General features: G+C 53.6%; 21 protein-coding genes across 40 annotated transcripts; 14 read left to right on the top strand and 7 right to left on the bottom strand.

Moving 5' to 3' along the window:
* Positions 1 to 859: 859 nt before the first annotated feature.
* LOC116998801 (C-X-C chemokine receptor type 2-like) lies at positions 860 to 5,413 on the bottom strand. Of its 2 annotated transcripts, XM_033064916.1 has the most exons (3): positions 4,223 to 5,413; positions 4,037 to 4,099; positions 860 to 2,215 (listed from the first exon to the last, which is right to left on the bottom strand). In XM_033064916.1, exon 3 carries the CDS (start codon positions 2,208 to 2,210, stop codon positions 1,137 to 1,139), a length of 1,074 nt encoding a protein of 357 aa, XP_032920807.1. In that variant the 5' UTR covers positions 2,211 to 2,215; positions 4,037 to 4,099; positions 4,223 to 5,413; the 3' UTR covers positions 860 to 1,136. The 2 variants fall into 2 exon arrangements, with proteins under 2 accessions (XP_032920807.1, XP_032920806.1); XM_033064915.1 differs by having other exon boundaries at positions 4,037 to 5,413.
* A 210-nt stretch (positions 5,414 to 5,623) lies between these two features.
* ARPC2 (actin related protein 2/3 complex subunit 2) lies at positions 5,624 to 25,264 on the top strand. Its single transcript, XM_033065430.1, has 10 exons — positions 5,624 to 5,793; positions 15,409 to 15,443; positions 16,388 to 16,500; positions 18,407 to 18,452; positions 19,036 to 19,222; positions 19,649 to 19,742; positions 21,991 to 22,117; positions 23,480 to 23,580; positions 23,935 to 24,035; positions 24,822 to 25,264. Exons 1-10 carry the CDS (start codon positions 5,720 to 5,722, stop codon positions 24,844 to 24,846), a joined length of 903 nt encoding a protein of 300 aa, XP_032921321.1. The 5' UTR covers positions 5,624 to 5,719; the 3' UTR covers positions 24,847 to 25,264.
* Positions 25,265 to 25,647: 383 nt separating this feature from the next.
* On the bottom strand, positions 25,648 to 30,176 carry LOC116999091 (angio associated migratory cell protein). The gene is made up of 11 exons (XM_033065424.2): positions 30,042 to 30,176; positions 29,609 to 29,761; positions 29,093 to 29,212; positions 28,821 to 28,960; positions 28,592 to 28,736; positions 28,363 to 28,446; positions 27,981 to 28,096; positions 27,127 to 27,230; positions 26,569 to 26,659; positions 26,146 to 26,300; positions 25,648 to 25,912 (listed from the first exon to the last, which is right to left on the bottom strand). The coding sequence occupies exons 1-11, from the start codon at positions 30,127 to 30,129 to the stop codon at positions 25,837 to 25,839; spliced, it is 1,272 nt and encodes a 423-aa protein (XP_032921315.1). The 5' UTR covers positions 30,130 to 30,176; the 3' UTR covers positions 25,648 to 25,836.
* Positions 30,177 to 30,317: 141 nt separating this feature from the next.
* LOC122149414 lies at positions 30,318 to 31,541 on the top strand. The gene is made up of 3 exons (XM_042779470.1): positions 30,318 to 30,427; positions 30,817 to 31,030; positions 31,217 to 31,541. The coding sequence occupies exons 1-3, from the start codon at positions 30,400 to 30,402 to the stop codon at positions 31,374 to 31,376; spliced, it is 402 nt and encodes a 133-aa protein (XP_042635404.1). The 5' UTR covers positions 30,318 to 30,399; the 3' UTR covers positions 31,377 to 31,541.
* Positions 31,542 to 31,791: 250 nt separating this feature from the next.
* Positions 31,792 to 37,730, bottom strand: TMBIM1 (transmembrane BAX inhibitor motif containing 1). Its single transcript, XM_033065428.1, has 12 exons — positions 37,626 to 37,730; positions 34,409 to 34,653; positions 34,223 to 34,305; positions 34,090 to 34,154; positions 33,909 to 33,962; positions 33,750 to 33,800; positions 33,552 to 33,591; positions 33,379 to 33,416; positions 33,082 to 33,169; positions 32,870 to 32,965; positions 32,547 to 32,600; positions 31,792 to 32,449 (listed from the first exon to the last, which is right to left on the bottom strand). The coding sequence occupies exons 2-12, from the start codon at positions 34,623 to 34,625 to the stop codon at positions 32,306 to 32,308; spliced, it is 930 nt and encodes a 309-aa protein (XP_032921319.1). The 5' UTR covers positions 34,626 to 34,653; positions 37,626 to 37,730; the 3' UTR covers positions 31,792 to 32,305.
* Positions 37,731 to 38,148: 418 nt separating this feature from the next.
* Positions 38,149 to 42,110, top strand: LOC116999092 (probable hydrolase PNKD). 2 transcript variants are annotated; one of them, XM_033065426.2, is made up of 9 exons: positions 38,149 to 38,224; positions 39,203 to 39,318; positions 39,522 to 39,634; positions 40,002 to 40,060; positions 40,201 to 40,293; positions 40,520 to 40,683; positions 40,799 to 40,885; positions 40,994 to 41,109; positions 41,301 to 42,110. In XM_033065426.2, the coding sequence occupies exons 1-9, from the start codon at positions 38,190 to 38,192 to the stop codon at positions 41,472 to 41,474; spliced, it is 957 nt and encodes a 318-aa protein (XP_032921317.1). In that variant the 5' UTR covers positions 38,149 to 38,189; the 3' UTR covers positions 41,475 to 42,110. The 2 variants fall into 2 exon arrangements, with proteins under 2 accessions (XP_032921317.1, XP_032921316.1); XM_033065425.2 differs by lacking the exon at positions 38,149 to 38,224 and adding an exon at positions 38,245 to 38,526.
* Positions 42,111 to 42,307: 197 nt separating this feature from the next.
* Positions 42,308 to 44,902, top strand: LOC116999065 (ciliogenesis associated TTC17 interacting protein). The gene is made up of 9 exons (XM_033065392.1): positions 42,308 to 42,433; positions 42,688 to 42,900; positions 43,019 to 43,074; positions 43,388 to 43,474; positions 43,600 to 43,770; positions 43,949 to 44,073; positions 44,174 to 44,250; positions 44,345 to 44,433; positions 44,656 to 44,902. The coding sequence occupies exons 1-9, from the start codon at positions 42,397 to 42,399 to the stop codon at positions 44,884 to 44,886; spliced, it is 1,086 nt and encodes a 361-aa protein (XP_032921283.1). The 5' UTR covers positions 42,308 to 42,396; the 3' UTR covers positions 44,887 to 44,902.
* A 9-nt stretch (positions 44,903 to 44,911) lies between these two features.
* Positions 44,912 to 51,995, top strand: SLC11A1 (solute carrier family 11 member 1). The gene is made up of 15 exons (XM_033065391.2): positions 44,912 to 45,671; positions 46,422 to 46,555; positions 47,248 to 47,370; positions 47,637 to 47,756; positions 48,430 to 48,536; positions 48,625 to 48,695; positions 48,803 to 48,870; positions 49,004 to 49,159; positions 49,297 to 49,455; positions 49,636 to 49,725; positions 49,903 to 50,022; positions 50,457 to 50,606; positions 50,693 to 50,766; positions 51,222 to 51,375; positions 51,455 to 51,995. Exons 2-15 carry the CDS (start codon positions 46,481 to 46,483, stop codon positions 51,554 to 51,556), a joined length of 1,569 nt encoding a protein of 522 aa, XP_032921282.1. The 5' UTR covers positions 44,912 to 45,671; positions 46,422 to 46,480; the 3' UTR covers positions 51,557 to 51,995.
* A 3,181-nt stretch (positions 51,996 to 55,176) lies between these two features.
* CTDSP1 (CTD small phosphatase 1) lies at positions 55,177 to 60,129 on the top strand. The gene is made up of 7 exons (XM_033065383.1): positions 55,177 to 55,280; positions 56,517 to 56,659; positions 56,805 to 56,906; positions 57,131 to 57,187; positions 57,669 to 57,761; positions 58,050 to 58,235; positions 58,342 to 60,129. The coding sequence occupies exons 1-7, from the start codon at positions 55,214 to 55,216 to the stop codon at positions 58,468 to 58,470; spliced, it is 777 nt and encodes a 258-aa protein (XP_032921274.1). The 5' UTR covers positions 55,177 to 55,213; the 3' UTR covers positions 58,471 to 60,129.
* A 730-nt stretch (positions 60,130 to 60,859) lies between these two features.
* VIL1 (villin 1) lies at positions 60,860 to 68,682 on the top strand. Its single transcript, XM_033064917.1, has 20 exons — positions 60,860 to 60,934; positions 63,211 to 63,312; positions 63,521 to 63,595; positions 63,731 to 63,927; positions 64,167 to 64,275; positions 64,521 to 64,631; positions 64,720 to 64,922; positions 65,390 to 65,468; positions 65,588 to 65,686; positions 65,783 to 65,936; positions 66,047 to 66,147; positions 66,282 to 66,419; positions 66,573 to 66,731; positions 66,811 to 66,990; positions 67,105 to 67,250; positions 67,346 to 67,490; positions 67,770 to 67,958; positions 68,113 to 68,181; positions 68,330 to 68,467; positions 68,552 to 68,682. Exons 2-20 carry the CDS (start codon positions 63,238 to 63,240, stop codon positions 68,663 to 68,665), a joined length of 2,481 nt encoding a protein of 826 aa, XP_032920808.1. The 5' UTR covers positions 60,860 to 60,934; positions 63,211 to 63,237; the 3' UTR covers positions 68,666 to 68,682.
* A 624-nt stretch (positions 68,683 to 69,306) lies between these two features.
* USP37 (ubiquitin specific peptidase 37) lies at positions 69,307 to 103,807 on the bottom strand. The gene is made up of 24 exons (XM_033065007.2): positions 103,723 to 103,807; positions 102,740 to 102,947; positions 99,791 to 99,962; positions 98,603 to 98,703; positions 97,183 to 97,364; positions 96,764 to 96,838; positions 96,167 to 96,264; positions 94,581 to 94,665; positions 93,499 to 93,660; positions 93,024 to 93,155; positions 91,167 to 91,290; positions 90,716 to 90,921; positions 89,526 to 89,643; positions 88,247 to 88,326; positions 87,571 to 87,735; positions 86,057 to 86,122; positions 84,997 to 85,147; positions 81,025 to 81,277; positions 78,933 to 79,099; positions 77,069 to 77,129; positions 74,857 to 74,972; positions 73,931 to 74,000; positions 73,307 to 73,445; positions 69,307 to 72,739 (listed from the first exon to the last, which is right to left on the bottom strand). The coding sequence occupies exons 2-24, from the start codon at positions 102,893 to 102,895 to the stop codon at positions 72,652 to 72,654; spliced, it is 2,967 nt and encodes a 988-aa protein (XP_032920898.1). The 5' UTR covers positions 102,896 to 102,947; positions 103,723 to 103,807; the 3' UTR covers positions 69,307 to 72,651.
* A 163-nt stretch (positions 103,808 to 103,970) lies between these two features.
* CNOT9 (CCR4-NOT transcription complex subunit 9) lies at positions 103,971 to 117,251 on the top strand. 2 transcript variants are annotated; one of them, XM_033065147.1, is made up of 8 exons: positions 103,971 to 104,080; positions 108,884 to 109,063; positions 109,430 to 109,545; positions 110,982 to 111,091; positions 111,844 to 111,953; positions 112,397 to 112,495; positions 114,857 to 114,948; positions 115,632 to 117,251. In XM_033065147.1, the coding sequence occupies exons 1-8, from the start codon at positions 104,057 to 104,059 to the stop codon at positions 115,798 to 115,800; spliced, it is 900 nt and encodes a 299-aa protein (XP_032921038.1). In that variant the 5' UTR covers positions 103,971 to 104,056; the 3' UTR covers positions 115,801 to 117,251. The 2 variants fall into 2 exon arrangements, with proteins under 2 accessions (XP_032921038.1, XP_032921037.1); XM_033065146.1 differs by having other exon boundaries at positions 115,626 to 117,251.
* A 667-nt stretch (positions 117,252 to 117,918) lies between these two features.
* Positions 117,919 to 127,862, top strand: PLCD4 (phospholipase C delta 4). Of its 2 annotated transcripts, none has more exons than XM_033064056.1 (16): positions 117,919 to 117,996; positions 120,628 to 120,677; positions 121,053 to 121,211; positions 121,675 to 121,903; positions 122,126 to 122,255; positions 122,800 to 123,031; positions 123,451 to 123,652; positions 123,920 to 124,064; positions 124,526 to 124,678; positions 125,030 to 125,170; positions 125,508 to 125,664; positions 126,071 to 126,187; positions 126,408 to 126,586; positions 126,722 to 126,857; positions 126,949 to 127,098; positions 127,229 to 127,862. In XM_033064056.1, the coding sequence occupies exons 2-16, from the start codon at positions 120,653 to 120,655 to the stop codon at positions 127,333 to 127,335; spliced, it is 2,262 nt and encodes a 753-aa protein (XP_032919947.1). In that variant the 5' UTR covers positions 117,919 to 117,996; positions 120,628 to 120,652; the 3' UTR covers positions 127,336 to 127,862. The 2 variants fall into 2 exon arrangements, with proteins under 2 accessions (XP_032919947.1, XP_032919948.1); XM_033064057.1 differs by having other exon boundaries at positions 117,948 to 117,996; positions 120,625 to 120,677.
* A 125-nt stretch (positions 127,863 to 127,987) lies between these two features.
* ZNF142 (zinc finger protein 142) lies at positions 127,988 to 138,855 on the bottom strand. Of its 3 annotated transcripts, none has more exons than XM_033064040.2 (9): positions 138,323 to 138,855; positions 137,130 to 137,439; positions 135,963 to 136,601; positions 135,477 to 135,731; positions 134,224 to 135,036; positions 133,817 to 133,994; positions 129,964 to 133,189; positions 128,967 to 129,072; positions 127,988 to 128,610 (listed from the first exon to the last, which is right to left on the bottom strand). In XM_033064040.2, the coding sequence occupies exons 2-9, from the start codon at positions 137,410 to 137,412 to the stop codon at positions 128,111 to 128,113; spliced, it is 6,000 nt and encodes a 1,999-aa protein (XP_032919931.1). In that variant the 5' UTR covers positions 137,413 to 137,439; positions 138,323 to 138,855; the 3' UTR covers positions 127,988 to 128,110. The 3 variants fall into 3 exon arrangements, with proteins under 3 accessions (XP_032919931.1, XP_032919932.1, XP_032919929.1); XM_033064041.1 differs by lacking the exon at positions 138,323 to 138,855 and adding an exon at positions 137,915 to 137,991; XM_033064038.2 differs by lacking the exon at positions 138,323 to 138,855 and adding an exon at positions 137,889 to 137,980.
* On the top strand, positions 138,015 to 142,658 carry LOC116998448 (mitochondrial chaperone BCS1). 3 transcript variants are annotated; one of them, XM_033064060.1, is made up of 8 exons: positions 138,015 to 138,085; positions 138,867 to 139,242; positions 139,496 to 139,635; positions 139,749 to 139,943; positions 140,155 to 140,218; positions 140,549 to 140,718; positions 141,168 to 141,285; positions 141,978 to 142,658. In XM_033064060.1, the coding sequence occupies exons 2-8, from the start codon at positions 138,923 to 138,925 to the stop codon at positions 142,228 to 142,230; spliced, it is 1,260 nt and encodes a 419-aa protein (XP_032919951.1). In that variant the 5' UTR covers positions 138,015 to 138,085; positions 138,867 to 138,922; the 3' UTR covers positions 142,231 to 142,658. The 3 variants fall into 3 exon arrangements, with proteins under 3 accessions (XP_032919951.1, XP_032919952.1, XP_032919953.1); XM_033064061.1 differs by lacking the exon at positions 138,015 to 138,085 and adding an exon at positions 138,093 to 138,181; XM_033064062.1 differs by lacking the exon at positions 138,015 to 138,085 and adding an exon at positions 138,200 to 138,274.
* Positions 142,659 to 143,441: 783 nt separating this feature from the next.
* On the bottom strand, positions 143,442 to 150,455 carry RNF25 (ring finger protein 25). The gene is made up of 10 exons (XM_033064059.1): positions 150,399 to 150,455; positions 150,191 to 150,265; positions 150,016 to 150,118; positions 149,854 to 149,921; positions 149,072 to 149,141; positions 148,876 to 148,947; positions 148,043 to 148,183; positions 147,249 to 147,338; positions 146,624 to 146,758; positions 143,442 to 146,510 (listed from the first exon to the last, which is right to left on the bottom strand). The coding sequence occupies exons 1-10, from the start codon at positions 150,434 to 150,436 to the stop codon at positions 145,803 to 145,805; spliced, it is 1,500 nt and encodes a 499-aa protein (XP_032919950.1). The 5' UTR covers positions 150,437 to 150,455; the 3' UTR covers positions 143,442 to 145,802.
* A 50-nt stretch (positions 150,456 to 150,505) lies between these two features.
* Positions 150,506 to 164,990, top strand: STK36 (serine/threonine kinase 36). 9 transcript variants are annotated; one of them, XM_033064048.2, is made up of 27 exons: positions 150,506 to 150,823; positions 151,690 to 151,830; positions 152,522 to 152,599; positions 153,027 to 153,157; positions 153,409 to 153,658; positions 154,068 to 154,161; positions 154,427 to 154,596; positions 154,813 to 155,012; positions 155,091 to 155,217; positions 155,328 to 155,471; positions 155,765 to 155,944; positions 156,160 to 156,257; positions 156,594 to 156,690; positions 157,437 to 157,578; positions 157,855 to 157,982; positions 158,564 to 158,668; positions 158,884 to 158,982; positions 159,171 to 159,265; positions 159,584 to 159,647; positions 159,810 to 159,920; positions 160,059 to 160,133; positions 160,523 to 160,697; positions 161,105 to 161,252; positions 161,450 to 161,609; positions 161,874 to 162,614; positions 162,705 to 163,220; positions 164,762 to 164,990. In XM_033064048.2, exons 1-26 carry the CDS (start codon positions 150,740 to 150,742, stop codon positions 162,867 to 162,869), a joined length of 4,002 nt encoding a protein of 1,333 aa, XP_032919939.1. In that variant the 5' UTR covers positions 150,506 to 150,739; the 3' UTR covers positions 162,870 to 163,220; positions 164,762 to 164,990. The 9 variants fall into 9 exon arrangements, with proteins under 9 accessions (XP_032919939.1, XP_032919936.1, XP_032919938.1 ...); XM_033064045.2 differs by having other exon boundaries at positions 151,690 to 151,767; positions 159,810 to 160,133; XM_033064047.2 differs by having other exon boundaries at positions 159,810 to 160,133; positions 161,955 to 162,614.
* Positions 164,991 to 165,086: 96 nt separating this feature from the next.
* Positions 165,087 to 189,041, top strand: TTLL4 (tubulin tyrosine ligase like 4). Of its 3 annotated transcripts, XM_033064055.2 has the most exons (18): positions 165,087 to 171,217; positions 171,892 to 172,001; positions 172,420 to 172,483; positions 174,399 to 174,523; positions 174,898 to 175,008; positions 175,857 to 175,933; positions 176,522 to 176,716; positions 176,800 to 176,882; positions 177,965 to 178,093; positions 178,719 to 178,841; positions 180,330 to 180,428; positions 180,966 to 181,100; positions 181,815 to 181,952; positions 183,578 to 183,680; positions 184,213 to 184,423; positions 186,653 to 186,723; positions 187,305 to 187,387; positions 188,177 to 189,041. In XM_033064055.2, exons 1-18 carry the CDS (start codon positions 169,974 to 169,976, stop codon positions 188,304 to 188,306), a joined length of 3,231 nt encoding a protein of 1,076 aa, XP_032919946.1. In that variant the 5' UTR covers positions 165,087 to 169,973; the 3' UTR covers positions 188,307 to 189,041. The 3 variants fall into 3 exon arrangements, with proteins under 3 accessions (XP_032919946.1, XP_042635366.1, XP_042635365.1); XM_042779432.1 differs by lacking the exon at positions 188,177 to 189,041 and having other exon boundaries at positions 165,087 to 168,898; positions 169,952 to 171,217; positions 186,653 to 187,386; XM_042779431.1 differs by lacking the exon at positions 188,177 to 189,041 and having other exon boundaries at positions 165,087 to 169,815; positions 169,952 to 171,217; positions 186,653 to 187,386.
* Positions 189,042 to 190,168: 1,127 nt separating this feature from the next.
* PRKAG3 (protein kinase AMP-activated non-catalytic subunit gamma 3) lies at positions 190,169 to 194,582 on the top strand. The gene is made up of 12 exons (XM_033064727.1): positions 190,169 to 190,369; positions 191,355 to 191,394; positions 191,660 to 191,880; positions 191,965 to 192,046; positions 192,131 to 192,189; positions 192,464 to 192,509; positions 192,631 to 192,685; positions 192,786 to 192,912; positions 193,022 to 193,187; positions 193,350 to 193,387; positions 193,617 to 193,763; positions 193,843 to 194,582. Exons 1-12 carry the CDS (start codon positions 190,169 to 190,171, stop codon positions 193,957 to 193,959), a joined length of 1,299 nt encoding a protein of 432 aa, XP_032920618.1. The 3' UTR covers positions 193,960 to 194,582.
* Positions 194,583 to 196,483: 1,901 nt separating this feature from the next.
* Positions 196,484 to 201,729, bottom strand: LOC116998445 (sterol 26-hydroxylase, mitochondrial). The gene is made up of 9 exons (XM_033064058.1): positions 201,496 to 201,729; positions 199,287 to 199,477; positions 198,819 to 199,018; positions 198,538 to 198,735; positions 198,242 to 198,402; positions 197,726 to 197,892; positions 197,421 to 197,502; positions 197,136 to 197,336; positions 196,484 to 197,035 (listed from the first exon to the last, which is right to left on the bottom strand). The coding sequence occupies exons 1-9, from the start codon at positions 201,727 to 201,729 to the stop codon at positions 196,910 to 196,912; spliced, it is 1,560 nt and encodes a 519-aa protein (XP_032919949.1). The 3' UTR covers positions 196,484 to 196,909.
* A 9,062-nt stretch (positions 201,730 to 210,791) lies between these two features.
* WNT6 (Wnt family member 6) lies at positions 210,792 to 223,891 on the top strand. 2 transcript variants are annotated; one of them, XM_033064925.1, is made up of 4 exons: positions 210,792 to 210,911; positions 218,966 to 219,186; positions 222,056 to 222,357; positions 222,632 to 223,891. In XM_033064925.1, exons 1-4 carry the CDS (start codon positions 210,835 to 210,837, stop codon positions 223,091 to 223,093), a joined length of 1,062 nt encoding a protein of 353 aa, XP_032920816.1. In that variant the 5' UTR covers positions 210,792 to 210,834; the 3' UTR covers positions 223,094 to 223,891. The 2 variants fall into 2 exon arrangements, with proteins under 2 accessions (XP_032920816.1, XP_032920815.1); XM_033064924.1 differs by lacking the exon at positions 210,792 to 210,911 and having other exon boundaries at positions 218,734 to 219,186.
* The last annotated feature ends 8,767 nt before the right edge of the window (positions 223,892 to 232,658 follow it).

Raw genomic sequence — 232,658 nt, 5'->3', positions numbered from 1 at the left:
TTTCTCAGATGCAAAGGTGATGGGCTGTTCTTGCTCAGCACCCCCACTGATTCTGCTCAGCCCCAAGTCCCCAGGGCTCCCACCTGGTCGCTGGGGACCCCGGTACCCACCCATGAGCCAGGATATGGGTGATATCCACTGACGTCCCCATGGTTGTGGACCCCTAGGAACCTGGATCAAGGTCGATGGAGGAGCAGTGTGGGACTCCAGTGGAGAGATGCATAGATGTGCCAGGGCAGGCATCCTGAGGCCTGGCACACAGAGTGGTGGGAGAATCTCCAGCAGAGTCACAGTCCCTTCTTCAGCTCCTCAACCCAAGTCAAGTGTCAGCCCCAGTTGCCCAAGCCAGGGCGGAAACATCCTGGTTGTGTAAGGGACAGGTTCCCAGCCCTTTGCACAACAATGTCCTGAAACCATGGCTCGGGGGGAGCAGGGGTGCCTGGGGTGCTGGCACCCTTCAGGCAGGGGTCACAAGGCTGGCTCAGTGTGAGGAGCTGCTCAGAGATCTTTCAGTGATTTTTTCTGCTGGGGTTGAGATTGGAGTTGGGAAGGGAATGACTTTGTCCCCAGGTGGGATAGACTGCACATAGAGACCTCTGTACCATTGAAATGCCAGGATCTGTCTGCCGAGGTGTAGGAAGCAAAACCTGGGCTTGGGTCACCCCAGGGAAGCACAGGATGCCGAACCCTGTCCTGGAAGAAGGGTTACCCACACTCTGACAGGCTCAGCAGACACCACTGTTTTGGCATTGTCCCCATAGAGGTGCCCTGGCCCTATCCTGCCATCTCCCTTCCCGTGTCAAAGAGGAGACAGACATGGGTGACCAACCCAACAACTCCTTTATTGCTGGATGGTCATCAGGTTAAAACACCATCCCCACAGCAGGCTCACAGAATCCCCAGGGTCACAGGTACCAAAAAGAGGGGAGGGTGGACACTTGACATCACTCCCCTGGCAATGGGGTTCTACCACCTTGTCACCCAAGCCTCCTTCCAGTTGGGGTTCAGCATCCAGTGGTGGCCCTGCCCATCCCCATGGCATCACCAGCCATGTTCCAGGGGACTGGATGAGGATGCTGAGGTGTGTGGGGTGCTGAGATCTGCTGGTACCCACAGGGGTTGGGTCCCAGAGGGGCTCAGAGGGTGGTGGATGTATTGCCAGAGGTGGAGGCATAGGAGGTGCGGCCATAGCGGGCAACAGCATCCTTGCTGATCAGCCCACGGTGCGCCAGGATCTTGAGGAAGCTGTTGCGAAACTTTTGACCGATGAAGGCATAGATGATAGGGTTGATGCAGCTGTGGGCAAAGCCCAGGACCTGCGTGACAGAGAGGGCTGTGTCGATACGGTTCCTTCTCTCACAGGTCTCAGCAATAGCCCGTGTCCTCATGAGAGTGTCGCTCACCAGTGTGATGTTGTAGGGCAGCCAGCAGATGAGGAAGACCAGCACCACAGCAAAGATGACCTTCATGGCCCGCTGCTTCTGAGCATTCTTGGTCTGCAGGAGGGTGTGGATGGTGACGCCATAGCAGAAGAACATCACCAGGAGGGGCAAGATAAAGCCGAATGTCTGCGGCAGGATCCGAAGCACCACCCGCCACTTGGCCGTGTCCTCGCCATTGATTTGCTCATAGCACACAGTGCCATTGTTGGGTGAGCGGAAAGCCTCACGGAAGAGCAGCACAGGCAGGGAGAGCAGCACGGAGAAGACCCAGATGCCCAAGCAGACAAACTTCACCCAGTGCCTCTTCTCAGTGGCAGCCCGTGTGGCGTAGACGATGGCCAGGTAGCGGTCCACACTAATGCAAGCCAGCAGAAGGATGCCGCTGTAGAAGTTGGCTTCCTGCAGCACGGAGATGGCTTTGCACATCACAGTGCCAAAGACCCACTCGTGTGCTCGGTAGGCTGCCCAAAGTGGCAGGCTCAAAGCGAAGAGCAGGTCTGCCACAGCCAGGTTGAGCAGGTAGACATCGGTGACGGAGCGGCTCGTGTGGCTGGAGGTCACCACCAGCACCACCAGCCCATTCCCTACCACACTGAGGATGAAGACAAGGCAGTAGATCACCACCACCAGGTATTTGTTGAGGGCAGAGTTTTCAGGCCGGCACGGAGAGGATAAGATAGCAGTGTCAGGCATGGCTGTGCTGTAGTCATATGTGTAGTTGTCATAGAAGATTTTGGAGAGATCCCCAGTGAAGGACAAGGACTCCATTTTGCCTGTGGAGCACAAAATGGCAAGAGTGTTGTGGACCAGGGGTGACAGATCTCTGGGTCCTCTGGCATTTGCATTGTCCCCCTGGTCTCCTCCCAGCCAGTGGGCAGCTGTCCTTCATCGCTCCACTGTGCCAGGCAGTGGTCAGTGCTGCAGGTAGACACTGTTCCTCATGTGCCCCCTTGTAAAATACCCCCTGCATGCCTCAGTCTCCTCCTTTTCATCCCAATCCTGTCCCTTTCCTGATTCCTGTGGAAGAAGGGGTTCTCCCATACACTGATCACCTCTTCTCCGTTTGGGGGACTTCCCCATCAATGTAGCATCACATCCCTCCACTTGTCTCTTCCAGAAACCCTGGGCTCACCTGCTTACTGTGGGTCATCCAAAAGCCTCACAGCTCTATGAGCATCTCAGAGCCCCTCAGACACCTCCAAAGTTCTTCAAGTACCCATGTATCCCTCCAGCCTCTCCACCCCCTCAAACATTGCTGCTGTGATGCCTGGAACGGAGCTGCCTCTCCTGCCACCCCAGCCAACAGCAAGGCTGTAGTCACAGTGCCTGGGGCAGGCAGCACCCAAGAAGATCTGAAGGTGTTTTTGTGCTCTTCTTTCACCTCCTGGTCTTGCTCCTGCGGGAGTGATTTCAAGCCCCGGACGGAAAGACATGTCACACTTTGCAGGCAGCTTTGGAAATGTTACGCCTCTGGTTTTCCTGTTGCTCAGCTGGGCACTGCTGTGTCCCCACGTGCTTGGCCTCAACGGGGAAATCACAGGTGACAGTCACTTTTCCTGTCTCCTCACACAGAGGAGATGGTGAGCTTTCTCTGTTCCTGCCTCCCCAAAGACCACTGGCTTTCAACCTTCTCCCAGAATGGATCTGGGCTCTTGTTTTGCTCCAATTCTACCCTTCTGTCCCACTTCTGAGCCCCCAATCCCTCCAGGACTTGGAGATGCTGGGGTGCTGAATCTCCCCAGTGCTGAGGGCCCCCAGCTCTGAGCTGGCTCAGTTTGAACCCAAACCATCCCAGAACCAACTTTCCCTTTTTGCCTGATGTGAATTCCCTGCTGCAGCTGGGCTGGTGCCGCTGCCCAGAAAAATCTCTCCCTGGTTCTGTTGTATCCTCTCTTGCAGTGATCCAGGGATAGAAATCCTGGGATGGTGATCCCAGGGTGGTGATGCTGGGACGCTGAGGCATCAGCATCCCGGAGACAGCAACCAGGGCTGCTGCCAGTGCTGATGGGGAAATGTCCTCCCAAGTGGGGCTGCCACAGGCACGAGGCAGAGCCTGATGCCAGTGCTTCCCCTCCATCTATTTCTGGCTGCTGCTTTCTGCCTCCTCACTCCAAAATCCTGGTGGTTCCTCCGGAACCGGGTATTCCCCGGGTATACCACGAACAGATACCCCACAGCTGGCCCAGATAGGGGGAACAAGCAGCACTCCATTTCCCCTCCTGACCCTGGAAGAGCTGGGGGACAACGGGGTGGCCCAGGGGCTCCCAGTGGGGATGAAAGAGGGACATGCCATGGGGAAGGATCCTCCCAGCTCATCGCTGTGCAAGGAAATGGGAGCAGGCACTTTTTCACCCAAGACTGATGTCCCTGGGGGCTATGGAGGGTCTGCACCCCAGATGAGCCCTCAGCACAACCTTGGGTGCTCCCACCCACCACCTCCCTCTACCCTTGCACCAAGCAGCCTCTTGGGCAGCTGGAGCAACCCACCTCAGCCCCCAGCCTGCTCCACATGTGAAGGGGCTCAGATGGATGCTATGGGGCTGTCAACGCCCAAGGAAGGTCACAATCTGCAGTGGCACACCCCATGGACTCACTGCTTGCTGCTGTCGCCGTCCCCTCAAATGTGGGGTCTTCTCCTGATCCCAAGGTGTTTCTCACTGGGAAGCACACAGGTGCAGGTTTAAATCCAGATGTCACCCCCAAAGGGCTCCAGTACAAAGTGTGGTGGGATGCAGGGCAGCACCAGACCCAGGAGTCTCACCAGCAGGAGGATCTCTCACCTGCGGCTGCTGCCGTGCCGCCTCCCAGTGCCCCTTTCCTCCAGCACACACTTTATACTGCCTGGGGAGGAAATGTTGCAAAATCTTCTCCCAGCATGAAGCGGAAGTGGCAGCCAAAGGGACCCTGGTCCCTCCAGATGCCTTTCCCAGGCCGACGGGAGGCCACAGCCCCCTGTCACCCTCATGTCCCAGGTTGTCCCAGGCCACCGGGGGTGCACCTAGGGGTTCATTGTCATCCCTGCAATTATGCACGCCAGGGGTCTCCAGCTGGTGTCTCCAGTTTGTCCCCAGGCTCTCAGTGGATGAGGGGATCTCCTTCAAGATACCCCTGTATGCTGCGGTCTGCCCAGGAGAGCAGCAGCTCTCCACAGCCATGGACAGTGGGTGATGGCAATGTAGGGCTCTGTGCCTCGGTTTCCCCATTGACAGAGCAAGGGTGGTGTCAGCATCTGGGGGATGCACAGGGGGACTGCAAGGCTGGCTTGCCCTCTGTTGGGGGTTGCTATGGGGGCTGTCCCAGAGCAGAGTCCCATATCCTTCCTGCACTGGCTGTGCCGTGCCAAGCTAAGCGAAGTCAAGCCATGCCATGAGACAGAGCCGTGCCCCTGTGCCAGCCCCGCAGACTTAGCGAATGCTGGGGCTCTGAGTACCCCTATTGCCTTTAGGGGAAATATGCACGCAAGGGCATTCCCCATGCACCCCCATTACTCTGGGGCACTCACAAACCATTTGAGCACCCCCATCCTCACAGTTTTCCATGCTTGTCAGTCATAGGGGTGCCCCACGTTTTTGGGGCAGCTCTCTTCCCTGGGGGCACCTGGTAAGGGCCACCATCATATCCCTTGGGTATCACCAGACTCAAGGATACTGCTGTTCTCTGGGAACACTTGTCCAGTTTGGGGCAACCCCCCAGCTCCAGGGCACCATTGTGTCATCTCACATTTTTGGGGCCCTGTAGCTCTGAAATTATCCATTTTGCAAGGTACCATTTTCCCCTGTAAGCATCCCCATTTACCTGGAGCATCAATTCTTATACAGATCCCCATATACTGAGGCAAACCTGCTACTATAATCCTAACCGTCCCTATAATCCTAAGGGCACCCCACAGTTTCGGAGACCTCCAACACTTTGAGTATTCAATTAAAGGGGGGCGGGGGGCACCTCACACTTTTGGGGACTTCCACACCCCATATCCCTGCCTCACCCCAGCTGGCGGTGATGCCCACAGCAAGAGCAACCCTCAGCCCACCCCTCCGCCTGTGTCCCACCGCCCTCAGGGGACACACCGTGCCCCACTGCCCTCAGGGGACAGCCCGTCCGCGCTGCCCACCCGCCGCGGGGCGGGGCTGCCTGTGACAGCGTCACGGGCGGGCCTGCGGCGGCGCCGGGCCGGAAGTGACGCGCGGGCGCGAGAGCGGAAGCGGCGGCGCAGGCTCGGGCGGGTCCCCGGTGCGCGCAGCGGGCTCGGCTCCCTCAGAGCCGCTCCCGGCACCGACATGATCCTGCTCGAGGTCAACAACCGCATCATCGAGGAGACCCTCACGCTCAAGTTTGAGGGCGCGGCCGCCGGGTAGGAGCAGGGGAGCCGGGGCGGGGCGGAGACGGGTCCGCGGACCGAGGGAGGGGCGAGGGGGCGGTGGCTGGCGGGGCCCGGGCCGTGCCAGGCGCCCGGGCACAGAGCAGAGCCTGGCGGGTAGTGCCGGGGAGGATGGGGCTGAGAGGGGCGGAAGGTGGGGGCCGGGGAATGGTGACAAGGCAGGATGTGGGGCTGGAGGGTGGCAGGGAGCGGCACGGAGCCGGCGGGTGCTGTGTTACCGGGTGGCGGCCCGGGAGCGAGGAGCGCAGAGCGGGCACGGGGTGGGGGCCTGCAGGGTGCGGGGGCTGGGAGGAGGGTGGTCAGGGTGCGGGAACTGAGCTGCGGGCGGCGGGGATGGGCAGAGCTTGGCAGGGGGAAGGCCTGGGGAATAAGGGAGCAGACTGGGACAAGGCAGTGTTCGAGGGCAGAGTGGGGCTGGATGGGGTCGTTAGTGCCAGAGCACTGGAGAGCCCCGGGGGAGCAGGACGGATCGGGGAAGGGTATCGGAGACTGTCGTGCTGAGATGGACTGGAGGACAGGGCCTGGAAAAGGAGGAAGTTGGGAAGGGAGGAAGGTGGATTTGCAGGATGTTTGCTTTGGGTAAAGCAGGCTTCATCAGCGTGGTGCCAGCGCTGGTACAGAATGTGTAGGGGGAGCCGAGGAGCAAGAAGCCTGTATATGGAGTCACGACCTCAGCCTTTTGCTTTGGGGGTGAAGAGCAAATTCCAGTTTGCAACCTCTTTGCTTTCTCGAGCAGAAGGGATGCAGGCGCACGGGCCAGCCATGACCGCTGGTGCCAGCCTGGTGGGTGTCCTGGCCTCGGGGGGCAGACTGGGGGGTCTGTTCACACCCACATCTCTGGCTGGGACAGTTCAGTCCCTGGGGAGCCAGTGGGTTTTTTTATTGCGAGTATTGCACCAGGGCTGTAAAGATGCTTGTGAGGACACAGCTTAGCTTGGAAGGAAGTCCCTTCAGTATGAGTGTCCTTATCTGCAACCGAGTGGCCTGTGGGCTCGATGCACTGCCTGCTGACGGAGACACCTTTGTACAGAGACAAAGCCTTGAGAGGCAGAGCACAGTGGTGTTATCTCTGGGGTGGAGCCTGCCCTGGCGCCTCACAAGGCAGGGCTCAGGCTGTTCCAGGAAAGGACCCCCCCAGGCAGGTGCCTTTTTCTGTGTTACCTTTTTTCTCCAATGATTTTTGAAGCTGTCAGCCTTTTGCATGCAGAACCTTGTCAGAGGCCACTTACTCTGCTTTCCCCCCACTCTCAGTTGACTTGTTGCTCAGATTGATTTTTTCATTTTGTTTCAGTGGGTTTTTTTTTCCATAAAATAATCTCACAGGCTGCTCTGCCTTGGAGGACAGCTGAGCTGCTCCCAGATTTTGATTCATCTTGAGCCCTGATCACTTAATGCAACAAGTTTCCCCAGAGTACAAGCACCACACTGGGCACAGAGAGCTCCCAGGTGACCACAGTGGTATTGCAGCCTCATCCATTAGAAAATATGGCATGTACAGAGGTTCACAGTGAGTGTCAGAACAGCTTGTCAGTCACTAGTCTGTGCCAAGGCACTCTTCCTAATGGAGAGAACGTGCATGTGTCTCTGTGTTGATGTGACGTGGAGGGACAGTTTGCAGGTTTAGATGCACCCCAAAACTCTGACTCTGGGCAGAGCTGTTGTTGCTTGCCCTGCACCAGCCTGCAGACCCCTGAGATTTCCCTTTTGCTGGATGGCAAAGCCGCCTCACTTGAGTGTTGGCACGCGTGCGTGACATACTGATTGCTCCTGGATCAATTTGTAGGGTGGCTGATGGTGCTCTGCTTCTGCCTCTTAGTCATCTATGGTGTTTTCTGTTCTTTAGATGGCATTTCCAGATAGGTTTTGTGCCTTTAGTGTGTTCCTGAATGTGAGGAAGACATTTACTTGTGAATTTTCTTCTGTGCTTGTTGTGGGGTCCCCCATCCAGGCAAGTGCAGGGAGGTTTCTTCACGTTTCAAATCTTCTAAGGAAAGGATGTTACAAAATATTAATTCAAGTGATATTTCTTTGCCTTATGGCCACAGCTCCCAGGTGCTTAGCCTGGAGCAGGAAGGGACTTCTGTATTTTGCTGTTTTGGTGATGGTTTTCCAAGGTGTATCTTGGGGGTGAATACAGGACAGTCAGGGCAAGGTCAAGCCGTGAAAAATTTGGTGACTGGGAGGAGTGAGCCTGGACACGGGGGCAGAGCTGGGTTTACATTATTTGCTCTAACCCAGAAGTGCAGCAGATGCAATGCAGGGATTTATCAATAGTGGATGTCTCAGAGCTAGGTATGCCTGCTGGCTTCAGCACCAGCCTGGAAGTGGGGCAGGGCAGGGTTCATTTCCAAATCCTTCACCAGAGACTTGTCCTATGACATGGGCTGTGTTGCTCCCGTCTGCTGCAGTGCAGCCATAGTGTGGCAGGTTCCTGCAGAGCTTTCCTGATCTATCAGGTGGGAGACACTCCACATTTCACCTTGTCATATAGAGCTAGGTCACATTTAGAAGTTGGAATTCATTAACTGCCATGATATTACTGTCACATGTGTCAAACTCTGCTCTGCGTGGAGGTCCAACTCTGTCCCTGGAGTTCCCAGTGTGAAAGGTACCTTGGCAAGACTGCAGACAGAGAGCAGCACTTGAGGCAGGGCCTAACCCACCTCTAAGAGTCCTGCCTGCACAAGATCCTTGGGGCTTGGCAGCATCCACCTGTAAATAGGGTAATTTCAAATTTAATTTGGTTTTGTGAGCAAACCCCATGGAAATCTCACCTTCTTGGACAGCCACTATCAAAACGTGATATTTAGATCAAGGTGGTAACAGATGATGGACTTCAATGCATCTAATTTTTTTTCCTTATTTAGTTCTAGTAATTTCTTTGTTTAAATCTATTCTCTTAAACCAACCACATTTTAAAATAAAAGCGTAAAGCTACCAGAATCTGTTGAAATAACTTGAGTTAGGAATTTACTGCTGCAATGTGGCAATACCTGGTCAGTACCTGGAAATAAGTTTGTTGAAATGAGGTTGGCTCATGAGCTTTTATACATGTCAAGAGAAAGCTTCCATAAGCTTTTGACCAATTCATTTGTACATGAGATGTTGCCTTGTAGCTGGTGTCACAGGTAGATTTTCCCATTTCTGATGGAAATGTCATGTGAGGAGATGAGCTCTATCAGTTGGAAGATCTTGTTTCTCATCATTGCTTTCCTTTGCTAACTGCACAGACATAAAAAAACACCCCACAAGCACTTCAAGTGTAAAACATTTTGATAATTGTCTTCTATGTCTGATGAATACTCATTCTGTTTGACACTAACAGATCTGCCATCCAGTTTTGTCCTGCTCTAATTTAACTGACCCCAGTGAAAGTGTGGCACAGGGCCTTGGTCTTAGGGTTAGGTTCTCCAGTCATACATAGCTTACCCAAAAATCTTTATTAAATTAATCATCTCTCTCAAACTGTTACTTATTATTTACCCACTGTGCAAAAGAACACAAATTTGCATAGCTGAGTTACAGCATGCCTGTTCTAGTTTGGGGGTGGAGGGAAAAGAATCTCAAATTAAACTGTTGGTTTCTTTACAGCCATCAGTAGGTACAGCTCTGCAGGGCTTCCTGACAATTAGCTGCGTAGGAAATCATCTGAAGCTTGAACTTCCCTGCTGCAGAGTGGTTCCTGTGAGCCAGTAGGAGCTGGGCTGAAGCTGCACCCACCTGCTTTATGGTATTTCCCACCTGCGGTCACTTGATGTTCGTGGTCTGCAGAGCTCTGCCTTCCAGACACAGAGACTGAGCCCTGGTTGAAACCAGGCAGTTAGAACTTTGTGTTCATAGTGTGACTTGAAGTGAGTTCATCACGGGGAGACTGAGGAGTATCAGGAGGCTGTTGGTGTGCTGGGAGGGTAGAGGAGCTTTGAATCCTGCTAGGCACTACTGAGGAACTCTCTTCAGGAGTGGCTATGGTTATATGTGGCTCCAGTGCTTCAGGGATGCTCAGACACCCCACCAAAACCAGAGATTGTTCCTCTGCCACCCCCTCCTTCTTGCTGATACAGGCATTTTTGTGGCTTCAAGGGAAACAGGATTGGGGAAGTGACCTAGGTTAAAATGGAACAGGCAAAACTGGGTATTTTTAGCTGAGATGAATTTCCTCATCCTGTTCATTGTGTCATGGCTACTCACCATGGTGCAGCTATGGAGCAGGGATCAGATCTACCTCCTTCAGCAGTAGTGGCAGGTGCTGGCTCAGTGTCCTCACAAGCCCAGCCTGGAGCTGCACATCTCTGCAGGCACACAAGCTCACCTGACTGCAGAGTGCTCGGGAAGTGCTGCTGGCAGAATGAGGTACCCTTGGGTTTTGCTGGCACAGGCAGTGCTCGTGGTACACCCTGGCTGTCCACATTGACTGAGTGTGCTGTGGGTGTTGGAGCATAGCTCCTGGGTTGTCACAGCACATCCTGCTTCGGACAGCAGGGAAGGTGACTTTGCATTTACCGGTGGATTGTGAATCACCTCTGTCTGGAAGTAGGCAGTGCTCCTGTTTTGTGCAGCAGCACAACAAGGAGGGAATAAAAGTGAGGTCTGAGAAGTGTTAGGCTTTCAGAGGTGGTTCTGAAACTCAGTTTTCATCTTGAGTTCCTAAGAGCAGCCTGCTCTCTTTTATCTTGAGACAGTAGTTCTCACTGCAGCCACCAGTGCTTGACACCAGAGGAGAGCAGGTATCCATCACTATACTAAAGAAACACAGTAAATGTGTGTGCAAAATGAGGCTCTTCCCCAGAGACTTGGCACAACTCTGGGTCACTCTGGTGGGGAACTACAGGCTATCTGCCTACAGCTGAGGATGCACAGGACAAAGATCTGGCTGGAAGGGGACCTGCCAGTGCCAGCATGCTGCAGGACCGTCTGTGCTTTGTCCACTGTGAATCCTGCTGCTCTCCTACCAGCCTGCTCCTCCAGGCTATTGGGAACACAGCAAGGGAAAAGCTTGGAGGGGTCACCTAACCAGGAGGGGAGAATTGGCATGTGTAGGGGCTGCTGTACATTGCTCAGCACCACCCACCTGACAGCACTCCTGCTCGAGTTCATGGTGGGTGTGCTGCCAGAGCTATGGGAGCTCTTTGATAACATATGCTCCTGCAGCTTACGCAGAGAGGCTTTTGTTAGCTGAGTGGGGTCCAGAAGTGGAGGAACTGTTCAGATAATTTTAGATGCTGCTCATAATTTATTTTTTTTATTGAGGTGACCTTTCTGTAGCAAGAGTCTGCAGTCTGTCACTGAATTTGACTCACTTTATCCAAATCGTGTGTTGACTCTGGTGATCTGAAAGCTCTGCTCAGAGCTTTAGGCTTTGAAATGCACCTTTTTTCCCCCCTCTCCTATGGGTTAAGAGATTAGAGTATCTGCATGCCTGCAGCTTTTGAAATAATTGCCATTCTCCATTATTTAGTAGAGGTCTTAATTGTGGTGTGGGAGATGCTTCAGTGTGATTGTCAACCAAGTTCTTAAATTTGTTGTAACGTAGGGCTAAGAGCCTTTGTGGCCTGAGAATGAAACAGGGAAGTTGTCTGCGTCAAGTGAGGAAGTGCTGTCAGAAAAAAAGATTTGCTATTGCTCTTAAGTGCTCACTGGTTTCTCTCCATGGGCACTGTGGCTCTTCACGGATGTTCTGCCGGGGTGAAAAATCTGATTTGGAGCTGGCTCTGTATTAGATAGACAGGGCGTAGGAGCCATTTGGAGATGAATAGGAGCAACACAGGCAAGAAGATGTAAAACCTGTCAGGGTCTTTTATTGTTACAAGCAGAGGGCAGATGGGATTTGGTGTGGGTTTGACTTCAGACCTGATAACTGTTATCACAAAATAAACTGCTGCTGGGAACAGCTGCCATTTTAGCATCGGAGTTCAGGCAGGGGTTTGCAGAAAGGTCTGGTCTGGATTCAGTGTTCAGTGCAGAGAGAAACCATCTCAGTTATTCCTGGTATGAGCTGGTTTTATTGTCCATTCAAGGCAGAGCGTAGCAAACAGGGAAGGTCACTGAGGGATGCTGTGTTTCAGGTAGCATTGGAGGTAAGGAGCTTGCAGGGGTCACAGCAGCTCTCTGCCCCCCGAGTGGATGGGGTGTCCTGTCTGAAATCCTCTGAGTATAGCTAGATTTAGTCTGTTTCTCAGCATTTTGGATCAGGAGTAGAAGTGAACAAAAGACCTCCTGGCTTCCCAGTTGGGATTTACAGTCCAGCTGGGATTTAGAGTCACTCAACACCAAGCCGCTAAACTACCAATTCTTGCTGTGGTGTGGAGGGTCTCCTCATGGAGGCAAGGGACACCAGAGCACGCTAGACCAGGCAGAGCTCTTTGGGGTCGTGCTAGTAACTTGACAGTACCTGGTGCAGGCCCATCCAGGCCTGCTGTGAATCCTCTGCACTGAGCCTTCACCTGCACAAGAGCAGGAAGGACAGAACACAGAGAGGACACATTGTGCTTCCAAAGGGCTGTTTCTAGTGGTAGAAGATGGGGTTGCTGGAAGGTCAAGGGGAAGTGAACATGTGTGTGACCTGCAGCATTGTTGCTCATCCAGAAACTATGGAACGCTGGAGGCGAGAGCTCCTCTCTCTTTTGCTTGGGGACTGCAACAACAATCCGGGTAGTAAAAGGAGTGGGTTTTCTGTTGGAGAAATATTTTGAGTAGCCAGAGTAGTTTTGATGAGGTGAGCCAGAGAAATAAATAGAAGCACTTTAAACACTTTTAAATTTAAAAATTGTAGAGCTCCTGAAGTGTGAAAGGCTAAGAAGGCTCTCTTTGCTCCCAGCCTCACTTCCAGTGTTTTTCCCTGTCCTCCCCTGGTTCAGGCCAGGCCTGGGTTACTTAATTGTGTGCCCAGTGAGGCAGAAAACCCACTGTGCTGTAGGTGACAGGGCCAGCGTGGCTGCGAGGAGCTCTGTATGCGGCTCACGTGAGCTCTTGCTTCACTGAGGCTGTGCCGGGAAGTGGTTGAATATTCTGCACCCAAAGTTCCGCCCAGTTACCTTCTTTTCCCTTAAATACTCCCCCTCCTCACCATCCCCAAGCACCGGAACTAAGCCCCTTGAGAAATCAGCGTTAAAATAACTTCTCTAAGAAATGACGTTTTCACAATAACAGGCTCAAACCCAGCTGTGTTAGCAGTGAGCTTTTGTGTGCAGAACAAAGGCTCTCCTGCAGAGCCATCAACTGGCTCCTGTGCATGGTCTTGTTCAGCTTCTTCAATGATGTGATGAGTGATCTTCCTGCCATCCCCTGGGTACAGGGCAACCAAATGGGGAATCGTCCTTCCTCAGCAAAACCACTCCAGTGCACTGGCTGTCAGCCACTTCCTTGCATTTCTCAGAGGGAGGTGCTGTGTTTGGAAGGCTCTGCTGGGAGCGGGGGCTCTGGGAAGTGTCAGCTCTATATGTGTGGAGAATGGGATTTGGAAGGTGTAACTCTGAGAAGATGGAACAGAGGTTTAAGGATGCGTCCTGTTCAATATTCCTAGCTCTCATGTGCCTGGCTGTGCTATCTTTAAAGCTTCCTACATAGTTTCTTTTTTTATAAAAATTTATACTGCCATCCAAGCTGATTCCCACGTCTGAGTGTGGTGCTCTAAAAGAAGAACACGTATGTCTGCATCAACTGACCGAGTGGGATCTCTGGGATTTTCTTTCATCTCTGCTCTGAGCCATCATCAGTGAGCAGAAGTGGCTTGGACATGGCTTGGGGAATTGCTCCCATTTCCAAGAGCCCAGGCTAAATGTTCAGCCAGGGATGCCTGCTGAGCGTGTCTCAGGCCCAGCTGGGAAGGGGAGATGAAAGCAAGAGCAGTCACAGGTAGCCTGCACAGCTTTTAAACTAAAGGACCTGCTTTGGGTGCACTTGCACCTCTTCTTTCAAGTGTGTGGTTTTTCATCTTCGCAAGGTGGCACAAAAGACAGAGGTTCCTGAGCCCTCAGACAAAAAAAAAGGCTGATGCCTTTCACACCTTATCACTTTCAAGAACCAGGAACACCTCTTCATTTTCACTTAGGATCTCTATCTGGGTGTTAATTCCTCCCTTTCCGCTGGAGTAAAATGTTGTTGACCTGCTCTCTGGGATCAGTGTAGTGCAGTGTCTTGGTCTCCCTGAATTGCTCAGCTTGAGTTTTATCACATTGTGGTCATTTCTGCCTTCCAGGAATGAGGCTAGCTGCAGAAAAGCTGATGGAAAAATAGCTTGCTGCTGAGATAAAATCATTTAAATTGTTACAGAATATGGGAAAGTAGCTATTGAACCATCACTTCCCCCACCTTTCTCAGTGTATGTACCACGGTGTGGCCAGTACCCAGCAGCACATAAGTGTGTGGAAGAGCAAGTTTCAGCAAAACAGCTGGTCTCTGGGCAGTAGCAGCAGCAGCATAGTTGAGACCACTGACTTAACTCTGGGGAGTTACTTCAGTATGTTGGTTCAGACAGGTGGGAATGAACTGTTAGAGACTAGATTTCTGTTAGCAGCAGCATTATTAGCCTGTACTCTAATATCATCTACTTTTGAAAAATAAATGGAGATGCAGTGTGAAACAGCAGTAGCAGACTGGCATTTTTATCCTGTTCTCATTTTCCACTCCTGCTCTCAGCAGTGGAGATACCTTTGCATCAATTCCCTGTTGGAGAATGACCTATTAATACCAGTCCCCTTGGAGCTGTAAAAGCAGCTATGTAGTGCCAATCCCAATGAAATGACCTTCCAGAAGCAGTTACATCTTTTGTGGAGTCCTACTCTTTCACAGATCATGGACAAATGTCAAAATACAATTTGTTAAGAAGCAGTTCTTCATAGTCACAGTGTAAGATGTGGTGTGTCTCTGGCTTACAGAGGGTTTTATTGCTGATCAGGGGTCCCAGAGACCACTCAGGACAGTGTTAGAGCACATCCACAGCTACAGTTTTTCTGCAGAAGCTGTTGGCTAAATGTTTTGGGATGTTTTGCAAGGGGAGCAGGATGAAATGAACGTGTGAAGTTCCTTCTTTGGTTCATAACACTACTCACACTTCCCTGACTTGGAAAAAAGGGTCTCCTCTGCAAGCAAGTTATCTCAACGCATTTGCAGAGCTGGTGCTGATGGCGAAGGGGGCACTGTGTCAGGAAGGATTACTCAGCTCCTTCCATGGAACTGGTATTGCAGGATCTTACAAAAGATCCTCTGTCCCAAAACCAGTGTCGTGGCTATTCTGTACAGAGTGTGTGCTTGTCAAAACAGACTTCTTAGAAAGGAGTACCTTTCTTAGGCATTTTTAACTGGAAATCTGTGATGTCAAAATCAGTTCATAAACTAGAAATAATAAAAATATGTGCCAGCTTCAAGGTCTATTTTACATCATCTGGGGTCAAACTGGTGCTTATAGGAAGGGGAAGAAGTCTAAGATCTCTTGTCAAAGGTTACTGCTAGTTGGACAGCAGGAGATAAAAGTGTTTTGAGGAAGAGCTTCCTGTGAGAAATAAGGCGTTGGAAGTTAATCCTCTTTCCTTCACAGCTTGGAGGCTGCTGCTAGACTTTTCATTTACCTTCTTTGTTTTCTTTGCTTTTTAGAAATAAACCAGAGGCAGTAGAAGTAACATTTGCAGGTAAGCTCCACAGCTCTCTCGACTTCTCTGAACTAAGGGCTGGCTTGAACAGTCTGCTCACACCACTGGGCAGAGGCAATGTGGAGACCCTGCAGTATCCCCAGAGCTGGGGCTTTGTTGGCTGCCCCACTATTTCTCTGTTTGCCTTCCCTGGGACTTCCCTAGACCATTGAGTTCACTGGCTTTGGTGTGTGCCTGCTACATAGCTCTTCTCTTTTACCTCATCTGTTCTCCAGTTCTGCCCTTGGTGGTACTTGTTATGAGGTCTTTAGCCCCATCTGGTTTGGGTTGTTAAGAGGCTGACGTAGGGTTACAGGCAAAATGGATTAATCACCTCAAGTTTGCTCTTCAGGAAGAGAAATGCCAAGGAAGTTCAAGTATTCATTCAGCAACTGATTTTTGCTTCTGTTATCAGGAATCTCTGTAAGCTGCAAAGCTCCGTGGGGAAGTGGAGCTTTCTAGGTAGCTGGAGGGTTGCCTTTCCCTTCCTCCTGCCCTCTCTGCCCATTCTGTAGTGAAGTGGAAACTCACAGCAGGCAGCAGCTGAGCTGCCTTTGCTGGCAGAGAGGTTTTCTCCTCCAGCTCTAGCCTGGTGGGCATGTCAGTCACTTTCTATGCTGGCCATCCAGAAGGCTCCCGTCTCTGTGTGTTTATATCCTTGTGCATTGAGCACAAGTGGATTTGCCAGGCATGCTGAATGACACTAGATTAAAACTTTCTGTGATGGACAAGTGTCAAAATTGTTTCAGCCCTGTGCATGATAGCAGGTCTCCCTACATGACATTACCATTTTCCTTAACTGCAAGTTTGTCTCTTGCTGTGTGTGAGGGTGGAGCAAGAGGAGCAGTGTCACTTCATGCAGTTATTAGAACTTGTAGGGAAAAGCTTCCTCAGAAATAGAAGCTGGTTCCTGTTCGCTCACATTTCTCTTGCTTGCTTCTTAGACTTTGATGGAGTCCTTTACCATATTTCAAACCCCAATGGAGACAAAACGAAAGTGATGGTCAGTATTTCTCTGAAATTCTACAAGGAACTCCAGGAACACGGTGCTGATGAGGTGAGTAAGCGTCTCCAGGCCTTCTGCCTACAAATACTGTGTTGGCAGCAATGCCCCTGTGATGTTGATGGATCTGTCTGACCCTTAGAGAAGCATCTATGCTCCCATCTCACAGTGGTCAAAGGAACAGCCCTGTGCCAACCAGGACTCCCACTTCACTAAAAGACAAATGCAAGTGTGTTCATGCTCTCTCATGAAAAAGCAGTCATCTTGTATGACCTGCAGCCTGAAAGGCAGAAGGCACCATTAATTCTGCAAGTTCAAAGCAAAGCCTGACCATGGAGAAATAGTTTCCCTGACTGATGTGTTGAGCCCACAAGTGAAGGAAGGCACCAAGACAGATCTGTGGTGCTTCTCTTCTGACTCTTAACCACGCTTGAGAGCGAGTGCTGGTCTCCTGCTGCGTGTGCAGACCTTGGTTTGCAGACTGGTTCCCTTTTCACTGCTGCTCTGTGAAGTCGCAGGCTCAGTTCCTGTTGACTGGGCCCTGTGGCTTTGGAGGGCCATTTATGGTAGAAAAAAGGAGCCTCTCTGAGCTGTGGTTGGATGGCAAGGCAGGAAGTGTGACTCAGTTCCTGAGTCAGTTTTCAAATCTCCGCATGTTAGCGAAAGGAGTTCACCCAGGGCTTTTCAGTGAGCTTTTGCCTCTGGATGTCTGTCCTTGCAAGAAAACAAGGAAACTACTCCATCAGTTTATTGTGAGTCTGGTGAGAAACAGGTGATTTGAACACAAAGTGAATTGCCATAAGATTCGCCTAAGGCAGAAAAGACATGATTGAGTGTCCTGCTTTCCTGGTTCCCAGCATATTTAGTGAGGATCAGTGCAGTGTGTGATCCCCAGAGAACCCCTATGGTGGGTGAGTGGCTGACAGCACTGTGCACGAGCAGCCATTGTCGTGGTGGTGGTGGAAGGCACCTTCCTATATACTTCTAGAGGAAAACGGGATCTATGCAGGACTGGCTTGGAAGTACTGACTAAATACAAATTCCATTTTTCAGTCTCCAGTTGTCATACTGTTGCTTTCTGTACTTGCTTGCAGACAACGTTGCTTGTTTCTGCTCTGTCTTTGGTGAAGCCCCACTGTGAGGAATGCAGAGTGGGCTTCCTGCTAAGACAGGGCATCTTCCTGCACCACTGCAGGCAGGCTGTCTGCAGAGAGGAGGTTTTGGCATGCAGAGAGTCTGTGTATCCTTTCCACGTGGTAGTGGGTGTCATAACAGGAGGGCCAGTTCTGCCACAGCACTGTTGTGTTCTTCTCTGTGAAATACTGCCTGTTCCCAGCCCCCTCATTGACACTGAGCTATGGCTCAGTTGGAAATTGCCATTGATGTAAAATTCAGCAGTAATTACGTTTGAAGAACGGTTTTTGCTGTGCTGTAGGCGGTTCTGCTTCTGGGAGGCATTCAAGCCTGCCTGGCAGTCTCCTCTTGATCCCCATCTGTTCGTGCAATAGGCTGAGACTGAGTGTGGTCACCAGGCCATGGTGTGCCCTGAACTTGCCGTCCTGCGAGGAGAGAGACCAGGCACACTTTGCATCTGCCTTTGAATGGAAGGAAAAGTGGTAGCCCTCAGATCTGTTGTGTCAGGCTCTGCTCGTTGTTTTCCTTTGAAGGTATGAGCTATAAGGCTTCTTCCCCACACAAGTCCAACTAGCAAAAACTTGAAAAAATTCCAGTGTTGAGTCTTCTGCAGTATGTCCCCTGTCAGTGTAGTTCAGGGAGCCCTCCCTAGAGCAGGAACAGCCAATAGTACTAGCAGCTGATGACTTAATATTTGTCTGAGTTCTTTTGACTACGGGAGGCAGGTGCTGTAATTTGATATTTCTAAGACCAAATATGGCCTAGGCTGTGCAGGAGGAAACAAGTCTTGATAGCTTGTGCTCTCAATGTTTAATTTCTTTTCTAGGTATTGAAGAAAGTGTATGGAAGCTACTTGGTAAATCCTGAATCAGGTAACCCTGCAATAACATTCACTGGTGTGTGTGTGTGTGAATGCAATTCCAAAATTAAGTCACCTGAGAAATGCTCATATGAAGGCTGCACTTGAAGAGCTTGATATCTGAGGCTCTCTATACAGTGAATGGCAGTTTGAAGTTGCCAATTTAAAAGGTGGCTCAGACACGTCAGGAATGAAGTAGCTTGGAGCACAAGCTGTAATTCTTTATGCAGTCCTCCTCCAGGAAGCCTCTGTTCCTCACGGCTGGGGTCTTTGTTCTTCTCATAGATGCTTTGTAAGACACAGGAAAACCATGGTTACCTGTGACAACATCTCTTCCTACTCACTGCAAAACTTGGGAGCAGTTCAGCCAGCACGTGTGTCTGGGAGCTTGGGAAGGAGCCCCGGGAACGTTGCCATGGCCACGCGCCGCATTTAGGCACGGCTTTTGGCAAGTGCTTGAAGTGGGAAGAACTCACCTCTGGGGCTTTTGGGAGGATTTAAGGCAAAAGTGGACTGTAGGTGTCTCTCTAAAAAAATGTCTCTGCTTTCATTAAGGCCCTGTGTAATTATTAAGGCTAGTGGCTGTCCCTTCCCAGGTTACAATGTCTCTTTGCTCTACGACCTGGAGAACCTCCCCGCAGACAAGGATGCCATTGTGCACCAAGCCGGCATGTTGAAGCGCAACTGCTTTGCTTCAGTCTTTGAGAAGTATTTCAAATTCCAGGAAGAGGGCAAAGAAGGAGAAAAAAGAGCAGTCATCCACTACAGGGATGATGAGACAATGTAAGTGTTCAAACCAAACAGCACGGGTGTCGGACTACGGTTAGTAGTCTGCTCTGTACACAACTGTAGGTTTTGGTGGAAAGTCAGGAAATCCTCCTGCTCCGTGCTTTGGCCAGGGTAATAAGGGCCTGTCCTAGGCTGCCACAAGTATCCCATGAGGGTAATGCTTATGCCTCGGGCTGCTTGGATGTTACACAAGAGTCTCTGTTAGTGGCAGCACTTGTGGCTGCATGCAGGAGAGGAACTGGCCACTCCCAACAGAAATGTTGTGCTCCCTGTAAATACTGTCTCAAGGGAGGGGAAATTTATAGCAGCCAGGCCTGTGAATGGTTGTTGTATCTACTTGACCTTGTCACAGTTGCTTCCTCATCCAGTTGCATGTCTTGGCTGTGGTTCACAGGTGAGTTCTCTGTCTCCCACCTGCAGGTATGTTGAGGCAAAGAAGGACCGTGTCACAGTTGTGTTCAGCACGGTATTTAAGGATGACGATGACGTGGTGATCGGAAAGGTGTTTATGCAGGTATGGAAACTGAATTACAGAGAAAGGGTCTGGTCCTCAAATCAGATGCCTGCTTGCTTGAAGCAGCATTGCCAAATAAGCTGCTGAAGTGAGCACAAAGGCGGTTTAACACATGTAAATGCTTTGCTCCATGCTGCATTGGGATGGAAGAACATGCTAATAGGCATAGACAGTGTATTTTCCTGGCTCTTGCATTGGCATCTGTATCATCAATAGTCTTGCTCATTTGGACAAACAAGCGTATTATGTGTTACAGATGAGAAACACCACAGTGAATACTTCAGTCCCCACACTGAGGCCCTGTAATGTGAATAGCTATGGTGTAGGGATCTCCAGCCAGCTGAGGAGGCTGTAAAGAGAGAGGAAGGGTGAGACAAAGTCATGCCATGCTGAGGAGGAGCTGAGAGTGGCCTTCACCTTGAGGTTTCTTCCTGCTAATGCCCAAATGCTGCAGAAACACTCAGCAGTTCAGTGTGACAGCTCTCAAATTTGAGCTTTTTAGAGCCATGAATACACTGAATTTGTGGGCTCAAACCAGTCATAATGCCAAGTAATGGACTGGACTCGGCTGAGTCTGCATTCAGCTACTTTTTCCAATTGCTGTTTAGCTGGGAAGCATTGAGACACTTGTTGTAAGCACTTTGCATGTCTGTGAACGACTGTGAGCCTGAGGAGATTGAGACATCTGTGTGCAGCTGGGGAGTCTCAGTGCATGCTTGTACCTGTGTTCATCTGTGCCACTGGCCCACCTCACTCATCTGCTGAAGCTCCTGGAGAGCCAGCCTCCTGTGGGCATGGCCAGGGAGCAAGGCCTGCAGAGTGTTCCAGGGATCTTTACCCACCTGTTCAAGGGTGCCAGACCATGCTGCTGGTAGGCTCATGGACAGCAAGTTACTGGCCCAGTTTGCTGGAGGCCAATGTACCTGTGTTGGGTGTCATCAGGAGGGAGTCTGTTGCAATAGAAGTCTTCACAGCTCTGTTTGCTGTGTGTTCATTAGCTACAGACAGGGCATCTGCTCTGGCTTTGCGGTTTTCCTCCACCAAGCATATCCCTCAGCCTGGAATTCAGCTTTTAAAATGAGAAGGGAGACATGATGTGAACAAAATGGGGTTAGTGAAGCTCCTGGGGAGATGGCAGTGCTTCAAGGCAGCAGCTGTCCTGGAGTCTCCATGTCCCGAATTCCTGGTTTTTACAACAGCAAACCCTGCCTCTGCCCAGCCACAGGAATTTCCACTCTGAGTCACACTGACTTTTTCCCTCCAGCTATTGCTCTTGCATAATGCAGCTGGGCATGGTGTCTGCTCATCTGGGCTCTCATGGAGAAAATGTGACCATTAACTAACCAGTGAAGCCATTCACCCTCTGGCCTAAGCAGGCAGAAGTGCAAGCTAAGCATTTCATTAAGGAAACCCCAGTGATCTACTCTAAAAGAGCCATGGATGCTCCTGCCTTTCCCAAGGGAAACTGTGCTCAGAAGAGAGGCCAAGGGTACCTGATAATGTGTAGGTTGGGATGGAGATCAGCGGGGCAGAGGGAAGAGTGCCCTGCTTTGGGGCAGGAGAATGGTCTCTGGACATTCCCAGCCCCACACAGAGATGGTCCTTACAGTTCCTGAAATGCAGAGCCAGTACATTTCCTGTGAGGTGGGCATTGTGCTGCTGTCAGAGGTGGGAGAAGGGTACCTGCCTGAAGGTATTGTTTCACAGTGTAGGGAAGCGTTAAGAGGAGCAGGCTTCACATACAAGCTTTAAACCCCTAGATGCATCTTGATGCCTGGGCAGACTTCTGGTGGGAGATGGTTCCTCAAATGGCAGAACCTTTACACTAGGTGTGATGGAGACCATGCAGCCCTTCCTGAGAAATTCTGTTCCTTGGGGATGATGGGCACTGCCAACTTTCACTAGAAGCATTGAAGTTCCAGCAGGAGCTGCACTGTCTCGTGTGCTTGCTCAGACTGAGGTGTCCCTTCCACAAAAATCCCATGGCAGGTCTGTGACACACTGAAAGCCACCTCAGCTGAGGGGCTGCACTATGCTCATGTATAAACCCAGGACAGCCATTCATTTTGGGGTGGTTTTTCTGGGAAAAAGGTTTTTTTTCAGGCTGTTTGGCCTGATGAACTCAATGCATTCAGGAAAAGCTGGGCCACCTTCTGCTCATTGCCCTTTGGGAGTGAGGAAACCCCTGCTTTCCCATCATGTTGCTGAAGGGTTGCAGTGGGAATCACCTTCACTTTGTCTTGTTCAGGAGTTCAAGGAGGGTCGCCGGGCCAGTCACACAGCCCCACAGGTACTGTTCAGCCACAGGGAGCCACCCTTGGAGCTGAAAGACACGGACGCAGCCGTTGGCGATAATATTGGCTACATCACTTTTGGTAAGCAGGCTTGGGGATGCTTGGGGAGGAGAGAGGTTCCTGTTGCTGTGTGAAAAACAGAAAGGAATTCACCTTCCCTGAGAGTTGAAGTGGGCTGTTGAGGGCTGCCGGGACTCTGGGGTTGCATTCTGTCTTGTGTGCCCCTTTGGAATGTCCCTTTTCTGTATCAGGTCACCTGAGCTCTGCTGTGGGCAACAAGATGTGGAAGTGGACAGTGAGCTGTTTAGTGCCCGCCTACAAAATAAGTTCAGTATTTGGAAGCAAAGGGAAGAGTGGCTTTGCTGTGGTATTTTGGAAACTGGAGGTTTCTTATGAAAGTTTTCATGAACTGTACTTGTAGGTTGTACAGCTGCAGAGAGCTGTGAAGTGCTTGATCAGCAGAGGCAGTCAGAAAGCAGCAGCAGAGCAATGCATTCTGTTTCTCCAGCTCTGCCTCTGTTCTGGGCCAAACACTGATGAGCCACTTTCCCTTACCTGCAGAGGTGGTGGCCAGTAGAGCCATGACTTCCCCCTGGGTAGCAGTGTCGAGAGGAGTCTAAACCCTGGCCTGTTCAAAGGGATAGGTCTCTTCCAGATGGTTGGGTTTGTTATTAGGGTGTCTCAGGCCAGCATTCCTGTAGTTTGGAGCTCAGAGATGGAGCACAAACACTGCAGGAAAAGGTGAAGAAGCTAGGATTGCCTTCCTCCTGTGCTGGAAATGGTGCCTTGAGGCCTGCTTTCAGCTATGGAAAGAAGAAGTCCAGGATGGCACATACTTTGTTCTTGTTGAGACTAAATTTCCCAGTTATCTGATCTGACAGTCTCAGGTGAGATCATCATCCAAACACAATGTTCTTTCAGCTCTTGGATTTGGGACACCCAACAGAGCACCACCTTACGGAAAAAGCAAGCTATCTGCTTTGTATCAAAGTCTGTCTATGTTACAGGGCTGGTAAGCTGCCAGGCAAAGATCCACATGCAATTTCAAGACATCAGGGCAGACTGGATCTTTAAATTGGTTGAGCAGCTTGGGTGCCCTGCTATGCCTCCCAACTTGCTCCTCTAAATTTTATCTCCCAAGCACTGATACAGCATCATGCAGTTTCCTACAGTGCTATTGTTTCTGGACACCTGGCCTTGTCTGCATCCTGCTGCTGTGGGAAATGTGGAAAAGTGCTCTTAAGCCTTATTTAAAATCTTTAAGCCTGTATTTAAAATCACAAGTGCTGCTTAATCTTGGTATATGTGTCAAGAGTAAAGGGCTCTTTATAGAGAGCGAGGCAGGGATTCAATGCAGCACACCCTGAAGCCTCCAGCACTGATCCTGAAGGCCTTGTGCAGCACCAGGAGGTACTAATGGTCTGTGTCCACCTCTTCTTTCAGTGCTGTTCCCCCGTCACACCAATGCTGCAGCCAGAGACAACACCATAAACCTGATCCACACATTCCGGGACTACCTGCACTATCACATCAAGTGCTCAAAGGTACAAGGGCCGGGGCACACAGGGTGGCTTCAGCCCATCTAACCTGGGTGCTGAAGGGGAGAAGCAGGGGACAACAGGGTGCACCTTGAGAACTCATTAGGGTCTGCCACTACCCTCCCCAGTCATGCAGGGGTAGCAAGTGATGGTTGCCTTCTCCCTGCTCTTGGACAGAATACTGTTTTCATTCTAGCAGTGAAGTAGGGTTTTTCCCTTTTGGATCTGCTTTGTTTCCTTTCTGAGAACAGAAATAAGGATAATTGTTCACAGTGACCTGGCTTTGATGTGTCCTGAAATCTCAGCTGACAATGAAGAGAGGATCCTGACATGTCCCCATTTTGTCCTAATGAAACACAGGCCTATATTCATACACGTATGAGGGCGAAAACGTCAGATTTCCTCAAGGTGCTCAACCGTGCCCGTCCAGACGCAGAGAAGAAAGAAATGAAAACAATCACGTGAGTAGCAAAGCAGGGTCTGGTCTCTGGCTTCTCTGCCGGCCACAAGCTCAGTCTTGCTCAGTTGGGCATACTGTAGTCCAGGATAGGCTGGGGTTCCATGGGGATGACCCATGGCTTACTGCCTCAGATGCTGTGTGAGGAGTTGGGTCTGAGGCAAAACACTGGCAAAACACTTTGCAAAAGGCTCATACATGGCCTTGCAAGTCCTGGTGTCTGCATTTTCCCTCCACCAAGCCCTTGGTGGCATTCCTTGTGCTTTTTCCTTGTTATATTAGAGCTGCTTTGTACAGCTCTGGGGGCAGCTCCAGCTCACGGCAGGGAGAGGAGCCAAGTCCTTCCTTGGTGTTTGTGGGCACTGGACCAGGTCTTGCTGCCCAGTGTGTTTGCAGCTCCTCAGAGTAACTGGCTGCCCTTGGCCAGGTGATGGTTGGGGCCAGGCCACCATGATGGCTGGCTCCCTTTTGTGAACGAGCAGCCCACAGCAAAGTGGATGGAAGAGAGCAATTGTGCTAACAGGTTTCACTCAGGTCCCTTACCTTCTCATCCCAGAGCCCCTTGGTGTCCTTTTTTCTGTTTGTCATGTCCCCTTTGCATACTGCTTTAGGGCAGGCGGGTTGTCCCCTCTGCAAGAGTTAGCCCCTCCCCACAGCCCCGTGACTTGGTTGTGTAGCCAGACCCTGTGAGCTTCAACCCAGCCTGGCTGCAAGAGCTCCACTGCACGTGCCCCACCACAAGCCCCACAGGCCCCTGGGGCTGTGCTGACCCCTCTCTGCATCCTTCCAGGGGGAAGACGTTCACAACCCGTTAATGCTGAGTCACCGAGGCTGCCGTGGAGGACGAAGGTTGGGGCACTTGCTACCTGATAATCGTAGCTTTTAATGTTGCACCTCTGTGGGCTCATAAGGAATTCAAGCAATCGGGGTCTGTTTGTACGACAGTTGGGGGAGTAATCTGCAGAAACGAGCTGTGCTTGCGAGGACTCGATCGTTCCAAGAAACAAAACTTTAATTCCAGTTTGATTGACTTAATTTCTTTTCTTTTTTAATTTTTTTTTTTCTTTTCAAGCTGTTTCGCTTTGCAATATGTTACCGGAAGTAAGTTGCAGTATTTCTTATGAGAATAATGCAATATTAACTTGTTTTCTTCTGAGTATTTGAGTTCAAAACTCCTGTATCTGAAGAAATACTGTTGGGGTTCATTAATAAAGAAGATCTTTCTATCTTAAAGGGCTGTGAGGCTTTGGCTTATCAATGTACGTGAACTTGCCCTGGAAGGGGGTATTTAGTCACAGCCCCAAGGGAGATAATACCTGTATTGTGGAACATACGCCTTCTGGTGAACTTAAGAGGTGCAGAACCCAGACCTGGGAATAGCCTGTTCTGTTAGGAAACTTGTGGACTGTACAGAGCAGGATTCTCCTACCTTCAGCTAGCAACCTGCACCCTTCCCTCCTATCCTGACCCACTCATTGCCTCTAACAGGGAGAGCTAGAATGGGAGTCTCTGCCACTGATCCTCAGGCCATGGTTGGATGCCAGGGAGATCCCTGAGGAGGGAGCACAGCTCCCCAGATCCTCTTCCCCCCAACAAGCAGAGTAGATGGCATCCAGTTAAGTGAAATAATTTATATAATTAAAGACATCTTCATACAAAACCCCTGGCTTGGCCCCTAGATGGTGAGGGCAAAGCAGGACAGGCTGGAAAAATTACAAAGCACGCAGTGGAGAAGGGCGGTGAAACCATGTCCCTCATCCCTCAAGGCGCAGGGCAGCGCCAGGACACCATCCCTTGACACAGTTCTAGCGATCCGGGCGCTGGACGCAGAACACTTTGGCTTGGTGGTCGCCAGAGGTGGTCACCACAATGGAGGCATCCCTGCAGGGAGACAGGGCTCAGAGGTGGGGCTGGGGGCTTCCAGTATCCCTGACCATCACCCCCAGCCCAGCTCTGAAGTGCTGCACTACCTCTTGAGGCCCCCAAGTCTCAGTATGGACCTATGGCCCAAGGTTTGTCCCCCACCTTGGGACCAAACCACAAGGGCAGTCAAAGAGGAGCCATCGCTGCTCCCTCCACCCAGCAGGGAAGGGGAGTAGGGGTTGCCTGCTCACTTGTTGACAGCGAAGTCGAGGATTTCAGCAGAGTGCCCTCTGTACTCGCTGATCATCTTCCCCGAGCGGGCGTCCCAGAGGCGCACGGCCCCGTCCAGGCTGCAGGTGTACACCACGGCCGAGCTCTCCTCCCACAGCAGCTGCACAATTCCCGACTGGGACAGGGGAGACCACAGTGGGGACCTCCAGCAATCTTAGCGCCCTTTCATGTACACCCACCCCCTCATGGTGTCTGCCATCCCCACAGGAGAACCAGACCCAAGGGCCAAGCACATCTGCTGTGCAGAGACTGTGGCTGCCCTTTGGGGAAGCCCAAGGCTAAGGGAGAAGTACAAATTGGGAACTGGCCCCTGGGCTCTGAGGGAGATCTCCAAAAGGCCCAAAGCCCACCTCCCAGGCCTAGGGAAGGGGGGAGGGCAGTACCTCATGTTGACACTTATGCCTTAGGCTCTGTGTGGAGAGGTCGTAAATAGCCAGTGTGCCGTCAAGGTAGCCCACAGCAGCCAGTGGCATCCTACAGACAGGGGAATAGGCATTACATGGGAAATGGGGAAGCAGGGATGGAAGCACATAAAGGCTCCTGGTAAAAGGCAAACCCTATGCTGAAGGATGCAATGTATGTAGAACAACCTGATGGCTGGAGCCATTAAACACCCTGCTTGGGAAACCCAACATTACAGCAAGTCAGCAATCAACCCATGGTTTGTGAAGATGACCATGTCCTGGCAGGAAAACAGCTGTCTGGAGAGTATCCCAGTCAAGCAGTGGTCCATCAGGCTAGCCCAGAATCCCAACAGTTGTAGGCCAGGCTGAGCAGCTGGTTCCCTTGGCCTCACACCAAAGTGATCTGGGATCTCCACACCCAGCCGGGGAGGATGGAGGCAAGAGAAATGCAGCAGATTGAGCGCAAAGGATGCAAATGGATTTGTATGACAAGCCCTGTAAGATCTAGCACTGAAGAGGGGCTGTCCCATCACTCACACATTACAGAAGCCCAGCGACTCCACTGAGTTGGACTCTGCCTCCTCGCCCTCACTGATGGGTGCCTTGGGGGTCACGCTCTCCATCTTGAACACGCACACCACCTGGGTAGAGGGAGGGTGACTATACCCTGAGGGAAGGAGACCCAGATGCACAGGGCTCCCGTCCGTACTCGACACCGAGCCTGCACCCTCATTAAAACAAGGCGCGGCCCCAAATCCTCAGCTCCTGGGAGCAAACGAGAGAACTTCCTTCCAGGAGCCGGGCGGGACCACCCAGCCCGCGCTCCACCCGCAGCGCGACCGCGCCGCCTGCCGGCTGCCGATGGCCGCACACTGGCCCTGGATTTGGGGAGTCCCCAGTGCTCCTGGCTCTGCCCTCGGCCCAGGAGAGGGGATCTGGGGGTTCCCAGTGCTCCTGGCTTTGCCCTCGGCCCAGGAGAGGGGTCTGGGGGTTCCCAGTGCTCCTGGCTCTGCCCCTGGCCCAGGACAGGGGATCTGGGGGGGCCCCAGTGCTCCTGGTTCTGCCCCTGGCCCAGGACAGGAGGTCTGGGGGGGCCCCAGTGCTCCTGGCTCTGCCCCTGGCCCAGGACAGGGGATCTGGGGGAGGCCCCAGTGCTCCTGGCTCTGTCTCCAGCCCAGGACAGGGGGTCTGGTGGGTCCCCAGTGCTCCTGGCTCTGCCCCTGGCCCAGGACAGGAGGTCTGGGGGGGCCCCAGTGCTCCTGGCTCTGCTCCTGGCCCAGGACAGGGGGTCTGGGGGAGGCCCCAGTGCTTCTGGCTCTGTCTCCAGCCCAGGACAGGGGGTCTGGGGGGTCCTCAGCACTTGTGGCTCTGCCCTGCCCATGCAGACGCACCTTGCCCGTGGCGGAGTTGACCAGCTTGGCGTGACAGTCCACAGAGCCCGTCATGATCAAACTGCCATCCTGGTTGCTGGCCACACACGTCAAGGGGTCTTGATGGCCATCCTGGCCTGGGGAGTGAGCAGCAGAGATGAGCTTTATGTGTCCTCCCCACAGGGACCCAGTGAGCCTTAAAAGACACCATCGTGCAGCCTCAACCCTGCCCGGCTCTGCTAGCACCCCCGCAAGCAACAGCCACCAGTGGGGACAGAAAAACCCAGTGCCAGGCTCCCTCCTGTCCTCAGAGGATGCCTCCTCTCCACTCAGGCAATGGTCAGAGCCCACCAGAAGGGGCTGTTTGCCAACTGGGAGCAGCCCAGGTGAACCTCTTCCTTACCTTTCAGGACATGCAGCGAGGTTCCCTGCTTTAGGTCCCAGATGCGCAAGGTCCCATCCTCATACCCCACCACTGCTCGCTTCCCTGGGTGAGACAGAGATAGCAGATAGAAACAGGGCCCCCCTCATCCCCCCACTTCTCATTCAGCCCAGACTGGGAGAAGCAGGAGGGCAAATGGCCCATACAGAGCTGGTGACATTTCCCACTCCAGAGAGGCCCCATGCCTCACCATCAGGCAGGATCCTGCCACATGTGGCTGGGCATGCTGGACCCTGAAAGGTTTTGCAATCCCCACTGGGGATCTTCCACATCCAGGTGTTGCCATCAGCTGTACCAGCCAGAAGTACATGGGCTTGAGGGTGCCACTCCATCCACTGGGCAGAGAGAGGGACAGGCACCGTCACAGAAGTGCTGCCACTCCACTTGCTGGCTGGGGAGCTCCCCACAGCACCACTCACCTCCAAGTCCCCCACCTCGAAGGACCACACTTCTTCCTTGGCATCCACCCGCCACACTTTGATAAGCCCTGACATGTCACCTGTGGCCACGAACACAGAGTCGTGACTGAAGCCAGCACAGGTGACCGAGTCCTTGTGTCCTGAAAACGTGAGGGGACAGAGACTGCTCAGGCCAAGCTATGGAAGATGATCAGGAGCACAGCATCAGCTGGAGAAAAATGTGTCCAGATAGACACTGATGAGAGGGGACACAGCCATTCGCTGCACCTCACCTGAGCACTCAAACAGGAGCTCCCCATCACTCACACGCCACACGAAGGCTTTGTCATCCTCGCCGCCTGTCACTGCCAGTGTGTTGGTCTTGGGGTCAAGGCTCACACAGAAGACAGAGGCTTCACAAAACAGTAAAGAGAGGCTAAATGGCTATGGTGCTGATCCCGCCTCACCTGGCTTTCCCAGGAGATCCAAACCCCGTGCTGACATGGGATGTCAGCAAGCTGAACTCCCAACCCCGTCCAGTGGGAATCAGTTCCTCACGTGGGAGAGGAGCAGCACAGGCTGTCTGCTGAGCTTAGGGCCATCTGCCATGATGGGAGGCCCAAAGGGCTCTTCTGCCAGAGTATAAGGCAGAAACAAACCCAGGGCAGCTGAGTCCTGAAGGCTGTCCCAAGAAGGCTGAGGGACAGCAGCCTAGCAAGGCCCTGTGCACCCCTGGACTCTGGGGAAAGCCAAGATGACACCAGGTCCCGAGGGGGGTCCCAGCTGCTTCTGCCCGTGCCAGCACTCACCCGAATGGAGCGAGAACGTGACCTCACTGTCGTCCTGTGCCTCCATGCCGTCCTCCACCCCCTCGTCATCCTCCGACTCCCAAGCCTCGGCATCGGGCTCTTCTGCCCCCTCGTCCTCAAAGTCCACGTCCTCCATCTCCTCGGCCAGGTCATCTGCAGAGGGCGAAGGTCAGGGCGCGGCTCCGGCCTGCCCGGCTCAGCGGGACTGGGGGGTCCCGCGGGCCGGGGCAGCGGGGGGATGCGCGATGCCACCGCGGCCACGAGACCCAGAGCAGGGAAACCGCAGAGGAACGGGGCGCAGCGCGGGGAGAGGGGGGGATGCACCGGCCGGGCCTGGCGCTGGGGTGGGGCCGCGGCGCTCCCGGTGCCCCGGCGGGAGGCCGGAGCCCCCGCAGACCCTGCCCGGTGCGTGGCGCAGAGCACCCCGTCTCACCCGGCCCCGGCGGGCCCAGCTCCACCACCTCGATGATCTCCTCGTCGCCGTGCAGGTCCAGCGCCCCCGGGCCCTCCCCGGGCTCCATGCCGACCCACCCCGCCGCCGCCGCCGCCGCCGCCGCTTCCGCCGCGCGCCCCGCCCCGGTCAATCCCCTTCCGCCCCAGCCAACCACGGCCCGAGCCCGCGCGCGGATCCCGCCCTATCCGCCAGCAGGACGGGCCGGCCCCGCCCTGCGCGGTGCACTCTGGGAGATGTAGTTTTCTGCGCACACACCCTGCGGCGCCGCCCACCGCAAGTCCCCGTGTGGCGAGACTGCAGCTCCCAGCATGCAGCGGAGCCTCCGCACACCGGCACCATGGCGGCGGCGCGAGGCGGATTGCGGGGTAACGACGGGCGGCGGGCGGGTGGGCACGAGCAGGGGGCAACCCCGGGGCGGAGGAACCGGGACCGTTTCGCCACCACCCTCATGGCACGGCGTCGCGGAATTCGGTACACGGGCCCGAGACACACCCCTGCCCCGCCCCGCTGAGGAGAGGGCATAGGGCCACGCCCCCGCTGCGCTTGGTCACGCTTCGAGCGCCCCCTGGCGGAAGGGCAGGGGCCATGGCAGGGGAATGGGGATGGACAGGGAAAAGGGCAGGGATAAGGGCAGGGACAAAGGCAGGGGAAAGGGCAGGGAAAAGGGCAGGGACAGGAGCATCAGGCAGCCCGGGCTGGGCCCCCCACGCTCCACCCCATGGCTGCCCCCTCCCTAAAGATTCTCTCCCCGCAGGACTGCTGGTGGCAGCAAGACCTTCCGTGTGTCCTGCCAAGGCCTGGGGGCAGCCGGGCCCCCGGGGCACTCGGCTCTTTGGGCAGAGCTGCCACCGGCCAGCAGGACAACGGGCCAGTCAGGAGCCTGCCAACCGGGGGCTCCCCGAGGGCGTGGAGTACATCCCCACGCGCAAGAAGGGCAAGAACCCGATGAAGCCGGTGGGGGTGGCCTGGTGAGTGGCTCAGGGCGGGGGAGACAGTCGGCTCTGGGAGGCTGCGCTGCACTGTGTGCCCGGGGTGGAACAGGGGTCTGTGGTGCTGAGTGGGCACTGTCCATGCAGCCCCAACGTGGCACAGCACCCTTGTTTTCCTGCCCACTCTCTCCATCCTCCATCTCCTTGATGCTGGCTGTCCTGCAGGGCCATTGGATTGCCATCTGGCATCATCCTCTTCCTCCTGACCAAACGGCAAGTGGACAAAAACCGCCTTGAGCAGCTCAAAATCCGTCGAACAATGATGGAAGCCAACCAGGGCGAGTATGAGACGGAGCGGTACAGCAGGGTGGTCAGGGGGGCATAGCCAAGTTGCCCCCCACCCCAGGCTGTCACTGCGGCACTGCGGCGACTGGCCAAGGGGACACCAGCCCCATGGAACACATGACAGTGACATCTGCCCTGCCTGTCCAGACCATTAAGTGGTTGTGGAGCTGAACAGGGACAAATAAAGTGAAACAGCTCAGTGCCACTGTGGTTGCTCCCTCAATGCTCAGCCCTGGGCTCTGCCTGCCTCAGCAGTGGGGGCCCCAGCTGTTCTGCAGCCAGACTTCTACCCACAACAGCAGGGGCTACAGGCAGGGGAGGGAGGTCAGGCCTGGAGCAGTTTGACCTTGGTTCTGCCATCTCAAAGCAGTGTTTGTGCTGCACCAGGCTGCAGCTCCCACTGAGGCTACCCACAGGTTTTTTGAGGGAGTTGCCATACCAGTAGGACTAGGACAATCTGGAAAACTGAAGTGTTTTATTTAGCAAGTGCAACTTTGCCCACATCCGTGGCTGCAGGGCCTCTGCAATGTGAGCTCTGCCATGAAGGTCCAGCTGCCCCCTGCCCACAGCAGGCACAGCCACAGCTCGGGGAGGGGGCATGGCCAGCCCCATTTAAGGCACAGAGTGAATGACACCAACTGTTCTCTGCCAAAAATCACGACATGATCCCAGCAGCCACTGCCAGCTCCCTGAGCCCAGGCAGGGCTGTGACATTCCGCTGCCAGCCCAATGCCATTGGCACAGCCTTGGTAAGCGATGCCTAAGCCAGGCTAACCTGCCTAAAGGATGGCAGCCAGTCCCCCCCACTGCCCTCAAAGGCTTATTGGGGGATGATCGAGGGAAGCCCTATCCTTAGCAGCCTACAGGTAGGAATGCCAAAGCATTAAGAGTCACAGTAAGCGGACTATCCTGTACAAAGACCAGAGAGGGGTGAGGAGCAGCTGGAGAGGGACATGAGGGGTCCCAGGGCTAATCCCGGCCCACTATCTGCAGGATGAAGGTGAAGATGTAGATGATGTCAGTGTAGATGGTGAGGGCACCATAGACATACTCCTCAGGGCTCAGCGTGTTCTTCCTGTTCCCCAGCACGAGTTGGGTGTCATAGGCAAGGAACTGCAGGGACAGAGAGTGTCAGGCAAGGACCAAGGGGGAATTCCTCCCTCCCCAGTCACTGCCCAACACCCTCCGCCGGCTCCAGCTGTCAACTCACCAGTGTGAATGCGATGGCCCCGATGGCTGCGTACAGCATGTGGAGCCAGGGGACCTGTGCGGGAAGGGAACACGAGCAGGATGAGCCAGGGTGCTGGCAGGCAGCAGGCAAGGCAGGACAGGTCCTGCCCGCACCCAGCTCTTGAGCAGCTGCTGCCAATGCTGATGCACTCTCTCCCTGCAGGCCAGCTGCCTTCCAGGGCTGGTACCACACCCTGCTTCCCAGCAAAGGGGCCACCCAAACCCCCTGCCTGCATCAGCCCTGGGGATATCCAACCAGAAATACCCACGGCACTCCACAGCCCCTCTGTCCTCCCCACTCACATATTTGAAGGAGAGGACGATGGCAGTGATGATCCCGGTCACCATGACCACGATGCCCAGCACGCAGAATAGCCCTGGACACGATGTAAAATCAACCTGATGGGGATAGACACACACACATATATGTCACAGAAGAGCCCAGGCTGTCCCCACTGACCAGCTCCGCACACCTGGCCCACAGAGCGCAGAGCAGGGTGCATCCCTCTCCTTGCCTTGGTCTGGAAGCAGAAGATGGTCACAACAATGGCCACAATGGCAGTGATGAGCATGGCAATCAGGACAGCTTTCGTTTGGTACATGCTGCAGACAAAGAAAGTCACCTTACACTTCAGTATCCTCCTGCCAGTATCCTCCCCACAGCCCCAGTCCAGGACAGGAGCTCCATGGTCCCTGAGCCCAAGGGACTGGAGCATCCCCTGGCTCCTGGCAGCATCTCAGTTGAGCTGGCTGCATTGCAGAGGACAGGAGGGACCCCCAGATCCTATAACCGCAGGGTCCCCAGGGCGTACCTGGCAATCGTGCCTGTCATCAGCCCCATGGCCAGCGTCTGTGGGAGACAAGGGTGAGCTCAGTGGGCTGCCCACCTGCCCACATGTCCTCCCATCCCCCTCAGCCCACTCGGGGAGCTGGCGTGCCATGGGGGGAGCACCAGGACCCCTTGCACCAGGACCAGCCTACTCACAAAGATGCTCAGCAGGATAATATTCCAGGGGAAGCGTCTCCTGAGGACAAAACAGGAGAGAGGTAAGCTAGTGACAGTAACCATGTCATGTCCCCCTAGTCCCCATCAACCAGGGGGCAGCCCCAGGCAGGGACCTATCTTAATGTTCTCGAGACACCCATACCCACACACCCCACCCTGGAGGTCCTACAGACTCACCGGGGACCCTGGCAGCAGGCCAGCACCAGGTAGGTCACCAGGAACACAGCACTGCAAGGAGAGACAGCAGGTGTCAGCCCCACAACCCCTCACCAGGATCAGCCCCTGGGCTGGGAGGCTGTGGATGTGGGGGCATGAGCCAGCAGAGCCCCTACTCACTATGAGGCGTAGTAGATGGCAGCATTCCTGCGGACGAAGGAGTGGACAGGTTCACTGTGGGACAGGAGGGACAAGTGTGAGGGAGAGGAGACAGCACCTACTGTCCCCTCCGAACATCCCCCCAAGGAACTCAAGCTCCCCTCTTTCTCAAGACAAAGGTAAGGAGGAACCCTCTACTCACACAAAAGTGAATACAGAGATGATTCCCACTGTCACCAGGAGCTGCACGGAGATGATGGCATAGACCTGCAAGAGACGGGGGTCAGCACTTGGTGCCCCATCCTGACAGGTGCCCCTGGCCCCTCGGGACTCACCTTGCGGATGAAGGCGTGCCGGACTTTCCTATCGTCCCAGTCAACTGTTTGGAAGGGAGAGCCATCCCCAAGGCCGCTGTCACCTGTGATGGTGGACACCCCTCAGCACCAGGGTCAGCCATGCAGCCCCTCAGAGCACCCCTGTTTCTAGTGCCCTCCCCAAATAAACCAAGGTGCCCCACTTACCAAACCGCATAGGCATGGTGGGCATGGCCATGCCCGGATGAGGGTACCCCCCTGCTGCGGGGTACCCCCCTGGCTGTGAGTACCCCGGCCCCGCAGGGTATCCCCCAGGCTGCGGGTACCCCCCGGCATAGTGGGGGGGCTGGGGGTACCCCCCAGGGGGCGGCGGGTAGAGGGGGTTCTTGTCATCGTAGAGCGGGGGTGCGGTGGGCTGTGACATGCTGGCTCCCTGCGTCACCCAGGGGCACCTGGAGGGGAAGAAGACATGGGGCTTCAGCACAGGCTCCCCTCCCCAGGCAGGACCCGTTCTTGGTGAGTGGAGCACAGGTGTGGGGACAGAGGGGATCGTGCAGCCACAAAACCTCCCCCTCCCACTTTTATAGTGGCTCCTAATTAGTAAGGGCAAGTTGGCCTCAATGCCACCAGGTCAACAACAGACGAGGGATGTCCCCACAGTCCCTTGGCTGGGGCCACCCGCATTCCTGTGCCCTGAGTCCCCAGCACCTGCGTCAGTGGTCAGCCGCGGGCAGGGCACAGCCACGCGCTGACTCAGGCTGCATCGAGGACATGACCTTTTCAGAAGGGATCTGACCTGTCTGGGCTCTGAAGCCTACCCGGACATTGCCAAGGAGGAAGGAGCAGCACCCCTGGCTGGTCTGTGGCTCCTGGTAGCACTACACTGAGGACAAATGGCATCACCCTGCCAACTGCCCGGGGTGGTAACACAGGGTCTGATCCTCATCACAGTGACGCAGATCCCACTGCTCCCTCCATTTCGGGTGTGTGCTCCACCCAGGAGCCACACGCGTCACACAGGGCCTCCAGAAATCCTGAGTCCCCTCAGGTAGTTATAAGGGGAAGTGACACCCACATCACCTCTACAGGAGATGGACTCTTCCTGAGCGAGTGGAGCTGGGACGCCCCTGGGGCTGAGCTCCTCTCCTTGGCCACACCAGGCCCCCTCACAGAGCCCCCGGCAGCCGTGAGCAGGCAGCCCGGGCTCAGGGCCAGCTGGGCTTAGTCCCAGCAGGAGGAGGAGAAGGAAAGCAGGATCTCCCAAGGCCAGAAAAACAACAGCGCTGCCAGTATACAATGCCAGGCCTTTATCCACCTCCTACCCCCTCAGCACTGGCACCCCAGACCCCAGGAAGGTGCCAGGACCCCCCACAACCCTCCTGCCCACAGTGGTGACGTGATCTTGGGACCATCCCAGGGAAGGAAGCAGGATCTGATCCTAACCAGGACTAGGCTGGGAGGGGATTAGGCACTTCTTCCTGTGTGACATCAGTGCTTCCCAAGCCAGGCTGGACAGGCAACGATGCCGATGGCACACCCATGCCAGTCATGCCGGGCTGGAGGGAGCAATTCCGTGTCTGTCCCTCCATCCCTCCTGCCATCCAACTGTGCCAGCCACGGCACAACTGCCACAGTCATACTGCCCTTCATCATCACGATGACGACAGCACTAAAAATAAATAACCAGCATGGCAGTGACCACAGAGATAGGAAGTTCACTTTCTCTGAGTGGAAGTTCACTGTGCTTTCCCAGAAAGCACACAGCACCCCCTGGTACCAACTCATCTGAGGGGCCAGGGAAGGGTCCAAAATAGGACCCTGACCCTAGGAAAGCCTCTGTGATTGACACTCAAGTTACAGGGGGACCAGAGTTCCCAGGAGGGAACCCAGGTCTGGGGAAAGTGGGGTGTATCTGGCCAGAACAAGATCATCAGCAGGGACCTACCCTATGCCCATGACCAGCATCTTACAACTGCTGGAGCCCCTCCTGTTCCCTCCCCATTGGGGTAGCCTTGGGCATAGGGAAGAAACCAGCCTGACGGGTCCCAGCAGCTGCCACACCCAGGGAAGCAGGCAGCTGAACCCTCCTAGATCCATGGCACTGCACGGTTCCGAAACTGAGGTCACCAGTTAGATGGTAGATGGCAACCCACGGCCAGCTCAGTGGCCCTAGAACAACGTGGTCCCTGGGGACAGGGTGCTACTCTGCACTGGCACCGTGACTCAGCACAGATAAGGCATATCTGACAGGCACATGGGACACAGGCAACCATCACCCCTTTCACAATCCCATGGGTAGCACAGGGTTGTGACCCCACCATCCACCCTGGCATTCCTGCCAGGCTCAGATCCCTGCCACCAGCTCCACAGGTTCCCAGGGGCAACACAACCACCTTAGGGGGGCTCATGGTTTGGGATGGGGGACAGAGCTCCCTGAAAGATCCCACCAGTACAGCACGGGTCAGTATAACACACCCTAATATGGCACAGCACAGAGTGGCACAGCGTGTCACAGCCTGGCATGGCATAGCACAGCCTGGTACAGTACAACAGGACACAGCTGCCTCCTGCAGCACAGCACAGCACAGCACAGCAAAGCAAAGCACGACCCAACACAGCACAGTACAACTTGTCCCGGCCCGGCCCAGCCCAGCCCAGGCCAGCCCTGCTCAGCTCACACGAGCAGGTCAGCACGACCCACCCAGGCCGGGTGTCCCTGCTGCCCCACACCGCTCACACGACACAAGTTTGCTGGGGTTCAGCATCACCACTCCCACATCCCTGCCCCTCTGCAAGCTCTCTCCCGGGAGCGCAGACCTGGGACAGAGGTGTCCTCCAGTGCCCCAGCACCCCTACACTACCCAGTGCTGGTCGTCCCGCACTCCCATGGTGTCACCCCCACACCTTGCCAGGCACAAAACCGTGCCCACCCCTCCCGAGACACCCCACGGGGTCCGTGAGGACACCCTTCACAGCACAAGCGTCGCCGCCCTCCCACGAACCACCCCGCACCACGCCCCGATTCCCCGCCACCCTGTCTCGTGGGGTCCGGAAAACAACACCAGCGTCATGGAAGGACCCCGCGCGTAGCAGTCCTGTGCCCCCGCGTCCCTGCTCGCGGGACCGCGCTCCGTCCCCCTCCTCCGGACCCAAACCCGACGGTGACAGGGGACCGGGGCGTCGTAGCGCGTCCCCGCTGTTTAGCGACCGGCTGCCCACCCTCGCCCAGTCCCCGTCGGCCTCTGGGAGGCTCGGCAGAGAGCCGGGACAGCCCCTCGCCGGCTGCGGCACCGGAGGGCACTGGGTCAGGGGGGTGGGGGGACGAAGCGGGCGGAGGGGAGCCGAGAGACCGAGGGGGACCGCCGGGAGACCGCTGGGGGACTCGGGAACGGCGGGGGGCGCGGAGCGGGGCGGGCCACCCTACCTGCTGCGTGCTGCTCCGCCGGGCTGCGGCCGCGACCAGACGGGACGAGCCGGGACGGGTCGGACGGGGCGGGCAGACGGGGCGGGGGCAGCCACCGCCCACTGCGCCTCCCCGCGGCGGCTGCGCGCCCTGCACCGGGACGGCCGCTGACCGGGAGGGGGGTGCGCTCTCCCGCCTGTTGCTCCCCGGGACGGACCCCGCTGGCCCTCGCCCGTGCCCCCGGGACTTGTTTGCCGCCGGTTCTGACGTCACTGAGGGGACCCCCCCTTCCTCGCGCAGTGACGTCACGGGGGGACACCCCTCTCAGCGGCGGGGGGGAATCCCCTCCTCTCGCCGGGTGACGCGAGCGCTGAGCCGAGCGTGTGTCCCCCCCCGCTCCCGGTGCCGCGGCGACGGGGCCGGCAGGGGGCGCGGCGCGGCGGGCGCGTGACGCCGGTTGGCGGCATGGCCGCGGGGCCCGGCGGGGCGGCGGCGGCGGTGGCGGCGGCAGCGGCCGGGGCGCGCGGGCTCGGGGCCGCCTGCCTGCGCCTCCTCCGCCGCGCCCGCCGCGCCGCCGCCGCGCTCATGGCCTTCGCAGCCCCGCTGCTGTTCCGCCTGGGGTGAGTGAGCGAGCGAGAGAAAGAGCGAGCGGTCGGTGCTGCGGGACCCCCCGCAGGGAGGCGGCCGCGCCGCCCGCCTTTGTGCTGCCGCCGGGAGGGAGGGCCCACCATCCTTCCCTGCTTCTGCGGAGCCGCCCCGGGAGGAACCTGCGGCCGTGCCGGTTCGGAGAGACCGGGCTGGGGCTCAGCCCGCTCCGGCCGGGGCAGTGGGGGCGGGCGGTGTCAGCCCGGGGCCGGGGATGGGTGCCAGGGATGGATCCGCTACCGGCTCCCTGCGGACGGCGGTGCCGGTCACCGTTCCGGTGAGTCGGTGAAGAGGCGCCTTCTCTCGGGTGTCATCGCTGACCTGCCCCGGTGCCCCGGCCGTGGTCAGGCTACCCGCTGCTGGCAGGAGCCCCTGCTCCCCGGTTTCGGGCTCCCAGCGGCAGAGATGCAGGAGATCCCCCCCCACCACTGCAGGGATCGCTCCCGGTGTGCTCTGGGGTGTCCTCGGCCGGGAATGGACTTTGCAGCCTGGGACTTCACGTGTCCGTCATTGCGCCATTCTCCATCCCGTCCCAAGTCGCTGCTGTGCGAACTGGGAGGTCCCTTCGAGCCCCGCAGCATGTTGTCTTTTGCACCCCCGCATGCACGGAGGCATTTCTTGCCTCCCTTTTCCTCGGCCCATTCTCTTCCCTGATTCCCCAGACCATGGCAAGCTTGGGCATGGCCCCCCGGAGCATGGGGAAGAACAGCCCGCTCCTGGTGTGCACCTTGCAACAATGCACTCCAAGCAGCCGGAGGGTCCCTGCTCGGGAAACCAGTCCTGCCCTCGCTATGCATCTGGGGTGTGGTGCACACACCCCTAGCCCCACCGAATGAGAAAGTGGCCCCATATGTGTTCTCTGTGGGAGTGACAGGCTCAGCAGCAGCCCTCTTCGCAAGCGGGCTCCTTAGGGGAACTGGGGTTGCATGCCTAGGGGTGTCTGCATTCCCTAGGTACAACCTGTACGCCCGCACACGCCTGGGCTACCTCTTCTACCAGCGGCAGGTGAAGAAGGCTCGGGAGCGGTACCCGCACGGCCACTCCGTGCCCCAGCCCTACTGCTTCCCCGGTGAGTCCTGGCGAGCCCCTCCCACACCACGGCCCTGCAGTGTCCCCCAGCCCTGCCACTGGGGCGTGAGGAGGGGCTCCCATCACTGAATTGCCCGAAGCATGTTTAACTAAGAATTTGATGTAAGGTATGGGGAGTTTGGCCTGGACTCCCTCCTTTTCCAGCTGGGGGTTCATGCCCTGATTCTGTCTGTTCCCCCCTAGGGGTTAAAATCCTGCCCATTCCTGTGCTCTCCAACAACTACAGCTACCTGGTCATCGACACTGGCTCCAGCCAAGCGGCCGTCATCGACCCCTCTGATCCACTGGCTGTACAGGTGAGACCCCCACAAGCACTCTGACCTGGTGTTTGGCTGTCTCCAGGTGAGGGGGTGGCATGTCTCTGTATTTTGGGGTTAGAGGGGAGCAAATCTGCTCCTAATCTGCAGCCCTTAGTGCTCAAGGCAAGATTGGATGAGAGGGGAGCTGGGGGAGACAGGGGCTGACAGAGAGACAGCAGGAGAGGATACACTCTAACCTGCTTTTAGCCAGGCTGTCTAAATCTGAGGAGCCTAGGGAGGCTGCATGCAGGAAAACAAAACAGTAAGGCTGGACTTAATGCAGAGACCCGAGCTGGCTCGGTTTCTGGTACTTGGGTTCTGTGTCCCCCTAATCTCTCTGTCCATATTTCCTTCCTATTCCCAGGCTGCCGTTGAAGAAGAGGGGGTGATGCTGGAGGCCATATTCTGCACACACAAACACTGGTAAGGGACTAGAGGTGGCCCTGGAAGGGTTGGTAGCTGCTGTGAAGGTTGCCCCACCTGAGGCGACCCCCAGCCCTGCCCCATTTAGTGGCGGGAGTATGGGGGGCAACATTTAGGGTCTCTGAACTTTCTGTCTGCAGGGACCACAGCGGAGGGAATGCAACACTCTGCCAGAAGTACAACTCCTGCAAGGTGTATGGCAGTGCTCTCGATGCCATCCCACAGCTCACCAAGTAAGTCCTGCCCCCCCAGCACACCTGCAAATCTGGGGTGGGCTTCATTCCCAACCACCACTGTCTGTGGCACTCACCCACCAGTCCATCCCCCCAGTACCGTGTTGGGCAGAGACCTGGCATGCTCCTGACACCAGCGTGTGGGAAAGGTTGCCAGGGAAGGTGCACATTTTGAGGTGCTGGGGTTGGGGGAGCACCCTGACGGTGCCCCCTGTTCCCTGCACAGCCCACTTGCAGACAGGGAGAAGGTGAGCGTGGGCTGCCTGACCTTCGAGGCACTCGCCACACCAGGCCACACTGTGGGCCACATGGTGTATGTGCTGGATGGGGACCCCTTTGGCAGCCCCCCCTGCCTCTTCTCTGGGGACCTCCTCTTCCTTGCTGGCTGTGGTGAGTGCACCCAGCCCCAGACAGGGGTTGGGGTGTGGGGGGTTGTCCCATCCTGAGATGGGCTTAGGGGTACCCCCCAGGCTCCCCCATGACAGTTGGTTGTGTGGGGGTCCAGGTAGGCCATTTGAGGGCTCCCCTGAGACCATGCTCGCCTCCCTGGACCTGGCCATGAGCTTGGGTGAGGACACGCTACTGTGGCCAGGTGAGTGTCCCCAACAGCAGGGCAGAGCTGCTGGTGTCCCCCTTGTCCCCTCTGCCAAGGTGGAAAGCTGGGGGGGGGTGCTGCTAAGGGCTGCTGGGGGTTCCACAGGCCATGAATATGCACTGGAGTGCCTGAACTTCGCCAGCCTCATGGAGCCGGACAATTCCGCGCTGGAGCAGAAGCTGCAGTGGGCAGAGCAGCAACGCCAGGAGAAGAGGAGCACGGTGAGGCACGGGGGTCCCTGGGTGCAGCACCCACCACCACAACCCCTCGAGGGGTTCCCTTGGCAGGGATGCTGCACCCCAACACCCTCTTGCATAGTGGGTGCCACAGGGGCAGGGGGTACTGGGGGCATTCCCAGCTCCCTGCCAGGGGTGCTGCCTCCAGCAGGGGAGCTGAGCAGCTGCCCCCACAGTGCCCCTCCACACTGGGGGAAGAGCAGACCTACAACCCCTTCCTGCGGACCCACCGGCCGGAACTGCAGGAGGCACTGGGACTGTGGCAGGACAGGGGGGAGGACCTCGACACCTTTCGTGCCCGTGTCCTCAAGGAGGTGCGGAGGCGCAAGGACCTCTACCAGGCCACCTAGATCCTCTCCTACTCCTTGGATCTCCCCTTTCCACAGGGCGGGATGATGGTTGGGCACAGGGGGGCCAAGACTGTGTGGTTTGTTTTGCTGTGAATCTTCTTCCTGGGGTGCTGGGTTGAGGGTGGGGGAGGAGTGGACACCCCGTTAAGTGAGCACCCCATAAGTGAGCCCTGCCTTTGCTCCCTCGAACTTGGGGGTCACCAGCTGTCACGAAGAAGCACCTCAATCCCCTCTCAGGGGATCTGTAGCCCCCCACCTCACTGCTGGGGCTATAGGAATGGCACCAAGGGCTTTTCCTACAATCCTCCCCCACCCTCTTGTTTTCTTGTGAGTTTTCAATTTCCCCTCCACCCCCATCACTCAGCCCCCTCCCCTTAAGCCCCCAGTGTTGTGCATCTCCTTTGTGGGGGCTGGGATGGAGCCAGCAAGGGGAGGCGGGCTGGCAGTACTACCTCCAGGAAAGGGGCTCCTGTCCCGCACCCCATCCTTGAGCCAGAGCCCCCCCCCCCGTGCATACACGCACACACACTGGACGGGACCATAGGGTCACACTGCTGGGGTATGGGGGTGCTGCTTCCCTGGGGAGCGGAGCCACAATCGCCCCCACGCCCCAAATAAAAGACTGGATCGATTTTACACCTGTTTGTCCCTTTCTCTCCTCGGCGGGCGCGGCTCCTTTAAGGGGTGTGGCCAGGGCGTTGCCGGGGGGACGGGGACGCGTCGGGGGCACCGGGGCCGGTCCGGCAGGACGGGGACCCGGCGGTGGCGGGGCGCGACAGCGGCTGGGGGCTGCCCCGGAGGCGGGGGGGTGTCAGTGCCCCCCGCGTGGGGACGGTCCCGCGGTTCGGGGGAGCCACGGCACCCCCTCACCCGAGGGTCCGGCAGCAGCAGCCCCGCCGGGAGCCCGCAGGAGCCCCCGGCCATGGCGGGCACTGCTGCCGAGTTCCTGAGCCTCATCGGTGCGTGCACCGTGCCCGGTGCTCGGTGGGGGGACACGGGCAGCGGCAGCGGGGGGACGGACAGTGAGGGATTGAGAGGGACAAATGGTGAGGGGCTCGGGCCAGCCTGCAGGGAGGAAGTGGAGACAGGGCAGGGGCAGTGGGCAGGGGTGACACTCACTCCAGGAGGGAGGGACCAGAGTGACCATGTCCCCGCGGTCACTGTCCCTCAGTGCACTGTCCCTCTGTGTTGGGGTCACCGTCCCTCTGTGCAGGGCTGGAGGAGCTGGAGCGCTGCCTGTTCGCTGAGAGGCTGGCGGTGGTGGCCGCGGGGCCCCCACCAAGGGACGAGGCAAAGGGCCAGTGGTGGATGGCAGCCCAGTGGGCACCCTACCAGCGGGAAGATGAGCCAGTGCAGAGCTGCATCCTGGTGCAAACCAGGTTCCGAGGCGAGAAGGATGGTGTGCCTGTCTCCAGCACCCTCAAAGGTGAGCTTTGGGGGGTTTCTTCTTCCCCATGGCTGGAACATTCCTGTCCACCGGCCCCCAGGGCTGGGAATGGGGACAGTGCCAACGGGATTCGTTGAGTGTGGCTTTGCTCTGCCAGCCTATGTGACCTGGCAGCTGGAGACCCTGGAGCAGGAGGAGCAGGAGTGCCTGAAGGTGACTGATTCGGTGGTGGCATGTCCCCTTCCCTGTGTCCTACCCACTGCCCTGGGTGTGCCTTGCAGTGGTGCCCTCCTGGGGGCCGTGCCCCCTGCAAGGCTACTGTGAGTAGTCTGGTGTCCCTTGTCATGCTTAGACTTCCAGCTCTGCCCCACCAGTCTGGTCCCCATTCCCTCCTCTGGGTGGCAGCTGGGGTGGGGAGTTTCCCACAATGCATCTGGTGTGATACCCCGACTGACAATGGTGCCACCTCAGAGGAGGGGCTGCCCTGGCTCGACCCTCCACCCCGCGCCTCCCACCCCTTCTGCAGCTTAAACCACACCCCACACAGAAGGAGACCCACATTGTGAGCCACGAGCATGGGATGACTGTTTGGAAGACCCTGCTGGAGGGAGAGGTGAGGTTGAGGGCAGGGTCACATCCCGGAGGGGGCAGCACAGCTGTGCCCAGGCTCTGGGGGTGGCTGTCCCTGGGGATGCTGGAGCTGTGGCTGTCCCATGAGGTGGGCAGGTCTCTCTGCAGGCAGAGCAACAGTGCTACAGCTTCTCATACAGCCGGGCCAAGCTGCAGGGGGTGCTGCTGGAGGGTGCCAGCCTCCTGCTGCTGCGGGTGCTGGCACGCCGGCAGAAAACGCTCCCCGACCTTGTCTTCCCAACCATCAACACCGAGGGTGACCTCTGCACCTCCCGCTATGTGAGCCACCAGCCAGGGGGGTCCCTGGGATGGGGAGGGGTCTGGGTCAGGCTGGGGATGGCACCAGGGGGGATGTGGGAGTGGGCAGAGTGTGATTGACAGCATGGGGGGACACATGGGGATGGCACCTGGGGGCAGGGGTGACTCTGAGACGTGGCTGACCCCTGGCTGTTCCCAGTCTGCCCTGGGCATCCAGCGGCAGGCAGTGGGCTCGGCAGAGACAGAGGTGTTTGTGATCCAGCGAGAAGTGCACACCAGCACAGGCTCCTCCACTATCTGGCACAGCAGCTTTCTCCCTGATGGGTAAGGGCAGGGGTCTGGTCAGACACACCCCAGAGACACCCCAGCCCTCCCAGCCTGGTGGGACCCAGGATAGGCAGGTCAAGGGCTCTTCCCATCTCAGGCATTTGGCGCAGCTGATGGAGATTGGCTCCCCTGTGCTGATGATTCTACAGGATGAGTCCATCCTCAGCAAGTCAGGTACTGAGCAGGGGAGTCTTGTGCTCCCCAGGCAGCCTCTGCCTGCTGTCTGGAATTCAAGGGAGAACACACTGCCCTGCCTTTCTACTGCCAGGTAAGTTCGAACCCCAGCTTCCCTTCCCCAAAGAACACCTGGACTGGGAGGAGGACATCCAGCTCTTCTCCAGTTTTCTGGACAGGAAGGTAAGATAGGTGGACATGGGTACAAGGGGACATGGGGCTGTGCCAGTCTTCAGCAAGGTGTCCCCTGAAGGCTTTGAGGGGGCAGGCTGGCCAACATCCTTCCTCACACCTTCTGAAGTGTGGGAAAGAACCCAGGCTCCTGTCCCCCTCACCCTGGCACAGTACCCAGGGGGGAAATATGTGTTCATGCCCACCTCACTCACCCTCTCCACCCCACTGCAGGATGAGCTGCAACTATCCCATGCTGCCTACCTCCAGCAGCACCCCGAGGTCCGGGCGCTGCTATCTGACTTCCTCCGGGCATTGCTCTTCCAGCAGCCACATGACCCCATCTCCTTTGCTGCAGAATTCTTTGCCCACCAGCGGCCCTTTGGAACCCCCTTTGCCTCCCCTAGGGCTGCCAGCCCCCTTCCCAGCTCCTCACCTGGCCACCCTCCAGCTAATGGCAAATAAAGCAGCCAGCACTGCCTGTCCAGTCTTGTTGCTTTGGAGAAACTGGGGCTCAGGGAGGGCAGGTGGAGCTGAGCTGCGTGCTAAAGCCCCAGCATGCCTTCTGGGTGGGATCCTGTCCCCCTCCCAGCTGTTCTAGCCCTTGATTAGGGGGTGGGGGATGCCTGGGGTCTACTGTGGAGCAGGGCCAGGCTCACATCCCTGCACCTGCCACCACCCCACGTATTCCTGGGGGACACCCCTTGCCCACCTCCCTGTGGGACACAGCCTGGCTGGCAGAAGAGTCCCCCAGAAGGGCAGCCATGGGAGCACCCATGAGCTGCTCCCCCTTTCACCTCCACAGCCACGAGGGTCCTGGGGATGGGGTACCCCCCTTTTGTTGGTACAGCACAGCACTGCAACACTGGCACCCCATCTTTGGCATGGAGGTCCCTGTACCCGAGTGTGTTGTAAGCACCCTGTGTCCCAGATCCTGGCTGGCTGAGTGCTTCCCCCGGCAGCTGAGGGTGCATTTTGATCTCCTTACGCAACATGCGCCTGCTTCCTCTTCACTCCCACTTCAATGGCATTTCCCCTACTCCCGTGAGGCCAGCCCTCCCTTCTCACTCTGTGGGACATTGTCCCCTGTCCCCTCAGCCACTCAGGCAGAAGCGTTGGCATGTGATGGAAAGCGACAAGCAGACATGCTCCCACGCCTGGGTGAGAGTGCCTCGTGTTCACACGTGTGTAAGGCAAAGGAGAGGGAAGGGGCCTCCCAAACCGGGGGAACCAAGACTGCGTTCATAGGGGTAGGCAAGGAGCACTTCCTTCTCCTATCCTCCTCCTCTCCTCCCGGGGGGGCGGGGGGTGTGGGATGACACAACTGCAGGGGGTCCTTTAAAAGCTGGGCGGCAGGCACTGCACTCACTGCTGAAATCAGGGAGCCTCAGCACTGTGGCTGGATCAGGTCCACCCATGGCATCACTGGAACCAGGTGAGCCTCACAACACTTCTTGAGTCCCCTTGTGCCTCCTTTCATCCCCTAGACACCCTTCCCTCCACCCTAGGACCCTTGGCTGTGCTCCATCTTTCAGTGGGCACCATCCCCCCAGCCTGTCCTGGATTCCCCAGCCGCCCCATCCTCTGTTCCCTCAAGCCTGGGAATGTGATTCAACCAGTTCCCAGAATGTAGGTGGGCTGCAGAGGGGGATTTAGGACCAGTACCAGCTTCTTGTCCTCACTCTATGCCCATGCAGAAGCAGGAGCTGGAGCAGAGTCCCTTCCCGTGCCTGTTGCCCAGAAATGCGCTTGGCTTTTGGAGCAGGGGTTTTAGGGACACCTGAGCTGGAGGTGGCATCTGATCCCTTTGGATAGCCTTTGATAGATCCCTTGTAGCCATCCTCATGCCCCCTCTGGAAAACTGGTGGTTGTCCCTCATGGGGTCCATCAGGCAGGGTCAGGTGGGACTGGAGGAAGCTGGTACCGGGGCTGCCAGCCCACCAGTGTCCTTGTCCCCCTGGCAGGCTGCCACCTCCCCTCCGCTTCCTTGTCCCCCTCAGGCCTCAGCAGGTCCCTGAACAGAGGCCAAGAGCAGAGTTACAGCACTGGCAGGAGCCCCATGCCCCCGCAGCGCCCTGGCACTCAGGACCAGACCTACCTGGATGAGCTCATCAGCATCCCCAAGGGCAGCGGGGTAGGCACTGCAAGGCTGTCCCAGGGAGGGCGGGGGAGCGGGACAGTGCTGCAGGGAGCTGGAGGTGGGGACACGAGGGGCCACTGCAGTGCGGAATATGTGTCTTGGTCATGCTCTGGGACATGCCCCCAGCACCCCAGACCCAGCTCAGACAAGGCACAGCCATAGGTTGAGTGTTTCCAAGCTTAAAGCTTTCCAGAAGGAGAAACTGAGACAATGATGCAAGGTGGTTCCCAGCTGCAAGGATCACCCCATTGCTCACACACCTCCTGGGCCAGCCATGGAGGAACCCAGTGGGGCTCCCAAAGGCTGCTTGCACCCCACCACCCCCGCATCCACATCTGGTCTCAGGGCAGTGGAACAGAGAGGGGAAGGAATGGGATTTCCTACTCAGGAGGAGCAGCAAAAGCAGAGGACAGCAGTGGAATTCCATGGAGTGCAATTAATAGTGCCTGACAGCACTAGGATACCCCTGCAAATCACTGTCCAGTGGGTGAGATGGGGGGCCACTGCCCCTCCAGCACTGCTGCTAACGGGGAGAGGCTGGGGGCAGCAGTTCCCTCTCCAAAACTGTCAGGAAAATGATCTCCGTGTGCTAAACACATCCATGCGGGCAGCACTGGGCTAAAGGAGACTGGGTGTGCGATTAGGAGACACAGAGCTCCCGGCTCTGATCTGCTGCCTTGTCCCAGCCTGGCTTCAGCTTTAGGAAACTCTGGGCTTTCACCGGCCCCGGCTTCCTCATGAGCATCGCCTACTTGGACCCAGGCAACGTGGAGTCAGACCTGCAAGGCGGGGCGCTGGCGGGATTCAAGGTGAGCCCGGCTCCGGCTCAGGAAGCCAGCGGGGGTTTCGTAACCTCTCCAGCGCCAACGGCTGCCCATGGCAGCTGGCTTCCCCTTCCCGGGAGCAGGAAGGGCGTGGGGGGCCCTTGGCACAGGGAGAGGGCACCCCTCTGACTGGGCTGGGAGAGCACCTGCACTCCCTCTCTTCCCTGCAGCCTGGTTGAACTGGGGACCCCCGGGCAGCCAGATCCTGCCCAAACCCAGTCCCTACTGCTTCTCTCCCTCCTGCCCCCCAGCTGCTGTGGGTGCTGCTGTGGGCCACCGTCCTGGGGCTGCTGTGCCAGCGCCTGGCCATCCGTCTGGGCGTGGTGACCGGGAAGGACCTGGGCGAGATTTGCTACCTCTATTACCCTAAGGTGAGACACCACGGGGAGGCCCCTGGGGGTCACAGTCTGGGGTGGACCCTCTGCTGGGCTGGTGGACAATCCTAGCAGGGCTGGAGAGAAGCAGGAAGATGCTGTGAGAGACCTGCCTCTCCCAGGGGCTCCCCAGAGCCCACACCCCTGCAGTACAGGGGCCCAGGGTGAGAAGTGGTAAGCAGCTACTTCAGTGTCCTGCTCTGACCTGGGGACACATGAGAGCGTCCCCCGGGGGAGTGAGCACAGGCGTCGGGGCAGCAACGCGAAGCCGAGACGCAGGAAAGCCCTGGGCACGTTGGGGCAGAAAATTGTGGGGCTTGAGGGGAGGGATCGCATGACAGAGGAGGGGGGAGTTAGGGGTCCCATCTAAGGGTCAAGATCCTGATGGAGGGTACAGGCAAGGAAATGCTGGCTGAATGGCAGGTCCTCAAAAGGAGGGTTGGACACATCCCTCTGCCCCACCTCCCTCAAACCCCCCATATCGAGACAGATGGGTCCTGTCCTCAATTCTCACTGGGGCAGGGATGAGGAGGGGGGAACAGGCTCAGATTTGGCATCCATCTTTCATCCAGAGATTGTGTTGTGAAAGAAGGTGAGAGTTGCTGTGCCAGCTTGTCCAGAGCTATGCGACACTGGGCTCAGGCAGCTCGTGGTGCCCTGTCCCCTCCAGGTGCCCCGTGTGCTGCTCTGGCTCATGATTGAGATCGCCATCATCGGCTCCGACATGCAGGAGGTGATAGGGACAGCCATTGCTTTCAGCCTGCTCTCAGCTGGCCGGTGAGCCTCCCCAGAGGGACCCTCAGCCCCCCCACAGCCCTACTCCACAGAGGGCCATGTATCTAATCCCACCCCGGCCATCCTGCAGCATCCCCCTCTGGGGTGGGGTCCTCATCACCATCGTGGACACCTTCTTCTTCCTCTTCCTTGATAAGTACGGTGAGTGCCAGGATGAGGGCTGGGGGTACTGTCACTCAAGCAGCCCTGGTGCCCAAGTGGCACCAGTGTCCCCTGCTCTGTTCTACCCCATCTCTTCACATCTCTAGGGCTCCGCAAACTGGAAGCTTTCTTCGGCCTCCTCATCACCATCATGGCCCTGACCTTTGGCTATGAGGTGAAGGGGGAAGCTGGGGGACAACCCTTTTCCTGCAAGGCTGGCAAGGGACCCCAATACACGGTGTCCCCACCGCTACCAGCCTGTGGTAGGGGGGTGGCAGCTCACAGTGCCCCTTCTCACTGCTTCCCAGTACGTGGTGGTGAGGCCAAGGCAGGTGGAGGTGCTGAAGGGCATTTTCCTGCCCAGCTGCCCAGGCTGTGGGCGAAAGGAGCTGCTGCAGGCCATGGGCATCGTTGGTGCCATCATTATGCCCCATAACATCTTCCTCCACTCCTCCTTGGTCAAGGTGAGATCAAGGCACTGCCATGGGCACCGTTCTGCCAGGGTGCCTCAGGGCACAGTTGGTGGGGATCAGCTGTTCCTGGCTGTGGGACAGAGGTGCTCACATGACCCTGTGACACCCATGTCACTGGCCATGCCCAGACACGGATGATTGACCGGTCCAAGAAGGAGGCAGTGCAGGAGGCCAATATGTATTTCCTGATCGAGTCCTGCCTGGCCCTCTTTGTCTCCTTCCTCATCAACCTCTTTGTCATGACTGTCTTTGGCGAGGCTTTCTACCACCAGCGAAATGAGGACGTGGTGAGTGTCACCGCATATCCACAGAGAGATGACAGCTGCGCCCAGCTGTGGGCACGGGCAGGACGAGCATCCCCTGGGGACTGCATGTTCTCATTCCCTGAGATGTGACGTGTGGGGATCCCCCTGTGTCTGTGGGAGCTGCTGGGTGGCTGTCACACTCATGCCTGCCGTGCCTTACAGTACAACAAGTGCGTCAACAGCAGCATCAGTCACTACGCCAGCATCTTCCCCACCAACAACGAGACAGTCTCTGTGGATATCTACCAGGGGGTGAGTGGCACCAGGCTGTGCCCAGTGAGCATCCATTCCCATCTGGGGGACATATCACTCTCCCCATCGACCCCTGGGGCTGGGGGGCAGTTATAACCCCACTAGAGAGCTGGGAGCTGATGGGAATGCCTGGGGCAGGGGACACTTCAGGATGCCCACTGGAGTGTCCCTACACAGGGCGTCATCCTGGGCTGCTATTTTGGGGCAGTGGCATTGTACATCTGGGGCATCGGGATCCTGGCAGCAGGACAGAGCTCCACGATGACTGGGACTTACGCAGGGCAGTTCGTCATGGAGGTGAGATACAAGGATGCTGGCCCTTGCCCCCACAGGGAGGGGCTGAGAGCAGGGAAATCACAGGTGGGCCCTGGGTGGAGGGGTTCTGTGGGCAGCACATACCCACCCAGGAGTATTTGGAAGAGTTAATTGCCCACCATTCCTGCAGGGAGCTGGTGGGTGGCAGCTTGCGAGCACCAGTGTCCCTGTCCCCCAGGAGGAGGGATGGAGACAGTGCCCACCCACTGCACCGTGTGGGTGCCCCGCGCAATGTTTCCCTAATTAATGGGATCCTCTGTTAACGAGTTGGAGCTGACACCTAGTGGGGCCCGGCAGCCCTGCAAGAGCCCGCTCGGTGTCCTGGCACAAAGGAGGGGGAGATGCCCCGCATATTCCTCCCAGCCAGGGTTTGGTGCCCCAGGCACGGCGAGGGTGCAGGTTCTGCCGTGTTCCAGGGCTTCCTGCAGCTCCGCTGGTCCCGCTTCACCCGGGTGCTCTTCACCCGCTCCTTTGCCATCCTGCCCACTGTCTTCGTGGCTGCTTTCAAGGATGTCACCCACCTCACAGGCATGAATGACCTGCTCAACGTCCTGCAGAGCATCCTGGTAAGGGGGTGGGGTGCGAGGGCATCATTTGCGCCCAAAGACCCTGGCCAAGCAGTCATGACATCCTCATCTTCCTCTCATTCCAGCTGCCTTTTGCTGTCCTGCCTGTCCTCACCTTCACCAGCCTGCACCCACTCATGCAGGATTTCAGCAACAGCCTGTGAGTGCCAGGGCACGGGGAGGCACAGAGGAGGCAGAGAGGGGAGCTCTGGCTCCAGGCACCTTCCCTTTGGCCCATCCTGCCCTCCCAAACCAATGCCATGGGGCAATTAGCGTATGGACATTGGAGGGGTATGTTCATTCCCACCTGCCCAGGGCAGCCAGAGCAGAACAGACCCCATGACTACCCTCTTCATCCTCCTCCCAATGACACATCTGGTTCCTTGGGTACCCTGAACCCTCAGCATCCTCCTGGCAGTGCCAGCCCTGGATTTGGGAAGGCGGCCGAAGTCCACACCTAGAACCTCACCATAGGGTGAAATATAGCTGTGGGGTGCAGAGATGTCCCAATTGGGGTCTGGTTCACCTAAAAACTCAGTTCCCCCAGCCCTCTGTGCCCAGTGGCTCAGGGTGGGGGCCCTGCCCTGGCACTGATGCCCACTGCCTGGCTTGCAGCCCAGGGAAGGTGCTGATGATACTCATCACGGGGCTGGTCTGCGCCATCAACATTTACTTCGTGGTGGACTTTTTGCCAACGCTGCATGGCCTGGAGTACCACATTCCCCTGGGCCTGCTGCTGGCTGCCTACGTGGCTTTCGTCGCCTACCTGGTAGGGCTGGCACCGCGGGATAGGGGCGGGACAGTGTCCCTGGTGGGTGCTCATCAACCTGTCCTCTTTGCCCCTGCAGATCTGGACATGCAGCATCGCGCATGGAGCCCGGTTCCTGGCCCGGGGCCACCACAGCCGGTTCAATTTTGGTCTCGCCCTCGACCCAACAGGCACATGGTGACAGATCCCATCCCTGCTTATTATCCCCACGTCCCTGTCCAGCGCGGCCTCCTCACACCGGACACGGATTTGCTGCCACTCCGTGTCCGGGAATGTTTTAGCCAGAGATGCACGGCAGACCTCCCCCCAAGATCTTAGCGCTCAGCGCTTCTCCCCACCCGCAACGCCGCCAGTTCCGGGGTGCTGGTCCAGGCTCGATGCGAGAGGAGTGGGATAGCAGCGGGAGGTTCTCCCGGCCCTTGGCACAGACAGCTTCAGTGAAGGAGCCGCGGCGGAGACTTCCCCGGCTCGTTATTGCCGGGAACCGCCGGCCCCCGGGACCGCTAATCTGCGCTGGGGACCTCTAATTACCGCGGGGACCGCTAATTACCGCGGGGACCGCTAACCACCCCCTACCGCCCGGGACCGGCCCCATCCCCACGGGGACTCCGAAACTCGGGGGGGGGGAGGACGCTGATAAACGGCGTGTTTGTAACCCGGCCTCGGCCTCGCTGCTGCGGCGTGGCCCCGCTGTGGGGCGGGGACCCCCGAGCCCACCCGTACCCCGGGGACGGCCCCTTTGCCCCGGGCGGGGGAGGGGGCGGGGTTGCCAACGCATGGCCGCGGCGGCGCGGGGGGCTCAGCGCCAGCTTTTTGCATTCCCCGGGGGGAGCCGGGCGGTGGGGAGCGCCATCGTGCCCTGCCGGCCCCGGATGCCCCGTTTCCCGCCCGCCGGATGCGGATGCGAAGGCGCTCGGGCTCTCCCCGGGGGCGGCCGTCGCCCCCTCCTCGGTGGCGCCCCGCGGGTGGGGGGGGGGGGTCCCACCGCGCTTCGGCCCCCGCCGCGGTCCGCACTTGCGAGACGCTCCCTGGCTGTTTCAAGGCTCCCCCCTCTCCCCAGGGCCCTCCATCCCCAAATCCCGCTTCCCGACCCACGGCGGCCGGGTGGCGAAGGGGGAATTTGGGGGGCCGGACGCCCCCCCGGGCCGTGCCCCCCACTCCGGGAAGGGAACCCCCCCCCGCTCCCGGGGGCCGCGCTTGTTTATGTGAAGAATGTCCCCTTCCTTAAAAGGGCGATGGCGGACGGGGTGGGGCGGTGCCTCCCCCCCGCCTCCGCGTTGGCCCGGCCTCTGGCTGCTTGAAGGAGGGGCCAGAGCTGTGGGCCCCACTGAACGGCGGGGGCTCCCCCCCTCCTCCGGGGTGCAGCCGACCCGAGCCACAGCAGGAGCAGCAGGAGACGCCCCTCGCTCGGGGTGCACCTGCCCGGGGGTACAAGCCTTGGGGGTCACCAAGGTGTAGGGGCATCGGGGTTGTTCTCAGCAGGTGGTAGGCTGGGGGGCGGGCTGGGGGCTGCGGGCTTATGCCCGTGGGATTTGCTGTTGTCCAGCTGTGACCTGCAACCCAGAGAACCATTAGATCTGCCTCCACCCAACCCTTAGGAGGGTGCCCCATTCCAAGACCTGTCTCTGTGGTCCCTTGGCCATGGGGCAGCTCTTGGTGGGGCAGAGCTGCCAGGGCTAGGTTGTAGAACAGGGGAGAGCATTCGGGACCCTGTCTAGGAGCAGTTGGGGTGGGACAGAGGAGTCCCTGAGTGCCCGATTGAGGACAGCCTGATGCTTTTCTGCCTTGTGCCCGTGCCCCGCAGCCCAAACAATCCATCTTGTCCCACAGCCCCAGCACAGAGACACAGCATCTCTCTGTACTCCCCGGCTGCCCAGTCTGCCCCCAGGCAGGCAGTGGAACTGGAAGCGGTGCTCCAACTACTGCCGCAGGCATTGGCCCGGAGACTTTTCTAATTGCATTAATTGGAGGGATTAGCAGGGCCCGGCTGGACTCATCAGGGAGGGAGGAGGATGTAGCCAAGGGACAGGGGTCCTGGAGAGGACAAGTGTGTGGCCTCTACAGCTGTCCCCACAGAGAGCAGCCCAGTCCAGACACTGGGGATGAGGCAGACATCCTGTCCAGCTCCTGGGCTAAAGGAGCACAGAGGTCAGCCCAAAACAGAGGGCAGAGGAAGCACAGACTCTGTCTTTTCCTCCTGCTGGGCCAGGAGACAGTGGTAGCTGCCTGATGGGGGAGCCGTACTGCGGAGGGGCAGCGAAACTGAGGCACGACCATGCCCGCCCTCAGAGCCGGCGGCGGGGGTGGCAGGATGCAGTGTCCCGGTTCCCAGCAGCAGCTGGTCCCTGCCACGGCTCCCCGGGGGCACCCGGTGCCGGGATGTTCCGCGTGGAGCCGACAGTGCGGGAGCTGCAGGTGTAAATCGGCTTTTGTACTGCCAGCGTTCCCTGTGGGGGCACCTCCCAATCCCGGACCCCATTTCCCAGCGCGGTCACCTGTGGGCATGTGTCATGTCTCCTTGTGCCCCACGCTGGGAGGTGGGATGGGTCCCTTCCAGCGCTGTTTCCCAGGGGCTGCTCCCACCGTGCCGTGCCGGCTCAGCCCCGGGGCACACAGCGGTAACGGGGTCCGCACCGCCCGCAGCCGTGCCTCGCCACTGCCCCTGGTCCCTGCCGGGCCAGAAAAGCCGATCTTCGCTCCTGAAGTTCCCAAACCGCAGGTGGGAGAGGTGGAAAGATTTCAAATAGCTCAGATGGGAAATTTCCAACCTGCTGCGCCCTCGAGGCAGCGCTGACAGAGCGCACAGCATCTCCTGCCGCTGGCGAGGGGGTGACCGGACAGGTCCCCTCTGGGCGGGTCGGGGGCACGGCGGTGAGAGGCTGTCCCGGCAGAGCCCCGCAGGGATAGCCATGGGAGGGGGCTGGAGGATGCTGCACCTGAGGGGCTTGGGGGACGGGTTTCCGCTGAGGGACCTGTGCCATCCACGAGCTCCCGTCAAGAGTCGCTTTTCAGAAAGCGCCTGGAAACAGCCCCCCTTCCCCGCCGAAGGCAGGCAGGAAGGAATTGTAAGGGAAAGTATATGTAATGATAACATAGACTTATTAATTGCCCAGATAATTGAGGGATTGCAGGAGAAAGACAGAGCGAAGGGGAAAAAGCGGCGGTTATTGGTGCAGCCCCCCAGCACATGTTGTCCCGCACCGCCGGCCTGCACAGGCAATGCGGGATGTGCCCTCGGGGGGCAATGGGGACCCCCAGCTTTGAGCCGCGAGTCCAGGGTCTCTGCTCCAGAGGACGCCCGCATGGGGGGACGTGTCCACATGTCGGGAGTAGCTGCAGAGGGATCCCCGGGCTGCCAGCTGGATGGGGGGGTGACAGCAGGACTGACCCCACTCTCCATGCTCTCTCAGTCGGGGCGGGGGAACGTGGGAGAGCCCGCCGGGGTGTCGGGGACCCCTGCACGGTCACCATGGACGAACGGGGGGTGTCCTTCCCGGCCACACCACAGAACAGTCCCCGTCTCGGTCCCAGTCGCGGCTTGGCGGGGACCCCCACTCCTCCCGGGAAGCGCGGGTGCCGGGAGGAGGGAGGCGGAGGGAGAAGGAGGAGGGCCCCCCCGCCGTCGTTGCCCTTTTAAGGGGTTCCTTGAAACCGCGCCCGGGATCCATGTTTGCAGCCCCAGCCCGGGCGGAGGAAACTCCATGTTGTAACAAAGTTTCCTCCGCGGCGCCGCTCCCGCGCCCGCCGCCTCGCGCCGCCGCCGGCCCCCGCCCCGCCTCCCCCCCCGGGGGCCGCGCCGGGGGGGGCCGCCCCCTCCCACCCCCCCTCCCCGGCGCCCATGGAGCACCAGTCCATCATCGCCCAGGTTAGCAGGGAGGAGGGGAGCGCCCCGCTTCAGGAGAAAGGTAACGCGGAGGGGGGATCTTACCCCCCCTCACCCCCTTCCTGTGCGGGAGAGGGGAGAGGGGGAGGTCCCCGGGGGCTGGGGGGCCTGCGGGGGCTGCTCCCGGAGGGTGTGATGAGCTGCGCGCCGCCTCAGCCCGCCCCCGTGCATCCCGCTGCCCGGGCCGGGGAGATGCGCTGGGGCTGCAGCTCGGAGCGAGCGGGGCTGTCTGCACCCGCCCGGGCGCGGGGCCCGTGCTCCAGCCCCCTCGGAGCCCGGTGGTGCCCTGCAAGGCTCGGGGCGTTGCTCGGATTATCTGCGCGTTTCCTTCGGAGGCGGGCGAGGAGTGCGCGCAGCGCCGGCGGGGAAACTGAGGCAGGAAGGGCGCCGAGCGCCCTGCTGCATGCCGGCGTCCCGCTGCCCGCGTCCCCGTCACCCCGCGAAGGGGGTTTGTGGGGGGCCGCTGCTCGTACCCCTGCCCTGGGAAGCTGCCAGGGTGGGGAGGCGCAAACGTGGGAACGGACCCCGTCCCCCGTGGGGAGCCCGTGGGGCAGGAGCTCCCCACGACAGGGCTCGGGGCCCTGGCCCGCCCTAAGGGGGGCACGGGCAGGGCGGGGTGCAGCCCCGGCGCGGGCTGCAGCAGCACCCGGCCCGGGAGCGGTGGGGCCGGGGCTGGAGCCGTCGCGCTGCCCCTGGGGCACGGGGGGGCAAGGGCAGCCCCTGTGCCTCAGTTTCCCCTGGCTCCGCCAATGGGCACGGCGGGAACGGCGCCAGGGGCGGGCGCTTCGCCCTGATTGGCCTCTTGCCGCCGGAGCTCCGGAGTCGGCCAATGAGACCAGGGAGTTGTCTGGAGGCGGGGAAAGGAGCGGGAGTAAGCCCCGCCTCTCTCTGAGGCCCCGCCCCCACGGCCACACCCCCGAGTGGGGCTGTGCCCCCCTGGGCGGGACAGCGGGCCCCGGCCCCGGACCCTCGGCTGCCCCGGGCTCAGCCCCGCGCCCTTGGTGTAGGGTGTCCGACCACGCGGGGGGCCCACGGGGGTCACTCGGGAGTGGGATGTGCTGGGTGAGGGGCTGTGAGTCGTCACCAAGCACTCGTGTCAGCGACACTGCCCTGGCACCGTTGTTTGGCCGGATGGGTGTCGGGGCCTGATTGGGGCACGGGGGCTCTGGACAGCACCCAAACCTGGCTCACCTGGCCTCCAGTGCTGTGCTGGGAGTACCCCTGGGGTACCCCTCACCCCCATTGTGCTCTCCCGCAGGTACCCAAACCCCTACCAAGAAGCCTCGAAGCCGCAGCATTCTCCAGTCCCTCTTCTGCTGCCTGTGCCGCGATGAAGGGGAGCCCTGCACTGGCACCACTGGTGCACCGCTGCTGGTGGAGGAGAACGGGGCACTGCCCAAGGTAACCCCACACCCCAGCCTGGCACTGGCAGGGATGGGCTATCATGCCCTGCACCTCCCCTGTGTGGCTGGGATTGGGGGGTGAGCAGTCACTTCTCCCAGTGCCCCCTCTGGCCGCCCTGCTGAGCTGTGTCCCCCTGCTGCAGGCTGCTGTCAAGCACCTCCTGCCTGAGATCAAACCACAGGACGCCAGCAAGCTCTGCGTGGTCATCGACCTGGATGAGACCCTGGTGCACAGCTCCTTCAAGGTGGGGGACACCCTGGCCCACCCCACACCTCTTGCCACACGCTCCCCCACCTGCTCTGCCGCCCTTTTCCCACAAAGTGGTGCCCAGCACCCAGCACAGCCTGGCTGGGCCAGTTGGGGTGTCCTGTGAGGGGGCTGCGGGGCTGGCAGGGGTGCATAGTGAGCAGAGGGCAGGCACAGGGTGCCTGGCGTGCCCAGTGCTCATCCTGGTGTGCCCTTCCCCAGCCAGTGAACAACGCTGACTTCATCATTCCCGTGGAAATCGATGGCATCATGCACCAGGTAACGACGGGGTGGGTGCCTGGTGGGAGCGGGGCATCATTCCACCTCCTCGAGGACCGGGAGCCATCCCAGTGCTCTGCACCAAGGGGTTAAGGGAGATGTCAGGGTGCCAGCTTTGGCACGTTGTGGGGCAGACGTGGGTGCCCCTCTTTTCACAGGGCAGGGAGGTGAGGGTTATTTTGTCACAGGGCCCTCCTGCAGTGGCCAGCCCCGGTTTCAAGTAATCCAGGATAGGCTGTGGTCTGGGCAGTCAGCCTGTTCTCGGTTACTTGGCTCTGGAGCCGGCCAGACACTTCACCCTGGACATTCCTGTGGGCCCTTGGCATCCCCCAGCCTGCACTGGCAGCTCCCACGAGGTGCAGCCAGGGATCTGCTCGCTGGCTGGGTGTGGGGACACAGGTGTCCCCTGGGGAGGACATGGGGGTGCTGCGTGAGCCGTGGCCGGTACCAGCAGCACGCTGCCCGCTGTCTGTGCCCACAGGTGTACGTGCTCAAGCGGCCACATGTGGACGAGTTCCTACAGCGCATGGGCGAGCTCTTCGAGTGTGTGCTCTTCACTGCCAGCCTGGCCAAGGTGGGGGCCCCTGACCTGCCCTGGCATCACCCACCCCTTCCCAGACACCCCCCGAGTAGCACAGCTCCCTTGCCTGCCCACCTGCAGACATCACTGGCCTCTTGTCCTCTCTGTACCCAGAGGCTGCACCAGCACTGGGCAGCCTCCCCACCTGCCCCTCCAAGGCACTGGCCAGGGAAACTGAGGAACAGTGAGGCCTGGCACCAGCGGAGAGCTGGGTGCCATTGTCGCTGTGGGGTGGGCATGGTGGTGTGGTGTGTCATAGTGCCCTCCCTCCTGTGCCTGTAGTATGCAGACCCTGTGGCTGACCTGCTGGATAAATGGGGGGCTTTCCGGGCACGACTTTTCCGGGAATCCTGCGTTTTCCATCGCGGCAACTACGTGAAGGACCTGAGCCGCCTGGGCCGTGACCTGCGCCGAATCATCATCGTGGACAACTCGCCCGCATCCTACATCTTCCACCCTGATAACGCCGTACGTACCCGCAGGGCAGGGCTGGGCAGGCTACGGCGGTGATGTGGTGGGGGACCCTTCATCAGCGCTGTCCCCTGTGCCACACTGTCCCCTGTGCCACCTGCAGGTGCCGGTAGCCTCTTGGTTCGATAACATGGCGGACACGGAACTGCTGGACCTGCTGCCCTTCTTCGAGAGGCTCAGCAAGGTGGAGGACGTGTACGCAGTGCTCAAGAAGCAGCGGACTAACAGCTAATGGCCCCCCCACCCTCCGGGTGCTGCCAAGGTGCACCACCGGGGGAGCCAGGTGCCTTATTCTGGGGGAGGGACAGTCCCGGTGTGCCCTTCATCATCCTCCCCAGCCCCGGTGGGTGCGGGTACCCCCCGTGCCTGCTGGTGGTGGGAGATGTGGGTGCCCCCGCCAGGAACTGGGTGCCCCCCCATCTCAGAGAAGGGGGGCCGTGGGTGACCCACTGCCTTGCTGTGCTGTGGACCTACTGGGGGGGGTCCCATCCTCCCCCAGTGTCCAGTCTCTGCCCCCTTCCTCCCCAACCTGTGTCCCCCCTCCACAAAACGGTTCTCAGGTCCTTATCCCCCCTGTCCCCTGACTGGGGAGGGGGGTGGGGTCAGCAGCTGCTGCTTTCCACTGCCTTTGGGAGGACTGGATCCCTCCATCCAGACTCTGCCTGCTGGGAGGCTGGGAGCCCTTGGCCCCTATCGGCCGAGGCTACAGGACAGGTTAACACTTTGTCACCCTCCAAAAAAGCAGGGAGTCTTAACTGGCCTTGGTGCATAGGACTGCTACCATACCCTTAACTCTGTCCTGGGTGCAGCTGATCACCTGGAGCGGGGCATGTCCTTCGTGCCTGCTGCCCCCACCTAGGGGTTGTATTTTGCAGAGGCAGCCCAGGCTCAGGGCTGAGCCCCTGGGTACAAATGCCTCCCATGTGCCTTGGGACAGGTGTCTCTGTTCCCCCTCAGCCCTGGAAGGGGTGTGCCTGGGGGGGGACCTCCACTTGCCCCTTCCAAACTCGGTTATTTCTCATTTTGGGGGGGAATGGCCTCCCCCCCTCTCCAACTACACTGTGTCACTGGGAGCCACTCTAAGCACCAACAGAAGGGTCCCCTCCCATGATGGGGGGGGCACATCCCCCACCCCATATCTATCTGCAGCTTCACCAAAGGCTGCCACTCCTGGGAGAGAGGAACCCCCATACCAGCCCCTCCCAGCCTTGCCCCAGTCCTCCAGCTAGGAGGGGCTGGGGGACACTGCAGCCCCCCATAGCCTGGGGTTACCCTGACCCCTGTGGGGTTGGACTTGTGCCAGGGTGTCCCCCAGCTTTGAGGGTCTGGGGGCTCTCAGGGAGGGTTTTTCTGGGGGGGGGCTGGGCTCAGCCAGGCCTTTTTAAATGTCACAATATGGACAATGCCTCATATATTTTTAGAGGGAAAAGCAATGGTTTCCCAAAAAATCATGGGTGCCTTTTTACCACTGTGCCAGCGACGGGAGCGGGGCAGTGTTTGGGGGGTGGGTGTGAAGGGTTTTAGCTTTCCGGTGCTGTTCAGCTGGCTCCTGCTGGCACTGCCCTGCTCCCCGTACTGGGGGCAAACAGGGGTCCCCCCAGCCTGCCCACACCCCCTGCCCTGTGGTGGGGGGTGAGATGGGGGGTGGTGCAGCACAGCCCCCTGGATCCTTGCCAGCCCCGGGCCTCGTCCTGCCCTGCCAGGAGGGTTGAACTCAGCACTTTATATTAGACAAGTCAAAGGGGCACCAGCACAGCCGCTGCCCAGCGAGTGCCTGTGGGTGCTGTGGTACCCGAGGAGTACAGCCCCTGCCCTGGGCACCCTTGGGTGGTCGGGGGGATGCAGAGGCAGCGCGGGGGGCTGGGGAGGGCTGGGGTACCAGATCCAAGTGCCTTCATGTGATTAAAGCTGTCAAACCATCTTGGAAAGAGTCGTCCTGAGTGTGTGCATGTGTGGGCACGGGTACGTATCACGTGTGTGTCGCTAGTGGCTGTGCACAGTGTGAGGGACACGGAGCCCCTGGGATCCCCTGAGTCCCCTGGGAATGGGGAATGCTGCAGGCTGGTGCTGGGGAAGCACCCTTGGGTTGCAGAGGTGTCATCCCTTGCCTGGTGCCCAAGGGACATACTCACACTGGAGGACAGCCCCCCCAGGCTGCCCTGGCACCTCCATCCAAACTCCTTCCCCCTCCTCCTGGGAAAAGGTCCCTGGTGCTACACGGATGGACGTCCTGCCCCTTAACAAGGAGGGGGTAAATTTACCCATAGGCTGTGACCCCTCCCCAGCTTTGAGACTTCAAATGAGTTTGCTCCAAATAACGTGTCAGGCCTTCCCCATATGGATTGGGGGGCACATGGGGGACAACTTGTGCTCCCCACCCCCGCCATCCCAGGCAGTTCCGGGGTTTCTGGGGGGAATGTCTCTCAGCTGCCCCCCTCCCCCGTGCCCTCATTGGCCCTGTGCCTCCTCTCATTAACGAAGTATCTTCCCTCCCTGATGGCTGCACTCATTACGGAGTTCATTAGTGGCCCGGCTGGGGGGCCCGGGGAGGGGGCGAGCCCGCTGGGGCCGTCCCCTAGCCCTGTGCCACACTGACGGACTCAGCCCTGGGACACGGCCACCGAGCAGAGGGCAGCAGCGGCCACCCGGGTGTCCCACCCCAGCCAGCCTCAGCCCCACTGGGGTTCTGCACCCAGGTAAGGGGTCCAAGGGACACTCACGGGGTGCAGGACGTAGGAGCTGGGTGGCAGGGTGAGCAGGGTTTGGGGGCGAAGGGAGTGGACGGCAGAGCAGAGCCCACCCCTGTGGCGTCAGGACACCCCCTTGTTTGTGGCTGACGTGCCCCTTGTTCTGGTTCAGCCCTTCGGAGGTCCTTGTGGGGAGGGGGGACCGGCAGCAGGATTTGGGGCTCGCTGTAGCCTAGCCGGGGTTGCAGGATGGCCGCAGCGCTTGTGGCATGCTGGCTCAGCAGGGCAGCCAAGATAAAGCTGCAGCAATCCCGAAGGGCTGGGAAGAGATAAGAGCGGGACAGGACGCCCAGAGACCTGCCTACTGCTGACATCTGCCTTTCCCACCTTTATGGACGCTGTGGTCATTCCCCAAAACAACCTTCGGGCCTGGGAGCCACTTCAGTCCCTTCTTCTTTCTGCCAACATCATCAGATCCCAACCCTTGGGACTGGGGTCTGGGGCATAGGACAGGGCACTGGGCTTAGCTGTGCCACCACTTTATGTCATGTCATGTCCTGTCCTGTCCTGTCATCCTGCAAGCCCCAGCCCCTTGTCCCATCTCTGAACCCCCTTTCTATCCCCAAGAGAACCTTGGGGCTGTGGATACCCCCAAGGCAGGGAAGCAAAGCCAGGAGTAACCAGGGATCTGGCTTCCAGCTGGGGTGTGGAACAACCTGGGGGCAGTCCCATGGTCAGGGTGGTGATGTGCCAGTTAGGGGCTGGGAAAGGGATTCCCCAGGAAAATGGGGCATTGCTGTCACTTTATGAAACCTTTTTGGGGGACGAGTCACCCAAAAAAGCCCATTTCTGTGGTCTTAGTGCTCCGTGTCTGGGAAGGTTTGGGGATTTTAGGGTGTGGGGAGTGGCAAAGCCCATCCCCATGGCATCAAGGCACCTCTGTTCATGGCTGATGCCCATGTGTCCTGCTCCAGCCCATTGCTATCACTTTATGGAACTTCTTGGCAGAATGCAAAAGAAAAAAATTCAGCATGGACTCAATACCAAAGGCCAAGAGGGGAAGAGGCCTGTGGAGGGCAGAGGACACCCTGGGCACAGCCAGCCTGTGGGCAGGGTGCAATAACGCCGGGGGAGACGGAACACCCCATGAGTAACGGGGCTCCTAGGTGCCACAAAGTCTTGGAGGGCTGCGGGGACCTTGACTCTGGGCTGTCTCTGCCCTTATATGGTGAGCAAAGGCTGGGACATGAGGGAACAAAGGTCTCCTGGGTGCTGGCACCCGAGCACTCCGCCTAGGTACGCTCACCTGTGCACCCAGCTCTGCAGGGAAGGTGAGGGGTTGGGGTAGGGTGAGGGGACAGAGGGTGGGCATGGCACATCCCATGGCCACCATCACTCCTGGCATGGGATTAGCCTGGGGATGGGTTTGGAGACCCACCTAAGCCCCACCTTGGGTCTGTGCTGTGGGGGATGTTACCCCCTGCGTCCGAGGGATTGGATGTGGGTGCTTGTGGGGGCAGCACGGTGGGGCCAGGTGGGGTTTTGCAGGGCTGGGAAGCGGAGAGCTCCCATCTGGGCAATGGCAGCACTCCCTGGCAGCCTCCAGCTGGGACACGCAGGGCTGCTTTGCCTGGCACTGGCTGCTCGGCCGCTCTGTCTGCTTGTGGGGAGCAGTGTCAGCCTGGCAGGGACAGCTGTGGACAGCCTCGGCAGCGCTGGCACTCTGCAGCCCTGTGGGGGTCTGAAGCAGGCAGTGTGTGTGTATCTGCGTGTGTGTGTGTTTGTTGTATGTTGTGTGTGTTGTATGTTGTGTGTGTAAGCAGTGGCTGTGTCATGCTGTTCCACTTCCTGCCAAGCCGTGCCTGGACAAGGCTGAGCAGGGCCAGCTCCCGCTGGTCCTGGGGAGGAACAGGCCACCGCGCAGCAGTGTCACCCAGCTGTGGCAGCTGTGCTCTGGGTGCTCTGCACAGCTCTGTCCCATTCTTGGAGACATGGCAGGGCGCTGGGGCACTCACAGGATCCTGCACCTTCCCAGCCTGGACCCTGGTACGGGCCCAGTCTCTGCAATGTCAGCCAAGCTGAGGAGATGGCAGCCCCACCTGTGTGCCCACAGACCTGACACCACGCTGCTGGGGTCCCCTTGCCCCATGCAGCTCTGTACAGGGGGGTTTACAGCTGGGCTTTCTGCAGAGCAAGCAGGGAAGCAGATGGCTCGGCAGGTTGGCTGTGTCCCAGCTCTTAATGACACTGCCTGCCGTTAACGAGGGTGTTGCCGATGCTGGCAGGTTCCCTTGCTGGTGGTACCTGTCACCATGGTGGAGCTCAGCGCCAAAGTCTCCAGGACACTGAACAAGACCACGCCGGGCATCCAGATATGGCGAATTGAGGTGGGAATGGGGGCACATCATTGGGCTGCTTGGGGATGGGGGTCTTTGTGAGGGAAGATCCTGTCTTTGTGTCCTTAGTACCTGGGTTTGGGGGTCTCAATGAGGCATCCAGGATTAAATCCAGCAGGTCCCACTGCTGGGGCAGTGGGGTGCATGGGGCTGGGGTGGGGGCTCCCCATCAGGGCTGACGTGTCCCTTCCTTCTGCAGAACATGGAGATGGTGCCAGTGCCCACCAAAAGCTACGGCAACTTCTACGAGGGGGATTGCTACGTCCTGCTGTCGGTAGGGCAGTCAGGGGTTGTATGGGGAACTGGGAACGGGCTCTGCCCTGAGGGGGATGGGGGCAGGGAGGGGTGTCTGTGGCCAGTGTGGCCTGGGGACACAGGGGCTCTTCTAGTGGGGACTGGTGTCCTGCAGACACGCAAGTCTGGGAGCAACTTCAGCTACGACATCCACTACTGGCTGGGCAAGGAGTCAAGCCAAGATGAGCAGGGGGCGGCTGCAATCTACACCACCCAGATGGATGATCACCTGGGCTCAGTGGCCGTGCAGCACCGCGAGGTCCAGGGACATGAGAGCGAGACCTTCCGTGCCTACTTCAAGCAGGGAATCATGTATGTTGGTCACCCCTGGGGATCTGCTCCCATGGTGGGTGACAGTGGGGAGGGGTCCTGTGGGGACATCCCCAGTGGGGATGGGGACAGCTGTGGATCTGGAACTGGGCTCCATCTATCCATTACCACGTGTGTGGGTGGTACACCTGAACACCCCCCTTTGCACAGAGGTGGGAGGGAGATTGCAGTGGTGCAAGGAGGGGGATCCAGGGCTGACACCATGTCTGTTACCCCCCCAGATATAAGAAGGGTGGGGTGGCCTCAGGCATGAAGCATGTGGAGACAAACACCTACAATGTCCAGCGACTGCTGCATGTGAAGGGCAAGAAGAATGTGGTGGCAGGAGAGGTGAGTCATGGGGTGTGTGGAGAGCTCCCCCCAGACACAGCTGCCTTCAAGCAGGGCACACAGTGGGTGTGGGATGATGCTGAATTGCTTTAGGAGCAACTGCTCCCCAGAAAGTCCCTCTCAGGGTAGGGAGAAGGAATGTAGGCTGGAGGTCTATATTCCTGAGTGAGAGGGGCTGCAGAGCCATGGGGATTCAGGGATTCTGCTGCATGACACTCACCCTTTCCAATCCCATCCTGCTGCAGGTGGAGATGAGCTGGAAAAGCTTCAACAGAGGCGACGTATTCCTGCTGGACCTGGGCCAGCTCATCATCCAGTGGAATGGCCCTGAGAGCAACCGAAACGAGAGGCTGAGGGTAAGGCTGGGGGTCCCAAGGTCATCTCCTGGAAGAAGGGGGGGTCACCCTCCCTCACCTGGGCTTATCCCTTCTCCCCTGGCTGCAGGCGATGACCCTGGCCAAGGATATCCGGGACCGGGAGCGTGGGGGCCGTGCCAAGGTGGGCGTAGTGGACGGTGAGGCTGAGGATGCCTCACCAGAACTCATGAAGGTCCTTAAGCATGTGCTGGGTGAGAAGAGGGACATCCAGCCAGCCATCCCTGATGACAAAGTGGACCAGATAGTCAAGTCCTCCCTCAAGCTCTACCAGTGAGTTGTTGGGGGTGGGTTACACAGGGGCATTTTCCATGGTGCCAGAGGGAGCCAGCAGCCACCTCTGCTATGTCCCACAACTCCCAGTCCCGTGGACAGACAGCAAGAAGGATCAAAGCCACAGCAGGGGTAGGGATAAGTCCTTTGTGTGGCGTTGGAGCAAGAGGAATCCCAATTGCTAAGAGGAGATGCTCGTGCAAGCATCACCTTTGGATGCTGTGGCAATGTCCCTCAGTGGCCCCATAACATCTGACGCCCCTCTGTCCCTCCTTGTGGCCATGATGAGCTGCCTGGCAGGGCAAGCTATAAACCAAGTTCCCACCGTGACACAGCAGGAGACCCCCTGTGTCATGATCTGAGGAAGGGGATGGGGAGGGGACATCCCCACTAAACCCTACCACCCTGTAACGGGGAGGGGGTTTTTCAGTTTCTAAGCCTTTTTCCCTTTCTTTTTCTCCCGTCAGCGTCTCCGATGCCAGTGGGAACCTGATCATACAGGAGGTGGCAGTTCGGCCCCTAACTCAAGACATGCTGCAGCATGAGGTCTGTCACCCATGCAGTGCTTGGGGGAGCCCAATTTCCTTGTCAGCTTTAATCCTTCAAGAGCCAAATTTGGTGGACTTGCCTGAAGTACTTATTTTTTTTGTTTCCCCTTCTTCAAGGACTGCTACATCCTTGATCAAGGAGGTATCAGGATCTTCGTCTGGAAGGGCAAGAATGCCAACAAGGAGGAGAAGCAGCAAGCGATGAGCAGGGCGCTGGTGGGTGCTGGGCTAGGGCCTTGTTATGGGGTAGCCTGACTGCTCCCTGGGGTGCCAGGCACTCCACGCACACGCTCTGTGTTTGGATCCCACCAGGGCTTCATCAAAGCCAAGAACTATCCAGACAGCACCAGCGTGGAAACAGAGAATGATGGGTCCGAGTCATCCGTCTTCAGGCAGCTCTTCCAAAAATGGACTGTCCCCAACCAGACCAGTGGGTTGGGCAAGACCCACACCGTGGGCAAAGTGGGTGAGTGTCTCCTTCCAGTGTGGAAGGACTTCTTGGATTGGGATGGGCAGGCTGTGGGGGCAGCCCCGTGGCCTGAGGGATTTGGCTCACCCCTCTGCCCTTCCCCACAGCCAAGGTGGAGCAGGTGAAGTTTGATGCTACCACGCTGCACGCTAAGCCCCAGATGGCTGCCCAGCAGAAGATGGTGGATGATGGATCTGGAGAAGTGGAGGTAAGGTGGCCGTGGAAGAATGTGGGACCCTCTCAAGCACCCCCTTTACTATACCAGTGGATACTGTGGGGGCCAGGGTCTGCAGGTCAGGAGGATGCACCAGCTCTGGCAGCATTATATCCCTGTCCCACCAGGTCTGGCGTGTGGAGAACAATGAGCTGGTGCCTGTGGAGAAGAAGTGGCTGGGCCATTTCTATGGTGGGGATTGCTACTTGGTGCTCTACACCTATTATGTGGGGCCCAAGGTGAACCGCATCATCTACCTCTGGCAGGTGAGACCCCCAGAGCGGCGACAGGGGTGGGGGACAGGGGTGTACATCCCTGGGCTGGGGTAGCTCTGCCCCTTGGGAACAGCGTGAGACTTGCCTCTTCCCAAGAGGCAAGGGGGGCTGTGACGGGTGCTGAGCTCCCTCTGCCCTGCCCAGGGCCGCCAAGCCAGCCCAGATGAGCTGGCCGCCTCTGCCTACCAAGCCGTCGCCCTGGACCAGAAGTACAACAATGAGCCCGTGCAGATCCGTGTCACCATGGGCAAGGAGCCGGCCCATCTGATGGCCATCTTCAAGGGCAAGATGGTGGTGTACGCGGTGAGCACAGGGATGTTGGGGCAGGGGCGGGTGAGTGAGCTTGTGGCACCAGTGGTGACCTCCTGTCCCCGTCCCCCAGGGTGGCACGTCACGGGCGGGCAACACTGAGCCCACACCCTCCACACGCCTCTTCCAAGTGCACGGCACCAACGAGTACAACACCAAGGCCTTCGAAGTGCCTGTCCGTGCCTCCTCCCTCAACTCCAATGACGTCTTTGTGCTCAAAACCCCCAGCTGCTGTTACCTCTGGTATGGGAAGGTGGGTACTGCTGGGCACTGGCATGGGTGCCACTGCCTCCAAGAGAACTGTCCCCACCTCCTCTTCCTCTCTTTGCCCTGGGCCAGTGATGGAGCAGCTGTGCTTGCTTGGCAGGGCTGCAGCGGGGATGAACGGGAGATGGCCAAGACTGTGGCTGACATAATCTCCAAGATGGAGAAGCCAGTGATTGCAGAAGGACAGGAGCCACCTGAGTTCTGGCTGGCCCTGGGGGGCAAGTCCCAATATGCCAACAGCAAGAGGTACCAGTCTTGTCCCTGCCCATGCCCAGGGGTAAGATGGGCCACCAGTCCCCAAGTAGGGAGAGCCCCATTCCCATCACGTTGACCCCTTTCAGGCTGCAGGAGGAGAACCCCTCTGTGCCCCCCCGACTCTTTGAGTGCTCTAACAAGACGGGCACCTTCTTGGCCACAGAGATCATAGACTTCACCCAGGATGACCTGGAGGAGAGTGATGTTTACCTGCTAGACGCCTGGGACCAGGTGAGCTGGGGGAGCATGGAGCAGGGGACAGACCTTTGATCTCACAATCTGATGTTCCTGGGGTTAGAGGACCTGCATCAGCCACAGCTGGTGCAATGGGAAGCTGGAAACCTGCTTAGATGTGACCCCATGATGCTTTTTTCCAGCCTTCTTGCTCTGGGAATGCTGAGGATGTGGATTGCCAGTGTCCTTCCCCATGGACAGAGCCCATGTGCCTCCAACCATGGCCCCAGAGGGCTCCATCTCACCCCAGAGGTGGACATAGTGACTTTATTGCAGGTTTTCCTCTGGATTGGGAAAGATGCCAATGAGTCAGAGAAGGAGGCAGCAGCAGTGATGGCACAGGAGTACCTGCGGAGCCACCCCAGTGGGCGGGACCTCGACACCCCCATCATTGTGGTGAAGCAGGGTTATGAGCCCCCCACCTTCACCGGCTGGTTCCTGGCCTGGGACCCTCTCAACTGGGCTGTAAGTTATGGAGGGGGTTTGAAAGACCAGGGGCTCCCTTTGCAGGAGGGACCAGATGTGGGCCTGGCCCCAGGAGCATCTCCAGGGTGTGGGCAGCAGCTTGCCTGACCCCTGTGTGGGCTGAGGGGCGTGAGCACTTTTGTCTCCTTCCCAGGACAAGAAATCCTATGAGGCACTGAGAGCTGAGCTGGGCGATGAGAGCAGCCTCGGGCAGCTCACCTCAGTAAGTGGCACGAGAAGGGAAGGTGGCTGGGGCACAGAAAGCCCTCCCACCCCTTGGCAGGTGACAGGAGGAGCTGCAAGGACAGATCCTCCAGTCAGCAGGCACCTGGAACCTGGGCCAGGCCCTGACTCTGCACCCCCCCATACAGGCACTCACATCCAAGCAAGAGGTCTTCACTGCCTCCACCACTCTCGTCCCCTCCAAACTGGAGATCTTTCCCTTGGATGTGCTGGTGAACACTGCGGCCGAGGACCTGCCCCGGGGTGTGGATCCCAGCAGAAAGGAGGTAGGATGAGGCCAAGGGGCTGCTGGAGGGAGAGACAGGGAAAGCCCCCACTTCTTCAGCTCAGCCTCCTTTCTCTGGCCCCAGGACCACCTCTCCAATGAGGACTTCCAGGCTGCTTTTGGCATGAACCGCTCTGCCTTCAACAGCCTGCCATTGTGGAAACAGCAGAAGCTCAAGAAGGACAAAGGACTCTTCTAGGGCAGGAGCCTGGGCACAAGGACAATCCCAGCTCTTTAGTAAATAAAATAATTTGGAAAATAGGGCTGTGGTCTCTCCCCTCCAACCCCAAGGCCCAGCCCCAGCTGTGGGGGTTATTTGGTTAAGAGCTGGCACACAAGGATATGGGTCTTGACACCAGTAACCACCAGCTGAGGACCTCAACTCCTCCCCTCACCCTCAACTCTTTTGCCTGAGGCCTTCCTTTGTCCTGGCTGTGCTCAGAGGTAGTGCAGAGGCTGGGCACGCTCAGGGAGCCAGGACTCTCCCATCCCGGCACCTGCCGCTCCGGGCTAAAGGTCCAGAATACAGCTGGAGCCACTCCTTCCCTTATCGCTCCAACTGCAGTAAATACGTGTGCTACCAAAGGTAAACGAGGGGACACTGTGCCTCTGGGGACTGACACCAGGGAGCACTTGTCCTTGGACCCAGGAGGGGTGGAGGGCATCTCCCTCCTACTTGGCTCTACAGGGATGCTGAGAGGCACTGAGCTGTCCCCCACTGGGACATTCTCTCTCAGGGGGGCCAGGATGGCCATGTGCTGAGGGGCACTGAACAGACACAGGGGATGCGGAGGTGCAATGCCCAGCAAGAGCCAGCAGAAATAAGATTCCAAATCAATAGAGGGTTAATAAAGAGGTTTTAATTTCACAAAAATCTATCTACACATCATTTAAAAACGGGCAGAGGGAACCCAAGAGCAAAAACTGTAAAGAATAGAGAGGAACAGGTCTGCTAAAACACAGAGAAAAGCACTGCTCCACATCAACAGTGTAAAGAACCATAAAGTCAGGGTGCAGGCAGAAGCCAGAGGCAGGCAAGGCTGGAGTCTGGCAGCAAACCACATGGACAGCAGCTGCCAGGGGTCCTGCACCCCTTTTTCTCTCTTTGGCGGGCAAGTACAGGGATAATTAGCTCCATTAAAAACAAAGCAGATGAGTTATTCCCAGCCCCCCTCCCGGATCACGACATTCCCCACGTGCCTCGTGCCAGGGTGAGCCCGAGCAGGAAGCGCTGAGCTGGCAATCAGCCCTTCCTCAAGCGCAGGACTGCAGGACAGGAAGGAAGATGCACGGCCGATCTTATCTGTGCTGCCCTGAGCAGGGGGGAAGGCGAGGCCGAGGCCACAGGTGTGAGCTCTGCTCTCCTCCCGTCAGTCCCACTCCGCTGCTCCAGTCGGGAAAACAGTCCTTGCTTTGCAAAGGCTCTTTGTGCAGCCCTGCTGGCCAGGGCTCCCCAGGGACCCGCACACAAGCTCCAGTTCATTGACACCAAAGCTCTGCCCCTCTCAGATTAGGGATGTAAATCAAGAGCAAATTATCGGTCAGACAACGAACGAAGCGACGAAAGGAACGGAGGGATGGGAGTTTTTTGAGTTTCTGTGCTGAATCACACTTTGTACTAAATTAGGTTGATTCAGAAGTGGGTAAATGTTTAACTGAGGAAGAGCTAGTACATGTTCAGGGCCCACAACTAAGCTTCACCTACTGTACCCAAGGACAGGTATCCCACATGGAAGGGCCAACCTTACTGAACCTGCCGCCGCAACAGCGTGATCAGTGGGAATGACACAACTGGTGGGCAGCACATCTCTTGAGGATTACACACCTGTCATCCTCCACCCTGCTCTTGGGCAGGGAAAAAGTGGCTTCTGCAAGGAAGGGGCTCTGTGGACACTCCTGCCCAGCTGAAGGTGCAACTGAGCTGTCATATGCCAAACAAAAGGAGCTTAAATTATAGTATATGTCTGCAAATTCTTAATTGCTAGAATAACAAGCAAGACCTTTTCATAAAACAAGGAACACTGGTTTCAAGCATCAGCTTTTGCACCTTGATCCAAACAAAACTGGTTTTAAACAAAAGTTACTGCACTGAAAAATCAGGCAATGTTTGCTTTTATTATAAATTAACTGGAGTGCAGCGCCTTGTAAAAACAACCTTGCCACCCAAAAAAGCAGAGCTGACTTCTGATACTACAGGAATACCAGTTATTTACAGCACAAGCATAGGATGTGCTTGGGGAAAACAGGTTTGCCCTCTGGACGGAGCAGTCCATCACATTCGCAGGGTGATCAGTTCAAAGGACAACTCCCGTGTCACCACCTCTTCCCATCGCCCAGAATTCAACCAAAACGAGTACTGACAATAGAAAAGTATAATGCTTTGTAATAAATTAACACACACCCACCTCAGGCTGCATCTCACCCGATAAACACTCTGGCATGTTTACAGCCAAGCCTTTGCTGCTGGCTCAGACCAGAGGATGCTGCTGTGACCAGGGCCCCTGTGCTCATCCCACCTGGGACGGGGAGGGAGGTCAGACTTCACCACTCCAGGGTCCCCTGTGCTCGAGGTGGGGAGAATACCTGTCTCTCGAGAAGAGGCCCCTGAGGGCAGCGACACTCCCTGCCAGGACAAACTCTCGTGTGGAAGTGCCCGTGAAAGGTGCCTGCTGTCTCCAAAATCGATGGATTTGTCTGCTTTGCTGCAGCCGATTTATTCCTGAGAAACTCCTAATGATAGTTTAAAAAACTCAGAAACTATCTCAACGGCAAAAATGGTGATTTTCTTCTTTTTTTTTTTTTTTTCCCTTGAATTCTTTCACCTCTAAACTCAGGCTGCAAAAACTAGAGGCCAAAACAAGAGCAACTACTCTGCTTACAGCAACAACTTCTCTGAAATGAGTAAATGTCAGTGAAAGGAAACATCTGCCCCTGCTTAATTAGTGCAAAGGTGCTGAAAAAAATGAACTTAATAGGCTTCTCCCCCCACTGCTGAAACAAGCTATAAAAGGAGCATCATGCTTCTAAACTCAGCAGAAAGCATCACTTCTTCCTAACCATGTTCTGTTAATGCTGAACATGGAAGGGCCTTCCGAAAGCTTTCCACCTGGCTTAGTTTCACAGTTTGAGCACTCTTGCACTCCTCAAAGAGGAGAATGGAGACGTGGCTGCAGTACAAAGCCTCTTATCCTGGGGTAACACAAGACCATGGTTCAATCACAGAGCCGTTCAAGTGCCAGGTGCTGCATGGGAAGGGTAATGCCAGAATGGCTTTTTCCCCTCCCAGAATATGCAGACTGTCACTCACCTCCTGCCACTGCTCTGTTGCTCCAGGTACTCAGCTACCCCAGAGTCACATTGGAGCAGCCCTAAGCAACACAACTGCAGTGTGAAACACAGCACACCCAACAAGAGACCTCACCTCTCCAAACGGCACTGATGCAACAACCTCATGGAGAAAATGCAATCAAATAATAGAACTTATAAAACAAAAGAAATCACATATATAATCTCATGTCTAAATGGGGATGACAGTGAATGGTGTAAAAAAAACAACAGAGCTGCCACCAGGTATCAATACATTCCACAGCACCGACAGTTTGTTTCCTGGAACCGCACGTAAATAGCGGAGCGCTTACAAACCCATGAATGTCGCAACGCATCAGCTTGAGTGATTCCAAAATGCCTGTTAGCCAGGTAACTGGCAAGAACCTGCTCAGTGATCTGGCTTTCCAGTGAATATTACTAACACAACACACGCCAGGTTACAGTCTATTGCTTAAATTGCTCTTGGAGAAAAGAAAAAAAGCGCCAAGTGATATGTAAATCTTCGCCACTCACGTCGCACAGGTGAATGGGCTTTTAAAGTCGAGTCTTTTTGCACTATTTTTTAAACCAGTTTATGAGCAGCTGTAGTCTTGTGGCTTGTTACAACTCTTTAAGGCTCCATGCTGACAAAATCATTTGAGAAACATAAAAAATTTCACCACAGGAGGGTCGCTCTGGATGTCAAGGTTTAAACACGAAGTTCAGGCCCAGGACTTGCACAGATGTTCAACCGAGCCTCCCATATTTCTACCTTTTGTCTCATGTTTTGGCCCTGAGCTGTTTGTTTGTTACTCCTGCGTGTCTGGCACAAGTTCAGAATCTTCCCTGCTCCTCAGGAGGAACAAGGTGTTTCACTCTTCACAGAGGCTGACGAACCGATCTTCCTACTTCCAGGCTAAGTGGCTGTGCATTTTTTTCTGTTTCTAGTAACTCATCGAAGATATCTCTAGAACAGAAGGAAAGACCAACAGTGAAACTTTTGTATAACAACAAACCACTACGTAAGAAAGCCCTGAGGGAATCAGCAACTGGATTTACTCCACAAACTCAAGCATTACAAATCCTGGCAAAGAGAGACATCTCTAAGCACCAGCAAAGACAGAAGAGGAGGACACAAACCTTCTTCAGCTCTGTGTGCCTGAAAACATATAATTTCTACCTACAAACCTCTTTTTGGCTGTGTCCTGAGATAACCATGGCTGCAACAACACAACTGTTAGGAGCAGGGGTGAGAATTTACAAATATCACAGCACTTAAAGAAAAAACCCAAGCTCCATGATGATTCCTGGTGTAATACATGCACTTAGACACTGAAACCCATTCTTAAAATACAATTTAATGCATTTGTTAAAACACTATGTATTACTGACATGCAATCCCACACCTCTGAACTGTGAGCACTTCAATTTTGTCCTTCTGGAGACATTCTTCATCCCAGCAGAGGACCAGAGGAAGAAGAGAAGCCCACTTCCTAACAAACAGCAGGTAATTTCTACGACCCAAGACACCTACTTGTGCATGTAGAAGAAGATGTATCCACTTCGGTCTCTGTCACACTGAACGGTGGTCTCCAGAGTTCTAGAGACTTCCAAGTCATTGTAGGTGAACCAGGACTGCTTCTTGATATCATAGACATCACTGATATAATGACCTTAACAACAGAATCACAGAATGGTTTGGGTTGGAAGGGACCTCAAAGCTCATCCTGTTCCAAGCTGCCTGCCATGGGCAGGGACACCTTCCACTACACCAGGCTGCCCAGAACTTTACCCAATCTTACTTTGAACAATTCTGGCAATGGGGCAGCCACAACTTCTCATGCTGCACTTGAGCTGGTTAGCTAGGTACCCTGGTACAGCCACCCATGTCAGATTTAAATGCCAAAAAACCCTTAAGATCCTGGTCCCTCAATCAGCTGGTAACAAGCACAAGAAATTCTATGGAGCCCATAAGCTGTAAGTGCTGTAGTCAGACACCACGATATATCCCCAACCTGCTCCCCCCATCAGCAAGTCATGACAGAAGATCTGCTTTGCTGCCTGAATTCTTCCCTATAAATAATTCTGCTATGGCAATTCTGCATACAGATTTTTCAAGCTAAGTAAGAGATGAAGAATAAAATGTGGCATCTTTTACCAGAAGATGATGTGCTTCCAATATGGCTGACGATGCTGATGAGACGATAGGAGTGAGGAAGCTCTCCTGTCTGGAGAAAATAAAGTACAATTTAAGCTTTCAGGCATTCTTTTTTCCTCCCACACAGCTTATGGGCAAGATGAATTATACCTGAGATATCGACTTTGGCTACTGTATTCAAAGCTGCAACCCAATGAAGGATTACAGAACCAGATACCCTGGTTCACACCTAACAAGGAGTCCTTCTAGAAGCAGGAAATGTGTATTTAATCTATCAGCAAGCCAATGAACATGCAAAGGAGCCTCTCTGACCTCAGAACAGATGCTGCCATGAGCTCTACACTGCAAAGTTTTCTAAACAACCATTTCCTGAGCAACTTCCACTGATGTCAGAATTAATCCAGCAAATAAACAGAAAAGCCAAAAAGGAAGACCATGCTTACTTCTGAAGTATCAAAGACATACCACTGATAATGGTACAGAGATTTAACAGCTCATACTGGATATGTAGCTCAAGTTCTCTTGTCCTGCACCTGTAATGTCAGTGGACAATTCCCTCTTTACATGCAGGAAACATGCTCTTTCTATTCAATGGTTTTTGACAATTTATTTTTTAATACTCTCTTGACCAGGAAATGTTACTTACAGAGTTCACTGACAATACTGTTACAGTTTCTTAGAGGAACTCAGAAGGTCTCTGCAGATGATTTTTTGGGATTTTTGTTTGGTGGTTTTTTGTTTGTTATTTTAATTTTTTTTTTGTAATTAAAATACCACTGTAAGACTTACAGATAGAAATTTTCTATGTTTTCACTTCAGAATATAGAAGATCTTTCTAGCCTCTACACCTGTTTTGTTAAAACTACCTCCAACACTATAAAGAATAGATATATTTCTCAGGTGGCTTTTGAAATCACGGATCACACCTCAGCATTTCTTTTCAGCTCTTCTGCTTCAGCTTCTGAATACTCCATGTCCAGAACATCCTCATTCCCAGAGTCTTCATCAGAGCCAATGCTGTCCAGGAGAGAGCTGTTAAACTCTAGAGAGCAAGGAAACAATAATAACTGCATGAGAAGCTGTGGACCACACAGATATTCACAACAGGCTGAGGTGTATCTACGCTCATAAACAGGTGTAACAAAATTTCAAGTTTCACTTTCAAGGAAAACAGGGGATACTGGAATTTCCAAACAAAAGCTCTTGCCGTTTTCCAACTTGTCAGAGCAACAGTTAAGGGTTTTGGAATTAATTTTAGCACCATCTCCCTCATACTTTTCCAAAAGGCAATGACAGCTGGGTGATAAATGAGCAGTTAACACTCAGTTGGCTCTGGAGCACCAGTGGGCTTCAGACAGGACAGGCAGCAAAAAAAGGACAACCAGTTTGGTCAGGGAACTGCAAGTTCCTGCAACGAGAAGCTATGAATTACAGTTTTAACTATAAGTTGCATTAACAAAGTGCATTTTTTAATTAAAACTGGCATCAAAATGCTACTGCTGGCAGCAGGCATCTTTTCATTGTTTTCAATGGTAAGAAGGCTGCTCACCACAGGAACTTCCAGTTTGCTTGGCTGAGCAAAATGCATGCTGCTTTCTGTAAAGAGCCGGAAGGCACCACTGCTCCCTGTACATGCTGTTCCAAACTTCCTGGGGTTCTGCAGCTACCCAACTAATTTAAGATTTTGTACAGTTCTCATTAGGAGAAGTAGCTATGCTTTCACCAGTTAAATTAAAGCTATGGAGTCTTGGGTGAATGAGAAGTTGAGATTAACAGGACACTGCTCAGGAATTTGTTTTCATGTCTGTTTTCAAGAGACTATCACACCAGCTGTGATGGAGCTGTTTTGCCAAAGAGATTCTCACACTGTTTGTCCTGTTAAATCATCAGTCACTGGATTAGTATAATCTTCTTGGGAAGTTTACAGATGACTCCTTTACTTAACTGGGAATCCTTTACTGCAGCTTTCCACACTTCCTTGGGCTGTAGGGTGCATTACAGCCTAGAAACACAGCCACTTTGGTGGCTCTGTGCATGAAGCACCTGCCACAGGAATTGCTAAAGGCCACTTCACCAGCGGTGCCAGGATGACTCCTGCTTCTCTGCTTATGGTATCATGGGATGCCTCACAATGCAACCAGCTCTGCATTCAAGATTATGTACATCTCCTTGAGCAACTGCTTCCTGATGCCTTACAAACAAGACAGTAGCAAGGAAATGCTCATGTTTAAGCCAAGCAACTGTAAATCAAGGGGATGAAAGATCTCTAGCCTTGAATTCTTCCTGGATATGAATCAAGGAAAACCAGAGAACTGGTCAGTTAGTTTGCCAGAGCTCAGGGTGAGGGATGCCTAAGCAGCATTCAACTTCTCTTCAGGAGCTGACACAGGTTCATCCAGTAACGACCGAGGGCCTTTAAAGGGCCCTGAGCAACTACAAGTGTCTTAACACAACACTTTATTATCCCTCCCTCTCCCTCTTTGGAGCAGGAATTTTCTCTCAGTTACACTTTGCTCTGCCAGATTGTATGAAATCACTTGCATGCCAGCCTCACACAAATGTTAAACAGTGCCTGAGGAGGCCTACAGCACTGTCTGGATTTGGAGGACACAGATAGCATGTTTTGGGTTTCCTTCCTCACCCCCAACAGCTACACCTTGCAGTGAGGTCTGTCCCCCTCCCTTCCCATATCTGATGGAAACAGCACTGACTCATTTTTCCAGGCAAGGCTAGGGCATTCATTAATCAGCCATAAAATACCAATGCAAGTAACAAATAATCCTTATGGTTCTGACTAGGGCCATTAGCATGCTGGCTTTGCTGGGAATGCAAAGTTTTAAGATCCACTGTGCTTTCTCTATGTGTTGCTTGTAATATATTACACATATCTCTTTATATATCTCTATATCTACCTAAAAACTCAACAGACTTAAGTAAGTAATTTTTCAGCTTAAGTTTTTTCTGGCATTTGCTTTCACAACCAAGAACAAAAAAAACTGACCTTGAGTGCCAAATGCAACAAAACACACACCAAAAGAACATGAATCCCAGCTGTCTTACTGACAGGAGCAGCACTCATACACACACAGCAATTTTCTCTCAAAAGTAACATACTGGAACAACTTAAATAAGTTTCACCTTGTAGACTTAATTCCGTGGCTCGTTTGAGGTCATCATCCTCTTTCTGTTCTCGTGCCTCCTAATGGGGAGAGAACAAAATTTAGCTCATTGAGACATTCCACTGTTTAAAATTCTTGTGGTGCTCTTTTTCCATTGAAACAGTGCTGCTCTGGTTTCTACAACAAACTTGACATTGTAAATTAAAGTTCTGTGTGAAGGAATGTTTGCAACCACCGAGAGTCCAATGATCCCGTGCAACAGAACCTGGGACAAACCTTCATTAAGGCCTGTCAAAGCTCCTGAAGTTTGGTATGCAGCAGAGCGAGTCCCCAGTTACACCGAATGCTTTCCCTGGATCATTAATTTGAAAAGCATCTGAATGAATTTGCAACCCTGTGCTCAGGAAAGCTGTCACTTACACACAAAGCTCCTCACACTCTGGCAAAATTTAGTCTACTTCTGACCAAAGCCAGCTGAGGACATGGTCATTAAATCCTGACAGATTCTGTTATTTTTAAGCCATTTGAAAGTGGAGCCAATGGTTCTATGGAACAGGTGTAATCCACAAAGGCAGCATGCAAAAAGATACCACTAACCAACCAGGTATTAAAAATATTACCAAGAGCAAAGAAACCTCAAGTCAACAAACACTTCTAATGTTTGGATAATATCATGCCCCTATTCCTCCCACCACTCTTGAAAGCCCAGAGCTACCAGCAAGCCAGTCATTAATATTTAATGAGCTGGCTTCTTAATTTAGGGTTTGAGTGCTTTCAGCACACCTGAATGCAGCACCCCAACTATGTACTTCAAATCAAGATAACTACAGCTACTGCATTTCCATGCCCCAATCATTAGAATAGTAGATTTTTGCTTCAGAACTGTAGCAGTAACACTCAAAGGGCTGTTTTACACTATTAGCATGAGTCCTTTAATCTAACTATTTCTAAAGGATTTGGGAATCTTTGTTAAACTGCTCGGCACTGATGAATCAAAGCTACATCTGGCACGGAACATACCAACCAGCACCTTATAATGAGTAATGGGAGAGAAAAAAATCCAAGAGCCATGGAAACATCAGATCTCATAAGGAAAACCATGACAGCTTTGGTATTAATAGAGAGCAGACAAGGGCACCTATTTAAAGGAAGACCTGGCTCAGTGCTTGCTATTTCTCTGCTGCTTGGTTAAACTTGTAGAAATCAGTTACAGGTCTTGCAATTCAAGTGGAATACAGATAGTTAGCACACAACACAAGAGCCCCATTCTTTCCAAGCCTAATTTAAAGGACTTGTTTTCACCTACATTTGGGATCCTTTTTCTGCTTTACTAACAGTGAAGGACCTCATAAATGCTCAGTTTCTACATTCTTCACTAAGCATCCCCTATTCACTAGCAGTGGAAACACACCTAGGACAGACACATTTTAGCCTGACCTGACATGGCCATTCTTAGCCTTGGTTTCAATTTGAAACCTGCCTCTTTCACTGAGTCCTGACAGGAAACACTGCAAGAAACAACGGCCAGAGAAGCTAAAGGTGGGCTGGGATCTTGATGTCAGAGAGAAGAGTTTAGAGATTATCATAGTTTTTAATATAATGTGACAAACCAGTGCACTAAAGTGCATGGGGAACTCTGAGAAATCTGTAGTCTGTGATGTGATACAGTTTTCAAAGCAAACACAAAATGTGGCCAGATGTATCCAGTGTCATCACTTTACTGACACTGGAGTTAGAAAAAACCCAAACCTTTTTCCATCTGGTTATCTCAAAAGAAAGCAGAATAATTCCCTTGCACTTATTGCCTGGATGCAAGCCTTTCCTTTAGCTTTCAGGTTTCCAGTGTTGGGAAAGACAGCTTAAGATAGCAAACTATTTCTTACTTGCTCTTGAAGGCTTTGAGCCAGTGCCTGCTGAAGTTCTTGCTCTTCCCTCTCTCTCTCCATGTCGTACTGCTGCAGCCAGTCAACCTCCCCTTGGGAGCCTTCTGGAGTTTTGTTTTCCTTATTCTCATCAAAATCTTTAGTTATCTCAGTGAAATTGGCAGGACCTGAGGAATCACAAAGTACAGTTTATACACTTCTGGGTCTTCTGTTTGTTACCAGCTAAGTCCTCTTTAAACCACCACAATCCTTGCAGCACAGTGACATCTATTGACAGGGAGCTCACCTGCCATGAAACACCCACACACGAGTCAAACGGAAAAAGCTCCAAAGTGCAATCTTATACTCATTTTAACTGGTGCACAATGAACCATTTGATTAATCCCTGAACCTGTTCTCTTCTTGGCCTTTTATGTTCACTCAGAAACAGCAAGCCACACACCACTAGGTTTCTGCAGCCACGAACCTGAATTTCTCCATAAGAAACCATGGATTACAAATATTTGCATTGCATATTATACCTTGGAATACTACAGATGAAGCCACAATAAAAACCAAACCAAATGCAAGATGAAAAAAAGCACAAATCTCAAGCAATGTTTGAATGTGCTACTTTTAGCTTCAGCTAAGAGCCTCAGTCTTGTGAACACTATGTTTTAAAGGTGCATGAAGATTGTAACTTTTTAGTTCACCTTTGAATTAAACACTTCGGCAGAAGTGCTTTAGGAAACATCTGAAATGAACATTCATTCAGCTGCTGCATACATTCCTGCAGCTGCAGGACACTTTGATTCTTGCTTGCAACTGAGAAAGGGTCAGAACCTGCTTCAACAGCTATCAGGCACCAGCATGTGAAACTTCATGGTTTTGTCTTGTGCAGATTTCAACGTCTGCTGATTAGTTATTAACAAGAATAATACAAGGTACTCACAGTATCTGTGAGCCCTTAAACACAAGGCCAACAGCACCAGAACCATAATCCATCAGTCTAATCCTTTTAGGATAAAAGAACTCTAGAATTTATTACATGAACTTTGAAAACTTCCAATATAAGAAGAAATACAGAACTTATATTAAACATGTACTTTTTGCTTAAGAGTCACAAAAGGGTCTTCAAATAATTACATTGTACTTTACAAAGAAATTCTGGACAGAAATATTTTATAGTTTATGTGGCCACATTCTATCACAACACCCTAAGGAACATTACTGTATAAAAAGGAGGGCACAAAGCAGGCTGATCACATACATAGTATATAGTATTGCTCTTACACCAGCAAGCCTGGCAAGAGCTGTCCATTGAATCAAGTGCCATTTTTGGTAACAGTGGGGTATTCTGTTGTTAATTAACCTCCTGGTTCTTAAGAGGACACAAGCATATTGTTTTTGGTCTCTTTTTCCATGCAATTAAAACCCCGACCAAAAGCATGTAGCACACAATAAATGATAAACCACTCATATTTCCTTCAGCTGGCTAAAGGAAGACTCAACTTCCCCACACTGAGATCACACAGGCTCCTCCTTGTACTTAACCATGTCTCTCTGTCAGAGGCCATAAATCACAGGTGTATCTAAAGCTTACAAGTCTTTGGAAAAATATACAGAGATATAGTTAAATTCATTAGTAACTAGTGACAAAACAGTTGTGTTTTAGGAAAGCATTCTAGTCTTATGCTATGTGAACACTACAACACTACTGTGCAACTGTGCTGCCCAGGCTACCACAGCTACAGTAATGAAAATACTTTCTGCTTATGGAAGAGTCAGTTCCAGACATGGCCAAATATTAGGAAATTTAATTGTCTGGCACAGGAACCTGTGGAAGCATGTGTTAATCAAGAGAGGAACAAAACGGAAATTAACTTTGAATTGTGGAGGTGACAGACTGACAGGAAAAATACATTTTCAGTTTGATGAATTAAATACTTTGCACACAGGGAAATTATAAAGTTTAAGTTCCTAAAACTCTGAGCAAGTCAGGCAGTTTCAGGAGTGCACTTGCATCCAGTTCCTACCATCAGCCACTACCAACCTGACATTATCAGTAACCTGCTTAGCCCACTAGAGTCCAGTTAAGGTTACTTTGCCTTACCTGAGTCTAATACTGTTTTGGGTTTCTCCATCTCCATAGATTCCAGGTTTTCTGGCAATTCTTGAATTTCATCATCTCCAAAACCAGTGTCTGGGCTGCTTGTGGGTTTATCTTCATCATGGCTCAGAGACAGAGAAGCTTCCCTTTTGCTAATCTCTAAGACAGCTGCTAGCAGCTCATCTTCACTCATCCCATCAAAACCTGCATTAGCCAGCTCGGGTTTATCACCCTCCATTTTACTTCTTTTTGAACCCTAGAGATGAATGGAGTTATGATTAAGTGTTTGAATAAACAGGTATATAACACCAGTTTTACATTTCAGTGGAGATTTATTTTTATTAACCCCAGGGAGGGGGAACTTGGCACTGTCAACATTCAACATTGTTACATGAGACTCTGGAGAGACAGCCTTTGTAGCTACACTTACTCCACGGAATAACATTTAAATACACACTACAACCAGTTTTTACAGGCCTTGTGGAGTAACATACACAAGATAACTCTTCCCTTCTTCCTTTCCTTCAAAACACTTCCCCTTTAAGTTCTGATGAATTCTCAAGCCCCTGGCAAGTCAGTGCTGAGATACAAGCAGGGAAATTGCAAGTTTGTTAACAAAGGATGAAGCGGGAACACAAGAGTAACTGAACTCAAATATAGGGATGGAAGAATAGAAAATGAAATTGAGCTGGTATGAAGAGTAATTAAAATTATGTTTTGTGCTGCAGATTTGCCATATGAAATCTTTATGTGAATAGAAGGAAGAGGGCAGGACTTGCAAACCAAGTAAGAAAACAGTTAAACAAGGAAAGGGGGAATTATTCTTTCCCAAGGAGAAGAGAAAGATTTTCAACTGGAAGAAAGAAAAACTGCCTTAGTCTTAATCTCAATTTTCCTTTTTACAGTTCATTTTCCTAAAGTTGATGCTCATCAACTCCTACACCACCGTGATTTGCAAATAATATAGTAATTTCAATCATTTTGATATTACCTGTTAATCAGGAGGTTAACCTCCATGTATGCATGTTTACACAATTACACTGTTTACCATATGCTTAGAATTTCTTTTCCTATATTATGTTAAAAATGGGGTAAGATGGTTTCTATTAAAATGTACTTATCCAGGTCTTATTCAAAACTGCATAGGATGGATCCCAGAAATTTGTTAAAATGAACAAAATTATGTTTTTACTGCTTTTTACCCAAATACAGCAAGCATTTTGTATTAAAACTGCCTTATCAAGCAAGATTAGCAAACGAATTAGCCAGCTAAACTGCTTGCTCTAGACATGTTGCCCTCCAAGAATTAGAAGTGACAAATTTAAACCTCTCTCCTGACAGCAATTTATGCACTGAGTAAGTAAAGCAGAGTACCTGCTTTTTAAGCTTTCTGATTTCTCTCTTTGCACCTGTAGGCTACCAACATCAAAACTGGTTTAGCTCTTCAGCAAACCCAAGTTCCAGGCTCTCTGCCAACAACTACCACTAACTCAGTGGACGGACTTTAAAGATTTGGCAGAATCTGAGCATCATTTGAATACAACTTTTCTACTAGACATTATTTGCATAGATTTTAAATAGCTTAGGCTCTAAGGCTGCTTTAAGTAATTTTAACAAGTCCTTCAAATACTCCTTCAGCTGCAGAAGCAGAGATCACAGGAGTTGCAGCTCTGCCCTGTTCAGCTGGATAACTGCTATTTCCCCCTGCCACCCAGTGGCATACACAGATGCTATTCCAGCTGTTCTCCCACATGGCAGGGACATTTTGAAAGGAGTGCCTAGCAAGGGATGTACTGGCCCGACAAAGTGACCACCAAGCCCTCAATGCAACACCATCCACAGCTGTTTTGAGAATCATACCAAGAGAAATGGTGCAGCAACAGTACTGCCACTTCCAAAAACCAGCACCAAGTCTCCCAGGACAACACTGAGAAGGTCAGAGAACCTGGTTGGTCAGGCCTGAGGTTGCAAAGTGCCCAATATGCATGGTCACAGAATAAAATCATTTATGTGCAATCATCTCTTTCCCACAACAGGCTGTAAAGTCTGTAATTAATTTGTTATTCGAATTAGTATGCTATATTCCCACAAATTTTGCACTTACAGGACTTGTGCAGCAGAAACTACCCACTCTTCCTCACAAACAAAACTCCAGGAAGAATCAGGACAGTTTGAAATACCTTTTCTGTACATAAGAGGGACTTCAAAGACAAGCTTGTTTCCTTCCCCCAGCTGCAGCCAGGCATAGATGTGCCACGCAGGACAGAAGCTGCAAGACCTTCAGCAAAGGGTTTTCTGTGTTTTCCCACAGTAATCCATTCCATCCCTACATACCCTGACCATCAGGAAGTGTTCCCTAATACTTAATCTAAAAATTACTGACTGCAATTTAGTCTATTACTTCTTTTTCTATCCACCACAGGCACAGAAAACAGCTCAAGTGTTTCTATTAACTTCTTCCCCTTCCTTGCAGACAGAAGCCTTGCTTGTTTTCCTTTAAACTAAAGACTAAACTGAAGACCACTTGCCTGCTCTTTCTCTCAAAGTCTTCCTTTCTAGACCTCTGACCATTCATGCTCCTCTCCTCTGGCCCCTCTCCAGTTAATCTATAATTTTTTTTCAGTCCAGAGCCCAAAGATGGATAGAGACCTCCAGCTAAAGCTCAATTCTGAGGAAAAAAGGAGGGTTACTTCACACAATGTGTATGAAGGCTATGGTTCTGTCTAGATACTTCTATTTTCAGCCTGCCTGACCTTGTGATTCACTGTCCCCTTTCATGCCCTTTCTGAAGGCCCACTGTTGTCCCAGCTGTCCCCATCCCACAATTATACTTGACTAATCCTGATAAGAATAGCACCTCTACTGAACAACCTCTCCTATTTTTATGCAATTTCTCAGATTTGTCAAGATCATTTTTATCTGTAGTTCTGAGCTTCATCAAACTGGCAGCCCTTCCCAGCTCTGGATATTCTAAAAATTTAACACTCAGTACCTGTCATTTATTAAATACTGGGTCAGGATCCTCCCTTGGTTTGATTTTCCCATCAGATCAGAAACTGCAGATATCTCCCTCTTGTTACCTACTGCTTTCATCCAGATTTATATCTGTCCCTTAATACCATAATCAAGGCCACAAGCCTCTGTTTGATTAAAATAGCCCTATGAGCATTGTCAAAAACTTTAGTGAAGCAAAAGCTTTATAGCAGCAGAGATGCAGGAAACTTGTCCGAAGCACTAGGCCTGCAGCACTCTTAACAGAAAAAAGTGGCACAGCAAGATAATCCTCTAAGCTGCTTCTATTCCCTTCTGGGTCATCATTTCTTCCCACAGAGCTCATCTACCTGCTAATACACTGGCCTGACCGAGGCAAAAAAAAAGTATTTTGGCAGCATTAACACTAGTCACAAGGAAAAGCTCAAAGGCAATTTGAAATTAACTGTGCCATTACACCAATGAACTTGGTCTCTTCACACTTCTTTGTGTCTGCCTCCAAAGACTGTTAGCTTCAGCTTCTAAAAGCATTTTAAAAGCCACACTTGAAAGAGGACACAGATTGGATGTGCATGAAATTCTTTCAGTTGAATATTTTGCTTAGCCCAACTTGTACTGGATCTAATTTAATCAAGGGCTTTACTGCACACTTTTGTTATTGACAGCACATAATACTTCAGCCCAGGAACATTATTAGGGGAAGTTACCCAAAGGACTGACCAAACTGCTAAGCAGCTGGTATACATAACCTGAAAACTCAAGTTCAATTGCAATGCAATTACTTCTGTTCCCAGTGGGAAGCCAAGACAACTGCAGAGAGAGGTCAATTAGCAAAGCACTCCCTTCTGGCATTGCAGTGCTAATTAGGAGGAAAAAAACTTCATCTGACATCAATTTCACTCAGTTTATGCTAAAAAAAAGCACACAGCAGACATGAGCACACACAGGATCCAGTACATGAAAGTTGGTGGGTTTTCCCCTTACCTTTTCTGGCTCTTCTTGCAGTTGTTGCTGATCTCTACTCTGTATGTTACACAACCTTTGGCTATGGGCAACAGAGCGTTTCAACGGCTCATCATCACTGTCAGAATCTACATAGAGGGCTGCAGAGCTCTTTGACTTGAAAGTATACTTTCTGTAAATCAAAAACATGGCTATTAAACTTCACAGCATTGCAGCATCATACTAATGTCTCAAAGCAACTGTTGAAGCAATGCTTTCACACTGTTCAACTGGGGAACAAACTGCAACAAAAACAATTTATTAATATGGCAGTCAAGGTTTTCAGAAAAGCTTTATTTTACTGGGTTAACTGACTTATCCACCTGAAGCCTGCAATAATAGCTTTCAACATTAAAAGTCAGAGTGTGGCTCTTGCTTTTAAGGCCAAGGATTCTGCACTTCATTACCTTGCAATCCCAGACTGAACTCATTTGAGACAAGGCCACATTAATACATAGAATTTGGCATAAGTCATTTGACTTGTGTTTTTAAAGTTGGACAGAGGACTTCTCACAACATTACCCAGATATAAGAAGTACAAAAATGCACCAATTTTCCATTTTTCCTGTTTGCTCTTCCATTAAGACAAATTCTTGCTTTTTTAAAGCAGAAGACAAAGGAGTCTGGGGAAGTCTCAATTTCTGTTCTATTAGTAAATCTGGTTTTTAAGCATACCTCAATGCAAAACCATGTGTGATACCACATTTTTCACAGTATCAAAAACTGGCTGTCTCATCTTTGCAAATAAACTTAAGGAGTCAACCACCTGTTCCCAAAATACCCATTTTGGCTCCATAGAGGCAGAACAAAGAGAGAGATTGCAGAAGTAGAAATAATTTTGCTTCTTAAACTAGGCAAATTGCACCACTGATGTTACTTTCAGCTACCACATAACACCAATAAAACTCAGATATGAAAAAAGTAGCTGAAATAATTTACAATATGAAAAACAGAGAAGAACAAGAAAATCTAAAAATGCCTTCGAACCCACGCCACAAAACCCCAGGCCATTGGACATGGGCATTTCCAAGCTACAACTCACCTACAAGGTGTGGAAGTGCTTACAGTACAGGAATTCACCATTTGGGAAGCTTTCAATGGGCGGGAACTATTAAAAGAGAAAAATATTTATTGCAGTAGTTACAGTCTTTAAAAAGTAAGCGTTTACTCGTCTGCTATGCATGCAAATCCATGACCAAAAGAACAAGCTGAATACCATTATGTACTTGCTAATTGCTTAGATTTACAGCAATAACTTCATCACACTATGAATAAACAACAGTTGTTCAAAACCATGTATAATCCTTTAAACTTGATTCACTTCTTGGTGATGCACCCTTAGGGACCAGCTCACAAATTAAAGGCTCTCAGCTCCCATGTCAAGACAACTCATTCCTTTATATTTTATTCCCACCAACACTTGAGTTCCTGCTCCCAAACCACAGTCTCCCGCTGTTGTCTGGATCAGCCAGTTTTCTGGCATATCCCACATCTTAATTTCTCCTGCCTTACCTAGATTCCTCTGAACCAACTTCCTGCTCCATTTAATCCTTTCATGAGCTCCTCAAAGTCCATCACTATCACTACACATCTATCAAACAGATGGTAGCCACTACAGAAATATTTTCTAATCTTCCCTCTAAACCAGGGTTGCTTCTCTCCCCTTCCACTCCCTGGTCAATCACAATGGTTTCCATGACTGAAAAAACTCCAAAGCTATTTCCAACCTATTTTCAAGCACTGCTACTCTGGTTAGCATAAACTGTTTGTTGTGTTTGACATTTCTACTGTTAAAACAGTATGGAAAACATCCACTTACACCTCAAAACACCACTGGAAAACATTTGGCACAACATCTGCCACACTGCTGAACACATGCACCAGATGTGTCCTAGCTCACTATGGGTACCCTGGCTATGTCACTCAGCAGAGGCTACAAGAGACCTAAGGATTTCTTGTTCCTTATTCTGCCACATGCTTCCTATGTGACAACTGGCACATTTAATCTCTGTGTCTCAGGTCAGGCAGCTGCACAGTAGTAACAGTCACAGGAAAAAGGAGAGTGTTTTCAGCATGCAGAGTGCTCAGATACTACAGCAGCAGTGAAAGGAAAGGAAAGAATGAAAAATGAATGACAGCACAGGAGGTGCAAGTGGAAATTTGCAGAAAAATGTAGGATGTTTTGTCTTCTAAGTGGAGTTAGAGTGCTCTGAAGGGAAAGGTAATCTAGATTGCTTTGGACTGAGAGGCCTACATTTTAAAAATTACTAACAGAAGTGTTCTTAAAAAGAATATAAAGTTATTTTCAAGGACAGTGAAGAACATTATCTTCCCAAATATTCCCTAGATAGTGCCCAACCATCTCTTCCTACTGCTTCTATCATGCTTCCTTTACAGACATGTTCTTATGACAGCAGCGTTACAAACTAGCAGCACACATCTGAAGCTGCCTAATTGTAATGTTTCCTGCCCAGACATCCTCCGGAGGAGATGTGACAAGTGCCTGCCTTGTGGCATACATGATTAACACAGCAGGGACCAAAGTTGCACACTTACATGGCAGAATGGACACTCCATCCCAGCGTCAGTGGCAGCCTGGTGCTTTCTGTACAGTGGGAAAGCAGGGTTAAGTATCTTGGAATAACCACTTGCTGCCCGACTTTATGATTCAGAGACAATGCTACATTGAAGCTGTATCGTTTCAGATGAAGAATCAGGACCCTGAGAGATGAAAGAAGGACAAATGTTAATCTCAAGACAGAAGTCAGAAAATCTATTCAAAATCCAGGTAAGCTTTTTTCCAAAGGCATTCACCTGACCAAACCAGGTAATTACTTTGGGGTGGCAGGCAAATACTGACCATCTCTTATCTGCAAGACACAGGTAATTATGTCCCTGTTCATCAGCCAACTTGTGCAATATTAAAATTCCAGAATATATTTACTGTATCTGCTTTGTTCACATCCCAGAAACCTCAAGAAAAGGGGAAGGGGAAAACTCAGTCCTCCTTGTGTAGCAACAGCGAGGAAGAAACAAGCCCTGCTGAGGGCTTCCACGGCTTCTCTAGAGTGAAACTGAAGAACAGCATGCAGGCTGACTGCAGGTGCATCTCTCTCCCACACAGACATGCTGTCCTGCTCATTTTCCTACCTTTACTCTTCCAAGGGATTTTTGCTTGCACTTTTGTAACATATGCTTCAAGGAAGGAGAAGGAACAGGTGTCAACATTTACCTGGGAAGCCTGTTGAACTTGTGTGTGACAACAGCAGACTTTCCATTGCACTTCTCACAGGAATACTCAATCTCCTCTGCCTGTTTAAGGGGGCAGAGAAATGACTTGAGGAACAAAAGAGAAATCAAACCTATCTCAAACAAAAATACATCACACCTGTCACACAAACTCTTCAAACAGCAGTAACCACTTAAAATTATAATCACCTTCATCTTGACCTAGTAAGAGGGCAGGCAGCAGACCTTAAAATTTGACATCATTTCCACTAACACAGGTGGAATTAGTCTTGCAAGTCTACTGGAGACCACTGAATTAGCCACCATTGTGACACAAATTAGCTTCCAAAGGGAGGGGACAATCTTGTGAGGTTAACAGTTTTCTCTTCCCTACACAAGATTTTCTGGGGTTCTTTTTTCCTAATAACTTATGGTGGAGGATGGTGCCATGAAATTTTCTCCCTCTTGTTCTAAACCTCTGCTTTGTTCCTCAAAAGCTATCCTCACCTAAACTTACCAAGGGTATGCTACATGAGGAGAGTTCTGAACAGACATCAAAAGGGGAAGCATCCCTTTCCTGAAATTACATAACTTGCCCCTCAAACATTCCTACAGCCCTCTTAAGTGAAGCCAAATTACAACATTACAATTTAAGGAATTTTTTAAGACCATAAGACCTCCACCAGCTTTTTCTTCTAAAAGCATGTCAATTATTCTCTCTTGAAAGTACTATCTATACAGAGAGGAAAAAAAAAGGTTTCTCTCAAGATATGACAAAATACAACACTGATTCACAGACATATGGCTCATTTTTATCTTTCAGAAGGTTCACCTTGAAGCTCTACTTACAAAGTAAGCATCCACATACTACAGCTACTTGTTTTTTTAAATTATTGTACCTGCATACCTTTTTCCTCCATGCTAATTAAGGCTTGTACACAAGCTGTTGAAGCATCCTGACCCAGGAGAGGTAGCAATTCCCAAGTGATTATCCCAATCTGACAGTCTCCCTTCTCTTCTCTGTATTTGTTTACATGCCAACTCTTTCATCAAAAAAATGGGAAGTTTACCTATTTTATATCAGTTCATTTCTGCACAGCATTTTACAATAAAAAACTTCCATACACTGTTAATGGACAAACCTCAAAATGTGCAGTGTTATCTCATGAGCCTGCAAACCACTGTCATAGAAACTTAGAATCAGCTGTACAATCAGAATTTCCACATGGTACATAACCTACACACACTCCACAATGCATAAAAAGGCCCCTCAAAGTACACACCCGAAAAAAGAGGTCCAGAGAATCCTGGATTGATCGGGAAGGAAGGAATTTCTTCCTTCGAGGAAGGTCAATGGAGAGGTCATTAAACTGCTCTCGTTTAGTGACTGTTTCACCACACCTAAAAAAGAAACATGCTTGTGTAAGTCTGATGAAAAATAAACTTGAAATTCATGAATATTTGCATGTTTTAGGGTCAAGTGACTTCCCAGTAAATATATACTTCTTGATCATCCTATTTTTACTCATCAAAATGGAACTGTCTGATGCTCAGGACAAAGCTGGATCTTGCAATTTCTTTCGGAAGTTGAAACATTTGTGTAAAGGTAAGAAGAAAAACACACAGATTGCTTTGGAGAGGCAAATGATCAGGTATACAGGAAATCAAAGTGACTGCTATAGCTGAACACATCTTCATTCAGTATCCTTAGGAGAAAAGAAGTAAGCCCAGCCCAGTCTAGCAGAAGGGAAGTGCTAGAAATACTTAACCATTCTTAGAAACAAAAGAGTAGAGTCCATCTTAAAAACCAAAACCAACAAAAATCCTTAATTTTTCTTACATTTCATTTTTCTTAGGGAAAAAAAAAGACCCTACAACAGTAATTTCTCTTCTATAATTATTAGCTGGATGCACTTTACTTTTAATTGTTCTGTGGAACTAATTAAGTATACATAAACTATATTTCCAAGTATCTGTGGAATGAAACATTCCCATATGGAAATCTGCTGCACAGGTCATACACAATGAATGCCCAAACATACTGGTTTACATTTTTTTGCAAGAATGCAGAAATACTGAAGAAAATGCCTTTCCCTGGAAGCCTTTAGAAAGATCAAATTAAAAACATAGCTTCCCATTTTTCCATTTTCTTAAGAGGAAACATTACTTGGCTGAAGCTCCCTTTTCTTTCTATTCCCAAACAATTGGTACACAAAGAGTGGAGCACAAAGGCTTTCCATTGGACAGACAATGAAGAACTAGGTGGTAAGAAATTGTTTAAGGCCTGCAGCAGCAGACAGCATGGTGTGAGGTTTACAGCATTTCTAGACAAGACAGTATTTTTCTAAATATCTAGCTTTGGATAAAACACAGTTCTTAATTCTGGCTGCAACCTGCAGATGAAGTCACATGAGATGGGAACAATTCCTAGTCTTTTAAGATAAGTGCAAAATAAGTTGTCAAGCACACTTACATTTTGCAAATGATAGAATGCTGAACTTCAAACTCTAAGTTACTGATAACAGGACATGTATAAACTTTGGTGGCTGAGAGGTCATCAGAAGCACATCCTGGTGAGTTATCCTCATTAGGGACTGGTTCACTCTTCCAAGTTTTGTTTAACTTTTCCATGTCTTCCTTCAGCTGATCCAGACACTGGCTCAAGAACTCATGTGCATCCTACAAACAGGGCAAATGCAATGAAATGGCTTTTTACAACTTCATTCAGTATTTTTCTCAAACACAAAGAGACTGGGAAATTATGTTTAGCTCACTGCATTCAGTAATACTGAGGCAGTTCTGATCCAACAGTCACTGCCATTCAACCAAAAGTCACTGCCAAACAGCTGAAGCTTGACAGGTGTTCAACACAGTCCAAACACTGAACAAACTGCACATCACTGTTTCCAGACAATGATACTCACATTCTGCATGTACCCAGAAAATCTCTCTGCAGTAGCTGAAATGGCACTTTTCACCTTCTTGAGCAGCTCTTTCTTAACCTCAGGGCTGCAGACATCCTTTTTAGCAAGCAGATGGGCAAAACGTCTGCAGAAGTCAAGGCAATGAAACACTGGTTGGTTTTCCAGGACTTTAGAGAAACATAATAGAACTCATGATACCTTATTTAAGAGTTCCTAAAAGCTTTTCTCCTGTGATAAGTGGTTCAGGGGTTCTGTATGAAAATATCCCACATATAATTAACCTTTTCCATTTTCAAGAATTTCGAGATCTCATTTGAGGCCATCATCAAACAGCACTCAAATGAACAATAAACACCAATCCACAATCTTTTAAGGTAAAGAGAAAAGCCTTATAAAGCTCTAAAAACTTATTTCTGCTCTTTTACAGTAAGAAAATAAACTCATAATACTTTTTGAAAACATTTGTACTGATAGGAGATATGATATCATACAGTACCAAAATTAGCAACCCAAAAATCACTAAATTCAACTTGAATGGTTAGAATGGTTTCAATTTATGTTTTATTTTTAAACTTCCACTCATTTTCAAGCCTTACTGCTTTCAGCAATAAAAACATCATAACAGAGAAAAAAGCTGTACAAAAAGAGCCATGAGGAGTTCCTTGCTTCAAGCTAGTGCTTCTGTTAGCTTTGCTATAAAACTTCTGAAATTAACTTTACCTGTGCCTCTCAGCTACTCAGTGATTTAGTTAGCTTTTATAACTGCTTTACAATTTCACAGGCCATACAAACCAAATATATTTCAAGCATAAGTTTGGGTCATGCTACATACACAGGAAGATGTCACATTCCATGACACAAAAAACCCCCAACCCAAAGACAGGGAAAACCTGTATAATCCCAAACCCAACAACTGATACTCAGTTACCCCCCAAGATTCTGAACAGTTTACTGCAGCTTGACAAATTTCTGCTATTCTGCAGAATTCCAAGAACAGCTTGTGCTGTCCTAGCCCTCTAGAGCTGTTCTATGAAGCATGTTAGGAAACCACAGCAGTTGATAAGCAATCACTGATCAACCAGAAAAACAGTCACCAGGTTAGATGGTATAGCCAAACCAAGAGAAGACAAAGTAGATGCTTTGAGTATCAACTCTGACTTGTACAGGATCACACACTGCTCATTAGGTATATGGAGCACAACCTTCAGAGGTCTTTCTACAAAAATTAGAGAAAGGACATTTCAAGAGGCACATGGAACAACCTCTGATCCCAAGAAGTGTAGAAAGAGTTCAAGATGACACACTAAAAACAGAAAATTGCCTCAAAAAATATAAAAAATGATGAAATAGAAACCCAAAGTGTTCCTATAATCCTGCATCTTATTTAGCGACAGAAAATAAATGAGGTGCACAAGAGAATATATATTGAAAATCCCAAATGGCTGAATTGAGCTGAGAAAGATTAAGTAAACAAAACTTGAACACTTTCCACAGCTACTAAACAACAGGCATAAAGCCCCACATATCAGGTGAAGTTGGTGATCAGGTTAAACTCTATCTGGCAAAGTTTTTAAAAGAAATTTTTCTGCATCTAACTTATTTTGCAATTTCTTACATTTTCTTCTGAAGCATTTCACTCTGCCACTAGAAATACAATAAAAGAATGCCTGTAACTCAGTATTACAATCTTTAAGAACCAATTTCCTATTTCAAAAGTAAAGCTCCAAAATAGAGAGCTCTAGGATTTCTTTCATTACCTATACAGGCAAATGACACTTAACAAAGAAGCTTCAGAATTACCAAACCAGATTCAGAGTAATGAAGGAGAAAACAGTTTTCATAGAAAATTAATTTTACCTGATAAGTGCATTGAGTGGAATTTTTTTCCATGGGATACCCTGTTTGAGCAAATCATTAGCAAAAGACTGAATTGAAAATAAAGATTGCAGAATGGCATTCATATAGCAGGTGTTTCCCAAGTTTGAAAACCTGAAAAAAACCAAAACAACAGCTTCGTGTTTAATGGTCAATGTGCACATCTGCCAGAGTTAAACACAGCACTATTAATATACAGAATATTCACCCCAGCCACTACCCACAGAGTTTCTTACTGGAGCTGTTCACCATTAAAGGAACATGAATTTTCTGAAATTACTACATCTCTGAAACTCCCAGGAAGTGGATTCAAGAATACATATCCCTCCAAACTAAGAAAAGTGTTCCCTGCCTCAGTGTTCATTAATTTCAGGATTTTTAAATTAAATAATTATAACAAGAATATTCATGTTCTGATGATCAAATATGCATTTTAGATAAAGAAAATTAAATTTACCCTTGTAACTGTTGTTGAGGATGGGTGGAAAGGGGCACTCGGGGTTTGTTCCATCCTGTGTAATCTTGATTAGATCTCATTTTTTTAACAGAAAGAGGGGCAGGCTGAGAAAGGAATCCCAGGCTTCTTTTGGCTGAAGAGGTCTGGCTGGATACACTAGACCTAAAAACATAAAAGCATAAGAACGGTAAGGTTTGTAATACTCTACCTGAGAGCTATAGTCCCTGACTCTGGAATTGCAGCACTGTGGAAGACAAGGACTAATAAAGCCGTACAAGATAACTGGAATGTATCACTGTGAAAAAGAGGTGTGACAGAGAACACTTCTTTCCACAAGTGTTAAATTCTTAGCTTGGTTAAATTTCCTTATATTCACTAGTGTGCATGCAGTATAACCAAGTCTTTGGTCTTAATAAACATTTAATAATTCTCCACATGTATGATGAATGAAAGAATGATTACATAGCATGAGATCACCAATCCCAAGATATGCTTAAAATTCACATCTGGGCCAGACCTTCATTTTCAGCCTCTTGTTCTTGTAACCTAATCACTATGGATCTCAATTCCTAACATTTAAGCATGGACAAAGCTTCTTTTCTCCCTTCATCTTGTATCTCATCTATCTAGAGCAGAAACCATGAGTCTGACTGCATAGCACCTGACAAAGAAGAACCCCAAGCTCAGCAGCATTTAGTATTTGCTAAAATACTGTTATTTTAATAAAGAATTGCATGCCATTTATCTACTTGGGGAAAATGAAGCAAGGGTTCAGACTTAAGTTCCAGAGTTTATATAGAATTTGAACCATCTAGAGTCATTCACAACAACTATAACAGATTTGAGTGATTTTACAAAGTCTTTCCATTGCAAGCAGTAACTAGAGTTTGTAGGTGTAAGCAGGGCAGTTGAAGACACACTGAAGAACTGGACTGTGCTCCCGAAGGAAAAGAAAACCCAAACCAACAAAACCCACCTTGTTATGCATCTAAACACCTTGTGATCAACACACAGGAAACTGAAGAGCTTAATTCCTGTGAAGCAACTGCTATTTACAGCTCATTCTAGTGAATCAACCCTACCTGTCCAGGGTGGAACTGCCAGTGGAGTACTCTTTCGAAGAGGACCGACTACCATAAAAAGATGATGACTGCAGTGGTAAAACACCTTTAAAAGAGAAAGAAAAGCAGGACATTTTGTTCCAGTTTGCACAGCTATTTTTACAATAAACAACTTGTTTGAAAGTATTTAGTCAAAAGATTTAAAAATCCTCAAATACTGGTTTCTAGAATTGGTTGGGAGACTACTAATAAATATGCTTAGAAGTACTAATGCGAATATTAATGAAATGTAAGAAAAGGCATGATGGAGTTTAAGGTATTCAATTCAGTCTCCATCAAACTCGAAATGCAATATGAAATACTGAAAAATCATTATCTTAACTCATGCAAGTTTATAAATACCCTCCTCTTGTACAGAGAGACAAGACACATGTACAGAAAACTCCTGATTTTCAATGCAGCACACTCAAAACTCAAGGTAAATATGTAGAAGTGAAAATAGCTTCTCTTCCCACTCCCAATTTCACAGTAAATTACTATACACTTGGGGCAAAACAGCATTGTTTCATTGCTATGACATCATTGTGACATCCTGAGACTAATGTCTCAGATGGTGCCATATGAAAAAAATGTTCTCAAGAGTGAAAAACCCACCTATTAGTGAATCACAGTGCAATTTAGTTTGAATAATGAATAACCATTTGCTGCTTTTCCAGACTGAAGTTGTTTGAGCCATGCAACTTTCAGAAATGCAGATACATGAAAGAAGTTTGCAATACTGTTACCAGAACTTGCAGGGATACAGACTCTAATCTTGACTCTGAAGACAAAACCAGATTTCCATTCAGAGGTAAGCATTCACCTTACTAGCTGTTCCAGCAACACATTTGTGCCATCAGAGATGCACTAAAAAAGGATGCATCCACCAACGTTCCCCATAAAAACAAGATCTTGAATTCATTCCTCTTTATGAGGAAAGAAGCTAAGTATTTATTAATGAAACTGAAGAACAGTGCTGCTTGCTAGCTTATCTACATATTGTCTGTATTTCTGTACTGTCTGTAAAACCTTGTCCCACAGCAATATTCAACTTGGTAGAAACAGGATAAAAGTCCTGGCCCCAAAGAGCTCCCCCTATAAGTTCTGGGGAAGAGATAAGGAAGTAAAAACAAACAGCACACATTTTAAAGACAAAAACAGCCTACAATTGACATGGGTATTAAGAGCAAAGAAAAGTTTTAAAAATAAATAAATAAGCAAGCAAGCAAAAAGGAGTTTACAGAAATCCCCTCCCAAGGAAGAGGGTAGCTTGGAACAGTTTGAAGCTGCTTGTTGGAATTTTCAAGCAAGTTGGCTCATGGGCTGGCATCAACACTGAAGAATAAAGGTCAAGGCCACACTAGAGCAGGACAGGCTTTGAAAATGAAGGCAGGTTATTTGCATCTCATGTACAGCTCTGGAGGAAGTAACAAAGTTAATGGCATAGCAGATTAGGAAAAAACTCCTCTGCAACAACTTGCGGAACTACTGTCAAAGGGGTAAAATCCTACTGGTAAAGGCTAGGTATAATTTGACTTTACTTTTTTTTTTTTTTTTTTTTTTTTTACCTGACGTCCTATTCTCCTCAGCCTGCTTCAGGTTCAACTGTTTCTCTCTGCTACTATTCAAGTACTTCCAGGCTGGATCACTCAAGGCTTTATTATTCCTACAGAGAGGAGAGTGGAAAGCAGTGCAGTTAAGGGAGATATGGGATATTCCTGTTCAATATTTACAACTTATTTTAAAGCATTTCTCTCCTATCACCTTTAATTCTTGACCATGATGAACAGTAGAACTTCACTCATGTAAGTTTAACCAACTAATTTAAACAAACCCTCTTACAATTAAATCTGAATTGAAACACGTGGAACTTCTTCTTCAAATGGCAATTTCCCTTTATCAGTTTTGTTTTGAAAAGGGTGAAAGCACATGCAGTCCTGACTGACAAAAGATCAATGACACAAAATTTGCATGTGCCAGTTCATGCAAATCAACTGCTGGAGAAGTTTGTATTTCCCTTATCAGCCCTGAACACATACCTTATTTCAAGTACCCAACGTGTTCACAAGCTGACTGACCTGGTCCACATGGCTGAGAGCATTCTTTTCAGAAAAATATACTTACAATGAACAAGTAATTTTAAATCAAAAACACCTGTTACTTACGTTGAAGAATCATTCTCTTTGGGATAATCTTCACTCATTTCTGAACCAGGGGGTTGTGTTCTTTTCCTCTTTTCACTGATGACAGAAAAATTTGTGGTCATTCATTCTGATAGGACCCTCTTGCAACTGAACAGAATTTCTCAAAGATTTCCATGCATTTTGGACCTAGCTTCTGCAATCTCCACTTTCATAGCACACAGAGAAGCCTTTGGTCTGCCCAACTCCTAAGCTGTACTTAAAGCTCTAGTGCCAGTACTAGTTAGAGGCTGTAAAAGCGTGTATTAACATTCTGTCTAAAGTAACAGCAAAACTAGAGGAAGACTTATATTCCCTTCTTATGTCTCAGTGTACTGAGTTCCATCTGTAGCTCCATAAAGAGCTGGATTTTAACAGTATTATAGTAAGAAAAATCCTCTTACCGATTCTCCAATAAGCCTGTCCTGTGAGGGACTGATGATGCAGGAGATGCTGAAATGTTCACCCTGCTGCTTGGTGTTCCAGCTCCAGCAGAATTCTTAATAGAGCCTCTGGCTGGGGTGCCCAGCACCTTGCGAAATGTATTCTCCTCCTTACTCTCCACGGTCACTCTTTTGGGAGGAGTCTGCAAAGCCCAAGTGGAGGGGGCCAGGGAGAAAACACAAGAGTGAAAAAACAGGAGAACCTTTAGTCTAATCTAGGATCTTCATCACTTTTTATTTGAGACAGTGTAGCATCCAGAAGTGGAAAGATGCTATTTGCAACAGATTCAGAGAGTTTAAATTAGACATAGGTAAAATTTTGACTGAGTCATAGAAGTCCTAAACATGAAACTCTACCGTAGTAACCACTTTCCCTTCTCATTTTCCAATGCTAAGTCAGTTGAATGTAAGTTTTAAAAATTTCCTTTACAAGCTTTGACATTAAAAAAGCCAAGGTGTAATCCCTAACTATCCCCAGATCAATCCTGGGTGGCATTACAATTAAAATGATTAAAAAGATGCACTAAAATCCACTTAATTAAAACAGTGCCCTGACCACCTTGGGCCAAACAAGCCCTACATGTGATGCAATGGAAAGAGGTAATAATTGGTTGACTAAGGAATTTTGGTCAATTTTAGACTTAAAAACTGAACATGTCTAATCTCACCACTGTATGCATAGCTTCAAGCTTTTACAGTGAGATTGCCTTTCAGTAATAGGTGGAATTTGTCTTGGGGCAATGTCAGAAATAGTCTCCTTCAGGGCAGTAATATAAGTATATTCAGAGAGATAAAGTAAATTAAAGCCAGTAAATATACCATGAAATCTGGGGAGAAAAAGAAGAACAAAAATATTTCAAAGGAAAACAACTTCTGGGGGAAAGTCTGTGAAATTTACACAAAAATGTGAGCAGAATGCCACAAATTCAGTAACTTTATTCTGATATAAAACTGGATCAGCTGCTTTTTAATGTACACATTTGGCTGAAGTCTGCTAAACTCATTAAGACCCATGCTGACTAGCACATGGTCACACATGTAAGGTGTTTGGCATAAAACAAAGGGAAATTCAGAACTATGTGAGTCTCAGTCTTGGACTTTCCTTCTATTTCTACTTCTTCTCTGCCTAAAAGCTCATACGTGAAGAACACAGACTAACTTCCATAGCCAGATACTGATCTTTCTTACTCATATAGAAGGTATCTCCTCACAACAAAGATACAGCATTGCCAACCACCCCATGCACTTCTATTCCAAGCTCTCTAGGTTAAAAACGCTTTGGATGTAAAGTATTTATAGTGCTATTACAATGTACGGTAAGAGAACGAGAGGAAGAGAGGAACAGAATAAAATCAGTAAAAACTTGAACAATTTAACAAACCTGGTTCTCTATGTAAGAGAATTGCCTGTTAGCTTCCTTCTGTGGGGCCCTGCTGCCCAGCACACCTCCAAAGCTGCCAGATCCTTGTGAGGGTTTCCCAGCTGACAGAAAAAGTACACAATATTTGATTTGATTGTCATTTAACCAACTGGGATTTTTATTTGCACAAGGTTTAGCTGGAGTTGATTTTGGAAAGGGTATGCTAGATTTCCTGCCAATAGACTACAATATTCTGAATGCACAGACATAAGCACGTGTTTATGGATATCCCTCATATTGGTCATTTAGCCACTTGGTAGCAAACTTCTTATCCTTAAAAAGAACTAAATGAAGGAAGTAAAATGAAAAATGAAGATACTGAAGATAATGGGCGATTAACAGAACCTTTCAAATACCAACACACAACATAAACAAATCCTGTATGTTAATCTCTGATTATTGTTCAGCATAAGGTATAAATTAAAAAATCAAATTCAAGGTCAGAAAGAAGCATTTACAGAAGTGCAAAGAAAGCCAGGAACACAAGGAGGACAAAATGTGCTGAAGATGTGTGCTGCTTTTGGCTGAAACAGAGTTAATTTTCTTCACAGAAGTGACGATAGGGCTGTTTTGGATTTATGCTGTAAATATTGCTGATAACAGAGATGTTATAGTTATTGCTGAGCTCTGCTCACAAAGAGTCAAGGCCTTTTCTGCTGCTCACATCACCCCTGAGGAAGCAGGGGGTGCACAAAAAGCTAGGAAGGGACACAGATGGGACAGCTGACCCCGACTGACCAGAGGGATATCCCACACCATGTGGCATCATGCTCAGTGTATAAAGCTGGGGAAGACTTGAAGGAGGCACAGTGATGGTATTTTGTCTTCTCAAGTCACCATTACACATGGTAGAGTCCTGCTTTCTTGGAAATGACTGAACACCTGCCTGCCCACAGGGAGTGGTGAACGAATTCCTCATTTTCTTTGCTTGTGTGCACAGCTCTTGCTTTACTTACTAAACTGTCTCTACCCACAAGTTTCCTCATTTTCACTTTTCTCATTGTCTTCTCAACCCTATGGGGAAGAATGAGTGAGCAGATGCTTGGGGTTTAGCTGCTGTTTGACATGGTTAAATCATGATAAGATGGAAAAAGAAAACACAACACCTCTCCACAATGCTATAGCATGATTTACAACAATTGCACTTACCAGTGTGAACCCTGTCTTGATGGACTGCATCCAAATACATCCGCATTTCATTTGCATCTTTAAACGGTACCTTATCAATTGTCAGAAAGCTGGTGTCCTTTAGTGTTAGCATCAGGCAGCACAGTTTTCTGCCATTTGGTCGTAAGGTCACAGTTTTAATGTTATGGCTTAACTGAAAACAAGAAAGTGACTATAAGTATAAATGCAACTTCAAAAGCCCAAAATACTTACAAATTCAAACAAAATATTTCAAATAGACAGGATAAGAGAGACTCCCACCAAAATACTTCTCCTTGCTCCACTTCAAGGAAACACTAAACCTCATAGAATCAATATGATTTGTGACCTTGGCATCTGACAGAACTGTAAGGACAGTATCACTACTGCTCAACACTAGAGTCTGGACAAGCTTTCTGAAACTGACTTTCCTACTGAGTGTGACACTTGTAAATGTGAAGGAAAAACAACTTTATGAAGTCCCTTTAGTGAAAACTTCCACATAAAGTGCAAAATACAATTTAAGATGGGGAAAGTTTCAAGTATTAAACACAAATTTCTCACTTCACAATTTGCTCCCAGAGAAAACAGATTTGAAATGGCTTAAAAAATTTGCTGAGGGAGTTAAGTCAGTAAGAAACAGGCTTGGTCTGTATGTAACATCGTAACAATTAAATGAAAGTCAAAACTTTCAGGGTTATGGTTGAGCACAGGAAGGATTTCAATAAGAATTTGTGCCCCCTAATGATGCCACTGCTACTTTATAACCTTATTTATTATTTCATTCTAAGTCACCTATAAAAACCGGCTGTTGGGTAGAGGTTCTACTACTCATACAGGTTGAGGGCAGCTCAGAAAGACTGAGACAGTAAAAGGCACTCCATGTCCAATGAGATTTTTTTTCTATTAAGGCCTCTAGCCTCTTGAAAAACCAATCTAGACACAACAGCAGCTTCCAAGAGGAGCAGGAAAACCACTTCGATCAGAAATTAAGGATTTGTTTTAATGGGAACATTACACTTTTGAAATACTTTGTGTTTCATCCTTGTATTTTGAGTTTGGGTTTGGTTTTTTTTTTGTGGGCTGTTGGGATTTTTTAAAATAGAAGCTAAAAATATCTTCAAAGACCTAAGAATTGAATAACAGGCTCCAAGTTTTTCATGCTCCCTTAAAACACTGATCCTGCAAAAGGATTACAATTACTTCACCATCTCAGTGCAAAACAACCCATTTCAACTCAAAATGCTCTCAGAAGATTCCATCCATACCCTTCTCGCACATGTTAGGACCCAGTCAGTGTCACAAAGTTTTGGCAGGTGCGAAGAAACAAAGTATTTATCTTAATACTAGCTAGGACAACTTAGCTAAAGCTCTGAAACACGTCTAAAACATCATCTAACAGCAGAAATTCGATGACACACCAGTTACTGCAGAAAGAAATATAATGCTGGATCCATCCAAACGTTCAATTACAGAAAAGTAAAAACAGGGAGGGAAATCACCCACAGTCCTCTCAGACCAGCTTGTCTATAAAACAGAGAATGCTACTTCTAAAGCAAGATCATCAGGAATTTGTCACACCTGAAGTGGCATGCCAGCAGCCTGGGGCTGTCTCACACAAACTACCCTCCAGCACAAGCCTCCTCCTCTTCCTTAGCTGCAGTCCCAGCTGCACAGTGGTTTATCACCCTGTCCACGAGATCCTGCACTCAGTCTTTTCCCAAAATTTCTGTGAAAACCCTCTACAGAGCTCACAAAGAGATCTGACAAGAGCCAGAGACAGCAGAGTGAAAGGCTGGGAACAAAACCTGCCCCTTTAGGCCATGGTTAGCTGTTCTGTAGGCTCATCCTCCCTGTGGAACCTCCCTTGGAGTTGCTGTCACATCACATCACTCATCCATGCAGAAGGGAGTGTGAGAGAGCAAGCACCCAGGGAATGCACAAGACTGCTCTCCTCAGGTGCAACATGGTCCAACAGTGGATTAAACCACAGCAGCACACATGAGAAGGCAGAGATTCTTTTCAAGTCTACAGCAACACAGGTGGAAACAATCCACAGCTAACAAATTCCTCCGGCCTTGATTTCAAGGTAACACCAGCTGCCAGATTCTGTGCTGAGACTTTTCAGCACACTAAGGCAGCAAAAGCCTAACCTTTCAAAAAGAAATGAACTTTTTTTTCATAGCATCTGCACAGAGAAATAGCTCAGAGAACAGACTGGTGAATATTACTGATGAAAAACAGCATGAAAAAGCAGAAGCCAACATATAGATCAGTTTAAGCTGTTGCAAAGTTGCTAAATAGGATGGGATAATTTTTCTCTTCCAACTGCTCTTATGTCATTTACGTATTTTTAAAACAGGTAAGTATTTCTTACAGAAGAAGCACTCTCTTTTTGATTTGGGGCATTCTGCACAAAAATCTAGAAAGACTGACCTGAAAACAACTACAGGAAAATTTTGGCTGAATATTTCAAGAGAATCTCTAACAGCGATCTGTATCTGCATTTAATACCTAAAACTGTAACAACTAATGTTCAGCAAAGCCTTGCAAAAGGCTACAGGTGTGTTAACACCATTAAACTTCAGCTGGGGAAACAGTATAAAATGGCAAGGATCTTCTCTAGAGAATGCAAATGTGCCACTAACAGGCTACAGGTTCCAAAAATCCAACACGTGAGCCACAATGCTCTATACTTCTGTAACTTTTCTCTGCTTTTGTGGTTCTTCCCATTCAGTGGGATCTCACTGCAAAACCTGGTAGATCTTTTAACAATACTTGTCAATAATTTACTGGAGAGATATCAAAGGGATTAGTGTTCAGGAAACAAGGAACAAGAAACAGCGACAAAGGGAAGTCTGCAGGACACTTAATAGCCTTGAAGAGGACAGCTGTTCACAAGAGAGAACAATCCATGCACTGTTAAAACAAAAGCCTTAATGTCAGGCATACCTGAAACGTGGTTGGAATTCCTCCAACATTGTAGTGAACTACTAGATTCACTTTGTTGTCCTTCTCCACAATTTCAAAGCTCCCTTCTTTCCATTTCGTAATCCCAGTCTGCATGCTGCGCATCCGGACAGGTCCGTGCACCTTTAACAGCGCCATGCTTTCTCACAGAAAAGGGCTAACAAGAATAAGTATGCTCCACCTCAAAAACCTGTTAAAAAGGAGAAATGCATAACTTGGCAGGCCAAATAATGGCTAAAGGACGACGGAAGCACGGTTTGAACTTTCCGTAGAAGTTTGGTAAAACCGTTTCACTGTTGTTAAACACAGTGAGGAAGAGTTGGACAGTAGTGAAAGAAACTTAGAATTAACAAAATCTCTCTCAGCTTGAACAGTAGTGTACCGATTCCTTACTGCTCAAAGGTGAGCGGACACAATTCCAGACATAGAACCCCTCAAAACCCCTTAACCTCAATGAACCTAAGGGAAAGGAAGGAAAAAAAAAAAAGTGCCCGACGAAAGCCAGTATGAGATGGGAACCAAAGTTCTGGAGGAAGCCTAAGGAAGAAAACGAGCTCGTTTCTGGCGGCGCAGGACCTGGTCTCCGGCTTCCCCCGAGGCTCTCCGCCCGGGGAGAGACATAGCCCCTAGGGTTCCGGAAAGCATGGCGAAGCGCATTCCCGATAAAAACCAGAAGGAATGAATGGAGCGGCCCCTGCGCGCAGCCCGGGAGGCGCTGCCGGGGAGGTTCCCCCAAGCATCCCGCGCTCAGGCGCCGCCGCTCCCGGCCCGGCCTGGCAGTGGTCCCGCTCTTCGCGGGCCCGGCCCAGCTCCCCTTCCGCCGCTCAGCCATACAGGGACACAGAGAGCACGGGAGCGCCGCCCGCCCCGGGCCGGGCCGCTCTGAGGGCAGGCGGTCCCGCGCGGCGGGAGGGGCACGCGGCCGGAGGGAGCGGGTAGGAGTCGGTGAAGGCGAGCCCCGGTACCTGCGTTCCGGCGCGTCCCGGCACGTCCCGCGGGGCCCGGGGCGAGGCCCGGGGGGCGTGGGAAGGGGGCGGCGGCGGATGGCGGGAACGGCCAGAGCAGCGCGGGACGGCGCGCGACGCGCGCCCGCTCACGTCAGCGCGGCAGCGCCTTCCCGGCGCGCCTCGCGCGCGCCCGCTCCGCGCGCAGGCGCCGGTGCAGCAGCGGCCCCTCCCGGCCCCGTCCCGGCGTGCCCCGCGCGGCGGGTGAGAGGTCGCGGCGGCAGCGGGTCCATGGCGGCGGCGGCGGCTTGAGGCGGCAGCGGCTCCGCTCCGCTCCCACTCCCACTCTCCGACCATGCACAGCCTGGCCACGGCCGCGGTGAGCGCGCGGCTCCGCGCCCCGCCCCGCCGGGTGGCGGCGGGACGGCGCTGGGGATGGGGCCCCGTTGCGCGGGCCGTGCGGGGAGCGAGAGCGCGGCCGCCTGTGGCTGCGGGGGGAGCTTGAGGCCGCGGGGTGCTGGAGCCGCGTCCCCTCGGCATCTGCGGCCGGGTGCGTTTGGCAGCTGCCTAACTCCGGCTGCTCCCGTGGGCTGCTCCGTGCGGGCTCTGCGGTGCGCTCCCGTCCAGGGCCTGGAGGGTTTCCCTGCTGGGTGACGCGGCTCTGCCTGCTGTGCATCACGTAGGGCTTTCCCTCCTTCCCCTGGCCCGCCGTGCTCCCTCCCTGCGCCTGGGTGCCTCCTGTAGCGAATCAGTGTTTTAAGGTCCCTTAAAGAATCAAGCGGGTTTTTTGGAAAGGCAGAAGCGTGACAAATTTCGTTGCTGAGGTTTGCTGTACTACTTAAAAAGCACAGAGAGGAAAAGCAAACAAAAGTCTAAAGTAAATTAATCTACAACCAAGATGAATCCAGAAGATTATCCACAGAGGGTGTATAGGGGGAAGAGCAGGAAGGAAAAGGGAAAGGGTAGGATAAGAAGGGATAAGGAAGACTCTCCTGCTGAGGCCCTAGGTTCAGAGTAGATCTTCTTTAAGTGACCTTAAAACAGTTGTCCGTGACACCTCTTGCATGCCCAGCCACCTCTGGGGCTGCCCTCTCGGGAGCTGGTTTACTGCTGGCCTTGACCGCAGAGGAAGAGAGTAGATAGTGAAAAGCCCTTCAGTGCAGCAAACGCTGCCTGTTCCTACTTCTCTTTTGCCCCGTTGCAGTGCAGTACCTTCCACAGCTGGTGCTTGCCCTCACCCCCTCAGGAAGCTGCTAAGGTTGGATATGGTGCCTGATGTTCAGGCTGGCAGGAGTGGAGCGGTACCTGGGCCTGGATGGGTTCAAAAATGGGAGCTGAATTTGAAGGATGTGGTTATTGCTTTGTATCTGCCATGTGATTTGGTTTATGTTTTGGTTTTCACTTCCCCAAATTCACATTCATGGCGTATGTAAGACTTCCTAGAGCTGAATGAGGCTTGTGTGTATACTGAGTGTGGGAGGTGTATTGCAAAACCAGCAGTTAGAGCTGTTTCAAATGAACTTAAATCAAGGATCTGGTTGGACTAATGAGCTAATGAGTGAGTAAAGTGTTGATGAACAGGAGTTAGAGAACTTTTTCAGTTTTACCTCTTTGTTTAAATGCTTGTGACTTTAATGGGTTCTTGGAGTGCTGCTGAATACTTCTGGTTTGAATTACTGTTCTCCAGAGCATGGAAGGGTGTGCCAGATCAGGTAGACTCTCTTAATCAGCATTTTTATCGCACTGTAATTCCTAAATGTCTGTTGAAATGCATGAAGGACTCTCTTTATGTGTATCTCCCATTCATCCTCTGCCTGTGTTCTGGTTATCTCTCTTTTTTAAGGACAATTTTAACCAAAAAATTTATTTCAGGATAGAGATAAACTTTATTTTAGGACTCACCTGAACATATATTTAATTTATACATAGTTTATGCTAACTGGTAGTTCTGTATTGAGATGTTTCATACCACAGTTAGTGTGCTTAGACTGGAGGGGTAGGGCAGGGTGTTTGGCTCTGGAGGTGTGCTCGGGACCTGTGGTAAATGAAGTCACGTGTTAGTAAGGTCACGAATTGGCTCAGGAATCCCGTTGGTATTGTGAACCCTGCTGTGATAAAGCTGTGGTGAGCTGGAGCACTGGTCCTCATACAGCGATGCTGATGGCAGAGCTGACACTGGTTCCCGCCTGAAGACATCACAGAGTGCTCGAGAGCAGACTGAAACCAATAAATGTGCCTGTAATTGGCTGTAGGGCATTGAAAGCCCTGCTGGAATCAGCTAATTCACTGCTATGAAAGTTCAAAGTTCATTTTTTGTCTTTCTGAATGCATGGGCTATCAAAATAGTTTAAAAAGTACATCTTATCCAGTTAGTGTCCGGCTTTGGCTGATCAGGACTTTTGCCAGTGTGCCTAGCTCAATTAGGAAGAGAAAGCCATTTGCCTGAATCAATTTCTTATGTGATTATTAGAGATGTTTTTCTCCAAGAAGGAGAAAGGGTGTTACAAGATCTTTCCTGATGTAATACTGTTGATAAGTTTTACTTTCCCTGTGTGCAAAAGAAAGTCTGCCTGGTGGGGTTCTGTCCTGGAGCTTGCAGGATTTGTGTGGCCCTCAGGGTTCCCCAGAATTTTGGGTCTTTGAGGGAGAAGAAACAGTAATAGGGGAATTAGGAAACAAATACATCTTTCCATTTAAACTAAAACAAAAGCAGCAACTGTAGAGCCTATGAAAAGCAGTCTGTTCTGGCTAAGGCAGATATTGGACATCATAAACTTAATTGTGTGTAAAATCTACTTAGTGTTCTCCAGGGATCACAAGCACATGATTGTGCTTTTAAGGGGTCGATGTATTTAAGCTTACAGGAACTGAAACTTCTAGAAAAATAGATGGAAGTTTTAGATAACAGAATTATAACAGCATTATTGCTACACTGCTTGTCATTCCACCATCCCACATAAAAACGAATGAGCTCTATTCATTCTCCCTCTCTTTTTGAGCTTCATTGTAGAAGTTAGCATTGCGATTGCACTCAGAGTTGTAGAGGCACAAGAAACTTGGCAGGATCACTAATTTAATTTGAGGTTTTGGGAAAAAAAATTACAAATTGAGTAGGTGAGTGTCCTGGTTCTGGCCAGAACAGAGTTAACTTTTGCAGTAGACAGGAGGGAGCATAGCTAGGCCCCAGAGATTATTCTGTATCACCTCACACCATTTTTCAGGGAGGGAGGAAAGACTTTATTTGGGTTTGGGCTAGTGTGGCCCAAGAAGCAGTTGGGTATTGTGGAGGGGGTTCTGTGGGGTGATCAATAACTTTTCTTTTCTTATACACTCTGTCATTAATATTAGTTATTAGTTAGTTTTCTTATCTCATTGATGTTTCCAGTGAATTGTTCCTATCTCAACCTGTGATCTTTATCTTTTGTGCCTCCAATTCCCCTTTCCATCTTGGACCAGGGCGACTGGGAGGGGAAGGAGGGAGGGAGTGACAGGTGGTTTCAGTGAGAGCATTAAATTGGAGAATATCATCCTTAAATATGACATTGAGAAAAAAGGATAGCAGGAAATATGAACAGCTAAGTATTTGAGCCCTAGATTACAGGGACTGATAACACTACATTGTATGAGCATTTAAGTTAAATAATAAAGAATCTCCTTGGATGTGACTATGGATATAAAATGGGGTAAACAGAGGAAGGAACCCTTTGCAAAAAAGAAAGAAAGTTGTTGATGTCTTCCAAAAGTTTAGAAGTCTCTCTGCATCCCTTCTGGGACTGCCTCTGCCATGTGGCTTCAGGTCTTGTTGCAGCCACTTTCAGTTGCTGAGCTCCCCCGTGTTCTGCATGTCTCAGTGGTGAGCTGCTTGGTGACAGCGTTGCTGTCAGTGCGGTACGGGCTCTGCTTGCATCTCTTGTGGGGAGCACATGAAGAGTTGGGGTTAAAACAAAGGAAGAAATGCAGTCCTGTTTCCAGCTGGGATAACCATGCACAGCAGGATGCAGACCTGGTTGCATGCTGGGTGGGTAGCTCAGCAGCAGCAAGTACCAACAGGGCTGTGCTTGGCTTCAGTAACAACCCCTGCAGCAGTGCTTGAAAAGGTTCTGACAGGGCTTTTGCAAGTGTTCACACAGGATGTTTTAGTGATGGTTCTTGTCTTCCTCAAAATTCTGTATCTGAGTCACCAAACTATCTCCTTAGGAAGCCTGCAGATTGTTTGCACCAAGGTTGTGCCAGCAGAGGCAGGAGACAAAGTTTCAGTGAAAGACTTATGCCTTGCCGTCTCCACAGAAATTATGATACAGTCCCTCTTTTCCCTCTTCTTCCTTTTTTTTTTTTTTTTTTTTTTTTTTTTTTTTTTTTTTGTTGTTGTTGTTGAGAACTTCTTGATCTTGATACTGTCTTTTCCCTGATGTTTCAAGAGAGGCAGAAGCAAAATGCGGATTTCTCCTGAGAAGTAGAAAATGTCTGGGCTAGGAATGCAGGTCTGCCTTTCTCTGGGCTTATTTTGAACAGGAATCAAATCATCCTGAGATCTTGCACAAAGTCATTCTTGAAAAATTCCCTTTTAGCTCCATGCGTGTGAACATGTACCTGGTATCAATACAAGCCATTGGGAACAGCAGCTGTTACTGACTAGGGCTAGTGTCATGCTGATGGTGAAGTAGTGAAAGTTTTTCTAGTATTTGTATGAATATTTTTCTTGTATGCATTGAGTGAATCTCATTGGCAGTTTTTAATGTCGTGGGTATTTGTGGAGAGAAAGAGGTAGCCTCTGCCTTACTCTGAATCTGTGGAATCTTGCACTTGAAGCATGAAATAAATGAATGCTAAATGCAAGTGGAGCAAATGATAGCTGACTGAAGTGTGTGTTGCTCCCCAGGAGCTCTGCTGGCACAGATGGGCAGCAGCTTGGCTGAATGAACTTACAAAGGTACCGCTTGGCAAGGAGATTAAGGGAGACTGTGTTTACAAGTCAGGCCAGGAAATAAAGCCTTAGAATTTCAAATAGATTAAATACTAAGACTAATCTAAGGAAGGGATGGATCCATATCCAGGACATCTTAATAAAGCTTTAGGTTCTGCCCTCTCAGTCAGGAGTTTCTTTTTCTGTCAGATTGTGGGAATGGTTTGGGTGAGAATTAGATAAAATGTTTGGACTGAAACTTTTCTGTCTCCCTGCCAGCCTGTGCCAACAGCACTGGCTCAGGTTGACCGTGAAAAGATCTACCAGTGGATCAATGAGCTGTCCAGCCCTGAGACACGGGAGAATGCACTGCTGGAGCTGAGCAAGAAGCGTGAATCTGTGCCTGACCTCGCCCCGATGCTGTGGCACTCGTTTGGCACGATTGCAGCACTCCTTCAGGTAGGTCAGGCTGTCAGTGTCTTTATTCTGTGGTGCAGCATCTACACATTGCAGAGCTTGTGCCTCCATGAGATGGACCTGGGTAGGAACTGGTGGGATCCCTTTGCTTGGGGGTATGATCTTTGTTGGATCATGTGGTGAGGGGAACAGATTGTTTGAATGCACTCCTGTGACTCCATGTCAAATTGACTCTGAACCAGCTCTGCCCTTGCCTGGGCAGCATGGTGGCTGCCATGTAACTTGAAAGTGATACTTGGTGAAAGCAGGCTGTTATCAGCTGTCACTGCAGTTCCTTGCCAGGCAAGTGCTTTGGTGTAGCTTTCTGATATTTTCTGCTTTAACTTTCCACACTCTGTTAATTTTTAGGAAATTGTAAATATTTATCCATCAATCAACCCTCCGACTTTGACAGCCCATCAGTCCAACAGAGTCTGCAATGCTTTAGCTCTACTACAATGTGTTGCATCACACCCTGAAACTAGGTAAGTGTTTCCAAGTTGTGTGAGTTTTCTGAGGTGTTGATGTTGACACCTCAATACGTGTGTTTGACTTTAGAAGCACTTTAGCTCCTTTCTCTTTTACTTGAGAGAAGTGAAACGTACAACAGAGCTGGTAGATAGGCAGCTGCCTGCTGCTTTTACTTGTTTGCATGGATTACCAGGATGACAGCTTTATGGTCTTAAAGCATTGCATTCCCTGGATCATCCTGACATCTTGCAAATTCTCAGAACACTGAGTTGTGGCAGCTTCTGGGAGGTTAGCCAGAGCTAAAGGTACCTTTTTGTTGAATGCTGTGTGCAAGGATCCTTGAGCTTACAGTTATTTAGACAAGGAGCTTGGTTAGAGCACAGTGTTAATAATGCCAAGTTTGTGGGTTCTATCCCCATGTGAGCCATTCACTTAAGAGCTGGACTCCATGATCCTTGTGGGTCTCTTCCAAATCAGAATATTCTGTGAAATCAAAAAAGAACTCCTTAAATTTCACCTTAGAGTTTTTTAGACCGGCTGTTGAAAGGGTGGAATGAACAGGATTGTCCTTCCCAGGCAAGTGTGAGGCAAGGGAGCAATAGCATAGCCATTTTTGGAGTCCTCAGCCAGTGTCTGACTTCATGTTTTCTCCATCTGTGCCCAGCCCTTGTCAGTAGGGAAAAATATGATGTTGGTTCAGCCAAAATCAGTAGCTGAAACTCAGAAGGAAACTACCCAGAGATCCACAATTTCAGGCTTCTGTTACTGCTGAGCAGCAGCACAGCTGAAGTTGTTTTTGAGCTGCAGCAAAGCAGTGTTAAACAGCAACCCTCCATGAGATGATGTCCAAAGAAATAGGGTAGTTTTACATTACTTACCTTTAAATATAAAGTTTGAAAACTGAAAATGGAAAAAGTATTTTGCATGATTGTGCAGGAAGAGAGCTTCCCTCTGTTAGCAGAGCAATCTCCAGCATTCTACCTGCAGTCTTTATTTTTCACTACTGCCAGAAGGCAGTGTGAGGACTCTGGGGGAAAGGTGTTGGTGCACGTTTAAACTCTGATAATGCCTAAAGCTCAGCCAGTCTGTATTTGTGAGAGGTACTTTTCACTGCCATTGGGAACCTGCAGGGTGAAATGCAGCAGTGAATGTGCAAAACAGAGGGTCTAGGCAGCAGGGAGGAGGTCATAAAAACAACAGGGTGTGCTCAGTTCCTGATCAGCTGAGGCAGGAATGCAGGTAATTGACAGATCAGGTGTTAGGTTTCGTGCTGTGCCCAGTGCAGGATTTGTTTCCTGCCTTTCCATCAGAGAATTAACTGTTGCCCACCTTTGAGGAGCAGTAGCAATGGGGTCCACCAGGAACAGTCTGAGGCTCTGTGTGGTAGTGCTAGATTGTGTGCTCATTTTGTTTTCCTTGTTGTTCACATTGTGTGTTCTCTCTCCTACAGGTCAGCTTTTCTGGCAGCTCATATTCCTCTCTTCCTGTACCCCTTCCTGCACACAGTCAGCAAGACCCGTCCATTTGAGTACCTGCGGCTCACAAGCCTTGGGGTCATTGGTAAGCAGCCAGACTAATGCTGGACTGAGCTTGTACTGAGTTAGAGCAGTTTATACTGTGGGCACAGAGACCTGCATGACCAAAATCAGAAATCTTTGGGATTTTACAATTTAAAGAGAAGGACCTGCTCCTTGTGGACGCAGTCTCTTCTTCCTTTTCACTAATAAAAATCACACTGAAGTCTAAATGCATTGCCCAAAATATGTTTCTTTGAGCATAAATATTTGCAGACTTGTACTGTCACCTTCAGCCCTCCCAGCTAGGCACTGGGATGGGTGGGTATAGGCTGGGTTTTCTTTGGGTTCCTGTTGATTGACTCGGGTGTATTTTCCCTGTATTCCCCTTATCCTGTTTTTTTTTCTTTCTTCTTTCTGCCCAAATAATTTTTCTCTCAATGCATAAAGAGTCTTAAAATATCTTAAAATGCATTTCTTCATCCCAGAGGTTGCTGTGGGTGCCATGATCCTCTTGTGTTTATGTTACTGCTGAGGGAGAGCCAAGAGTGCATCCCCTTTCTGAAAAATAAACAACCCCCAACAACCCCCATTACTTTTACACTGATTACTTTTACCGTGCCAAAATGATTTCTTCTCCAGCCATGTGCTGCAACATGTCTAGGATGACAGTTGCTCTGCCTGGCATTCAGACTGAATGGTTTCTGGGGAGGGCAGAGCACAGGCCCTCTTTGAAAGGTGAGATTTTTTGGAAACAGTTTATCATTTGCTGATTTTGGGTTTTGTTTTTACTTCAAGGGGCTTTGGTGAAAACTGACGAGCAAGAAGTGATAAATTTCTTATTGACAACAGAAATTATCCCCCTGTGCTTACGTATTATGGAGTCGGGCAGTGAGCTCTCCAAAACGGTACCTTTTTTTTTTGTTTTAATAGAGACACTTTGTTGTTCATCTCTGACTGACCAGACAGCCAGTGCCCTGCAGAGCTGGCTTCTCTGCTGTTGCAAATGCTGGGACAAGCCTGGGTGGAGATTTTACCTCCTCAAAAACCAAACAGACCAAGACCTGAGGCTACCTGATTGGCCTGGCATTAGTTGGCTTGTTATGCATCTTCAATCCAGTCATCTTGTACACTCTGCTTTGTGTCTATCTCTTTTCTCTAGCCAGAGGCATTGTGTACTGTCCTGCATTTTCTCTTGTCTCCTAACTTTTACTGAGTAAAGCATTTGCTACCTGCTGGAAGGCTTTTCAACTCTGAGGCTGACTTGAAAAGAGCACCACACAAAGGCTGTCCCTTCTCAGGATAGATAAGTTGTTTATATGATTTGTTTTCTGCTTTCTCCTCATTCTAGGTTGCTACGTTTATTCTTCAGAAAATCCTCCTGGATGACACAGGGCTGGCATACATCTGTCAGACTTATGAGCGGTTTTCCCATGTTGCCATGATACTGGTGAGATTATTTGTTTTTCAAGTATTTATATCTAGAAAAGAAAAATATATGCTCTAGCAGCCATCTTCTTCAGCAACTACTTTACTGCTGTCTGACTGGAGCACAGGATGAGGGAGGCAAATCATTCTTGGGCTAATTGCTTGTGGCACTGTAGCTCTGCTTCCATGTTGCCTTTGTATACTTCTGGTTTGCATGTCAAAAGAACACATATTAGTTGTGATATACTAAGTCCCCGAGACTTAGTAAACCTCTTCAGAGAAGAAAAATATTTTCCAGAGTTGTGAGTGTCTCCAGTTGTTAGTGGGACATGAATTGATTTAATTTTATGTAAGAATGATCATAGATCTGTGTCCCATCCCTGTCTCTCACAACACGTTGAAAGAGCCGGGTGAGTATATATCATACTTGTCCTCATGGCAGTCCTGCAGTTGCCAGCTACTTTCAGCTTTGGAACCCCATTTGTGGGGTTTCTATGTACCAACCCCCAGTGTTTGTCCCATCCACCCCTTGAACCCATGGAACTTTTTGTACCCAGTGTCTTTGACCAAGGAGTTTCATGGGTTTCCTGTTTACTGCCTGGAATGCCACTCATTTTTTTCCTTGAATCTGGTTTCTACTAGCTGCTGCATATGCTCTAAATTTTGTGTTGGAATACAACACAATCTGTCCATTTTGTGATCCCTGTAAAGGACAAGTTTGAGTACTCAAAATTTGGTTATCCTAGGAGTAATAGCCCCAACTTGAGCTTTATCTTTGAGCTTGCCGAGGGGAATACAAATCTGCCCTGGAATAGTTAACTGCCATGCTTTTGTGTATGTTTGTTTGCTTTTTAAAGGGTGGTCTCAGGAGAAGAAAATGCAGCAGTAAGCTAGGCACTTAGCAATGCTGGTTCTCTGACTAAATGTTAATATTTTCATTAAGGATATTTACTTACCTGTTCTTGCAAATGTAAAGAAAAAAATCCCTCCTATTCACCCTCAAATAGCAAAATATGAATGATTTTGAGCTGATGTCCCTAATATTCAATGTGATGTGATTTTTGCATTCAACAAGATAAACTTTGATGAAAGTACATCTGACGCGGGGGAAAAGCGAAGGATGCAATTAGACACTCTGAGATAGGTGAGGGAAGGAGACCATGCCATTCCCAGAAATGAATTCTTGAACACAGAAGGATGTGGGTGTGTAATGCTGTGTTAGCATGGGTAGTCCTGCCATTGGGTGAAGCACTGACAAGATCAGTAGTGCAAGAGAGAAAGGTGAAAATGTTAACAGATTTTTCATTGTCCATTTCAAAAATCAAGGTAGTGTACTCCTGCCTAATGAGGGTGATGATTTACTTCCATGTCTGCTGATGTAAGATGTTACTGAAGTATTGTATGCTTTAAAAGAGCAAGTTAGTATTTTCCATCCGCTCTGAGCTCTCTGAGAAGCTTGTGGTTATTTATTTTGAAGAAACAATTGGTATCCTGGGGAATTGCTAAGAAAAGGAAGCTTGCAAAAGGGCAGATGAGGAGGACCTGCTAATTGCTAACGGCCAGGATATCCAAATACAGGTGAATTTGGCTAATGGGGAAAATGGTTAGTGCTAGCCAGTGTAGTTTACAGGAAGAAAACAACTTGTTGGGCGGATGTGATTGACTCCTAAATACAAGCCAGCAGTCTGTTAAATTCTTCAGAGCAGGTATGTGAAGTCATCCAAACAGCTCAACTGGGCATGTTCAAAGGTGCAGACATGTGCAAAATCCTACTTGGTGTGAGAAACAGAGACTGGTCCAGGAAGATCTGTCCATGCCTTGCTTCCCTGGAAAAGCTTCATGAGGGATGTAGCAGAAAGAAAAAATATCATGGTTGGATGCATGCTAAGAATGGATCAGGATCTTGCTACATGTGGTGTGGGTGAGCCCAGTTCTATGGCCTGGCTTTCCGGGGTATTGTTTTTGTCTCAAAAGGATGTTGAAGTGAAGGGAATGTATATGAGAACAGGGGGTGTTGCAGAGCTTGGGAACACACGTCATGGTGTCACTCAGCCTGAGCTTATCAAAGTGTCTGGAATGTGTCTGTCTTCCATGAGGGAGAAACCCCAGGTTCTCTTTACTCTCACAAAGAGTTGCTAAGTAGTCCTAGGAGGGTAAACATTAAGCAGAATTGAGATGAGCTTTCCCCGAGCTGCTGGGAGAACCCTTTCCAAGTCATGCAAGCATCACCAGGTTCCATGCAGGGGTGTCTAGATAGAAGGTAATGGGCTGTGCTGCGCAGGAAGCCAGAGTGAGTGATTTCACGATCTTTCCCAGTCTGTTGGTTGTGAAGCTGTTCTTTTAAAGACTTTAACTGGTGGCACTGGTGGCCTCTGTCAAACAGGGTAAAATGGTCCTGCAGCTCTCCAAGGAACCATCAGCACGGCTGCTGAAACATGTCGTCCGCTGCTACCTTCGCCTTTCCGATAATCCCAGGTAAACATTTTAGGAGTTTGGGCAGGGGCCTCTCCTGCACTCTTGGAAGCACAGTTCTTCAGTCTCCACAGCCCCCACCTGGGGGGAATGAAAGTTCCGGTCTGTCAACCTTAGCTCAGTGTGGAAGATGGGTGGGGTTTTTGCTTTGATTTTTTTCTTGCTAGTCACAGGAGCTTTTATGGTACATGGGAGAAGCAGTGACTGTTGGGGGATTGTGCAAATTCCAGCTGTGCAAGTTACTACTGCTTGAGCTCAAATGTAGCTTGAGCAAGATACAAAGGAGGGCCTGGGGCGGAAGGTACACTATACCCTCCTTTTCCATCAGACAAACTGTTAGCAGTAGATAAAACTCAGTTGAGAGAATACAACTGATCTCCTGCTGACCAGTAGCTCTGCCCAGAGCTGCTGGGTTTGTATTTGTTGCCTCTGTCTCTCCTGGCATCGCATCACTTTGCTGCTGGATGTTGGGATGCTTGGTGGGGTTTAGTGTGAGGGGTGGGAACTGGGCTGGCTGGCTGGCTGAGTGCCACCTGCTGCAGTGCTGCTGCTGCTCAGTGCTTTCCTTGGCTGGCTCTGGCAGGGAGACCTCCAGCCAAAGGAATACTGTGTCCCCAGTGGGGTTTGCTCCCCTCTTGCCCCTGTGAGTTTATTTGTTGGGCCCCGTTTCTTGTCTCTTGATGTAGGGCACGTGAAGCTCTCAGGCAGTGCCTTCCTGACCAGCTGAAGGACACCACCTTCGCCCAGGTCCTGAAGGATGACACCACCACAAAACGCTGGCTGGCTCAGCTTGTCAAGAACCTGCAAGAGGGTCAAGTCACTGACCCACGGGGCATCCCTCTTCCTCCGCAATGACTGCTGGGGGAGGTGGGGCACTGGGGAAGAAACAGCTCAGGTTTACAAAGAACCAGGAACAGGTGACCTCTTCTGCAACAAACTGGGCACGCCAGCTGGTGCCGGCCTGTCGGACCATCCCACCCAGCCAAAGGGCTGCTCTGTAGCAGTGCAGCAAGCCTCCGGGGATCCCAACACCAGCAAATGCTGATACCACAGCTTCAAAAAAAATCAATAAAAACAATCTGTATAGATCCCAGTCTCTCCAGGAGGCTTGGGTGGCATCTCTTCCCCCACCTCCAGGCAGGGGGTATTGCAGATGTCCACTCTTCCAGCAAACTCAGTCTCCTCCCAAGTGGTGCATGACAGTGGGTATGCGCACCACATCTCTCCAGTTCCTTGTCACTTCTTGTTTACATGTCTGTTTAGATGAGTGAACTGAATAAAAGCTGATCCAGTTGTTCTATCCCCTCCTAATACTGCTACTCAGCTGCAGGTAGCCCAGGGACAGCTTTTTTCCCTGCCAGCACATCCTTGCTCCTGGCTCTGCATCCATCTGGCACAGTGAGCTTCTCTCTTCTTTTCCTTTGGTGTGGCTGCAGCGAGGCCGCTGCAGTGCTTGCCCCAAGGGGAGGGGTGGATTACTTGCAATGAGCCCATACGTCATAAGGTTGCTTCCCAGAGCTCTAGGGAAGAAGATAGCCGGATTGTGCCTCCTGTGCTGTAAATAGTGCACTTCCACAGCTGACCAGTGGCCAGCGCCTGATGTGTGCTGGCCTCTCATCTAGACCTGGGAAGGCTGCTGGCTGGCTTATCACATGGAGCTCAGTGTGAGGGCACCTGCCTTGAGGTGGTGGGCAGGCCACCGGCTGATCCTCTGCTGCCTGCAGGCTCCAGGTATGCTGCGTTCTGTATCTGCTGCTGCCTGCCAGGCGCCTCTCAGTCCTGTGCCCTCCCTTCCCCCCTCCCGCCCCTCTCTGCCAGCTAGGTGCATCCATTTCTGCTTTGAAACCTGCCTTGGCATCTGCCATGGCCCCACTGCAATTAAACTGGACCAGCAGCCACTTACCTGCCGCCCCTGTGCCAAGGGGCTAATGCGGCCGCAGCAGGCTCTCGGAAGCGGTGGAGGAGCTCCCAGGCTCTGCGGCAGCAAAGCCTGCTCTTGGCTGCAGGCAAGCCCAGGCAGCTACTTAATTTCTCCCCCCTCTTCGAGTAGCCCATTTTGCTGATCATCTGCAGTGTCGTGCCAACAGTGTCTTAAATCCCACCATTTCTCTTCCCTCCTCCTTTCACAGCCTTGCATAACAAGGGCAGAGCACAGCTTCTTCCTTGCCCTCGGGTTCCTGTTTTATAACCATTGCCTTTTCCCTCCTTTTCACCCTGACCTTGCCAGGGTGTGAAAATGCTTCTGTTTGGTTTATTTTATTTTTTTTTTTAATTCGGATTAATAAATAACAAAACGCCAGCCACCACAGATTGGTCCTGGTGTGGTCTCTCGGGGGCAGTGGGGGCAAGCGGCGCGGTGGGGGGTTTATTGCAGATGGGAGGAAGGGCGGGATGTGCTGTCTTGGGGAAATGAGCTGGAACGAGTGACCTTTCCCAGTGGGAGCTGGCCACGTCCCTGTGGTGCCATATCTCTTGTGGGGCAGGTAGTGTGGAGGGGATGCTGCTCTGTTCTGCTTTGCGGGAAGGCAGCGAGTCTGCCAGGAAGAGAGCACTCGCTGCCTCCCTAAAGCGCCTTTGCGAGCCCTGCCGCACTCTCCCGGTGTCCGGGTCTGTTAGAGCATCGCCCACCCCAAAGTTTGGTCCTTGCCCCGCACCCTCTGCCCCCAGCTCGGTCTGGCCTAAGGCTGCCCCAGCTTGGATCCCCATGGGTGCAAGCGGGTCTGGGGACAGACAGGTGCAACCGGAGGATAAGAATGGGGGCTCGACCCCAAACGAGGGGCGCCACAGGGTGCTCCCAACCCTGCCGGTCCCCTCACCGCCTTCTTTACCCGCCCCCCCCGCTCCGCCTCGGGAGTGGCGTGACCTTAATCCGAAGCGACCTTGAGAGAGCGGCTGCGGGGCGTGCGGGGGCCGGGGGCGTCCCGCGGGGGCGGGGGGCCGGGGGAGGGCTCGCCGCCCAGGCGCTGCCGAGGGGCGGGCAGCCCCGGCTCCGTGCGCCGCTGGCGGTGGAGCACCGGCGGAGCGGAGCGGCGGGGAGCGGCAACGGAGCAGGTACGGAGCGGGCGTCCTGCGGAGCGGAGGGGGCGACGGCAGGGACGGGGCTGCGACCTCCAGGCTCTGGGAGCCCCAGGCTCTGGGACCCCCTCTCTCGGGCTGCCGTGTCCCGTAGCCGGCTGCATGGGTGAGGTGGCGCGGGGCAGAAGTGCCGGCAATTTTGTCTCCTTTGCCATAAGGTGTGATTTGTTCCCTGAGCCTCAAATCCCTTGGTGTTTGCCCCCCTATCCCGGATCCCCTTGTCTGTTCCCCATTTCGCCTCCAAGCCCTTATGTCCCTGTCAGCTACCGGCTGAAAAAAGCTGTAGAGCAAGGCAGTTTGTAAGCCCACCGGGGCAGCAAGGTGTGAGGGGTGGCTGAAGGGGGGTGAGGGGATCATCCTTCCCTGTTCTGGGACAGTCACCTGTATGGTAGCATTTTATTCTGCCGGGCGACTGCACTGGAACGGCTGAGGACCGCTCACACTCACTGGCCCTCAGCTCTGCTGGGGCCTGTCACCACCGGGAGAGACGCTGCCATGGCTCAGAGTGTGCTGGGGCAGCTGGGGCTGTTCTGGCAGCAGGCAGCTGCCCTGCGGGAAGCTCTCGGGTTGGGTTTCTCCACACCCTGGCTCTCATCCTGCTTGGCTCAACAATGTAATTCAGACTGGGGCAAGGGGACGTGCATGGGGGCAGGCTGCGAGGGGCTCATGGCATCCCTCACACAACAGGGCAGAGCAGAGCAGGTGTGTACTTGCATCCACATGCTCTTCTTTGTGCTTCTTTGTGCTTCCTTGTGCTTCCTTGGGTTGGAAGGGATCATCCCTTCTTTGCTGCATTTGTGGGGAAGGCACTGCTCTATGGTTGGGATTGGGCATGCTTGGGCTGTGCTGGGAGCCTGGAAGGGCTGGCACTGGGGGATAAATTTAGCTTCAAACTCTCAGTGTGGTTATGGGCCCAAGGGCTACAAGCTGCTCCCTTGCATGCTGCCACCTTGTACACATGCATGGCAGAGTGCCAAGAGGCCAGAACTGTTGGTGGCACTGAGCCCATCTTTGTCCCAGTCCAGCATGTCTCCCTGCTTCTCCAGTTCCGGTGCCTCTTCTTCCACCCCAGCTTCCCTAAGACATTCCCATCTCCCTCATCTGCTGTGGCACAGGGGCTACAGAGCTGGTGAGCACCTGGAGCTACGGCCCTGTGAAGTGGCTGTGCCAGACTGGGTGTAGCTGGAAAGCAGGAGAGTGCAGGCAGATGGGTGACTGGGATTGTACCCCCTGGTTCCCTGAGGGCCCTGGGGTAGAGGGGCTGAGAGCACACTGGGTGGGGGGTGGATGTGGGGCATTCCTGGAGCTGTGCACCGACTCTGAAGGGCACAAGAGCACAGGGCTACTCCCCATTTTTGGGTGCGGGTACTCCAACTCCTGGACCAGTGGGTCAGTGCCCTGTGGGTTGGATGTGAGGGGATACAGGCAAGTCTTTTCAGTCTGAGCCCTGCAAGAAGGACCACTTGTTGGGAAAGCACAGCCCCAGCACTGGGAACTACTGGAAGGCGTTGGGATAGCACCCCAGCTACACCATGTCTCCAGCAACATATGAGGTCCGCAAGAGTGGAAAGATGATCCCTCTGTGCCCTGGGGACAGCCAAACAGCCACAGTTTGCCCCACAACTAGGGTGTCTCACAAGAGCAGGGCCACAGCCCTGGCCAGTGCAGTTCTGCCCTGCTGAGGCACACGGAGCAGGGGATGGCTGCTGTCTGGCCTGAGAGCCCACAAGGGTCTGGCAGATGGGCTTGGCAGCTGCCTGCACGCTGACAGCACCAGCTATTCCCAGCTCTGCATGACCAGTGCCTGTGCTGAGTCAGGGACCTGGGGCACAGCTGCCACCCCTGCACACTGGCACAAAGCCTTTTGCTCCCAGGGACCCTGGATCCCCTCCTGCGCCCAAATCCGAGTCCACCAGCTGTGGCATCCACTCCTCCAGGGCCCAGCTCCAGCACCTGGGTGACAGGCACATCAAGTGATTTGTCAGTGTAATTAAAGTCTCAACAGCCTAATCAAAGCCTCATTGTCCAGTAGTATTTATAGTCCCACTCACTGCCATGTGCTCCCTGTACAGCTGTGCGTGCAGTCACTGCCTGGGGTGCTGGTATGCCTTGGGGAGAAAAGCTGTAGGACCCAAGGGTCATTGCTCTGTGTTCCCTTCCTTGCCATCACAGCTGTACCGGTCCCTTACTTTCAAATTTGCTGGTTGGGGTAGTTTCCTAGGTGGTGGAGGTGTTCTTGGGCTCTGCCAGAGCAGTTTTTTCTGGTTTCAGGGGCTGTTTATTACCTGGGAGCAGCAGGGCTCTGGTACCCATTGGGCTGTGGGGCATCAGTGCTGGCAAGTTTTTCTGTTTTCCACCAACACCTTTTGAGCTCCGGCTTCCCGGTAACACAGATTAATATTTCATGAGTATGGCGGTGTGAACTCGACACTTAAGGAATGCAATGACCCAGCAGGAGACAGACGCAGGTGCGCTCCGATGCAGGCAGGGGCACACACACCTCACACACACGTGGGTATGGCTGGACCCCACTCAGCGAGACCTGGGCACAGCATGAGGGTCTGACCTTGCTTCCTCCAGCCATCTTCTCTCTTCCCTCCCCAGCAGCTGGCAGCGTGGAGAAGGCAGAGCTATGGCATCGCTGCTGTGCAACGCCCGTGAGTGCCCCAGCAGAGGATGGGTGCAGGGCAGGGCATTGGGTCATCTGGATTTATGCCGAGGCAAATCTGGCTTCTGGGTTGAGCTCACCTTGCTGCACTCAGCAGCACACCTACCCCACCATGGCCATTGGGATTTGGGATTTGGATTTGGGATTTGGGATTTGGGGTTGGAAGCACCAAGGGTGGATGGGAAGGATTGGTGGGGAATTACGCTGTGCCCCTCTTGTGGTGAAGGGAGTTTGTTTCTGGTTTGTTCTCCTCCCTCACGGATTGAGGGACCACATGTGATCCCAGAGGTGAGAGCAAGCAAAGTACCAGGCCGCAATGCCTGGATGCCCCCACCCTCAGTGATGCAGCCCATGTTGTCCCCAGGCATCCAGCTCACAGACACGCTGGAGCAGATGCAGCAGGGGACTCTGATGCGCAAAGTCAAGTCCAAGAGCTGGAAGAAACAACGTTACTTCAAGCTGCAGGAAGACTGCATGACCATCTGGTACCAGTCCAAGAGGACAGGCAAAACTGAGTCTGCCTGTGAGTACCAACTGCTGTGTGCTGGCCATGAGGCCATCAGTAGGTTTCAGAGTGAACAGGGATGTGAAGGTATAGAGATTCTTGGGCCATGCTTGCTAAGGGTGCTGGGGGTTTGAAGAAAGGCTCTGCATGCATGATCTTTTCTTACCCACACCTCTTCATGAAACATCCTGCCCCCAGCAGGACCCATGGGTCAAAAGGGCTGAGTAGAAATTGCAGCTGATACAAATGGAACTTCTGGAATGCCAGCGCAGGAGTAAGCAGACAGAGGGGCAGATGGATGGCTTGCTGACTTGATAGCTCAGTGGTTAATGGATAGATAACTAGCTCAGTGGATGGATGGATGGATGGATGGATGGATGGATGGATGGATGGAGTGGAAGAAGGAATGACTGGAAGGATAGATGTCTGTGGGTGGTGCCCCTTATCTCCTACAGACAGGCCTCTCCTCCCTTTGCCTCAGTCTCCATCAGCGATGTGGAGACGGTGCGGGAAGGGCACCAGTCGGAGGTGCTGCAGAGTGTGGCTGAGGAGTTCCCCCCTGAGCGCTGCTTCACCATTGTTTTCTACGGCCGTCGCGGCAACCTGGACCTCATTGCTGGCTCGGCAGAGGAGGCACAGTGCTGGATACAGGGCCTGCGTCAGCTCATTGAGGTGGCCACCACCATGGACCAAAGGGAGAAGATAGACCAATATCCTTCCTGAGAGCATCGCTCTGTCTCCCGCACCCATTGCTGATCATCCCCCAGGCCCTGCATCTTCAGCCTTACCCCAGCATGAGTGTAGCTGTTCTGGGTCTCACCATCTGCATCAGTACAGGGCACAGGAAAAGAAGAGATGCCCTCTGATACTACCAAGCCCCATTTCTCATAGCCAAAGTCATTTCCCTTAACATTTGCCCTGGTTTCCTGCACGTGGATTCGTGACTGGTTCCAGAAGGCTGACAAGAATAAGGATGGACGCATGAACTTCAAGGAGGTGCAGCGTCTCCTGAAGATGATGAACGTGGACATGAATGAGGATCATGCCCTGCGGCTCTTCCAGGTAAGCTCTGCGCCTGAGATCCTGCAGGGGTTGGAGAGGGACAGGAGGGGCTGGAACAAGCTGTACAACATCTCCTTGCAAAAGGATCCAGTCACTTTTATCCATCCATCCATCCATCCATCCATCCATCCATCCATCCATCCATCCATCCATCATCCATCCATCCATCCATCCGTTCAGCCAACTACCTGTTTACCCAAACAAACACCCATTTGTTCATTTATTTCTTAAACTAACACACTCTTCCTTCCTCCCATTCATTTGTCCATCCAGCTGCTTATCTGTCTACCCAGCTAACCAGCCATGTGCTTTTTTATCCTATCCATCCATCCATCCATCCATCCATCCATCCATCCATCCATCCATCCATCCATCCAAGCAGCCCTCCATCTGTCCATTCATCCATTCCCCCACTGATCACTGCCACTGGCATGGGGTCTCTGTGCTGTCTTTTTGGGGTGGGAGAATCCCCCCACAGCACCTTCAGTGCCAAGACACCCCATTTTGCCACATCTGGATGCTGAGGGATCTCCCTTGCAAACAGGATGCTGACAAGTCAGAGTCAGGGACGCTGGAAGGGGAGGAATTTGTACTCTTCTACAAGGCTCTCACACAGCGTGAAGAGGTGCTGAGCCTCTTTCAGGAATTCTCTGAGGATGGAAAGAAGCTGACACTGCTGGAGCTGGTGGATTTCCTGCGGGAGGAGCAACTGGAGGATGAGGGCACAGAGGAACTGGCCATGGAGCTCATTGACAAGTATGAACCATCAGAGACAGGTGAGAGCTTGCTCAGACATCAGCTGTGCTTTGCATGGGGCAAGGAGAGGTCACAGACTCACAGTCCCATGGCAGGAGCATTCCCAGCCCCATCCCAGTGTGAACGGGCACAAGAGGAAGACTCACCAAGGTGTGATCTGGGTGCAGTTCCCCTTTATTTGGTCTGTTCCTGGACCATTTTGGTGTGGAAGGTTGACCACCCATGGTGTGCAAGCACCAGCTTTGGGATCCACTACCCACCTTTCCAAAGTACTGCCCTGCAGCATTTTTCTGTTCCCCAGACTCTGGGAGCAGCCATGCCCATCCGTTTGGGGATTCTGGGAGCCACCAGTAGCCCCAGTTTGCCCCATTCTGTCTCTTCCCTTCTGTCCCTTCCATTCTGTCCCTGGCTGTTGCTGAACCTACCCCTGTGCCCGCAGCCCGGGCTCGCCATGTGCTGAGTGCTGATGGGTTCCTCATGTACCTCTGCTCCGTGGAGGGCTCCATCTTCAATCCCCAGCACCGGGCGCTGTGGCAGGACATGAACCAGCCACTCTGCCACTACTTCATCTCCTCCTCCCACAACACCTACCTGATAGAGGACCAGATCCGGGGCCACAGCAGCATCGAGGGCTACATCAGGTAAAGGGACTGTTCCCTTCCAGCTGCCCTCCAATACCCTCCCATCCCTGTGTCATGTCCTGAGCAGCTCAGAGCTCAGAACTGCACAAGCTCCTTAGCTCCTCTGCGGTCCAGCACTCTTCTGGCCATGCCCTGCATGCAGAAGCATCCCCACCCTTGGTGGGTGTCCCCTGGTCCCTTAGGGGTGACACTCATGGACAGAGGGGAGGGCAGGGAGCTGGTGCCCTGGCTGAGTGCAGGGTTCCAGGGGTGACAACCCACCCCCAGGGCTCTGAAACGGGGCTGCCGGTGCCTGGAGGTGGATTGCTGGGACGGGCCAAATGGGGAGCCCATGGTGTACCACGGCCACACCTTCACCTCCAAGATCCCATTCCGGGAGGTGGTGAGCACCCTGGGGAAGTACGCCTTCAAGGTAAGGCACCCTTCCCCAGGTGCTGGTGGTCCTGGGTGGTCCTTGGTGGGTGAGGATACATGGTAGTGGTGGGTCCCTGGAAGGGGAGTGGTACTGAGGCTCACATACCTGGTAATGCAGCAGGACTGGTCACACTGTGGGGATGAGGGTTGCTGTGTCACTTTCTGGGGTCACTGGGTCATGGTCACTGTGTCATTGTGTCACTGTGTCACTGGGGGCTCTGACCTACAGCCTGCACTGTGCTGTGCCAGGGGTTGGGGGGCTCATGCAGACATGGACTGTTGGGGGTGCAGGGGTGAGATGGGATGTGGGGATACTGAGGGATTGGAGGGGTATGAAGGTCTCAGAGGAGAAAGACACAAGGGGCTCCATCATGGCACTGATCAGGCCTGGATGAAGCCCTTATGAGAGCTCACCAGTCCCACCAAGGCTTATTTCCAGGTGTGCATGTTGCTCCTCAGACCTCAGACTACCCAGTGATCCTGTCCCTGGAGAACCACTGCAGCATGGAGCAGCAGGAGGTTCTGGCCCAGCAGCTCAAGGACATCCTGGGAGAACAGCTCCTCACAACTACCATCGATGGGCACGTTCCCACACAGCTCCCATCCCCAGAGGTAGGGACAGAGGACAGCTGTGCAGGGCATCTCTGTCCTGCCTGAGAGTGTGGTAAGGAGGTGGATCTGCTGTTCAGAGAACAGGCCAACCTATTCCAGCATTGTCTTGCTCCACTGGAGAATTTGAGTATGCTGGAGGTGGGTACTGTGTCCTCATGTTCACAGAAGTGCCAAGGCTGTCCCCAGGGTTGTCTCCTCATGTCCTGCAGAATCAAACAGCGGGGCACAACCCTCCTTCTGAGTGCTGAAGGGAGCTGGTCGTGCTGACCTCCAACAGTGCAAGATCCCAGAGGACAAGGCCCATGGAGATGCTGGCTAACTCAAGGTGTTTCTCTATCCCCAACCCCACAGGAGCTGAAGCACAAGATCTTGCTGAAGGCCAAGAAGATTGGGCGGCTGGAGGACACCCTGGATGGGGCAGCAGATGAGGTGCCTGATGTGTCTGATGAGGACAATGGGGCAGAGGCAGAGGAGGAGAGGCGGAGGGCAAAGGTAAGGGGACCAGCTGGGAGAGCTGAGACCCTGGACCCAGCTATGAGCTGTGGTGACCTCTTACTGCATAGAGGAGAGACAGAGACTGCAGAGATATCACCAGGCAGGGAGAACAGCCTTTTCTGCCCCTGGCCTCTCTTTGTTGTGGTGGTAACATATTGGAGGTCCCCCTGCTTGCTCTGTTTCTGGCAGGAAGATTCCTCATAGTAGGGATGCTGCCACCCGTCAGTACACCCCTGGCTGTTCTTACCCGCCCTGGCTCTACAGCCCCTGCCCTGGGTGAGTGCTGGCCGGTGGTGCTCCCATCAGGAGGACCCAACATGGCTCTGCCTTGCAGAAGGACAAGGAGACCCTGGCACAAGCACTGTCCGACTGTGTCATCTACTGCAAGAATGTGCCCTTCCAGGGCTTCCAGGAGGCCCGCAGCCATTCCCGGCCCTCTGAGATCTCCTCCCTCTCTGAAGCCAAGGCCAGGAAGCTCATCAGGGATGAAGGTGAGATGAGGGGGACAGTGGCACCAGATGACTGGGACAGAGTAGAGGGGCCCAATGGCTTCCTCATGGGTAGTGCCAAAGCCTGCAGACACTGGGGTTCCCTCCCTGTCTGGGAGAAACAGGGTCCAGAGGGGCTCTACTGTGGAGTTTGGCTCTGGTAGGTGATGAGGTTATTGGCTTAGAAAACAAGGCAGGACGCCTGGATTCCTGAGCAAGGAGAGGGGTGGAAATTGGTGGGTGGGTGCACAGGTGCATAGATAGATATATGAGAGGATGGATGGATGGATGGATGGATGGATGGATGGATGGATGGATGGATGGATGGATGGATGGATGAGCAGTACATGTGAGTGACTGTGCAGGCCAGAGAATGACCCCACAAGTGGGCCCTATGCTCTATTCTTAGGAAATGAGTTTGTTCGCCACAATACCTGGCAGCTGACACGCATCTACCCCAGCGGGATGAGGACTGACTCCTCCAACTACAGTCCCCAGGAGATGTGGAATGTGGGGTGCCAGATCGGTATGGCTGGGGTGCAGCAGGGCTGTGGGCTGGGGAGATGCCCTGAGTCCTGTGCTAAATGCCACCATCAACACCTATGTTAGAGTCAGCTACAACCCCATCTTATTCCCCTACGCAACTCCACATCTCTCTAGCTATAGGGACAGGCTTGTTTTCAGCTCAAAGCAGAGTGTGGTATCTCAAGCTGTTCTGAATCCTTTTCCCTGCTACCTCCCTCCAGTGGCCTTGAACTTCCAGACAGCTGGCATGGAGATGGACCTGTGTGATGGACTCTTCAGCCAGAATGGCTGCTGTGGCTATGTGCTCAAACCACCCTTCATGAGGGACAAGGAGACTCTCTTCAACCCAAATGATCCCAGCAGCCGGGAAGGCCCCGGCCCTATCACCTTGACAATCCAGGTACAGGGTTGTGGAGAGACTCTGGGGAAGCTGTGACAGTGTCCTGGGGCTCTGTAGGTCCCGGACAGATGGGGACACCGTTGGGCAGTGTGCTGCAGCCAGGTAGCCTCACAAAAGATGGATTTGGCCCTGCAGGTAATCAGCGGGCAGCAGTTGCCCAAAGTAGCCAACAGCAAGGAGGGAGCCATCATTGACCCACTGGTGCGTGTGGAGGTCTATGGGGTCCCCGCGGACCAGGCGCACCAGGAGACCAAATACATAGAGAACAATGGTGAGACCCACAGCGGTACCACAGACCCTGCTGTGCCCAGGCACAGGCCCTGCTGTTCTTCACACTCTTAGCACCTGCTCTCTCTGCCCAGGGTTTAACCCTCGCTGGGATGAGACACTGCAGTTTCAGCTCCACGTGCCGGAGCTGGCCCTCATCCGCTTTGTGGTGGAGGATTATGACAAGACTTCCAGGAATGATTTTGTGGGTCAGTTCACCCTAGCATTTGCCAACATCAAACCCGGTGAGTGGCTGCTGTGAGTGGTTTTGGGTGCCCAGAACAGCAAGCACTGCAAGCATGTATGGGGCTCAGTTGAGTACTAGAGAGAAGGGTGGGACTCCAGTTAGCCAGAACCTTGCTGTCCTTCCTGCAGGGTATCGCCACATCCATCTCCTCTCAAAGGACGGCACCAGCATCCCACCCTCTTCGCTCTTTGTCCACATCCGCATCACTGAGCCACCTGGCCCTGAGCAGGACTGAGCTCACGGGGTGAGCAGCACCCAGATGGAAGCCATAGAGCCAGCTCTGAGCAGCTGGGGCCACGGAGCCAACCACCTTGTCCTCTTGTTGAGCTGTTTCTGTCATCCCTGTGTCATTGTTGCTGCTGTGACTCCCTTTGCAGTAGCCTCCGAGGACCGGGAAAAAGCACTGACTCCCCTTTCCAGGTTCAGGATGCTGCTGCCCATTCATGAGTGTAGGGTCTATGCCAGTGTGGCTTCCTGCACCCTCCACAGGCACCCTGCCCTGGCCCATTGTCAGAGTTTGACTGTGGGGGGAGGAGAGATGGTGTGTGGCCCAGCTCTGCTGCAGGGGCTGGTCCCCTCCAGCCAGGGAAGCAAGGCTGGAGCCAAGCAAACCCCAGGGCTGGGCACAGGGAGGAATGGAGTGTCCTCACTGCCCTCTAACCCTGCAGAACCCCACCACATCCCTTGGCCCCTACAGCCCCAAATTACCCCTATCCCATCCTTTCTCTGTAAGCAACTAAATAAATTGTTCAGTGACAGACAGGTTCGGGTCTGGGTGCAATGGTGCTGGGAAGAGATGGGGAGCTGAGCTTGGGTTTGTGCTCTTTCTCTGGGGGCACCTGGCCCACGGTTCACCCAGGGGTTCCAAGCAGCACAAAGAAACAGCATTAAAAGGAAATGAGCAATGAGTTGTGTATTTTACATCCCATATACATATATGCCTGTACACACACATACATCTCTGCAGCAGGCCTGTGCCACCAGCACCTTAAAGCAGTTGGGATTCAGCCTCAGGGCAGTGTGCCATCCTTCTCTGCAGGGCACCCTCCTTCTTCCTCCATCCTGGGGGACCCCTTGGCCTGGCTCTCCCTCTGCACGGTGTGAAGGTGGACGGTGTGGGTGCTGGGGTCCTTTCCCACCCCCTGGCTAGGGTCAACAGCCCTGTGCTCAGGGTGATGCCGTTGGATGTGTTTGATGACCTGGAACTTCTGCTTGGCCTTGTAGGGGCAGTAGCGGCAGAAGAAGGGGTGCTCGTTGGTGTGGGTCAGGTAGTGGTGGCGCAGGCCAGCTGCCCAGCGGAAAGCCCGCCCGCAGGCGTTGCACACATAGGGCTTCTCCTCGCTGTGCTTCTTCAGGTGAGTCTTGAGGAGAAAGCGGGTCTTGAAGGCCTTGCCACACTGCTCACAGATGAAGGAACGGGCCTCCTGGTGCCGCGTCTCCTTGTGCACCCGCAGGGCGTCTGCGCGGTTGGTGCAGTACTCGCACTCATCGCAGCGGTATGGCTTCAGGCCTGTGGCAACAGGAAAGGGGATGGCACCGGGATGGGGGCACAGTGCTCTCCAGTCCACGGGTCTCACCATCCCTGTAACACAGCATCAGTCCCCAGGGCCTTCCCCCTACATCCCGTTTTGTTAGCAGGCACACCAAGATCTCGATTTCCAAGGCACCAAATAGTGGTTGGGGTCTGTGCCACCCAAACTTCCCTCCCACCTGAGAGCATTGCCCCCACCCCATTAGCACAGGATAATGTGCTGTCCCCCAAATGTCCTCCTCCATCTCCAGCCGGGCCACTGGCAGAAGAAGCATGGAGCAGCCCCAATACCCTCCCCCAGTGCCCACAGCTTGTCCTCAGTGGGCAGCACTCACCCGTGTGCTTTGTCATGTGGTACTTGAGCTGGTTCACCCACTTGCATTTGTAGCCACAGTCAGGGCACAGATATTTCCTCTCCTCCTTGTGGATCCGCATGTGATACTGGGCAAGAGGATAGGGCCAGGATGAGACCCTGTCCTCTGCTCTGGGGACGTGCAGGGCTTTGGGGTGGCAGTGAGAGGCTCAAAGACAGCTCTGACATCTCCAGCTGCGTGGGGCAATGAGGGCTGTGTGCTTGCTTGATAGGCTATGGACAAGGGGGATCCACACCAGGGTCAGGATGAGATGCCTGTACTGCTGAGCTGCTCTGTTCCAGCCTGTGAATGGCACAGGCTTTGCTCCCCAGTTTGGTATGTAAGGCAGAGTCAAGTTAAAAACCCAGCCCAACAGAGCTGAGCACATTGCACAGCCTGTCCCGGGTGGCCCCAGGAGGCTCCAGCTCAGCCTGGCCATTAAAAAAGTCAATACTTCTTTTAGCAAAACCAGACTATTTTTCTCCTCCATTACCCTATGCCTCCATCACCCACGCATTTCCTGTTCTAGGAAAAGTCCTTTAGCATGCATCAGGATGCTAATCACCTACAGCAACAAGGGCAGGGTCATACTCTGCTTGCAAGAAAGCTGGAGGTTTCCCTGCACCCTGTCTAACTGGCACCAGAGAGCATGCTGAAGCCAGCAAGCATTGCCTTTGAATGGTGCAAGGCTGTACCCAGAGAAAACCAGTAAATGTCAGCAGGAAGAGAAGTGAACTTAGATTGCTACTACCTTCTTGCTTTGTTAAAAGTCTCCCTTGCCCTTAAACTGCAACAGCAGAGAAGAAATGTATTGGACTAACATGACTTTTATCTGCTTGACTCCTATTTCTGTTCAGTATGAGCCACTCAACACTGAGGATGCAACCTCCCCTGGGGAACTTCTTCCCCAAATCCCTATGGTGGATGCCCCTTGAGCAATGTAGATGCAGTAGGATACATTCCCAAGCAGAGCTCTTACCTTGAGACGTGAGGGGTCAGCACAAGCGTATTTACAGAGGTGGCACTTGTAGGGCTTCTCACCAGTGTGGATGCGGATGTGCCATGTGATCTTTTGCCTGTTCTTGGTGGTGTACTCACAGTCCGAGCACTTGTACACGCGGGTGCCCCCATGGCCCTTCATGTGCTGGTCAAACACAAGCTGGTGCTGGCAGGCAAAGTCACAGAAAGGGCAGTGCAGGGGTTTGTCCTGGGAAGCAGTCGGCTCATGACTCTCCACATAATGCCGCACCAGCTGCTGCCGCTCCTTGGCTGCAAAGCTGCACAGCTCACAGCGGTGGCTAAAATGCTGCGTCTTGTGCTCCTCCAGTGCCTCCCGGGTGGCGAAGGTCTCCTTGCAGGTGCTGCATTCCAGGTGTGGGTGCTGCTTCTGCACATGGCACTTGAGCGTGGCCTCACTGTGACATACGAAGTCGCAGCGTGGGCAGCCGTAGGAAACCTTCTGCTCGTGCCGCCGCAGGACGTGCTGCTTGAGGGCCGTCTCAGAACTGAAGCGAGCCTCACAGCGGGAGCAGCCAAAGTTGAGCTCGCCATGGTGGCAGCTGTTGACGTGGCGGGTGATGTCATTCTGCAGGTAGCTGCTGTAGTCGCAGAGCGGGCAGAAGTGAGTGGGTGTCTTCTCGTGCACCCGCAGGCGGTGGATGCGCAGCTTGGAGTTGGTGCCGAAGGTCTGGCTGCAGATGCTGCAGGCAATGCGCCCCACGCCGGTGTGCAGGGACTGGTGGGCCTCCAGGCGGTAGCGTCGCGTGGTGCTGAACTCGCAGTAGCGGCATTTGTGTGGCTTCACCCCCTCGTGCTTGATGCGGATGTGCTGCCGTAGGCACCGGGCCTGCTTGCAGGTGAACTCGCACTGGCGGCACTGCAGCTGGGGCCGCTTGCTGTAATGCTTGCGGTGCAGCCTGCGGTGCAGACGCAGGGCTTTCGCCACCTTGGAGGTGAAGGGGCAGGACGTACAGCGAAACTCACCCAGCGTCACGCAGCCCCTCTTCTTGTGAGTCTTCATGGCCCGTTCCTGGTGGCAGGTGAAGGGGCAGGTGGGGCAGGAGAAACGCCTCCTCTTGGGCAGGGTGGCTTTTGGTGGGGCTGCATCCAGTGGGAGCTCGCTGGGCTCGCCTTTCTCAACACTGAGTGGATCCCCCTCAGGGAGTTCGGTCCTTTGGGGTCCATCCTCCTTGGGATGCACAATGTGCTTTTCAGCACAGTGGCTCTTGAGGGCCCGCCGGGAACGGAAGGCCTCAGGGCACAGAGAGCACCAGAACTGCTCCAGGTTTCGGCAGCCATCCTCCACGTGAGAGGTGATGGTGGAGACACGGGAACACACAAAGGAGCAGGCATTGCAGTGCAGCTTCCCTCCCTCCAGTCGGTATTTCTCTGAGGGCTTCCCAGGCTGGGAGGCACCAGCAACACCATCTGGCTCAGTCCCACCCCCTTGCTGGGGAGGCTCTTCTGCCACCTCTGTGCTGTCACCCTGCAGGGACTTTTCAGAGGCATGACAGCCTGATGTCTGTGCCCCAGCCAAAGGAATGCCTGTTGCTTGTGTTTTATCAGGCAGCAGTTCAGCTTCCCAAGGGCTCTCAGCATGCCCAGACTCCTCTGAGTCTCCCTTCTCACTCTCTGCTGTTTCTGTACCATTACCACCAGGCTGGGTAGCAGGCTGGCACAGTCCAGGTGCCTCCTGATTAGTTGGTTTGAGGATCTTGTTGTTCTTCAGGAGAACTGGGCACTTCTTTAGGAGGTGGGTATTGAGTCCCCTCTGCTGCTTAAAGCTGGCACCACACTCACGGCACACGAGCGGGGCCCGGCGGCTCTGGCAGCTGGCTTTGGAGTGCAGGGACATGGATTTCTCCTTCCGCGTGATGTACGAGCACTTCTCGCACCTGAAGACCTGGCTCTCCGACTGCACCACCAACATCTGCACCCTGCCCTCCAGCACCAGTGTCTCCGCCTGTTCTTTGTCCTGCTTCCGCAGAGCCTTCAGCACTGACTCTGAGCTGCCCCTGGCATTGTCACCAGAGGTGGTCACATCCTCTGGGACAGGCAGGTGGCCCTGTTCAGGTGTCTTCAGCATGCTGAGCCAGGCCTCTGGCAGCTTGGCTTGGCTGGTCTCTCTCACCTCAGTGTCTGCCACCACCTTGTGGTGGTCTGAGCATGACCCCTCAAGGTGACCCATGTCCTCCTCTAGGGTTTCTTTTCCCTGGTTGTCTCCTGCCACTACACTGCCCTTCACCACCTTGTCTTCCTCTACATCTACCTCTTCCTCAAAGTCTGGGATGTCTTCAGCTGTAGTGCCACTGTCCTCCAAGCCAAGGCCATCCTGGGAGCCCAGCATCTCATAGGCTGCAGGAGGCTCCTTGCAGGACAGCATTTCCACTCTCTCTGGCTGGGTCACACAGGCTTCTCCAGTCAAGTTCTCCAGGAGAGGGTCAGATGAGACATTCAGTGCCTCCAAGTGCAAGGTACAGCTCTCTGCCACATCTTCAGAAACAGTGAGCTCAGTAGAGCCTGTGGCAGCATTTCCGTGGATGCAGTCATCTTCCAGGGCATTGCTAGCAATAGCACAGCTCTGCTCCCCCTCACTCACACCTTTCTCTGCCTTGCTGCAGCTTTCTGGTGGAGCGGCATCCTGCTCAAGCAGAGGCACCATGAACACTTGCTCATATCCCTCTTCTCCCTGGGACTCCACCTGGGATGGCTTCTCCTTCATCCACTGCTCCTTGCCACTGAGGGGGGAACTGGCATCCACATGCAGGGTTGCACCAAGCTCACAGCCAAAGAGTGCCTCAGATGAGCTGATCTCCATCTCCTTGCTGGCATAATTTTCCAGCCAGTCCTTGTCACCAGGAACATAGCCATGAATCTTGCGCTTATGGAAGAAGAGGCTGGTGTTACTGAAGGTGCAGTACGAACAGAGGGCACAGCGAAACTCCTTCTGCTTGGTGTGCTTGCAGTTTTCATGGTTCAGCAGCGCCTGCTTGTACTTGGTCTGGTAGGTGCAGTACTGGCACTGGAAGATAGGCACCTGGTAGTTCTGTGAGTGCTTTGCCTGCATGTGCTTCTGCAGCTCATACTTGCGCTTGCAGGCAAAGCCACACACCTCACAGATCAGACTTTTACCCTGATGCCGCAGCTTGTGGCTGCTCAGCTGGTCAGCACGGTGACACCGGTACGAGCACTGGTTACATTGGTACCTGTGGGGACAAGCAGAATTGGTCAGGCAGCATGAGGAATTGGGGCAGGCTGAGCTTCATCAGGTATGCTGAGCTCTCCTTCCCCATCCCAGACAAACAGGGAAGGGGCATTGTTCGGTTTGCCAGATGTGACCTTTGTCATCCAGACAGCTCTTACCACAGGCAATTCCTCCCTGCTGCAGCCCTCAGCACTGCCAGTGCTTTACAGCCCCAGTCTGGGAACTGGAGACAGATTCTCTGAGTATTCCATACAATGACCATGTCAGACACACACACTCTCACATGTGCACAACAACAGCACTTCCAGCATCCCTGGAGGCAGGCTAAACCCCCAAAGAAGGTGATAATTTGGCAGTTCTGAACAGGTGACAAACATCAGCAAAGCAATGAACCCAAGCTCAGAGCTGTACCTCTGTAATACATCTCCTTGGTGGCATAGGGACACCAAAAATAGCCTTGCCTCCACAGCATCATGCTGTAAGTGCAAAAACCAAATTTCTTATGTACTAGAAAGGGCAGGGAAGGCATGAGAAAGTCTGACATACAGTGCAGCCAGAAGCAGACCCCTGGAGCAGGATTTGGGGAGCCCTGACTATGCTGCCTGGCCAGTGGAGCAGGGGGTCTTACCGGAGATCTCCGGTGTGCTTGCGCATGTGAACGTTCAGGTAATGCTTCCACTTGGTGATGTACCCGCACTCGGTGCACATGAAGTTCTTGTCGTTGGAGTGGGTCAGCATGTGCTTGGACAGGTAGCTCACATCCCGGCACGTGAAGTCGCAGAGCTCACACTTGTGAGGTTTCTCTCCTACATGCAACATACAAATGCCTTCAGCATGACAGCCAGATAAAGCAACATGGCAGGGAAACTAGCTCAGCAGGGAGCATGCAACAACTTCAGCCAAGTCATCCTGGGTTGGCAAAGCTGGTGGTGGGACCCAGGAACCCTTATCCAGCCCTCCCTGACACCCACAGGCAGGACAAGACACCTTTCCCATCCCAGCTCAGCTTTTGGGATGCCTGCAAGGGACACCCACCAGTGTGCAACAGCATGTGCCGGATGAGCACCCGCTTGTGCGCTGTAGCAAAGGCACACTCAGTGCACTTGTGGATCTTCTCGTTGGCGTGCATCTTGCCCACATGGTCATGAAACTCCACAGGGTTGAACGTGGCATAGGGGCAGAAACTGCACTGGAGCTGCTCGCTGCCTGGGTGCCCCTGCTTCTTGTGCTTGCGGAAAACGTGCTTGTTGGAGCAGATGAAGTCACACTGCTGGCAGTGGAAGGCATAGTGGGTTTTCCGATGAGCCTCCATGGCCTCAGCCGTGCCGAAGAGCAGCGAGCAGGCATGGTACTTGCACTCCACTGCCTTGATGCCATGAGCATCCTTGAGGTGACGGACAAACTCCTTCCGGTCCTCTGCACAATAGTTGCAGTCCCCGTGGAAGCAGCTCAGCCTCTTGGGTTCGGCTTTGTGAGTCTTCAAGTGCTCCTTGAGGGCCTGGCTGAGCCGAAACTTCTCCTCACAGACTGGGCAGGAGTAAACATCAGAGTAGAAGTTGGAGATGTCCTCATGCATGCTGGCCATGTGGCGGTTGAGGGCATTCTTCTCCACTGAGCTGTAGTGGCAGAGAGGGCAGCGATGAGCCTTCTCGCCTGTCTCCCGCATCATGTGGATTTTCAGCTTGCTTTTGCTGGTGAAGTACTTGTGGCAGTTGGGGCACTGCAGGCTGGGGTCAGGGAAGTGCAGGTGGAGGTGCTCTACCAGGTGGGTCCGCTTTTTGAAACACCGCTTGCATTCGGGGCACATGTGGGTTTTGTAGAGGTACTCGGAGCCTTCTGCAACATCCCCTGGGAGAACAAAGGAGGGGGAGCAGTTAATAAAGAAAAGATGGAGAGCACAGGCAGATGTTCTATCCCTGATCCAGTTGTGCCAGGATGAGGGTTTATACACATGTGCAGTCACACAGTTGCCACCTACTCAGAAGGGACTGTCTCCACCCCAAGCCACCAGCACACTTCAGGTGAGCTCTTTCCAACTCAACACTGGCAAACCTGCCCATGTGCTGGTACCCAAAGCGAGGCAAACTTTTGCCTAAACTTGGCAGCGTGTGTGAAGAGGAAAAGAAGATACAAATTTGCTTGGGCAGAGGTTGGGGGAACAGGTGAACTGGGACATGCAGGAGATGTGAGGTCACCCACCAACCTGGGCCATGTTTCCCTGCCAGCCCTGAGGATGTGGTGCTTGCTCACAAAGCCTGAGCATTTCCTGATAAGACCCTGCATCCTACCTTTGAAGTGCTGTGCCTGTGGCACTCCAACTTTTTTGGGAGCTGCCTTTCCATCCGCTTTGGCTTCACAGAGGCTCTTGCCATCCTCCTCTGGAGAGTCATCCCCACTGCTGTCCGAATCCTCTTCTTCAGCTGATGCTTTCTGTCCCTTCAAGGAGCTGTCCTCAGTACCTGCAGGCTTTGCTGGCCTGGCTTCTGCTGTGCTGGCTTTCCAGCCAGGTTGGCAATTACCTGGTTCCTCCTGCCCTTCTGATGCTGTTTCAGTGGGGACAGACAAGACATTGTCATGTTCCACACAAGTGGAAGCCACTCTCACACACCCACACACACGCAGAAAAACCACCTGGCTAAGATGGAGGGCACAAACTGTGCTGCAGGGTTCCCAGCCCTCCAGCTTCCCCCTCCACTCCTCCAGTTGTAACTGGGATGCACAGACACAGCCAGCCTCTGCAGCACCCACAGACCCAACCCCCCACCCAGCCATACCTGATGGCAGGATGCAGCACTGGTCAAAGCCGTGAGGGTCTGAACTGGGGGGGCTGTCTGTTGTGGACATCTCAGAAGGGGACTCAGTGGTGTGACCCTTCCTGTGCTGCCAGAAGAGCTTGGCATTGGCTGTGATGAAGTCGCAGAGGCTGCAGTGGAAGGGGAAGTGTGTCCGGTGGTGCAGTTCCATGGCCTGGCGGCTGGGGAAGAGCAGCGGGCAGGCCCGGCAGGCGCAGGACACGGGGGAGGCCCCGTGCAGGTGGCGCAAGTGACTGCGCAGCTGCTTGCGGTCCTCTGTGGTGAAGTGGCAGCCCCTCTCGGGACAGGGCAGGGCTCCCGATGGGGCACGGTGGGTCTTGAAGTGCTCCTTGAGTTGGCCAGGCTGCAAAAATGCCTCTCGGCAGACAGGGCACAGCAAGCACTCGGGAGCAGAGCCCTCCTGTGTGCTGGCTCCGGGCAGCTCTGAACCCCTGGGGTCACTCTGGCCCTCGCTGGCAGAAGCCAACAGTGCCCCTGAGAGTTCCAAGTGCTCTGGGGCAGGCAGCAGCAGGCACTGGTGCTGGGACAACAGAGAGGCCTCTGAGAAGCTCTGGCCACACCTCTCACAGAAGTACAGTTCCACCACTTTGACCAGAACCTCTGCAGAGAGCAAGGGATGAGATTAGAAGAGCTTTTTCCAGGCCCAGAGCTTGAGACTGGTGGTTCAGTTCCAGCTCTGGACAAGGAGAATAAATCCCTCTTGCTGTAAATTACATTTTGGGAATCACATCCCCCATAAGAGCAGGAATACCACTACCCAGGTGGCCACAATAACCAGCTCTGTCCATTTGTACCTTTGAAGCATGCAGAGATGAGAGGCTGGCCTGTTAGATGTGCCCACACTGGACCCACATGGGAAGCATGCTGGGGGGTAGGTAGCAGTTCAGGTGGAGATCTCTGCCTGGTCCCTACTGACAGCTGGAGCCACCCCCTCATGCAGCATGCAACTCCCACAGCCACTCTCCCCATCCACACACCCAGCTGGTGCCAGGTCTGTGCTCAGTGGTGGCACCAGACTCATGATGCAGGGTCAGAGATCTGCGGGCACCTGGGACAGGGACTCTGGCCAGACCTCTCTAGCTCTGTTGACTGCAGTGTGGCCCATTCTGCACTCCCTGCACCCCGTACCTGTGGCACTGGTCGTGTTGCTCAGGGTCACATTGCCACCCACTGCCTCGATGAATATTTCCACATTGCTTCCTTCAGCGTGAGCCCCTTCCCCAGGCATCGATGCCTCTGCCAGCAGCAAGTCCTGGCTGGCAGCCAGCGGGGGTGTCCCAGCCAGACCAGTGCTGGCCACACCAGGGCTTCCCACGGCTCCCACCTCTCCTGGGGTGGGCAGGAGCAGCTCCGAGCACAGGGTCTCCATCTCCCTGCTAGCACCCTCTGATACAGTCACTGCTGCACTCATTGCAACTGGGCTGGATGACCTCTCAATCTGAAATAGAAGAAAGCACTTTAAATGAAGGACATCCTAGAGCCCAAGAGGATTTTGAGGAGCAGCCTGTGATGCCAGTCTCGAGGCAGGGTTTTTCAATGCTGACTCCTTTCTGCTGTGCCCCAAGCAGGCCGCTGGCAAGCCCTCTGTCAGGGGAAAGAGAAGAGCGCAAGGACACCTGTACCTTCTTCCTGAGCCCAACACCCAGGGCTTGCTCCCTGGCTCCAGCTGGGCCGACCCCCGCGCCCATCCTCAGAGCTATGCGCATTCTCCAGCCAGCAGGTACCCCCACGAGTCCCGCCGGGCCAGGCTCCCCCCAGCCCCTCGCCTTTCCCCCCGGACTGTTACCGGCACCTCCAGCCCCTCACCCCAGGCTGTTCTCGGCCCTCCCAACCCCTCACTCCTCACCCCGAGCTGTCCGCGGGTGCCCCCAGCCTCTCGCCCCTTACCCAGGGCTTCACCAAAGTCCCCTCACCCCGGGCTGTCCCCGCCGCCCCGGGTCCCCCTGCCCCGGCACATCTCGGTGGTGGTGTCGGGCGGCGCGAGCGCCGCCCTTTGTGCCCGTCGCGCAGCCGCTCTGCCCGCAGGCCGGCCCCGCTCTATGGTGCGGCCGGAAGCGGCGCGGGCGGCAGCGGAAGCGGCGCAGGTGAGCGGCGGCAGCGGCACCGGCTGCAGCGGGCGAGGGTGGCGGGGACTCCTCCGCGGAGTGCCCGGGGCTGTGTCTCTGCTGCGGGGAAGGCCGGTGTGGATCCGGGTCTTTTGCAGGCGAGGGTGGAGCTCCTGCGGGGCGGGTGGGGGGAGCTGCGGGACCCTGCCCACGGGACCCTGTGCCCTGGTAAGGAGGAAGGTCACGCCTTGTTCTAGTGGAGGTGGGATTCTGTACCTGAGGGAGCAGAGCGTGTTTGTGTGTCTGACGGGGAAGGCTCCTCCTCGTTCTCGGTACGTGATAGACCTCTTGAGGGAGGTGGAGGAGCTCCAGGCCCCCGGAGCATGCGGCTGTAATCTAGACATGCGCCTTCTACCACCGTCGTGTGCCCGTTCTCAGCAGCAAAGACACGGTTTTTGGCTCAGCCTGGGGTTGTGCTTCAGCTTTTTCAAAGGATAAATCTTAAATAATTGCAGTGCTCATGATTTCTGGCTGTTCGAAGAATAAAACTCTGTAAAACTTTGTCCTTGTTGTCTTGACTGAAGAAGCTACAGATGCTCGCTTCTTTAAGAGTCTCCTGGTCCCCTTCTGCTTGGCTCACCCAGGGCCTGCAGAGAGGGAGAAGGTTCCTGCAGCCAACAGGAACGCTTGGCAATAAGCACAGATGTGGGAAATCCAAATGTACCAGGCAGCCTTCACCTTGAGGCCTGGCCACGCTAAAGGGCAGGGAACTGTGGGTGGTTTATTGTGTTCCTTGCTACCATTCAGTCTTTCCTCACAGGTTTGTTGCCGAGTGCAGAAACAATGCTGTGGAAAGGAGCTGCGTAACCTCCCACAATGCCTCTTTCTGACTTTGTCTTAGCACTGAAGGATAACCCATATTTCGGGGCTGGGTTTGGCCTTGTTGGAGTGGGCACAGTCCTGGCAGCAGCCCGTAAGGGAGCCCAGTTTGGGCTGGTGGCTTTCAGGCGCCATTATATGATCACCTTGGAGGTGCCCAGCAAGGATAAGAGCTACCAATGGCTGCTGAACTGGGTCTCCCACCACGCCAAGCATACGCAGCACCTCAGTGTTGAGACGTCGTACCTGCAGCATGAAAGTGGGCGTGTCAGCACCAAGTTCGACTTTGTCCCCAGCCTCGGGAATCATTTCATCTGGTAAGGGAGAGTAGGGGAAAGCAGTTTGGGGATTGAGCCTCACTTTGGCAAACTGGGGGGGCCTGTAGAGGCTGTGGAGAGGATCATGCCTCCTCTCTGGGTCTGGGCAGGAGATGAAGAGTAGCAAGAGCAGCCTGTACTCAGCAGTGTGAAATGATTTCCTTACATGAGATGAGCATTTTTGATGCATGAACCAGGTGAGGTGCAGCTGAGTGGTGCTGGATCACTACACCCACTTGCCTTCCTGCTCCAGGTACCGCAGGAAGTGGATTCGCATCGAGCGCAGCCGGGAGACGCAGATGCTTGACCTGAACACAGGGACCCCCTGGGAGTCTGTCACCTTCACTGCACTGGGCACTGACCGGGAGATCTTCTTCAATATCCTTCAGGAAGGTCCGTAGGGAAAATGTGTGGGGTCCTGCTGGGAACAGCCTACTCCCTGGAGATGCCCAGGGCTTCACGGGAGATCCTGTTCCCTGGCAGCTGTCCCCTCTGCCTCTCTGCAGCCCGGGAGCTGGCGCTGCAGCAGCAGGAGGGGAGGACGATCATGTACACGGCCGTGGGAGCAGAGTGGCGACAGTTCGGCTTTCCGCGCCGCCGCCGGCCCCTCAGCTCTGTGGTGCTGGACGAAGGCGTGTCAGAGAGGCTGGTTCAGGACGTGAAGGAGTTCATCAACAACCCCAAGTGGTACAATGAAAGAGGCAAGGCTCTGATGTGGCGTACTCTGTGTGGTGTGGGGTGGGGCAGGATGTTCATGGTCCTCTCTGGAATTGGCTGTGCAGAGATTTTTCCTTGCCACTTAAACCTTCCTCAGGTGTATCCTCCTTTGCATGCTCAGCACAGCACCACAGCTTGAAGGGAGGGAGCACAGAGCAATCCGATGGTTATCCTAAATTAACACTGTCTTCTTAGGGGTCCCCTACCGAAGAGGCTACCTGCTTTATGGTCCTCCTGGATGTGGGAAAAGCAGCTTCATGTGAGTATTGTCAATTCCCTGCTCTGGGCCATATCTTGGATGAGAGGGTGTGGATGAGTTAGGGTTTGGAGTACAGGAGTGGGCTGTGTGGTTTGCATTGCTGTGGCACCGTGACAAGTTAGGGTGACAAGCCCTTTGTGCCCTTGTTTTGCACGGTGCTGCATGGTATGGGTGGGCTGAACAGGGGCTTCCACCCACCCCTCAGATCTGATCCTTGCTGGGAAAGGACCCCTCTACCCTGTCCCTTACTGGTAATGGGAGAAACCAGATTTTTCCTTGACTGTGGGCTTTCCCACAGTGATTCAACCTTGTGGTTTTTGTCCTTTCCAGCACAGCCCTGGCTGGGGAACTGGAGTACAGTATCTGCCTGCTGAGCCTCAGTGACCACAGCCTCTCTGATGACCGGCTCAATCACCTCCTGAGTGTAGCACCGCAGCAGAGCATCATCCTGCTGGAGGATGTGGATGCTGCCTTCGTCAGCCGGGACCTTGCTGCTGAAAGTGAGCATTGCCCCTGTTCCCGGGCCAGCAGCAGGAGGGAGGTTTCCTGGCTGTACCAGGAAAATTTTTGGACTCTGGGCTGCTCAACTGCACCAGCAGAGATCAGGAGTGGGGGAGTCTCTCAGGCCTCATGGTGCAAACTGGTACTTACCCAGTTTTGGCAAGGCTGTGAAAGGGAATTTGGATCCTTTATCCTCAGGCAAAAATCCTTGTCCTGTCCAGCTACTTTCAGGATGAGGGAAAAGGTGGATTTCTTTCTCATTCTGTGTGTTCCCATGGGTGTTGGTGGGCAGGGGAGGTGAATGTGCTGCCAGCCAGGCCAGAGGGTCATCCTCCAAGCAAGGGTTGAGTGGGAGCTTGGCATAAGCCTCAGGTGATAGGCAGGTGGCCTGCAAGCCTGTATAGGGTTAGTGGCCAGTGGCTACAATCTCAGACACCTCTGTTCACAGACCCAGCTGTGTACCAAGGCATGGGGCGCCTGACCTTCAGTGGTCTCCTCAATGCGCTGGACGGTGTGGCCTCCACAGAAGCCAGGATTGTCTTCATGACCACCAACTATGTGGACAGGTCAGAGCTGCCCCTGGGAGGGAGTGGGGTGGATAGCACAGGAAAACCTTGCTCCCTTTTGCTGGGCTTTATTTATTGAATCCTCCAGCATGAAGATTGGGGGTACAGATTTCCCACATTCTCCCTTGGGATGCAAACATTTTGATTGCTGATCAGGATCCTTTTTGCTGGAGCATCAGATGCCTACTTGCTGTTCAGAACATGGTTGTGTCCTTCACGAGTGGGTTCACCTTCCTGCTCGTGGGGAGCTGCAAGTATTGGTGTTGTGTCCATGCTGTGAGTGAAGTGCTGGCCCCATGTGCAGCCCACTGGGTTGGTGAGATGTAGCCTGAGCTCATGGTGCCTGGACAGCTGCTGTGCTGTGGCAGGCTTAGTTCATTCCAGACCAAGCTGGCTTAGGGGTTCCTCAAAGGTTGCTCATGGGACAGAGATGGGCAGAGCTGTTTCCCAGGACATTCGTGTCCTCCTTTGGAGTGAGTCCTTCCCCAGCTCTCTCCTTTCTTTTTGGGTTGGTTTCCCCCTCAGTCTCCCCAGAGATGAACCTGTTTCCCTCCCCTTTACCATCTCTCAGTGCATGGCACTTTGCAGAAAGGACAGGGGCTCTGCTAGTGTGGATAGGGGCTTCCTCCAGGACCCACCCTGAAGACATGCTTTGATCAGGTTTTCCAGCGTCACCCTTTGTCTCTTGACAGGCTGGACCCAGCCCTGGTGCGTCCTGGCCGTGTGGATCTGAAGCAGTATGTGGGCCATTGCTCCCATTGGCAGCTCGCCCGCATGTTCCAGCGCTTCTATCCCGAGCAGCCCCCAGCTGCAGCCCAGCGGTTTGCGGAGCAGGCGCTGGCGGTCTCCAAACAGATCAGCGCTGCCCAGGTGCAAGGCCACTTCATGCTGTACAAGACAGACCCTGAAGGAGCCACTTCAAACATAAGCTCCAGCCTGCTGTGACCAGGGGCCAGCTTTCCCTTGTGACACTGAGAGGACTGGGACAAAAATTTGACCATCCTGGGGATGCCATGAAGCTGCCCACCTGCACAGGCCAAGTCTCTTTTCACATCTACCTCTCCTATGCCTTGGTTTGGGAGAGTCAGAGCTGCAGGCCTCACAGCAAGGGAAGAAATCTGGCTCTTGATGCTCCCCAGACTTGGGTGCTACTGCACCAGCCCTGCTCACCAGTGTGTGCCTCATGCTGGGATTGCCGTAAGCTATGAAGGCTCCTGGTGTGAATCCCGCTCCTTGTAAATCAGCCTGGAGGTGCCCCAGAACGGCATTTCCTTTGGGCAGGACATTGGAGTTCTACACTGCTAAAAGTGTCTGCTTTTTTAAACAGTGGTCTCACTGGTTTGTGGATATCCTCTGTGAAGTGCACAACACAACTCTTGTCTCTCTGGTCCATTTTCCTGTTGGTTGCCCCTCTATCCAGTTGCTAGTCCAGAGCCCTCCTGACCAGGGCTTGGCAAGGCCAGTACTGCAAATCCAGACTGCAGTTTCTGAAAAAATGCAGCTCCTAAGAGATAACTCATTGGGCTCCAGGCTGGCACCACTGGTCCTGCTGAGTTATGATGCCAAGCCACAGATCTGCTTGGATATTGTTCCTAGGTGGGCATGACTGTCCTTCCCACCAGAGGAGATGTGGAGCCCTGGTGCTGTATGAGGGCCGATGAGAGGCCTTGGCCAGTCACAGCAGATCTTCCCAAGAGCTCTCCCCTTCCAGTCCCTCCTGCAGAATCCTGAAAATCAGTTTCCCCAGAGCCAGTCCTATGTTAATGTGGTCAGTTTTGTGGGTTGCATCACCTTGCTTGGGCTGGGGGAGTGGGTTCCAAGCCAAACCCAAATTGTAGGTCACTGCTTAGCCCTCCTCTTGGCTCTGCCCTGTGAAGCCAAGGGCATAGCCAAGAGTACATGGCAACACACAGAGGCACAGTCAATGGCCCCAGATGGATTTTGGTGCAAACAGGCACTGCTTTAATGCAACCCCAAACCTGGACAAATGTTTCTGCAAATGAAGGAGCAGGATGCTGCTCATTGGCATCTCACAGAGGCTGGCTGCTCAGATTCAGCCTCTAGTGAGTGACTGGCAAATGTCCCACAGCCGTCTGGGAAGATGGGCAGTGTTTGGGGAGGAGCCAGAGGGATCTGATGCCACCACACACAACATCTCTCATTGCTTGCTTTTTAATAGTGTTAATGCTACAGATGCTGTCAGTGCCCTTCTGCCCAGCCCGAGTTAAGCCTCACAACAGCCTTGTGAGGTAGGTGATACAGGTGGACACCAAGCAAGAGGACTTAGGCCAGCATGCAGGCTCTTTTCATCCCCTCTGACCTGGAGGTTTGGTTTATTTATCCCAAATTCATTTCCACATACTGTTGCAAAATGCTCTCTGCTCCAGGCTGACAGCAGTGAGTCAGAGAGGACCTCTCCTAAAGCACTATTCCCAGGGAAAAATCCCTTCCCACCAACACGTGTGGTATTTGATTAAAGTTATCCAAGTCCTCACTCTGATTTCCATGGCTGAATTCCCATGCTCCAAACATGGCACAGCAACTTTCCTGCTGAGAATAATCCTGGCTCACCAGAGGAAGCTGAGGAGCTTCAGCTGCTCTGAGGGGCAGAGATCTTCCATGTTTCTTTCAGGACACAATCAAATGCCTTTCTTGGAGCACAGCAGTTTCACCAGTGAAGGCAGGAGGCAGCAGAACAAGCACCAATGTCAGGTAAAGTTTATGCCTTTTCACCCAAGTGTGAGCAGGCTATTCTCCTAGAAACCAGCTGAACAAGCACAAAGAGAGCACTGAAGAAAAAATAGGGCTGTCTTCAGGGCACAAATGCTCAGCTGTCATCCTCAGATCACCCAGCCCAGGACAGGTAGTGTAGGCTCAGGCCAAGGAGAGAGAAAAAAAGAATGATTTTATGGTGTTAGGGTTAAAAATAGACCAGTGCTGGAAATTTAAGCACAGAAGGTTCTTGGGCAGCAGGTTAAAACAACCTCTTCAGGTCCATGCATGGAGTAAGCAGGGCAGCAGATAAGTTGTTCTCAGTCAAGAAAGGGGGTAGTGCAACTTTCATGTGCTAAAGTTCAGCCAGACAGATGTGTGCACTTGCAAATGCCCTCCTACTACACACAGCCATTGCTTTCCTAGGGATCTCACAATTTTGTGAAGTCCATTGTAGCACTGCAATTTTTGCATTTAGCAGAAGTAACAATCTACATGTGGGCACAAGAGGTGGGGAAAAGGCACAAACAAGTGTGAAGGAATCAGTATTGGCCAGGTGAGGCAGAGAACTTACACTAAGCCAGGCAAAGCAGGGAGCCCTCCTGCCATCCAGGAGTGCCAGGGGAAGGTCTTTGCCTCAGCCCTGGTTGTAGGGAACAGGGAAGTAATTGAGAAATACCAGGGATCAACACCTTTGCTCCAGAAAGCAACAAACAGGAGCGAGAGGGTAGAGAAAACAAAGGGAGCAGGCTCTGGAGAAGACCCAATGAACTAATTTAATAGCATTGCCCCACTTGGGGCAATGGGATCACTCTTCATGGCTTTGGATTGGGACACATCTGTAGAGCAGCAGCAGGTGTAACTGTACCAAGTTAGTTTAAACAGCAAATCCTCATTTAAGCAATATCAGCTTGAAGATTTCAGGATGGTAGCAGTATCCAAAATACTGGGCATGTTTTCACTTCTGGGTTGTCAGAAGTGCCAAGAGACAGCCTGGTCTTGGAGGGGGATTCTGACACATACAGGTTACAAAGCAGAGTACTCTCTTCTGAGTTTCCCCATCCCATCAGCTTCAGCCTGCACAAAAGCAGCTGAAAGACAGGCAGGAGCTCCAGCTAAATATGGGCTTCCTGGAGAAGCAGGAGCCAAGGTGAAGCCTAAGCCCCCAGACAGCCATGACCTGCCAATCTGTTGACTGAAGCTTAACTTGGATCTCTTGGTTGGGACTGGGCAATATCCTGTGTAATAAGGACTTGCCTGGCCAATCCCAGCAGTTGAGAAGGTGCTCTTGAGAAGGAATGAGGGACAGAGCAAGTAGAGCTGAGCCCCAAGATACTGCCCTGGCACAGTCCCATCACTTGGCACCATCACAGCTCCCTTGGCTTCTGGGGAAGGTCTAGCCACACTTTGGCTCTGCCATGGCACCATGTGGGGCTCAGTCTCTTTGCTCTGTAGGTGTGCACATTTCTTGGCATTTCACCTACAGGGAGATGGCTGCAGATCTCCAAAGCTACCTCTTCTGGGTCCTCTGAGACCAAGGCTGATATGATCTGTCAAGATTCCACTTCTTCAGTGCTGGTAACAGCCAGCTGCTCATGCCAGGATGCTTTACACTGCATTAACAGTGTGCTTAAATCTGCAACGTTTACACTGGTGACACTGCCTGTCCCAAGCTGTCCCATGATCCATCTGCCTCCTCCCTTCCAGGGGGTACAGTATCTGCTTGCTACTACTTCATCAGAGCCTTCATTGTTCTCCCTATTAACAGCCCTTTTTTCCCTCACCCCAGCCCCTCATCATTCCTGCTAGGAGCCACTCTCCTTCTCAAGATGGGCTTCTCGATGTCCACTGGGCCTGAACGCCCCTCGCCCTCTTGGTGCTCTGGGGTAGGAACCACGCTCCTGAACTCTGGACCTCTCCCATCTTCCACAATCCCAGGGCCTATGGTGGCCCTGCCAATTGGGGGCAGCTTTGTGGTCACTGTGGTTGAACATCAGATTCTCCTTTTTCCTGCCCCGGGCCTCAGTCCCCTCCTCTGTGCTCCATTTCTCATGGTGTTCCTCTTTCAAGTCCACAGTTTCTGTTGCTGGTGAGGAGTCTTCATGGCACAACTCCTTTCTTTCAGCCAAGGGAGCAGCCCTGTTTCTACTGTGAGGTTTTGAAAACTCCTGGCTGTGCCGTCCAGCAGGTCTACGCTCTGGTCTCTGGCTGAAGACCCTGGGCCCCCTGGAGCCATGGAGTGGATGACAGGCTTCCTCTCCTGATTCCTGTGAGCCACTGCACAGCTGCCTGCCCCGGCCTCTGGAGCCTGGCCTCTCCCCTCTGTGCCTCTCCCTCTTGCTCAGTTGCTCTCTGGGCACAGCAGACCTCTCAGGCTGCCCAGGTTCCACCCTGGCCTCTGATGCCCCAGTTGGCTCAGGAGCCGAGGCCTGGCTGGGGGGCAGGGGCACGTCTGCAGCGCGGGCACTCACCGACAGCTCAGAGGCAGTGGCTGGATCCACAGCAGCTGGAGGCTGAAAGAAAGAAGCCACTATTTAAGAAAAGGACAGGGGTGTCCCACAGCAGATGACAGTGCTTGGTCCTGCAGCCCAGAGCCCTCAGTAGGTCTCTGCCCCCAGTGCCGTACCGCCTGGAGACTGATGAAATACCGGTTCCTCTCTGCCTCGGGGTCGATGATTCCCCCTTTCTCTTGCTGTCTCTTGAAAATCAGGCGCAGTTCTTCCTGGTGCTGCAGCACTTTGGTATCTGGCCTGTATGGCTCCTGAGCAGAAGAAAGCAAGGCAGGGTAAGGACTCTCTCAACACCTAGCGTGCATAGGCAGTGGCAGGGCTGGGAGCTACTCCCAAAACCCTTTTCTGCACAGTGCCAGGAAATCTGCTTCCTTCTGCCACATTGACCAGGCCTACAGATGCATGGGAAATCCCTGGGCAGAAGCCAAGCATCCCAGTGCAGACCCACTGCTTCTGCAGTGACTGCCTTGGGCCATCCTGCTGTGAGAAAGGATGCAGAGAAGCTGACTTGATTGTATCCCAGTGAGTGCAGGGATGTTCCCCATGGGACAATCACTCTCCCTCATCACATCTGCTCAAGGCAGGGCTATACAACTGAACCTGCTCTCTGTGAGCTACCCTTTGGATGGGACATCTAGGAGGACCTGAGAGAAAGCATGCATACATTTCTCCCTTACAATGTCCCAGGTGAAGCTACCCAGTGGGAAGGCACAGCTGGGCAGGTGAGCCCCCTTCTCTTACCAGAGGGTGCTGCGGGGGCGGCGCTGCCTTCAGAGCACAGAGGTCGTAGACCAGGGTCTCCCGGCAGACAGGGCACTGCACACCAGCTTCCTGTGGGGAGGCAAGAGATGATTGCAAACCCTGTCTGTGATCCAGCTCATATACTGCTTCATACCACCACCCTGGAACTGGAACAGGGTGGTTTTCTTCACTCTTCTGTCTAGGTAAGGAAGCCCAGAGGGGTTCCAGCAGCATGAAAGCAGCCTGGCTCTCAACAACTGCTACGGAAGGTGTCTCCACATGAGGCATGCTGGGATTTGTGCTCCAGCAGCTGTCAACGCATATGGCATCAAGACATATAGCTCTCAGCCTAGGATCTATTTTTTTCTGCTTTGAAGTGGAGTGTGTCATCTAGGCAGCACCTCTTCGAAAGGGCTGGCAGGAAAGAGCCTTTGATTTGTTTCATGGTCAGTTGTGCTGTTTGCTCTGCAGCTGACAACTATTCCAACATGTGCTAGGTAGGTTTTTTCACCCCAAAGCACAGGTGATTGTGTTTACCTGCTGCAACTGCACACAGTTCAAGGACTAGAACTAGGGAAGGAGCTCTCTTTTCTAACTTCTGTGCTTCCAGAACTCTAAAAATGCAACTTCCTTACCCCCTCACACTGCAGGCACTGACCCAGAGATCCAACAAACCAACCTGTTTGGTCGGAAAAGGCCCTTGGAGATAACTTAGTCTAATCTCTGCTGATTCTCACAGGCTCCATGTCCCAAAGAGCGTGATACAGATGTTACAGATGCAGGAGGCCAAGTACCTGTTTGGGGGATGGTGCAAGATGCTGCTCTCTCTCCTCCTGCTGCATGAGGATCTCCTCCTCCATGTGCTGGGCATAGCGGGCCAGACAGTGGGAGTGGAAGTAGTGGTAGCAATGGGTCTTTGTGAAGGCTTCTTTCTCCTGTCAAGAGAAAAGAGTATCTTTGAAGGATTTATAAGGAAAGAGTGTAACCACCCAACTGAGCTGGGTTTTTACTTCCATGTCAGTGGTATCCATAGGGAACTAGTGCTAGTGCTGGCAGAGCCACCCAACATCTTCTCTTGGGCTGCATCTCCACTCCCTCAGCAATTACTGGGATACTGCTTCAGTTTCAAATGTTAGAAACACTGCTGATGTCAAGATGCAAAGATTTTATGACTTATTTCTCTGCATGTGTTTTTGTGTAACCAGCAATCTTCCCACCTGATGTGTTCTCCTTCCTAGGCAGGTGCTGTCTTTCCTTGCAACCCCGGTAAGGCCTGATCCCCTGTTCCAGCAGACCTCAGTAACTGCATGGATATGTTATAGTCACTCCTGACCACCTGTCTGCTGAACTTCTGGTGAGGTGTAGCCAACACAGGGAAGCTGAAATGCATCATCAACTAGCCTACACTTCTTTGGAGATGCTCCAGCATTTCTCACTTCTGTAGAAGATTATCTAGAGGTTGATGGGAAGAGCAGCATGTATTGCACTAAGAAGGGCTCTGTGCAGAATGGGAGGCAGGGGGCTGCTGGGGTGCATCTTGGTCCCAGGCTCATATCCCAGCATCAGACTTCCTGTTCTCTTGCCTCACTTCCCAGTCAGTTTGTGGAGTTGAGAGACACAAGCCTACCTGGAATCCATAGAGGCAGATTACACACTGTCCTTGAGGAATATTGTTGTCAGTGAGGATCTCCTTTCCCTTCTGTGAAAGCATTAAAGCAAACTTTTTACTCACTGGCCTGCCCATGGGCCCAGGGATGTCCCACCCTTTGGGCAGTCAGGGCTCAGCATCTGTGGCTTGTCATACCCAATCTCCTCACTCTCACCTCGATCAGTTCATAGAGCACCTCTGTCCCCAGCCTGGCTTCAGCAACACTTCTGAGGGTCTGGGAAATCCTACAGCAAAGCAGCAGAAATCCTTAAAGCAAATTTAGCTGTACCTTTTCACTGTCCCACATACCTGCCATCCTGCCATGATAAGAGGAAGAAAGAGAGCACTGGCCTTCAGGCTTTGCTTGGAGCACAGGATGCACACAAGCACACACATATTCACATGCTGTCCAGGCTCCCCACAAGCCAGTGCACAGGAAGCCTTTGTCATGACAGGACTTGCAGGAGCAGGTTTACTGATGGCCTCAGCTTGAGCTCACCCAGCACCCTTTGGTTTTGGTGAATCCCAGGCTTTGTTTATCTGATGGCAGCCCCTGAGCAGGTCTGCTGGGAGCCACATCCTCTTATACTGCTGGCAGGCACCAAGGTCTCTACACACATTCCACTGCACCAAGGACCAAAGCACAAAGGCAACAATAGGCTGCCGAAGGACTTGGATCAGTCCCAGCTCTGTCAGGGCAGAACCAGCAACTTTCAAGGCCCCGGGGATTCAAATAACATTTCAGGAGAACCACAGGAGACCAACCACAAGGTGGACCCCTCTGTGTCAAATTCGGCACCAGTGGCTCCTGAGAGATTTAGGACAAAGTGATTTAGAGACCTGTATCCGTCTGTTAACTAGACACAGCCATGTGAATTAGAGAAGGCTTGTCCATCAGTTCTGCCTCCCGGATCTCTGGAGGAAAGGATCACCACTCCCCACCCTCCTAGCACTCACTTTTGAATTTGCTCATCTGACAGCCCCCGTGGATTCCTGATGGAGATCTCTGGAGCTTTATCAGGATACTAGAATAAAAGAGAAACACCCAAAGCACAACAAGGAAGGTGGAGAGGCCCGAGGCCAGGAAGTGCAGGGGCACGGGGAGCGCGGGCAGCCTACCTGAGGGGGCACGGAGAGCACCAGGGTGAAGCGGACGTACTGCGAGTCCTGGTCCTGGGCCGTGGCAGGGTGCAGGGTGATGCTGATCTCCCAGGGCTCCCACCTGGAGAAGGGGCATGTCGGGGTGAGGAGGGCGGCGCGGGGCCGGGCCGGGGATGGGGAAGGCGGGACGTACCTGCCCAGGCCCCGCGCCACCTGCAGCTCCTCCAGGTAGATGGACTCCAGCACCTCCACCTCCGGCGGCAGCGCCCTGCGGGAACCGGCCAGGCGGGGGTCAGACGGCCCCGGCGGGCTGGGGGAGCGGGACAGCAGCGTGCGGGGACCGGGAAGGGTGTGGGCACGTGGGAGGGCGCAGAGAGCGGGGAAGGTACGGGGGTTGTTACCAGTCCGTCGTCTCGGCTTCCTCACCGGCGGCCGCCATCTCGCCGCCCGCCCCGGAAGCGGAAGCGGGCAGCCCGTTGCCAGGAGACGCCTCGGCGGCGGGGCCGGGGCAGGAGCCGAGCGAGCTTCATCCCGCAGCGGGGCTGCTGCGCCAGGGCTCGGGGCTCGTCCTGCCTTGGAGCCACTGGGCAGGAACAAAGCCTGGGCGGGGGTGGGGGGGACACTCGCCCAGGGGAACGGGCGCCGGGTGCAGCCCCGCGGCAGGGGAGGTGCCCGCGGCAGGGGAAACGCTGCTCCTCACTGGCCTCTTCGCCTCGGCAGCTCAGCGGCCCCGTCCTGAACGATGGAGAACTACCACGTCCTGGAAATGATCGGCGAAGGGTCCTTTGGGCGCGTGTACAAGGGGCGCCGGAAGCACAGCGCCCAGGTGAGGGGAGAGGGTTGGGGCTCTGCTCTCTGTGGCCGGAGCTGATTTCTGGTGCCTCTTGGGTTCTGAGGCTCTGCCAGGATTTTGGGAACTCGGCGTTCATTCGGCTTTCTGCTGGCGTTCCTGACCAGCTCCGGCTGGCACTAAGTCATCTGGATTCAAGGGGCATCAGGAGCGACCTCAAGACCTCAAAGCAGAGCCAGCACTAAATTTAGATCCTCTGAAACTCCCAAGACAAACACCCCACAGCTGGTGCCTGGATATTGCTAGGATGAGTGTGTTTTCCGTTTATCAAGTTGAACCTCTCTCTGTTTCAATTTGTAATATGTGTCGTCCTCCCACATGCTTCAGTCCCCTCACTATCATATGTCTCTCTGCTATACCCATTCCAGCCTATTGATGTTCTTTTGGGCCAAAAACCTAGCCACAATACTCCCAACATGGTGCACAAGATTAGAAATAAAGGTGAATAATCACTTTGCTGCAATTCCTGCCTGTGGATACAGCCCAGGGTGCTGCTAGTACTCCTCATTTCCAGGGCACACTGCTGGCTCATGTTAGGCCTGCTGTTCACCAGCATCTCAAGGGCCTGTCCCATGTTTCTGAAGTCCTGGTTTTATCTGTATTCACTGATTACATTTCTTTGCTTTAAATGCCAGTGTGAAAAGCAGTGTGAACACCAGTATTGATGTGCAAGGGCCTGGGGAGAGCCCTAGGTCCAAGGGGCCCTGTGAACAAATGTCTCATTGTTGTGTTATCTGTGTTCACCTGGAAAGTACTGAGTTCTGTTTGGGTTAAAAGCAGCCTTTGCCAGCAAAAGTCTGACCAGTAGCCTGGTCTGATCCCAGATTTTTCTGCTTTGAAAGGTGGTGGCCTTGAAGTTCATCCCCAAGGTGGGGCGGTCTGAGAAGGAGCTGAAGAACCTGCAGCGGGAAATTGAGATTGTGAGAGACCTCCATCACCCCAACATCATCCAGCTGCTTGACAGCTTTGAGACTGATAAGGAGGTGAAGGGGACTGCTCCAGGAAAAGGCTTTTGCTTGACTGGGGCAGGGGAACAAGGGCTGTCCCCTGCTGTTGCAGGGACATCTTTCTCAGGAGATGCTGGTAACTTCATCTCAGGGTCTGGTTAGTGTTTTTCAGAGCCCTTTAGTATGTGCCATGTAGGGAGCCCTGTGTGGGCTGCACTAGGTCATATACAGAGGTGAAGGAGCTCACCAGGGACTGTGTGATGTAAGAGGAATGGTTTGAGATCAAGGATGAGGGTGACTCTTCACTCATCAGTCTCTTCAGAGACTGGCTTTTCACTGATTTAAACTTATGGATAGAATATGATGAGAGGATTGAAGACTGTTCCATGGCACATGAGAACATGAAATAAAGTAGTTGGACAGCAGATTCAGAACAAGCTCAAGGAAGTAATTCTACCCACTGGGCTTGGAAGTACCGTTCTGGGCTTGTCCTGTCCTTCCCTTTTCCCTTGTTTCTGCTGGCTGTCTGAGATACGGACAGCTATAATACCTCTGCCATGTGCCAGGTCCTTGCTGCAGTGCAGCCATGGGAGCTGTCTTCCATTCCAAGTCCCAGCCTAAGCTGATGGACTTTACATGATGACACCCCAACACCTCTCTCAGATTTCTTACTGTGCTCCGTCCTGGTCCCCAGGGCCTGATCTCACCATGCTGCTCTTCCCTCCAGGTGGTGGTCGTGACTGACTACGCAGAGGGAGAGCTCTTCCAGATCCTGGAGGATGATGGGAGTTTGCCTGAGGACCAGGTGTCTATGATGGCAGTGGCCATGCAGTGTCTGCTGCAGGCTGGAGAAAAGAGGACTTGTGTGCCTGCAGTCAGAGGGTCTCTCTCTGCTGTGAGCCAGGAGATGACAGAAGGATGAGGGTGCCTCTGGGGCTTTACCTGGCAGAGATTCTGAAAAGGATGGAGAGGGAGCTGGGATGGCGCTGTGGAGCAGTGGGGTCCTGCAGAGACCTCAGTTTCTCTGTTTCCTTTACAAGGGCCACAGCTCCAGACTGCTGCCTTGGCTATCAGCCCACTCCAAGTGTATGCTGGCCCACAGCTGGGGTTGGTCCCTGCCCCAAACAGGACAAAAATAGTAGTGTGGGAGCCAGGCTGTAAGGGACCTGACCTCCGTGGTTGTGCCAGTGGGTGGCACTATGTGACACAGGTGTCACCTGTGTCTCCTGCAGGTCCAGACCATAGCTGCCCAACTCATCTCTGCTCTCTACTACCTGCACTCCCACCGCATCCTGCACCGTGACATGAAACCCCAGAACATCCTGCTGGGCAAAGATGGTGTTGTCAAGCTCTGTGACTTTGGGTGAGTGCTGGGGGCCAGTTTGAGGGGGGACACCTGGCCTTGGAGCAGCCAAGGGGTTACCTGGATGCTGTAGAGGAGGAGTGGGGGAGTGCGGAAGGGGGCCTGGATTCTGTGCATATTTAGAGGTTAAGCAGAGAGGGGAGATTTTGTCCTCCAGAGGGAAGAAGTATTTGTAAACTCATAGGGAACTCCCTGGGAGCTGCAACAGATATTTCAGCCTGAACTTGTGATCTGTGTTTTGCTCTGAGCAGGTTTGCCCGTGCCATGAGCATCCACACCCTGGTGCTGACGTCCATCAAGGGCACCCCGCTGTACATGTCCCCTGAGCTGGTGGAAGAACGGCCGTATGACCACACAGCAGACCTGTGGTCTGTGGGCTGCATCTTGTACGAGCTGTTTGTGGGCACTCCTCCCTTCTACACCAACAGCATCTTCCAACTTGTCAGCCTTATCCTCAAGGACCCTGTCAAATGGCCTGAGAACATGAGCCCAGTGTTCAAGGTAAGGGCTGAGATCCTGTCTGCAGGGTGAGATCTTTTAATGCAGTTTTGGCTTTACCTTCTGCCCTGGTGGGTCACTCTTAGCATATATGTCCCCTAACAGGGGCTTCAGAAAACAGGAGAACAATAAGAGCTGGACCTCCTGGAAGGGGAATCCTTATAATTGTTAACAAATGTCTGCTGTCCATAAGCTGGGACACTGGGTCCAACAGCAGAGGAATGATTTATTGGGTTGTGAAGGGAAATGTCTTCCCATCTGCCCTAAGCACTAGAGCTACTCCTTTTCCCAGAGCTAGGCAGGAAAGGCAGGTCTCCTAGGTGCTCTCAGTAGGGGAGACTGGTGGGTACACTATGCTCACTGGTGGGTGCTGAACATGTGTCAGTGATCCTGCTGCACTGCTGCTCTGCAGAGCTTCCTTCAGGGATTACTAATGAAGGACCCCCACCAGCGCCTATCATGGCCAGAGCTACTTTCTCACCCCTTCATTGCTGGACGGGTTACTGGTGAGTCATTCCTCCTTTTCCAAAACTGTCCATATCTGATTCCTTCTACTACTGTCTGAAGACTGGGAGGACCTCCCTGCCCTGCTATTTTTACTATCCTGGTCTATGCCTCTCTCCTCTCTGCTTGCCTTTGCCAAGTACAGACTCCTAGTTCCTTTTCCTGGTCTTCCTCTGAGTCTCTTAGGATTCCCCTGGGATCTCAAGAGAGATCACTCTCTCTGTGTCCCAAAGGAGAGCTGCTGCTGAAGTTCTCTTGCCTCCCCAGTGATTGATGACACAGAAGAGCATGGGATTTCAAACCCGTTCACCACCAAGCTGTCGCCAGAGCTGCAGGCCCTGAAGGAGCAGCAAGTCCATTCCATGGCCCCCAGGAGCAGCCAGTCCAAGATCCTGAGAAAGGCCCAGCAGAAGATGGTTGAAGAGACACAGAAAAAGGTGGAGAAAAGTGTGGAGTTCCCCTGGCTATGTCTCACAGTCAATGCAAAGGAGGGGCACTGAAGTGGGTCCTGGGGGGAAACACAAGAGCACATGGGTCAGGCTGGGGTCTCAGCAACACACAAGGCAGGATGTGGGATGCTCACAGTGGTGGAGTCTAGGGGACTCATCTGGCTGAGTAGCCCTGCCCTCACCAGACTTCTCTGCCACCACCAGGGCCAGCTGAAGGCAGGTGATGCATCTATGAAGGATTCTGACAATGGACATCCCACACACAGACCCAGAGCAGCATCACAGAAGGCAACCCCTGAGAAGAGGGAGCCCTTGGCTTCCTCCAGTGAGAAGAATCCATGTCTCTTGCAAGGAAAGACCAGCACACCCAAGTGGGAGTCTGAGGAGTCTCCTCCCAACCCAGGGTGAGGGCGGCAGAGGCTGGGGCAGGAGGAAGAGGGAAAGGAAAGATCTTTCACTGACTGTACTGTTTCCTTGGCCAGGCAACACAGCCTCTCTCGAGACTATGAGTGGGAGTCTCCTGTAGCAGGTTCCCCTCCACAGGCTGGTGCTGGCAGGGCAGAGCCCTGGAGCAGGCACAGCATTGAGGTCGTGGACCTGGACAGTGAGGTAAGGTGGTGTCTTGAGTGAGGACAGCAGGGCCCAGTCACCAGGGGCTGGTACAGAGACCGTGGGACTGGCAGGGTCTGTGGCACCAGTCCTCTCTCCTCCTTGGCTAGGAGCTGGAGAGCGATGAGGAGTGGCAGTACCTGATTGAGGACACTGAGCCCTCAGCAAAGCAGCTGAGTGTGACTATGAGCCTCCTGAGGGACCCGGTCTTCCAGCACCGTGTCCAGGACCGCCTGGCAGACTCTGCTCAGCGGGTAAGTGATGGCTGGCCAAGGCAAGTAAGACTGGAGACTTGGATGCTGCTTTCTTCGTTAGGATTAGGTTGGAAACATATGGAGAGTCCTCAGTCCAGCCAACAAAAAGATCCTCTGCTTCTCCAAAAGATCCTTGGCTTCTCAGCCAAGTGCACAAGGTGTCTTGTGCACTTGGCTTTCTAGCTGCTGCTCTGCTGTCCCCTGCCTGAATGGGTTAAAGGGCTGCTCCATGGCTGGTGGAGACACCAAAATTACTGCTCATTATAGGCTTCTTCTGGCTTCTCTGTGTCCAGGCGCTGGAGGGGATGCTGGTGGGAGCCTCCCATCTTCGTACTGTGCTTCATGTTATGCTCAACCTCCTGTCCAGCCGGTGTGATGCTGAGCTGCTGGACCACTTCTGCCAAGAGCTGAATGTGCCTCTGTCCCTGCTGCGTCTAGCCAAGCAGATCCTGGAAAGTGGTGTCACCAAGAAGGTGGGTGTAAAACCACTGAGCAATATGGGCACCTTCCAGCCCTGAAGAATGCTGGTGCTGAGGAGGCCCTGGTGTCCTGCTGGATCTGGCTCACAGGATCCTCTTCTAGGCACCCTTGAAAAAGGGGAGGTTCTGGTAGGGAAGGATCTTTTTGTAGTGGTGTGGGGATGGCCAGCAGACAATCCCCATTTGTGGTTTCTTTCTGCATTCTGCAGCAGCCGTGGTGTATCGCTGTGCTGACAGACATCATCATGGTGACGAAAGTTTATTTCAGCAGTGAATGCAGCCTGGAGGAGAGTGGCCCAAAGGACAGGTAGGGACAACCTGTTCCCTGAGGTCTCTCCACCTACTTCGGGGACCGAGCAGTAGGTAGAAGGGTGGTGTTCATGCACTGCAGCTGGAGTTGTGTCTGTGGGGAAGCATCATAGTCTAAGCACTTCATGCCATACTGCTGTGCTCACAGAGGAGCACTTTCCTTGAATGGGACTCATTAAAGGAAAGGCACAGTTGACAAGTCCAGTTGTGCTGCCTGCTGACAGCAGCTCACAGTGTGTGTGTTGTCTGCTCCATTAGCCAGGGCCATGTGGGCCTGTCCTCACAGCAAGGGGCCATGTTTCTTTGAACTCATCTCCCCCTGCTGCCTCCCCAGCCTGCAGGAGAGTGCTGACTGCTTCCTGGCCCTGCTGCCAGAGCTGCTGGCTGCCCCAGCCGACAGTGAGATGAAACTCTGCCAGCAAAGCCTCCTGGTAAGGATACCCCCATCTCCCTCCTCCACACCCTCTGCCCCCAGGGACAGAAGCTATGGGGTTGTTTGTGTGTGTTGGGGGAACACAGCCTGAGGACTATGGGGTCTGATGCATTCTTCTCAGGGCAGGCTGTCTCACCCATTGGGGTTTTTGTGGGGAATTGCATACAAAAAGAAAGTCTCTGAGGGGGGCACCTTTGCTGGCCTTACCATTCTGGTGTGACTTGACTAGCTGAGCTGATGGCAGGTGCAGCCCCTTGTACACACCCTGGCACAAAAGTGTCACTTCACCAGACGTGCCCCTAGCTCTTCTGCCAAAAGTTTTGCTGCTGGGATTGTGCTGGGTGGGCACAGAGGGTTCTCAGCATTGGTGTATGATTCACATGTGGCTCAGGCAGGAGATGCGTACAGGCTTGCATTTGGTATCTTTTAGCCTTTGTTTTCAAGGTGCATGTTTTAGCACCAGAGTCAGCAAGAGTGCAAATAGCTGGTGGGCATGCTCTGTCGGGCTGTGCTAGAGGTGAGGAGGGACATGTGCCTCCATGTACCCCCCACTTCAGCAGCATGCAGCCAGATGTGGGTCTCATACAGTAACCTGGCTGGAGTGGACATTCAGGTGGTCCCTGAAGTTCCAGCATGACTCCTTCTCCCGTCTCTGCTGTCTTCCCACAACTTCCTCCTGTGCTGTCCTTCTCTTCCCTCTCAAACTCAGTCTGCAAGTGATGGCAACCCCTGTGTCTTCCCCAGTGCTTCACCCAGCTTTGTGAGAACCTGAAAATGGCAGATCCCTCTATCTCTGCACACTTCTACACCAGGCTGCAAGAGGAGCATCAGCCCCTGCTGAACAGACTTCTTCAGGGATCCATCTCAGAGCAGCCTGCTCTTCAAGGTAGCAGTGGTGGCAGCTCACCACCTCTTCCTGGGTTTTTTATTCCTTCCTGCCCTTGGGCTCTGTCAGAGCACTGACAGCCATTGTAGTGCTGTTGTCCAGAAGAGGTGGCTGAAACTTAATTGTCCAGACCCCTGCTAACTTGGGCTCTCCTCCCTCAATCCCAGATCTCACCCTTCTCATGTCACAAGCCTTTTTCTCTCTTGCCATCCGACCCCATTTTGCTGCCCCTCAGCACCTCTAGCACAATGACTCCCAAGCTCTGTCCCTGTGCAGGTGCAGCAGTGGAGGGCAAGTCAGCCCATGACCAAAGCCCATGTGTGGCAGATCTCTTCCTGGCTGCTTTGGCTGCTGCATGCAGCATCCCCCTGGAGAGAAACAGCTTTCGAGAAGCCAAGCAGCAGGTCAGACCAGCTCTCTGTACAGGGTGAAGAGGTGTGGTCTCCAGAGGGGCAGCAGCCCTTTCCAGGAAGATCTTTTTCTCAACGGTAGAGTAGGGGGCTGGGATCCTCTGGCTTTATTGTCTGCAGGGCTCATATTTGTGGGCTGCACCTCCCCAGCCAACAACTGACCTTAGGAATGTAAGGATTCTTGAATCAATTAAGAGACTCAAACTTAGGATCTGAACCATGAGATGGGTTAAGTCAAGAACTAGGCAATGCATGGAAAACATGAAGAATTATTTTATTACAGTGATATGAACTGTTGTAAAATCTGAAATTGAAGGCACAGTAAGAAGGGAAACAGTTACAGGTTTACATTTGATTCTTTAACTTTGAGTCAACAAGGAGGGAAGCAGAGGAGGAATCTTATCTGGGACTGTGCATCAAAGCCATGCTAGGTCATGGAGATAGGCATCCCTTAGTAGACACAGGCAAGATAGGAAGCAGATGCTTTCTTTCATTAAATTGTTGCTAGCATTAAACTTCTCTAGTCTGTAGGGTGCTTCAGGTGCCCAGTGCTGATTTCTGGCTGATTTCTGCAGGTTGCTTACACAGTAGCTGAAAAACTCATGGAAGGAGAGTGCCAGCAGCTTGCAAGACTGGTGGGGAGGCTGGAGCACCCAGGCTGCTCCCTGAATGTCCTGACGGTAATGACCCTGTCCTTTTATTTGTTTCTGCCCAGAGGTGCCTGAGCTTTTGCTCTAGAATTGGGAGCATGGGGAAGAGGGAGCTGTGGGCTTAGCCCTCAATGACTCCTATCTGCCTGGTGACAGTTGTTGAATAACTGAGCCCATGGTAGCCATGGGATGGAACCTGTCTACAGGAGCTGGTAGGCAGGTGGTACCTCCCCTCTGCCTTGCAGATCCTCTACGCTGGCTGTCATGCCTGCCCGAACCTGTGCCAGCACCTGGGAAGGAGCCAACCACTGTGGGGTTCCCTCATGCAACTCTTAAAGACTGAGGTAGGACTGACCACAGCCCTGGTGAGGGGTAGGAGTGTGGACAAGCAGGATGCATTCCTCTGAGCACTGGTCAGATGAATTTGTGTGTGGGGAGGAGATTAGAGGAATTTAATCTGAAGAGTGCAGTTTTTTTCTGGGGCCCAGAAACACTTCCTTCTCTCCTGCTATGACTCCTGTTCCTTTGGTAGGTCCCTGTGGTGGAGGTGACCCAGAAGGCAGCCTGTGAAGCCTCTCTGTACCTGCTGGCCCTGCTCACCCTGCAGTTTCAGGCATCCCCTCCCAGGTAAGCACATACTTTCACTCATGGATGGAAGAGGAGCATGCTCTGCCCTGAACAGCCCTTCATCCTGCACACTGCCCAGAGCTGGGAACCTGGTCCCACTGATCCCTCTGATCCAGACATACCAGCAGAATGCTGAGCAGTGTGCGTGGGTGCTAGGGATGTGATAAAGATGACCCAGTGCAGACAAGGAGGTGCTGTGTACCAGGGCTCCTTCTGAAATGCAGCTGTTTCCAGCCTTGTGGGTATTTGGATGCTGCTGTTCTGCATGATATGAAGTAGTGGGAACATAGTGCTTCTCTCCTGCTCCCTGCATTTCAGGCGTGAGGAGATGGTTACCCTGGCTGTGGATCTCATCATCCAGTCTCCTGTTGTGTCCCTTGTGGTAAGCCACCCCCCCTGCCAGACCCACTACTGAGAGCCTTGCAGACCCCTGTATTTGGGCCTTACTGTTCCTCACTCAGGGTGGGATGAGGCTGATGAGAGGTTAATATTGACCAAGCAGATGGGAAAGTCCCAAAGGTGCTGAACTCTCTTTGTCCCACAGGGTGCTGCAGCATTTCTCCTGGCACAGCTCAGTCAGCATGGGGTGGCTTTGGAGCTCAAGAGAGAAAAGATCCTACCAGTGGTAACAAATGCGCTGACAGCACCTGCTGAGGTATGGGATGGGGACAGAGAAACTGGGGACCCATGCCTACCCCAATGTGAAGGTGTGCAAAGGTGGGCTCAGAAGGGTGCAAGTGTGATGCCATCAAGCCCAGCAACCAGCTCCAGACTGTCTCCCGCTCTCTTACAGCTGCAGCTCCCCCTGCCAATGGGTGCTGGTCTCTATGATGGGCTCTTCTTCCTCCTGCTGAAACTCCTTGAACAGGTACCAGTCTGGTCATCTCTTTTGCCTGGTCCCTTCCAAAAGGTGTGGTGGCAAGAAGGCCTGAATGCAGATTGGTAATGAGGCCAGGAGAAACCAGGGAACCATGCAGTTTTGGCTGAGCTGTACAACCCCACGAACGTCACGTTATGTCGCTGCAGGGCTGATGGGAGAGTGGTGGGCAGGGAGGGGTGATCCGTGGGCACACTGGAGTGAAGGAGGGCAGAGATGCCCTGTGACTAACACTATTGAAAGGTGCAGCAAGACCCCTGGCCTATGTCTGTCTAGCCCTGACCTTCACAGGACCATGGGACTGACAGAGCCATGTATCAGAACCCTGGGGAGCCATGGAGGACCATGAAGGCCTCTGACATCTGCCTCTCTGCCTCTAGGAGGATGTGGTCTTGGAGCAGGGCTTTGCTTCCTCAGAGCTATGGAGCCTGATCTGGCATTGTGTTGCTGTGGTGCTTCATGTGCGCACCAACAAGGCAGTGCTGGAGGGAGACCCACCCCCAAGTGCTGGTCACCTCATGGCAGAGCCAGATTGGAACCTCCTCTCCCCTAAAGGTAGGAGCTGTGGGACACCAGGGCATCTGCCCTGGACCCTGCTGCACATCCTGCCCTCAGACTTGCCCATGTCTGTCCCTGTCCACATCTGTTCCCTGAGACCAGAGGACTCAGGTAGTTTTTCTTGAGGATTGCAGTGTCTTCTGGGGAGAGAGGGCTGGGCTGGCCCATGGTGTGCCCAGTTGGCAGCAGCTCACCTAAGCTGGCTGTGGAGGAACAAAAAAGGGTGTCTATGCTGCAGGGAATATCCTCTCTGGCAGGTGTGACCACCTGGGTGGAGATTTTCCGGTTTTGGGCAGGGAATCACAAAATCCACCCCTGGAACAGCTTGAGGTAGCACAGTCAGAAGTGAAGGGACTTCACAGCCTTCTCTAGCTTTGCCCTTCTGACAGCTGTTTTCCCTGCAGGAACCCTGCTCTTCCTCAGGCTGGCCTTCAGTGTCTTCACTCGTGAGTCCCACCAGTGTCTGTCTCAGCTCACTCAGTCCCACGGTGTGCTCACGGTGACACTGAAGAGACTGCTGTCCCCTGGCTTCTTGGCATGCCTGGCACAGATGTGAGTTGTGGCAAGGGCTGAAGTGGGCAGAGCTCAGCTGCTGGATGGGGCATGGACATGAATACACCAAGGGCTGAGGAGTTCCTGACCTGGCACTTGCAGAGCTTCTCCTCAGTGCCTGGCAATGCCCTTTGCCCCTTGCCCTGAGGTTTTACTGATCACCTCTGTATTAAGCCCCCTCTCTTTCACAAATTCAGGCAAGCAGGAAAGGATGGGAACCCTGAGGTTGTGCCAAATGTGGTCATCCAGGTCTGCCAGCTTCTTTCTTTCCCTTTTGCCCTGGATGTGGATAAAGATACCTTAGCACTGATCATGGAGGCTGTGAGAGACACGCAGATCCCTGCACAGCTGCTGCAGGTACTCTCTTGGCCCTGTGTTCCTCCTTCCCCCCATACTGTGGTGGGACCTTGCAGTCCCCAATGCATGACACCACTTCACGTCATGTTGGCAGTTCCAGCCCACAAATGACAAGGATGTCATTTGGGTGCTATGCAGCCCTTGGTAGAAGCTTCACTGGCTGCTAAGCTTGTGTTGACCTGCTGGCTGCCTTCAGCTGCTTGCTTGGCTTGGCTCACATGCAAGTGCAGTGCACTCAGCAGTGCTGTCTGTCTTTTGCCTTAGGTCTGCGCTCACCATCTGCCCTTCTCATTCACCGAGCTCCCCATGGGCCTCTTGTGCCAATTTGTGGTGTCTGATACACAGGTCATAGACCAAGTGGTGAAGGAAGCTGCTGCTTCAGAGCACATTGTTGCCTTCTTGAAGTCTGTCTTGTTCTCAGACAATGTCATACTCACAACTGACCTCCTGTCTCTCTTGAGCCACGTGGCGCGGGCCTGTTCAGAGCACCTGCCTTTTCTCCAGACAATCCTAAGGGACTCAGATGTGGCTGACCAGCCACTGACCTACCTGCTCAGCCACAAGCAACACCTGATACGGGCCAGAACCTGCAACTTGCTGGGCAACCTGCTCCGCCACAGCTTTTCCCCAGTGCTTGAGGGCCAGCCCGGTTGGCTGGAAAGGCTGCTAGAGTGCCTGTCAGACCCGGAGAGCTGCGTGCGCAGGGCAGCCACCTTTGCAGTGGGCAACGCCGCCCGCCACGCGTCTTGTCCGGCGGGGACCCTGGGCAGGGCCGTGCCCACGCTGACCCGGCTGCTGGGCGACACGCAGGCCAAGACGTGCTGCAACGCGGCCCTGGCCCTCAGCAACCTGGGCCAGCGCGGGGCAGAGCTGCGGGATCTGCTGATCCAGAACAGGGCCCCCGACCTCCTGCTGCAGGTGAGCTGCCAGGACCCGCGGAAGACCGTGCAGGAGAGAGCCCTCGAGGCACTGCAAGCCCTCAGCCAGTACCCTGGGATCCAGCAGGTACTGCACGGCTCCTTTGGGGCACCTGATGGAGTTGTGGGGATAAGGTCAAGCTGGTGTGTGACTCCTGTCCTTCTTTTGGCTGTGCAGGTCCTGCTCTCCCTCAAAGCCACCGAGAAGCTGGCCGCGCTGGCCGGTGTCAGTCCCCGGTCGCCTTCTGCCCGGTACTGCGAGCTGCTCCTCCGCCGCCTCGCAGATCTGCCCGGCCGCGCGGGGCCCAGTCAGCCGTCGCCGCGTCCCGGCGCCGAGCGGTGACGCCCGGACATCCCGGGACTTTACCGACCTTTCCTTCGCCCTCCTCAGGCTCCAGCCCGACCTTCCTTGGAACCCGCGCTGCGCGCCTGAGGGGGACTGTACCCAGCCCTCTTTACCCGGGGTACTCCCCGTGGGAAGCCGTCCCTTTAAAAAATGCCCGTTCCTTCTGTAACCGCGCGTTTCCCGGCGGCTCCGGGAGCCGTGCCCGCACCGCGGGGCTGCGCTCCGCCGCCAGGCACCGCCGCGCCGCCAGGGGGCAGTACACCCCCGCGGCGCGGTGGCTGCCGGGAGCTGTAGTCACGTGGGCCCGCCGGCTCCCCATGGTAACGGCGGCGGCGGGTCCGGCGGGCGGTGAGTATGGCGGTGTTGCTGCCTTCTGGAGCGGGCTTTGTTCCCCGTGTGTCTCCTCAGGTTGCACCCTCAGAGTTACCCTAGTGGGGCGTAGGGCCCTTGGCCCCCCCGCTGCCTCCCTGGCCCCTCCGCCCCATAGCCGTGCCCGGGCCCCGAGGAGGCACCTCGCTCCACCCCGGGCCTCCTCGCGCGGCTCGCATGGCTTTGCGCTGGGACCCCGTGGGGCTGGGGGGGCGCTTCGGGAGCGCTCTGTGGCGAGACATGTTGGGGTCGGCCTGGGCGGCGCTCCGGCGCTAGGATACAGCATCCTGGTAGCGCCTTTGGCTTCCAAGGCTTTCACTTGGAGAAATGACACACGGAGCACGTTCCCCGGGCGAGCGGCAGGGAGGAAGGGCTGGCTCCCCAACCACCCACGGCCCCAGGGAGCCTCCCCAACCGTACTTGGAGTATTAGGATGGACCTGGGATTGACCAGACCCAGGTGGGGTGCTGGGACATCTTGGCTGTCCTCCTTTCATTGGGGTCTTGGCTTGGCTGCTCTTGTAAAAAGGAGCCGTTGAGTCTGAAAGATGGAAGGCAGAGCTGAGTTGAGACAAGCCTGGAGTATTTCCTCAGTGCCTCCAGGGTTTGGGCAGGGAGTGAGAAGCGAAGGCACGGGGATGCCCTGTGGCACTGTGCCAGCCTCCTGTCTCCCAGTGCAGCTGGGCTGTGGATGTCTCGTGGGAGGCAGAGTTCAGCCCCACAACTCCACATCAAAACCCTGCCTGCATGACTCACTGAGGCTTGTCTTTCTTACTGTGGTGTTCTCCTCACGGAATGGGCAGATGACATCTGGTAATTCCCGGATAGTTTGGGGGAATTGTTGGTGTTATTACAGTTTTATAGAATAATATTTCCACAATTCTTACTGTTTATGCCCAGCAGGTAGTAGCATTTGTCTGTCCTTTCGTTGCTCTCTTGCTGCAGTTGTTTTGTGTTAGGTAATGTTCATTGGTAACAATTGCCTGTCGAAGGGTCCTTCTCAGCACAGCAGAGATCGCATTTCATGGAGGAGCTGAAGGGAGGAATGTCACTATCCCCACACAGCAGTGCCTGTGTGGAGATGTTAGATCACTGACACAGGTTGGGGGTTTTGGCTGCTGTACCAGCCTGGCTGCGTGCCACTCCTTGACATTTCCCAGGTTCCTGCCATGCATCAAGTCTGGGAGTATTTGGCAGCTTCTCACCTTGAGTCTCTGTTTCTTCTCCACTCCTGAGCCCTGAGAGATTGCTGTATGGAGTGGGGTTTTGCAGTGCCTTCAGAAGAATTTTTCTCAGCCCTGTCAGGACATGGAAGAGTCCAGAGCACATAGTGAAGGACAGATCTGGGAACCTTTCCTTCCAATTGCAGATATGTTTCAGTAAAAAGTACCAAGAACAGAACATGGACTAAGAAATTACATGTTTTGAACTAACGGGTAGTTCTTGTCTCCTTGCTATGTATTGATATATTATACTTGTTTCACTCACTCCAAATCCTCCACTTTTATTTTTCTACTAAAGGCCAGTCTGCCTAAGACCAACTGGAGCTCTGCTGACTGCCCTCAGATCCTGTACTGGTGGCCAAACTCTTCCCAGGTCCTGCCATGTAATTCTCCTGTACCTTTTCTTCCACCATGAAGCTCAACTGAAAATGCTGTCCCTTCAGTTTGGATCTTCATGAATGGGCTGTAAACTTCTCTGGTGAAAGGCTATTAAACACCTCATGGTTTAGCTTGTTGCTTTTAACCCATGCTTGTTTCTCTACTGTTGTTTATGCTGCAGTACAACAGCTTCTGTTGCCCACATGATGAGAAAGTACAAATTTGGTGGGAGCAAGGGCAGGCACTTGCCAGCTTCACTGCTGGCAAAACAGAGCTGCAAAATCTGCTGTCACTGTGCACTACTTCTGCTTCAGGGCTGGGGAATCTGCCAGGGAGAAAAGTTGATATCCTTTGATAGGGATAGGGAGTCCATGCTCTGCCCTTTGCTGTGGCCCCTGCACTGTCTGGTCACAGCCAGGCCAGCCATCCTGGGGTGAGCACTGAGCAAGCCCTTTATTTCAGGTGTCCCTAATACACTCAAGCCACAGCCCTGGATTTTCTGCCTACTGTGCCAGAATTTCTCTCCTCACGTGGCAACCATGTTTCAATGCTCTTAGAGTGGTGGGAAAGTCCCTTGTGAAGTCAAACACATGAGCCTTCAGTCCCCAGCCCACCCTGTGTGTGCGTGGAGGGAGGCATTTGCTGCAGCGCAGATAGTGGCTGGATTCCAGCTCTGCCATGGCTTGGTCCATCATCCTGCTGTCCCTGAGGTCTGCCTCCACCTTGGGAACAGGAGCACACACCTGAGCTACTCTTATTTCTCTTGCAGGGCAGTGCTCTGCTTAGGTAAAGGGTCGTTTGGGGCAGCCATACACTCCTCATACTTCCTCTGTTCAGTGTCGAGTTCAGCACCACAGCTGATGAATGCAAATGACCAGCCCTGGCACAAATGTAATCCTGGGATGCAGGTGGAATTTGCTGATGCATCCTCACAGAGGTTGATTTCTTACTGGGTTTTTTTTGGGTTTTTTTTGGTTTTTTGACCTGAGTGGCCAATCAAAAACTCGATGTCCCATTTAGGACAGAAATTGGTTGTCATCCTCTGGATTTGCACACAAAATGTGGTTCTGTAAGGATGATATTTAACCTGAGAGGGAACAGTGAAGCTTAACTGTGTGGCAAAGGAGCACACCAGGCTGTTGTGGTGGCCAAACTGCCTCAGCTGTGTTGTCCTCATGGACAAATTGTGGCCAGCAACACCCTCTGCTCTTCAGCTTGAACTTGCTGGTGTCCTCAGGTGCTTTGGCTTGGTGTGTGACTGCCCTTGAGGCCACTTGTTTCTTGGAGCTGATGTAAGAGAGGGAGGGCTGTTTCTATGCTGCTGAAACACAGGTTTGTACCTTGCTACCAGCTGTTGGAGCAGTTTTAGGCACTCAGTTGGTTTCAGATCAATGCTGTTGATCTTGTTCAAAGTTTTAAATTTTTGAAGGGAAACAAACCCTTATCTTGAAATGTATATTAGTTTTAAAACTAGTTTGTTTTGCCTTGTTGTTAACTTGTTTGTTCAAGCTTTAATCAAAAGTCCCAGAGCTTCAAGTGAGGAACTTGATGCAAACTCAGGTGTCATTTAGAAAAAGATGTTGTCCTTTTTAATAATAAAGAACAGAACAGACTATGCACCCTGCAACGGCATAGAAAACAATAGCAATTGCAGTTGTCTAATCTCTCCTCCTTGTGACTTCAGGCTGTGTGTGGCTGACAACACATTATCAGGTCAGCTTGCGGTGCATACATTTACAAGCTCTTGTTATTTTAAGTGTGTCACCAAGCTGCACTTAAAATAACCTCCACAGCCAAACTCCTCTAACTGGGATGATGTGCACACCCGGGCTCTTAAGGTCTTGACCTTTCCTGTTTGGAACAGGACTGTGAGGAGCTGCCATGCTGCCATTAGAAGAGCACATGCTGCAGTGGGGCTCAGACTGGAAGAAAGGATTGTGGCTGATGCATACTGGGGTGCACAGAGGCTGGGGCACGTATTCACCCTGTGCTCTTGTGATGTGACATTTCTACAGGCTGTGACAGTCTTCCAGCTGACCTCCCAACATTTGTGAGCAAGCTTTGTGGCAATAAAAGATGCTGGCAGAATAATTATGAGCAAGTTCAGCTGTACAGTCACTCCAACAGTAACAGCTTTGGCCTCTGTATTGTGTGTCAATAAGTCCAAGCCGAAATCCATTAATTACTTGGTTGGGTTTGAATTCCAGCCTGGCCACTTCACCAGCTAGTTTCCCTAGCTCATGTTTCTACAATAAAATTTCAAGGGTGTAGTTGTTGCCATTGTGAGATGCAGAAGAGACTCCAGCTCCTTTGTCATAGAGTTGGGTTGGCAGAACTAGGGATTGCGTCAAGCTGTGACTTTTGTCCATCCCAAAGCTCCAACTGAATTAAACATAAAGGGAAAACTTCCCTGCTGGTAACCAGCAAGGGTTTACCCTGGGGCAGGTTCCTGCCCAGAGCTACAGAGATGTGGCAGCTGCTTGTGACCACAGCCTGGCATGTGAAGGTGCCTCCCTCCATCTCCTTCAGGTCTCTTGGATGTGTCAAGCTGTCCTTGCAGTAAGGATGGGAGACAATTTTCAGGTGGACATTAGCGCTGGCTGTGCTGGCATGCAGGAGGTGTGAATGGGGGGAAGGACAGGTGGCATGGGCTGGTGCTGTCAGTCTGGATACATCCTGACTTGCCCCCTGTGGGGTGTCTTCCTTTCATCCTTCCTGCCCCTATCTCTGAGCTCCTGTGTCTCCACAGGGAAACAGTGATGGTGACTAGCTGTTGGCCAACCTAGGCTTTACCTGAAAGCTGATCTAAAGGCCCTGCAGCTTTCTTATGCAGCCGCTGCTTCCTGCACACCCCTCCCTTGTGCTGGCCCAGATGCTTCTGCAACTTCATGACAAAACTGCTCTGGAGAGGGGCAAGCTCAGCACATTTTTGTCTGCTACTATGGAGCTGGGTTCCAGGCAGTGTTAGTTAAGGCTGTGCCATGGCCAGACTTCCACCCTGGCAGTCACAGCCATCAGCAGTACTCCCATGTCTGTGTCAGTCACATCTGTGCACTCCAGATCAGGGTCACACAGGGCTTCTGCTGGCATTTTCACACCTGTGTATAAGCTGACTGTAAGATTCACAGTCCTCGTTACAGCTTCATTAGGCCACATCACTTTTATTTTTGCAGTAGGATGATCCACTGATAGCTGTAAAGCCGGGTGGAGATGAGGCACAGATGGCTTTTACTTCAGGCTGGTTTTACAAGGTCATTTCGCAGCTGTAGGCGGTGGTCAAACTGGCAGCGTGGTGATGCCACAGTGACAGACCCTCTAGGCAGGAGCACTTTTATTCTCCTTGGATTTTAATTTGCTCTTTAGCACCTATGTTCACTGGTGTCCTAGGGTCAATTTGTGGTCTGAGTGCGCTTGTGAGCTGGGTGCATCTGGAGGGGGCAGCACGTGGAAGCCAAGCACTGCTCCCTTGTTTACTGGTGGAAATTTGAGCTGGGCAGGTGGCGGCATCTGAGCCACAGCTTCTTCGCTCTGTGCTAATCGCTGTGAATGTCACAACACAGCCAGGTTTGCTGCTGGGGGCAGATTGGGTAGCAGTGGAATAGTGTTGTACATCTCAGTTGTGGAATTCTCTTCCTTGGGGCTTGGAGCCCCTCTGGGCTGCAACTCCCACTGGGATGCAGGCGCCCTGTCCTCATCAGGAGTTCTCAGCTTGACTGTACAAGCACTAACAAGCAATGCAGCCCTATGGGTGTGGAATGGACTCGGCACCTTCTGTATTTCCTTGCAGAGCTTGGCAGGGTAGCAGCTCTCCTTGAGAATGTATAGTTCCTATGGGATCCTGCATTGGATGTTCCATCTCCTACATCCTCTGGCTGAGATGCTGCTGACCTGGTATGTGCTGGAGACTGGAGCTGATTCACAACTTGAGAAAGCCTGGCAGGTGTAGGTCTGTCTGACCCAGCCGTGTGATGGTGCGAGCTGCTGTGATGGTGGTACAGAGCAACCTCAGGGTCTCCAAGCTACTCTTTAACTGCTGCATCTGAGGCTTGTCTTTCAGGTGAGAAAGGAGTGTGTATGTGTATGGCAAGAAAAGGAAGAGTGTGATGGTTGATGCTTATCCTTCTTTTTATACCTTTGTTTTTTTTTAAACATTCAAGCGTGTGAGAGCTGGAAGGTGGAAGAACCAGCCAGCCTGCTTAGAATACAAATTCCTATCACAGCTGTATCCAGGGGCCCTCCAGGCATGTGTTAAAGCAATAACTGGCTAGTGGTTTGTTTTCTCTTTTCCCTTCTCCTCAGGCCAAGAGGATGTTGCAGGTATGGTGCAATAGTTCATTCTAGGAAGATTCAGGATACTTGCATCTGAAGCTGTGTGGTCTGCCAGTTTGCTCCTTGCAGGAGACTTTTCTGTAGGACTGCAGTGGGGAGAAATGTGTTGTGCATAGCACTGCCAGTCTCTGCTGGAAGCAGATGTGTTGATGTTAGAACAGCCCTGCATTTACTTCTTGCTGCCTTCTCAGTCCTGAGCTCTATAGGAAGCCTTTAGCCCTCACAGATCTTTTTGAGAAAACATTTTTGAGAAAACATCTTTTTAAAAGGAGCATGAGAAACAAGCAAGGGCTGAGGTTCTCACCTAGTTGTGCAACATTGCGAACTGAAGCTTTAAGGAGCAGGAAGAAAACAAAAGCAGACATTTTGGGGCTTGTGGCAGAGTCAGGAGGCTGATACTGGAGACACTGACCTGTAGGAGTGGGCTCTAGCTGCCATGTGGGTCCCAGGCAGGCACCCTCTTGTTGCAGACAGGATGACTGTGCTGAGGCTGCTACCCCACGGCCCTGGCTGGTAGTCAGGCACCCCTGTGTGTTTGCAGCGTACAAGCTTTCCTGCAGATGGCTCTCTTTACATTGTTTTTTGCATCCTCTGGTTTCATGGGAGATGCCAGCCGTTCTTTGACTTGGTCTCAGGAGACTCTTGGTGAGCTCAGTAAATGGGAGATGTGGTTTCTACCCTGCAGGAAAAGCAACTCACCCTGCTTTTCTCACGTGGCATTGGGCTGGGTGCTGTGCCCTGACAGGGCAACAGTGTCTTTCATGTTGTCCTTTTGTTTCAGACCAGCAAAGATGCTGCTGTAGATGACTAACGTGCTTGTGCTTCACATACTATGGCACTACATGGCGTCTGCAGGACCAGGCCATGCTAATCTGGGCCCCAAACAGCAGAAGAGCATTGGGCTGGAGTCAGGCACCCTTTCGGCAGAAAGATCTGAGCCGTGCTGGGCCTGGTGCCTTGCTCAGCAGCAGGCGAAACCCATCTGGAATTTAGAGGAGAGATATGAGAGTGCTTTCCAGCATCGCATCCTGCTCCCCTCAGGGATTCCTCTGCAGCAATCCTGCCTCTTGTGCCCACCGTCACTCTGCCATGCACAGCCCACTGAAGACAGCCTCCAAAGCCCTCCAGACACTGGTTCTGTCACGGGAAGGGTGATGTCTTCCATACTGATGGAACCCTGCCGGCTGGCAGAGGAGTGCTCTGGTACTGGGGTCAAAGGCTCTGCCCTCAGCTCAGGTCAGCAGGCTGCCAGCTCCTCTAGACCAGTGCTCAATAACAACTCCTTCCTATGGCCAAGCAGTGCTAAAGTGCCTTTTCTGCAGTCGCTGAAGATGAAAAAGGTGGAAAACACCCAGAATTTTCCTGCTGTTTCATGGTCCTACTCCGGAGACAATAGAGACAGCTTCCCTAGCAGCCTGATCAACAGAGCAGTGACAAACAGCAGTGTTGTGTCAGAGCAAAACACAATCCCCTCCCTTGCCCCTGTGCCAAGCAGCGCGATCCTCAGGAAGGAGCAGTGCTCATTGGATGACGCTAAGGGGAGACTTCTCAGCTCAAAAGAGAAGGAACCAAAGAGCCTCTTTAAGGCTGTGCAGCAGCTACCTAGTCAGGCTGTCACACACAGAGGCTTTGGGTGCCAAGTTGAAAGTTCTGGCCTTATGAATGTGGGTAGCCTATCCAACCAGAACAGCAGGAGGAGGCAGCATGCTGGAGTGCAGATCATCCGGAAAGAAACCATTGCTCCCCTGAACATGGAGCTGGGGAGCCATCGCCTTACCAGTAACTCGAGCCTTACTGGCACCTGTGATGCCGCTGCCCGCACTAAGCGGATCAGTGACCGTCCCTTGGCCTCGTGTGCCGGCGTTCCCGACTGCAGCACCGGCTGCTGTCCCGCAGGCATGCTGAGCCCTATGTGTGTGGGGGGCTGCCGGGCAAGAACAGAGTCTCTGCATTTCACTGCCATCTCTGAAGTGGCAGCGCAGGTGTCCACCATCCAACTGGAGAAAGAGGACAAACAGGCCCAGGCTGTGGTCCCAGGAAAGCTTGAGTAAGTAGAGGCAGGAGGAGGAGGGAGGCTGTGGCAGGATGTGCCAGGCTGGCCATTGCATCTCTGCATGTTGGAAGAGAATGCGCTGTGGGCAGTACGAGGTGGCCATAAAGATCATCATGGGCTGTGTCCACGAGCAAAACCCAACTGCAGCATCCTAGTGGGTGGAGCACTTTCCTGCAACCTCCAGCTCGACACAGGCCCTCAGGATAGCTCCAAGCTGTTCTGCCTTTTCCTTCAACCACAGCTTGGTATTACTGTGTGGCATTTCTAGTTTGTTCTCCTCAGTCAAGGGCCCTGCCTCTAGTGGTAAGCTGTGCACATGTGTTGAATGAAACCTGCTGTTGAGCCAGACCTTCCTAGTCAGAGACATGGGTTCATAAAAGAACTAATACAGGATAGAGAAGGTGTGAGGACATGGAGCTCCTGCTCTCTTGCTGGGAGAGGGTGTCATTGTTCCTCTTCTTTCTAGCTGCTCTGGAATATGTTCCAGGGCATGGTCTGGGGCCTCCCCATCTTGCTAGCTCGGGGTGAGTGCTTGTACATCAGTAATGGAGAGGCAGCTCCCCTATTCCCTTGCACATTGCATTATCTCATGCTGCCTCATGGGCTTCTGGTTTTTCGGCCCTGGAAAGCATGTGCCATTCCTTTTGATGTGATGTCCTTTGTCCCAGTGCTACTGCTGAGAAGTCACTGCTGGAGCTGAGCCATCCGCAGGATGAAGCAGAGGAAGAACTTCCTGATGGCCTGGACGAGAGCTGCAGTCAAGAGGAGTATGAAGACAGTGAGTGCTGGTTCCCCAGGGAGGGCTGTGCTCCATGCCTCAATGTGGGGAGTGCAGGAGCTGTCTGGGAGCTGGGGGTGAGCACAGCTACCCTCCTGTCTTACATTAATTTTAGGATTTACTAAATCCAAAAGTGATGTAACAGCAAGGAGGAACTGCATGGGTTCCTTCCGGGAGCAGCTAGGGCTCACCACTGTCCTTCTCCAGAACTTACCCTTTTCCTCTCTGTGCAGGGCTGTCAGTTCTACTCCCTTCCCTATTTTTACAACCCTAATTGGTGGGCAGAAGCCAGGATTCAAGGATTTGGGGCAGCTGGAAGGTTCTGTCCCCCGGAGCATTTGTTTCCTCTCTTCTCTCACTAACTCTGTATGCACTCACTCTTCAAGGAGACAAAACTTGAGTTTATTCCCTCCTGCAGGTGACTCGGATGCTTCCTCTGATGCTGATGTGTTGTCCAGTGGCTCTGTGATTCCTGGATCCAGGTTAGTAGCTGTAAACAGTGCACTGAACTTAGCATATTTTTCCAGACTTGTCCCAGTATCCAAGGGAATGGCCTGAAGTTGTGTCAGGAGAGTTTTACACCCAGAGGGTGTCTGGGCACTGGAACAGGCTCCCCAGGGAAGTGGCTGCAGCAGCAAGCCTGACAGAGTTCAGGAAGCGTTTGGACAATGCTCAGGGCACATAGTGTGACTCTTGGGAATGGTGCTGTTCAGGTCAGGGAGTTGGACTCAATGATCCTTGTGGGTCCCTTCCAAATCAGCATATTGTGTGATTCCATCATCTTTCCCTCCGTGGTGACAGAGGAGATGGTAGCATGTGGGGTAAAGGAGGGAAGATAGGAATAGATGTCCCAGTCAAAGCAAGTTTCCTTGCTACCCTGCAGACTAGAACTACCTCTCTTGCTACAGCAACCTGTAAAGTGCTAAGGGTGTATCCACTCCAGGGGTCTTAATTTCACTGGCACTGACAGTTGCTGAGTTAGGTTTACTGGAATAAATTATGCTCTTGCAGTGTCATTGCCTGGCAGATGAAACAGAGTGGAGGTGTCCTGGGCCAGAGATTGCAAAAGCTCCTTGGAGTTTTGTGTCTCAGCACAGCATCCTAGAAACAAGTCCTGGAGCCTGGGTTTTTCTTTAGCTTTTGGAGAATCTTTGTGTGGGGAGGATTGGTCAGTCTGTCGTCATCTGAGCCCTGCCTTCATGACTCCTGGCTGACCTTTGTTGGACCTGTTTTTGCCCATCCAGCAGTGGGAGCTGGTCTTGCATGGGGGCTGCCTCAGGCTTTGCTGTCTGCCTGACAGCTTGCTGCTTCCCGTAATGTCATCATAATCTGGGAGACAAGCAGGGCTTTCTCTGAGCAAGTGTTGAGCCTTAGGGTACTGCAGGGCTCTGGGTGTGCACATGTTGTTGTGAAAGTCCTGCAGAGATGTTGCAAACTGGCCCAGCAGCTGTTTCTGGCAGGATGTGTCTGATTGGTCTCTGGGGCAGATGGGGAATCAGTGCTTGGGCTAAATGCTTCTTGTAGCAAGGAAGGAGGGATGTTGATCACTTCTTTGTGCAGGCTGTGTGCTGGCCTGGCCTTGAAACCTTTGCAGCTGTCTCTTGCCTTCAGTTTGTTGTGGGTAAAACGAGTTTTGTGCTAGAAAATGTTAACTAATATAATATTTTGCCAATTTACAAAGTTTTAATTACTGATTTTAGTACTGAAAAAAGAAAGAAAAACAGCAAGGACTTTGAGCAAACTGCTTCTTTTCCCCATTCTTGTCTCCAATTCTTTTGCAACAAGCTACACACTCAATCCCTTCAGTGAGGCAAGGGGTGGCCTGAGATATTGGCAATAGTGTGTTGTAGTTCCTTTTTTTTTGCTGCTCTTTCTTCCTTACTGGATTGCTCTGGTGTGGCTTCTTCCACTGGCTGCAGTGGCATATATTTGAATATATGTTCATGGCAAACTCTACTTTTCACTTCATCACAACCTTAATAGAAACATTACAAATTCTATCCCTCCTTCCAGGTATTGGGGCTTGCTGTGGTAAAGCGTACATACAGTGGGTAAAATTCTATCTCTCTTCCCTGCAACACAGCAGAACCACAAAGTTTGCAACAGTTAAATCATATGTATTACTTGGACAAGGTTATAGGGTTTGTCATGTAAAAAAACTCCACTCCTTGCCCCAAAAAATCACAAACCTCACAGTGGTTACTTGGCATGTGCATTCATTGCAGACTCACCCCCTCATTGCTGCAGACTGAGTTACTGACCTTAGTGCCCGTTGCTTGCACCGCATTGCAATGATGGTGCAAATTCCTGATACTCAGATTAGGGCTCCTTCCGGCTTCCCTCTTCCTTTGTTACTTTTCACTTTTAGCCAGCTGCCTATTGCTTCGTCTTTCTTAGGAGTTGCATCGAGTGCCTGGCCCAACCTACTGAAGCTCAAGACAAAGTGCTCAAACCAGCTCTTGTCTGCAGTTTATTCCCTAATGTGCCTCCAACTATCTACTTCAGTACTCGGGATGAGACAGGTGAGCCAGGGTCTGTTGTTGCACAGGGTGGCCAGCACATTTTTAGGGAGCAAGTGGTTCTAGCACACAGCCTGGAGCTGCCTGGCCGGGCTGGCTTTAATCCTTCCCATGATGAGACCCAGCACTGGTGTGAAATCCAAATGACTGCACTAAACTGTGTTGCTTCCATTGTCTGGAGCATGGCTCAGGCTGCCACTAAGTGTTCCAGTGTCCTGGATCTCCCCCAGCTGTGGAGTCTTCTGCTCCATGATGGTTCTGCAACGAGGGCTATGCAGCCCTGGTGCCTGTGCAGCAAACCATAAGAATTTTGCAGCTGTAGTAAATCCAAGTATTGTGCTTGTTTTCCTTCAGTCTTTAACTTTTTGCCTTCCTAGTGGAAAAACTGCCTTGGGAGCAGAGGAAGCTGCTGCGATGGAAAATGTGCAGAGTCACACCTAACATAGTGAAGCAAACCATTGGCAGGTCCCACTTCAGGGTTAGCAAAAGTAAGTTGGGGGAGGCAACATTGTGTCCTTCCTTGCCTTCTGGTGGGTTCACATTTTTGCCTGTCTGACCACTGCAGTATCCAACGTCTATGGGTCCCAGCGAGGTCTGATCTGCCTCTTGGCTTGTTGTTGGCATAGAGGACTTGCTCCTGGGCTGTCAGGAGCTGAGGCAGGTGTGAGGCAGGTTTGCTCTGGCTTGCCACACTAAGGGGGCTGGCCCTCATGTAGTGTCAGGCCCGGCAATGCTGCTCCTTTTCCCCATGTACTAAGGAGGAAGGCATCTTCTCTGACCATAGGCAGAGTTCTCAGGGTTGGGAGTCTTGTCACGGAAGAGATGCGTAGAGAAGCGCTGAGCATTTGCAGCTGTGACCCACACTCTGGATTGTGATCTTCTGGAAGTATTTATGGGACTCCTGCATGTATCAGGGGACCTCTGCACAGACTATTTTGGGGCTATAATGAGACATGGAGGGCAGAGGAAATCCTAAGAAGTTTTGGCATCCTACATGTTCCTCAACAATGCAGCATTCATTAGCCTACTGCTTCATTTGCCAGCTGTAATGCAGAGAAAGTCAGGATACTGGGGAATTCAAGGCATTCCTTGACCCTGTGCCTCTTCTTGCAACCAGTAATATTTGCAAGGATATGACCCACTTGGTTAACTGGATGCTACTCACAGCCCTTGCTTTGGTAGCTTTGTAGTAGCAAGTAAGAGTACTTTGTGCAGTTATAGCTCTGCAGCATCCCTGGTATACTTCTGCTAGCCCAAGGAGATGGGGTGCTGTGGGTTGAGAGGCTGTTGTGGGTGGCAGCATACTTGGTCATGGACTTTTCTGTTTGTCCTGCAGAAAGCAATGACTGGCTGGGTTGCTGGGGCCACCACATGAAATCTCCTGGCTTCAAAGCCATCAGAGAGCACCAAAAGGTAGGGGCTGTTTTTGACTGACCTCCTTCACGTGCATGGAGAGTGTGTTGGAAGAAATTTGGGTGCCCCTCTTCTCAGGACCAGGTGTTTGCTATGTAAGCTGTCCCAGCAGTGTCCCTTTCAGAACTGGGAGAGGAGTCCAAGAGACAGGCATTGCTGGAGGAACATCTCTGCTGTGAGGGTGGCTCTTGTCCAGACTGAAGCTGTAGCCAAATTTTGTTTATTTGTGAGCTTCTCTAAATTCATCCTTCTTGTGGCAGAAGTGCTCTCACTGCCAGTGCAGTGAAGGGCATGTACCTTACTCTGATCACAGAACAGTCAGGTGTGGCTCATGGCTTGAGAACCTTTGAGGGACCAAAGGTTTGGTATCTATCACAGGTACCTGCCTGTTCTGAAGAGCTGTGATGCTCTAAACTATGCAGTTTGTCCCTGTAAAGCTTCAGGAGTAGGTGGAATCTTGAGAGGGGTGCAAAGACTGTCACCCTGCACTTTGTTCAGAAAGGATGTATCCTCTGCCAAGGGAGCAGGAAGGGGTGGGCAAGGAGTTGGGGAAGCCAAGAGATCTCATAACATCTGTGTTCTTTCCAGCTAAACCACTTCCCTGGTTCATTTCAAATTGGAAGGAAGGACCGTCTGTGGCGTAACCTGGTGAAGATGCAGGCTCGCTGCGGGAAAAAGGAGTTTAATTTCTTCCCTCAATCCTTCATCCTGCCCCAGGACATCAAATTACTCAGGAAAGCATGGGAGGAAGGAGCCAGCCGGCAGAAATGGATTGTGAAACCAGTAGGTGTAAAGCAGAACTCAATCCTCTGTCCTTTTGTAGGTGCAGGGAGAAGATCTGATCCTTTCTTGTTTGTATTTTGCAGCCAGCATCAGCAAGAGGCATTGGTATCCAGGTTATCCACAAATGGAGCCAGCTCCCCAAAAGGAGACCACTTCTAGTACAGAGGTGAGTGAATATATGAAACCAAGGTTGACACACAGCCTTAGACCTCTTAGTGTCTTGTATCTCTGGCCAGTTCTGGACCCCTGCCACTGTGTGGCAAAGCAGAAGTACCTGATTTGCATCTGGAGACTTCTCTGGAGACTGCCTGGTTGTCCTGCTGCTAGAAGTTCGGCTCTGTCAGCTGCATCTAGGCTTGCTGGAGTGCTGCTGTCTCTGTGTAGATATTTGAGGTCTCAGACATGACTTGGTTTCATGAGCTTTCTGGAGCTTGTGTCTGGCAGGTGGACAGCTTCAGCTCTGCTGTGATCCAGCTCCCATTGTTCTGTACTCTGGGATTTGACATGTTTGGAGACAAACAAACCTTATCCAGTTCACATAAGCACAGTGGAAAGAGAAATCCCAGGGAAGAGCTGGCAATTGTCAAAGATTTGTTCTTATCCAAGTTAGAATGGTTCAGTAAGAGTCTCAGTGCATGTAGATGTTAGTCAAAGGATTTTCTTGAAATAACAGCGTTCTCAATCTCTGTCTCCTGCAGAAAGGTGGAATAGTTCAACTTGATTTGAGGTTGCTTTCTGGGAAGATTCTTGTGAGGGCAGGAAAACTGCAGTGTTTGGCAGACAAGGACCTGTTGTGTTTGCTTGTTAGTTCTCTCTGTCCGCTTTCCATGCAAAGAGATAAACTTTCCTGTGGAAATTCATAAGCTTCTGGGGTGAATAATCAAATCATTTGGATTAAAATACCCAACTGTTTCTGCTTGCTGTACAAAACCATCTGTGGTGTACTGCATGTCTTAGATGTTCCTGAATATTGCGATCAGCGTTGTGGGTGTGAAAAAGCTACTGTGCCTTAAAACTGAGGAAAATCTCTTCAAAATGGAACTGAACAGAAAGAAACACTGCTTATGTGCCGCACGAAATGGGAGAGCTGCTCTTTCTCCTGTTTTGTCTGTGATGTGATTAACTTGGAAATGCTGTGCAAAAAAGGCTTCTGCATTGACCCCTTGTTTTCCAGGGCTTCTGAATTGGGGGTTAGAGATGTCCTGCATGTGAAAATTATAACCCTTATGTGCTTACTTCCCTCTGCAGATATCTGCACAAACCCTACCTCATTGGCGGGAAGAAGTTTGACCTGAGGATCTACGTTTATGTCACTTGCTATGATCCCCTCAGGGTCTACCTGTTCAAGGATGGATTGGTTCGCTTTGCTAGCTGCAAGTAGGTTGTGCAGGAGAGCGATGCTGGGGGCTGCCTTGGTGCCCAGGTATCTGTGGCTGTGGTACCTGCCTTGTCTGGGGCAGGAGGGAGTCATCCCCTAGGGTGATGTTTGAAGTTGTATTTTGCTTGCTTAAGAAGCAGTGTGGAAACACACGGGGTCGCTGCAGGTGACTGTTGAAAGGGAATGTGAGAGGATGCTGCCTACATCCAACCTTCCCAATGAAAGATCAGCTCAGTGTAATGCAGTTCTTGAAATACATTGTCTGTGCTACATTCTGCATAAAAGCTGGCACACCAGAAACTGAGATGTTTCTTCCAGTTTTCATTGTGTTGCCTCAGGCTGCTGCAGTTGCATCAGTGCTTCTGCTCGCTGATGCTCTGGCTTTTATTTCTTGAGGACATGCTATGAGGGTGGGATTGCATTCCACTGTCCCAAGGCAGCCTGTTCTGTCTCATGTTTTATTTCATTAGCTCCGGGCTAATGTGGGGACAGACAGTTGCAGGCAGCAAAGCTGGTGCATGGCTGAGAGTGGTCTGAGATGAGAACAAAGTCTGTGCCTGCCTGGTGGACCTGGGTACAACCACTTCAGTCTCAGAGAGCTTGTGTTCCTCTTGCCTCCTCCAGGTACTCCTCCTCAATGGAGAGCCTCAGCAACAAGTTCATGCACTTGACCAACTACAGTGTGAACAAGAAGAACACAGAATACAAATCCAACTCGGATGAGACTGCTTGTCAGGGACACAAATGGTAGGTACTGCTTTTAGGGTACAAGGTAGCTCTTTCTATTTCTCATTAAGTCAGACTTCTTTCAGTATTCTTACCAAAACTTGAACTTGCTTTCTGTATCATCTGCTCCCACTTAGGAAACTGAAAGAACAGAATGATTTTAACATGAGTTAGTGTCAGTGGAATCTGGATGGTCTCCCTGGCTTGTGAATCATCTTGTCCACTGCTACTTGAGCTGTAGATGCTGTTCATCCTGCCTGTGTCTGTCCATTCCCTGCTTCCAATGCTGCACTCATCTCTGCTCATTCATCCCCTTCCCCTATTTTGGGGATGATGGGTTGTGGTTAAAACAGAATCTGATTGGATTTTGTTAGATATTGAATGGGTCATGCTTAAATTGGCTAGATGGGAGTTCTGCCCATCTCACTCTTGACTTTGCTGTGGAGGCAGAGAAGGGGCAGCCCTGGTTTAGAATTATGTGCTACTCAGTGGGAGTAGGAGCAGTGGGGCCGTTTCTAGGCCTTTGGGAGAAGAACTGTAATTTTGCAGAAGTTCCCATTCCTTGCTCTCCCATGGGTGAATGGATGCAAGCCCCAGGAACTTGTTTCTGACTCCATGGTGGTGTTTGAACCCTTTTAAAAATAGTGCAGGATAGAGTTCTCAATTCTCAGCCTGGGCAGGGCTACTGCATTTCAAAGGGAATTGCAGAAGGTGTTTTGCTGTGGCCAGATTGCTTGGACCTGGACTTGCTGCACAGTGGTCTCTTCCTTCACTGGGACTTTTAGCAGGGTCTGCTGCCTCTCAGCAGTTGCAGTTGTGTGGTGGTGAAATTGTGTGGGTTTTCCATACTAGCATGCAAGTCAAAGCTGGCTGCTCCTATATTAAAGATAAGCGTGGCTGTAATCCACTCCATCTTGTATGCAGGAAGCGTGACCTTTGGATTCCTGGCCATTAGCCGCATGGTCTCACTTGAGAAATATCTGAGCATCCTTGGCTCGGTGTCAGAGTAGCTTGCAGCACTCAGTGTGGTGTGGGAAACTCCTGTAAAAGCATAGATGCTCCCCCATACCATCTTGTTACCCACATTTTTCAGAATTTTTTTTCATTACTCAAGCCTCAGTGAAGTGGCTTTAGCTAGAACATTTTTGGGGTCTTGTTGGATTCCTGCTGAACTGCCTTGCAGTGCTGCGGGGGAAGGCCTCCAGGAAGGGGAGGTTTGCTGAGGACATGGAGGGGGAGGGAAGAAAAGATATCTGGGCCTGACTTACCTTGCTCATGTGCTAATTTAGGACTGTGCTTAGAGAAGTCTATGACAGATTCATGTTCCTAGTAGCTTGGGCCTTCAAGACCAGGGGCCAGGCTGGGGAGAGCAGCAACTAGGAACTGAGAAGTTTGAGAATGTCAGGAGGATTGCCATGCCAGGGAACAGTGCTGTCAGCGTTTCCTCTGTTGCTTTCACTACCAGCAGCAAGGGGCTAAGAGCTACTTCCTTTGCTTTCTCTCTGACAGGGCACTCAAAGCTCTCTGGAGTTACCTGACCCAGAAGGGAGTTAATAGTGACGCCATCTGGGAGAAGATTAAGGACATTGTTATCAAAACCATCATCGCGTGAGTCTTGGCACCCCTTGCTCTGTGTGTCTGTGAGGTGCACCCTGGCCCCTTTGACTGTCCAGTCCCCTTCTCAGCCTGGTCCTTTTGCTCTTAATTGAAATGGTATCACTGCTGTTGGCTTAGGATTTTTCTGCAGATCCTCCTTTCATCCTGTTACTTATGCTCCTGCTACAGTAGCTGCAGTGGGTAAATAGATCTTATATTTCCCTGACCTGCCTGAAGGCCAGGAAGGTGCAGTGTATCCAAAATTGCCCAGCTTGCCACCCACTCCTCTGCTTTGTCTGGAAGCCTGAGAGAATGGTCCCTGGTGCAGGATAAATCTTGTATTCAGAAGTGGTTGCTGCTGCTCAGGATGCAGTGCTGGATCCATGTGTGGTGAAGCAGCAGCAACTCACAGGCTGGTCTCTCAGCCCACCTGCTCCTTCAGCACGTGGCTGGATTACACTTCCAAAACTGTCAGCACGTGCTGTGAACAGCCAGAGCTCTGCTGTCTGTCTCACTGTTGGAAACAAGCATTTTTTTCTTGACTTGCAGTTCTGAGCCCTACGTGAACAGCCTGGTGAAGTTGTATGTGCGCCGACCGTATTGTTGCCATGAGCTGTTTGGGTTTGATATTATGCTGGATGAAAACCTCAAGCCCTGGGTCTTAGAAGTCAACATTTCCCCAAGGTAAAGCATATTCTGAGCCACAGCAGAGTGGATAATGGCCTTTCTTTTACTACAAAGTGAGTTTAGCTTGCGATGCTCCCTGTAGCCTGTGCTGAAAGACTCTGGGCTTTGAAGCCTCCCTCTCCAGATTGCAGGAATCAAAGCCCTCCCTGTCTGTGAAAGCAACATTCATCTGCAGCTCAGAAAGCTTTGTTGGGCATGCTCCAGCTAGAGCCAGGGAAGAGTATGTTAAAAAAGGAAGGCCAAGGAGGGATGTATCTTGTACAGAACGGGTGATGGCAGAGATTTCTTTGCGTGGGCAGAAGCAATCAGCAGTTCACTGCCTTGTGCACCATTCTTTGCTTCCTGATGGCATCCGGCTGCGTGGTGTCAGCTGTGCAGGCAGGGCCAGGAGCTGCAGGGTAACTGAGCATGGCCCCTTCTGTCTGCGAGAGTGGGTGGGCATGAGCTGTACACAAAGCCATGTACACACAGCTCTGGGGATGAATTTGCCTATTTCTAGCAAACTTAGGAAGAGATGGAAAAATTAACTATTTCTGATAGGAAGTCCTCCCCTTCAAAAGAGCTATTGTCAGGATTTTTCTCTCAGTGTTTTACGGCTGGTTTCATGAAGCAGGGGACAGGCTAGCAGTAATAACCCAGGGATTGATCTCGGGGCCATGGGGCCCAGCACCTCCATTCTAGCACTCAGGCTGTGATGCTTCCTTTCTGTAGCCTCCACTCCAACTCCCCACTGGATGTGAGCATCAAGGGCCAGATGATTCGGGACCTCCTCAACCTCGCTGGCTTTGTTCTGCCCAGCATGGACAGTATGGCCTCAAGGACACCGACAAGAAGTGACTTTACATGCAGGTTAGCCCCCCTCTTTATCAGAGAAGCGGGCTTTTTTCTTGAGGGATTCTGTCTGGGGGGTTGCTTGGAGCTCAGCAAACTCCGGCTTCTAGCTGTTGAGAGCCTGTGCTTGCTGGTGCTTCAGCTATGGGTCCAAAGAACTTGCCTCATTGCCTGAGTATCTGGTTCCTGTGGTCTCTTCAAGGCAGAAGGATTTATGCCCTCTCTGCAGGTTCATATTTGGAAGTAAGGCCAATGTAATTTGGGCTTGCTCTGCAGTTAGTCAAGTCGTGCTCTCTTGACCTTCCCCCTGCCAGAACTAATATGATGCTAAGTTTCACTGCCTGTCTGTTTGCTTGGAGGACTGGCTGGTTCTGTTGGGGCTGGATCCACTTTGCCTCTGACTTACCAGAACTGACATGCTGCTGCCTGGAGCAAGAGGAGCACCTGTTATTTTGCAAATGCTGGAGTGATCAGTTCTTTAGGCAGGACTGCAGGTGTCACATGTTGCCAACTTATGGGTGGAGGTGTGTACAGTCTTAGTTTGCAGCTAACATGGCTATTTTTCACAGAATGCTAATTTCTGGGTGTGTTTCCAACCAGGCCCCTAATTCTTCTGTGTTTCACCACAGCTAGGGCTTATCCTGGTTTCAAACCTGATGGCTGGAAGGAACCCAGTCTGCTCCCTGCAGCAGAGTGGCTGCTGGCCGTATGTCACTGAAGGGTCAGCTTGCCAAGTTAAGCACCAGCATGCAGTGATGTGTGGGCATGCCAAACGATGGGACTCTTGCCCTCTGAGTGCCCTGTGCCTTCAATGGAGAAGCTTGGAACATGGGCCTGTTCCAGATGGGGAGCTCTCACCAGCTCATCTGCGGTGCTTTGATCGCATGCTGGTTTGCCACTTCCAGTGGAAGTGCTGAAGGGCAGGTGTCCTCAGAAAGACCTGCAGGGGATTAAGTGGATCCTTAATATGGTTCAGATGATGCATTACCAGATTTCTTGCATCCAGAGGCAAGCTTGTTTAACTGTATTTCCTGCCCTGGGAAGCATGTGAAGGGTTTTTTTTTATTTCATATGGGCAGAATTCCAGTAGATCTGAATGTTCCCCATGCACCATGCAGCACAGACTCAAGGTTCTGCTCTCCCTGTTTGGATCTGCACACAACTAATAAGTTTTACAGCAGCAAGAACAAAACCAAACTATATTGATAGATGGGTTAAAAGGTTTTCAACAAGTATCTCCCAGATTCTGGCATGCCCAAATGGTTCAGTTGGCACTTAGAACAGATGGTTGCGGGTCAGATAGTACAAAAGGCCAGAACTTCCCGTGGTGTGTGTGACCCTCTTGCATCCCATGTGGGTGTGAGGTGATGGCTCATCTTTTGGGTGAAGGAATGCTGAAATGCCTTAGTGAGGCAGAGTCCTCCTAATTTCCCTGCCCACATCCTTCCCAGCTTCTGTGCTGATGCACAAGGCCACGGACCTATCATTGATCTCAGAAGTAGTGAAGTCCTTGGAGAAAGTGTTCTCCATGTCATTTTCATGAGGATGTCATTACTCTTTCAGAAGTTGCTGGGAGCAGGTCTTCCATGACAGGACATTGTTTTCTCCCCTTAAATGCTCTATTGTTTCTCTTGTGTCCTCAGTCTGGGCAGTGCTTTGAAGGAGAAGCCCAAGCCAGTATCTGAGCATTTGAGAGCAGAGAAAATGAAGAAGGCCTATTACTTGATGCAGAAGATACCTGACCAGGTACAAAACAACCTCCTCTGTTATTTGCAACATGCCAAGCCCATGTCCCATCCAGTCTCACATGTCTATCCCTCTTCCCTCTTCAGATTGTGCTCTTCTCTGGGGTCAGCCAGATTATGGGGTGCACTTGGGCTCCAATGGGTTACAAGACAGTTGGTCAGAAATAAATTGGGTTTGCTTAATCCATTGATTCATTTGTACATTAAAATAGTCATGTGCTGAGGGGCACATTACCCACCAGTCCCCAAACAGAATCTGAGTACTGCCTGTTCTTCCTTATCTCTCTGTGCAGCTCTTACAGCCTTTGCCAGCTGACCCCAGTGCAGGTTAGTAGGGCCACTGGCCTTGTGTGCCTCCTGGCAGTGTATTTAAGGTAGGCTGGGCTGCAGAATTGGTGTTCTCTTCAGTTCTGTGCAGTGTTGGTGCCACCATTGATTCTAGACTCCTTCCACAGTTCCCAAAGATCTTAGACACATGGAGACCTCTGCTTGAGACATGCTTCTCCCTGACCTTGGGTTGCTCTTGTCTGCAGGATTTTTATTCTTCTGTCTTGGACATCCTGACTCCGGATGACGTTCGCATCCTGGTGGAGACAGAGGATGAGTATTCCCGGCGTGGGCAGTTTGAGCGGGTGTTCCCTAGCCACATCTCCATGCGGTACCTGCGCTTCTTTGAGCAGCCTCGTTACTTTAACATCCTGGTGACCCAGTGGGAGCTCAAATACTACTTGAATAGACACAAAGGTAACTGCCCTCCAAAGCCTGGCACGGCCACCTGACTCAGGCAGGCTGCCTGCCAGCAGTTGTGGGAGACTTCTGAGCTATGCATGTTGAGGGGGAGCTGCCTGCCTGCATACTAACCCCTAGGAAATGTGTTACCTTCCCAGACTGCTTCAAATATCACAAAAAGCTTATTCTGACTTGATGAGAGGTGATGACTGTTCTGGTACTCACAGCACTATCACTTCTAGGTGCTCTGGCATGAAGCAGACTGGGATTTTGCCTTCAACCTGTAGCTTTGGCCTCTTACTGTATTTCTCTTCTCTCTTTTGAGGAGAAACAGCTGGATTTGCTGGGCTTTGCTCCTGACTAGTGATCTGTGAAGGAAAAATTTGGCCTATTCCCTGGTCTACTGCAGTTTTCTAGTTGGGGAAAACAGTCAGCATACAAATGGAAATTTTTCCTAAACGCTAGAAATCTAGCTAACATTTTCATCCTTTCAGGACACAATTCTGTATTTTAATTAAAAACATCCTTTAATGAGGCATGGCTGGGCTGGACCAATTCCTTCTCACCCAGGGTTGTCTCTATCAAGGCAGCAGTATAAGCTATTTGGAAAAGAGCAACAGTGACGTCTAGCATGAAGGGTTGGAGAAAGTAAAAGAGATTGTGGTTAAAGGCTTTTCATCCAATATCTGATCTATATGGAGAGGCTTCTGGAGGAGCTGGCTTTCAACTGCAGAGACTGTATGTGTGCTCCTTAGCTGGCTGTCAAGGAGAGAAAGAAGAAAAACGCTTTTGTCACTTTTCGCTGGTGTTAAAGCAAGTGTCAAAGGGGTCAGTAACAGTCTTTCACAGAGAGATGGTAACATCATAGCCTTCTCTGGCTCTGTTGTCAGCACGTGTCATCCTTTGCCTTGCTAATATCTTTGCTGGATAATTTTCCATCAGCTGGAAGAAAGATTCTGTCATGGTGTTCACTGAAGTGCTGCCCTGAACTTTGCTGCTCAGGCAAGGGTCCTGTTTCAGTGCTACAGCTTTCCCAAAGAAGCCAAGCGAGCAGATTTGCTCTATCCCATCATTGATCTTTACCTCTGAACAGAACTCACCCTCCCCCTATCGCCTTCCTGTTCCCCTATGTTCCATGCAGCACTCCTCTTTCCCTAGTCAGCCAGATGCAAAGCCCAGGCTGGTGCACAGACCCAGGACAAGGCATCTGAGCCTTCTCTTGGTCCCCAGCCTGTGGGGGGTTTTTACAAGGTTCTGGGACTTGCTGAAAGGTAGCCAAGGAACAGGCTTTGGACGGCAAGGATTTCTCCTGGTATCTTACAGAAAATGATAGTAATCTTAGCTGGACAGCATCAGTGGACTAGCTATTGCTCTGCTTTTCTTAATTTTCAAGTCACCCTAGCCTTCTGCTATGACCCTAAGGCTCTTAAATAACAAAACAGGATGGGAGTAGTCCTGGATTTCTCAATATTTCTGGGTTGGCCAAGAGCAATGTGTTTGGCTGTAGTGGGGACAGCTAGAAGAAAGCCCTGGAGGAAGTGGAGCCTGTTCAGTGCAGTTGAACACAGGCTTGTGCTTCAAAATGACCTTGCTGTGCTCTGGACCACCACATCTTGTGTATATTGTGAGAAGATTGGTCCCTCCAAGTCATACCAGCAATGATCTTACCTTGTGCCAGTCTTGCCCTCTGTTATGGAGGAAGTCTCAGCCCATGTTGAGCTCTGGATGGATCCCTGTAGAGAGGAGATGATGCACTGAGATGCTGCAGCTGATCAGTGCTGTGCAAGGAGGAGGTTGCCTGAGCTGCCCTCCTCTGGGAAAGGGGTCGATGACAGCAAAGCTGCTCTACATTTGCACGTTGGGAACTTTCACCGGTGCAGCCCAAATCAGGTACTGCTGTTGGCAGGCACTGGGCTCAGGGGGACAGCCAATCTGGTCTAATTCGGCAAATCCTGTGTTGCCCCAGTTTCCCTGTTCCGCTGAGCCTGCTGCAAGGAATGTCTTGGCTCCCTGGGAGGAAGGCAAGCACTGCAGCAGCCCACGCACTGATGTTTGTTCGTACAAAGGGTGAACGCCCTTGGTTTACCCCGTGTTTGCTGGCACTCAAGCACGTGTTCAAGTAGTTATTGCATAGCATGTGCTATGTGGTCAGTACAGCATATTTGCATGCCCTAAGCTGGGAAAGCTTAACTCTTTGTAAACCTGGCTGTTTGTTCTCATTTACTGTCTTCTGTCACTTCCCAGGTCTGGAGCTACTGAAGAACTGGTGTGTCAAAGGTTACCACACTGGGGCAGGGATGGATTTGGCCCAGATGGTGCGTATAACTGTGGGTAAGGTAGGCAGAGATGGTTGTTTACCTGCACAGAGTTGGGTAGAGATCCTGCTTGTTCTGCTTCCTCTGGCTCCTGTCTTACCTGTTTGCCTTCTTCCCTCTTTGCCAAGGCCTCCAGGAGTCTGGAAAAACCCATGCTGCCCTATTTCCCACAAACATGAAGCCATGAGCAGTATATCAGATCTGCAAGTATTTTGCATCTGAATATCCTTGGGTGCACTAGGCACAGCCCTACATATTTGGCACCCATCCTGCCCATTGTTCCTCTCTGTGAGGGAGTCGTGTCTCCTGTGCCTTACAGTAGAATGCTACTCTGAAAGAAACCCACTCTTTTGAACCTCAAGGTGCTCTACTCCCACTTTCAGCAGAGGAATTCATTAGGCAGAGAGCAAAGATTGCTCTGTTTGCTATTCTGGGAACAGTCTGGTGGCAATGACAATGCGCAGCAGTGAGGCAGCTCTAGCTGAAGCTCTCTAGGGCAGCCTGTGGCAAAGCACAGCAGGCTGGAGGGATTTTTGCCACAACTTAAATAGCCATTCTGTTGTCTTCCTCTCCTCCCACAGTGGTCATTGCCAAAGTCGTTCTTCCTCCAGAAGAGTAGCATTCAATCAAACGGATTCAGCAAACTGGAACTGGGCAGACTGGGGTGAGTTTGCACTGGCCGTGACATTCATGGTGTTCATAGTGTGACTTTTGGACAGGTGTCCTGGTAGAAAACTAGCAGCCCAAAAAGCAGTTTTATTTAAGGGGAGAGGAGCAGGTTGATTTTCAGGCTCTGAAGCCTCTGCTTTGTGGAGAGCCAACAGATGGGGCTGGCATGATATCTGTGCAACTGGGCATGTCTTCTTGGCACTGTACACCCAGCTTACAGTGAAGTTCAGAACAGCCAGATTAGGTGATGCTTGGAGCTGTCATGGTGAGAACATGCTGACAAGATATTCCCTGCATTAGAACTTGTATCATTTCTGTGGACGCTGTGATTAACAGTGAGCAGAGCTCTCAGCTGCAGCATTGGCCGGGGGAACAGTGAGGCCTTCGGGTCTTGTTGCACCGTCAAGCTTCCCCGAGCAATGCTGGGCTGCTGACAGCTTCCTGCAGAGGTGGAGGACTGGAGTTTGGGTAAGCCAAAGTGAAGGGAAGGCACACCCCTGGTCTCTGGTACTTCAGAAAAGGTCATCACTGTTCCTGTGCTGAGGCCAGAGTGGAGTTGGGTTTACATACAGACAGGGAGACTAAGCTGTGACCCTGAAGTCCCACTGATACTGGAATACCTGTAGGGGTCAGTGGTGCTGCCTGGGATGGGAGATGGAGTAGGTGAGCCTGGCAGTCCTATCTCTGAGTCCGTGTCATGATACAGCAGATGATTATTGCACCACAATCCTTGTGGTCCTTTCTCTCTGTCCCTAAGAAGCTCAGGATCTCCTTTTCGTTGCAGCACATGCCTCCCTTCAGCTGGTGAGGATCTCATGAGATGCCTGGAGCCCAGCCCTACTCAGAGCTTACATCTCAACAAGTGCACTGGTGGAGGCAACCAGAGACCTGCTGACACTGCCCTGGTGATGTGACCAAGCAGCCACTGTCCCTCCCTAGGGACACATCAACCTACCTCAAAGGAAGAGACAGGAGATGGCTCTGTAGATAAAGGACTGTGGGAGCCCCTTGCACTGCACACTTGTTTTGGGGCTGTTTTTAGAGAGGGGTGTTTTCCTGGGCAAAGAGGAGTCCTGTGTGACTTCAGTTTCTGAAACAAGCAGCAAAGCCTGAGGAAGTGGGGGTTATCTGGCCTTTGTCCTAGACTGTTCTTAAAGCCTGACATGGTGGTTTCTTTGCTGCGTAGGAGCTGGCTGAGCTTGCATTTCTTGTCCCTAGTCATCACAGGCTGAGCCCTTGCTCACCTGTGTCTGTGTCCTGAGTTGCTGGCAGCTGAGTCTGTTCTTGCCCTGCTGCAGCCTGGCCCCTGGAGACAAGTCCCCAGTCCTCATGCCTGGGAGGGAAAACTGCCCAGTTTTATTCTTTCTGAATGTCTGTGCCAGCATCCTGCCCCCACCAGGAACAGGCCCTGCAGGAGACCTCAGGCTTGCACATCACAGCTCCAGAGAGACCACGGGTACCAGTGTGGCTCCAGTTTGATGTGTTGTTAGTAGGGCTGCTGGGGAGGGAGCATCCTTCTCAAGGCCATTGGCTCTCTGGTGTGCCCTGCAGCATGTGTGCACAGACTGCAGGCTAGTGCTCTTCTCTTGGGTCTGCTTTCTATTTTCCCTTTGTTTCTCAAGGATTTCTATTAAAGATTTAACAGTCAACTGCTCTCCTTTTTCTCATCTGGTACAGGGAGGGTTTGTGCTACCACCCCACTTTTCCCTGTCCTTCCCAGAGCTGGAGGTAATTCCTGCTGCTCTATGGTAGGTAAACATACCCCCCTGAATGGAAGAGCAGCTCCCAGCATAACTGCCTTGGTCTGAGGTCTTTCTTATGTCTTAAGGACTATCCTCTGTGTCAATAACCAAGAGGAACAGTGCATTTCAGCCTTACAAGAGGGATAGGAAGGGTTGGGTGCCCAGAGCTGGTTCTTGCTGGTTCAAGGTTCTGTCTCCTTAGTATGGTATGTAAACACTGGGTGCTTGGGCAGGTTCTTGAGGCCCAGAGGAGGTGCTGGTGTGTGGGCCCTGGGTCTTTTAGAAAGCCCTCCCCTCTCCTTGCAGCCCACCATTTCCCAGCGCTGGGCCCTGTTTCTCTGGTCTCCTTGGTGACAATCTCATCTCTCCTCGGCTTCTCTCCAGCACCTGAAAATAGCCTCCGAAAGTGGAGATGCCTGCTCCCTTCCCTGCTGCCAGCACCCGCAATGGCCAAGCTGGAGCTAGGCTGTTCTGCACAGCACAGCTGTAAGGGCCTGGCCCCATGGACCCCTGCACCACTGCGGGATTTGGGCCACCCTGTGAGCCAGCACTGAGGCCCCGGCCTCGTCCCTCCTCCTGCCTGGCAGCACCAGGAAACTACTTGTACCCTGCCATGGGCCAGTATCCAGCTGTCCCCTGCAGCCACAGAGCCCTGGCCCTTTAGCCCTGTAGCCACCAACCCTGTAGCTCACACGTAGCTGCCCCGGGCCAGCCCGACAGCCTCCCAGAAATAGAAAGTTGAGCCTGGAGCAGGCAGAGGGCGAGCAGGAGAGGGTGGCCCCGTGGCAAGGAAGGAGTTACCCCACAGCTCAGGCTGCCCCCGCCGTGGGACCTGGGTCGCTGCAGACAGTGAGCTGCAGCAGGACCCCCGGCAGGGACAGGCAGGGCTGGGCAGCGCCGAGGACAAAGGGTCCGCATCCGCCCAGCCCATGGCCGGACCCCGCCGTTCTCCAGCATCCCCGTGGAGAGGGGAACGCTGTGCCCCCCACCCGCGGCGGGGCGGGGCAGCACCGGGCGGGCTGCACCACGTCCCCATGGCGCGGAGCACTGTTCTGGAGGACGGGAGTCACAGAGCAGGGTCTCCCTCCGCCTTCTTCCCCCAGCCATACCCCCCTCGGGTCCCCAAGGTCAGCGCTGTCCCCGGGGCCGCGACCACCTATTTCAGCCGGGGGCTGCGGGGTGGCTGCGGGCGCTGCTCGGTGGTGTCGGCCGTGTCCCCCCCCGCGGCGGTGGCGGTGGGGGCATGGCTGGCATTGCTCGCTGACACTCTATCTGCCAGGGCCACGCCAGCCGCGGGCCCAGAATAGCAGCGCTGCCCTGCAGATAGCATGGAGCGGCTCCGTGGCCCCGCCGCGTCCCAGGTACCGTCAGGCTGGGTGGGAGTGCGGCCCGATAGACCCCCGATTGGGGACAGGCCACTCCGGGGGTGGGAGAATGTGGGCGGCTGACGAGCCTTGTCCCACGGACATGAAGCCGTGGGGACAAGGACGTCCTTGTCCAGCTGTGCCAGGTCCCTTGGGAATGGTTGGGGCAGGTGGTGCAGGGTCTCCTTCTCGGTGTTGACCCTAGGCTCCTTAAGGAGTAGACCCTGTCCCTGTGCCTTTTAGGGTGGCCTGTAAACTTTGGCTCTGTCAGGCAGGTTTGTGGCTGGGATAGCTCTTCCCTCTGCACGTTCTGCTATGTTATAGTAGGATCCTTTGGGGACTGGAGGAATGGGGTCAAATCGTCCAACCCTTCTTCCCTTGTGGACTCACTTCTTCCTTGGGCTGCCACTTTGTTAATGTAGGTCTCCTGGGATGGACCTGGTCCCCGGGAGGGCCAATGGGGTTGGCGAGGCTCTCGGCATGGGAAGAATCAAGAATGGAATTTACATCTTGGGATTGGGAGAGGATGGGCGCAGAGCAGCTGTGGGACATGCTGTGGTCCAACAGCAGAGAGCAGAGGCAGGAGGTCCTGCCATCCGTGCCTGTCCTGCTCTGGAGACCCCTGCTGTCTCCCCAGAGCAGGAGGACAAGCTGGGTGTCCTGGACTAGAGCCACCATGGAGACTGCAGGCTCTGGGGGTCCTGGGCTGGTGGGGGTGCCCACATTTCCACCCTGAAAGGACAGTTCTCTCTGCCTGGCTTGAGTGGGCCTGAGCAGCTGGGTGGATGCAGGCACAATGCATGGAAAAGACTGGGTTGACTCCTGCTGACCCCTCCTCACTGTGTTGCCCTCTCAGGTGGCGCTGCTGGATGCTGTTGCATGCCCTGAGGAGGAAGGTGGGTAGCAGGAAGAGTCTAGGCGTGTAGGAGGGGGGACTGCCTTACTCATGTGACAGCTGCATTGGTCCTCTGCCCACCCTGCCCATATCCCTCTCCTCAAATGGAGACTGCCCCAGGCTGGAGAACTGCATGCCATGTGCTGCCCCTGTGGAATGGGGAACAGGGGGGTTCTGTCGGGAGCATCCCCTGCTCCCCCCAGGCAGGAGGGTGCTGAGGCAGCAGCTCAGCTCACTAGCTAGGTGTAGGGTGATTTTGCCTGCAGGGTTTCCAAAGGCTGTATGCCCCAGGGAGGAGGAAGAGGAGGAGGAAGAATACAGGAGACCTGTCACCTTCACCCTGGGAAATGAGATACTGGGGCTGGGCCCAGAGACGGAGTTTCAGAACCCTGATGCTGAGGTCTATATGCACTTCTTGAGGAGCCACTGCTGTTACGATGCCATCCCTACCAGCTGCAAGCTCGTTGTCTTTGACATTTCCCTGGAGGTGATAACCTGGGGGATGAATGGGGATGGGGAGTGAAGAAGCAGGCTTGGGGATCCTCTGAACCCCTCTGCACTCTGCCAGCAGATCAAGAAAGCCTTTTTGGCACTGGTGGCCAATGGGGTGCGTGCTGCCCCTCTCTGGGACAGCAAGACGCAGAGCTTTGTGGGTGAGTGCCAGAAGCAATGCTGGCCCCCTCCCCTGCCTGGTAGAGAGGTACAGGCAGCACTGCCAGCTCCGTATATCTCCACAGGGATGCTCACCATCACCGACTTCATTAACATCCTCCACCGCTACTACCGTTCGCCTTTGGTGAGTGCTGTGAGGAGGGTTTGGGGGATCAGGACATGCATGGGGCAGGGAGTGGCTGTCCCCACCACTCCTGGTCCTTCTTAATCACTAGACAATGACCAGGGGACGATTCTGGGCCAGACCAGCATCCACTTGTTGCTCCCCTGCTTGACTCCCAAAATGTAATCTCTGTGCTTGGGTGATGGGGTGCAATGCCCAGAGAAGGGGGCAGTGTCTCAGAGTGCCCTCAGTCCCCCATGCAACCACTGTGACCAGGGCATTTCCCTGCCTTCAGGTTCAGATCTACGAGGTGGAGGAGCACAAGATTGAGACCTGGAGAGGTAAAAATCCTGTGGGTGGCTGGGCTGATGTTGTCACACAGGTCATGGAGGTGGGCTCTGGGGTCGTAGGGCTGCAAGAGAGGGCTGGAGGACCTCCTCTCTTAGCTCTCTTCCTTGGCAGAGGTGTACCTGCAGGGCTCCCTCAAGCCACTGGTCCACATCTCTCCGAGCAATAGGTGAGAGCCTGTCCACTGGGGGAGAGCGTGCCCCTTGGAGTGGGGGTGTGTGTGCCTGGAACACAGCCCTATCCCACCACGATATCTGCATCACCCACAGCCTCTTCGATGCTGTCTACTCCCTGATCAAGCACAAAATCCACCGCCTGCCTGTCATTGAGCCTGTCTCGGGCAACGTCCTGCACATCCTGACGCACAAGCGCATCCTCAAGTTTCTCCACATCTTTGTGAGTGCTGGGGCTGCTTGTGCACACTCAAGACTGGTGTGTAGGGGTACAGAGAAGGGTGTCAAGGTACATGCAGCTTCCAGCCCAGCCCTGCCCTGTCCCATTGAAGGGTTCTACCATCCCCAAGCCACGCTTCCTGAAGAAAACAGTGCAGGAACTGTGCATTGGCACCTTCCGTGATCTGGCTGTCGTGCCTGAGAGTGCCCCAATCCACACTGCCTTGGACATTTTTGTGGATCGCCGTGTCTCTGCCTTGCCTGTCATCAATGATTCCGGTACTTGGGGAGGGAAAAAAATTATGTCCTCATCTCCCTCTGCTCCAGCACCATCCCGAAATCCCTGTCCTGGACTTTGGGCTGCCTCTTAGGGTGTGGGAGGAACATGGTAGGTGGTCCCCAGGGCTCCTTCCGCAGCCCCTGCACTGTTTCTCTTTGCAGGGCAAGTGGTTGGCCTGTACTCGCGGTTTGATGTCATTGTGAGTACCCTGCATGTGTGCATGCCCAGGCTCAAGTTTGGCCCCTCGCATGCACTGGTGGGGCACTCATATCTGTCCGTGCCCATGCAAACCCACCCCACATGCAGTGTCATACATGTGCCAGTGCACATCTGCTATGTGCATCTCCTGGGCTCAGTGTCCCTTCTGTGTTGGCACAATGGGGTGCAAGGATGCCTTGGGGTGCTGAAGGGGGTCACATCTATCACAGCACCTGGCAGCCCAGAAGACCTACAACAACCTGGACATCAGTGTGAGGGAAGCACTGCAGCAACGCAGTATCTGTCTGGAGGGGGTCCTCACCTGCTACCCCCATGAACCTATGGAGGACATAATCGACCGCATTGCCAAGGAGCAGGTGAGTGGCCTGGGTGCCTTGTGCCAGCCACGGCTGCCAGCCGCCCAGCCTGCCTGTGACGCTCTGCCTGCACCCACAGGTCCATCGCCTGGTTCTGGTGGATGAGAACCGGTACCCGCGGGGCATCGTCTCCCTCTCTGACATCCTGCAGGCCCTTGTGCTCACTCCTGCAGGTATCGATGCTCTTAACTCTTAGCCCACGATGCTCCACCTTTCTCCACTTGCACCCTCAATTTCTCTCCACTTCAGGTAGGCGCCACCCCCCCTCCATGGCTGTGTGCCTGTCCTCTCCCTGACGCTGGGTCACCTGCCTCTGCCCCATCCAAAGTGGTCCTGGGGGATGGAGGAGGCTGGGGCTAGGGTCTGGCTGCACTGGGTGCACAGGTGGGGACAGCAGGACCCAGATGCTGCTTGTCCCAGGGGTACACAAGGATCACAGGGGATCCCTGGTGACTGTGAGGAAGGATGGGGGCAAATTCCATGAAGCCACTCCGCCAGAGCCCCATTCAGGCGTGTGGAATGCAGGTTTGGCAAGTCCCTGGGCTTTGGTCTGAATGAGGGTTTTGGGGTGTGATGCACCCCAAGACAAAAGCCTATTTTTAATCCTGCCTCAATTCTCCCCGCTGAGATCTGAGTACCTCCAGTGCCATTCCCAAGGGACACAGAGCAGACAGACCCCCACTTGCACACCCCAGTCATGCTGCCTACCACTAGCCAAAAGCAAAATGTGGCCAACCCATGGGCCCCAGCTGGCAGAGCATCCCCCTGCCCCTTCACTTGCAGCAGCCCCAAAACTGTCTGTTCCAGAGTCAAGGCTCACTCCCGGGTGCCACTGGAACCAGACTGCCTGGCCACCTGCAGCTGGCTCTGCTCACCCACTGCCGGGTGAATCCTCACTGGCTATGGGTGGGCATGGTCCTGGCACCCACTGCAGCATCTCTTTAGGGGTGAAATGATGAGGGGGGAGCTGGCTCCAGTTCCCAACCGCTTCCCAAAGGTAATTATGCTTTTTGGGGTAGTGGTGGGCAATGGGTTGGGACAGGCCTGTGCCTACCACTTCTCCCAGCAGTGCCCAGCAGCTCTGCATAGAATGGGGCTGGGAATGGTGTGCATTAGCCACACATGGGATATCCCCCTTGCCCTCCTCCCCTCATTCCCCCATTGTGGTGCCTTTGCTCACCCTTGGCTGTGTCCGGAGCTACAGGGGACCACTGAGATGTCCATCTCCAGCCAAGCTGCCCTCCCTCCTACCCCAGGGCTTGCATACACACAAGGAATGGAGGAAAGACCTGTGTCCACTGGGATGGTTGGAGGGGCCATATCACAGGGTGCCCAGTCCAGCACTGATTTGGGGTTATGGTCTCACAATGCTCTCTTGCCCCACAGGCATCGATCGATCCTCACTCTGAAGACACCAGGGAAATGCCACTGACTTGTCTGACTGGGGGATCTCTTGTGTGACCTGTGAGAAGCAGGCTTGGGCCTGAAGGTTCTCTGTGGGGAGGACATGCCTGTTCACCCCAGTCCTCGGGCTCGTCTTGAGTCCAGGGCTAGATCCTGCCAGTCTTGGAGAGGCAGAAACACTGAAAATGGGACCCAGGGGTGCCTCCTGCCAGTGAGCATGCAGTGATGCTCTGTGCTGGAAAGGCTTCCTGCAGCTGGGCCCAGAGGACCTGGCCACCCCTCTGCCATCCAGCTGATGGATTTGAGCATTTCTAATGTGGCTCCCTCCTAGTGAACACAGTCCCACTGTCTGTGCCCGGTGCCTGGTAGCATAGGCTCAGCTGCACACACAGGCTTTTTTATTTTAGGGTCACGCGGGGCTGGAGCTCTCTGGCAGAGGCACAGCCTGTGCCAGAGCTGGCAGCAGGATGGGCACTTGCATGGAGACCCTGTGCACGTTTTGGGGTGGGCAGGGTGGGTAAATATTTATTTATTTATTTGTTAGCCTGTTCAGCCTTGCTGTAACAAAACAGCCCGATCCAAGAACTGCCTCTTGCCTTTCTGGGGTAAAGCTGGGCATGGCTCCTCTGGAGAGAACCAGGCTGGGGAAGGGGTACTGGCTGCTTGCCAGCAAGTTTGGCACTGGCAGAGTAGCACCTCTGCCCATGTGGGTAGAACCGAGGGGATGGGGACACAGGGCATGCAGTCTTAATCGTCTTGGTGGTGTGCAGGTCCCTTTGGGGACACACTGAGGGACAGAAGCTTTGGTACCAGCAAGGTTTCTGCCTGCTGCTTCCCTCAGTCCGAGGAGGAAAGTATGAGGGGTTCACCATTAAAAATGTCCCATACACCATCCCTCAAGGGCCCTGGGCAAATGGCAGTATATCCCCTGCCCATGGCTGCTGCCAGCCGTGAGCCTTGCAATGGTCCTGGCTTGGGGGTAGGGAATGCTGAGCTGATCTTTCTCCTCCTGCTTTGCCGGCAGTGAGCCCTGCCATTCCCATGACCCCCTATCAGCATCTCAGTGCAGTAATGGCTGACAGTGGAAAGTCCCAGGAAGTAAACACCCTTCCTGTGCTGGCTGGCTCTGCCAGGGAACACAGTACCAGTGCTGGGTGGTGACAGGCCTCCTCCCATCGTGGGGAATGTGCTGTTTTTGTGCTGTGCTCTCCCAGGACCAGGGCTGGCTCTGTCCCTTGGGAAAGGTGCAAACCCCAAACACAGCCAGCACTCAACCCTCCCCTGAGGGCAAGGGGAAAAGTGAGGCACAGAGAAACTTCTGAGGCCAAGGTCAGCTGTTCAGACAGGACCCAGGTGTCCTGGCTCCAGGCACAGATCCACGCGCAGCTACACAAGGACGGGATGAAGGAGACACCGAATGGCTGCAAGACCCCTCCCTGCTTTCCCCCAGCTCCCGGGTTCCTGATGCAGCCCAGCTGGGCATAGGATGGGGGAGACAGAACCCCCCTGCAGAGTGTCAAAGGCACAGCAGTTCCCCAAGCCTCCTGCTGATTTTGGGCAGGGGGATACTAGTGCCCCAGGGTGATTTGGGGGCAATCTCTCATCCCCCCCACCTTTCCCACTGTGGGGCTGTGAGCCCCCTGGCCCAAGCTGGGCAGGGAAGGGGTTTGCCTTCCTGTCCTCCTTGTGGGGCAGTAAGGGGGAAGCTCCATTTGGCACCCAGGGTAGGGGTGGACGTGCAGTCAGGGAGCTCCTGGGCGAGCGATGAATTCCAGGTTGATGGGCTTATCAGCCACCAGGACAATGCGGGACACAGATTTCACTTCCACACCACGAGGGTCTGGCCGCACCTCAAATGCCTGGATCATCTGTGGGGACAAGGGGGGCGTTGGCAGTGCCTTGGGGACTCCCTGGAAGCCCCATCCCAGCTCATGGCAAGATACCCCAAGTGAGGGGATCCTTACTTACCCTGGCAAGGGCCAGGTGCATTTCCAGCTCAGCGATGCGGCGTCCAACACACGCGCGAACTCCGTAGCCAAAGGGGATGGAGCTGAAGGGGTGGTGAGGGGAGCCGTGTCCCCGGAGCCAGCGCTGGGGTAGGAACCGCTCAGGCTCGGGGAAGTAGGTCTCATCATGGGACATCGCATAGTGTGCCAGGACAAAGAGGGTCTGCAGGGCAAGAATTGGGGTTTAACGACCCCTCCCGGTCCCACTGAGTGCAGTGGGGGTCCCCACGGCACGGCTCCCACTCACATTCTTGGGGAAGAGGTAGTCTCCGATGACAATGTCCTTCTCATAGAAGACCCTGGCGTTGGTGGGCACCACAGGGTAGACTCTGTGATATGAAGAGAGTTAGTGGGGGAGCAGGACTCATCTCGAGATCCCAGAGAGACTGAGACACAGGCAGGACAAGGCTCAGCAGCTCCCCAGAAGGAAGGTGGGTATTTGCAGTCCAGAGGGACTGAAATCCAGCCTTCCATCCTGCCTGCTTGGTGCATCCCCCCTGGAGAAGGGGCTGGTGACCAGGATCTCAGGGCAGGGACAAGGCTGGGATGTACCTCAGAGTCTCCTTGATAACGGCCCGAAGCATCGGCAACTTGGGGATATCCTCAGCAGCAGGAAAACGGTCAGCAGGCACAACAGCTTTCAGCTCCTGGTACAGGGTCTCCTGGATCTCTGGGTCCCGGGACAGGTGGTACAAAGCCCAGGACAGCGTGTTGGAGGTCTGGGGGAGTGGAGTACCAGGGGGAGTGAAGGAATTGGGGCCAGCACCTGAGCAGCCTTGTGCCAAGCACAGCATCAGTATGGTACCAGAGAGCTCCTGCTCTGGTGCATAGAAAAGTCAGGGGTGAGGGGCAGCAAGCACAGGGGAGAGAGAGGCAAAGAGCAGGGCATGAAACAGAGCAGAGGACAGGGTCTGTACTGACCAATCCCTGAGGGTTTGCCCCTGTGGGGCATCAGCCCTGCAGCAACCAGGCTGGACCTCGCAAGGGCTGGGTGGAGCATGGCCCCATGGGTTCCCCTGGGCATGGAGCTCAGCAGGGATTCCCTGGCAGCAGCTGCCTGGCTCTCACCGTGTCCACACCGGCAAGCAGCAACTCGGCCACGCTGCCATAAACCTCATCCAGGCTGAGTCTGCCACTGGCCAGAAGGTAGCTCAGGTAGCCGGACACCTCCTTGCCACGCTCCACCTGCCCCTCCAGCTCCTTCATCTTTCGGTCAATCAGTGTCTTGCCTGCAGGGACAGAGAGTGGGAACCAGACAGAGTGAGGGCTACCAAATAGACATGTGGCCAGGGATTGTCCTGCTTTTGAGGGTTCTTAGGGAGTCCAGAGCCACCACACTGGACCCCAACCCTGTCACCACTCACCGAAGGCGAAGATGGTGTCCCAGCTGTTCAAATAACGGTCCCAGTAGGGCAGCACCTTACGGCTCCATCGGGGCAAGACAGTGGCAAAGATGGAGTTCTTGAACATGAGGTTGATGGAGTCAATGAAGCGCTGGGTCTCAGCAGGGACCTGCTGCTTGAGGCACCCGATGCGGGTCTCGAAGAGGATGTAAGAGATGCCTGTGGGGGACAAACAGCATCCAGACCTCTCGGGGAATGGGAAGAGTGGAACAGGGCAGGGGTGAGGGGGAGGACACCCCTACCTTCCAGAGCAAAGCGGTAGAGCAGGTTGGCCACGTCCCCCACCAGCACCCCCGAGGGGCTGCGGCTCCGCTCCTCGCGCAGCCGCACCATCAGGTCTGACACCACCTCCCCGATGGCATCCGCGTACAGCAGCGCCTCCGAGGGTTTCAGCAGCCGCTTGTTGAGGACCTGGCGCAGGCGGTACCAGCGCTCCCCTTCCCTGGATGGGGACAAAGCTCAGCGCTGGGGCCTGGACGGGCAGGGGGCAGTGCCTGGCAGCAGTTCCCCAGTCCCTGTGCACATACTCCCCATCGCAGGCTGGAACCACCCCAGGAGTTATTCCACCCGCCATGGCCATGTCCCTCTACATGATGGGGACATGCAGCTTGCAGGAGTGGGAGTAATGCAAACTGCCACCTGGGCCTACACCTAAGGAAGGGGCAGGAGATGTGTGCTGCCCCCGAGAGCACAGCCAGGGCAGGACTCACTCGGTGAAGGGTCCGTAGGGCAAGTGCCGGGTGTCCCGGTGCTCCTTCCACAGGGCCATGTCGCTGCGCATGGGGTACTTGCCCTCCTGCCGTAGCAGCTGCTCCAGCACCACAGGGCTCCCAATATTGATGTTCCTATAATGTCCGAAGGTTGATTTCCAGATGGGTCCATAAAGGCGTCGGGACATCACCTGTGATGCACAAAACATGGCAGGCTCAATGGGACGAGCTGGGTCAGATCCTCCCTGCCCCAACGCTGCCCTGAATATGCCTATCTGCACCCATCCAATGGACCCCTCAGCATCATCTGAGCTCAAGAACCTGCCTCTGACCCCCCCAAGCTGGCAGCATCCTTGAAGTGCTCTGCAGATGGCCTAGGCTGATGTCTAGGCATTTCCTCTCTCAGCAGTAAGTACACCAGGCACTGACCCCTCAGCACAGATTGGCACATCCTTCACCCACTCCAGAGATGCAGAGAGAGCCTTGTGGGTCTTTTGGGGAAGGAAGACCAAGAAAGGACAGCAGGGACAGAGACAACTGCCAAGCACAGGACTTTGCCGAGATGCAGGACCATTGCAGCAACCTAAGTCCTGCTGCTTCCAGCATGACCCCAGCTCTGCTTAATCTGGGGACAACAATCGCTGAGTGGGGCCTTGAACTCACCACCCTGTGAGGGTGGTTAATGATCAGCAGCGGGAGGCAGCACCAGATTAGGGCATGACCTGCTCCCAAAACAGGCTGTCACCTCCAGGGCATGGCCCTGGGGCTACAGGCTCACAAGCCAGCTAGGAGACATTTCGCCAACATCAGCCCTGCTCTGGGCCCTGTTGGCTGCAGCTCCCCTCTCCTTGTCTGCAGCCACAAGTGCCATGCCTGCTTCCCTGGCAGGGAGCACTGTGACCTCCAAGTGCATCCCTTGGGGGCAGCTGGGCACCCCTTTGCAAGTGGATCTGCACAGGGCCATGTCCAAAGGTCATTTTCCATCCCAACCCAGGCACTGACAGAGCCCCTGCAAAGCATGGCCAAGCATGGGGGGAATGCAGGGGACTTAGCAGGGAAGCCCTGGTCCCCATTCCCCGTGGCTGCGGGGATGCACGTGGTACAATCTCCCTTGGTGACTGTCTGCATCGCAGCCTGCGCCTGGATTCAGCTGGATTCGTCACCACGGGGAGACATTCCTCGAGCATGGTGGCAGGAGGAGGGGGAGGGACGGCCACCCCGGTACTGCAGGCAGCTCGTGGGCATGGGGCAGCTGTGCCCCGGCTTGAAGCCTGACCACCAGCAACTGCTGGCAGCCAGGACCTGACACAGTGCAGGCCTTGGAGAGATGGGCTGTGAGAAGCTAGAGCTGCCTGAATCTGAGAAAAGGCACCTCCAGAGCATGTGGGCATCTTTCTGCAAAGCCAGGCTGTGCTCTGAGTCCCAAGGGAAGGAGGGAGCAGGAAGGAGCTCCAGTGCCTACACCCCAAAATCCCACCGTCCTGTTACAGCCCCTTCTCCAACCAGCAGTGCCTGGTGCTCTGAGATGCCACGGAGGCCTGATCCCGCATGCTTCTCAGGCTGGTCAGAGCTCCAGGGTGCTGGAAGATGCCGCCTGGCTTGCAGCCAGCCAAGCCCGTTGCTTGCTTCATCCGACGTATGAGGAAGTGTTGACAGAAGAAAACAAATACCTCTGCCTACCCCTCCCGTGCCTTGGTATCATCTGCCCAAAAACCCGCCCGGTCACCTGCACCCTAAACCGCTGCTCCCTCCAGCTGTTACAGCTGGGAGCCCGGGGATGCCAGGACCCCGTGAGATGCCCCCGAACACTCAGCTGCCTGGCCGGCTCGGGGATGCTGGAGCAGTCCTGGGCTGGCTGGACCCTCTCGAGGCCATTTGGTTCTGCTGGCCCCATCATCACCCTACGGTGCTGGGTGTCCCTCACCGCCCAGCCCCTCTGCTCCCCTGCTCTGCCGCCCCCGCTCAACTCCCTGCCGTCACTCGTCGGCCGCTAGTCCCCTCCCTGGAGCCCATCTCCCCTTGCCCCGCACCCCGCACCCACTCCCTCCCTTGCAAAGCCACCCCTACCTGCAGACCCCTCGGAACCCCCTCCATCCCACGCACCCCTCCCAGCCCTCCCCGGCACCTACGCCCCTGTGCAGGGTCGCCAGGCCCCCCCGCAGCCCGAGCCCCGCACCCCGCAGCCCCGGGCCGGGCCGCCCCGGCGCACCTGCAGCCGGTGAGTGTGCAGCAGGTAGCCCCGCAGGAACAGCCAGACGAAAGTACGGAGCAGTCCCGGTCCCGGTAGCTCCTCAGGTCCCTTCAGCCGCGCCGGCCCCGCCGCCGCTGCCGCCGAGCCCCCGGTCCTGCGCGGCGGTCCAGGGTTGCTGCGCGTCGGCGGCGGGCGGGGGCGCAGGAGCAGCGGCAGCAGCGACCACCGGGCCCCGCCGCTCGGGCCCGCCATGCTCCGTCGGCAGCGCACGGGACGGGGCGGGGCAGGGAGGCACCGAGGGTGGTGGGGGGCGGCACCGGGGGCGGTGCGGGGGGCGGCGCGGGGGCGGCAACCGGGAACCGGCACCGGGCTCCGCGCACCGAGCATCGCGCACTGGGTACGGCGCACCGGGAATAGAGAATCGCGCACCCGGTGCGTTGCGCAACGGGTAGTGGTCCCGCTGCTGCGCTCTGGATGGGGGATATCGGCTGCTGCTCGGCGGGGACCGGGCACCGGGCAGTCTGTACCGTGCGCCTTGTGCCGGCTGCAGCACACCTTCTACCGGGCCGTGGAGACAGGCTGCAGTGTGCTATGTACCCGGTACAGCACACCGGGTACCATGAGCCAAATACTGGACATGGGTGACTGCTCAGCAGCATCATCGGCACCGGGTGCTAGGTACTGAAAGTGGCATCAGCGGTACCCAGTGTTCTGTACCAGTTACTGAGTCCCATGTGTTGTGCATGATGGAGCTATGCACAGGGCAGCTGGCAGCCAGCACTGGCGTGGCACGGCAGGTACAGCACCCTGGCACAATGGAGACTGTGGCACCAGGTGCTGTATCCTGGGCATTGCACACAGGCAGTGGGTGCTAGGCATTGCACACCAGGCACAGGCATGAGGACTGGCACAGCACCAGACAGGACACAACATGTGACAGCACTGGCATTGCACTCCGGCACTGGGTACCACATCCCAGACCCTGCATATCTTGGTCAGCTCCAGGTTCACCACTGGGCCTGCTCTTCAGGTCTGCTTGCCCTTCTGGACTGAGCCCTCCTGCCCTGCTTCTGTCCCCTGCCTGTCACTCCCGTGTGTCTGCCTTGTTGCCCAGCAGTGCAGGATGGTGCCATGGGTAGCTGGGTCCAAACTGTCCCAGGCTCTCTCTCAACACTTCCTCCAGGCACTGGCAGCCAGGACCACAGATGGGGTAACCTTGGTAAGCCCACTGTGGCTGCTGGCAACAAACTGGAGGGAGGTTTGGTATGTTTTCATGCCAGGGAGAGAATGACACCAGCTCCTGCCTCAAGCTGGTGCAGGCCAAGCTGTCCAGCCCATGAACAGGACCCTGCTGGGTGTCTGGGACCATGCATGCAGGACATGTAGGCTCTGGCCAGCGTGGGACAGTAGGGCAGGGCAGTACTCTGTCCAGGTGTCACTCCAGGGGTGTCCGGCACCAAGTCTCTGGGACACCAGTGCTGATCATTAACCGCCCTTATCGGGCACTGAGTACAAGGTCCCCACAGGGAGGTTGTGTAAGGCTCGGCAGGTGTCTGACAGCCCCATGAATGGTTGTTCTCGTCCTCGGTCCTCTCACCAGGGGACTGGGAGTGTCCCGCGCTGGGCTCCAGGCTGATGCTTTGTGTGCTCCCTGCCAGCAGGGCCGGGATTGGGCTGTAGGATACGGGCACCCCCGTGCCTGTAGACATCCCTGAGGCACTCCAGGCTGGGACCGCCAAGAACGAGCGCCTGCTGCCATCTCATGGCTGCTCACAGCCAGCTCTGCCGCTTGCCCTGCCCCGGCTGGGTTCAGAGCCGGAGCAGCAGGAGAGCCCCGGCCACAGGACTTCTGTGAGCTTCCCTGCCTGGAAAACTGAGACCCGTAGCTCTCACTCCCCCTGGCAGAGGATGCCTTGGCCTCTCCCAGCCTGGTGTAACTGTGCTTCCACTTGTGGGGCAGTGGAACCCTGCGACCTCCATCATGAAAACAAATGCCTCTTGCAGAAAGTGAGAACTGCAGTTCCTGGTAAAAAGTCTCTCTCCATCTTTCTTATGAGCCCGTTTATATACAAAAGGTTGCAATGAGATGTTTCAGAGTCTTCTGCAGGTTGAACGATAAAAAATCTCTCATCCTGTCTTCACTGGAGAGGCACTCCAGCCCACCGATATTTTGTAGCCTTGTCTGGCTCATCTGAACTTGCTCCAACAGGTTCACCCCCTCTCTTGGGGTCTTGAGGACCCCAGAGCTGCTCTACTCCAGGTGGGTTCTCACAGGTAAAGAGCGGAGCAGGAGCAACCACCTTCCCTGCCCTACTGGGCATGCTTCTTATTTTCCAGTCTCAGACATAATCTGCTTTGTGGGCTGCAAGCGCACATTGTCGGACTCATTTACTGTTTTTGAACCACCAGTGCCCCGACTCCTTCTCTGCAGGGCATCCATCCATCCATCCATCCATCCATCCATCCATCCATCCATCCATCCATCCATCCATTCGACAAAACTGCTGCTGGAGTCACCCCCACCTTGTTCAGGACCTCGCACTCGGCCTTGTGGAAGGGCAGGCTGTGCCACCGCAGCGAGTCCCCAGGCCAGTCCCCGGTGCCCCGCACCCTGCTCGGGACACGGAGAGAGGCGCCGTTATCCCGGCTGTTTCCCGCTGCTGCCGCTAGGCTGTGCTCCCCGCCCTCGGACGGCGGCAGCGGCGGCGGGGACCGGCCGGGGGCTCCGCCGGGGCCGCTGCCCGGGCTGTGGGGGAGGCCGTGCTGGAAGGGCGCCGGGAGGGATGGGTGAATCAGCCCCTTTCAGAGTCGCCTGGCGGGGACTTCCGAAGGGAACAGGGCCGTGACACATCCCCGGCCGGAGCCGGGGACACGGCCAGCTCCCGGGAGGTCCCACAGTGCGGGGCCAGCCCAGCTTGGCGACAAATGCAGCAGAGGCGGGAGAGCAAATGCTGTCTTTGGCCATGGGGATGTGGAGCTGGGGGTGGCAGATCACATCCTGTGTGTCGCTTTGCCCCAGGGATGCTGTGACTCTACTCATCCCACAGACCCATGTCAGGTCCGACCTCCCCTCACTGGAGGGAGCTGTGGGTGCAGATACAGGCACTGTGGGACCCCCTGCCTCTCTGTCCCTCAACCATCCACCACACACTGCTTATGGAGGGTCCTGGCTGCTGGTCTTCCTCAGAGGGAGGGACAGCTTCTTTATGTGACTTGTGCAGTGTCACCCAAAAGCTGGAAATCTTTCCCAGAGCTACACTCACTGACCCTGAATTGCTCTCCCACAGATGGGGGGGAGGAAGTGGGGTGTCCCAGGGGAGGGCATCCCTTGACTCATCCCCAGGAAAGCCCAGGCTGTGAGAAGGCTGATCCTGGGTCCTGAGGACTACAAACAGCTCAAAGCTGAACTGGAGATAGCCTGTTATGTCAACTGTGTGTTACCACACTGTCACTGCCTGAGTCATAAGCCATGCTGGGGCCAGTGGGGCTGCAAAGGGGGACATGGATCAAGAATGATGTGGACAGATCCCAGGTCTGGAGACAGCTGCTCTTCTCTGCCACAGAGAGTTCAAGTGGGACCCTCTTGGCCCTCTCCCAAGGTCCCCTTCCCCTCATTTCCCTCTGTCTGACCCCTCAGACCTGGGCAAGGGCTTGGGGACAGCACAGAGCTTTTGAAACAAGAGGAAAATCAACCAGCATGATGGTGTGTCCCCCACGACCGCCATGGAGTGCTCAGCCCCTGGCAGAAGGCTCTGATCCAGGCTCCCCCTGCTTTGTGCCCCATGGGACCCTGGTGGGCCAGGACCTTTCCCCGAGGACGTGAGAGTGGGATGCCGGAGAGAGCCCGGGGCTTGGCATGCTGTTATCACAGGAGACGGGAGGCAGCCCCAGGCTGCTCTCAAGTGGTCCTGGCTGATTAGTGACTTCAAGTGCCTATGGAGTTATTCTAAGTCAAGTAGGAGCAAAGGGAGCTGACCTGAGACCCACAAGACCAGTGCTGGGCTTTCCTGGAGTTTCCCACATCACCTCTGCTCCCTGCCAAATTCTCCAAAGCAGGGAGGTGTCTCCTCTTTCCATCTGCTCTCCCTGTCCCTTACTCCTCCTGCAAAAGGCTGTTTGCTCCAGCCTAAAGCAAACCTGATTTTATCTTCTGACTGCAGTTCCCTTGGCTGTGGGCCATGGTCGATGCCTCCCACGCAGAACTTGTGAAGCCCATTCGGGGACCCGTGCACAGAGCAGGCTGTGTATGCTGCCACATGACATCATGTTTACAGCCCGCGGGGGCCCAAGGACAGCAGCACTGCTTGCAGCCTAGATATGCGTGTCCTTCCCATGGATGGACAGATGGACGTGTGGGGAGCTGGAATGAGTGGGACTAGCCACAGAGCCATGCCTCCCTGAAGAGGGGTGGTTTCAGCTTTGTTGCTCTGGAAGCCAGTCTCCTTGGCCTCAGTTTCCCCCTTGGGCAGTGGAGAGTGGATTCTGTGCTAGCAGTGAGGATGCACTGCTGCAGCAACACAAGGTCAGGCCCTCAAATTGTTGTGCAGAAAGAAAGGCTAATTTTCTTCCCTTGGGACATGGATGTTCCCTTCTCTCCCAAGACAGATGCTATGCTGAAACTTAGGTTGTTTGGAAAGAGCAACAATGTCCAGAGCTACACGGGCTCAGTAAAGAGTGCTCCTAGGGCCATCCTTTCTCCTGTCCATCCATCCATCCATCCATCCATCCATCCATCCATCCATCCATCCATCCACACTTGCAAGCAGCTTTCTCACAGCCATCTCTCTATCCATCTGCTGAGCTGTCTGTATGCTCATCCATCCATCCATCCATCGACAAATGCATACATTACTCTTCCCACCCAGCCCCACACCTACTTGTCCATCCAGAGAGCTACCCACCCATCTGTCTGTCCATCCTCCCATTCACCCCTCCATCCATCTCCCGCCTGTCAGTGTCCAAGGAGGACCAGCCCTCCCTGAGGGTATGGTGTCTGCTGACATGTGTGTGCACATGTGCATGTGGGTCGTGCTGGCCACACAAAGTGCTGTGGGCCGTGATGTCCCAGGCTGTGTCCAGCCATGGGGCAGGGCCAAGAGTGCTGTCCAGGGGGAGGGGGACTTGTCTAATTTAAGAATGGGCCCCACAGTCGCTGTCAGCACCGGGTAGCTCTGATCTGGGGACAGGTCCTCATCGGCTCCGCTTGCTGCCCGCCAGCCTGACATGAAAGGGCTCTGCACCCCGATAAGGCTCCAGACGCTTGGTCCCAGAGGTGGGCAGCACTGTGGCCAGGCCTGGGGGACCCTGAGGAGTAAGTTCTAGCGTGGCTGTCCCCAAATTCACTGTCACTTCAGCACCATGGGGCTTGTGTGTTTGCATCAGAGCTCAGCCCTGGGGGCCACCCTCCACTTTGAGCACTGGATCATGCCCTGTGTCATCACCATCTCCCACTGGTGACATAACCCCAGGGGGGGCACCAACCTCATCATCCCCCTGATTGCCACAGGCTTGTCTGCTGGCTGTTACCCTTCACTGGAGTGCCCCGGCTGTGAGCAGCCATGGATGGGGACCATGTTGTTTTAATAAGATCATTCTCCTCCTGCCGTGAGGTCGCAACCTGGGCTTATGACATCACAGTGCGCTGCCATGGAAATGCCGGGATGTCACAAACACAGCTCGATGACCTCACTGCAGGAGCAGGAGATGAGGCCAACGTGGGTTTGATTGCCAATGTCCTCAGGAATAAAGGAGGGGAGGGACGCTGGGAAAGTATGCGGCCGCTGAGCGCCGGGGTGTTTGGGTTGGAAATCGCCACGCTTTCCCCACAGCGGGAAAGGCCCATTACTTCCTCCCCTGTCCGCTCCCTCCCAGCAGCCAGAGCCCCCTCCAACCTTGTGGCTGTGGGGTAGGAGGGCTGTTGGAGCAGGGCACACCATCCATGCCCTTGGGGCTGCATGGCTGGGAGGGAGAGACAGAGCTCAGCACAGTACCAGGGCACCAGCCTAGAGGCAGAGGGAGTTCAGTGAGGGGTGCAGGATGGGCCACTCAGGGGATGCTTTGTCTCACACACAGGCTGGGGATCACTGGGGATGCAGGGGCAGAGTGAGCTGGAGTCTTGGGGAAGTCTTCTCTTCCTCAAGAGGACTTCAAAGTCATGCTGCTATATGGGGATGATTCTCCAACACAGAACCCTCAAAAGTGGACCTCAAAGCACCTCTTGGCCCTGCCCAGCCACCCAATAACTGTCCCCTCCCCAGCCCAGAACCAACAGCTTCTCCTGGGGTCCTGCCCCTCTGTCCCATCACCCCTACCACAGCTGAGTTCTCTGTCCTCTGCAGACCTTGCCACTGGGAAAAACATGGCTGGTTGGGGGGCACCCGTCCCCCCACCTTTCAGTTGCAGGGGTGCAGGGGTGTCTGCTCTCCCCCTGCATCCTCCATCATTAATTTCCATCAGTGGCCAAGCGGGGCCGGGGCTGCCTGGGGGTGGCCGAGGAACACGGCGCTTTCCCCTGATAGCAAAAATAAATACATTAAAATTCTTGCAGGAGGCAGAAGAATGCGGGACGGCAGGAAAAAATTGTTTTATAATTTGTAATAACACAAAAGCCGGGGGGGGCGGGGGGAGTGAGCTGCGAGAGGCGAGGAAAGGCAGAGACAAAGGAGCAGCTGCGATGGTGGAGGCTGCTTCAGAGCAGCAGTGGCATCCCTGTCACCCTGGATTAGTATGACCACTGTCACCTTGTCCCCTGAAGTAGGTGTGCCTTTGGGTCTTGTTGAAGAAGGGGAGGCAGCAAGAAAACTACTGGGGCTGAGTGAGTAGGCAACCACTCCCCATCTGCTTCAGCAGGTCTCAGCATCTCTGTGCCTCAGTTTCCCCTTGCTAAAAAAGCCTTTTTATGCAACTGTTGGAAAAGCTGCAAAATAGGGGCAAACTCCTGGCATACACCCCATCCCAGCTCCTCTGATCCAGACACAAGGCAAGGAGTCCACCTTTGTCCACTCTGCCTCACCAGCCTCTCTAAGGGGCTTTGCCATAGGACCCAGGCAATGGGGCCAGTTCCCATGTGTGCTGAGGACATCACAGCCCCCCCGGCCCCCTCCAGCCTCACGCAGAGCTGACATGATAAGGCGAGTTTCTGAGCACCAGCCGCACCTGCTCGCCGAGACGGCACCCCCCCCTCTCGCTCCCCTCTTCGGGGCAAAATCAAAGGGATTTTTCTGCCCTTAGGAAATCAGATAAAGGCTTCTCACCTGCCCCGCGCTGCCTTTGCGAGGAGGCCAGGCGCTAGGGGCGGAGGGACAACAGGCACTTTCAACACGCCGGCAGATGAGTCGTGAGTTGCAGTGAGCTCTGCCTTCAGGGGCTGGGCCCCTGGGTACAGTGTCAGCCTCGCCCAGCCTCAGCAGGGATGTCCCCCCGCCACGAGCTACTCGTTGTGGACTATCCCCCTAGACTAGAGGTGGTGGGGTCCTGTAGGACAGCTAGGATGGAGGCTGTGGGTGAAGGCAAAAGGGAACAGGGACAGGGCATAGTGCAGCAGCCCAGATGCAGTGCCCAGCTCAGGGAAGGTCCCCGTGTCCCTGTATCCTCATGCTGTGGCCAGGGCAGCTCAGTCCTAGTCACCATGCCAAGGGTGCAGACCAGGAGCCCATTTCCCGTGTGGGAGGGCAGAGAAGGAGCAGGTGTGAAACCTCCAGATGTGGTGGGAGTCTCTTACCTCCTGTGCCCAGGAGGGAGAGAGTTGTGCCAAGCTGCAGATAAAGCCTGAGTCATTCACCACCAAATGCTGTTAGCAGGGAGCAGACATGCCCATGTGAAGGGGTGAAACTGCTGGTGATCAAGGCAAGGGGAACAGTGATGGGCAAGTCAGGGGCTTGAGATGGGCAGGGTATGGGAGGCCATGAAGGGGGATGGAGCACAAATGTCTGCTGGAGGGAGGGGTGATCTCACCAGCAGCAAGGGTGCTCTGCTTTGCCCATCACGGGTGGAAGGTGCCTCCTTTTCCCTTGGGGTAACACAGTGGGCTGGCTGGTTTCTCAGTGGAGGTGGGTGCTGAGATCAGATGAGACTTCCCCCAGTCCCAGGAACTGTGGCCCAGATGCTGCAGGGCTGGGAGCTGCATACCCAGCCTCTGCTGGGAGCCATGACTGGTACAAGAGGAATCAGAGATGCAGAGCACTGGACTGATCACTGGAAAACCATTCCTGAGGCTCCTCTGAAGAGAATTGGTGTGGCAAGCTATGGGCTCCTCCTGTCACCAGCTGCCCAGCCCTTGTGTGGCCCCCTGCTACCTTCTGGGCATGTCAGCTTCCTCCTGCCCCAAGCTACTCCTGCTGCTCCTCCTGTTATGATCTGGTGCTGGGGACTGTCTCCTTTCTGGGTCCTGGCTGCACCTGGAATGAAATCACCATAAACAAGATGTCCATCACTGTACTCTTCTCCTTGTCTCCTTGCTCCCGGAGCTGGCTTGATCATACTCCTGCATGTCCCTCTATCCCGGTGCATCTCTCCAGAGTGTTGGAGCTAAGTGTTGGGAGATGCTTGTGAGGAGGTCACTCCTCCAGCTTTCCCAGGTGGGACAGACTGAAGACAGGCAGGGTCATGGAGTCAGGGTTGTGCCAGGCGAGCCCAGTCCAGGGACAGCGGCCAGGCACGGCTGTTCTGGGGGCAATACGGGGACCCCAGGTTTGGGCAAGGCCATACCAGGCATGTCAGGATTTGGCAAGAGTGTGACAGGAAGGTGCCGGGGACACCTCGAGGCCAGGTCGGGTTTGACAGGGTTGCGGCAGGACCCCGAGTGGAGCCGGGCAGGACTGTGCCAGGCAGGTCCGTGCCAAGCAGGTCCGCAGCAGGTCCCGGGGCTTCGGAGGCAGGGCTGTGCCAGCCAGATCCGCAAAAAGGGCTGCACATTCAAACGCGGCGGCGGGACGCGGGGCCGGACAGGCTGCGGCCACCGTCTCCTACCGGAGGGTGCCCGTGCCCACACCGTGTCCGTGGCTCTGCGCTGGGAACGGAGCCTGGCACCCGGGAGTCCCCCCGCCCGGCCCGCCCTGTCCGTCCCCCCGGGCTCCGGTTTCCCTGTCGGAGCAGATGCTTTCGCAGCCCCGTCCCTCCTCCTCCTCCTTCTCCGGAGCAGCCTCCGCGCCGCGCTCCAGCCGCCCGGAGGTGCCTGCCCAGCCCAGCCCAGCCCAGCCCGGCCCGGACGGCTCCGCCGGCCGCGCTGCCTGCCCGGCCCGGCCCGGCGGAGGGACACAGCGGGCACCCACCCGCTGGGGCCCCGGCCGGACCTCGGGGGTGCCCGGCTCCCGGAGAGTGCCGTGGAGCGAGTTCGACGCTTTCCTCAGTCCTGGCAGGATGCTGCCTTCCTCCCGGACCCAGCTGGGGCTCTTCTTCATCCTCCTCTGCCCCGCTAACATCATCGGGCTCTGGTGGTGAGTAGGGCATCCCGGGGGGTGGAGGGCGCACAGGGTATCTCGATCTCCGAGGGTAGTCCCCCCCAGCTGGGGGACAACAGAGTCCCCTACACCCAGGCACCACTTGGGTGGGAATTGCTGCTCACTGGCTGTTCTGATCCAGACTGGGGCACCCACATACTGTCAGAATTTGGGCACACAAGTGTGTTGGAGTAAGCAGGCTGGGGGATCCCAGGAGTACAGGGCACACAGGTCCTGTGGTGAGAGTTGCACTTTGCCTCCCCACACCCCCCAGCCCACAGCCTGGGAGGCTTGTATGACTGAGGGATTGGCAAGGGGGCTTAGTGGCTTCCAGACCCCTCCAATAAGTCAAATTTAATTAAAAGCCTTAGGGTCCCTACAGTGTCCCCCCTGAATGGTGGCCCGGACACAGCAGGGACAAAACCCCTATTTGTAATGGTGCCCTCATCAAAGGCAGAGACGGTGCCTTGCAGGATACCAGAGGGGGTGGGGGATTCATTACAGACACAGAACTGGGACCCAGCCTTGGAAAGCCCAGGTATCTGTCGAAACATGAACTATTTAAATCTATTAAGAATTTCACCCAGCCTGTCTTTATCCGGTTTTAAGTGCCTAGATTCCAGCTCCCCGGCGTGCTGTCCGGGCTATCATTCATTATCTGAGGCTATTCGTCTCCACATTGTCACACTCTTTTGACCCCTAAAATAAAGCTTTCCGTAAGCCTTTCCCCTCACAGTCTCCTGCCTGCCCACCAGTGATTTATTCCACATCTCCATTCCCTTTGCAAACCCTGGCTCCAGGGCTGCAGTGGGGGCCTTTGTGAGTATAAATGGTGCTGTTACAGCCACTTGTACATCAGCTGAGAGTTTGTCCCTGGAGCCCAAGCGCTGTGCTTATTGCCAGGCAAGGGTTTAACATGGGTCTGAGAGACTTGCCTTGGATTTTTGCTAGAAGAGGGGAGAGCAAGGTAGGGCAAGCCCTGGCCGAGGCAGGGTGCTAGTGGAGGGTCTCCATGCTGCCTGCCACCTACCTCAGGATAGCTGTGCCATTGCAGGGCATATGCCCTCCTGCTGCCTGAGACTTGCTGTTTTTCCCTGGCTAACTCTCAGACACGCACAGAGCTGTCCCTTCAGCAGTCCATGCTTTCTCTGCCCCATCCTCCTAAATGTCTCCAGGTTCATGCCCTGTGCTCCAGCTTTGAGGACATCTGACCATGACTGGAGCAGGTAGAGGTGAAGCAGAAGCTCATTTTGCCTTCATTTCAGGGACAGACAGACAACATCAACAAGGGAAGGGTGCTGGGGTACTGGTGCCCCTTGCCCAGGTGCTCAGAACTGCATCTCACCATGGAGTCTGGGTCCTGCTGGTGCCATGTGTGCACAGGCAGCAGTGACTTCGGGAGATTAGCAGGATTTGGCAGAGGAGGGCAAGGGGTCAAACTTGTTTTTTCTTCTTTTGAAAAAGAAGAAGAAAGGGAACCTTTATTTTAAGAATAATAACTCAGTTGCCTGATGCAGGGCGAATGCACTGAGCAGTGGAGTGGCTTCAGGAGGATCACCAGCTCACACTCTACTTCACTCTGGAGCCAGTGAGCTGGGAAGAGGTGGTGGGTGTACGAGGCCACCAGCACCACCAAATAGATGTGCCAGGCTTCCTGGGACAGGGCATAGGAGCAGCTGGGTAATTAATGAACTGCTTCTCTCGGAGTTTGGTGTTTTGGCCCCTGGCTGAGATCATCTCAGGGAGCCCTGCCTGTGCAGGGCAGAGGAATCTGTGCATTTATGACAGGCATCCTCCCACATGCCTGCTCCTGGTACTGGTCCCCTCTCCCAGGTCTCGGTAGCACTGGTGTCTGTGGGTTTTGCTATTGGTGGGGAGGGGTTCTTGGGAGTAACTGTGTGTTGTGCCAGAGTTCCTAGAAGCTCCAGGTGACATTAATAGAGCTGTTCCTTACTGTCACTAATGCATAGGGACTTTGGGGCACACCAAAGTGTGTGCATACTGGGCACTTGTGAGTGCTTAGCCAAGGGGCCATTTTCCCCTGGCCAAGAAAGAAATGTCTTTACAGCTTCCCCATCCCACCCTGAGCACATTATCCGTGTGGTGGTGGGGGATATAGAGATTATCTGTTTAAGCCAACTTTTGACCCCATTGAGGACCTAATTTGTGAGAGTGGTGCAGTGGGCTGCAGCTGGGCGAGATCTCAAGAGGCACAGTCCTTGCCCAGGCAAGCAGCCAGGCCTGGCCACTCACAGGTGGTAACTGTGCCCATTGGGATCCTGGCAGATGGTTGCATCTATGGAAGAGAATTCAGGTATGATGTACAAGCACTGACATCCTGCTAGTGACATCATAGCCTGAGAAAGAGCATCCTCACTGTGTTAGGATGTCCCCAGAGAGCTCACTGAAGACACAGACCTTTCCATGGCAAAAGGGAGCAGGCTGTGGTTAGTGCCAATGGAAGACACTCACGTGCTGCTGGCACCTTGATTAGTGCCAAGCTGCAGGGAGTAGGCTCTCCTTGCTCCCACCAACACTGTACATTCTCTTTCTTCCTCCTCCCCTATTCTTTGCACATTTCTTGCTCAGCTCCTTGTGCAACAGCGATTTCTCCCTGACCAGGACAGGTAGGAACTGCCTGGGGCTCCTGGGCTGGCCCAGAGGCTGCAGAGATACAGAGCAGGCAAACTTAGTGCCTGAGGAGCCCCAGGCAGGTTCAGGGCAGCATTTCAGCCAAGCCGGTTTGCAGCTGGGCTGTGTTTGCAGGAACAGAAGCACTCTGGGGATGGGGCAAGCAAAGCCAGCTTCCCTGGTGCCTGTTGGCTCTCCATGGGCAGCTGGAAGATAGAAGAGAAAGCAAGGGAGAAAATTATCCCAGCTGAAATGTGCTCTGCTCCAGCTGTGGGTCTGAGGGGGCCCAGAGGGATGGACACCTGCCCTTCATCCCCTTTCCATCCATGCACAAGGGCAATGCACCTCCAGATTTTCATGGGACTTCATCACAGGTGCTCAGGGAGGACCTCTCCCACCAGCTCCTGTGACTGTACCCTTGCTACCCAGTCCTATGTCCCTCCAGACACACACCCTGGGTGGTTTCATGCAACAGTGGTCTCTTCTTCTCTTTCACTGCTCTGACCAACACCCACACTGCAAGGCTAGAGCCTGTAAGGGCAGGCTGCTGGGCTGGAGGGCAGGCACCCCTGCCTTCATGCCTTGGGGTGAGCCTTGTGAGTCACCCTCTGGGCTTGCTGACCCGCGGTTTCTACCCCACGGCGCCCTATAGACTGGGCTGCCCAGCCCTCCCCAGCACCAGGTGCCCCTGGAGCAACACCATATGGGCAGAAATTAATCTCCCAGTGGGAGAACCCCTGCCTGGTGCCATCTCCCTGTGCCCTTGCTGGGGCAGCTCCTGACTTGCTGGGTTTTACAGAGAGACAACGTTTCTCTTGCACCCTTTGAGATAACTACTGACTCCAGCATTGGGCTACATGTTTTCTCCCACAAAGGCAGCTGAACCTTCCCCAATGCCATCCCTTGTTCCCGCTCCTGGTCACAACCACTCTTCCATGGTGACACCCAGGTTCCCTGGCCATGCCCTACACATGCCCTCAGCTGGAGGGTTTGTCTGGGCTTTGCATCAAAACCATGACTGCTTCGAACACCCCTTGTGCAGGAGGGTACTAGGCACACCCTGACATCTGCTCAGGCTTTGCAGGGTCCTCCCACAACACGTGGTGCCCACATTTGGGCAAGAAATAGCCAAGCCCCCATCCACCTCAGCTACAGCCTCTGTCAGCACCCAGGAGAAGGGCACAGCGACTACGAGTGGGTGGACTTCTTTCTTCTTATCCCAGTCCTTCCAGGGTTTGGACATGGCTTTAGGATGACCACCTCTGCAGGTGCATGCTCCCTCCATCCCCCCAGTACCTGCAGCACAAGTTTGGGCAGCTCTTGCTCACGACAGCCTGGCCTCAGCATGACCCTGCACCTAGCAGGTCCGCGGGTTGATGCAATGTCATGCCAAAGCCTCTTTCCTTTAGGCAGCTTCCCAGCTGTTTGCATGCCATCCTTGCCAAGGAGGTGTAAGGAGGAGGGCAAGGAATGGGGTCCCCCTTCTCTTCCCAACCCATGGCATTTCCTGCTCCCTCAGTGCCCCGGGTGCTGCTCGGCAGCCAAGCCCTGGCTGTGCCCCCCAGGGCAGTGACTTGCTGCTTACTCACCACACCCTCATGGGCCTCCTGCTCTGTTCCCACACCCAGCTGCCCCGGTTAGTGGCAGCACCCACGCATGGCCCCGGGTGAGGGGCTGAGTGCCCGCCACATGCCTGCATGGGCCGTAGGAAAGCTGGATGGATGAAAATTCATCTGTGTGTCCCCCTTGCCCTGTTTGCACGGCTTGGAAAGAAACAGGCTCCCTTTGGGTTTGACTTGTAGGCTGTCACTCACTGTGACATCGTAGCGTAGGGCGTGAGGTGACCTATGTCTCCAGGGGTGGAGGTCAGTTCTCCAGGGCAGTCATCCCACAGTCCTTACCTCTCCAGGTGGGTGCAGAATTATCTGTGGGCTCAGAGTCATGACCCAGGTAACCTAGTACCCTATGTTGCCCTGCTGAAGGCTTCCAGAGGCTGGGATAGAGATTTGCATGCGAGGCAAGGCACAGCTTTACTACCCTAGAGCAAAATCTCCTTGCCACTCGGGAGTTCCCAGGCAGCAGTACTCAATGGGTGCAGGCCTGTCAGATCCTACATGGAGTTGGCATGGCCCGACCACTGCTTTCCTGAAGGTGTGACTTCTGAAAGATGACTATCCTCTTTCTCACTTCGTAATTCTATCAGCCTCACTCCCTTGGCTTCTTGCAAACCAGGACCCCACTGGCTCCCCTCCGTAATGGTCTGCTGGCAGGGCACAGAAGTCCTGCTCCACATCATCTCCATGGAGAAGATGGTGACTTGGCCCAGGCGCCTTGGTCCATGATTTTGGCTAGGAATGACTGGGACATACTGGAAGCTCCATGACTAAGAGATGAGCTGGAAAAAAATGGTGATTATGGCTCCTAGGAACCCCCGGCTCTGTTGCAGCAGGCACAGCATCCAGAGCACAGGGGTTGCATCAGAAACCCCAGTGACTCCTGTTTGATGTGCGTCACCGGGACTGGGCTCAGGCTGTGGCTGTGGCAGCCTAAGGGGCGACAGCAGCAGGTGAGCAATGGTCTGCAGCCCCTTTTCTGTGCCCCAGTCTCCCCTTCCAGCAATGGGGGTTGTTTCCCTTATGCAGGGGTGCTGGGAGGTTGGAAAGTGGGGCTCATCATCCCGCTGGCTTTTGGGGCGAGACAGAGGCCCCCAGCAGCAGTTCTGGCAGCCAGCAAAGGGCACCAGGGGCAGGTGGGAGGGATGCTGCTGTGATGCTGAGCCTGGCTGGGAGCTCCCAGGCAGGAGGCAGCAGGGGGCCAGGGTGCCCCAGGCAAGTTGCGGGGAGCCGGGCTGGCGACCCTGTTCCTTCACCAGGGCAGGGGGAGGAGTGCCCGGCAGCAGAGGTGGGGCACCTTAATTGTAGATGCGGGAGGCCTTGGAGCGGGACAAGCTCAGGCAGATCTGGGCCCTGCGCCGGAGCCCTTGCCAAAGTGGTAGCAGTTTGGCAGCATTTTTCTTGCCCTTGTCTCCCCCCATTCTTCCCCCCCCTCTCTGAACCCTCCAAAGCAAAACAGCTCTTGGGCTCCCGGCAGCCTCCCTGTGCCAGAAAGTAGAGTCCAGCGGAAATTAATATTGCGTTGGACTTAGGCAGCCCACCCCACGCCTCGTCGGCATGGACAGAAAGCTCCTGCGCTCTCCTGCCAGTCTTGCTGCTGCCTGGGCCATGGGTGGGGACCCCCGTGGAGCCGGTGAGCCGCCCATCACCCCCCAGACCCGCGGGGCTGAGCTCTTCTTCCCGGCCTGATCCAGCGGGCTGGGGTGAGCCACAGTTCAGTATTTGATCTGACGGCCCCGGGGGGCTGGCGTATCGTTTTTATATGAGTACAAAGAGTCATCTCTTAATGAAAGTCCCATCCCGGCTCCCCCTCTTCCCCACTCCAGCGGCGGAGGCAGCCAAACCTCCGCCATCCTGCTGTAGATGTCGGGAGCCCGTGGTCACAAAGGACAGCAAGTTTGGAGACCAATGTGGTGGCTTGGATCCCTGTGTGGTCATCATGGGATGGGACTGGACAGATTTTCTGGTCACTTTCCATGTGGGCCTCAGTTTCCCCATCTATGGAGGACCTGTGCCAGGCAAGCTCCACGATGCTTGCCTAGCTGCCCCATCCCTTTGCAGAGGTCCATGTGAATCATGCAGCAAATGGAAAGCTGCCAGGAGCAAAGGGAGATGGGTTCTCCCTGGCAGGAATGTGGGCTTGCCTCAGTTTCCCTGCTGGAAGTTCCCTTTCCAGGCTATATGCCTTTCTGTTGAGCTGTTTAACCTTTAAACCTCCAGCCAAAGCATACAGGCTCCCTTTCCAGGCTGTGGGAGAGGGCACATCCTATCCAAGCCCAGCTGGGGTCTGGTGGGCAGGAGATTCAGGCAGCTGGGGAGCCTGACATGAGGCAAGGGGACCCTGGCAGGGCCTTGAGCTTCAAACAAGGGGCTTGTGAGGGGGTTTGCACTGGCAACAGGATTGTAAGCAGAGTACTGAAGCCTGGTGTCCCAAACACAGCCCCACAGCTGCACAAGAGAGAAAAGGAAACCCAGAACACAGTTAAACACTGAGATTCAGCTTGTGATTTTTGAGCCCCTGGGGCTTGGCCAGACTATAAAGCTCTGGGTTTGGAAGCTGTGCAGCTGATGCTCTCCACTGAGTGGGGCTGAAGGCAGCACAGGCCGCCCAAGCACTGCTCCCCAGGGAATCCCAGGGAATGTAGTCTCCCAATCATCCGGCATGTCCTGATCCTGGGATATGCTGGGTTCAGCCCTGAGGTTCTGTGGGCATCCATGGCCACGAAAATCATGTTGTTGAGCAGGATGAGCTCTGAGCCCACAGGAGCAGCGCTGGAGGCAAGGGTGGGCTGAGTTTAGGGTGTGCTAAGTTCGTGTGGCCCATGGCTCCGGAGTTGCCCATGGCAGAGCTGCAGCATCGCCCACGCCAGCACGAGGCAGGGCGCTGGCAGGTGTGCAGCTGTGCAAGCTGTGCCGTGGAGGGCACTCCGGGCGAAATGTGTGGGGAAAGTACAGCAGTTTCTGTAGCCGACGGCACACCGGGGAGCACAGCGTTGTGCTCAGACTTTGCCTCCAGGGCCAGGGAGTCAGGCACTCGCTCCAGCTGTGCTGGCAAGGAGGAGCTGCCTCTGACGTGGGCCCAGCCAAGACTTGCCCTCCCTCACTGGCGTTGGCAAAGCTGGCGATGCCACCTGCATCCCTCCCTTGCACTCCCGCACCCGCCTGCAGCTCCATTCCCTGGAGTCAGTGCCTGGAGTTGGGGAGGTGAGTACAGGATCCTGGCCAGCAGCCGAGGGGCTTTATCAGAGGCAAGGTCACTCATCTAGTCTCCCACGGGGTAAAGCATCAAGCCCCCATGGAGAGGGGGAGACACACCAAGAATGCTGGCTGGGCTCCTTGTCGTGTCCACAGCTCTGGGAGAGGCAGCTGCATCAGGCATCAGTCACATGGCAATACCAGGGCTGGGTTAGGTCAGTGCCAGCCCCAAAGAGCAGATACTGAGTGGCACAATATTTCTTTCATCTCCTGTCGGGGACACCACCATCACCCCCATGGATGTCCCCATGGATGTCCCCAAGGATGTAGAGTGGTATGTGCCAGCATCATCCTATAGCCTGTCCCATGGCTGGAGATCCCCCCATTCCCCAAATGGATGGACAGGGCAAGGTATTGCATGGGTGACCCACCTATTGTGGTCACCCCCACTGCATATGTCTCTCTGTCCCCTTGTCACCTGGGCTCAGCATGGAGCTGGCACTCAGCAGCCTGCTCCATCCCTGGGGGTAGATCTGGCCATGTCCCATCCACACCCTGGTCTCTCCTGGGCTTGGGTGCTGGTTTTGCTCTGCTCGCTGTCCCCTCCTGCAGGGCAGTGGGGAGCCCCCTGGTCATGGATCCCAACAGCATCTGCCGCAAGACGAAGCGGCTGGCGGGGAAGCAGGCAGAGCTGTGCCAGCTGGAGCCAGAGATTGTGCAGGAGGTGGCCAAGGGCACCAAGCTGGGCGTCCGGGAGTGCCAGTACCAATTCCGCTTCCGCCGCTGGAACTGCACCAGCCACAGCAAGTACTTCGGCAAGATCCTGCAGCAGGGTAAGGCCAGTGCTTCCTCAGCTTCCCATTTCCCAAAAAGACCCCAGCCTGGTCACGCACCTCCCTGGGACTCCTGGAGAAGAGTCTTGGCGTGCAAAGCTGTTTGTGTGTGTGTGTGTGTGCATGTAGGGGGTTGCTCAGTGCTCCCCGGTGCAGTCACGCTGAGGTTTTACTGCCGGGACATGTCTCCCAGTGTTGTAATGAAGCAATTACCAATGCTCCCAGACAGTGCGGGGCTTCATGAAGCCCAAGAATGCACCCTCGTCTGGCAGTGATTTACTGCTTCCCCGGGACCCCAGGGTGTGCTGCGGGAAGGGGCCCGGGTGGGAGGCAGTGCGCAGCCGTTGGGAGCTGCCCCTCACCCCGTGGGTGCCCTTCACATCCCTCCTCCTGACCTTGCAGGGAGCAGAGGAAAGGAGTGTTTGTCTCCTGTCTCTGTCCCTGGATGAGCACCCTCATGTCACCCTGAGGAACAGTGCTGGGTGGCAGAAAGGTATGTGCAGGTCTCAGACAGTGCATACAGTAGTCCAAGGCGGGCTCAGCTGCATCAAAATCAGAAAAGAGACGGAACAAGAGGGCACCCGTGAGTGTGGAAAGGATGGGAAGGCCCTGCCACACTCCTCAGGGCGAGAGGCTAGGAGTGGATGGTGCTCCAAGCAAGGGGGGATGCTTGAAACATCTTGGGCTGGTAGGATCACTTAATGGGAGGTGAGTTTAGACCTGCCCCTCTTCCCATGTTGGTCCCTGTGCTATGGCAAATGAAGATGCTGGAGCAAACCCCAGTCTCCTCAGCCATCTCATCTGTTGGTGCATGGCCAGCCAAAGGCAAAGTGGGCATGTCTATGGGCCATGCAGCGGGGTCAAGATGACATCCCTGGGGGAATTGGAAAGGGTGGTGGGCCCCAGCACCCAACTGACTGCAGGTACTAGTGGGGGTCAGAGCTGAAGCCTCAAGGGAGACACTGGCCCATGGGAGGGGGATAGGCTCATTGAAAAAGCTAATTTGCAGATGTGGGTTTCCCCCAACACATAGAGGTGTATTCAGTCAAGAGGCAGGGCACATGGGGACACTCCTGCCTCTGGAGTCACCTGTTCTCACCACAACCTGGCAGGGAGGCAGGTGGGATCTGTGCCAGGCAGGGATCTAGGCTGGAAGTGGGGTGCTGTCAGAATGCAGGGCCAGACCAGGTGGTGAGTGAAAGGTACTGGCAGATGAGCTGCTGGGTACCCAGGAACAGCTTGTGTTGGAGGAGGCATAGGCACATCAAGCATGGGGATGCTGAAGGAGCCACCACACTGGTCCAGCCTCACTGCTGGGGTGGTAGAGATAAGCAGTGTTGTAGGGATAGAGGTGTGTTTGTGAGCCCCTGGCACTCTGAGGACATGGAGCAACCCAGCTGGAGGTGTGGAGCTCCCCAGAGCAACAAGATGGGTGTCAGAAGCCCTCAGAGGTGCCAGCAGGCACCAGCCTCCCTGTAAGCCTGCAGGTACTGCATACAGTATCCCAGCATTTTTGGGGTTGCCAGCTCCATCAGATGGGTACCTCCCATCCAATATCCTTTTCTATCCTAGGATGCTGCAAACCTCCCATTCCTGGCCATGGCCTCCCTGGCACAGTCATGGCTGTCCTCTCTTCCCTTGCTGCCACCTGTGCCAGGTGTGGCATGCCAGGGCAGGCCGGCTTAGGGGCAGCCACGTGTCTGGAGGAACTGTCAGAGGAGCAGCATCCCCCCAGGGCCTGGCTGGCAGGGTGGCATGGGCACCTCTGCCAGCTTTGGGCTGTCTGCTGAGGGTTCTGCCAATCCCAGGCGGGAGCAGGCGGGTGGTCGGGTGGCTTGTGGGGGCAGGAGGGCCTGGGGAGGGGGTGGTACCCCCTCGGTGGCACTGCCAGAAAGGCACCAGTGTGCTAACACCAGAGGGATGCAGGTGCTGCGTGGGCTTTTGGAGGAGCTGCTCATGGAACTGGTGCCCTGGTATTCCTCTTCCTGCAGCCTCCCCAAGTCAGAATACTGAAGATGGAGGGATGAGACACCCCCCAAAACCCATCTTCCCCTCCCTCCCCAGGAATCCCCTGCAGGCCACCACCCTGGGCCAGCCCTGCCCTGGCATTTGGGTGGGCAGGAGCTCGGCTGGCACGGAGCAGGGGGAGCGTGGGAGCCCCCCAAGCAGGGCGCCGCACCCCTGCTGCCAGAATCCCCCGCTGGCTGCGGCTGCGAGCGGCAGGTCCGGGCAGGGGAAAGATGCTTGGAATTCGTGTCCCGGAGCAGAGAGAGACAGGAGCAAATACTAATAATAAATAATCCTGCAGGGTGGAGGCTGTGCCGGTAGAGAGAGGGGGGCAGGCAGCTCCCCATGGCAAAGAGGGTAGTGGGGGAGAGCAGGCAGCAGAGCTTCATCACTGCCGCCCTGCAGAGGGTGAGTGGCACCCTCGGTAGCCCTTGCAGTGTTTGTTTCCAGCTGCCAGTTTGGAGCTGGGGTTGGGATTTTTACTGCTTGGACAGATATTGCAGGATTGTGTGAGGAAGCTGTGGGTGCCACCTGGTCACCTGGAACTCTGCTCTCTGAGCTTCCCTCTTTTCTATGGGGCAGCACCCAGACTTGCAAGAGGAGGTGGGAGATTTGTTGCCTCTCTAGAGCTGAGTGGAGGAACACTGGCAGGGCCTGACTGTCCCAGTCTTCAAATCTGCTTGCAAGAGGCAGCTCCTGCTCCAGGCAGCCTGTTCCAGGGTGGATGCATCACCCAGGGAATACCATCGACCGCATATGAAGAGGGAGAATGGAGGGACTGAGCCCCTGGGATGTCAGCTGGGGGTGGAGCTTTGCTTGCTGGAGCTGACCCCATATCCCGGCCCTGTCCGTTCTCCCGCAGATATCCGTGAAACAGCCTTTGTGTATGCCATCACGGCGGCTGGGGTGAGCCACGCCATCACGCAGGCCTGCAGCATGGGCGAGCTGCTGCAGTGTGGCTGTGAGCTGACACGGAGCCGGGCCCCCCCCTCGCCCACAGCGGGGCCAGGCACAGAGGGCACCGCCTGGGAGTGGGGGGGCTGTGGGGATGATGTGCAGTTTGGCTACGAGAAATCCCAGCAGTTCATGGATGCCAAGAACAAGAAAGGCAAAAATGACATCCGAGCTCTTATCGACCTGCACAACAATGAAGCCGGGCGCTTGGTAAGGACCCTGCACTCCCTGTCTCCTGCACCCCTTGTGCCCCTACCCAGCCCTCCACCTTCTGTCTCCTCAAGCCATGAACCTGCTCCAGCTCTGGCTGAAATATGACCCAGTATCTTTTGGGTATCCTTTGCAGGTGCTCTGGAGCCCCCTCGGGCCACTCTCTATTCCCGGCCCCTTCCCCGGGCCAGGGCAGCACCAAGAGGGTTGTGGCTGGGGGAGCTGGGCAGCGAGAGAGGGAACCGAGGGCTGAGCATCGCTGTCTCTTCCCCAGGCGGTGCGCAGCTACATGAGGACAGAGTGCAAATGCCACGGGCTGTCGGGCTCCTGCACCCTGCGGACCTGCTGGAGGAAGATGCCCCATTTCCGCGAGGTGGGGGACCGCCTCCTCGAGCGCTTCAATGGGGCCTTCAAGGTGATGGGAGGCAACGACGGGAAAACCCTCATCCCTGTGGGTGACAACATCAAGCCTCCCGATAAACAGGACCTCATCTACTCGGCCGACTCCCCTGATTTCTGCTCGGCTAACCGTAAAACCGGCTCGCTGGGCACCAGGGGCCGTGTCTGCAACAGCACAGCCATGGACACGAGCGGGTGCGACCTGCTGTGCTGCGGAAGAGGGCACCGGGACGAGACAGTGGTGTTGGAGGAGAACTGCCTTTGCCGCTTCCACTGGTGCTGTGTGGTGCAGTGCCGCAAGTGCTCCGTCCGTCAGGAGCTCAGCCTCTGCATCTGACAGCCTGGGGTCACACGAGGACAATTCGGGAGGCCAGCTCCAGGCTCACAAGGCCCTCCTGGGACAGAGACAGGTGGAGCTAGTGGCAGGGTTAGCGTGGGTGAGCTCAGCTCTGTGTTCTGGGGAGTCCTGGCTTCCCCAGAGGGCAGCACAGGGCTGCCCGGCAGCCGCACGGCCCCGTGGGGGGAGCTGTGGGCACAGAGCTTCCACTAATAAAGCTATTTAAAGCTGGTATGCCTCAGCGCTTCCTGGGGAGGGCTGAGAAGCGCTGACCACCGTACTGGAATGGGACTAGCCAGAGAGCTGTCTTGCCCCAGCTGTGAGTCCCAATCAGCCACACTCCTGCCAGCCTCTGACCTTGCTGAGACCTGTGGCAGAGTCCAGCTCATTTTTTATCTACTCTCTCTGGTTGTTGAGCCCGAAGATGAGTGTGGATGAGGGCGAGTACTCTCCTGCCCTGCTCTGCTGCTTCCATTGCCTGTGTGCTCTCCTCCCATAATCCACAGCTGTCATTGCTGGGTGCCAGTCTGTGTCCTGCCACCACCTGACCTGGGATGTTTGCAGTCCACGGTGCCTTCATTTATGCCTCAGGCTGGAGGTACATCTAGCTGCCCTTACACTGTGATGTTGTGCTCTGACTTTCTTGAAGGGATCCTGTATTCTTTTCACTTCAGCCACGGTCACTGCAGCCTCTGCTGCAGAGCCTGGCACACAGAAGCCTTGGACAGCGCTGACACTGTTGGCTTGGTGGCATGCAAGGCATTCACTTGGCATGCCATGGGCCACGTGCAACCCCACCTGGATGGCAGGGTGCCAGGCATGTATGTCTTGATAACCTGATCAGCCTGTGCCCCTCATGGACAAACACAGGGTGAGGAGCAGCCTGCCTGGCTGCCCAGCAAGGCAAGCTGCCAAGCCTCTGTTCCAGGGGCTCTAGGGATCTCGGAGGGGGTCCCTCCCATGCTGCAAGGAGCTTACAGGAACTGGTTTCTCCAGGGTCACCCAGCACAGCGGTTTAGGTAACTGCAGAGTGGAATGTGTGTGTGTAGTGCCTGCTTAGCTGGCAGTGCCCCATTGGGCTGAGGCTCCCCAGAGGGACATCAGCAGGGTGAGAGCCTGGGCAGAGAGGTCCATGCTCCTGTACCCACCCTCCACATGGCAGCAGTGCTGGACACTGGGGGCTTTTCTGTCCTCCCCTTTTCAAGAGAGCTCTAAGCTGAGGTAGCTGAGGTGGGCAATGCTCCATGTGCTGGGTACTGCAGGCAGGGTAAAAGCAGAGCTTGCAATACAGGGCAGACTGCAAGGCAAGCGAGGCTGCATGGGTGCTGGAGATGCTGGAGTGGGTCCTTCCTTGCTCATGCCAGGCAGCCAGCAGGAAAATCCAGAAGCAGAGTGCTGGTGAACCATTAACTTGGCCTAGCAATCACTGGGAAGGGAGTCTCTTAAATCTGCCAGTTGCAGCTTTGCAGCTGGAAATTCCCTTCTGACTTGGCCACAGTGGTGCTGGAGGCACACAGGGCTCGCAGGAACTCCTGTCCCCACACCCACCATGGGAACACATGGGTGGGTGTGAGCAGGGTAGGGAGGGTGCAGGGGAAGGTACTTGTGCATGCAAGCAACTTGGTGTGCATGCACAGGTAGCATGTTTATGCTTGTTCATGACCAAATGTGTGCATGTGAGATTGTATAACCCATCACTGTGTGTGTGAGCCCCTCGTGGGTGTGTAAATAAGTTGGCCCATGTATTTTCCTGCATCTCTATGAATACACAGCAAATTGCAAGTGTGTGTGTGTGTCAGTGACACTGTCCCTATGTGCGCCTGTGTGAGAGTATGTTTGCATGTCATATTGTGTTTCCTCAGGTGTGTCTGGGACAGGAAGGACATGTGTGGGTGGAAATTGGTCCTCCAGGAAAGAAGTTGGAGAGTTGCAGGAGTTGTGTGCTGGAAGATGTGTGGAGCTGTTCCGTAAACTCTGCAGGTCCCTCTGAATTGGATGCACTTGGCCACACTGGACTGCCTGTCAGGAGAGGTCAGTTCAGGCAGATCCTATGAAACTTTAGGTCAACCCTGCTGTCCTCTGGAACCATAGCTGAGACCACCTATAGAGGGATTCTGATGTTCAGAGTCTGAGCTTCAACATTTGGCAAGTTCCTTCTCTAGATTCTGTCTCAGTCCCCCACAATGGGCTGCTTTCCTGCTCTGGGCTGCATGGACATGGCTCTGGAGATGTGGCCTGGGTAAACCCTGGGAAGGCATTTAGTACTTTTGAGTAAGGTATCTGACCTGTGTCCTCGCTGCCATTGCCCCAAATCACAGCTTCTGAAGGATGGAGATCACAGAAGCCAAAAATGTGGAGGGGAAGGACAATGGTCTGTGCTTGTGGAGTAATTCCTCTGCACATCCATGAGTTACTTCTGCACTGTGTCTGTGAACCTCTCATGAGTCTGCAAACCAGTTGAGCTGTGTCTTGTTCTCTGCCCATCTGGGGAAAAGGGACAACTCTTAGGGGGGATGACAGCTCCTTACCACAGCTTCCTATTGCTCCTGATCTGGCAAAGCCAAATCCATTCCTTTGATAGCCAAGAGAAGCCCTGACACAGGCAAACGCTGCCAGTAACCTGTCAGGGTCTGGACTGGCCCCGTGGTCTGGAACAGCAGACCCCCTGGAAATCTCCCAATTCTCCAGACCTTCACAACTCCCCAAGAGCTCCTCACCCAATAGGACCCCGCCCCAGATTCCTAACACACCCCAGCATCCCTAAGGGCAGTTACTCACAGATCCCCAGAAGTGCTCCAGGAATCCCCCAGATTCCCAGAAGTCCTGCAGCCATCCAGACCCCAGGAGCCTGCTGAGCCCCTCAGGACCCAGCAGCTCCTGGCCTGGGGTGCGCAGCATCCCCGCCATCGCCATGGCAACCCGGGATGCGGGGCAGAGCGGGCGGCGCGGCGGCAGGAGGCCGCCAGGGGGAGCTGCGGCACGGGGAACATGGGAGTGGGAATGGGACGGGATGGGATGGGATGGGATGGGATGGGACGGGACGGGACGGGACGGGATGGGATGGGATGGGATGGGATGGGATGGGATGGGATGGGATGGGATGCGATGGGATGGGATGGGATGGGATGCGATACGATGGGATGCGATGGGATGGGATGGGATGCGATGGGATGGGATGGGATGGGATGCGATGGGATGGGATGGGATGGGATGGGATGGGATGGGATGGGATGGGATGGGATGGGATGGGATGGGATGGGATGCGATGGGATGGGATGGGATGGGATGGGATGGGATGGGATGGGATGGGATGGGATGGGATGGGATGGGATGGGATGCGATGGGATGGGATGCGATGGGATGGGATGGGATGCGATGCGATGCAATGCAATGCGATGGGAGGATGTATGGGGAACATAGGAGTGGAAATGGGGTGGGAAGGAGGAATGCATGTGGAACATGGGAGTGAGCACAGGGTGTAGTGGTGAACATGGCAATTAGATGTTTACAGCTGGACTCGATGCTCCTAGAGGTCTTTTCCAACCTAAATAATTCCATGACTCCATAAATGTGGCTGTGTGTGTGGGTTTGTGGAGGTTCACTGGGTGACAAGTGACTGTGCCTGGGAAGCTGCTCATGTGGACGTGTGTGTGGGGGTGTGTATGGGTGTGCATGGGACTGTACTTGGGAGAACAGGCCCAGGGGGTGTGTGTGAGTGTGTACAACCCCCTGATTCCCATCCCTGTGGTCCTGCGTGCAGTGGTCAAGCAGGACTCTGTTCTGGGCCGGGCTGGTGAAAGCCAGGGGGGCACAGGGGTGGCTGTGTGGGTGCAATGAGTAGCTGGAGAGTCTGGGGGGTGTAGTTGTGGATGTGCGTGTATAGCCCAGATCCCTGCTACTGGACAGTTTACATTGCAAAACTTTCAGGATCTTCCCAAGGGAAAAAGAGGAAGTTTATAATAATTGGAGGGGAAAAAAAAGAAAAAAAAAAAAAGGAGAGAGAATCCCAGACCCCTGTAATGTTAATGACTTCATTTTTTGTTTTGGTTTTCTTTTTACATTTTCTTTCCAAATGGGAAGAATGCATTTTTTCCTTCAATTTCCCAAGTTGAACGCAGCTGGACAGATTAATGCAATCAAACTTGGAAATCTCTCTGGACTGAGACCAAAAATAGAATATTTTTGCCCCCAAAAAAGAGGCACTTTAGGAAAGTTTGGTGTAATGCAGCTAAGTCTTAAGAGAAACTAGGATGCCAGCTCAGCCAAGCTGAGTGGTGAGGCTCGGACAGTGGCACCCAAAAGCTCTGTGAAACCCTTTTCCTGTGGTTGCACTGCTGGCTCACTGCTTGTCGCTGAGCAGGGGCTGCCCAGCCAGCGGCAGAGCTGGGTCCTGCCTGCCCAGCCCTGCTCTCCCGGGAGGCCTCTAACTCTCCTTCTCCACACTCTGCTGCTCCCTCCAGGGAGCTGCCTGTAACTGTCCTCCTCTGTCCTCACTCCATTTCTCAGTGTCACCCAGGCAGCCATGAGCACACATCAACCCCAACTTGCCCAGGAGGGCCTGGCTCACCCCTGCCCATTATGAGGGTTCTGCTGACCCAACCCAGCTCCTCCAGGCTCTCCCTGTTTCTGACACTCCGGTGTGTGCAGTGGTTGCCTCTGAAGTGGGGGACATGGGTACTGGGGGGTGTTCAGGCCCCAGAATCTCTGAGTACTCAAGCAAGGGAACATGTTGGGGCCCAGGGGACCTAAAGCAGAGTGCAGACAGTAGGCATGAGCCCTTGAAGGACAGGAGATGGGGTGCACAAGGACCCCAGACAGGCTCTCTGGAGACACTGCCTATGAACATGAGGGGTCTGTGTACTTCCTTTTGCTGTCAGAACTTCTCCAACACTGGTGTCTGGGCCCTGCTCTATCCATGTAACTCCAGCATCTTGGGAGGACTGGCTGTGCTAGCCTGGCTCACAGTAAGCAGTGTTTGTGAGGGCAGTGGGCTCTGGAGGCTGTCAGGGACCTGCCCGACACCAGTGCATCCCTTAGCCCTCCACCCCAGAAAAAGGGCAGAGCAGAGGCTCCCTCACTCCTGGATCCTGTTTCTGACTGCCAACATCTCACCTTTTCCAAGTATCCACTCCATGGCCTCATTACTTAAGCTGTAACAAAGGCAGCAGCCATCCTCCATCTCTAGGGAGGGGGATCTGCCTGTGCACACCCCTGGAAGGCAGAGCCACAGAAAAAGTGATTGCTGAGGTGCCCTCATGTCCTGATCACTCCACATGGGGACCAGCACCTCCCACCTATCCTTGTGGCTGTGCATCCCTCCCCACAAGAGGCACCTGGAGCAGCGCTGCACAGATGTGCTTGGGCAGTCCTATCCAGCCACCTCCCTGCTGCCTCAGCCAGCAGCCTGGTCCTCCTGGGGACATGCTCTCCTTGCCAAAGGCAGTGCAAGGCTTGGGATCCCCCATCGTGGTCATACCAGCTCTTCCATGGGGTGTCCCTGTAGTGTGTGTGAGACAGCGTGCATGGGGGCGTGCTGCAGCCCCACGGGATTGTACCTACAGCAGGTCTTCAACCCCCTCCTTACACCCTGCTGTGATCGAGGCACCCTCTGCCAGGTGCTGGGAGGAAGATGAGGAGGGAACTTCTGCCTCACTGCAAGGATGCTCCCAGGGATGGCCAGAGGTGGCCAGGTCCTGCCTTTCCACCCTGACGGGAGAGCAGCGTGGCTGAGTGCTGGTGCTGGCACTCACCCACTGCCCCGGGCTCTGCCAGCGCCCCAGCCCTGGGCAGCTGGGAGGACTGGCCGGGCCAGACCAGTGGCCATGTGGTTGGTCCTGAGTCACATGGAGCAGACTCAGACAGGTTGTGGGGTGTGAGCCAGCAAGAAGGCAGTGATGCTGGGGGCTGCAGTGCTGCTGGGCTGGGGAAGTTTGGCATGGTGAGTAATGCTGCCACAAAAGGCATGGTCACCCTGACCCCACACCCAGCCCTGACTCACGTAGCTGTCGCTCCAGTCCCATGGGTGAAGCCAGGCAGGGGAGTGAGGAGAGCTGTGCTTCAGGACGTCAAAAGCTGGGTAAATGCATGGTTGCATGGGCTCCCCAATCTTCCCTTTCCTCCTCCTTCTCCTCATCCAAGCTTCCCCTCACCTTAAGATTCCCCAGAGCTTCCCCCTGCACCCCTTCAGCCATGGTCTGTGTCATCAGAGCTGCCTCATCTTCCCACACCTGCACACACAGACTGGCTGGCCCTGGTGGTCTCAGAGGCTATCAGCCCCTCCAAGCCTGCAGCATGGCCAGGATTGTGCTTGTCCAGAGCAGGCTGTTGTTTCCCCGTGCTGCCTTCTGGTCACATCTGTGGGCCCACAGCCAGTCTGTAAGAGCAAGTGGGAGCAGCATGATATGCACAGACATCTCAACCCCCACGATTTCCTGCCATGGATTTCTAGTGGGTCATCCTTGGACACTGCAGAACCTCAGAGAAGCTGCATGACTTTCCAGGACACAGACCTTGGAAGTTGCTTATCATAAGGCACAAGGGGCTAGAAGAAGGCATATGCCAGGAGGAAAGAGGGGAACAGAGCCAGCAAGTTATGGGCTGAGTGCTGAGGTGCTGGAAAGGAGTTCTGATGGACATGACACCAGGAGAGTCAGCCCCATTCTCCCAGGAGTGTGGAGCCTGTGGTGTGGGGTGGGAGGACCTGCTCCTGCACAAAGGAAGGGGAACAGAGCAGGCAAAGTGCAGGCAGCCTGAGGGCTGGGCAGGAAGATGTGCAGTGAAAGAGATGGAGGGATGGCAAGAGGGATGGAGACACAGAGAGATAGAAGGATGGAGAGAAAGAGGTATGGATGCATCTCCAGTCCCCTGCACAAAGCACATCCTGGGGCATCATGTAAGCTGCTGAAAGAAGGGACCTGCCTGAGTGCTCTGGCCTGGGCAGGGGAGCTCCAAGGGGCATTCCCACTGGGGAGCAACCACCTTCATTCCAGCTCTGACAGCATCCCACATCCCTTCCTGGTCTCTGCAGAGTCTGGAACTTCTGAGCAGTGCTGGAGATGGGAGAGAAGCTTGGAAGTGACAGGTCCCATGACCCACTGATGCTGCGTTCCCAGCTGGGGGGCAATAGTAATGATAAGAAGAGATGCACTGCTCTCAGAAATCTCAGCTTTTTGCCTTGAGCTTTGATGGTCCCATCAGGACCAAAGCACCCTCCACCAGCCTTGCATGCCTGCCTACATCCATCCCTGCTCAGAGGGGCCAGGTCCTGTTCTTAGTCCCCCAGTTCCCCACGCCACTACAGGTGCTTAATCTTGTGCTAAAGGGCTTTGCCGGTGTGATGCAGAAGAAAGGCTGGAGCAGAAGGATCACCTGGCTCCTCTTCAGCCCCAGGACATTGCTGGGACATGAGGAAACAGGTCCCCCCCTGCCTCACCCCACAGTGAGCACCGAGGCTGTGGGATGCAGCAGCTCCCCAAGTCAGCAGGAGCCTGTGAGTGAGACACCTGTGCCTGGAAATGATTATGAAAGGATGAAGGTGTTTCTCCTCAGATTTCCCTTGGCATTTATTTTGTGCACAGGATCCTAACGAACATACAAACATCTGTGCTCCTGAAGCCTGGAAGCAAGGGTCCCTTTCAACAGGGTAGCAGCTTCTGGTGGGAAGGTGCCCTGCGTTCACCAGGGGATATCTGGTGGGTCCAGGCCGAGGGCAGCACATGCCTGGCTGTAATCCCTGGGGTGGCCCGAGAAAGAAAGGCGTGCTGAGGACCTGCTGAGAATACCTGAGCCAGGAAGCTGCCTGAAACTGGGGGCTGTTCCTCTGCCCTGCCCCTGCCTGCTAAGTGGGGGTTCAGACAGTCTGTTCCAGGATGTAAAGGGGAAACTCAAGGCTGAAGCCAGGTCTTGTGTGAGAGGAATTGAAGAGGGTGGGAGCAATGGTTTCTATGTTAGGGATCATTGTGTATCATGTCCACAAGTCTGCTGGTGTGCTCTGCCCAACCCTGACCCCACACCTTTCATCACCAGTCTGCATCTCTGCCTCCTTTGGTGGCAGGTGACTAAAGGGTGTGCTGACACCATTCCCAAACTCCTGTGGGACATTGCACGTCACTTGATGGGTGCTGGGGGATCCAGGAGGGCAGCAGCTATGGAGGAAGTGAGGAGTGCCAGGTGATGCTGCGCCAGGAGCCTCTCTGTATTCTCAGGTCCTTGCCTGAGGGATAGAAGGTTCTGCATCCTCATCTCTTGCTAAACTGTGTGGGCAAGGAAGCTGGAGGGTAGATGCTGGCTCTGTACCAGTGTCCACACCTGCACACAGGCTAAGCCCAGCAGGAGCAGAGCTGGGGACAGGAGAACAGCCAGCAACCTCAGGACTACAAAAGGAACCTCAGTGGTGATGCCACACCACTGCACACAGAGGGAACTAGCATAGTCTTAGGGCTCACCCCCAGACTGCAACTCATTTCCCAGAGGAAGCACAGTTTTCTCTCTGGTCCAGACAGGAACCATCACATGAACAGAGGAGGTAGCCCATCAGTGCTGCTGTGCAGGTGGGGAAATACACAGTGCCTGCCTGGTAGAGTGTTTCACCAGCTGTTTATGGCACAAACCACAGCCTGGGGTGGGCTGTGGTGGCTGGGAAATAGTGGGGGCCTGCAAGGGTACTGCCTGCCATCCCCCATTTCCAGCGCCCAAGCAGAGGCCCCTAGCCCCAGAGTAAGCACCCAAACTAAGGGAACACCAAGTATTCCCATGTCTGAGAAGAGGCTGAATTGGGGCAGATTGTGTTTGCTGAGAGCCCAATGAGCCTGGGCTTTTCCAGGGCCACCCTCTCAAGGAAGCAGCAGGGAGACACAGGAATAACCTGCAAGACCACTGCATAGTTCCCAGACGAAAGATACCCTGCCCATCGGGACTCCATGAAGATAAGAGGTAATGGGTGCCCAAGAACTAAACTGATGGTGCCAAGGAGGTGGGGAAAATTGGGTGCCCAAACTGGGAGAACTGTGGGCTGAGGCTGTGAGTGCTTGGTGGCCCTACTGAGGGAAGGCACAACCACATCCACAGCTTCTCCATAGGCACTGGCCCTGCAGCACTGCTCTCCTGGCATTGGGTTGGGAGAATCCAAACCAGGGCTGATACATGGGATGCACATGGCCATTCTCCATGCCCATACACACAGAGTCACAACCCCAGCATGTGCCACTCATGCTTATACCCCTGTGCACACTGACAGGCACCCACACGCCTCACACCATCAGGAATGCCTTCCTGCACAACCACAGCTTGTGCCAGCAGCCCCAGTTCCCATGTGCACCCCCTGTACACCCCACACCACAGGAATACTCGCTCCCACTCCTCCTCCATGCTACACACAGCCCTCTCCCCGTGTTCAGTCACTCCATGCCCCATGTATTTCCTGTCTCCTGCTGCACTCACTCCCCACACACCCCACACTCTCTCCATCTCCATTAACACTTACCCATGCCCCATATGCTGCCTATTCGCCCTAAGCCTCAATCACATTCAATCCACACTGTCTACTCTTGACCCCATTGCACACACT

This window comes from Catharus ustulatus, chromosome 7 (genome assembly GCF_009819885.2).
Source record: "Catharus ustulatus isolate bCatUst1 chromosome 7, bCatUst1.pri.v2, whole genome shotgun sequence".
Lineage (NCBI taxonomy): Eukaryota > Metazoa > Chordata > Aves > Passeriformes > Turdidae > Catharus > Catharus ustulatus.
This window is presented reverse-complemented; position numbering and strand designations above follow the sequence as displayed.

Excerpts from the sequence above, each read along its gene's own strand:
- TMBIM1 (XM_033065428.1), bottom strand. The coding sequence starts at position 34,625 with ATGTCACAGCCCACCGCACCCCCGCTCTACGATGACAAGAACCCCCTC. Across the intron at positions 33,801-33,908 it reads GCCATCTACTACGCCTCATA|TGCTGTGTTCCTGGTGACCT; the intron begins GTGAGTAGGGGC and ends CTCTCCTTGCAG. Across the intron at positions 32,601-32,869 it reads TCGTCCTCTCCTTCAAATAT|GTCCCCTGGCTCCACATGCT; the intron begins GTGAGTGGGGAG and ends CTTCCCGCACAG.
- PRKAG3 (XM_033064727.1), top strand. The coding sequence starts at position 190,169 with ATGGCGCGGAGCACTGTTCTGGAGGACGGGAGTCACAGAGCAGGGTCT. Across the intron at positions 192,190-192,463 it reads GCTACTACCGTTCGCCTTTG|GTTCAGATCTACGAGGTGGA; the intron begins GTGAGTGCTGTG and ends CCCTGCCTTCAG. Across the intron at positions 193,188-193,349 it reads GCCTGTCATCAATGATTCCG|GGCAAGTGGTTGGCCTGTAC; the intron begins GTACTTGGGGAG and ends TTCTCTTTGCAG.
- STK36 (XM_033064042.2), top strand. The coding sequence starts at position 150,740 with ATGGAGAACTACCACGTCCTGGAAATGATCGGCGAAGGGTCCTTTGGG. Across the intron at positions 155,945-156,159 it reads AAAGTGGTGTCACCAAGAAG|CAGCCGTGGTGTATCGCTGT; the intron begins GTGGGTGTAAAA and ends TGCATTCTGCAG. Across the intron at positions 159,648-159,809 it reads CTCCTGTTGTGTCCCTTGTG|GGTGCTGCAGCATTTCTCCT; the intron begins GTAAGCCACCCC and ends TTTGTCCCACAG.
- USP37 (XM_033065007.2), bottom strand. The coding sequence starts at position 102,895 with ATGGCGCTGTTAAAGGTGCACGGACCTGTCCGGATGCGCAGCATGCAG. Across the intron at positions 90,922-91,166 it reads TTTCTGGGTACATGCAGAAT|GATGCACATGAGTTCTTGAG; the intron begins GTGAGTATCATT and ends CCCTGTTTGTAG. Across the intron at positions 89,644-90,715 it reads CATTCTATCATTTGCAAAAT|GTGTGGTGAAACAGTCACTA; the intron begins GTAAGTGTGCTT and ends TTTCTTTTTTAG.
- LOC122149414 (XM_042779470.1), top strand. The coding sequence starts at position 30,400 with ATGGCGGCGGCGCGAGGCGGATTGCGGG. Across the intron at positions 30,428-30,816 it reads GGCGCGAGGCGGATTGCGGG|GACTGCTGGTGGCAGCAAGA; the intron begins GTAACGACGGGC and ends CTCTCCCCGCAG. Across the intron at positions 31,031-31,216 it reads AAGCCGGTGGGGGTGGCCTG|GGCCATTGGATTGCCATCTG; the intron begins GTGAGTGGCTCA and ends GCTGTCCTGCAG.
- PLCD4 (XM_033064056.1), top strand. The coding sequence starts at position 120,653 with ATGGCATCGCTGCTGTGCAACGCCC. Across the intron at positions 124,065-124,525 it reads TGGGGAAGTACGCCTTCAAG|ACCTCAGACTACCCAGTGAT; the intron begins GTAAGGCACCCT and ends GTTGCTCCTCAG. Across the intron at positions 125,665-126,070 it reads GAAGCTCATCAGGGATGAAG|GAAATGAGTTTGTTCGCCAC; the intron begins GTGAGATGAGGG and ends CTCTATTCTTAG.
- VIL1 (XM_033064917.1), top strand. The coding sequence starts at position 63,238 with ATGGTGGAGCTCAGCGCCAAAGTCTCCAGGACACTGAACAAGACCACG. Across the intron at positions 63,928-64,166 it reads TACTTCAAGCAGGGAATCAT|ATATAAGAAGGGTGGGGTGG; the intron begins GTATGTTGGTCA and ends TTACCCCCCCAG. Across the intron at positions 66,991-67,104 it reads GTTACCTCTGGTATGGGAAG|GGCTGCAGCGGGGATGAACG; the intron begins GTGGGTACTGCT and ends CTTGCTTGGCAG.
- CTDSP1 (XM_033065383.1), top strand. The coding sequence starts at position 55,214 with ATGGAGCACCAGTCCATCATCGCCCAGGTTAGCAGGGAGGAGGGGAGC. Across the intron at positions 57,762-58,049 it reads TCACTGCCAGCCTGGCCAAG|TATGCAGACCCTGTGGCTGA; the intron begins GTGGGGGCCCCT and ends CTGTGCCTGTAG. Across the intron at positions 58,236-58,341 it reads TCTTCCACCCTGATAACGCC|GTGCCGGTAGCCTCTTGGTT; the intron begins GTACGTACCCGC and ends TGCCACCTGCAG.
- WNT6 (XM_033064924.1), top strand. The coding sequence starts at position 218,751 with ATGGACAGGGCAAGGTATTGCATGGGTGACCCACCTATTGTGGTCACC. Across the intron at positions 219,187-222,055 it reads CGGCAAGATCCTGCAGCAGG|ATATCCGTGAAACAGCCTTT; the intron begins GTAAGGCCAGTG and ends GTTCTCCCGCAG. Across the intron at positions 222,358-222,631 it reads ACAATGAAGCCGGGCGCTTG|GCGGTGCGCAGCTACATGAG; the intron begins GTAAGGACCCTG and ends TCTCTTCCCCAG.
- CNOT9 (XM_033065146.1), top strand. The coding sequence starts at position 104,057 with ATGCACAGCCTGGCCACGGCCGCG. Across the intron at positions 109,064-109,429 it reads CGATTGCAGCACTCCTTCAG|GAAATTGTAAATATTTATCC; the intron begins GTAGGTCAGGCT and ends GTTAATTTTTAG. Across the intron at positions 109,546-110,981 it reads GCATCACACCCTGAAACTAG|GTCAGCTTTTCTGGCAGCTC; the intron begins GTAAGTGTTTCC and ends TCTCTCCTACAG.
- LOC116999065 (XM_033065392.1), top strand. The coding sequence starts at position 42,397 with ATGGCGGGCACTGCTGCCGAGTTCCTGAGCCTCATCG. Across the intron at positions 43,075-43,387 it reads AGGAGCAGGAGTGCCTGAAG|CTTAAACCACACCCCACACA; the intron begins GTGACTGATTCG and ends CCCCTTCTGCAG. Across the intron at positions 43,771-43,948 it reads ACCTCTGCACCTCCCGCTAT|TCTGCCCTGGGCATCCAGCG; the intron begins GTGAGCCACCAG and ends GGCTGTTCCCAG.
- LOC116998445 (XM_033064058.1), bottom strand. The coding sequence starts at position 201,729 with ATGGCGGGCCCGAGCGGCGGGGCCCGGTGGTCGCTGCTGCCGCTGCTC. Across the intron at positions 197,337-197,420 it reads ACTACCTCTTCCCCAAGAAT|ACCCTCTTTGTCCTGGCACA; the intron begins GTGAGTGGGAGC and ends CTTGCCCTGCAG. Across the intron at positions 197,036-197,135 it reads TGCACCTGGCCCTTGCCAGG|ATGATCCAGGCATTTGAGGT; the intron begins GTAAGTAAGGAT and ends TTGTCCCCACAG.
- RNF25 (XM_033064059.1), bottom strand. The coding sequence starts at position 150,436 with ATGGCGGCCGCCGGTGAGGAAGCCGAGACGACGGACTG. Across the intron at positions 147,339-148,042 it reads TTGCACCATCCCCCAAACAG|GAAGCTGGTGTGCAGTGCCC; the intron begins GTACTTGGCCTC and ends GCCTCCCCACAG. Across the intron at positions 146,511-146,623 it reads ATTTCATCAGTCTCCAGGCG|CCTCCAGCTGCTGTGGATCC; the intron begins GTACGGCACTGG and ends TCTTTCTTTCAG.
- LOC116999092 (XM_033065425.2), top strand. The coding sequence starts at position 38,477 with ATGGATCCGCTACCGGCTCCCTGCGGACGGCGGTGCCGGTCACCGTTC. Across the intron at positions 38,527-39,202 it reads CGGTGCCGGTCACCGTTCCG|GTACAACCTGTACGCCCGCA; the intron begins GTGAGTCGGTGA and ends TGCATTCCCTAG. Across the intron at positions 39,319-39,521 it reads CCAGCCCTACTGCTTCCCCG|GGGTTAAAATCCTGCCCATT; the intron begins GTGAGTCCTGGC and ends GTTCCCCCCTAG.
- LOC116998801 (XM_033064915.1), bottom strand. The coding sequence starts at position 2,210 with ATGGAGTCCTTGTCCTTCACTGGGGATCTCTCCAAAATCTTCTATGAC.
- ARPC2 (XM_033065430.1), top strand. The coding sequence starts at position 5,720 with ATGATCCTGCTCGAGGTCAACAACCGCATCATCGAGGAGACCCTCACG. Across the intron at positions 15,444-16,387 it reads AGTAGAAGTAACATTTGCAG|ACTTTGATGGAGTCCTTTAC; the intron begins GTAAGCTCCACA and ends CTTGCTTCTTAG. Across the intron at positions 18,453-19,035 it reads CTTGGTAAATCCTGAATCAG|GTTACAATGTCTCTTTGCTC; the intron begins GTAACCCTGCAA and ends GTCCCTTCCCAG.
- SLC11A1 (XM_033065391.2), top strand. The coding sequence starts at position 46,481 with ATGCCCCCGCAGCGCCCTGGCACTCAGGACCAGACCTACCTGGATGAG. Across the intron at positions 49,456-49,635 it reads ACCAGCGAAATGAGGACGTG|TACAACAAGTGCGTCAACAG; the intron begins GTGAGTGTCACC and ends CGTGCCTTACAG. Across the intron at positions 50,767-51,221 it reads CAGGATTTCAGCAACAGCCT|CCCAGGGAAGGTGCTGATGA; the intron begins GTGAGTGCCAGG and ends CCTGGCTTGCAG.
- ZNF142 (XM_033064040.2), bottom strand. The coding sequence starts at position 137,412 with ATGAGTGCAGCAGTGACTGTATCAGAGGGTGCTAGCAGGGAGATGGAG. Across the intron at positions 136,602-137,129 it reads CAACACGACCAGTGCCACAG|AGGTTCTGGTCAAAGTGGTG; the intron begins GTACGGGGTGCA and ends TGCTCTCTGCAG. Across the intron at positions 129,073-129,963 it reads CTGACCCCTCACGTCTCAAG|TATCACATGCGGATCCACAA; the intron begins GTAAGAGCTCTG and ends CCTCTTGCCCAG.
- TTLL4 (XM_042779432.1), top strand. The coding sequence starts at position 169,974 with ATGACTAACGTGCTTGTGCTTCACATACTATGGCACTACATGGCGTCT. Across the intron at positions 176,717-176,799 it reads AGAAATGGATTGTGAAACCA|CCAGCATCAGCAAGAGGCAT; the intron begins GTAGGTGTAAAG and ends TGTATTTTGCAG. Across the intron at positions 181,101-181,814 it reads GAAGTCAACATTTCCCCAAG|CCTCCACTCCAACTCCCCAC; the intron begins GTAAAGCATATT and ends TCCTTTCTGTAG.
- LOC116999091 (XM_033065424.2), bottom strand. The coding sequence starts at position 30,129 with ATGGAGCCCGGGGAGGGCCCGGGGGCGCTGGACCTGCACGGCGACGAG. Across the intron at positions 28,737-28,820 it reads TCGAGGTGGGGGACTTGGAG|TGGATGGAGTGGCACCCTCA; the intron begins GTGAGTGGTGCT and ends CTCTCTGCCCAG. Across the intron at positions 28,447-28,591 it reads TGGCAGGATCCTGCCTGATG|GGAAGCGAGCAGTGGTGGGG; the intron begins GTGAGGCATGGG and ends TGTCTCACCCAG.
- LOC116998448 (XM_033064060.1), top strand. The coding sequence starts at position 138,923 with ATGCCTCTTTCTGACTTTGTCTTAGCACTGAAGGATAACCCATATTTC. Across the intron at positions 139,944-140,154 it reads CAAGTGGTACAATGAAAGAG|GGGTCCCCTACCGAAGAGGC; the intron begins GCAAGGCTCTGA and ends CTGTCTTCTTAG. Across the intron at positions 140,719-141,167 it reads CCGGGACCTTGCTGCTGAAA|ACCCAGCTGTGTACCAAGGC; the intron begins GTGAGCATTGCC and ends CTCTGTTCACAG.